General features: G+C 43.6%; 1 protein-coding gene across 2 annotated transcripts; it reads right to left on the reverse strand.

Annotated features, from left to right (window-relative positions):
* Positions 1 to 4,631: 4,631 nt before the first annotated feature.
* Positions 4,632 to 237,516, reverse strand: LOC144783768 (cathelicidin-1-like). Of its 2 annotated transcripts, none has more exons than XM_078662460.1 (4): positions 237,274 to 237,515; positions 218,131 to 218,238; positions 211,834 to 211,917; positions 4,632 to 7,412 (listed from the first exon to the last, which is right to left on the reverse strand). In XM_078662460.1, exons 1-4 carry the CDS (start codon positions 237,457 to 237,459, stop codon positions 7,284 to 7,286), a joined length of 507 nt encoding a protein of 168 aa, XP_078518586.1. In that variant the 5' UTR covers positions 237,460 to 237,515; the 3' UTR covers positions 4,632 to 7,283. The 2 variants fall into 2 exon arrangements, with proteins under 2 accessions (XP_078518586.1, XP_078518587.1); XM_078662461.1 differs by lacking the exon at positions 4,632 to 7,412 and adding an exon at positions 204,112 to 204,243 and having other exon boundaries at positions 237,274 to 237,516.
* Positions 237,517 to 288,358: the final 50,842 nt, after the last annotated feature.

Below are 288,358 nucleotides of genomic sequence, written 5' to 3' on the forward strand. Positions count from 1 at the left end.
GGGGGGGTTCAGGCTCTTTCTACTGCCGATTCTGTTTCAGTCTTGCAGGTCTTAAAGTTCCCCTTCGGGTCACTCCCTTTTCACTTTATACTGCCGGTTTGCTAATTTCTCCAAACTTACAGGTAGTTCGTACGAGACTAGCGTCTTGATTTGACCCACTCGCCCTACTTCCTGCGGGGTGCCAGCACTTTCTAATGAGCCTGTGTCAGGGCAAAACTCATCTTTTCCTCCCCCCTCACCCAGCGCAAAGTCACGAACAAAAGCGGGACTCTCCTCGGCTCCAAGGGGAGGTCCCGCGCACTCTGACCGTCTTACCGGGCTCTTTCGACTTCCTCACGGACAGATGGTCTGCTCGCGCCGCCTCTACTGGTCAAACCTTCGAGATCCGGCTCCACACACTGTCGCAACGCTGCCGGCTCTCCGTAGCTGGTGAAGTCGAAGCTTTCCTGAGGCTCCCTTGATGACGCCTCTGGGTCCGCGACCCGCCCTCTCCTGGCTTGACGGAGAAGAAGGGAGCGGAGGGGGCTGGTCTGGTTCCCGCCCCTTCTCTACCGCTCCTCCCAAGTCACTGCGCTAGCGTCAGGAACCGGGTCCTTTTTCACCAGATCTCCCCACCGGGGGCCCGCGTCCACAAGTCAGGCACACGATGGCGGGGCAGCCGGCGACACGACTACCAGGTGAAGTTTCCCTTATACCAGAGGGAGATGGTGAAGATTATCGTGGAACAGTCTCTGTCACCTCAGCTGCTCCCTGCCAGCGAACGACTGCTCTCCATAAAGGGAGGAGGGGGGGATTCGAAGTCGCTTCCCACAGGGATCTCTTCAGGAGTCTTGGCCAATAACGTCAATGGTCCAGTGTTAGGGCTTGGTCAATGGCTAGGGGGAGACGTCCTCAAAAAAGAAGCTGACGACTTAGGGGACGATCTAACCACTTCCTGTGCGCCTACCTCCCCAAACCACTGCCTCACTCCTCTACTCTCTGGTCAGTACAGTACAAAATGTCCGCCCACCCACTGGCCTTATATATAGGCAGGTCTCAGGCTACCAGAACCAGCTAGAAGGTTCTAGAGCATCCCTATGCTGTCCTATGGGCCCATCTCCTTCAGTGTCCGTTATGGCAGTTACTGGCCACCATTTTGTGGGTTTTGGTAACTTCAGTCAGAAAGGCACCTAGGCCTCAGGAAAAAGACTGTGAGGGCAAAGGGCACCTAACCCCTAGGTCAACACCTGAAAAGTCCAGTAGACATAAAAAGAAAAACATTGAGGGGCAAAAAGGGGGCAAAAATTAATAAACAAGTAAGAGGGACTACTCAAAGGGCAGACAGGTCTAACAGTGCCAATAAACAATTACAGTTTATTACATTTAAAAAATGCACACAACATTGTAACCACTGCAGATTAAACAGTTTACCCATAAGGAAAGATGCATTTCTTCTCAGTATCCCTTTAAATGTTATGGCCTTGGCATCACTATATGCCAGGCCACATACATTGTATACTGGGTCTCCTCCTCCACAGGTCTGCCTGTGTGCAAATGGCAGGCTGAGTCAGAAAGCAATTATTCTCTGTGAGTCTATGTGTGTACACACGTTATCATGTGCCACTTGCAACCTGCCCAGATCCCCTTGCTCAAAACTGTTTACAGCAGCTGACCTCGTATTAAAAGGTGGGTACTGGAGGTTGCAGCTCAAGACCAATTCACAGGGACTCACGGGGACCATTACAGCGAGCAAGACTCTATTTGGGAGTCTTACACCACAACAGATATCAAAAGTCAGAGGTTCAAATGATCAAAAATGGTTTTCCACAGGAGGAACCAATTTAGCAACCCACACCCTGACACCCCAAACCCACCCACACACACAGACTTCCAGTAAAAACAAATGTGGTTCATCCACACATGCTATTTGTAGCAAGTGTACTAATAATCACACATGTAATCAGCTATTAGTACAACGCATAGGTCAAATTCTAGTTCATTACCACAGCACAGCTGTTTACTGCCTCGCCAATTGCATGTTGCAAGACTTTACAGGAGGAAACAATTCTGCCAATAGTCAGGAGGCCTTATCAATTTGATCTCACTGTATGAATGTAACCCCTTGCACCCTGGTTTTACTTAAATAACTTTTGTATTCAACGAAAACACTGCACCATAAACAATATGTGCAGATATGTAGACTGTAATTAATATGCTTTTTATAACTATTGTTGAGGGAGGGGCATGATGATCCTCTCATACTACAGCTACGGAGGCTGCAATCCCCTTTATGCACTTTTAATAATTATGTTTTAAAATACATCTCAAACTTCACACCACCTCTTTCAATCCAGGCCTTGAATGGTGAATGCCATATATGCCTTGTAATTACGAAATTATTGTACACAAATATAGAAAACAGGGAGACATTTCAGATACCATAAACGGTGGAATAAGACATTGTCTTTAATTTATAGTGGAACATATTTTTATCGGTCTTAAACACCAACTATTAAAAACAGAAACTGAGGGTATCCTGTGAATCTTTGTTTAACCCTTTTATTATATTTACAGATATTTATGAATGATGCAGGCAGTAGCGGTCGGTGGTGGAAGTGCTGCCGGGCGGAGACGTGGGGCGGGGGAGGGGCAGGGTGGGGGGTAGTAAACTACAGAATACGGCCAAATACAGGTAATTAAACATATAAATAAATAAAACAAATTTTGTTGCTCGCACTGCATTGCCAAATGCGATGCAGTGAGCGTAGCTAATTTCATTTTATTGATGTATATGTTTACTTACCTGTATTTGGCCGTATTCCATAGTTTACTACCCCCACCCTGCCCCTCCCCAGCCCCACATCACCACTCGGCATCACTCCCACCACCGACCGCTACTGGATGCAGAAACATTTGATGTTTACTGTATCAACAGGGACTCACAGGTGGACTTTTAGGATGGTATAATACTTATTGACAGGAGGATATCTAGCATGACATGACAATTTAGAAGATAAAAATGTACAATGGTCTCAGTGATAAAATAAAATATTTAGAAGTTAAACAAATCTAAATTGGAGGTGATGTGTTACAATTGGATAAATGAGTGTCTAACTTTCTAATACAAAGGGTTATATGATGGAAGAAAGAAAAGTGATGTATTTTGATGTTGATGATAAAATTGTATAGTTATGTCCATTACAGATATTGGGTCGAATGCCAAAGGATTTATTTTCAAGGGTTACATGCAGATGAACTGTTTTAACATTGATTTTAGTAAGACTTTGTATACTGAATTTAATTACAGTCCTGAAGAAATTCCAAGGAAAATGGGCTGAAACATGTTTGCCTGCCAAATGTGATTTGGAATAGGAAAAAAAGGATAGAGAAAACAAATTCTGAATTCTGGAATCTCTTTGCATGGATTACTAGACTCGATTATGGTGTTGTGGTATTAAATGACCTATGAACGACAATTAACTTTTTTGTGCTTAGAATACGGCTGCATAATGTGTATCCAAATTGAAAATAGAAGAGCGTTTTACAGTTCATGTAGAAGAAATCATTACTTGCAAGTAGATAGGAGTGTGAGGTATTGCATGTGTCTCTAGCTAGTATCTATAAATCATTTGATGTCATAGTTCTTGGGTATTTTTTTGTTTCACAATGAATGAAAAGGAAAATGTTCCACACCTGCCTGTTATTGTGGTTTTCTGCAGCCACATGCAATTTTGTCGGTTAGTGGTATTTAAAGCTTTTTCCTTGCCATTTAGTGGGTGAGAGGTGGCAAAAGCTCCAAAAACATCACTAAATTCCATAACAATTACAAAATGTATCCGAGGAGGACACATGTGAGAAAAGTGGAAAATATGGTTCACAAGAAAAACTGTTTCACAGCCTGATTTAACGTTTCGATCTAATGGTGCGCTCATGTCTAATAGCAAGATATTTGTGAAACAAAAGCACATCTCAGGATTAGTGGATGCTTATGCTTTTTAGCATTTTAAATTCCATGTACTTTATGTATATTCACATGTATTTCTTTTGTTATAATATATAAAGGTGCACTGTATTTCTGGCACTACTTACAGTCTCAGGACAAAGGGTTAATAACACACATATATAATATTTTTATAAGATCTTTTTAGATTGCCTTAGTTTTTTACCTGCACCCCAGATTTCTGTTCTTCAGAACTGGACATTATACTTTGGAGTATCACCTGTCACACCTGCTGTGATATTGCCTCCTGGAGCATTCTGAGAAGGAGGGTCAGTTCGAGCCAGGGCCTCAAAAAGATGGAATAGAGCTTGTCAAAGTACTCCAGTATGGTGGGGCTCTGTTTTGCTCGATTTTCACCATCTTGGCTGTGTTTGAAGGCCTCTTTCAGGATAGTGACCCAGGGGTAGTGGAACAGCAAGGAGCTCAACAGTCTAAAAGCAAGCATACTGGGGAGCACAGGTCTGCATTTTCTTCACAATGGATTGTTACCCAGGCTACGGGAGTGCTGAGAACATGTCAAGAGTGACATAATGAAATACTTTTCTATAGAGCACAAACTGGTCAGAAGATTAATATTCCTGCCACCCTCTTATTCAAACATGCAAGAAAAAAGAGTATGTGCCATGGTAAAGAAATGGAACAGACCCAAAACTCATTTGATAATTTTTTATTATTTGGAAAATAACAGCTAATCGAGTGAAGCAACATTGCATTTTAAGTAATAAGAAAGCCATATCATATTTGCAATTGACTGAACCACATCTCTGATTTATTTGGTTTGGGTGCAAATGCAAATTTAAAAAGCATGCAAAATAGAGGATGCTTGCACGTAAGCCAAGGAATAACAATAAAACACATTTAACCATAGTCAGGCAGTATCACTCTTTATTTGTACTGTTCTTCAGACATGATGAATAAGACCAGGCAGGTCAGGAAGCACTGATGATTATAGACCCAATAGGTTTTAGTGCTCAGTGAATTACAAGAAATAGAATACTATTCTATTGTCTGTCTGTGTTTGCTCCCAACCTTAAAAAGAACGACATCCAGCTACAAGTTGCGGGTGATGGGCAACAGCACACATTTTTGGTACTGGGATTAACTTGTCACTTCAGCCTCAGATCAAGAGTGAAAGGGCAGATAAGGGAGAAAGGAGGAAGAAGAGAAAGATAGGAGAGCGCAGTGACAAAGAGAGAAAGCAGTGATGAAAAGGAAGCTGGAGGAGGGAAATAAAGGGAGAGAAGTGTATGGTGGTGGGAGAAGGGGCCTGAGGTGGAGTCAAGACTAGGCATCCTTGGAGCTCGGCAACAGAAACACTCGGCAGAACCAGCTATTATAGGTCAATAGTTCCTGTGTATTGAAGAGAAGGTAATCCGAGCAATAGTCTATTTGCAATATCAGCAGATCAGTGAATGAAAATGAAATATTAGAAACTGAAAATGTAGAAAGTTTATTATTCCACTCGCCTCTTGATTAAGGGGTATAAAATACAAAAAAACATCTAAAGTGGCGAGTGTCAGTTAAAGTAAAGAATGCTATACGTAGAAATACACAATGCTGAACACAACAAGCCAATTTCATAATGAAAAATGTTTCATTTGACAATGACACTCCAATAATCAAGACTGCATTCGGAGTACAATATGGTATCGACCTTAACCATAACCCTTACCTAGTCAGCTTCACACGTATCTTAAGTATACCCATTCCTCTAAACTTAACTCTTAAACTAACCCTTACCATAGTCATAACTGTAAATCTAGCTCTTAACCTAACTCTAATGCTACTTTAATTGCAGTGCTACCATTCACTCTAAACCAAATGCAACCCCTGAACCTTCCCCTAGTCCACTGGAATTATATGGAAAGACAACGACATTATGTGGCCGGAAAAAGAGAATTGTGTGCATTTTTAGAACATTCTATGGCAATATTATCTCACCAATTTGTTTTTGTAAGACTCATTATTATTAATGGATAGCAACAGTATGCACAATACTTAGTTTTCTAAGGAAAGAAATGTATAGACATTATTCAGATCATATTGGAATTGTTATTTACCTACAAATAATTATTTTGTATTGCTTGAAAACATAAACATTCCATTTTATTGAAACTGCCCCTTTGTAATTCCCAGCATAGTATACCTTGTTTTAAACTTACCCTGTGCCACCCAGTAGAAAGGGAGCCTACATCTAAAATTAAAACAGTTTCTCTTTTATTCTGTGTGTTCCATTTGCGCTTTGGAACCAGTCTTCAGTTTTGTGTTACTCTATGTCCGCAGTAGTGCCTACCAGAATCAACTTTTATCATCAGGAAGCATGCCCCCAGAATTAGATTTTTATAATATAAGTATCACCTTAGAAAACATTAGGATTTAAGAAATCATCTTTTGAAAAGAGGGAGTAAAATGTATAGGATTGTTTTGTTTAGGACATGGTCTGTATTCGTAGAACAACATGAGTTTGGACGAATAATGAAACAAAACACTTTTACAACCCAGAGAAAATCTTTATCTCCACTCTGTTAGGATTACAATTAAATATGTTAGGATGTTGTTCATGCTGTAAACAAAAGTATTTCCCAGTCAATCAATTGGGGACTGTAAGTTTCACTTTGTTTGCACCAGTGAATACCTGAATACCGCAATCAAGGACAGAAAAGTGGCCAATTAAATTCTGCAAGGTGCCTGCCACCTGTGTTGCAGGGTTTTTTGTAACTTGTGATCCGTTAGAGGCAGATCTATTTTTTGTTGAAATCTGTTCTGCAGCAGATGGTGGAATATGTTTCAATTGCAGTAAATCCGAAATTTGATGGAAAACCGAAAGAGCACACATATCAGAAGAATCCAGTGACCCTGTTTTTATGCATGATCAAATCCTTAACCTCAAAAATAAACCTAAGATTAACCCTAATGTATTAATTCGACCTTTTTTGATTAATAACCATTGCCCCTTTTGTTGTTCTACATCATCTACATTTGTACATACGGTATTTAATGTGGTTTCTTTATTTTCACATAATGTCACAGAGGCGAGCCTGCTTTGCAAATTATCAAATGGAATATTCATCTCACTTCACCCTACCCTAGGGATGTGTTTGCTCATATTGTTTTTGCACGAGCCATGACCTTAAAACTGGTACATTTAGCGAATTAATGTGTGAAAATCATTGAGATTCTGCAAGTAATGCTGGAAAACAGTAGTGCTTTCCCCAGAAGAAGTGAGTCTTCCCAACAAAATGGTTGCCAATATAGCCGACAGAAGTGAGTTACACACAGAGGGAAGGGGATCTCAACGGGACAACTATGCGACCACGTCCCAAATACCAAGGTGAGAAGGGTAGCCAGGCCTGCGTCTGCATATCCTTTTCTTATTAACGTAGATACATTGCGTAGTTCGCCTTGGTTCTTGCCTTGGTGTTCTTACTGGAATCTACAGGAGGAAGAAACAAGATGTGCAGTCAGTAAGCGACTAAAGATTTCTTAATATAAATTAACACGTGGGTTCTCAGCATCTGACTGATCCTACCAATAAGGTGCATTTGCAGACCCAGCAAATTCGACAATCAGTAGCACCCCATTAAAACCATTCCAATGAGACCTATAAAACTCCCCATATTGCTTTAAATTAAATGAGTCGGGAGTTTATTGTTCACAATATTGCCCTGAATCTTCTCTGGTGACCTTTGACACAAAGAAAGTGGAAGCAGGCAGGTCTAGATGAATGAATTGGTGTCCTCTGGCTTTTACAGGCTGTGCTTTATTCGAGCCATTGGTTGAAGGTGTTCATGACGGCACTTATTCGGGGCCTGGAACTTCATTCATATAGTGCTTCATTTATGTTTGAAGTTCGAACAGCCTGCATTCTATTGATCCTGGGATAACAGTAGTTATCTGAATGCTGACCACAGGTCGCTGTCGGAACTGATAGCAAATATATATACCCAAAACATTTTTACATCAACTTTGCAAAGAGTAACAGTTAATTTCTGGTGCGCTAAAAAGCTGTTCTACACTCTTTCCTGGGTTCTACCCATACCCTTTAAACTTGAATTGATTGCCCAACTCCGATAAGCTGATTTCTTTCATGGGGAGTGCCAACCTAGCACCCGCCATCTCTTTTGCACAGAAAGCACGTCTTGTCAAGGCTGTCTTGGTGGTCTGTGCCCTGGTGCCTAAAGCAAGCCAACCCATGCTCCATAGAAAACTATGAAGATCTGCTAGGCCTTACCCTCCTTGCACAACAAACAGCTACCAAAATGACGTGGCTGATGCTTTATCATGCAGTGCAGACTCACTGGCTACAATGCTTTCTCTCGGACCATGTGGCCCACCCATCCTTCTGCTGGATCTGCCGGGTGCCCGCCCTGCAGACTTTCCTCTGCCACTGACAGAGCCCTTGGCTCTGAGCCTCCTGCAAGAAAGCCAGACAGCACCGGCCAAATCAACAGAGACAACTGCCTTGATGTCTTTAGCGCAGAGGTCTCCAACCTTCAATGTAATACGAGCTACTTATGTTCAATGAAAACAATCCCAGGCTACTATTATTAGGTTTCTCATCATGCTCATATTAAACAAGAGTGCCACCATATGAAAGATTGCTGGCAGTGGTCATCTCAGTTCATCAGGCAAGATTGCCAGCAGTAACGTAAAAGGAACTTTATCACTTTGAAATTCCTCCATATGGGAAATACATAACAGCCATAGGTCTAATGCCCCTTGCACCAAGGTAATAATATTAGTAATAAATCTCCAATGCTACATGCCTTAAGCACCCTTAACATCAGTTTAAAATATATTTTGAAATACATTTTCTCCAAGCATCAACTCATGAGCTTTGAAAAAATACACATTATCGTCTTGAATACACACTTTTCAAGTTTGGTATACATATATTAATTCAACCAGGTACAATTTTCAAATTTAGCAGGCATAGCTACACAGAAGAGCTACTTGCAGGTAGCAGGAGGGGTTAGAGTAGCTAATGATCTACTCGTTGGAGAAGTCTGGTTTAGGTGGATCCATACAGCTGCCATAACTAGTCGAGTTAAAAACAAAGTGTTCAATGTTGTTTGGTTTGGGTTTTTGTGTAGGAATGCATGCATTTGTTTAATTATATAAGAATGCTTGAGTGCGCATGTGCTAACGGTTGCCATGTGGACCAATGCTGGTTGTTGCACATTGGTAGGAATTTGTGGTATATTGAGGGCATCTATGATATGATGATGCCCAGCCCGACATAATGCTAGCTCTGCTATATTGCTGATCTTTCTTGGCTTTGACAGGGTGTGGCTTTATAGAATTTGGGGAACCAGGTTCAAGTCTGGCGGGAGGTTCAAGCATCCTGTGATTCTGGGCAAATCACTTACAGCCTGATTCATCAAGCTGATTTGCGCTCGCAAAGGGCCAGATTCTGAGAATCTGGCCCTTTGCGAGTGCGATTTTTGCATTTGGTATTCATCATCCCAAATGCAAAAATCACTATTAGCGAAATCGCATATTTGCGAGGAATTGGATTTGAGGAATCTCTAATAGAGATTCCTTAAATGCAATTCATCAACCAAATAGAAATAGCGAAATCGCAATATTTGGTCTCAATTTACCACCATGTCTGACTTGGTGGTAAATTGCGTAAATAGTGTAAAAAGCACTTTAGTGCATTTTTTTCTTTTGCATGTTACACACACACATGTCCTTTGGACATGTGTGTGCGCAACACCTGTTCAAATGTGCATTTTAGGGGTGCTACAGGGTGTCCTTTGGACACCCCTGGCACCCTTAAAATCGCTATCTGATTTGCGAGTAGCAAATTGCTACTCGCAAATAAGGGATACTCCCCATTCATTCCTATGGGCCTTTTGGCCCATAGGAATGAATGGGGAGTTATTCCTTTTTTTGCGAGTAGCAAATTGCTACTCGCAAATAGAGAACATGTAGGAATCGCTATTTATTTAGCAATTCCTACATGAATACCGTTTTGCGTGTCCTCAATAGCGAGTCGCTATGATTCGCTATTAGGGCCACGCAAAACGGCCCGTTGATGAATCAGGCTGTAAATCTCTTCGTTCCTAAAACAAACATACAAAAAAATGAATGTGTCCATCTGTAATACAACTAGTTCTCATGTCAAGTGCTCTGATACCTTCCGGTATAAACCCGCACCAAAAAATTGTTTTGCCATCCCTGGTGTGTTGGTTGGTAACCACCTGCAGTATTGCTGCCCATGCAATAATTGTGGTCCTTCTTGATATACGTTGGACATCTGTTGTATGATGGTGCTCACACTTTAAAGTGATGACCATTGCATAATGATGACAACGCTTGGCATAGGGTGACCATCCATGGGCATGGAATGTGATGTACACCAGGGCATCAAAGAATTAAAGTGATAAAGTGATACATGAGCCTGTAAGTCAGAATGTATATCTACATGTACAATCATACATGTGAATATCAGTTGCAAATATTTCATTGATGGATATGATGCAAGCACAACAAATATGTATGTATTGAGTAAAAATCTATTGTTTGAAGGCATTGACATATGCATCACATAATTATATATATTTTACTCATTGGCAAACAGGCCGGGAAAACAGGGGGTTTCAAAACACAAAATTCACATGCATTTTTCAAAGACTTCTTTGAGAAGCTTTACCACAAAAACTGCTGAAAGAATTTACGCCTAATTTGGCAGGAATCTAGGTCTTGGTCCGCAGATTGTGCTTTTTATAATTTGGTGCAAATCCATTCTGTAGTTTTTGAGAAATTAAGGGGCCTTTTACGATGGCGGATGGAAAGGCATCCGTAGTGGTGGCGGTGGCACAAAACGTGAATTTTTCCACTGCGGCAGCAGTCCTTGCGACCGCCATATTACAATGGCCCAAGATAGCCCATTTTCCGACTGCTGTGGTGTTTAAGGATCTGCACATTTTTTTGGTACACAAGGGTGCTGGACGGAGCCAATACAGCAAGACCAGCATGCAGAATGACGTTCCGTCCACCAAACAGATCACAATGTATCAAACAGCCAATCCCACCACGGCGGTAAAACCACCTCATCGTGGATGACGGAAGCACAAGTACGGAGAGGAAAAGTCGTCCCGGAACACCTCCGTATGACCAGAACAGCCATGGATCCTGCTCTACAGGCCTTTCTGCTGCTCTACCCGATGCACTACCAGCAGATAAGATGCCGTCGCACTCTACAGAAGAGGTACATCCAAAACATCTACACGCATGCAACCCCAGTACAACAACAACTCCCAGCAAGCACGCAGGCAGGGCCGGGTCTACGATGTTTGGGGAAACCTGTGAAATGCAATGTTTGAGGCTCCCTCAATTTACATGAGTGACACCCTCAGGGCTCCCAATGGCTGCCTTGTGCTGACTCCTCCTGTCACACTGTCCCCCCTCCTCCACCTACAAGCACCACTCATACAGCTCCGATCCAGGACAGGTTTGCTTGGTGGCTGGGAGTGTATACACTGCAGACTGCAAAGTGAGGAAGATGCGTGCCCAAGATGGGTAGAAGTGTCTCAGCAAACAGCTACACATGTTTGCTATCACCTACTGATACACAACCCATGCAAACATCCATGCTGGAACAAGACAAGAGGACTGTGTTGGAAATCTATCTATACTGTACATCAGCAACCATGACTGAAATCAAGTAGGCTCAAAGAGTACATATCCTATACTGAAACAGTGCCGAAGGGCACAATGCTTCTGGATACAAATCATTTGCACATAGTACAGTGTCACACCATGGAGGGTTGGGGAGGGACAAACATTTGCATTGCATTCAGGGGCACCAGTTTTGACTGAAGTGGTATATACACGAGAATTGTACAGGTGAGGAGTGTACAAAGCAAAAAGCCATAGTGAAGTATCTCACATTGTGTAGGCCTCAATGGTATGACTGTGACTGCTATGAATCAGACCCACACATATTGGAGCCCATAAAGTGTAAAGTGACAGCAATACATGTGAAAACTTACATATCATGTTTGCAGCACAGTGAGAACAAAGGTAAGCAAGAGCCAGGCTGGATCCCAAGACTCACAACACAGACATTGCAGTGACACACTCTGCATACTCACAAATGATGTGGTTAAGATGTAGGTGTACCCTAGGACTGTGAGGTTACAATGACACACTGCACACTGCAAGAACCCCAACATGTGCACAAACACTCCAGAAGGTGTCTGATCATAAAAACAAACTGTCACTTATCAATTGGATCATACTTGTGTGAAAGGGCAATGCTCAAGGGCACATACAGAGTAACACATCTGCTAATGACAGGACACTCACACTGTCTGATGTCTACAGTGCGCACATGTACATCCATCCATTTGACTATGACTCCATACCTATCCAAGATGACAACACACCTACACTGGTGTGTACATATCGAGATAGATCACACAGATATGTTGTACCCTGTCCACCCCTCAAGTCATCATGTAAATTGAAATAGCTTCTCTCAATGGAGATCAAACAAATCTAACAGTTGTGAATAAGTAGAGCTCACCCAACATAATGAACAGGACCAGAGTGACCATCACAGACAAGCAACTTGCCCCCATCAATCCTCAGAGTCAAAAGTTGGCATTAGTTGCCGGAACCTCTGGTAACACCTGCATTATTAACTTAAGTACATGCCAATGGAAAAGTGTGAATTCAGAAGATGGACAGCGACAACGCTCAGAACATAATTATATTTTTTATTATATAAACTGTGTATCAGCATGTAAAGTGCAAAACATTAAGGGCAACCGCCAGTCCAAACTCAAGTCCGCACATGGGTGCTTTGAAATTTCACACAGATGATTGAAACACAGTACACCACCATGGGAAAATCACCAGGATAGGGCCAGCAAATGGGCAGGTCACGCAACGCTCAGGGAGGAATGGGGTGGGAAGGGGGACTCTGCTTCAAATTTGGGGGAAACTGGGACTGGGTGGGGGATGACTGTCTGGGGAAGTGGGAGGACTGGACCTAGGAGGGGAGAACTGGTTGGGGTAGAGGGATCCCTGGATGTTGTAGCCTGAGGGCTGGCTGGACCTGGTGGAGTTGTCGCACGGGAAGGTGGTGAAATGCAGTGGGGAGGCTCAGTGGCTGATGTTGCATGTGGAGGACTGGGCCTCACTTGCTTGGGGATACGATAGCCCCCAAGTGTCTTTGGCCAAGGGATAGGTGATCTGGGGCCATATGTATCAAGCAAATTCGCATTCGCAAAGGCCGAAATTCGCAGAATTTCGGCCTTTGCGAATGTGAATTTGCTACATGGTTTGTATTAAGCAAAATCTGATGCAAAATAAGGAATCCAAAATTTGTGATTCCTTATTTTGCAATTGCATTTAAGGAATCGCACATTTTGCGATTCCTTAAATGCAATGTATGAAGCAAAAAAAATTGGAAAATGTCCTTAAGGAATCGCAAATTACCACCAACTTCTAGTTGGTGGTAAGTTGCGAATTCCTTGAAAAATGCACATTTTTGCATTTTTCAAAGTGCCATGTGACGCACATACATGCCCTTGGGGCATGTATGTGCGCCACATGTGCACCCATGCATATTTCAGGGGTGCAACAGGGTGTCCTTTGGACACCCTTGTACCCTTGAAATTATTCTCAATTTGCGATTAGCAAATTGCGATTCGCAAATTGAGAATAATTTCCCATTCATTCCTATGGGCCTCCTGGCCCCTAGAAATGAATGGGAAAGTATTCCTTAATTGCGATTCGCAATTTGCCAATCGCAATTAAGGAATTTGAAGAAATCACACAAAAAATGTGATTTTGTACATACATACCCATTTGCGATTCTCAAATAGCGATTTCTTAAAAATCGCTATTTGAGAATCGCAAATGGGTATCTTGATACATATGGCCCGTGGCCACAACAGCTTTCGTCTTCCCAGAAAGTGGAGCAGGTGCTGGTGGATACTTTTGGGAAAAACCTTCTGATCTGGTGGTACGCTTGGGGGTGCTTTAGCCCACCTCCCCTGTTTTGGAGCTACCACTACCTTACTACTTTTCTGTCCATCCTTCCTATGATGTGGAAGTCTTGGGCACAACAGCCCTCTGAAGTGGGGGGCAGTTGTGGGAAGCAACAGGCCCACGGCGGCCAGGGCAACTTCCTAAGCTTATTCAGGATCGGGTTTGGAGGGCGAGGAATGTGAGGTCTGCAATGTGGATGCATGTTTTTGTGTTTCTGCTTCTCTGTTTCCTGTGATGTGCTCATAGTGAGGCTGGCATGTGTGCTCCTTGTGTGCCTTGGGAATGATATCTGGTGTCTGTGTCATATGGACTGCTGTTGTTGTGAACTGAGAGCGGATGACTTGGTGGCTGAGTGCTCTGGTGTGTGTTTGTACTCTGGTCAGGTTGGGTCATTGGCAGGGTGGCTGTGGAAGTGACAGGAGCCGGACTGAGAGCTTGTGACTGCAGAATGGCTGCCGTCAGTTTGGAGGCCAAAGACTGGACAGTTCTGTGCAGGCCATCGACATGTGAATGAATGCCTTCCATGAAAGCAACAACCTGTGACTACTTGCTGCCATGATCCTGGAGGGCATTCAGGAGCAAAATCTGCCCCATAGACACCTGCCGCAAGAGGTCTATGGCCTCCACACAGAGGGCAGCAGGGGACACAGGGGCTGGGGCAGCAGTGCCTGGGATGAAAGATACCCTACCCTTCTTAGGGCAGCTGGCCCGGATACCAGTCGGGGGAGCATCAGGGAGGGTGAACACAGGACAGGGTGAGGCAGATCATGAAGCAGAGGTCAATCCTCCTTTTCCCGGCAACAGCGAGGAGTCACCGCTGGAGTGTGAGGAAGTGGATGTAGGCATTTCTGGAGCAGACTCCTCCAGAGCACTCTTGTCCCCCTCCGATGCGATGGCCCCCTCAGTGTCACTGTACTCCCGAGGAGCAGTGATGCCAGTAGCCTCACCAATGGTTTTGGGCCCCTCTCCTTCTCTGAGCTCGGTAGATACTGTAGAAGACAGAGACACTGTTCAGTGAAGTGGCCGGATCTCAAACATGTTTAGCAATACAAACCAAAATGCTTGGACTCAAGGCACACATTTGACTCTCTATGTACTGTCTGTATAACTCAAAATATTTCTATGATCAGCTGATGCATGTTACCATGCTTATTGGACAGTCATGCTCCATGTTGCCTTCATACTGCCAAATTGCTAGGCATGTTTTGGCATCTCAACATCACACCCTATCGTCTGTAGGCACATACACATGCCTTCAGCTAAGAGAGCTACACATCGGTATTTACTGTGTCACACTTAAACTATGAGGTGATAGAACCCACAGATGGAAAGTTAAAGGAAACTATTGGTAAGTGACATGACATCCTTACATCCACTAATTTAGGTACTGCAACACAACTACTGTTGAAAATTGGAAAGCAATCTGTAGATGTATCGATTACATGGAAATGCATAACATCAATCTCGAAATTCACCCTGACATGATGCTCACTGTTGTTCACTTACAGTTAATGCCACAGAGTCTGACACTTAGGCTGACGTTACCTTGCCACATGACAATCCACACGTTGTACAGGCGCAGAATATCTGCACTCACCACTGAGTCAACTTAGAGGCAATTACACTACACTTGAGACATCTCATTGGTTACTGCCTTTCTCTGGACTGGGATTCATAGTCTTTCATGTGCAACATCACACTTTGTACTAAACTCACCCCCAACTTGCTGCTGTTGGACCCTCAGGCGCCCATCCAGCTCTGGCTGTGTCCCTGCCAGGATGCAGGTCAATAGTGGGGTCATGCTCCGGCGCACCAACCGACCAGTCAGAGGAACCAGGCCCAGCGTCATTTCGGCTACTTTTTTGCTAAGGCGGCAGATGTCATCCCACCTATTGTGGCAGTGGTTGTGTCAGCGGTTAGAGACCCCTAGGGCCTGCACATTCCGGGCGATGTCTCTTCACATTGCCTTCTGCTGATGGACCTTGAGCTGTAGGTATGGGAGAGGAGGGGAGACATTTGTAACACTTTTTTATTTTATTTTTTGTTTTAACATTTGTAACCCTTTGTAGTGGTGCATTGTGTGTCAGTACACAGTGCATACACAAGAGCAACATAATGACACCAAAAAAAGAATGACATGTCCACTGTACATTTATCAGATGTGAGAGGTAATTTCACACTGATGTAGACAGGAACAGGCCATGCACTCTTGTTCATACTGGGCTCATCTCCATAGTATCCCAGTAGACACTTACCATCTCTCTAATGTACATATGTACACATAATGAACTCATAGAGGACATGGCAGAGGGAATGTGTGTTCAAAAAGAGATTTCATGAAGTCATCATTGTAACTGTACTACTGATAAACCACGTTCTTGCAAATCAGTCATTGCATTAACTAAGGGCTCAAGGGGAACAAGGCTCTACACCATGAACTTGAACTCGTTTGTTACACAAACTCTAACACGTATACATTATCCTTTCGGAGATTCACATGTGTGATGTTTTGCACCAAAGGAACTGCAACATTGACTATTGTGCCATCCTCCTCACATACTCAAGTGCGTCAACTAGTACGTCATGTATGGGAAATGCAGATGACAATATCAGAAAGCACCTATATTGGCTTGCAATCTGAGGCACATAGCACTGTACAGTAATATATTGTGAGCCTTCTGAGCATTCTAAATATGTTTAGCAGTCATTTAGCAGTACCTCTGGAGCACCACAGAGCCGGCCGTACTGCCCAAGAACCTCATCCACTAGGACCTCCAGCTCCTCTGTGTCGAAGGGATGGGCCCAGGTTCTCAGTACGAGCCATGACTGGTTCCAGAGATGAGGTACAGCAGCAGTTCGTAGTGAGGAAAGGCAGGCAGCAGTATCTCTAGGCAAGTGACAGGTGTGGACATTTCACAGACATATATATAGGCCCCTGCGCTTGTTCCAGTATTGCTCTGCTGATACCATTGGCCAGCCTGGTTCGCATTATTCAATTGGGGCCAATACAAGGCCCGCAGAGGCAGAGCACGCATACCGCAAGATTCAAAAACTGTTAGCCGCTGGCAGCTCCCATTGGCTGATGGCTATTACTCATAGGAGGTGCTGCACCACGGAGATCAGGAAGCAGTAACCGCAATCCTGCATCATTCAATTGGGGCCAATGCCGGGCCTCGCAGTGGCAGAGCAGGCCTACCGTGAGATTCAAAAATGTTACCCGCTGGCGGTTCCCATTCGCTGATGGCTATTTCTCATAGGCGATGATGCACCACGGAGGTCAGGAAGCAGTGACCGCAATGCTGCATCATTCAATTGGGGCCAATGTGTGCTTCCGCAGTGGATGCCACCTACCGCGCCTGTGAGAACAATTTGCACTTCCCTTCTCACTTTGCTAATTGCATTACTCATCCCAACACATTTGCCTAAAGTGATTTGTACACCCTGTAAAGGGATTATAGAGTGTGACCTTTGAGTTAAGTCTTCACACACATGTTATGTCCAAGAAAAGGAGAGTCAAATGACACTCTTTGTCACGTCTTGTGGCCAGAATTGAAAATAAATGAGCTAAGGAGTCAAGAAGGACAGAGGCCGCTCACATTGTACTAATGTTGTCTATTGAAACATTCAACTTGTGAACACTGTTTCAATATTCCTAGCTATTTGACTGACAATTTCTCATCCATGGTTTGTCTTATGAAGGGACAGTGATGTTGCTTGACATTTAGAGGTGTCTATTGTACGGAGATCAGACATATTTGTAACCCCTAGCACTTTAAACACATGTAGTGGTGTGGCATACAGTGTGCCTAGATGCCATTGCCTGTATATGTTTTAACACACGTCCTAGGAGTGCACGTGTGAGAAAAAGTCAGAGATCACCTGTCATTTTCAGCCATGTGTGCATGTTTACACATTCCATGTGTATTTGTGTTTCATTTTGGTTACCATGGCAATGTCTGTAACGTAAACGCCTCCCACAGTCACGATGGATTTACACCGTGATGTGCATATATGTATGTCCACTGTGCTGTATATTCATGTATTGTTTTCCAGCTGACACTCACTGGCCTCATTTCGTTATGATGTTGTGTTTTGTGTGACTAAAGATTAAGGTTGTACAGTGACAGCAGCGACATGTAACTCTGCATTGCTGCTGTTAGCCACATGTGCTGTGTCATCTACCCACAGGGCTGGATACACAGGATGTAGCAGCGTACTATATGCCATACACATTAACTCATGTAATTGTTGAAGTAGTTAGTATGTACACCCTGGCTACAAGAATGACTACAGAAGATCAAGGTGTGTATGAATGTCACTTGTGCATGACACGTGTTCAACAGCCCTGTCAATGTTGTGGTTGTGTGAGTCTTTTGTTCAGCTGTTTCCCACATCTCATCTTTGACTCATTTTAACACGTGTCCCCTGACAGAGTACCTAGAAGGAGACCAGCAGTCTGTTGCCCTATGCCAGACCTGGCGATGAGGGAGGACATCAACAATCAAAAAAATCAGACTGGATCGCCTTACCCTGCGAGAGCTATGTGCTCAGTTGGAGCCACATTTGAAGCCTCAGCGGAAATATCCAGCAGCATTGTCAGCAGCAGTAAAGGTGATGACTGCACTGCATTACTTTGCCACTGGGTCTTTCCAGTACACCGTGGCCAGCGTCAGTGGGAAGTCTCAGCCTATGTCCAGCATGGTGTAACGGGATGTCCTCTCGGCATTGATGACCTACAATGACAGCTACAAACACTTTCCAAGAACAAATGAATTGGCAGATGTGAAGGGGAGTTTTATGATCTTGGACACATCCCAATGTTGTAGGAGCCATTGATGGTACACACATTGGCCTTGTTCCACCACAGGCGCGAGAGCACATTTACCTTAACCGCAAGCATTATCACTCAATCAATGTGCAAGTGGTATGCCAAGCTGATCAGATCATATCCCACGTGTGTGCAAAATGTCCTGGTTCGGCACATGACTCCTATATACTGCGGAACAGCATCATCCCACAATTGATGGGCAAGTCTTCATCCAGAGCGGGCCTGGCTTGTTGGCGAGTGGGCTGTGTCAATGAGTGTGGCGTCTGTGTGACATGCTGCTCTCCTCACGTTTCAATTACATTGTTGGTCTGTGTGTCTCCCAAAAAGGTGACTCAGGGTATCTCAATCATCCGTGGTTGCTGACCCCACTGAGGAATCCAAGTAGGCCCAGGGAAGTCGACTTCAATGACGCCCATGGGAGGACATGTTGTGTGGTGGAGTGCACTTTTGGACTTCTGAAGTCCATAGTTCGGTGTCTGGACAAGAGTGGTGGTGCTCTACTCTACTCTAATCACTGGCCCCAAGTTGCCCTCCCACCTGCCCTGCAGACACAGACCTGTGGCATTGACTGTCAACACCGACGCACACTGTTACCAGCATCCCGGGCTGCCTGGGCGTATTGGTGACAGAACCCCCATTGAAGGTGTGGGAACTCCTGACGACAAATACTGCCATCGGGTTCAAGAGGCCATCCATGCCCTTAATAAATTATTAAGTGAAACTCTATTTGCATCTTATCCAGGTTGCATTAAAGGTGACATCACCAGTTTGCCTGTTAAGTATTTTCGTCATTTTCTTGTCTACATTTATAAATAAAGCCTGTTTAGAGGTATAAAAAGCTCCGCCTATTTTTCATCAGCGCTAAATGATATATCAGGGTGATATCCATTTCCATGACGGTACTACCATAACCGCTATCCTCCACTGCTAAACTGAGGGTCAGCCATCACGCTTTATCAACAGACAACTGTAATTTAAAAAGTGATTTTCTTACCATCAGTATATAGATAGCTAGCAGAGCATTTATACCCTGTACCTTAGAACTCCTGAATCCAGTCAACCTATATATGCTTACATGAACTTTTAGAATTGTCAAGTGGTTCTCCCAAAGAAGGCGTGTGTAACGCCGAAACGCGCGTAGAGATAATCTATTCACCCACTTGGTTGTTTTTATGAATGTATTTTGTTTTTTATTTATGTATGTAAATTGTTTTTAAATGCCATGAATAAGACATACTGAAATTTTTCGTATCTTGTGCTAAAAGTTTTTTAACAAACCTATGTCATGTATGTATAAATAAATAAGATTCATACTATACTGTTTTTCCATTTGTCTGTCTTGTACACTGCTTCATTTTATACCCTTATCATTGTTGTTTCTTATTGTACCTGATATCCTTACAGGACCCCGTAGTTGCCTAGGAATTGTTATTTGGAGAAATATTGTGCCCTGACCTAGGAACTTGCCACTAGTTTCAGGGGGTCCCTTTCTTATATATTCAACAACTGCCACAGGGACAGTGTTGGAGGCAGTGGTGGAGGTGGTGGCACTGGCTGCCACAGTGGTCGTTGTTGCAGGGGTCAGCGTTGCTGCTGTTGTTTTGGGAGTCGTGGTGGTGGTGCTGGGGACAGTGAGGCCCTGAGACTGAACTTGCCCGGACACGCCTGAGGGGCCAGGTTGGTCCTCCTCATCCAAAAAATTTAGAGAATCAGCATCCAAGAGGTCACCTTCCTAGGGGGAGACTGGCTCGGCTCATTGAACTCAGTGTCGCACGCTATTGATATTGAGTCACCTGTTGAACAGCGGTTATATTGTCAGCATGTCCAGTACATGATTATCATGTTTTCAACATTTCATGTGAGATAACATAACTTTTGACATTGGCATTACTTGGCATTCGTTACAGTTTGTCAGCAGCCGAACATGCTGTAGAGGAACATATATTGCTTGATAGCGATGTGACATGGCAATGCAAACACTTTCATGTGTACAGATATTGTCTTTCCAAAGACATGTCCTCATGTACCAACTTGTTGCTCATCCACTTCAGGTAATGCTAGGATATTGGGGACATTTCAGTGAGTATCTGTTTGCTATGCATCAAAATTATGATTTCTGTTGGGCTCTTTGTACTGACATCACGTGGTGTGTGAGCTTTGACTGAGTCTCCATGCATGTGTTGTGTGGATATGAGCCTTTATGCTTTGAGACAATGGGACTTGCACATTGGATTTTGACCATTGCACCCTTGAACTTTGCTTTGCAGAAACATGTAACTTCATCATTGACACTGTTATTTCTGCTACCTCTGAATGGGATTAGCTGTGTGTGCTCTGGCTGCAGCTGATGGAGCTTTACAGAGCTGGCTACCAAGTGTGGGATGTGGTGGTCATATAGCTCCATGCTGTGCTGGAGGGAGTCCAAAGGGCCTTGTGGGAATTGTGTTCTTGCTCTAAGGTCCCAACAACACAATCCCTAGTAAGATGGCTACCTATCTGTTAGGAGTCACTGTAGAGGGAGATGGCTGCTACATGGCTGTGGGGTGGGGAGGGGTCTCCATGCTGTCTGGGAGGGAGGCATGGAGGCCTTCTGGGAGTTGTGTTCTTTCTCTCAGGTCCCAACAACACCCTCCCTAGTAAGATGGCTACTTATCTGTTAGGAGGCACTGTAGAAGGAGATGGCTGCCACATGGCTGAGGGGTGGGGAGGGGGCTCCATTCTGTTTTAGAGGGAGGCCAGAGGGCCTGGTGGGAGTTGAGGTTTGCTCACAGGTCCCAACAACACCCTCCCTAGTAAGATGGCTACCTACCTGTTAGGAGGCACTGTAGAGGGCAATGGCTGCCACATGGCTATGGGGTGGGGAGGGGGCTCCATGCTGTTTGGGAGGGAGGGCAGAGGGTCTTGTGGGAGTTGTGGTCTTGCTCTCAGGTCTCAACAACACCCTCCCTAGTAAGATGGCTACCTTCCTGTGAGGTAAAGCAGAGGAAGAAAATGCTAGCCTTGTGAGACATTCATATTGAAAACGTGCATTGTACATTAGTTTCATTTGTTCTGGGAATCGAGGCTTAATTGATGTGCAAAACACTACATTACAGTGTGATGGGATCCTTTTGTTGTTCTTACCAGTCTGCACCCTCCCATCATTCCTGTGAGACTTGGGGATGCAGTATGGCAAGAACCTTCTCCCACCATTCGCTGACATTTAGTGGTAGAATGGGAGGGCCACCACCAGTTCTTTGAGCCGCATCATGGTTCCTCTGGGCCCGAGCCTTGATCCTGTTCTTGAGATCGGTCCACCGCTTTTTGATGTCAAGCAGTGTGCGTAGGGTGGTCACTTCTGCATTGACTTTGTTGTAGATCCTTGCCCTCATTTGATTTTTCCTCACAAGTGATGTCTGTTGGACCAGGTTCCCATATAAATGTGGTTCTACTCTGATTATCTCGTCTTCCATCACTTTCAACCCTGTGTCTATGAATATGGGCATTTTCTTGGAGGGGCATGGTGCAAATGAGTAAACAGTGCTGGGTGCAAGATGGTGATGAAGATATGTGAGGTGTGTCAGGGATCACTGACATAATATCGATTACACTAATATAGAATTACACAAATATCGAGGATAAAATATTGAATAAAAAAATATCGAATTCCTATCTACAAACAGGTAAGTACAAAAATATCGAATCAAAAATACTGTTTAAAAAATAGAGTTAGTCAAAATATCGAATTTCTTTAAATGTTTTAAAAATAATTTAAAATTAATGAAATATTAAAAATAATTAACTAAAATATACTTAAAAATACTTAAATAACCTTCAAATTATTAAATAATTAATTTAAGTTATGAGAAAAACATACAACTTTATTTTTCAAAACATATATATATTACCTACTGGCGGTCGCCAGTAGGTATATATAGTTAGGATTTTTTCTCTATGGGTTTTTTGAAAATTCTATGTCTAATAACTTTGGCGTTTGTGGACGGAATTGGCTGAAATTTTCAGGAAAATGGCACATTTTGTTTCTGAGCAGCCCCTAAAAATTTTGGGGGGGTTCGTCAAGGGGGGGCCGAGAAAAAAGGGGGGTCCCAAAACGTGTTTTTAACATTGAGTTTTCCATAGGGCGGTTGGCCTCACTTTTAGCCCGAACGGCTGAATGGATTTGCACGAAACTTGGCAAAATTGTAGGGACTGGTAGCCCGATGTGCCTTTTGTAGGTCTCAATATATGTGCTCCAGTGGATTTTGAGAAATTAACGTTTTAAAAAAAGATATATATCTGTAACAGCGGACCGGGCAGCGCTCTGGTTCGCGGACTTTTCGCGCAACGGAGCTTTGTGAAGCGAAGCTGATTGGTTCTCCGGCGTCTGTCAACATTCCAAACAGTCCGTAGCGGCCGCCATCTTGTCTCTCGGTAGGATCGAGAGACAAGAGGAGGCCGAAGCGAAGGGGCAAATGACCATAAGGGGGCATAGTACATTGTCGCTCACCCCCTAGGTTTGATGTGGAGGTTTTAAAAGGGCCCCGCGGGGCAAAAAAAAATAAAAATAATAATAATCGAACAGCTGAATGGATTTGCACGAAAGTTGGCAAAATTGTAGGGACTGGTAGCCCGATGTGCCTTTGCTAGATCTCAATATATGTGCTCCAGTGGATTTTGAGAAATTAACGTTCAAAAAAAGATATATATCTGTAACAGCGCACCGCTTCTCGTACTTTTCGCGTTACGGAGGTTTGCGAAGCTGATTGGTTTTTCGGCGTCTGTAAACATTCCAAACAGTCCGTAGCGGCCGCAATCTTGTCTCTCGGTAGGATCGAGAGACAAGAGGATGCCAAAGCGAAGGGGCAAATGACCATAAGGGGGCATAGTAGATCCTCCCTGACCCCCTAGGTTTGATGTGGAGGCTTTGAAAGGGTCTCGCAGGGCAAAAAAAAAATATACCGTTTTTTTAGTTTTTTTGCGTGGAGTGCGCCCGGTTCGCGAACCGGGAAGCGGTCTGGGGAGCATACTTTCTTGAAAATTAGTGAAAAAAGTTAGAGTAAAATAATAATTGTGAGTGATCAGATGTAGGGTAGCTCTGAGAAGAGCTTTTGGGTTTATGGTACATTTAGGTACTTATAAGTAGGTACCAATGCACAGTCTTAAATTCAGAGTGAAAACTCTGTTGCCCTCATCTGAGAAGTGAACTCCATCTGCTCTGTAGATATCTTGCATGTAGTAACACAAGTTATTGTTGTACAGGGAGCCCATTCCATGGTCTCTCATGTAAGCTGAAATAGATTTGTTTACATGCTTCCTCGATTTCTCAATTTGTGGACAAAATTGGTTCGACCAGCTCCATTTCTGTCTTTGGCATATATTTGAATATACCAAGGCAGTCTGAGGAAAAAGTGCCATCAATTGCTCAAAGGTGTCCTTTAAAAGCATTTCCAGACCTACCCCAGTCAAAGTGCCCAAATCATTACCTCCACAGTGCACAATTAACAGGTCAGGTTTTGGCAAATGCATAAAGGTTTTCACCAATGGTATCAATTGGTGACATTTTAATCCTCTGTGGCCAAACCACTTAATTTCCACATCTTGTAAATTGAGGTTAGGTAAATTCCTGTTTTCAGCGTACCTTTGAGCCCAATAGATGTAGCTATGTCCAACAATCCAGACAGAAAACATGGCGAGAGAAGGTTCTCCTGCAGTCAGATGAAGTGTGGCAATGAAATGGCAGTTGAAAAAATGAGAGTGTAAAATGAAAAAAACTGAGGAGTTTCTGTGTTAATGAAGCAGTAAGAGTGATTGGTGGATTTTGATTGCTGAAAACAGAAAGTTAGTGTGCATGGATGAGTTCGTTGAAAGATGTATTTTGAGTGGCGAAGAAAAAATCATTAAATGAAAGAATGCTTTGGATATGCAGGTGCACTGAGAGTTCAGAGTTCAATTGCAACATTGTTGTGTGAGAGGTCTTGCAAGAGGTGGTTGCTATGCAGAAAAAGCAGAGAGGGGGCAGAGGGGGGAAGGGTTTTGCTTTGAAAAAAAGTGAGGGAAGAGTTTTGATTGGGTGACATGAGAGATCTGTGTGAGGAATTACAGCATTTCTGTGCTTTTGATAGCTGCAGACTCTGGAGTGCATACCTTTTGCTCTGCTGAAGACAAATTGGTGTGTTTCTGAGACTGTTTTGAAACTCAAAGTATTTGCTAAGGTGAGAAAAAATTTCTTTAATTTAGATAGAAAATAGTGTGCTTTAAGGAGAAAATTATGAAGAAAGTTGTGTTTTTCAAATGTTGCTTTGTCTCAAGTGTTTCACAAATAGATTTTGTTTCTTTGAGAAATTGTAATTGGAGAAAATGTGAAGTATTAGTACTGACAGGGCTTTTATGTGCATAGGAGCTGTGGAGTGTTTTCAAATTATGACTTGTAAATCGTTTTTGAGAAAAAGCAATGGTTTTAATATTGATGAGAAGGACATAATGGTGTCTGCTTCTTTATAAGGTAATTGAGAGTCTCTGATGTTATTTTTCCCATTTCAATGTAAGAAGTTTGTCTGTGGAGCAAATTGCTTGTAAATATGCTCCCACCTGTGCATGGCAAATTTAGATTTTGAATGTTTCCGTTACATAGGCATGTTAAAGGTGACTGAAACATGCTGCAAAGGCAATCAAAAAATGCTTTTATGTGTCTTAAGGACATTTTAAGTCATTTCCCCATGTGCAGTGTTTTCAAATTATGAGTTGAAAATCGTTTTTGAGGTAAAGGAATGTTTTCAAAATTTATGTGCGCCATATGACCCCAAATTTTTTTTTCAGGGGTGCAGCAGGGTGTTCTTGAGACACCCCTGCACCGTCGGAAAAATTCGTAATTTGCGATGAGGTAATTGCTAATCGCAAATTGCACCTTCATTCCTATGGGCCTCCTGCTGCATGGAAATGAATGGGTAATCTTGCTGAAATGCAAAGTCGAATCTGTATTTAAAAGGGTCTGCACCTCTGTACGGGTGTTCGCTATGTGAAGCACGAAAGTTTCACGGGCCGAACTCAAGGCCACCTCTCTCTGAGACAAAAGAGCTCTTATTCTTGCCATGCTGTTGAAATGTGCTCCCAAGGTTGGTATTTGTGACCAGATTGAAAACTCCCTATGTTCATGTGTGGAAGGAAATAGAACATTTCTGCAGCAAATAACCCGTTCATTTACTGTTACGATAAAATGAATACTTTTAATTAACCCAGAACAATCTTCATTATTGAGCATCAAATAACTACCATTTTCCAAGAACTTGAACGTGGGGATGATAGCAGGAACTGGCGTGCCTTGCAACACGCAAGCCATATTTGGTCGGTGTTTGTTGCATGAACCGTGTAACTGTATGTGCCTACACATTAGTGAATGATCTGGCGTCTCAGTGCATTCCTCTCCATTCAGATAAAGGTCTTGATCATCTTTGAAAATCTGTATGTGTATGGAAGCGACCAGACCTCATGAAGAAAACCACTACCTAAAGGTTAATAACGACCTATTGGTATATATTTCATACAATTTGAAAACTTATATAAAGCAAAAGGCAGCGTTATTAAACCGTGGATAAGGCACGTTGCCAAAGCAGTGAACCTTTTGGATTTATACTGGAAATGTTAAAGGAAGAATTACGGAGTAGGGCCTGTAAATCTTTAATGGACAACGAGTAAAATTACTCCAACCATCATATTCCTCTAACTCCGGGATAGTAGGGGTGTTTAATTTTTTAGAAGTAGCCAATCCAAAGCATTTGGTCTGGGAAATTGTTTCATTCACAAACAACATATGATTTGGGATGAGACATGCACGGTGGAAAGCCTCAGTGCCTTGTACCTGCCAGGTTCGTGAACCCCAAACTGATGTAGATCCTGGATATTTTTACACTGTGTTACGTTAGCATGGGCTCATTACTGGTTTAAACGCCATTTTTCCTTTTTTGTAACTTCTGCACGCGATACTTAGTTGTTGCTTTAGCTTTCAGCCTACCTGCGTCAAGATCTATGCCTGCTTCAAGCAGGCGCAGGGTTTTGATGTAGCTTTGTCCTATCTGATTGTAAATGCGGCACACCGTGGGTGGCAGAGCAGCGGTGCACGTTAACTGGTGCATCCCTGGGGATGTGCTAGTTAATATAAATCTGCCCCTTTACATTTAATTATGTGCAGGGGACACAGAGTAGGTGAGGTTTATCCAAGGTTAAGAAGAGATGAGTCCTGTTCAGTGAAAAATTGGAGATAGGCTTCAGTATATTATATACTTAAGTAGTGTGTTAAGTTTTTGATGACTGTTATTAATTTACTGTTGGGTAATAGTGGTTAATAACATTTTTTATTATATTTTACCACAGATTCAACTGCAGATTATTTCAAGATTTTAGGATGCCTAGCAAAGAAAGAGTAAGAAAGGCTGCAAAACGTCAAAGACAGCAGGACCATGGAAGAATGCAGCAGTCCTCTAACAAAAAGATTTGTCAAGTCACCAAGAAAGCACCGGGTAAGAGTCGAAAAACAGTCATAAGAAATATGTGTAGTAAAAAAAATATTACTACAGAAAATGTTTCAGTCCAGAAAAGGAGACAGAATTCAAATGGTAAGGAAAGGCCAATGAGAAATGTTACTGCTAGAGTAAGAGATAACTCTATGCATGAAAGTAGAAGGAAACAAGAGTTTAGGGATATTCGTAAACGAATGTTCCGCAACAGGATAATTGGGAATTTGTTAAAAAATATTAAGAAAGGTCAGCAGAAAGTGGTTTTTTATAAGAGAAAAAAAATTGTTGAGAAAGTTATTGATCAGGCATTTGAAATTAAACGTAAGTTATTTATTTTGACAATCAATAGAATTCGGAAGCTAAACAAGGTAATTTATGATTTCAAAAGAAATAGTAGATGGAAGAGAATAGTTAATCGTAGTAATTTTTGTGAAGTTTTTTCTGGAGAATGGATGCATAGTTCAAGCTCTGAGGCATTTTTTAATGAGGAGAGTTATTTCCAGGATAATGATTTGGTGCATGCAGTTGACACCAGTGGTCGAGCTTATGAAGTAAAAGATGGTTGTCCAGTTGAAAAAGAAAAACTTGTGACAACAGAGATAGAAGAGGTGTTAGGTAATGAGGTTTTAGGGAGACGTCCTAAGGGTCCTGTGTACACCTGGAAGTGTAGTAGTATTTGCAGTGTACGACAGGATTCCATCAATTTGCTTTGTGATTTTATACGGTCATTTAGTAAGAACAGTTTGAAGCAGAAAATGAAGTTGTTGCAAGAATTAGATCCTTGCAGAGTGAGAGAAGTGATAGGTTTGCATGGTCATTCACTGGCTTGTCTTTCCAGGAGAGTATGCCAGAGTGTTTTTCATCATTTCAGGATGCTAGCAGTGCATCATAATAAAGTGAGGAAATTAGTTAGAATGTTGTATTATGCTAAGAGTCCAGCAATTATGCTTAAACAATTATGCGCTGCTCTTTTGCATGGTTCTGAAATAGATGTGAAGAATATATGTGAAGAAATTGAGTTTTGTTACTTTGGAAGTAAAGAGGAGAATGTTGAAATTGACCAAGAAGAAGAGAGTAATGTGGAAGATAGTGTACAGGTTTCCAGTACAGATAATTTCCAGAGGGAAATTGCGACGTTTGAGGTGAAATCAAGTGAGAGGCCAAATTTCACTTGTGTGTGTTGTCGACGCACTTATTATAAGAATCAGACTAAGTTAGTGGATTTATATGGAAAAAGTGAAAGGGAAAATAATAGTGAATGGAAGGATTTTACAACATACTTGATGGTAGAAAATTGTTTTGATTTGGGATTGGATCAACGTGTGTGTACTTATTGTTGTAACAAATTAAATCAAAACCAGATGCCTGCTAGAGCAGTTCATAATAATCTGGAATTGGTTGAGATTCCTTCTGAATTGAAGGATTTAAATACTTATGAATCTATTTTGATTCAAAGTATCCATCCCTTTCAGGCTATTGTAAGAATGGAGCCAAAGACAGGGAAATTGCCTCCATCAGATTTACAGAGAGGATTAAAGGGAAGAGTTGTTTATTTGCCTCTAGATTTGAAGAAAAACATTAACACAATTGGAGTAGAAAAAGTGGAAGAGGAACCTCTTGTTATCTTAGTTAATGGGGTTCCGACAAAGAATAAGAAAATATGGCAAGATTTAGTAGATGTTAGGAAAGTCAAAAGGGCAACATTGTATTTGAAAAAATATAATAAGTACTATAAAAATGTATATGTTGCAGAAGAGGAAGTAAGTGAGGAAGAGGATAACGATTTGTGTGCTGGTCAAATTGAGAAAGTAGAACCCTGTACTAGTGAAGAAATATATGAACATTATAGTGTTCATCCTTTGCATTCCAAGGAAGTCATGGGGAATGCTATTGAGTTGTTTCAAATGAAACAAGCGAAAGGGAGTCCCATTAGTGTTTGGGAGGAAAGTTTGGAAGCTCGGTGTTTCCCACAGCTTTTTCCAACAGGTCTGGGAGGAAGATATGATGAGCGACCTCATCAAATTCCTGCTTCTGAATACCGGACTTTGCGATTGTATGCAGGAGATCCTAGGTTTCGACAATGCATTCCTTATTTGTTTCATCTCCTGTTTGAAAGCGATCTGTCTGGACTGTCATATGCAGTGAACCACATCTTGAAAAGTGGTATACACATGCAAAACATCTCGGCAAGTGACTTTATGGATAAAGTCAATGTCCAAGACAGTATTTTGGATTCTCACCTGATTAATCTCATGGCGTGTCAGCGTGGTACTAATGAGTACGGGTACCGTCGTCATGGTGATTTAAAATGTATGCTAAGGAACTTAGGAACTCCCACATGGTTCCTCACTTTGAGCTGTGCTGAGTATGGCTGGGAAGACTTACTTGAATTTCTACGAGAGGCAAATGCTAACGTAGAAAACATCGAATTCAAGACACCCGGAGAACTGTGCTCTTTGGATCCAGTCAATGTATGTAGGTACTTCAATCATAGATTTGAAGGTATGATGTCTTTCATCATGAATAAGAAGAATCCACCTCTTGGAGAGGTGTTGGATTTCTTCTGGAGGAAGGAGTACCAAGCAAGAGGTGCTCCTCATATACATATGTTGCTGTGGATCAAGGATGCACCTAAATTTGGAACGGATGCAGAAGACTCAGTGATGAGTTTCATAGAACAGTATTCTACGTGTGCTGTTCCAAACGCAAAGGAGAAAAAAAGCCTACGAGAAAAAGTTCTACGTTTCCAAAGCCATCGATGTGGAAAGTACTGTCGTCGTAAATTCCGGAACAAAGACAAGTTCTACACCAAATGTCGTTTCGGCTTTCCACGACCGGTGATTTCTAAAGGAAGAGTGAACAGTTTGATGTCTTCGCTGCGACATAATGTGATGAAGAAATCACCTAAAAACACATACAATTTGAAGAGGAACGAAGAGTCTAAGTACATTAACGACTACAACCCGGTGATTTTGTCCATGTGGAATGCTAACATGGATATACAGTTTGTGGCTGATAACTGTATGGCTGTGGCTCGGTATGTGACATCTTACATCACCAAAAAAGAGAAGACAGAATTGAAGGATATGTGGGAGGACATTTCCCATGAAAAGAGCCTCAGCAAGAAGTTGTACAGTTTCAGTCTGAAGATGTTGTCGCATCGAGAAATCGGAGCTTACGAATGTTCTGACCGGTTGTCTTCAGCAAGTCTCTATGCCAAGTCCAGGAGTATCGTTTGGGCGAGTGTTGGTCTTGCTGCAACGCGTAATCGAGTTCTGAAACCTGTGCGGGAAATTGAGTATTTGGCGGAAAAGGAGCCAAACAGTACCGACATTTTGAAGAGCAACATGTTGGATACATATTATCCAAATCGAAGCAGTCACCTCGAGAATGTTTGTCTGTATGAGGTTCTGCAAAATTACATATTCAAGAGGAACATCAAAGAAGATACTGAGAAAGGAGTGTATGCTGTAATAGGAAGTGAGGGATGTCTGGTCAAGCAAAGAAAATGCCACTTGATAAACCATCGAAAATTGAGTGGCGAATCTCCTGAAAAAAAGGAGTTTTTCTATTTAGCACTTTTGCAACTTTTTAAGCCTTGGCGTGCAGAAGAGGAACTGCTTGGAGATTTCCTTTGTTACGAAGACTCATTCAATGCTGCCAAGGAGACCATAGAATGTCCTGCTTTTCCCAAATATGTAGAAATGTTGAATGTGGAAATTGAGCAGGAAGCAACGATTGCAGCCGAGATTGCCAGAGACAGTTCTCAGGACAGTCAGAGTTCTGCTTCATTGAGTCAGGATCCACTAGGAGGACCTCTTATCGAAAATGAAGCTGCCACTGCTATGAATGAAGTGGAAAGAGCCATGGCACATGCTCAGGAGGATGCGGTTAACTTAGAAGAGTTGGAAAGACAACTCAACGTTGAGCAGAGGAAAATATATGACGAACTTACCATGCAAATTGATCATGGATTAAGTCATGACAAGAAAGAGTGCTCATGTACGTCGTTGAAGCCTGTCCGACTGTACGTGAGTGGAGAAGCGGGAACTGGAAAAAGTTTCCTTATTAAAGCAATTTCATGTTATTTGCAGGAAAGGACAGAGTCATCGCTGTCTTGTGTTGTCACCGCTCCAACTGGACTGGCAGCACATAACATTAAAGGGATTACTTTACATCGTTTACTGATGCTGCCAGCGGAGCATGACAACAAATTAGAATATCACAAGCTATCTGGTGATGCTTGTTTTGAAGTTTCAAGAGTCTTGAGGAAAATGAAACTTCTTATCATTGACGAAGTAAGCATGGTTTCCAATGTCATGCTTGCCTTTGTGCATTTGAGAATGCAAGAAGTTCTCAAAACAGAGTATGATGTGTTATTTGGTGGCAAACACATCATTGTTTTCGGAGATCTTCTGCAGCTGACACCAGTGAAAGGGCAACCTGTGTTCAAAATGCTCACGCATGAAGATACCAGGAAGTGCTTAGGGAGTATTGGCAACGTCAATATATGGTTAAACTTCAATTATGCTGAACTGCATGAAAATATGCGTCAGGCAAAGGATGAAGTTTACAAGACTATTCTACAAGATGTTAGAATTGGAAAAGTGACCGAGCATGGGAAAGAAGCTTTACATGCACGATTACTGACAAATTTATATCCAGACGAAGATGTTGTGCCTGAGAATATTTTTCAGAAAGTTACTGAGAAAAGATCTGGAATATGTTTGATGCCAACTCTTGCAGAATGTGCCAAATTCAACAACAAAATGTTGCATTTAGAAAAGCAAGAGATTGTGAAATTGGAAGCTATTGACAGAGTAGAGCATATGGGATCAACAATTATTTTGTCTGAGAATCTGAAAACAAAATTGGATTCATTAGAGAAGAGTATATCTAAAGCTGCGGGTTTTGAAAATACTCTGAATGTGTGCTTGAACTGCCGTATAATTTTAAGAAGGAATTTACATGTTGAAAGAGGTCTGGTAAATGGATCAATGGGTAATGTTGTTGATTTTGTGAAATACAGAAATAGAGATGGAATTGAATTTTTAAAAATTAAATTTGATGGAATTGAGGAAGTACAGCTAATTGCTCGTTGTTCTGCTAGATTTTTGCTTGTAAAAGACTTATATGTTCGTCGTAAGCAGTTTCCTGTTTGCTTGGCATATGCGGTGACAATTCATAAATCGCAAGGTTTAAGTGTAGACTGTGCATTGGTGAATATTGGCAGTTCTGTGTTCAAGGAGGGTATGGCATATGTGGCATTGTCACGAGTTAGGACTTTATCGGGATTGTACTTGATTGAGTGTGATGTCACAAACATTTGTGCGGATCTAGATTGTGTTAAGGAATACAATAGGTTGAGAAGAGAGTATGCGCCACATTTGCCTCAGTATCCTTTGTTTGAGAAACGTGTGGTAGGCCGGAAACGAAGACATGTGACCAATACTGGGGAGGTTGTAGCAAAAAGACGAAAAGTTGATGAACCTGAAATTACAAGCAGAAACAAAAAGGATTCTGTTGAAGATGTTGTTGGTTTTCAATTTGAAAACAGTTCTGGTGTCAACTGCTATGCTAATGTAGTAGTTAATGTTTTGTTTTCTCTAGAAAATGTAAAAGAAGAGATTGTGGTCAATTCTGATCAAAGATTTTGCAGTTTGTTAAATTCTGTGTTAGAGAAATGTAGCACTGATAGAACAAACATAGAAAGTGTGTCTGAAATTCGAAATCTGTTAGACAGATGTTCAGGCCAAACACAATTCTCTCAAAATAGTCAGCAAGATTGTCAGGAGTTTTTAATGTACATGCTTGATGTATTGCATGATGAAGGTGTAGATGTAGATCACCTGTTTGGGGTTTCTTATCAATGGCAGCATGACTGCGAGAACTGTAGGGTATCAAGTACTACTAGTGTAGACTCAGAAAGATTTATATATTTAACTTTGCCAGACAGTAAATCAGTCTCTTTTAATAAGCTAGTAAAAGCAGCTGATCACAACATGGAGTGTAGCCAATGTAAATCTGAAATGATGTCCACATTATTTATACGAACATATGGCCAGTATGTCATTTTAATGTTCCAACGATGTAGGCCTGATGGAACAAAATTGACAACTTTAATTAAAAATTTTGTGGCTTCACAGTTGTCAATATCAGGAAGGACTTTTGTAACTGTAGCAATTATATATCATGATGGTCCTTCAATAACATCAGGACATTATACAGCTTATTTAAAGTGTAGAAATGGCTGGTCATTCTGCAATGATTCTGTTTTAATTTTCAAAAAAAAATTGCCGTTTGACCTTAAAAACTCTTACCTGGTGTTTTTAAAACCAAAATTTTAGGGAAAGAATCTCGGGATGTGCTCTGAGGAATTTCAAGAAGTTCTCATGGCTCCTACACAATTTGGCCTTGAGGATAAGTGTAGTACAGAGACATAACTTCTTACCATAACACTGGACTTTATGGAGAAATACGTGCACTTTGAATGAGTTCAGAAAAACTGTTTCTTTTTATAAGCTAATTGAAGCAGCCAATCAAAACATGGAGTAGAGGGAATGTAAGTCTGCAATGCTGTCTACTGTTTTACATTGCTTTGTGATTAAAAGTGATGTAGAGAATTAAATAATTGTACTAGTCATAAAGGTAGTGTAAGTCTGCTTCATAGTAAGCAGTATCAGTGTGATAGGAAATGTAGAACATGATTGAGGAAGAAGGGGAAGATATTACTAGTCCAGGATTGTGTAAATGATCTTCAACATTTTAATTCTGAAAGTTGTGGAAATGCGAAAAGACGGGATTGGCTAACAAGAAATCCAAGAGTTATACATGGCTCTGACAAGATTTGGCCTTGTGGAATCTTGTGGTAGAGAGCAAGAAGTCATTTATTGTATGTAACATGTTTTTGAAAACGATGGAGGTTTTCTTTCAGAAAGTGGCGGGTTGAAAGTAATAACAGCACAACAGAGTGTAAGCTGTTCATAGGACATCCTTGGCCGTCATGGAAAGTAAGTTAACTTTAAGGAGTTCTGAATTCTGATTTCTAATGTTGTATGGGTTTTTTAAACACAATCATTTTGATTGTGTTTTTTTTTCCCCGCTGTTATATGATGAATACCTTCAAGTCACTGTTTTAGTGAAATTTGATACATTCTGAGAACAGCAAAAATAAACCATTTAACATGTATAATTAATTCTGTTCTGTTTGCATTTATGATGTACATGTAGAACTGTGTAGGAGGCATGGAGAAGGTGAGGCTTCTGTAAGTGTCAAAGTTGTTGCATACAGTCCTCATATTCTACGTAGTCTTTTATATTTCATTACTTTCACTGTTTCTGACTGATCTAAAAATTTTTTTTTAAAAAGAACAGTAAGTATAAGGGAAGGAAACAGACAGTTATGTTAAAAGAAACACAGCTATAGGGAATAAACTAGGGATACTGTTACCCGCAATCCTCTGCTGATGATGTCACTGAGCATGTCATGAATGATGCAATATGTGACATCATCAGCAGTGGATTACGGGTAATAGTATCTCTAGTTTACTCCCTTATAGCTGTCTTTCTTTTAACATAAGTGTCTGTTTCCTTCCCTTATACTTACTGTTCTTTTTTAAAAAAAAAATTTTTGGGTTCGCTTCCGGTTTGCGTACCGGGGAGCGAACTGGGAAGCGAACTAAGAGAAATAGAGGTTGGCACAGTTGCAAATATTGTACCAATTTTTTAATAACGGGGAGGTAGTTCTGAAAAGAACTTTTTTTTAAATTGTTTTTGTTGTTTTATATTTTTTTTATTATTTTTCTGAACATTTTTTTACTTTTTTTGAATTTTTCTGAACAGTTTTATAATTTTTTTGTTTTTTTTTCGGAGGGGGCAACGAAAACGATTCATTGTAAAGGGCTCAACAGGAGCAAGAAAACAAAAAAAAAGAATTTATTGTTTGGGGAGTTTCGGACAAACATGAGCATGATTGTCAATAGCTCTGTTGATCAGAGTGATGCTACTTTCTGCATAGCAAATGAATCCACTGCAATGTAGGCAGACTTGTTTTACTTCACGAAATCTCGTTTGTATATTTGGCACCATCTCCCTGCCCTCTGGTCCCGTTACTTCCGGTACAACAGATCTTCTGGCCATAATAGGGAGATTATCTAGGTCGTCCTGTTCCTCTTCTTCGTCTTCTTGCTGAATTATAACTTTAGCAGGTGGTCCACTCTTCCTTGGATGTGGTGGAGGTGGTGGGGAAGCACCAGCTGAAGCTAGTAAAGAAGCCATTGCTCACTGGTAACAAAGGGTCTTTCTCTCACAATGATGAAAGTCAGAGTGAGGAAAGACGGAGGGATTTTCACCATTTGGGAAAAAAAATAGTTCTCAACCAATGAAAAGTGTTCATTTTAGATCATATGACCTAGTCTTACATCATTAGGAAACCGAAAGTGAAATGAACCAATGAAAAGTGTTATTACCAAGTCACATGACCTGCTGTGTGTATGTTACGCGCTTTGCAGGGCCTCCCGGTTTGCTTCCAGAAACCTGTGCTTTGCGACTCGGTAAGCGTACGAGTTCGCTAACGTAGCACGTCATATGACGTATCACGCGACAACGCGAAACGTCATGCGGACGGGAGGCGTCACGATGTTGTTTTCTAACGCGGCAGTTGCGGTAAAGAAACGTTTACCGGCTCGCGGTCTATTTCGCGGCATCAAGGTCAGCTAACGGGAAGCTTCCCGATTCGCGAAGCGGGAACGAAGAAAAAAAAATATTTAAAAAAAAAGTTATTAATAAACATATAAAATATATTTTTGGATTTAAAGAAGAATACATTTTACAGCTACAGATATTAGCTGTTAAAAAACCAATGAAATTCACTGAAAAAACCATAGGTTATAGACCATATATAGTTAGGAATTAGCATTTACAAAACCTTGAAAATTCACTGAAAAAACCATAGGTTATAGACCATATATAGTTAGGAATTAGCATTTAAAAAACCTTATTTTACTCACACAAAACCATTGAAATTCCATATATAGTTAGTTGCACTAACTATATATCGCGCACCCGCAATCCACTGCTGATGATGTCACATATTACATCATTCATGACATGGTCAGTGACATCACTGATGACATCACTGATGACATCTCAAATGACATCACTGATGACATCACTGATGACATCTCAAATGACATCACTGATGACATCTCACTTGACATCAATGATCACATCACTGATGATATCATTCATGTGATAATACAATGCATCTCCTCACACTGTAATATAACCTCCGTTACACCCAGTGTTAAATAGAGAGTATCATTTTTTAAACCATTGACACACCAATACTAGTTACTACATACGCACTCACTGATTCCTATGTCTACACACACATTCACTCATATAATCATTCATACATACAATCACTCATCTTTACAACACTATCATATGCACTCATACACCTATACAGACACTCACACTCTGCCACTCATCCATGGAGTTACTCACACACCTAGTCAGTCCTGAAAAGAATCAATCACACTTCCATTTTCTCATCTATACAGTTAAACACAGAACACCTTACATTTTTGAAACATATACTAACACATAGTTACTCTCTTATAGAATCACTGATACAAGTACACATTGATCTGCACAGAGTCACACACCTCCCAGCCAGCCATACACACACTCAGTCTCCCATACAAATACTTGTGCAACCAATCAATAACCCATATAGCTACTTATATAGCTACTGATCAACACATGCAGCAGCTTGCACAACAACAGACATACTGATGCACACTTTCAGACAGTTTAGTCACTAACCCGTGCATTCAGTAAGACGCATTTAATCACTCACTCATACAGTCAATCACGCACCTACTAAAACCTTCATTCAGACACTTATACATCCACTCATTCTTCAATATGTAAGACATATTTTAACTTTACAGAAACATAGTCACTGGATGTTGTCATCAGTGATGTCATCAGTGATGTCATCAGTGATGTCATTTGAGATGTCATCAGTGATGTCATCAGTGATGTCACTGACCATGTCATGAATGATGTAATATGTGACATCATCAGCAGTGGATTGCGGGTGCGCGATATATAGTTAGTGCAACTAACTATATATGGAATTTCAATGGTTTTGTGTGAGTAAAATAAGGTTTTTTAAATGCTAATTCCTAACTATATATGGTCTATAACCTATGTTTTTTTCAGTGAATATATACATATATATATTTACATAACATTAATACAAAAATATACAATATTTTTAGCATAGGATAGCGGGAGAGTAAAATGTAATATTACCACTCCAGTGAGTGAAACAGTAGAGAAAGCGTTGGATAGCGTAGCGGTAAAAATTACTATTCCCACTCCAGTGAGTGCAACAGTAGGGAAAGCGTTGGATAGCGTAGGGGTAAAAATTACTATTCCCACTCCAGAGAGTGCAACAGTAGGGAAAGCGTTGGATAGCGTAGGGGTAAAAATTACTATTCCCACTCCAGAGAATGCAACAGTAGGGAAAGCGTTGGATAGCGTAGGGGTACAAATTACTATTCCCACTCCAGTGAGTGCAACAGTAGGGAAAGTAAATACTTCATACATTATTAAAAATAAATTAAATATTAATACCAATGAAAAATTAATTAAAAGTAATTACCAATTTAAAATATTATAATAATTAATCAATTAAAAATACAAATACAAATTAATTATTAAAATTCATTACCTGTTAATACAAATTAATTAGCAATCAACAATTAAATAATTAGCCATTAAAAATTAATTAACAATGAATTTCAAATAAATACCAATAAATAAATGAAAATATATATTTAATTACAATTAAATTACTTCCCACCCTATTCCCCTATAAACCCACAACGTGAAATAATTTTATAAAATTAACATCATTATTAATTAATCAATTAATAAAAATGAATGAAGACATTAAAATTTAATTAATTACCTATTGAAAATTAATTAACAATTAATTCAAAATAAATATCAATAAATACATTAAAATATTTAATTAATTATAATTAAAGTACTTCCCACCCTATCCCCCTATAAACCCACAACCCGCTACGGAAAATAAATTAATAACATTAACATAAATATCAAATAATCAATTAGGTAACATTAATTGCCACTTAACAATGAATTAATTAGCAATTAAAAATTAATTAACAATTAATTAAAAAAATACCAATAAATAAATTAAAATATTTAATTAATTACAATTAAATTACTTCCCACCCTATTCCCCTATAAACACACAACCCGCTACAGAATTAAATTACGCAAACATTAAATAACATAAAATTCATTACTTAAAATAAATTATAAAATAAATATACAATTTTCACACATATACTAACATACAAAACACTTTAAAAAAATTGATATTATTAAACATTCGATATATTTAATACCTATATTATATACTTCGATATTTTGACTTTCTATATTTATGAACATCGATATTAAATTACTTACCTTAAATTCGATATTTTTGTTGACTACATTCTGTCCATTCGATATTTTGTCCATTCTATATTTTGACTTCGATATTAGTGCTATTCTATATTTTTGATTCGATATTTTGTCTGTATACCGTGTGTCAGGTGTGTTGATGAGAAATAGTGTTATGCGGAAATAGGTGGATGTGATTGTGTGCTGTGTGATGTCTGTGAAAATGGTGTCCTGTCTCACTCTGTCTCTCTGCGCCTGTTTTGCAAAGAATGCTGGTCCAGGAAGGGGTTGGTTTTATATTGTGGTATGTGGGTGTGTCCACATACGGGATGACCACCAGGTACGTGTTCCATGTTGACCGTGGCTTTCATTGTCAGAAACAGTTGGGGTGTTAGGATGTTTCTGATGTGACTGAGGGCAGTGCAGATTACAAGCACACTTTGAGCATTGATGTTAAGTTTTTATGACTGCCATTTATTTTGCCTAAGCGCGACCGCGGAGGTCGGAATGCAATGCTTGTTCTGCCAGCTCTGCAATCTCATCGTAACCAGCCATGCGGTCATACCGGGGCAGTAGCTGCCTTTTTAGTCCATTGAACGTTGAATCCTTATCTGACCGGCCGCAATACGGCAGTACATGCGGGCAGTTTTTTACCACGAACACGGCAGACAAAATGGTTTTCCATCCGCCATCATCACAACCCCCTAAGGTTAAAAAATATTTGTATGTCTGGACAGTTGGGTCCGCGAGAGTCTTTTGCGACTCTCAAGGGAGCACAAATTTAAAAGTAGAGCATTCTGATTGACTCAGTGAGTTTTCTCTCTTGTGCCATCTTGCTCCTGCAGAAGCCTGACTCCTGCGGAAGCGAGTGGTCTGATTGGATGCCAGCAACCTACAGAAAAAGGTTTCTGGCAGCCATTATACGACTCTGGCATTTAGTCCCCTGTCCTGAACTTTAAAAATAAATAATATAAGGGTGTAGGGATACCCTGCCTCACTAGGCCCATGGAGGGACCCAGAGGACCCCCTCCCTCTGGGGCCAAAACACCCAAAAATTGAATTTGGAAAAAGAAAAAAACTGTAATGGCAGCCCAGGGCCCACATGTTTTAGTTAAGGGGGTGGCCCTTCCCAAGCTATTTTCAGCTCTGAGGAAAATCAAACTCTGAGGCCAAATGCCTTTCATAAGGGGGAGGCGCGTGTCCTCCCTTCCTGAGCCTGCTTTGGCCCCAGGGACCCCACCACCAGAACCCAATTTAATTATTATGGGGAGGGGGGCCCATGGCCACCCTCCCCAAGTTGTTATCAGCCTAGTATCTGAACAATATGATAAACAATTTTAGAGGAGGGGTCACCCGACATCTAAGACTAAAGCAGCATGAATGAAAGCTGATTCAGTCACAAGAGAAATACTATTGAAGTAATCGGTTAGAAAAGGGAACACAAGATCCACCTTCATGTCAATCTTCTCCACGCACAGTGCAAGCTTCAAGATTAACAATAAGAGATGGGAAGTGGTACAGGTGAAAGAGAGTTTTAGCAGTCTCTTTTTGAGAAACACTGTTTGCTTACACTAGATCAAGAAACTTAAAAGGAGATAGTGACATGTGGGCCTTATATTCAAAGCTGACTTTCAGGTTCTGGGAGAGCACATGCTTTATCTTCCGGACCTCATTAGCAGTACCAAGATCAAGATGAGGGAATTGTTGGAGGTGCAGAAAAAGAGCTCTTGAATCACAGCATGGCATCTTACCTTAAGTACCCTGCCCATCTGAGTGTGGCACGAAGGGACAAAACGTATGTATGTTCCTCAGATTAATGCAGTTGGACCCTTCTTATAAAACAATAGGACCAGTTATGGGAAAGAGTAAAGATGTAATGCTGAAAGCCTGTGGTTGTACTCTTGTAATTGAAATGTGATCCTTTTAAAACCAAATTAATCAAGATGGAGCAGAGTGCGCCATTTTTGGGGTGATCTCAGATTGGAAATGTAGGATTTATTTGCTTGCTGCATTGTTTGTCCCTACACTTCCCTGAGTCCTTACTGTCAAACAAGGGTCATGTTAAGAAGCAGGGTACCTACCTAACTTAAGGAAGACAATTTTAAATGGCTAAAACAAACAAAGAAATATCAAAGTAATTTAGAAAAAGAGGGAATATTTGAATTGGGTAAAAGACACCGAAATGATCAGAATTAGATAATAACAACCAGAGATATGAATTTTGTAAGTTTTAAGGAAAAAACATGCCTAGGAAAAAGTAAAGCACCAATGTAAAATCTGAGTCCACAATTAAACAAAACCTATGTCTAATTTCAGACCATCAATGATGGAACGGAGGTCATGTACACAAAAGGGGTTATTCCAGACAAAGATTTTACAAAGGACTGTTTGTTGGAGTGCAAGGTTTTCCAGCTGGAAAAGGTGGAACACTGAAGCAAGCAAAGTTCCCTCAAAGTCCATTATGTTGTTAAGAGAGGTCCCAGTTGAGCCACTGGTTTTAGTATGAAAGTTATGAGCAGGGCAAAAGTCAATTTCGTAGCTGATGAGGTCCTTTGGCTGTTAGGATAAATTTGCCACCTTGCCCTGGTCTAAGTATTAACCTTTGGAATTAGTTACTTCTTTTGTTATCAAAATCCACCAGAAGGACAATGATAGAAACTGTAGCTGGACAGGGTTCCATAAGGCCAGATACCTGTACTGCAGTATTCAGCTGAACAAGTTTTCAGTACAGCAGAAATCTACAAGTAGGAAAAACCTAGTTGTTCTTGCCCACCAAGAGCAGGCCCTCTCTGGGAAAGCCACAACACCTGGTTCTGATCCTTGGGAGGTGAAAACATTTATAAAGTTCTACTTTTCTAAACTGCTGGGCAAGTTACTCCTTTAGGTCCCTCCTTTAGCCCAGAGGTGCTCAAGGTAGTCGTCTAGTTGCCAGATCTCTCTCTAGCCAGAGCTTCAGCTAGATCCAGTAGAAATTGATATTTGGGAAATGTTGACGTCCATCTGCATTTCCATCCTCCACCTGTAGGAGCTTAAGCCTCCTTTAGCCACTCCCCAGTTCATATTAGGTACTCTTCCCTCTGATAGAATCCAACTTGTTTTCCCCCTTGCTGCGATGGAAGCCAGAAAGCAAAGTATTACCCTTGGAATAAATGGATGCCATTCTTGACAACCCATTTGGCATCACTAAATCAAAAGAAGAAGTGCTAGGGTTAACCGGTTTTCCAGCCAATTGTGTCTGTATCCGTCTCATAAGGCTAATACCTATTACATCGGTAGTTGTTGACAACACCCCTGCCTTCCTGGACCAAGAAGTCATGCAATTGTCCACTGAGCAGCAGGGTCATTAACTCCCAACAGGAATTTGTAATGAGTGTCCGGAGTCAGAGACTGAGAGGCCACATTGTAAACCAGTTTTATCTCATGCAGCACAAAGTATACATTCTTAAAGTTCTTGGCAGTAAAGTCATCAGCAGTAAAGTTATCAGAACTCTACCTTCACCACTGAATTAGTGCATACTACTTTTGAATGACTTCTTTGGAATTTTCCCAGGCACAGATATGAAATAATGATTGTAGTTATGCCTATGTTCTTATATAGAAATACGTGGCTTCACCTGCACAGTGAAAATATATTCTTGACAATGTATCACTGTGATGGAATACTATTCCTCGTATGTAATATGCCAGTCAGTTTATAAGGTCCATTTCGAGTGGCGTATTTAATACGTGAAGATAGGTGTGCATACATTGCAAATAAACTTTTCATTGCCATGTGTCACTGCAGTACCTTTAAAATGCAGCCCAGCCAGAGCTCTGGGTGGTGCAGATACACACTGAAGTCCACATATCATATCACGACTGCCATTCTACTGGTGCATTTGCTGTACCAGCGTACAATGCACTTACTGGAAAGGTTAATGCCAGTTGAATTAAACCACTTTTGCAGTTTTATTTCAGGGGCAGAGCACACACACACTGAAACAGTAGATGACAGTGTCACAGTGCACAGAGTCCTAATACCAGCAAAAATAGAATCCAAAGAAAGGAGAAAAATCTGCAGTGACTATGCAGAAAAGGTCACTTTGCTACACTGATAATGATTCACTGACAGAATATTGCCTATGAAAAGATCCCCATGCCAAAATATCCTGACCAAAATATCAATGTAAAAAATATTGTTATCCTATACTTAAAATAGTAAGAACAAAATATTCAGAAAAAATATTGTTGTCATTAATATCATTGTATTAAATATTGTTTTTTAAATATATACAAATTTAAACATAAATGGGGCTATTTCGACCCTGAAGTCGCAGGCTTTCCAACCAAAGTCGATGGTTTTAATTCCAACCACCTAATTATAATCTAAGAGGTCTGAATTAAAATCGGCTGGTCATTCCAGCGGGATTCCAATGGGCTCAAGGGCCCATCAATCAGTCTGAGACCCGGCCCGTAATCCCAATGAAAGGCATTTCCGCCATTTGGATGACGATGCTCGGTTTCCGACAGGTTTTCCATACAGGGCTTTCCGACATGGAAAACCTGCCAGAAAGCGGGTTTGGGGGCCCCCTTCTCCTTGTGGTGGGTGCCAATGGTACACCTGGGATGACCCCCTGCCCTCCCGTTCATCCCTACCACATGGTACAGGGATGAACACAATCTCCCATTTCTCTATGGGAGGTTGTGCTACGGATGAGTTTCGGGCGCAGCACATGCTCCCATAGGGAAATGTGTGATTGCATCGTAATTATGCGGTCGATTCCACGATTATGTCCGTCAGAGGAAACTTCAACCGACATCATAATTGGCCCCTAAATATTAATTAGTAACGTTAATTTTTTAAAAATAAACTAGATTGAATATATATATATATGTCAACAGATATAACCTTTTTTTTAAAGTTAAAGTTGGATGCTGCCCCTTTCCACTCAAAAGACCGTAGTCAATGCCCTCATAACATCACGGCTTGACTACGGCAACATCCTGTACCTCGGCTCTAACAAAGCGGTAGTCAGTCGACTACAATTGGTCCAGAACGCAGCAGTCCGACTACTGTGCAAAATCCCTAAAAACTTTGGAGTCTCGAGTTACCGTCGGGAACTCCATTGGCTCAGGGTTGAAAGCAGAATCCGTTTTAAAGCCCTGAACTACATGTTCAGAATTAAAGCAGGGACTGCACCTAGATACCTTCTAGCTCTGGCCCACCCCTATACTCCCAAGCGTAATCTTCGTTCGCAATCAGCTGCCAATTTCTGTGTACCTAGATTTAAATTGGCAAGAACGGGAGGCAGATCTTTTTCCCATCTTGGACCATCCCTTTGGAACGCACTCCCTCCCTTCATTCGAAAGGAGGAAAACCATGTCAGGTTTAGAAAGCACGTCAAGACCTGGCTTTTCGAACAATAACATGAAGAGCCAAAACCCTCTCTTGACTTCTCTCTAGCTGTGTCTTGGCGCCGGGAAACCCTTTTTGGGTAGCTGTTGCGCCTTACAAATTGAAAAAATAAATAAATAAATAAAATATATATTATATTTACATATATCTAGTTAAACTATTATTAAACTAATCATTTAAATTTATATTATAATTTCAGAATTTTTTGAATAATGTAATTATATAACAAATAACTATTAACAAATATATATATATACACACCAATAATATAAAATATTTAAAAATCAAACTATCTTAAATAGAATAAAAAAGTAAACATACATTCTTTACAATGTTATTAAAAAATACACATTAAAAACATTAATTATAAATATCATAATTTTAAACAAGCAAACACATAATACAAATTGTAACAATATAAAATACATTATATAATTTTACATTTAATACATATACTATTCAAACTATAATTTGTACAAAAGAAAACAAATTGCTGCACTCAAGATGTATAAAATATACTACATGCACATTACACAATACAACAGTAGGAAAACTGTTACATCACACAAAGGTCAAATTTACTATTCCCAGTCCAGACAATACAGCAGTAGGGAAAATGTTGGATTGCCTAGGGGTAAAATTTACTATTCTCACTCCAGTCAGTGCAACACTAGAGAAAATGTTGGATCGTGGAGGGGTAGAATTTACTATTCCCACTCCAGTCAGAGCAACAGTAGAGAACATGTTGTAGGGGTAACATTTTCTATTCCCACTCCAATGAGTGCAACAGTAGGGAAAGTGTTGGATTGCGGAGGGGAAAATGTATTATTCCCACTCCACTCTGTGCAACAGTAGGAAAAGTGTTGGATTGCAAAGGGGTAAAATTTACTATTCCAGCTCCAATAAGTGCAACAGTAGGGCAAGTATTGGATTGAGGATGGGTAAAATTTACTATTCCCAATCCAATGAGTGCAACAGTAGGGAAAATGTTGAATTGTGGAGGGGATAAAATGTAATTTTCTGACTCCTGTCAGTGCAATATTAGAAACAAACACATTCTCTTCAACACAATAAAATAATTGCAAAAACATAGTAAATAAAGAAAAATATATAAATAAAATAAATATATGTGGCAATGTTAAATACCTATCATAAATAACTGCAAACATTTTTATAATTAAATAATAAATGCATTTAACTAAAGAAACTACTACCTTTCCACCGTATACCCCTACAAAACTCACAAGCTACACCTAAAACTTAACTTTAAAAACAAATTATTTACACTATTAACATAAATATTTATCAAGAAAAATTATTTTAAGTAAAAATGAATTATGACTTCATTATAATGTATTTAGTTCTCCCAATATACCCCCATAAAACACACAATACACTCCAAAAATGTACCTTAACAAAATAGGAATTACACAATTAACATAATTATCAAATTAATAAATATCAATAAAAAATTAAGTAGAACGTAAATACAATTAATTTACTTCCAACCATATAGCCCTACAAAACCCACAAACCACACCTAAAATTTAAGAAAAAAATATTAATTGCATGATTACCATCATGAATTAAATAATAATTAAAAACTAATTATGAATTTTTTAGAATTTACTTCCCACCCTACACCCCTATAAACCCACAACCTGCTTCAAAAATTAAAAGAGAAATATATATTTACAATATATATTTACACAATATTAACAACTAATAATTATTCACATTTAAATCACAAAAAAATATTCAATTACAATTTATAACTACTAAAAATGTAACAACTATGGGGCTTGCATCTGTCCGGCGCAGTATTGGTGTGGAATCTGCCCAACCTTAGGTTGGTCGTCCCTACCTTAGGATTACGATGCGACCGCCCAAAGGGCAGTTGAACACATCCATTTTTCAATGGAAGTTTGGGCAGCAGGCTGAAAAGCACCGCAGCACAAGCTTCCATTGAAACATTTATGTTTGTGAACATCCATGCACAGTGTGGCAGGCACTATGCGGTGCCTGACACACAGTACAGGTATGATTAGGGTGCATTATAGGTGCCCCACAGGTCCCATAGCGGAGGGACATCGAGGAAGGGGGCACTGCTGGTTGGCCCCCAAAGACACTTTCCAACAGGCATTCCATGTCGGAAAGGCTGATATGAAAAGGCTGTCGGAAACTGCCATCATAATCCTGACAGCAGACCCGAGCCTGGCTCTGCCACCATTTGGGAATTATGGTGTTTCGACGCTCTGAAGGGCTCAGCCGTTGGAATCACCACAGGCAGTCCCTCCTCAGAATGCCTCCCGAACCACAAGGGCAGATGTGAGAAGGACATCATAATCGGCCCCTAAATTGAAAAACAAACAATAATTATACAAAAAATTCACATCATATTAATTTAAAATATATTAAAACAAGTAACCCATGAGGTTGAGTCCTAGCTTGAACATGGCTCTATGTGTGATGGGTTGCTATATGCTAGTCTGTGGTACACATCGGAGAGCTGCTCTATGAAGGCTCAAGTTGTTGACATGACTTGATGGATTACTGTCTGAGGCATCTCATTGTCTCCAGCTTTGGCACAGGGGCAGGAAAGGAATGGTGGTGCTGGAGAGGACCCTTATTACCCAATTTTAGCTGACTATAATGGGACATCTACCAACCGAAGAGTCATTACGAAGATGGCAAATAACTCCAAAGTCTGTGGTTTGCGAACAGGATAACTGGTGTCATCACACAACATGTTATGTTATGTTAGCCTCCATTTATAGCACGCACGGCTACTCAGAAGTGTCCCGGCTCGAATGCCAAATGGTGGGAAGGGAAAGGGCTGGCCAGAAGTGGTTACTTAAATAGCAGGGTTTTTAACTGTTTTTTGAACAACCTGAGGCTCGCAATATTACGCAGTTCAAAGGGCAGGACATTCCAAGCCGTAGCCACTTAAACAGAAAGGGAACTGCCTCCCAATCTAGTCAGGCCATACCTAGGAACAACAGCAAGGCTTTGGCCTGTAGAATGAAGGTGTCGGGCGGGACATTGAAAGAAAAACGTCTCCTGAGATATTGAGGTCCTGCCTTATAGAGGGCATCATGAGCCAGTGTAAGAGCCTTAAAAAGTATCCGCTGCTCAACTGGAAGCCAATTCAGATCCCGAAGGGTCTGACTGGTGCTAGATCTGCCTGGCATGTCCAATAGAGCTCTGGCCATTGCGTTCTAAACAATCTGTAGCTTTTTTAGCTGAAATGCTGGGAGACCGATGTACAGGGCAATGGTATAGTCCAGCCTTGACAGAATGAGCGCACGGGTCACCATTTCCTTAGCCATTTTGGGCAAGAGGGGCAGGAACTTCTTTAAGCATTTCAGTGTGCCAAAGCACACACCTGCCAGCTTATTAATCTGGGGCATAAATTTCAAATCCTCACCAAACCCCCAGTTTTTTCGCCGAACATCCCAAAGAATTAGGCATGGGGAAGAACACAGGCCAAATGTCCTCTCTGAAATGTGGGGGGAAAGAACCATAGAGTAGCACCTCTGATTTCTCCTCACTGCATTTCATTTGGGCCTTTGCTAACCATTAAGCATGGGCGGATTTTGTGAATCCACGATTCACGGATTTGCGTATTCATGGATCGTGGATCCGCAAAATCCACGTATTTGCAGATTAACGGATTTGCGGATTTGGGGCGGGGCTTCCATGAGAGTGCACATGCCTCTTGTGTGTATAAAAGGTCAGAGACCGATCAGAGCAGCGGATGAAGAAGATACAGAAGCTCCTGGCCACAGGAACAGCACGAGGATTGCGCTCGTGAAAGTCAAGGATGCAAAGGCCTCTGTCCAGCATCACAGCCGATTTTCGATGGTATATTTGGGAAGAGGGCACAGCTGCCCAGCCTTGACAACGCTCACGATTGTTTTTTGGGCCGATGAATGAGTCACTGAATTTAAGCTTCAACTAGGGCACATGCTTAAATGATATCTGTAAGTGCTTCCGGTTGAGGTTTAATTTTTGTGCCAGGACCATCGTGCCAGAATGAACCCTGCCCTTCATATTTATTCAAGAAGACGCCACCGTTTTGTGCCATACCTCGTTGGCTAAATGTATAGTGCTTTCACTACACTACACTACAGCTGCCTAAAGTGCCAGAGAGTTGTCTACAGCGACCAGGTGTGTGTTACTATGCAATAGCGCCGAAGGGCGCAGGGGTCCCTTGAGTGAGCTATAAAAGCTCCTGGCCACAAGAACAGCACGAGGATGGCGCTCGTGACAGTCAAGGATGCAAAGGCCTCTGTCCAGCATCACAGCCGATTTTCGATGGTATATTTGGGAAGAGGGCACAGCTGCCTGGCCTGTTAACTATTTTACGATGGCGCCGGCAAGCTGCCAGCGCCATCCTAAAATAGTTACTAAATTAGCTTCAACAGGAAGCTCGAATAGATAAAATAAAGCAGATGCACGAGCGCCTGCTTGATTTTATCTATTAGTGCTTCCTGTTGAAACTAATTTAGTAACTATTTTACAATGGCGCTGGCAGCTTGCCGGCGCCATCGTAAAATAGTTACAACAACAGGCCAGGAAGGCTTGAACTTTTGGCCTCGGAATCCGCCGCTCGCGGATTGCAAATTTTCGGTAAATTCGCGAGAGTTCGCGGATCGCGGATTTACCGAAAATTCGCAAAATCCGCGAGCGTAGCGGATTTTGCGCTCATGCTTACTAACCATTTAAAGACCTCAGCAAGACAGTTTGTCGGAAAGAAGTCGGTTTTATTCCACGTGAAGAGGAGCTGGGTATCATCAGCATAAGCTATGGTCTTAGCGCCCAACTCCTCTGCTAAGTAGATAAGGGGTGTCATATAGACATTAAACAGAAGAGGGCTCAATGTAGAGCCCTGAGGGACTCCCGTAATCATACTTCTTGGAGTAGAGGAGAAAGGGGCAGCCATACTTGCTGTGATCTGTTGACCAAAAAGGATTCTATCCGCTTCCACACCTGACCCGAGATGCCGATGTGAGACAACCGCGGCAATAGTTGTTGACGAGGCACGGTGTCAAACATGGAAGAGAGATCTAAAAGCACCAAAGCTGCTCTGCCGCCGGCATCCAGGCACTCTCTAATAGCCTCCGCCATCTCAACCAAGGCCGCCTCAGTGCTATGGGAGGCCCTGAAGCCCGACTGGACAGGGTGGAGGGCGCCAGAGGTCTCAACAAACTCAGAGAGATGCTTATGGGCGGCATTCTCACACACTTTCGCCACAGCCGAGAGAAGTAAGATTGGGCGGTAGTTAACTGGGGTGGCGGGGTTAAGTGAAGGTTTTTTCAGCAAGGGGAGGAGTTTTGCCTGTTTCCACTCAGGAGGGATCATAGCGGTCAGAAGAGACATATTAACAATTTTGTTGACTTACGGGTTAACTACATTCGTAACTGCCGCCAACAACCTTGCTCAGCAAGGGTTAGTAGGCGAGCCAGATTTAAGTGATTCAAGTATTGCCAGGGTGTCAAACAGCGGAATGGAAAGAAATGTGGCCAAAGAGGGGCGCATTGACGGAGAAGCTACGGCTTTGTGATAAGAATAAATCTTCTGAGACTGATTGCCAGTCCCAAAGCTATCCTGTATGGCTTTAATTTTATCAATAAAAAAACCCGAAAGTTGCTCCCAGCAATCATTGGAGACGGGGATAGTGCGCTGCTCTGCACAAGGATCCAGGAAGCTTTGCACGATTGAAAATATTTATTTCGAATTATTTTTTGATAGGGCAATGCGCTCTTCAAAAAAGTGGCTTTTGGCCACCTTCACCATAGAATAATAGTTCTTCTGAGTGTTCCTGAGAGCTGTTTTGGCTAGAGGACAGTAAGCCTGTCTCCAATACTGCTCTAGCATTTTACAAGATGATTTTTGTTCTTTTAACTCCTTTGAAAACCAAGGACGGAAAGGAGGTTTTCTCGCTCTTTTGTAACCTTGTGGGACAGAGAAATGCTCCGCTGCATCGACCAACCAAATCTTGAGTCTGCCAACTGCTTCCAGCAAATCCCCTGAAGTGCCTGGAGGCGTGTCGGTCAAGACTCTGCCAAAGGCAGCAGGCTCGATGCAAGGGGGGTCTGGCCACCAGAGCATTCATAGAACAAACGGAAGGCTTAGTGGTCCAAGAAAATTGAATTAAGAAATGATCAGACCATATGACCGGGAGAGAATCTAATACAGTTAGCGGGAAGTTGGAACAAACCCCATCAATGGTATGACCTCCACCATGGGTGGGCGAGTTGATCCACTGTGCCAGTTGGGCAAGATCCAGGGACTCATTAAGGGCATGTGTATCAGGGGCCTCTCTATACTCAAAATGAATATTGAAATCACCGAGCAATAAATGTAACTGTGAGGGACAGCCAAGGGCCCTGCAGGGGAGCAAATTTAAATTGTACTGCTCCCTGGCATCCCCGGCCTGTACCTGCCTATCAAAAAAAGCAAAATGGTACAAGGACACAAGAGTATGTGGGCAATATGACCCAACTACAAAGACCTTTGAGAGGTGTTCCATCCTCAGTACCCCTTCCAGGATATATCCCTTAAACGTAAGGAAAGATTGCAAATCATACAACACTCACAGCTCAGCAGCTACCTGTGCCAGCTGATCTGGTAGGTTGTGGGCACCGCAATTATCTCGACTCAGCAAGGTAGCTTGAAGGGCAAATGTTATCAGTGAAAGACTGGAGGAGTTGTGCTTTACACTAAAATGTATGATAGAATTTGTCCAAAATACACTAAAGGGGGTCTAAGGGAAATTTAACGACCTAAATGCTACATCCCTTAAGACTACTGAACACCAACTAACAAGTAGCATAAAGTCAAAAGAACCCTAACACGTGAGGGTTGAGTGAATGCATGTGCTGATAGCGAAATCAATCATGGGGCACCTTCAAGTTTGTTACAGTGTTCCCATCAGAGTCCATCCTGTACCGCCCTACATCATTTGGGAAGGTTACCATAGGTACACAAGGAGAGACCCAGTGTCCGATTTGGCACAGCGTAAGCCTGATGGTAAGAAATTACCCAATGAGATATATCTAACAGGTAGGGATCAGGATGTGACTACTAAGCAGTGCTAAAAAATTATAAAGAATAAAGAATTATTCAAAAGGTGGTGATTTAAAAATGGGTCGAAGAAGGAAAATGAATTTATTAACAACCTTCTGCTCCCACTCTCTAAAAACAGTGCAAGAGGTAGTGTCAAACAAATAACTACCTAGACAGTTCACATAGTCAGGGTCGACATGTTTCTGCAGCTTTACCTGTGCCCCGGGGTCACTTACTGCTTCGTCAGGACCTAGTTGCTACTGCTTAATTAGTGCATGGTAAACAAGAAAAATCAAATAAATTAATTGTCACCTTCGATTCTCCTGGTGAGAGGAACGTTGGATTTCACACAACAGCACATGCATATAAAGAAAAAGAGAACATGCCAATTAGCAACACTCTCTGGCGAGGCGTCAGTCTATACAATCCCCCGCTAACAATGATGAATAATTCATTGCTTGTGGCACTTATCTTGTTCCTACAATTATTCACAAGAGAAACTACATTACCCAGGAGTCTGAGCGCGACGCATGATTGTCATCGCGCCGCGCCGACCAATGGGGAGAGAACACAGCATATCCGGTAATGGACTGACGACGCTCCTGGTTACGAGCGCAGCGTCCACCACCCGGTATGTAAACTGAGACTTATAAAAGCCTGCTTACTCACACCGCCGGTACCTCCCACAGACAGCCCAGTTGGACGTCTGGAGTACCGACGGTTAGGTGAGTTAGGAGACGTGCAGTAAGATCTCTCAGAACCACGTGATGTTGAGTGGCTTGCTCTGGCCAGAGAGTACTTCCTTTTAACTGGTCCATTGTGTGTGTTTGTTGTTTGCACAGAGCGGGGCTCCGCAGTACCTGAGCTAATGCCGGGTGAGGTGGGGCGACATTCTCCTTGAAATAGGGTGAGTGTTTTTATACGAGTGAAAACTTGGCTCTCTTGTGAATAATTGTAGGAACAAGATAAGTGCCACAAGCAATGAATTATTCATCATTGTTAGCGGGGGATTGTATAGACTGACGCCTCGCCAGAGAGTGTTGCTAATTGGCATGTTCTCTTTTTCTTTATATGCATGTGCTGTTGTGTGAAATCCAACGTTCCTCTCACCAGGAGAATCGAAGGTGACAATTAATTTATTTGATTTTTCTTGTTTACCATGCACTAATTAAGCAGTAGCAACTAGGTCCTGACGAAGCAGTAAGTGACCCCGGGGCACAGGTAAAGCTGCAGAAACATGTCGACCCTGACTATGTGAACTGTCTAGGTAGTTATTTGTTTGACACTACCTCTTGCACTGTTTTTAGAGAGTGGGAGCAGAAGGTTGTTAATAAATTCATTTTCCTTCTTCGACCCATTTTTAAATCACCACCTTTTGAATAATTCTTTATTCTTTATAATTTTTTAGCACTGCTTAGTAGTCACATCCTGATCCCTACCTGTTAGATATATCTCATTGGGTAATTTCTTACCATCAGGCTTACGCTGTGCCAAATCGGACACTGGGTCTCTCCTTGTGTACCTATGGTAACCTTCCCAAATGATGTAGGGCGGTACAGGATGGACTCTGATGGGAACACTGTAACAAACTTGAAGGTGCCCCATGATTGATTTCGCTATCAGCACATGCATTCACTCAACCCTCACGTGTTAGGGTTCTTTTGACTTTATGCTACTTGTTAGTTGGTGTTTGATAGAATTTGTCCAACATAAAACTGACCTTAAATATGAATTAAATATGAATTCCAGACCCAATAAATGCATAGAAGGATGGCACTCTGGCCCTGTACTATGTGCCAATAACAAAAAGTACAGTTTATGCACATAACATTGAAATACTGCAGATAAGACAATTTACCCATAAAGAAAGGTACATTTCCTTTCAGTATCCAATTGAATTATATGGCTTTGGCATCACTATATGCCAGGCCACATACAATTTATACTGGGTCTCCTCCTCCACAGGTCTGCCTTTGTGCAAATGGCAGGCTGAGTCAGTAAATAATCGTTCTCTCCTAGTCCATTTGTGTACACTAACATGTTAACATGTACCACTTGCAATCTTGCCAAAGCCCCGTTTGCAGCAGCTGAACTTATATTAAAAGATGGGTATTGGATGTTGCAGTTCAAGACCAGTTCACGGGGACCCACGGGGACCATTACAGTGAGGAAGCCTCCATTTCAGAGTCTCACACCAGATGACAAAAATCAGAAGTCCAAATGCAAAAAATAGTTTTTCACAATTAGAAACAATTTAGCAACACCCACACGCCGTTCCAGTGAAAAGAAATGTGACTCAATCACACATGCTATTTGTAGCACATTTACTAATAATCCCACATGCAGTCAGGTATTAGTACAATGCATAGGTCAAATTCTAGTTTATTACCACAGCACAGCTGAATTGACTAGAAAAATGCTGTTTACTGCATATCAAATTGCATTTTGTAATGACGTTACAGGAGGAAATAGTTCTGCCAATAGTCAGTGGGCCTTATCAATTTTATCTCACTGCTTGAATGTAACCCCCCAGCACCCTGGTTTTATTAAAATAACTTTTTTTTAAATGCACATTAAAATGCTGCGCCATAATTCATATATGCAGCTATGTGTAGGTAATATGATTGTTATAGCTATTGTTGAGGGAGGGGCATAATGACTACAACTACGGAGGCTGAAATTCTCAACTTTATTGCACTTGCAATAATTATGTTTGACAATACATCACCACCTCCTTCAAACCAGGTCTTTAATGGTGAATGCAATATATATGCTTTGTAATTATGAAATGATTGAACAGAAATCCGGAAAACAGACAGACCTTTCAGATAAAATAAAAGGTGGGTGGGGTAAAACATTGTCTTTCAATTATAAGGGAAAATATTTGTATCTGTATGAAGCACCAACTATTAGAAACGGAGGGTTTCTTGTGAATCTTTGTTCATCCTCTTATTATGTTTACAAACATTTATGAATTATGCATGAACATTTGTTGTTTGCTGTATAAACAGGCACTTACTAGTAGCTTTTAGGATGACAAGTACTTATTGACAGGAGGATAACCAGCATTATATGAACATTTAGAATATACGAATTTACAATTTTCTTAGTGATGAAATTAAATATATGCATTAAACAAATCTATAGTGGAGTCGATGTGCTTCGATAGGATACATGATTGTCTAACTTTCTAATACAAAGGGTTATATTAAGGAAGAAAGAAAAGTGTTGTATTTTTATGTTTAAGATTTAATTGTATAGTTACGTTCATTACAGATATTGGGTTGAACACCAGAGGTGTTTTAAGGGTTACTTACAGATAAGCAGTTTTTAATATGGATTTTAGTAAGAGTTGGTATATTGAATTTAATTACAGCCCGTTTGCGCAACTGCTGCGTCTCCTCAAAAGATCTTCGATAAAGAGCCCTCTTGCGGGGCCCGTGTGGGACAGCAGCGCCACCCCCACGAGGATCAACGCCTGATGATGAAGCATGACACTCGCAAGGGTGTGAGGGCACTATATACAAAAGCAGAAATTCCCCTTTCTCTACAAAACGTCCCAACTCTAGTGAGACATACCTCTCCCACACTTATGTGCAAACCATAATAGGTTGCAACTCTCTTCTTTTCCTTAGGAACAGATACCCCTCATTGTATACCAAGCAAAAGCACATCTCAGGATTAGTGGTTGCTTATGCTTTTTAGAAATTTATATTCCATATATCTTATGCATAATCACAAATAGATTCAGATTCAGAAATCCCTTTACTGGAACTGCATTAATACAGATCATAAAAGTTCATAAATATGTAATTTATCAATTTATGGAATGAAAATAAAATGTTCTGTTAAAAACAATAGTTAAAAACAATAAAAATAGGTATGATTCTTTCCAGATAATTGTGCAATCTACGGGTCTTTAGGGAAAGGGATAAAAATGATGCAACATCATAACAAACACAATGGTCAGGCAGCATTTGTAAAAAGGTCATTCCTAGATGGCATTGTCTAAATTTGTGTTTGAGCATAATTGCCAGTATAAACTTTTTACGATGTTCAAGATAAAGCTTGCAAATGAAAAAATATGTATGTTGGACTGTAAAGACACACCATTACATGAACAAAGTGGCAAGTCCTGTGTAGAAAAAATACCCGGTGTGTGACCCAACATACAGGGAATAGGATTTAGCCACAACCTCTATAATATAAATCTATGATGTGAGTTTGTCACAACCGTCAAGTATGTAGCCTGCCCCTCATTAGGTGACGGCCCCTCTAGATAGGCTGGCACCATATATTTAGTACTACTGTTTTCATATCTTTTATCTGCCATGTATTTAAAAAGGCAAGTTTTAATTGCTTTTTTTTAGATGTTCCGGCAGTTACTTGGTGTTTCAAATATAATTACTAAACCTAAAGAAATCAGGGTATTTTTAACATACATGATTCAAGGCATCCGATGTACATGTTCTAGTGCAAGACAATCCATCATAAACTGCTGAATAAAGTTACTGTGTGAGAAGTCGGGAGGCTGTTCTTCGGCCATGAACACATTCTAGAGTGCACAATCTGAACCTGGATGTGCGGACGTTTAATTACATTACCCAGAAGGATCGCCCTCGACTTGTTGTTTTCTACGCCCTCTGGCACAAAACGATTTCCTATGACTATTTTAAGTATCAGCTACAAGTTGTGTTCAACTATCTTTACATTGGTTCCTGATTATTATATCTGCCTTTTGTCAAGCCGGCTGGGTTGGAAGTATCACCGGCCTTTTGCCCTGAAGAAGTCGCGGAGCATTACTCCATTAAGCGACGAAACACGTGTCGGCTGGCCTGTTCTACATACCCTTACTGTTGAAACAGAATAAAAAGAATCTACCTGAATTAACTTTGGATTTGAACCACAACAAGACTTGTTTCCTTCCATCTGAACGTGACCTTTTTGTGTTCTTCAAACTGGTTGTTCACATGAACTTTACTTTCTTTTATATGTGCTTAGGCATTTCTGTTGTTATTTGCTGAATAAAGTTAGCAAGATCCCTTTTCCATATGGCGTGCAATAGAAGAATTGGTGTCAAGCAGATCTGATCTGATATATAGGGAGCTTTCAGCTCAAGATGACAATTATAGTTAGAACAACTTTTTGAGAGACCCGCCAGTTTCTTCCAGTAGGCATCTTCTATTGATGGCAATGCTGCATTGTTGGTATGTCCCCACATGCCAGCTCCATACATTACCACTGAGGCAGACTTGGCCAGATATCCCAGCTTTTTGGTGAAGCAAAATAGACCGGCAATACTTTTTCCTACAATAGGCCTCTACTTCTCACCAAATGGGACCATGATAACGTTCTATCAAATGTAACCCCTAAATAGGAGAACATGTCTGTCTGTGCCACTCTCCGTCCGACTATAAAAAAAGAGGGCACTTTCTTCCCCTTCGGACCAGTCCCTAGAATAAAAGATTTGGCCTCATTAGTTTGTAAATCTAGTTGATGCATAAAATTCACGCTGAATATCTAAAAGCTTCTGAAGTGCCAGGCGAGTGCGTTCAATTAGGATCGCATCACCTGCATAAAGGAGAATAGGATGCAGGCTTTATATCTTTGGGACATCAAGGGTTGAATCTAGGAGGGGAGCCTCTACTCCGTTAGTGTACAATGAAAAAAGAAAAGGGTGAGGACACATCCATGTCAAACCCCTTCCTATTAATATGGATCCACCATATATTTTGTGGGGATCCACAGAGACCACAAGAAAGGCAACCAAGGCAGGTCAGGTCAGAACTGACGCTGCAGAATCTTTGTTTTTAAAAAAAAGAACAGTTTTTAATTGTTCACGTTTTGCTCACGTTCTCTCACCTGTCTCGTGTGCACGCCTGGTCCGCCACGGCTTGTGTCGTTTGAGCGGAGGGGCCAGGCACCAACTAGCTCATCCTCACTTCCTCCCAATCGCGAAGCAGGTCAGCGCTTCACACACGATGTCGCGGTCCTGCCCACTTCCTGACATAAAAGGAAGTGTGCCGAGCAGATGCTCAGCGGATCCCCAGAGACCACAAGAAAGGCAACCAAGGCAGGTCAGGTCAGAACTGACGCTGCAGAATCTTTGTTTTTTTTAAATAACTGTTTTGAAATGCTCACGTTCTCTCACCTGTCTCGTGTGCACCCCTGGTCCACCGCGGCTTGTGTCGTTTGAGCCGAGGGGTCAGGCACCAGCTAGCTCATCTTCACTTCCTCCCAATCACGAAGCAGGTCAGCGCTCCACACACGCTGTTGCAGTCCCGCCCACTTCCTGACATAAAAGGAAGTGCACCGGGCGGACGTGCAGTGGATGCGCAGCAGCGCGCTGGAGGCATGCAAAAAGCAAGCCCGTCTGCACCCGTCCACGCCTGACAGACGCCAGACACCAGACACTCTGCACTTTTCATCCAGCAAATCTCCCCCATTTGCACAGGATGGCCATTCTTAAATACACCAGCCATGAACTTCATCTTCTCAATACAGCACCCCATGGGAAACATGACAACACCTCTACCCTGACAAGATCAATGATTCACATAACGCACAAGCTCCAAGCAGACAAGCTGAAACATCCTGCAGCAACAACAAAAGCCCCCTAATCAATCCAACCACAAAGCCCAAACACTTAACCAGTCTATACTGTAATGCACGTTCCCCCCCCAAAACACGCACTAGATATCTGGTCCTTATTGGACGCAGAAAAAAATGATCTATTCTTTAACACAGAAAGATGGCTCCAAGATTCATCCATACCTGACATAGTAACAGCACTCTCCCCTAGTTATCAGCTGATAAGATTAGACAGGAAAGACAAAAGAGGCGGCGGCATAACGATTGCCTCCAGGATAAACATTAACACACACATTATTGGAACTCAAACGGCAGAATGGGGTGAAATATGCATCTTTAAAACAGAGCACCCAAACAAGGAATCCTGGAAGGGCGCCTTCCTCTACAGACTGCCTGGTAACAAAGCCCACTTCACCAATAACCTAACAGAAATAATTGTGCCACACATTCTGGCCACCGACAATTTTCTCCTACTAGGGGATTTTAACTACCATGCTGAACTCTCATCGGATCCCCACACAATAGATCTCATCACCAGTCTCAGTACACTGGGCCTTAAGCAACTGGTGAGGGGCCCCACCCACATCGTTGGCCACTCCTTAGATCTTTTATTCACAAACCCCCCAACATTGTGATCGACCAGCTACTCCCAGTCCTATGGTCCGACCACCATGTAAAAAGGTTTTTAATACACGAGAATCCGACAAAACCTCATCCCAAGAGAGAATCCAGACTAAGTAGATCTTGGAACAAGATAAACATTGAATCTTTCTACATGCACTTTACTCTCTCCTCTCCGTCCGAGGCCTCCAACACCAACCAGGCAGCCAGGGAACTGTAACTTGCCATCAGCAAGACTTTGGACATAATCGCTCCAAAAAAGGCAACCATGTTTTCGTGAAAAACTCTCCCCCTGCTTTACTCCAGACTTAAAAATGGACAAACGCAACATCAGGAAAGCGGAAGGTAAATGGCGACACACAAAAAATGAAACAGACAAACAGCACTATAAAAATATACATTGGCTCTATATGGACCACATAGCCATGGGCAAAAAAAATTATTTAGGAAATAGAATAAAGAAGGCCTCCAACTACCACAAAGAAATAGTGAAAGAATTTACCAACCCCTCCTCATGACAACAACTGCTCACCGCTTCCCAAGAATGGGTCGACTCCCTCTTATCTTTCTTTGTAGAGAATTGTTTGCAGATGTCATCTATTTTATCGACAGACACTCCATCCAAACAGGAGTGCGAGAAAACCCCCCCTTTCACCCCCCTCAAAGAATTTTGCACTTTTACAGAGGAAGAAGTAGCCCTCACCCTAAACAAAATTAAATCCGAATCTCCAGCTGACCCGGCATCCTCTCAGATATTATCTAAAATCGCACCAGCTCTCGCCCCAAACATAACGAACATTTTTAACCTCTCACTATCCCAATCCATTGTTGCCACTCACTGGAAGGAGGCCATAATCAGACCAATCCAGAAAAAAACAACAGCCAACCCTAAACTGCTGACCAATTATCAACCAATTTACCTCCTATCCTTATTTGGCAAGGTCATGGAATCACTGATCAACGGCCAGCTATATAATTATCTGGAAAACAACAATCTGCTGGACTCATCACAGTCGGGTTTCCCGGCGTTCCATAACACCAAAACTGCCCTGCTCGAAATAGTCGATAACATCAGGCTCTTACTCGATGCAACACAATCTTCTATCCTGATCTTGCTTGATTTATCTGCAGCCTTTGACACCATCTCACATGACGTCTTTTTGGATCGCCTATTGGGAGTTTGGTGTCGACGGCTCAGCATTAAGCTGGATCAAGAGCTACTTGACAGACAGATCCTCCAAGGTTCAAATAGATGCCTTCTCCTCCAAAATCCAGAAAAATGACAAGGGAGTCCCCCAGGGATCCATTATGAGCTCCATGCTCTTCAATCTGTATGTGTCCCTACTGGCAAAGAGAATCCGAGCTCATGGGTTCAACACAGTATCATACACAGCAGTCACCCTTGGATCAGACCCCAATGACACAAAATCCAGATTCAAACAATGCATGTCATCCATTAAAGAATGGATGGCAAGTAATCACTTATTACTCAACGCAAGCAAAACTAAAATCCTGCTGTTTGGCAATGCTCAGAAAATACGGACAGATGATTGGTGGCCGCCATCCCTGGGACCATGCCCTCCACCCAAATCCTTAGCGCGTAATCTAGGCATAATAATAGATGATAAACTATGGCAGACCACGTAAACAACGTGGCGTGCACCAGCTACGGCCTAATGCGAACCCTCAGAAAAATCTTTACGTGGATTTCCCTATCATCTCGTATGCCCCTAGTACAGGGACTAATCATTAGCCGTTTAGATTAAAGAAATGCACTGCTGGCCTCTATTAACGTGGAGCAGTTGTCAAAACCTAAAATCCTACAAAACACTGCGGCCAGACTGGTCCTAAACCTCCCTCCCCGCACACCTTCCGCACCTAGCCTGAGCATACTCTATTGGGTCCCTATAAAAAAGAGGATGGATTTCAAAATATGCTGCTTGATCCACAAGACCCTGAATGGCAAAGGGCCAAAATATTTAGCCAAAAAACTAATAAAATACCAACCAACTAAACTTCTACGCTCAACGGTATACACCCGTTACAACGGATCTTTTACTCCGCACTACCATTACAACGCGACCATTACTCCGCATACCATTACAATGCATTGCGCTGGGGGGCGCTCTAGGATAGGGAATAAGTATAATTTACTATCCAACACCTTCCCTAGGGTCCACGGGGACTGGAGTTAGAATAGTAAATTATACTTACCACTATCCAGCGCCCCAAGGCGCTATGCGTTGTAACGGTATGCGGAGTAAAAGTCGCGTTGTAATGGTCTGCGGAGTAAAAGTATGCGTTATAACGTCATACATCCACGCTCAACCAGTAAACAACTCCTCTCAGTACCTAAAGTGCGCACAGTTAGGAACGGAGGCAGAGCCTTCTCCAAAATAGGCCCTGAAACCTGGAACGCCCAACCCCTAACTATTCGAATGGAACAGGATCACAAGTGATTCCGCAAAACTCTTAAAACATGGCTTTTCCAGCTCTGATGAGACACCCACTTGGGTCTTTTGAGTATCTGCTGGCGCTGCGAGACCTACGGGTGATGCACGCACCCAACAAATACCAAATACATACACACATACACCAAGTACACTCTCCCTGCTTCCCGTAGTGGAAACAGGCTGAAGCATTAGAATATAAATGTCTTATAAAAACTTGAATTGCCTCATCAATCCCCATCTCCTTCATGATTCTCCACGGATGATGATGAGCAATGCAGCCAAAAGCTGTGGATAGGTCCATAAACGGCTTGTTTAGCCTGTCTATACTTGGCAATAAGCAGGCTCAAATTTAGGCACTGGTGCTGGGTACGTTTTCCCCATCTTAAAACCATATTGGGTTGTAATCAGAACATTAGTGTTAGTGGCCATTCCTCTAATCTAGTCAATAAAACCCGTCCCATATGCTTAGCCAAGCTGTCCAGGAGTGAAATGGGCCTATAGTTGTTTGGCTTCGATTTATTGCTCTTTTTAAATATCAGTATTATAATAAATTTTGACTAGGATTCCAACTGACCCACGGTAGCTACCACGTTAAAAACATTAGTCAAAACTTGGCGCCAAAGGTTAGAGCTTAGAAAAAAGTCTATTGGGGTACCATCTGGGCCCAGAGCCTTGCTATTAGTGTACTGGGAGATGGCTTCTCTAATCTCTAAGGGCCTGATTCCGATCGGGGTTGGAAAGCTCTCAGAGGAAGCCGGATCCGGGGAGTTTTCTGACCGAGTCGGGCTCCTGCCGTCCGACGAGCGAGTACGATGCGGCCGCATGCAGCCGGGCTCGGTTCGGTCGAACTCCATAGAAGTCAATGGGAGCCGGTCGTACGACGCGTACATGGGCTCCCATTGACTGATTGGGTATGTCTCGCACAAAGGAGCCCCCAACAGGGAGCACACGTCGGTGCCATCTGCCTGTGTTGGTAGACCCTTGGGTCTCCCCCTGTGTCCGAGTCGTAAGGTTGCGGGTGACAGGGGGTCCGACACGGACCCCCAAAGGCAACTTCCCGGACGTTTTACAAGCCGGAAACTTCGGCTCGTGGCGGGTGTCCGAAGCTTGCATCGGCTCGGTCGTAAATCACATCCATTGCACGGCACAGTTTGCTTACGGACGAGACGTACGGAGCGAGTCGGTTCCGAAAAAGATTTGGTCGGTGAATTTCGCATTGCTCACATCGTACTTGCTCGCTCGTACAGCTGTACGAGTCGGGCGGAAAACACACGTACGGCTCGTACTTTTTCCAGCTGGATCACGTTTGGTGCCCTTTCGAGCGAGATCAGAATCGGGCCCTAAGTGATCAAAAGTAAGAACTGGGTTTACGTTAGGCCCGTTATTATTTATAGGCAGGTGCCTTCACTAATGTCCAGTGGGCCACCTATGCTTCTTCTTCCACATGACTATCCAAGTTAGGGTCTGAGGGTGCTTTTAAAAATAGGGCGTTAATTGCCTTCCAAAGTTCCCTAGAGTTGTTTAAAGTGGAAGCCTGATAAAGAAGTGTTTAGTCTAGCCTTCTTTGCTTACTCATAGGGTTTTCGTGATAGCTTGACCTGTACACCATATCTTTGTTCCAACCTATGTGCCTTATGTAGGTTTGCTAATGATCTAACCACCTCTGACCTATTGGTTTGGTGGCTAAACCGTTTTTAGTTATGTTGTTTTTAAGATCAACTAAATTAGACTCAAAAGCAGTCACTACCCTGGTTGGATCCTTGTTCATTCCTAAACATGTCATAATTTCATTGCATCTGTTTGCAAACATCAAGGGAACAAGTTACTCCTTTTTAAAACAATCCTGGTTTTCCTAGTTATATGGGGTTTTATGTGTTAAATCTGTTGGACAGGTATCCCTTCCCATGGCAAATGGCACGATATAGCCACATGATCACTGAATCTAGAGAAGTTGACTTTTATATTAGTAATGGACCTTTTGGTAAATACTGATGCAGTTAAAAAAAAATCAATAGTCGATCCCTGGGAAATCAATCAATCAATGACATTTATAGAGCGCACTACATACCCGTAGGGTCTCAAGGCGCTGGGGGAGGGGGGGTGCCGCTACTGCTCGAACAGCCAGGTCTTCAGCTTCTTCCTGAAGGAGAGGTGGTCTTGGGTCAGGCGCAGGTCGGTTGGGAGGGAGTTCCAGGTCTTGGCGGCCAGGTAGGAGAAGGACCTTCCTCCTGTAGTCGCTCTTCGGATGCGGGGGACGGCGGCGAGGGCGTGGTTGGCTGATCGGAGGTGGCGTTTGGGAGCGTAGAAGTTGATTCGGCTGTTGAGGTAGCTCGGGCCTTGGTCGTGTAGGGCTTTGTGTGCGTGGGTGAGGAGGCGGAAGGTGATTCTTTTGTTGACGGGGAGCCAGTGAAGGTCTCTCAGGTGTCCGGAGATGTGGCTGGTTCGTGGGATGTCGAGGATGAGTCTGGCAGAGGCGTTCTGGATCCGCTGGAGTCTTTTCTGGAGTTTGGCGGTGGTACCGGCGTAGAGGGCGTTGCCGTAGTCCAGTCGGCTAGTGACGAGGGCCTGGGTGACGGTCTTCCTGGTCTCGGTGGGGATCCACCAGAAGATCTTCCGTAGCATGCGTAGGATGTTGAAGCACGCCGAGGAGACGTTGTTGACTTGCCTGGTCATGGAGAGGGAGGAGTCCAGGATGAAGCCCAGGTTGCGTGCATGGTCTGTCGGTTTGGGTGCGGTGCCCAGGGCGGGAGGCCACCAGGAGTCGTCCCAGGCGGAGGGTGAAGAGCCCAGGTTGAGGACCTCCGTCTTGTCGGAGTTCAGTTTCAGGCGGCTGGTCGTCATCCACTCGGCTACCTCTTTCATCCCTTCGTGCAGGTCGGCTCTGGCGGCGGCTGGGTCGTTGGTCAGGGAGAGGATCAGCTGGGTGTCGTCGGCGTAGGAGATTATGCTGAGGTTGTGTTGGCGTGCGATGGCCGCGAGTGGGCTCATGTAGACGTTGAAGAGGGTGGGGCTCAGAGAGGATCCTTGAGGGACGCCGCAGATGACTTCGGATGCCTCTGACTTGTACGGTGGGAGGCGGACTCTCTGTGTTCTTCCGTCGAGGAAGGAGATGATCCATTCCAGCGCCTTGTCCTGGATTCCGACGTTGCTGAGGCGCTGTACTAGGGTGCGGTGGCAGACAGTGTCGAATGCCGCGGAGAGGTCTAGGAGAATGAGGGCCGCTGTTTCTCCGTTGTCCATCAGGGTTCGGATGTCATCGGTGGCGGCGATGAGGGCGGTCTCGGTGCTGTGATTGGCTCGGAAGCCGGTCTGTGAGGGGTCGAGGGATCCATTCGTCTCGAGGAAGGCGGCCATCTGCTTGTTGACGGTCTTCTCGATGACTTTGGCTGGAAATGGGAGGAGCGAGATGGGGCGGTAATTCTTGAGTTCGGTGGGGTCCGCTGTGGGTTTCTTGAGTAGAGCGCTGAGTTCGGCGTGCTTCCAGCACTCAGGGAAGGTGGCGGTGTCGAAGGATGTGTTGATGATGTCTCGCAGGTGGGGTGCGATGACAGCGTCGGCCTTATTGAAGACGTAGTGAGGGCAGGGGTCTGTCGGAGATCCGGAGTGGATGGAGTTCATCGTTTGGATGGTGTCTTCGGTGCTGATCGGGGTCCAGGCGTGGAGAATGGTGGTGGGGGGTGGTTGTTCAGTCCTGGTGTGCGTTGGTTGGTTGTTGAAGCTGTTGTGTATGTCTGCGATCTTGTTGTGGAAGTATGTAGCGAGGGAGTTGCAGAGGTCTTGCGATGGGGTGATGTCGTTGTTTCCTGCGCTGGGGTTGGATAGCTCTTTCACGATGTTGAAGAGTTCCTTGCAGTTGTGTGCGTTGTTGTCCAACCGGTCCTTAAATGCGGTTTTCTTGGCGGCGCGGATCATCTGGTGGTGCTTCCGGGTGGCCAGCTTGAGGGTGGTCCTGTTGTCCGGTGTAGGTTCCCTTCTCCAGACTTTCTCGAGGGCTCGGCAGTTCTTCTTGGAGCTCTTGAGTTCGTCGGTGAACCACGGGGCTTTCTTGCTGCCGGGTCTGCTGGGCGGGGTCCTTAGCGGGGCGAGCTCGTCCGTGCAGATGCTGATCCACTTCGTGAGGTTGTCGGCAGCCTGGCTGGGGTTCGCTGAGCTGGCAGGAGGGTGCTGGCTCAGGGAGGTGGCGAGCTGGTCTGCTGTGATCTTGTTCCAGCTTCTGCGGGCGGTCTGTTGCTGGTGGTGGTGGGTCGCCGTTCTCTTGAAGGTGAAGTGGACGCAGCTGTGGTCCGTCCATTGAAGCTCTGTGGCGTGGCTGAAGTCGATGCCCGGGCTGGAGGAGAAGACTGCGTCGAGTGTGTGTCCGGCGAGGTGGGTGGGGGTGGACACCAGCTGCTTGAGTCCAAGATTGGCGAGGTTGTCGAGCAGGGAGCTGGTGTTGCGGTCGTTGTTGTTCTCCAGGTGGAAGTTGAGGTCCCCCAGGAGGATGTAGTCAGCGGAGGGGAGGGCGTGCGGGCTGACGAAGTCGGCGATGTCCTCGCTGAATTGTGTGCGTGGTCCCGGGGGTCGGTAGATCAGGGTGCCTCTGAGGGTGGTCTTCGGGTCGGTGTGGATCTGGAAATGCAGGTGTTCGGCGGTGGTCAGGGTGTTGTCGGTGCTGGTTGTGAGCCGGATGGTGTTCCTGTGGATGATGGCGATGCCTCCTCCCATCTGGTTGGCGTTGCGGTCCCTCCGGACGATCTTGTAGCCTTCTGGGATAGCGATGGCGATGTCGGGAGCTGAGGAGGCGTTCATCCAGGTCTCCGTGAGGAAGGCGACATCAGGGGCTGTGGCGTCTAGGAGGTTCCAGAGTTCGATGGCGTGTCTATGGACGGAGCGGGTGTTGAGCAGGATGCACTTGAGGTGGTTGCTGCTGGTGTTCGGCTTGGCGGGTGCTGGTGCAGGGTCGGTCCGGATGCAGGTGAACTTGCAGGCGTGGCAGCTGAAAGGTCCGTGGGTGCGTCGTGGTGAGGCTTGGTGGCATTCTGGGAGTCGGCCGGTGTTGAGTGCGATGAGGGTGGCGGCGGTGTACGTCAGGCGGGTCGGTTGGGGTCTTCGTGGGCCAGGGGTCCTGGCGCTGGGCGCGATCCGGTCGCGGACGGGCGCAGACGGGCTTACCTTTGGCGCGCCTTCGGCGCACAATCGGCGCGCCCGCTGCGCGTTCGCACGGTCGCCATATAAGGCCAAGTGCGCGGGTGGGCGGAGCAGCTGGGAGGTGGGAGCGGAGAGGGAACAGAAGGAAAAAAGGGGCGGGGTCTGCGGTGGTGGCGGGAAGCGGGGAGCGGGGAGGGAAGACGGGGGGCGGCGAGGAGGGCGGGAAACAGAAGGAGGACGCTAACACGGGCAAAAACTATTAACAAAACAAGCACAAATGGAGAACAAAACAAAGCTAACACGGGCAAAAACTATTAACAAAACAAGCACAAATGGAGAACAAAACAAAGCTAACACGGGCAAAACACTATGACAAAACATGCACAAATGGAGAACAAAACAAGGCAAAACAAACGACAGCAGGGTCAGCCGGCAGCGAGGCAGGCAGCGAGGCAGAGAGCAAGGAAAGGGGGCACACGCAGCAGCTGGTGGCCGTGCGGCGCGGGGGTGTCCCAAATAGAGCCAAACATTTTTTGCAACAAGCCTGTACTCTCAGTATAGGGATTCATTATTTCTAAGTCTTTTAAAATAAGAAGTCTGTTAAGTGCATCACTCTACGAGTTGTGGGTGAAGTGAGCAATGACTTCCTCTTCCTCATCAGATAATCTGCATGTCGGCTTGGTTGAAAAGCGACAGCTATGTGCATTAAAGTCACCCACTCATAGAATACTAGTTGAATAAGTAATACATTTAAGTTTCCCTTGGAGTAGATGTACGACTTTTGCCATCTCACCCCTGAAGTTGTTGTAATAATGTATTAAAAGCATTCTATTAACCCCTGGACCAACTAAATGCAGTATATTATATTATGAATCAATCAATCAGGTGTTTGTTAAGCGTGACTACTTACCCGTAAGGGTCTCAAGGCGCTGGGGGTCGCAGGATCCAGTCCATCAAGGAGGGGGTCTGTTGACAATCATTGTGGAGGGACGGGAGTTGGAATCTGAGAGTATTTTTTGTCAGTGTCATAATGCAAGCCTTCACTCGATCTGATTTTGACGAAAGAGCAGGGGTGTGGAAGGTGCATTAACCGTCTATATAAGTGGGGTCTATTTCCCACGTCTCTTGTAGACAGAATACATCAAAAGCAGTTATGTGCATGTTCCATAATTGATCAGACATTTTTGTACTTAACCCTGCAAGGTTCCATATAATCATTGAGAACGTGTTGTTTCCCTCTGTGATTTGCAAGGGGTACTATAACCCTTCTATACTACAACCTAATGGAATATTGGAAGAATCCCCCTTTGTTATCTTCGTTATCTGTCAATCACATTCTTCCAGATGTGCCAATATAGAGAAATGGTTGCTAGTTGGTAAAGGGGTTAGTAATTTGCTTAATGGAGGTTTGTTGGGTCATTAAATGGCGAAGACTGACAAAAGTCCTTGATCCCTTTGCCAAAGGGGTTTGAAATAATGAATACTAAAGAAAGCCTAACAGCGATACAAACATCTGTGACACCAATGTAGGAGATTGTGAGCCATAAACGGTGACTTAAAGTTGATTACAACACAGTACCCTCCCAATTGTTTGTCCCACCCAACCCACACTTCTCAGCATTAAAATGCTAATGAAGGCTTCTGACCACCTATCCGTATACCTATTGATCCAATGGTGTGCTTTTAAAATTAGTTGGTCAGTTGATTCATTTTGTGTAGTTTGTAACTGGGGAGTATTGGTCAGAATGATCACAAGCTGCTGGTGGCAAGTCTAGTCTTGTGTCGAAATTACGCCCCCTTGGTTCTACTTGGCTTTCCACTCTGTGTTTCGAATACCTTCCTTCCTGGGTGATTGGATAGAGGAGACCGGACCCCATGATGGTGTCTGTGTTACTAATTTCTCAAACGGGTTAATAACATGGGGAGAGGGTGAACAAGTGAAGGGCTGTGGTTGCAATCGGCAGAGTCTCAGTGATTCCCTCACCAACGGGTGTAAATTGAACTCTTATAAAGGGCTTGAATGAAGATTGCCCTTGGATAAAGGCTATAATTTAGCATTCCTCCCAATGTTGTCATATCTGTAATTTGAGATCTCGCTTCCTCTATTTCCTTTTCATGTAGGTGTTATTCTCTCCTCGTGCCTTAATATCCGGCTGGCCCTTTTGATCATACTTAAATAGCCAGCCAAAGATGGCCACCCTATCCACTACCCATAAGGATGGTTATGACAGTCCTTTGTCTGTCTCTGTGCTCTGCCTCCGCCTATCCATCTCACGAGATGAGATTTGAGAGGATAGAGATTCATTTAAAAATGGGCGCTGTTTAGACACTCGTCCAGGTCATCGACCCAGGTTCCACACGGGCGGCCTGCACATCGTAACGTCCAAGGTAGACCTCGCCGATTCATCTTATTAAGGTAACGTGTTCTGCCACCATGTATTTATCATTGCGTAGAGAGGGACCCCCTTACATAGTTGGATACATACTAACGTCACGGAACTTCATTCCCTTTCATATATTTTACATGGCTGCCCGCTACCCATGAGATGCGTAGCAGTATCACGCATCTTCCTATGTTGCTCTAAAACCGGAGTCCGACTATCTTTTGCCTGCCGAGTCCATATCCCCTCTGACTTTCAAGTTTTGTGCGAGGTTTGTCCGGATTTGTGACCCCGCTGTTTATGCGCCATCCATAGTCTTTCTGTTTACGCCCTATCTCTATCCCAAGGATTGATGCAAACGCGTTTTATAGAAATACCTTTCGGTGTTTCTGTTAGCCCATAGGGATAATGACTTAATAATAGAATACTGAGCACTTATTTATTCTTGATCGTATTTATTTATTTAGAACTGACAACGGTCGATGCATCCGGGCCCCTGCCTGTTCTATTTTTATTCGCCAGCGGACCGAGCCCTATTTTGAGCACCCTCTATTGTGGGACCCCTCTCTTCAAGACTAGCCATGGTAAGTTGGTTTCATCTGACGATTAGTGGGAATATTCTTACTCACCCAGGAGTCTTACCGCTATCGAGGGCTGTTACACACCTAATCGGGGCTTGTAGATGTATCGCTAAAATGTGCCCTGTATATGTTTCCTTGTGTCTGTAGCCCTGCAGTAACGCTATACATACCGTTACTGAAACAGCAGGGTCTGGCCTGGATCGTACTTACTTGTTGTATAGGTATGACACTGCTTTTATTATTTATCATTCATGTTACTATTTTCCTCACTTTGGTGGCATGTTCTCCTATTCTCTGAATATTTTCCTGTTAGGTGTATTGGTGGCGTGGCTACTATATCTATGTTTGGAATATACTTCCGGCCAGGGCTATTCAATTAACGTTCACTGTTATGAATGAGAGTGGGGCTTATAGCTTCTGTCAATTTCTTTAGGTAAGCAGGCATAATGCAGCATCTTTATTGATAACCTATTGATGCTTTGCCTTGAATTCCTCTATGAACAACTGTGGAGAGAGCTGTTTGATAGGTGTCGTGAAAATCCCAGTGAGAATGCATCTATTTATGTGCCTTAGAACCCACTGTTGCCCTCCCAATTTTGTGCCTTAAGACCTCTGTGTCTGTGTTCTTATTGACTTATTGATTATCAGTAGTCGGAGCACCCACCAGGATTTGAGTTTAACATATTGAGTAATTAAATATTGATGTTTATTTCCGACAATAGAGAATGATTACATTTGTACATACTATGATATTGCAAATGTGTATACTGTGTCCTTTCTGTTTTACGATCTGTCCCCCTCCCCGTGGTTCATTCGCTTTCGCCCTGATGAAGACGTGGCCCTGGTGGGCCATACACCGAAACGCGTGTAGGCGTTGCTAGTGTGAGGTACTGGACCTTGTATCATCTGTTCAGTCCCTTCAACATCTTACAGTCCACCTGTATACATCATTGACAATCTGATTCCATCTGTTGTCTATCCATCGTGTGGCTATGATGTATTTGTGTGAATGAATGTAGAGATATGAATGTGAGATTTTAGGTATATGTTCACTTTGAGTGTTTGATGGTGGTAGTTTTTTAGATTTCCACAGATTATAGCGGAACAGTTTGATAATATATTGAGAATACTAATCTACATATGTTTTTTTCTATTGTTGTAAAAGAATGCATATATATAAAAAACACTGAGCAATACGAATAAAATATGTTTATGAATATTTCCTTGGATTATTGGGTCCTATGTTATCTCTCTTTCTTGATGGCTGCTCCATAGTTTGATTTATATGTCAGGATCCTAGTACAGACCTGTGTGTATTAAGGTGGCAGGTCGCTCTTGCTCTCTTTTGTTGATCTAACCACCTCTGACCTATTGGTTTGGTGGCTAAACCATTTTTTGTTATGTTGTTTTTTAGATCAAATAAATTAGACTCAAAGGCAGTCACTACCCTGGTTGGATCCTTGTTCATTCCTAAACATGTCATAATTTAATTGCATCTGTTTGCAAACATCAAGGGAACAAGTTACTCCTTTTTAAAACAATCCTGGTTTTCCTAGTTATATGGGGTTTTATGTGTTAAATCTGTTGGACATGTATCCCTTCCCATGGCAAATGGCACGATATAGCCACATGATCCCGTAATCTAGAGAAGTTGACTTTTATATTAGTAATGGACCTTTTGGTAAATACTGATGCAGTTAAAAAAAAATCAATAGTCGATCCCTGGGACATAGAGCCAAACATTTTTTGTAACAAGCCTGTACTCTCATTATAGGGATTCATTATTTCTAAGTCTTTTAAAAATAAGAAGTCTGTTAAGTGCATCACTCTACGAGTTGTGGGTGAAGTGAGCAATGACTTCCTCTTCCTCATCAGATAATCTGCATGTCGGCTTGGTTGAAAAGCGACAGCTATGTGCATTAAAGTCACCCACTCATAGAATACTAGTTGAATAAGTAATACATTTAAATTTCCCTTGGAGTAGATGTACGACTTTTGCCATCTCACCCCTGAAGGTGTTGTAATATTGTATTAAAAGCATTCTATTAACCCCTGGACCAACTAAATGCAGTATATTATAATATGAACCAATCAATCAGGTGTTTGTTAAGCGCGACTACTTACCCGTAAGGGTCTCAAGGCGCTGTGGGTGGCAGGATCCAGTCCATCAAGGAGGGGGTCTGTTGACAATCATTGTGGAGGGACGGGAGTTGGAATCTGAGAGTATTTTTTGTCAGTGTCATAATGCCAGCCTTCACTCGACCCGATTTTGACGAAAGAGCAGGGGTGTGGAAGGTGCGATAAGCGTCTATATAAGTGGGGGATATTTCCCACGTCTTTTGTAGACAGATTACATCAAAAGCTGTTATGTGCAGATTTCATAATTGATCAGACAATTTTGTACTGAATCCTGCAAGGTTCCATATAATCATCGAGAACGTGTTGTTTCCCTCTGTGATTTGCAAGGTGTACTATAACCCTTCTGTACTACAACTTAATAGAATATGGGAAGAAGCCCCCTTTGTTATCTTCGTTATCTGTCAATCACATTCTTCCAGATGTGCCAATATAGAGAAATAGTTGCTAGTTGGTAAAGGGGTTAGTAATTTGCTTAATGGAGATTTGTTGGGTCATTAAATGGTGAAGACTTACAAAATTCCTCGATCCCTTTGCCAAAGGGGTTTGAAATTATCAATACTAAAGAAAGCCTAACAGCGATACAAACATCTGTGACACCAATGTAGGAGATTGTCAGCCATAAACGGTGACTTAAAGTTGATTACAACACAGTCCCCTCCCAATTGTTTGTCCCACCCAACCCACACTTCTCAGCATTAAAATGCTAGTGAAGGCTTCTGACCACCTATCCGTATACCTATTGATCCAATGGCGTGCTTTTAAAATTAGTTGGTCAGCTGATTCCTTTTGTGTAGTTTGTAACTGGGGAGTATTGGTCACAATGATCACAAGCTGCTGGTGGCAAGTCTAGTCTTGTGTCAAAATTACGCCCCCTTGGTTCTACTTGGTCTTTCCACTCTGTGTTTCGAATGCCTTCCTTCCTGGGTGGTTGGATAGAGGAGACCGGACCCGATGATGGTGTCTGTGTTACTAATTTCTCAAATGGGGTAATAACATGGGGAGAAGGTGAACAAGTGAAGGGCTGTGGTTGCAATCGGCAGAGTCTCAGTGATTCCCTCACCAACGGGTATAAACGGGTGTAAATTGAACTCTTATAAAGGGCTTGAATGAAGATTGCCCTTGGATAAATGCTATAATTTAGCATTCCTCCAGATGTTGTAATATCTGTAATTTGAGATCTCGCCTCCTCTATTTCCTTTTTATGTAGGTGTTATTCTCTCCTCGTGCCTTAACCCCTTCGACGCTCATGACGAGCTCAGCTCGTCATGGAGTTTCAATTGACTTCAATGGAAATTACATTGAACATCTGGTACCACCCTTAGCATCCAAGTGGTTAATATCCGGCTGGCCCTTTTGATCATACTTAAACAGCCAGCCAAAGATGACCGCCCTATCCACTTCCCATAAGGATGGTTATGACAGTCCTTTGTCTGTCTCTGTGCTCTGCCTCCACCTATCCATCTTGCGAGATGAGATTTGAGAGGATAGAGATTCATTTAAAAATGGGCGCTGTTGAGACACTCGTCCAGGTCATCGACCCAGGTTCCACACGGGCGGCCTGCACATCGTAACGTCCAAGGGTGACCTCGCGGATTCCTCTTATTAAGGTAACGTGTTCTGCCACCATGTATTTATCATTGCGTAGAGAGGGACCCCTCACATAGTTGGATACATACTAATGTCACTGAACTTCATTCCCTTTCATATATTTTAGATGGCTGCCCGCTACCCATGAGACGCGAAGCAGTATCACGCATCTTCCTATGTCGCTCTAAAACCAGAGTCCGACTATCTTTTGCCTGCCGAGTCCATATCCTCTCTGACTTTCAAGTTTTGTGCGAGGTATGTCCGGGTTTGTGACCCCGCTGTTTATGCGCCATCCATAGACTTTCTGTTTACACCCTATGTCTTTCTCAAGGATTGATGCAACCGCGTTTTATAGAAATAGCTTTCGGGGTTTCTGTTAGCCCACAGGGATAATTACTTAATAATAGAATACTGAGCCCTTATTTATTCTTGCTCGTATTTATTTATTTAGAAGTGACAACGGTCGATGCATCTGGGCCCCTGCCTGTTCAATTTTTTATTTGTCAGCGGACCGAGCCCTATTTTGAGCACCCTCTATTGTGGGACGCCTCTCTTCAAGACTAGCTGTGGTAAGTTGGTTTCATCTGACGATTAGTGGGAATATTCATACTCATCCAGGAGTCTTACCGCTATCGAGGACTGTTACACACCTAATCGGGGATTGTAGATGTATCACTAAGGTGTGCCCTGTATATGTTTCCTTGTGTCTTTAGCCCTGCAGTAACGCTATACATACCGTGACTGAATTAGCAGGGTCTTGCCTGGATCGTACTCACTTGTTGTATAGGTATGACACTGCTTTTATTATTTATCATTCATGTTACTATTTTCCTCACTTTGGTGGCGTGTTCTCCTATTCTCGGAACATTTTCTTGTTAGGTGTATTGGTGGCGTCGCTTCTATCTCTATGTTTGGAATATTCTTCCCGCCAGGGCTATTCAATTAACGTTCACTGTTATGAATGAGAGTAGGGCTTATAGCTTCTGTCAATTTCTCTAGGTAAGCAGGCATAATGCAGCATCTTTATTGATAACCTATTGATGCTTTGCCTTGAATTCCTCTATGAACAACTGTGGAGAGAGCTGTTTAATAGGTGTCTTGAAAATCCCAGTGAGAATGCATCTATTTATGTGCCTTAGAACCCACTGTTGCCCTCCCAATTTTGTGCCTTAAGACCTCCGTGTCTGTGTTCTTATTGACTTATTGATTATCAGTAGCCGGAGCACCAACCAGGATTTGAGTGTAACCTATTGAGTCATTAATATTGATGTTTATTTCCGACAATAGAGAATGATTACATTTGTACATACTATGATATTGCAAATGTGTATACTGTGTCCTTTCTGTTTTACAGATCTGTCCCCATCCCCGTGGTTCTTTCGTTTTCACCCTGATGAAGACGTGGCCCTGGTGGGCCATACACCGAAACGCGTGTAGGCGTTGCTAGTGTGAGGTACTGGACCTTGTATCATCTGTTCAGTCCCTTGAACATCTTCCAGTCCACCTGTATACATCATTGACAATCTGATTCCATCTGTTGTCTATCCATCGTGTGGCTATGATGTATTTGTGTGAATGAATGTAGAGATATAAATGTGAGATTTTAGGTACATGTTTACTTTGAGTGTTTGATGATGGTAGATTTTTAGATTTCCGCGGATTATAGCGGGACCGTTTGATAATATATTGAGAATACTAATCTACATATGTTTTTATCTATTTTTGTAAAAGAATACATATATATAAAAAACACTGAGCAATACGAATAAAATATGTTCATGGATATTTTCTTGGATTATTGGGTCCAATGTAGGAGATTGTCAGCCATAAACGGTGACTTAAAGTTGATTACAACACAGTCCCCTCCCAATTGTTTGTCCCACCCAACCCACACTTCTCAGCATTAAAATGCTAGTGAAGGCTTCTGACCACCTATCCGTATACCTATTGATCCAATGGCGTGCTTTTAAAATTAGTTGGTCAGCTGATTCCTTTTGTGTAGTTTGTAACTGGGGAGTATTGGTCAGAATGATCACAAGCTGCTGGTGGCAAGTCTAGTCTTGTGTCGAAATTACGTCCCCTTGGTTCTACTTGGTCTTTCCACTCTGTTTTTCGAATGCCTTCCTTCCTGTGTGGTTGGATAGAGGAGACCGGACCCGATGATGGTGTCTGTGCTATTAATTTCTCAAATGGGGTAAACACATGGGGAGAGGGTGAACAAGTGAAGGGCTGTGGTTGCAATCGGCAGAGTCTCAGTGATTCCCTCACCAATGGGTGTAAATTGTACTCTCATAGGGACCCATATTCTTTAGCATGCTCTCTGCTCCATCTTTTATGGATACCATAATGCGCGGATTAGTCAGAGGACCATGATCAGGCCCTGACAAGCCAATTTCATTGGGGAGATAAAAATTAAAACCGGACTAGTAGTTTCTCTCGCTGATGATCTTTCCCCTCGAGAAGTGAGCGAAGCTAAAATCACCTCTATTCTAATTAGTCTTTACATAAAGGGCGTCAACAGGTTTGAGAAAGTCTGTAGGACTCTTTTGAGCATTTCCTCCCGATCAAATGAAGTAACCAAGGCAGGGTCAGTGTCAATGATTGTGTTTTTGCTCAATCTCCCTCCCTTTTTCTTCTTGGAAGGCGGTTCAGTTGGGGAACGGGTGGCTCTGGTTGAGCGCAAAGGGAGTTTAGGCAACCGTTTGGGACGAGAATTGATTGAATTAGCAGGAGTGGTATCAGTGATGGTCACAAATTGGATCCCAATAGGGGTGTCATCAATGGAAGACCTTTCTCCCCCGTGGAGAGCCTGCACTTGGCACTTTCTATCTCTAACTCCAGGGCATCAGATGCCCTCAACTAAAAAGAATCCAAAGTATTAGTGGACTTCCCTCACCGCTCTACTGAATTGATCTTTCGTTTTCCCATCTTCACTTGGTGAACCACTACCATTAAGCAATGGAGGGACGATGACGTTTGAGACGTCTGACGGTCATGGACATCGCACTTTTATGAGCATGAGGATACTTGGGATTGATGGGAATTGTGGTCCAAGAGCATAGCAGACCTCTCTTTGTGGCGGGCACCCAGCGGGAAACAAACAGCAGGGAAACAGCCTGTGTGAAAACATATAATAAAGCACTGTATATCTGGTACTACTTCAGTCTCCGGATAAAGGGTTAATAACACAGACATAGAATATTTTTAGAAGAACTTTCTAGATTGCCTCTGTGTTTTACTTGCCTCCAAGTTTCTGTCCTTCAGAACAGATACTCCAGAGTATACTCTGGAATATCATCTGCCCACATTTGCTGTGATATGGAGGATTCAGGGAAGAAAGGTCAGTTCAAGTCAGGGCTAAATCACATGTCCCTCAAAAATATGGAATAGAACTTTTCAAAGTACTCCAGTATTGTGGAGCTCTGTTTTGCTTGATCTTCACCATTTTGGTTGTGTTTGAAGGCCTCCATCAGGATGACCTAGGGTCAGTAGCAAAACAAGTATCCCAACAGTCCAAAAGCAAGCATACTGGGGTAGAGAGGTCCAAATACTCTTGTGTTCGTTATTGCCATTGCATCTTCTGAACCATGGAATGTTACTCAAGCTAGAGGAGTGCTGAGTATATGTCAAGTGCGATATAATGAAACACTTTTCTATAGCGCACAACTTGGTGAGAAAATTAATATTCCTGCAACCCTCTTATGCAAAAATGCAAGAGAAAGGTGTATGTGTCATGATAAAGAAATAGAAAAGACCACAACTCATTTGATATTTCTTTATGATTTGGAAAATAACAGCTAATCAAGTGAAGCAACATTGCATTTTAATTAACAAGAAAGCCATATAATATTTGCAATTGATGGAACCATGCCTGCACTTTATATTGCTTGGGTGCAAACAAAGATATCAAAAGCACGTAAAATAGAAGATGCTTGCACGTCAGCCAAGGAATAACATTAAAACACATTTAACCATAGTCAGGCAGTGTCACTCTTTATTTGTACTTTTCTTCAGACATGATTAATAAGACCAGGCAGCTCAAGAAGCACTGGTAATTATACACCCGATAGGATTTATTGCTCAGTGAAGTACAAGAAATAGATCACTATTCTATTGTCTGGCTGTGATTGCTCCTAACCTCAACAAGAACCACATCCAGCTACCAGTTGTGGGTGATGGGCCAAAGCACACATTTTTGGTACTGGGATTAATTTGTCACTTCAGCCTCAGATCAAGACTGAAAGGTCAGATAAGGGAGAAAGGAAGAAGAGAAAGGTGTGAGAGTTGTGACAAAGAGAGAATGCAGTGATAAAAAGGAAGCCGGAGGAGGGGGATAAAGAGACAGAGGTGTAGGGTGGTGGGAGAAGGAAGAAGGTACCTGAGGTTGGGTCAAGACTAGACATCCTTGGAGCTCGGCAACAGAAACAGTTGGCAGAACCAGCGTTTATAGGTCAATAGTTCCATAGAAGGTGATGCGAGCAATAGTATATTTGCAATATCAGCAAGATTAGTGAATGAAAATTTAATATTAGGAATTCAAAATGTAGATACTTTAATATTCCACTAGCCTCTTGATTAAGGGGTAAAGGATACAAAATACATCTACAGTTGTGAGTGTCAGTGAAAGTAAAGAATGCTATAACATACAAATACTCAATGCTGAACACAAGAAGTTAATTTCATAATGACAAACGTTTCATTTGACAATGACACTCCAATAATAAAGACTGCATTCTGAGTACAATATGGTATCAACCTTAACCATAACCCTTACCTAGTCAGCTTCACACGTATCTTAAATATACCCAATGAACTCTTAAACTAACTCTTACCATAGTCATAACTGTAAATCTAGCTCATAACCATACTCTAATGCTACTTTAATTGTAGTGCTAGCATTCACTCTGAACTAAATGCAACCTCTGAACGTTACCCTAGTCCACTGGAATTATATGGAAAGACAACGAAATTATGTGGCAGGAAAAAGAGAATTGTGTGCATTTTTAGAACATTCTATAGCAATATTATCTCACCATTTTGATGTTGTAAGACTCAATCTTATTATTGGATAGCAACAGTACGCAGAATACTTAGTTTTCTAAGGAAAGAAACGTATAGGCATTATTCAGATCATATTGTAATTGTAATTTGCATCATATAATTATTTTTTATATCTTGAAAACATAAAAATGACATTTTATTGAAACTGCCCCTTTGTAATACCCAGCATAGTATTACGCTTACAATGTGCCACCCAGTAGAAAGGAAGCCTACATCTAAAATTAAAAGAGTTCCTCTTTTATTCTGAGTATTCCATTTGCGCTATGGAACTTAGGCCCAGATGCATCAAGGTTAAATCCGCTCGCAAAGGGGCAGATTCTCAGAATCTGCCGCTTTGCGACCGGTATTTTTGCATTTGGGATGCATCATCGCTAATTAAGAATTCGCTAAATTGCGATTACTTGCATTTAAGGAATCTCAAATTGAGATTCCTTAAATGCAATGCATCAAAGTTGAAATATTAGCGATTTCGCTAATAGGAGTAGCAAATTACCATGAAGTTCAACTTCATGGTAATTTGCAAAAACTTTGAAAAATGCACTTTTGTGCATTTTTCAAAGTTTCATGTTGCGAAAAACACATGCCCTAAGAGCATGTGTGTGCGCAACATATGTGAACAGATCAATTTCAGGGGTGCAACAGGGTGTCCTTTGGACACCCCTGCACCCTTAAAATTGCATTCTCAATTTGCGATTCGCTAATTGCGATTCGCAAATTGAGAATGTCTTCCCATTCATTCCTATGGGCCTCTAGGCCCATAGGAATGAATGGGGAGGTATTCCTTAATTGCAACTCGCAATTTGCGAGTCGCAATTAAGGAATTTTAAGAAATCGCTATTTTTTGAGCGAGTACTTCTTGCATAGCATTTTGCTATTCCTTATTAGCGATTCCTTATTTTTTGCTAATAAGGAATCGCAAAATGGATGCTTGATGCATCTGGGGGTAGGCTTCAGTTTTGCTTTTCTCTATGTCCTCAGTAGGGCCTACCAGAATCAACTTTTACCATCAGGAAGCATGCCCCCCAGAATTAGATTTTTATAATACAAGTATCACCCTAGAAGACATTGAGATTTCAGAAATCATCTTTAGAAAAGAGGGAGTAAAATGTATAGGATTGTTTTGTTTAGGACATGATCTGTATTCGTAGAACCAAATGAATGTGGACGAATAATGAAACAAAACATTTTAAAAACCCAGAGAAACTCTTTATCTCCACTCTATAATATGTAAGGATGTTGTTCATGCTGTAAACAAAAGTATTTCCCCAGTCAATCAATTGGGGACCTTAAGTTTCACTTTGTTTGCACCCGTTAATACCTGAATACCGCAATTAAGGACAGATAAGAAGCCAATTAAATTCTGCAAAGTGCCTGCCACCTGTGTTGCAGGTTTTTTTTGTAACTTGTGATCCGTTAGAGGCAGAGATATTTTTTGTTGAAATCTGTTCTGCAGCAGATGGCGGAATATGTTTCAATTGCAGTAAATCCGCAAATGGATGGAAAACAGAAAGAGCACACATATTAGAAGAATCCAGTGACCCTGTTTTTTATGCATGATCAAAACCCTAACCTCAAAATAAACCTCAGATTAACCCTAATGTAATCATTTGACCTTTTTTGATTAATGACCATTGCCTCTTTTGTTGTTCTACATTGTCTACATTTGTACATGCGGTATTTAATGTGGTTTCTTTCTTTTCAGATAATGAAAATTATCACTTAAAATATTCATCTCACTTCACCGTCAACGGACTTGCTAGACCAAATAAGCATGTGGTCTCATCACCATTAACCGAGCAGGAATGGGAGACTTTTCTGAGGAAACACCTAAACCAAGATAATACACAGTCATGGTTAGCGGAAAACCAACATAGGTGCAAAAACAACACTGACACAGAAACTTCTCTTCATGACAACTATACGGATACATCAATACAAATAGAAAAAGAAGAGATAATCAAATTAATAAAAAAACAAAAGAATGGTGCTTCAGGACCAAACGGGATACCGTTTGGACTCTATAAAGAAAATCCAAAATTGTGGGCGACACACTTAGAGAAACTATATAGGGAAGTCATTCTAAAAGGAGCCGTACCCAAGACATGGCGAGGATCCTTAATAACCCCAATCTTCAAAAAAGGAAACTGGGCGCTTGCAGGAAACTACAGGCTGATTACTCTGCAAGACACGGACGCCAAGTTGTTCACCAGAATTTTGTTGACTAATTTAGCCGAATGGGTCAGGGAAAACAAAATACTGCCTTTAAACCAAACAGGCTTTATACAAGGTTTGGGGACAACTACAAACATACTGGTTCTAGCTATGCGTATGGATAAGTCAAACAGAGTGAAGCAACCCCTGTACCTATGCTTCATAGACTTTAAATCTGCATTCAACTGTGTCAAAAGAAATGTACTATGGAAAAAACTAGAGAAAATGAAAATTCCAGCTGCCCTACTGAAGCTGTTTCGTCTCTTATATACGAAGACATGGGTGAGTGTGAGGATGGGGGATGGACAAACCTTATCTAAGGAGATTCCAGCAAATGAAGGCTTAAAACAAGGCTGTGTTTTAGCCCCCCTCCTCTTTAATCTGTTTCTTGCAGACCTAACTGAAATACTAGACGATGAAAATGCTCACCCCCCGAAATTAGCTAATAAGCGTCTCACTAACTTGCTGTATGCGGACAATGTCATACTATTGAGCCACACGAAAGTGGGACTACAGCGCCTAATTAGTCGGACCCACATGTACGCAAAGGACAATGGGATGGTGATGAACAAGACAAAAACTAAGTTCATGGTAGTTTCCAAAAATAACAAGATAAGATACAAAAGTAAATGGTTCATGGACAACACCCAACTAGAACAAGTAGAGGTATATAAATATTTGGGTGTGTTATTTGATGAGACGGGTAATTACCAGCTGCAAAAAAAGGACATTCAAAGGAAGACTAATGCATTAACTGCAGCTTTCAAAACTGTACAGAAGTCCCTTCCCAGCCTAACCTATGGCCCTCTCCTGAGTATTATAGAAGCAAGACTCCTACCAACTATCACATATGGTAGCGAAGCGGCAATGGGTAAGGATACTGAAACCCTGAACAAAGTCATAACCAGAGCATATCGGGCACTATTTCATCTCCCAGCGAATACGTCTCCTGCACAAATAAGGTTGGAGTTCGGACTAATCAATCAACACTATGCAAGGCAAGGACACTTCATAAAAGTATGGAATCGAATAAAAAACAACCACGAAAATGAGATATCGCAGCTAATGTGGAGAGAAATAAATAACAACACAAACTCTACTGCATGGCATTATCTTATGGAAGCAATAAGGGAGTTTGCAGTCAAGTCCATTTGGGAAAATAATATAACCAAGGCATCATTTAAGAAAATAATTAATAAAACTGCAAACCAACTATCCATTGTAAACGATAAAGCTATCCTTACAAAGAGAAAACATGGCTGGACAATAATAAATGGCTATAAAAAAAAAGGAAATTCAACAATATCTGGAAACACCCTGGACGGAAACAAACAAACAGGTGCTCCTTAAAGCAAGATTTGGAACAATGCCAGGCCTCTGTCATCTTCCACCGTGGGAGAGAGTGGAAAGCCAAACGCTATTCAGACTGTGTAATAACGGTCAGGAGAACATTCTCCATCTATTGTGTATTTGCCCAGAACTCTTGCAGGAGAGAAGAACACTTCTTAAGATTCCATTTAACGTACGAGGCATAAGGACATGCAGGCAGGGCTTGATTAGGTGCCTGCACTCGAATGACATAATCTTGAATGCAATCTTTGTAAAGTTTTTAATGATAGTTAAAAGGAAATTAGGAGTATAATTATTTTTAATATGCAACTGACTACGAAAACGATGTATTGGTATTGTAAGTGTTTTATATTTGATTATAGCTTTTACTGTTTTCTTCTTTTTAATGTGTAATATTGAAAGGTTTTAAATAATCAACACAATAAACTACTTATTTTTATCTCACTTCACCCTACCCTAGAGATTTGTTTGCTCATATTGTACCGCAAACTGTGGAACACACTACCAGCTGAGCTGAGAGGAGCAGCCTCCCTCACCATTTTTAGGAAAAAGCTAAAAACTTGGCTTTTCCAGAACTGAGTAATTAGGAGGAATTACTGCAGTCAACAGCGCCAAGGCACCCCCGGGTATTCGTGAGCTCAATAAGACTCATTAACATTAACATTAACATTGTTTTTGCTCTTTTAGCAAATTAATGTGTGAAAATCATTGAGATTTTATTAGTAATGTTGGAAATCAGTAGTGGTTTCCCCAGAAGTGAGTCTACACAACAAAATGGTTGCCGATATAGCAGACAGAAGTGAGTTACACACAGCGGGATGGGGATGTCAATGGGACAAATATGCGCCCACGTCCTTGCCGGGACGAGCAACAGCTGAACCGAAGCCAGGCCTGGGTCTGCATCTCCGTTTATTATTAACGAAGACACATTGTGTAGCTTGCCTTGGTGTTCTTATTGGAATCTACAGGAGGAAGAAACAAGATGTGCAGTCAGTCAGCGATAAAGACTTCGTAATACAAATTAACACATGGGTTCTCAGCATCTACTCAAAGGAGACTGATCCTACCCATATGGTGCATTTGCAAACCCAGCAAAATTGACAATAATTAGCGCCCCCTTAAAACCATTCTAATTTGACCTATAAAAGTCTCCATACTGCAATAATATAAAGGAGTCGGGAAATTATTGTTCACGCCATTGCACTGAATCTTCTCTAGTGGACTTTGACACAAAGAAAGGGGAAGCAGGCCGGTCTAGATGAATGAATTGGTGTCCTCTGGCTTTTACACGCTGTGTTTTATTTGAGCCATTGGTTGAAAGTGTTCATGACGGCGCATATTTTAGGGCCTGGGACTTAATTCATATAATGCTTCATTTATGTTTAAAGTTCAAACAGTCTGCATTTAAGGGATCCCTGGGATAACATTAGTTATCTGAATGGGTGACCACGGGTCCCTGTCAGGACTGGCACCAGACATATATATCCCAAATACTTTTTTGCATCAACTTTGCACAGAGTACTGTACTATATCCGTATTATATCTGTAAAACTGCTAATAATACTAAAAACTTTTGAAATTAAAAAAAACCATTTGATTTCTGATGCGCTACAGCAGCTGTGCTGCACTCTTTCCTGAGCTCCACCCATACCCTATAAACGGGAATTGATTGCCCAACTCTGATAGGCTGATTTCTTCCATGGAGTGTGCCAACCTAGCACTCTCCATCTGTTTTGCACACAAAGCACATTTTTCAGGGCTGGCTTGGTGGTTTGTGCACTGGTGCCTGAAGCAAGCGAATCCATGACCCATAGATCACCACAGAGATCTGCTAGCCCTTACCCTCCTTCCACAACAGGCAGCTACCTAATGATGTGGCTGAAGCTCTATTATGTAGTGTAGACTCACTGGCAATGATGCTTTCTCTTGGACCATCAGGGCCGGACTGACCGTAGAGGGCACCAGGCGTTTCCTCGGGTGGAGGCGGGTTTGGGCCCCTCGGGGAACCATGTTTGTTTGCCGAGCAGTTTGCCTGGGACGGTTTCGGTTCCCAGTCCGGCCCTGTGGACCATGCTGCCCACCGATCCTTCTGCTGGATCACCAACATGCCCGGCGTGCAGACTTCCCTTTACCACTGACAGAGCCGTTGACCACTGAGACTCATGCAAGAACGCCAAACAACAGCAGCCACATCAACAGAGACAACTGCCTTGTTGTCATTAGTGCAGAGGTCTTCTACCTTTACTGGAAAACAAGCTACTTATGTTCGATGAAAATCATCCCAAGCTACCAATACTTGTGTTGTCTTCATGCTCATATTAGACAAGATTGCATTAGTGGCACCATATGCAAGATTGCCAGAAGGGTTTACGTAAGTACATCAGGCAGGATTGCCAGCAGTAATGTAAACAAGGCTTGATTACTTTGGAATTCCTCCATAATGGTACATAACAGCCATAGCTCCAATGCCCCTTGCACCAAGGAAATAATATTAGTAATCAATCCCCAACGCTACATGTTTTAAGCACCCATCACATCAGTTTTACATATATTTTGAAATTCAATCATTTTTCTCCAAGCATCAACTCATGAGCTTTGAAAAAAGACACATGATCGTCTTGAATACACACTTTCAACATTGGCACACATTTATTAATTCACCTAAGTATAATATTTTAATTTAGTAGGCTTGGGTGCACAGAATAGCTACTGGCAGGTAGTTGGAGAGCTTTGAGAAGCTAATGATCAACTCGTTGGTGAAGTCTGTTTTAGGTGGATCCATACAGCTGCCATAATAAGGTGAGTTAAAAAAGTTTTCAATGCTGTTTGGTCTGTGTTTTTGTGTAAGAATGCCTGCATTTGTTTCGGTATACGAGCATGCCTGAGTGCACATCTGCTAATGGTATCCACATGTGGATCAATGCTGGTTGTTGCATATTGGTAGGAATTTGTGGCATATTGAGGGCATCTATGATGTGATGATGCCCAACCCGACCAAATGCTAGCTCTGCTATATAGCTGATCTTTCTTGGCATTGTGAGGGTGGGGCTTTACGGCTAGAGCAGCTGTCTCTGAAGCTGGGGAACCAGGTTAAAGTCTGGCGGGAGGTTCAGGCATCCTGTGATTCTGGGCAAATCACGTAATCCCCCTGTGCCTAAAAAAGAAAAAAATTAATATGTCCATCTGTAATGCAGCTATTGCTCATGTAAAGCGCTCTGAATTTCCCTGGTGTGATGGATGGTGACCACCTGCGGTATTGCTGGCCATGCAATAATTATTGTACTGCTTGGTATAAGTTGGAAATCTATTGTATAATGATGCTCACACTTTATAGTGATTGTCATCGCATAAGGATGACAGGGATTAATTCGTAGATGTGTGCCTGACAGTATAAGTGAGTGATTGAACGTGTCTTACTGAATGCATGGGTTAGTGACTAAACTGTGGGAAAGTCTGTATTAGTCTCTTCATTGGTGTGTAAGCAACTGTATGGGTTGCTGAATAGCTACACAAGTGTCTACATAGGTTATCGATTTATTGTCTGAGTGTCTGTATGGGTCCCTGAGTGTCAGTGTTGGAGGGTGGGTTGGTGTATGAGTCTGTGCATAGATGTCTGAGTGGGTGATTCAGTGGTTGTATGGATACAAAAGTACATCTGGGAAGGGCTGTGTGGGTGAGTTAGTGTGACTGTGGGTGTTTTGGTGAGTGAATAAATGTGATACATTTGTGACTAACCACATATGTTTTAAGCCACTATATGTGAGTGCTGGAGTATATAAATGTGTATACGTGAGACTAGGGCCCTCATTAGGATAGCGGGGGAAAATCACCCTGACCGCCATGGAGGCGGAAAACAACCGCCCGCCAGGACCGCGGATAAACTGGTGTCCAAATTAGGATCAACCGTCACAAAAGACCGACCGCGGCGGTAGCGGGCCTACCAAAACCGCCCGACGCGGGCGGTGACAGCAAATAAACGACCGCGGCGGTCGGAAAAGCAGCGGAATAGCAACAACCAGCCGCAAGGAAAGCAGAGACACCGCACGGGAAATTAGGATATCCCTGAGGGTCCCAGGGTCGGAACCGATGTTTTCGACCGCCGCGGTCGCACACAGGAGTGAATGGGAGATATAGGGGAAGAGCGGCAGCATAGCCACCGCAGCGGACGGAACATGAAAAACATGGCGTCGATTCCAAAACACCGCAGTGATGCCAAACATTGCACAAATCAAAGTAGCCTTTTGTCACCGAGTGCATGATTACGATGCCTTGATTTTAAACATTGTTGCTTTTAAAAATTTACTCTGCTTCTTGATTACTATGTCGCTTTGCTCTCGCTGTGTATTTTAAAACTGTGACTTAGTAACTTTGCTTTTTTGCACATTTCCTCGCGGTCTCTTACCTGCCTCACGCTATCTTGCCAGTGCCCCGGTCCACCACGGGTTTTCCCGTTTGCTGTGGAGGGCGCCGGCAAATATTTGGTGTCCCTGCCCTCATTGGCTACAGAGGGTCACGCGGGGCTCGACACTCAGGCCCCACCTTATTTAGGCTCTATGGTTGGGAATAGTGCCTGTTTGTCTCTTGTCACCGAGTGCATGATTACGATGCCTCGATTTTAAACATTGTTGCTTTTAAAAATTTACTCTGCTTCATGATTACTATGTCGCTTTGCTCTCTCTGTGTATTTTAAAACTGTGACTTTGTAACTTTGCTTTTTTGTACCTTTCCTCGTGGTCTCTTACCTGCCTCACGCTATCCCTGCCAGCGCCCCGGTCCACCACTCGTTTTCCCGTTTGCCGTGGAGGGCGCCGGCAAATATTTGGTGTCCCTGCCCTCATTGGCTACAGAGGGTCACGCGCGGGTTTACAATCGGGCCCCACCTTATTTAGGCTCCATGGTTTCTTTCGCGCTTAGCGGGCGCGCGCCGAAGTCGCGCCTAAGTCAAGCCCGTCTGCGCCCGTCCGCGCTAAGGTCCGCGCCTGGGGCCAGGCAGGCTGGCCCTCGTTTTACCTTACCTCAAGTAAGCGCTCTTTACTCCACCCAAACTCTACTGGCTTTTAAACCCCCTAGGAAACCTTGTCATTACACGCTTTGCCCCGATGCCATCCTTCGTTCACCTTGCTGTAGATGTAACTCTAGTCGCCCTATAAAATCAATTGTCAGGAAGGTGCCACCGAACACTGGGGTATTTAAGCCCACCCCCCTGGCAAATGAAGTAGGTTTTCTTATTATTGCGAGATCTCTGATCAAAAATAACATTGCCTTCAAAGATTTCGTTCCACTGAGGAAACCATCCTGGGTATTTATCACCGAAACCTGGGTTTCGGAATCCTCAGGTCCTGACTTTGTAGATGCAATTCCCATTGGCTACGCCCTGACCAGGATGGACAGAATTGGGCGAAGAGGAGGAGGGTTAGGAATACTGCAGAAAGGCTCTTCCATTTGCCGAATCGAGCACCTTTCCACCTCCTCAGATTCTTTTCAGGCCATGTATTTCTCTATTAATTCTACCCCTACAGTCTCATTCTCGGGTATCCTATTTTATAGGCCCCCAGGTCCCAGAACCTTCTTTAGTCAAGACCTGATGAAGCTATTAGAACCTTTCATTGATAGACCTAACCTCACTCTTTTAGGTGATTTTAACTTTCATTTAGAGAATATGAGTTCCAGAGACACCCTGTCCTTGGTAGAAACCTTGGACTCATGTGGCCTGACACAACTTGTGGATAGTCCCACTCATTTAGCAGGCCATACGCTTGATGGTGTTTTCTCTAATGACCCTAGACTGAAGACAGGCATCCTTATCCCCCTGGCCTGGTCAGATCACTTGGCTGTGCCCTTGGAGCTTAAAATTCATCACACCGCTCCTTCCCACTCGGATCCCAAGAAATGGGAACTTAGAAGAAATTTTAGGGAGATTAATAATGAAACTCTTGCCCCATTCATAAATAGACTTAGCCCTCTCTTAAAGAAGGACACCAACTCTGCGGCGGTGGATTTCTCAAATACCATCTCTGGGGCTGTAGACATCTTAGCCCCCGCCAAGCAGCACTACTCCGCAAGAAGGACTCTTTCCGCACCCTGGTTCTCAGATAGACTCAGACTGCTGAGGCAGGGCTGTAGAAAACAGGAGAGGCTTTGGCGCGCTCATCTTGATCCTACCGAAAAGAAACAACACAAACATCTCTTAAAAGAATACAAGGTAGCAATAATTGAGGAAAAAAGGGCTTACTATGTTAATCTGACCACCTCTTAGAAATCTTCCAGAGATCTCTTTAAGATCATAGATTCCCTCTCCGTCCCCCAGGCTGTGGATTCCATAGTGGAAACTCAGGTGCTCTGTGACAGAATCTCAATTTTCTTCCAGTCTAAAATTGTTGATATTTATAATTTCCTGGAACTCCTCAACCTGGAGCTGGACCCCCCTCTTCCTCCTTCCATCCCCGCAGCAGGGTCTCAGGTTGCTGAATCTGGGGCTAGTTTTCTTAATTTCCCTCTCCTCACCCTGGATGGGATCAACCTCCTCCTTGATAACATCAAATCTGGCTCCCCTCTGGACCCTTGTCCGCTCAAGATCCTGAAGGCTTGTAGGGAGGTGGGTATTCCCCCCTTCTAGAGGTGATGAACTTAGCAATTATAGAGGGGAACTTTCCCCCTCTCTTGAAAAATGGAGGTCGTCAAACCACTTTTGAAAAAGGCCTTCCTGGACCCTGGGGTCTTGAACATTTTTTGACCCATCTCCTTATTACTTGCCCCGGCCAAAATACTTGAAGCTCATCTTAACCGCCATCTTAGCACCTTCTTGGATGACTCAAGCTTGTTGGACATTTCGCAACATGGTTTTCGAAGAGCCCACAGTACGGAATCAGCCCTTACTGTTGTCATCAATAATATCCGCTCGAAGGTCGATAAGGGCCATACCACCCTGTTGGTCCTACTCGACCTTACCGCAGCCTTCAACACCCTGTCTCCCTCGGTCTTGGTCTCTAGGCTCAGGGAGATAGGAGTTGGAGGCCCAGCCCTTAGCCTCCTGGCCTCCTTTCTCGATCAAAGGGAACAAAGAGTGAAGCTGGGTGACTTTTTGTCCCCCTCCAAACCAGTGCAATGTGGGGTCCCCCATGGATCCTCTTTAAGTCCCACACTTTTCAATATCTATGTGGCCCCACTTGCCAGGGTTGTGAGAACTTTTGGGTTTGAGGTGTTGTTGTATGCCGACGACACTCAAATCATGGTCTTCCTTACACAGTCTGTGAATGACTCTGCCCTGAAATTCAGAACTTGCATGGAGGCAGTTTCCCAATGGATGATCCAGAACTTTTTAAAACTTAAAGGAGAGAAGACGGAGGTCTTGATCTTCGGGGGTAGTCAAGACATTTGGTCAAACAACTGGTGGCCGGCCTCCCTTGGGGATTGTCCCCTACCCTCCTACTCTGCTAGGAATCTGGGGGTCCTGATAAATACCTCTCTTTCGTTTGACCATAAGGTTAGTAGGACTGTGTCCACCTGTTGTGGTATTATAAGGATCCTCAGAAAGATTGCATCTTATCTTTCTCCTGATGCCCGGAATCAAGCTACAGTGGCTCTCGTCTCCTCGAGATTGGATTATTGCAATGCTCTGTATGTGGGCATAAACAAGAGCCTTGTTCATCGCCTACAGATGGTGCAGAATGCCGCGGCCAGGATGGTCCTCAATCTCCCTAGGTTTTCCTCTGTATCCCTTGCCAGGAAAAACCTTCATTGGCTGCCCGTCCAGTCTAGGATTTCTTTTAAGCTTCTTTGCCTTGCCCACAGGGCTATTTATGGCTCTGGATCAGAGGGCATTAGGTCCCTCCTTCATCCTTATTCCCCCAGTAGAGCCCTCCGCTCATCATTTAAAAATCTCCTCCTAGTTCCTAGATTTGCAAAAGCAAGATGGGGAGGTAGAGCTTTCTCCACCTTGGTACCTAAGCTCTGGAACTCCCTCCCCCCAGAACTGGTAGGACAACCCTCTCTGGCGCTTTTTCGCAAAGCATTGAATACCTGGTTCTTCCTAGAGGCATACTCGTAGACTTGCATCCGGTGAATTGAGACTATCTGTCCTGTTTGGTGCCTTGATGCCCTTGGGCTAAGTTGCGCGGTATAAGTCTCCCCTCACTCACTCAGACATGCCCCCCAAAAAAATAAAACACATACAAATAAAAATAAATAATGCAAATAAAAATATAAAAACACAGGACTACTCCCACAACACACCTGACAGCCAAATTCCACTTGGACACACCCACACAGCTGAGTATAAAACCACTACCTTCACTGACCACAATCCTTTGCAACACTCCAGAAGAGAAGGCCATACACCACATCTGACAGGAGAGGCAAAAGAGCACAGCACACACACACATCCACCACAACCATCACTACCACTAACACACCAGCACCAACAATCCCCCAGCACACAACACACCTCACACACCAACACCACAACGGCCACCCACACACCTGCACCCACAAACACTTCAACCACCACACACCATGACATCACAGAAAATGCCCAAATTCACGGAGAGTGAGTTGACAGTCATGGTCAATGAGATAGAGAGAGTAGAGCCACAACTGTTTGGTAGCCTGGCCCAACAGACATCATTAGCCATGAGGACACAAATGTGGGCAAGGATATTCCAAAGGGTCAATGCAGTAGGGACCACCCCAAGATCCAAGAAGGAGATCATGAAGCGGTGGCATGATCTCAAGAGGGTTGTCAAAGAGAAGAGGAGCAAGAACTGGCAGCTGGCGAACGTGACGGGCAGTGGCCCTCCCATCCCACAGAAAACATTCACACCATAGGAGGAGAAGGTGCTTGCCATACTGCTTCCTGAGAGTATCACAGGAGTAGCCGGGGGAACGGAGGCTGGTAAGTACAAACAAATGGCAACCAACACACTGAGAAGTACTTTCTTGCACAACCCTAACCCCATTACACTGTCCACTCTCACCCAACAGGTAGCTAGCCATCTTGCTTAGGAGGCCTGTATGGGGGAGGTAGGTCAGTACAACAACTCACACCTTACCCTCTCTACCACAGCCTATCAAGATGTATCCCCCCCATCACCACCCAGAAGCATGTGTCAGCCATTGCACTGTTCACCCTCACCTAACATGTAGGTAGCTATCTTGCTTGTGATGTCTGTCTGTTGGAGGGAGGCCTGCACTACCACTCCCAGCATGCCCCCTGTACCACACTCCAGCAGCATGGAGGCCTTCCTCACCCAGGAGCATGTGTCAGCCAGTTCACTGTTCAACAAACAGACTTACAGGTAGGTAGCCATCTTGTATTGGAGCACTGTTTGGGGGTGGGAGGCCAGTATCACTACTCCCAGCATGCCCCCTGTCCCACACGTCAGCAGCATGGAGGCCTTCCCCACCCAGGAGCATGTGTCAGCCATTGCACTCTTCAACAAACAGACTTACAGGTAGGTAGCCATCTTGTATTGGGGCACTGTTTGGGGGTGGGAGGCCAGTATCACTACTCCCAGCATGCCCCCTCTCCCACACTCCAGCAGCATGGATGCCTCCCCCACCCAGGAGCATGTGTCAGCCATTGCACTGTTCAACAAACAGACTTACAGGTAGGTAGCCATCTTGTATTGGAGCACTGTTTGGGGGTGGGAGCCCAGTATCACTACTCCCAGCATGTCCCCTGTCCCACACTCCAGAAGAATGGAGGCATCCCCCACCCAGGAGCATGTGTCAGCCATTGCACTGTTCAACAAACAGACTTACAGGTAGGTAGCCATCTTGTATTGGAGCACTGTTTGGGGGTGGGAGCCCAGTATCACTACTCCCAGCATGCCCCCTGTGCCACACTCCAGCAGCATGGAGGCCTCCCCCACCCAGGAGCATGTGTCAGCCATTGCACTGTTGACCCTCACCTAACAGATAGGTAGCAATCTTGCTTTTGATGTCTTTCTGTTGGAGGGAGGCCTGCACTACCACTCCCAGCATGCCCTCTGTCCCACACTCCAGCAGCATGGAGGCCTCCCCCACCCAGGAGCATATGTCAGCCATTGCACTGCTCAACAAACAGACTTACAGGTAGGTAGCCATTTGCATTGGAGCACTGTTTGGGGGTGGGAGGCCAGTATCACTACTCCCAGCATGCCCCCTGTCCCACACTCCAGCAGCATGGAGGCCTCCCCACCCAGGAGCATGTGTCAGCCACTGCACTGTACAACAAACAGACTTACAGGTAGGTAGCCATCTTAACTCTTCCTGATGTGTGAGACCTGCATCCCTACACACAGCAACAATTGCATGCAATGCATTGACACCTGACATGTATGAGTAAATGATGTTCCTCTGCACTATGAAATTACACACAGTGTTGCCATCAATAATACTAGTGGAGACTTCATAATTGTGTAGTGTACAGACAGTCAATGAAACGCAGATGATACAATACTTGCACAGTGCACAACACTGACCGTTCCCCATCTAATCCACAGGTGATGAAGAACTCACTGCTGAGGACCACGACAACAAACAGCAGACCCAGTCTCCACCCCCGGTACATGGACTCTCAGATGTTGACTCCCAGGACAGTTTGGACGATGAGCTCCAGGCCGGCCCATCTGGTGTGCCACAGACCCAGAGGTCCCAAGACCCCATCCTCCCCACCACCACGTCTGCTGCAACAACAACAGCACAGCAGACCCCTGCAGTCACGGCCTGTGCCTCCACCACCGCCACCACTACCACCACCACCACCAGTACCACCTGTACCACCTGCAGCACCCTCCCTGTCCCAGGGGATGACCAGGCCACACCAGCAACTGTGGAGGGTAGGGAGAGTGTGTGTGGACCCACAGTGGCGAGGCAACAGGTCTGTGGCAGCAGGGCAGGTGGGAGGGCCAGGGTCACCACCAGACCTCAGGAGGAGTGGACACCATCCCTGGATCACTTCACCAGAGTTGTGAGCACATACCAAGAGGTCCAGGGACAAAGTGGCCGGTCTGATGAACTATTTAAGGGAGCTCATCCTGCTGATGAGGTCCATCGACAACCGCCTTGGACAGATGGTGGACCTCATGGGCCAGCAAGTGGCGTTGCAGAGGGACAGGCCTGTGTCCCAAACAACACCTCCGCGTCCTCCTGTTGTGCCGCAGGATGATAGTGCACCATCCTCCCCTGCGCCAACAGAGAGGGACGAGTCCCCTGACGCCGCTGGCCAGTCAGCAGACCCCCCACCGCCAAAAAGATCAAGGGGGCGTCCAAAGAAGAGCCTTCGAGTCTCCGGAGGCAAAGCACCTGTCACGGAGCCAGCCCTGATGGCAACCCTCTTCCCCACTGCATTGACTGTTTGGACTGTCTTTTCCCACATTTCCTTGGCAATGGCACTTGTCTGTTGGACTGGGTCACCACATCCATGTGGTGTATACTCTTGCATCTCATCGACCATGACTGTCAACTCACTGCTCATTCCCCACCTTGATGTAAATATTCACGCTCAAATCACATGTCCACTTTCCTAATAAAATGCCTGACGCACCAGATTTTGTGCAGTATCTTTTTTAGTACAATGTTTACAGTGCTGACAATGTTCCTGATGTGTCCAAATGATGAACTGTATGTAGGGCAGGATTAGTCTGAAGCACCTAGGGAGACACAACAGAACCACAGTCACTGATGTCATTGTGGCATCATAGACAGAACACTACACAAAACATACACAAGACACAACTGACATACAAGACAATGGGCTGCAGGTGTAAACAAATAGAGGCCAGCATACGTCCCCATATGGAACGTCAATGTCACATTTACCACACACAGGTGACTGAACGTGTGCCTGTCTGTTACATCTGCGCATAGCCCTTCACAACAACAGCAACCAAACCAGACAATGTACACGTCGTACCTCGTCACCCACCTACAAGTGAAGTAGCGGTCGATGAGCTGTTGGCGCAGGACAACTCCTTCCTCCTCTCCACTGTCCTCATCACTGCACTGAGGTCCTTGAGCAGGTGGTGGCCTTGATTCCTCACCATCGTCCAGGAGCAGGGGGATCCCCTTGTGGATGGCCAGGTTGTGCAGCATACAGCATGCCACAACGATCTTGCATACATTCCCAGGCGAGTATGCCAGTGCACCTCCTGTCCTGTCAAGGCAGCAGAATCTTGACTTCAGCACACCAAAAGTTCGCTCACTTACACGTCGGGTCCTGCCATGGGCCTCATTGTACCGGAGGTCAGCCTGGGACCTGGGATTCCTTAGCGGGCTCAACAGCCATGGCCTACTGCGATATGCAGAGTCACCTGTAAATGACAAACACCCATTGCAATGTTGCACAGCCAGAGCGCAGCAGGTAACACACAGCACGCCATATCAGTAGGCATACTCACCCACAATCCAAGCATGCTCGGGATGCAGATTTTCCATCATCCGTGGCACCATGCTGTTCCTCATGATGTACGAATCATGTGCAGAGCCAGGAAATCTTGCACACACGGGAAATGGTCATGTCCGCAAGGCACACCACCTGCACATTGATAGAATGATAATGTTTACGGTTGCTATAAATGTGCTCTGTTGCCTGTGGTGGCACCAGACCTACATGGGTGCAATCGATGGCACCAACAACATGTGGAATGCGCCCAAGGGATTAGAAGTCACCCTTCACACCGGCCAATTCTGCTCCTCTTGGGAAATGAATGTAGCGATTCCTATAGAGCATCATGGCTGCAAGAACATCCCTCAGCACCTGGCTGAACATGGGCTGCGACATCCCTCCAGCGCTAGCCACGGTCTCCTGGAAGGAATCAGTTGCCAAAAAGTGGACGGTTGCCATCACCTTGCATGTGGGTGTGAATGCAGTTGGATAGTGACAGCTCCAAAAGCTCACACAGGATCTTCAGTGTTGGTCTGTCCAGGCGGAATTTCCGAATTATTTCAACATTCTCCATGTCCTCCAGCACTGTAAGGGGACGTAGGAGATTTGGCCTCCTCCTAGTTGAGATGTAAATTTGAAAATGTCAGTGACAACCATCATGAGATGGCCACAGCACATACCATCAATGATGTCATGGAAAAACAAAGACTGCCTGAGAGATGCATGGCACACCAGGTTACATGGGTGGCCTTTTGATACACACAGAGGGGACACCTCTCCACTAACAATACACAAGTGCCACAAACACATTGGTGAATGTGAATGCACACATACTGAACCACACATGTCACATGTGCATGCCAGGTGCTGTAACATCCGCAAATGTGTCTGAAACTACCATAACTGTATCATATCCATCTGCTGTACCTGTCACATGCATCATGTAAAGTCTGCACACATCCATCCACACATTCATCACAGTAGCAGGAAAACGTTCAGTTGTGTGCATGAGCTGATGTGAAAGCACCAGTCTGGTACGATACCATACAGTGACACAACCAGTGACACAAGCCTTGTCAAGGTCTGCACTGACCCACAACACATTGATTTCTTCAACATCATTGACACCAGCTCAAGAGTGTCAAGCATCATCAACCATCAAATGCATAACTAACATGGCAGGGACCACAGACCAAAGTGTGTCACACACAATGTGCGTCCACCTGTGAATGACAATGAAGAATGGCATTGTGTGTACAATGATGTGCCCTTCACCATGTTGCTGCTGGGTACTGATACAGTGTTCACGATGGACATAGCCATTAAATCTTACGAAAATGGCGGTACCTACCGCCTGGCCCCAGCGATGTGACACCAGCACCACCCCTTTCACAAGTGCGGTAGCCATTGGCATATGGACATGTGTAGATGGCGGTGGGCATGCTCCGCCGCATGAATCGTGGTACCTACCGCCTGGCCCCGGCGGTGTGACACCAGCACCACCCCCTTCACAAGTGCAGTAGCCATTGGCATATGGATATGTGTAGATGGCGATGGCCATGCTCCCCCGCATGAATCGCGGTACCTACCGCCTGGCCCCGGCGGTGTGACACCAGCACCACCTCCTTCACAAGTGCGGTAGGCATTGGCATATGGACATGTGTAGATGGCGGTGGGCATGCTCCGCCGCATGAATCACGGTACCTTCCGCCTTGCCCCGGCGGTGTGACACCAGCACCACCCCTTCACAAGTGCGGTAGCCATTGGCATATGGACATGTGTAGATGGCGGTGGGCTTGCTCCGCCGCATGAATCGCGGTACCTACCGCCTGGCCCCGGCGGTGTGACACCAGCACCACCCCCTTCACAAGTGCGGTAGCCATTGGCATATGGACATGTGTAGATGGCGGTGGGCATTCTCCGCCACCTACACATGGATATTGGATATTTTTGAATGATGCACCATTGCGGTAGTGCACCCCGGGCACCCGCGGTGCGTCACCGCCTTGGAGCATTGCCTACGGCCAATAGGAGCGATGATCGCGGTGGCATGATGCAGATTTGAAAATCGCGTTGGGCATGCTCCGCCGGCGTGGAGGCGGTCATTGGATACTTTTGAATGATGCATGCACCCGCGGTGCGTTACCACCATGGAGCATTGCCTACAGCCAATGGGAGCGATGATCGCGGTGGCATGATGCAGATTTGAAAATCGTGGTGGGCATGCTCCGCCACCGCGGAGGTGGTCATTGGATACGTTTGAATGATGCACCATCGCGGTAGGGCACCCAGGGCACCCGCGGTGCGTCACCGCCATGGAGCATTGCCTACAGCCAATGGGAGCGATGATCGCGGTGGCAGGATGCAGATTTGAAAATCTCGGAAGGTGTGCTCCGCCACCGCAGAGGCGGTCATTGGATACTTTTGAAAGAGGCAGACCTGGACAACCAATTGTTGCTGCTTTTCAGCTTCCAAACGACCCCAGGGGGCTATAAATCTGTGGGAGTGAGCCTCACATTTCCACTGCTCACAGAGCCTGCTGCCTGGGACCCTCTCCCGCTGCTAGCTGTGACCCTTTCCTGCTGCTGCCTGGGACCCTCTCCTACTGCTGCCTGGGACCCCTCCCCACTCACTTCCACCACAGGTGTTCCATGTCCAAAGGGATGACAAGGACAGAGAAGATCCGTGCCAGTCCATTCACAAGTGAGGAGCTGGAGGTCCTGTGGACGAGGTGCTGACATAGTACCCAAGGCTGTTTGGTGGTCCCAATGTAGTGGTAAGTCTCCATGAAGGTAGCTGTTGGGCAGGGGGTGTCAGATGTGTAGTTGTGCAGCTGCAGTATATGCCTGAGGGTGTGGGGTTGTGTAAAACACCGACAGACAAGCTGTCTCCAGGGCAAGGGAGTGTGTGTGTCCCAATGTCACTCTTTTCTATGCCTGTACTTGTATGAGTGAGTGGGGTGTGTTACATTGTCAGCCATACAGAGCCAACGGATGTTAGCCATGTAGGTGCCAGGACAGTAATTGCTTGTGTGAATATTTCAGTGTGCCCCTGTAGCCCGAGTCAGTGTAACCTACAGAGTAGGTTCAGTGCCTGCCCACCCAAACGATAAAACATCACCAGACTTATATGCTCCTTGTGCCTGTTCCTTCACACTGAATAGTAGATACGCCCCATCTGTGCCCTGTATCATTTCAGACTTACACACTTCTGTCGATGCATATTGTGTTGAGGCATCCTGCATTTGTGAGATTATCATGGAGCCTATACGCCCCAATGTGTGCATGCAATCACAAATGTTTGGGCCATGCAGAGTGCCCTTGTAAGGGGTCCCCCAGTTTTGGAGGGAGGGAGGTTACAATGAGTCCTGAGTCTGTGTCTTGCTACTGTACTGATAGATGTTGTTATCTGACATTGTGTAACTGTTCATTTGCCCTTCTTTTCTCTCATACCTGCAGCTCAAGGTACACCAGCGTAAGGCCCTGTGGAGGGCCATTGCAGAAAAGGTGAGAGCCCTGGGGGTTTCCAACAGACGACGCACCCACTGTCACAAGAGGTGGGACGACATCAGCCGGCTGGCAAAGCAAGTGGCAGAGATGACCTAGGGGATGCTACCACGCACAGGGCGTTTGGTACGGCACAGCATGACTCCACTGATGGGCCGCATCTCGGCAGTGACTCATCCAGACCTGAATGCAAGTCTGATGGAGCATCGGCAGCAAGGCAGGGGTGGTGAGTATCTGGGGAGGGTGACTTTTTCTGGGAGTGGATGCATGTGTACAGGGCCTGTGGCAGCGGTGACCCATGTGATATACGTGTGTTGCTATGCTGTGCTGTGTGATGTGAGTGGCTTCTGTGATGTGTGCTTGTATCAGGCATTGGGCCACCCTGGCCTTACTAAGCTGATCCTCCCTGCTGTACTTTTGCATTGCCAGATGTGTTAGGCTCCACATGGTCATTCATCATTGGGATAGTGTGGGGAATCTATAATGTGGTGAACTGCAGTGTCAACTTTCTGAGTGTGACTTCATGTATGCCTACTTTGCATGCACCATGATCGTTGAGGCCCACACATCTGACAACAATGTGACCCAGATTACCACATGATGCTTGCTATGGCCTACTTGGCATTGTGGCATGTAATGTCATTATAGGTGTGTGTGTTGTCCCCTCCTGTTCCCTGAAGGTAAACCAGTGGTAATAAGTGTTGTACCCACATCATGTCCCTAGGGCAGGGCAAGTTGGGGGGGGGCACTCCATCTACGGGCAGGGTGTAGTGCTGTGTGGCATCAACATGGCTCACTCATGGCAGTTATTCTGCATTACAGACACTGTTGTGGTCTATGTAGTGTGTTGCTACACAGTGATTGCAGGGTGTGGTGGTTACCATGTTGGTTTGGGGCTCTCCTGTACTGCATTGATTTGAAATCGTTTGACCAGATGATGACACTTACACAAACCTGTATCTCTCGCTCATGCAGATTCGCAAGAGACCACGGAGGAACATGAGCCAGAAACCAGTGGTGGCGAGCGTAGCACTACAGCTGCAGCGGAGGCCAGTGACACAGAGACCACCAGCGCATCTGAGGGGGACAGAAGTATGCAGGAGGAATCTGTAGCTGAGACACAGAGTACCACATCATCTGATGCCAGCGGGGATGCATCCATGTTGGCAGGCACAGGGGATGGGGAGTCTGCTTCATCATCTACCACCCAGCGGCCAGTGCCCAGCCTCCCATCCACCTCCTCTGGGGCTGCCCGTATCCGTGTCACTAAGAGGGGACGAGTCACATTCATACCTGGCACCGCTGCCCCTGCACCTGTCCCCCCTGCTGTACTCAGTGCAGAGTGTGTAGAGCTCCTGCGCCAGCTTTGTGTGGGCCAGACTGCCCTGCTCAATGCCTTCAGTGACCATGACAAGAAAACAGGCCAGGTGATTGCATACATGGAGGGCATACACTCTGACGCGGGTGGGCTACACCATACAGTCCAGGCGTTGTCATCCAAAGTCACGTCAGCCCTTCAACAGGCACATGCTCCCATTGCAGCTCCGGTGCCTTTGTCCACCCCCCAGTCAGTGGCCACATCAGATGACAGTGACCACGGTTCGCCTGTGTCAACGAAAAGGTACAGCACAAGGAGCACACAACAGACACAAGCCAAACACTCCCGCCCACAGACACCATCCCCACTGAAGAGCATGTCCACCCCAGAATGCACAGACAAGAGCCAGTCAGGGAGGAGCAAGGCCAGAAGAGCAATCAGGCAGACATCAGGCTCACATGCCGCAGAGGCATCACCAGCAAAAGACTCTCCTGTCACTGAAACATCACACAAACCTACCCATGCAGTGTCTGTGCCCACTGAGGAAGTGTTGCATATCAGAGGTACACCTAGGAAGAGCACAGGGACACATCCACCCACCACATCAAACCCAATTCCACGACCATTGCTGCAGGTGGAGGAGGGCACAGTAGTGACCAGCCCTGGCAAGAAATCAAAGGAGAGCACTTTAGGGGGTACACCTAGCAAGAAGGCAAAGGAGGGCACTGTAGTGACCCGCCCTGGCAGGAAGTCAAAGGAGGGCACTGTAGGGGGTGCACCTGGCAAGAAGGCAAAGGAGGGCACTGTAGTGACCAGCCCTGGCAAGAATTCAAAGGAGGGCACTGTAGTGACCAGCCCTGGCAAGAAGTCAAAGGAGGGCACTGTAGGGGGTACACCTGGCAAAGAGGTGAAGGTGGTCCAGAGATGTAGCCAGACCAAGCGTTCCACGGGATCCAGCACATCTCCAGAGGTGGTGCCAGTGTCTGCACCTGATGTGGGACAGTTGGGGTGTGTGCCTGTTGTGTCATCACCACTTCCAATCAACCCCAAGACAGGGAAGCCATTTCATATTCCCAAAAAGTGGAAGGGCACCCCTCCAACCTCTCCCACCCACACTGTGTCAGAGGTCTGCATGACCCCACCTCCACGTGCCACTATGCCACCTGGTCCACACAGCCCTCCAGCTTGCCAAGACACTGTTAGCCCCACATCACCTGGGGCTCTGTCAACACAGTCAAGTGGGTCTGCTGTCCCCGACACACAGCCAGGTACAAGTCCGCTTGACAGCCAGGAGTGAGTTGACATCACACTCATACGCCTGTGCCTCATACAGGTGTGCTAGTCCTGAACATTGTTTAGAATATGGGTGTGTTGCTGGCCCTGTTGGTCTGCTGTGTTGGCCTCTCACCTGCCATGGACACTGGCCATGTTGCTCTGCTGTGTTGGCCTCTCACCTGCCATGGACACTGGCCATGTTGCTCTGCTGTGTTGGCCTCTCACCTGCCATGGACACTGGCCCGGTTGCTCTGCTGTGCTGTACACTCCCCTGTGCAGCCTCTCATGGACTTGCTGGCTCACCTGCCATGGACACTGACCCTGTTGGTCTGCTGTGTTGGCCTCTCACCTGCCATGGACACTGGCCCTGTTGTTCTGCTGTGTTGGCCTCTCACCTGCCATAGACACTGGCCCTGTTGCTCTGCTGTGCTGTACTCTCCCCTGTACAGCCTCTCATGTACTTGCTGGCTCACCTGCCATGGACACTGGCCCTGTTGGTCTGCTGTGTTGGCCTCTCACCTGCCATGGACTCTAGCCCTGTTGCTCTGCTGTGTTGGCCTCTCACCTATGCTATGGACACTGGTTTTCCTGTTTGTGTTTCATCTGTGCATAGTATCTTGCATTTGTACTTCAGTTTGTGCCTTGCTGTTGTCTACTATTGTTCTACTGCTACATCTGTGCAATATGCGAATAAATACAGTTACTTCTGTAGTGGGTTTTGTCAGTGTCCTTGCTGATTTAAATTATTTTTCTGTTTGCATTTGATTGCCTGTGCCCCATGCTCTATGTATCACGTCAACATTGCAAGGCTCTTTGCAGGCATCAGCTTTTTAGACAGGGGTGATAGGGTCTTCAGTCCATTCTGACCCTGATAATAGTGTAATCTGTGATGGCTATTTTACCTGCCATGCAGTTATCTTCTTAGTGATTTGCTATTGTTGGATGCACTGTTCACATGTCAGGTTGGGGAACACTGCCAGCACAGGATGTGATGCTGTGCAAAGGTTTTGAAGTAGGCTGGGATATGTCAAGATGTATGTGTGTGGATTCCTTTATGTGTGCCCAGCCGTGTATGTGTATGGTCATCTTGTGTTAGCCCTTAGTCCCGGTACCATGGCCTACATGAGATGCGTGGTCTTGGGTGTAGCAGAGGTGTGCAGTGTGAAGGGTGTATGTTTGTAGTAGACGTATGTGTGCCCCTGTATTGTGAGAGACACACATGTGTCACCCAGGAGGTGTATGCCTGTTGTTTGTTTTGTCTAGCCCTTTGTAGAAGATTGTATGCACTTGTGTGAGCTGTTTGTAGTGCACTGTGCTGTGTGTTGGTGTGTCCATGCTGATGTGTGTGACTCCTCCTTGTTGTGTTGGTAAGTTTGAAGTGTGCAAAGTGTGTGAGTTGCAATCAGAGTTGTGTTTGATTGATCCTCAATGTGTCTTGGGTCTGTTTGTGTAGACTGTGTGGCCCTGCTGCTCCACACTGGCATTGTGTTTGTCATGCATTGCAGGCACATGGTGGTTTTTCTACTCCTGTGTGGCATGGTGTGTGTGGTGTTACACTATCCTCTGTGTGTGCCACTTGTGCCTTGCCATTGTGGGTCTTCCCCCGCCGTCTATTTGTGTGTGGTACACCCATTACATGTCTGCTACTGACATGCAGGCTATTTCACTTTGATGTCAGCTGTCCCCTTGGTTTCCATGTGTGTGTGCCTCCCCATCACTTCATTTGTGAGCTTGTGCTTTGTGGTGCAGTTCTTGGGCCATAATGTTGTTCCACTCTGGACATTGCCACAGTGGTTTATGTGTGCTTTCCTTGTGCTATTAGTCATTCTGTAGTGGTCATGTGCACTTCAGCTGTGTGTGCTGCCCAGTGCTCTGGTGGAGATGGCTTGGCTCTTGTGTCCCAGAGTGGTGCATGTGTAGTTGTTGTGTTGGATGTGTGGGTGTTGGCTGTGGTATTGCTTCAGTTCCTGGGTGTGCTGTTGTATTTGTGCAGTGCTAATTTGTGGTGTGTGTGATGTGGTTGTGTTAATCATGTGTGTGTGTGGCTGTTGTGCTTGTTATGCACACACTGCTTGTTGAACATGCAGTGCTGTGTGTATGTGGCCTTGGCATTGCCTGATGTGCATCCCCTGATGCCTTGTGGTGTTTGTTGATTAGGGTTTCATGTGCATCTGTGGTTGGTTTGATGTGGCAGTGTGTGTTTGTCCAGATGCACTTCTTGTGTGATTTGTGTTATGGTGTGTGTGTGTTTTGTTCCTGAGTGATGATGTTGTGTACTCCTGTTGTGTCCGTGCTCCCATTGCTTTTCCCTAGTTGGGCGTACAGGGTATGTCTGTTTCTGTTGGAGTTCAGTATGTGTTCCTGTAGTGTTTGTGTGTTGTTGTTGTTGTGCAGGCATTTGTTGAGGCATCCCTGTGTGTGTGTGTGTTGTATTTGTGGCTACACCCAGGGTGTGTGTTTGTTTGTATGTGTATGTGCTGGCAAGGATTGTGAGCCTTCAGTGTGTGTGACACTGGTGTTGTGTGTTCCTTTTCAGCCACTCCTGCAGTGGCTGCCTCCCTGGTTGTGTGTTGTGTGGTGCAGAGAGTGTGTATTGTGCTTGTTGTTGCAGTGCTTGTTGGTGTGCAAATGGAGTGCACGGGATGGGCACCTGGCCTGTGACTTGATGGGGTGTGTTGATGTGTGGTTGGGGGTGGTGTGTCCCTATGCTGTTTGTGCCCTGCAAATGCCTTGGAGGGGCCCTGCCTTTTGCATAGTGCGCATGTGTTGACCGTGACGGTGACATGAACGGGACCGGGACGTTGCTACTGGTTGGCGGTCGATGTGTGTCCCGGATGCTGAGGGGTGCCTTGTTGTCAGGTGGATGATGTGTGGGTGCCCTTGTGGATGTGTTGTGACCCCCAGCAGGGTGTCTGTGTGGTGATTGGACCCTGTGTCGGCCTGAGTGTTCGGGGTTGCATTTGTGCGTACCTGCGGCGGCGTCCGCGGCGGCCCATCTGATGATAGTGTTGCAGGAGGAACATCACCGGATGCATATGGAGGGCTGGGTTCATGGCGTTCAGGACCGGGTCTCGGCTATCTTGCTCCGCTGTTGAGTTGCCGTCAGCTCAGACTGGGCTGTGTCTCCGCTGCGGTGCGTCGACTTGTTTGGGCCATCCTAATTTGTCGAGCGGGGCGGACGTCATTCTGCACGGCGGTCAGTGTTAATTGGCTCACAGCACCGCGGTGGCGGGCGCACTTTGATGGCGGTGCGCGGCGTTCCGCGGCGGATGGGAAATTACCTATGTTTTGCTATACTAATATGGCGGTCATGAGTTCTGCTGCTCGCGGGCGGAAAAAGGCGCTTTACCACCCCGCCAGCACTGCGGTGATGCCACTGCCCGACATTCTAATGGGCCCCTAAGTTATTTGAAGAGTGGGTGTATAAAAAAGTGTCTGCTTCCATCAGTGATTGTATAAGACAGTAAATATGTGTTAGTATCTGTATAAATAAGTGATGTGGTATGTCTAAAAATAGCAAAGTTGGTGTGTATAACTGTATACATGATTATATGGGTATTGATTGATTCTTTGCATTGCTGACTAGGTTTGTGAGTAACTCTATGGTAACCCTGGGCGAAGCACTACGCTACGCTCGCGTAGTTTGCGAATTTGCGCAACTTCGCACTAGGCGAGCTGCACGTAGCACAGTGCGAACACGCGTAGTGCAGCGTAGCGTAGTGCAGCCGTCATTTTTTGCTTGTTCGCGGTCATCAACGTCATGTTCGCGACCGCGAGCAAGCAAAATGACATCCCGGCGAGACTCTCAATGCGGGGAGGTCAGGTTTCTCATTGCGAGTGGTCGTGCATGCTCGCGACCGCTCGCGATGAGAAACTACCAGTTCGCGTTGAGAAAGCTGCCGCCGAGTAAAAATCTACTCGAGCGGCAGAAAACTACAGCTCGCACTGTGCAAGATGCCGTTTTCAATGATTGCACAGTGCCGGATGCTTGTTCGCACTGTGCAATCATTGAAGATGCATCTTGCACAGTGCGAACATGCTACTACGCAGCTCGCGTAGTGCTACGTGAAGTTCGCGTAGTGCGAAGTGCACTTCGGGTAGCGCTACTTCGCGAACTACACCCACCCTTACTCTATGGATGAGTGGCAGAGTGTGACTGCATGTATAGATGTATGAGTGCATATTATAGTCCTGTATTGATGAGTAACTACATGAGTGATATGTAGTATATGACATTCTTCTGTGTATGGTTTCAAAAATAGTAGTCAGCATTTTAGAATGGGTGTATCAAAGTTTATATTAGAGCATCAGTATGTGCATCAGATTGTCACGTGGATGATGTCATGAGTGATGTCATTTGAGATGTCATCAGTGGTGTCACTGACCATGTCATGAGTGATGTAATATGTAACATCAGCAGTGCATTGCGGGCACACGAGTTATAGTTAGCTCAACTAACTATAACAGGCGAAGTTCTCTGGTTTTATAGGAGTCAAATGTTCAACTAACTATAACGTCCCTGAAACCTTTGATTTTTTTAGTGAATTTCTAAGGTTTTTTAAATGCTAATTCCTAACTATAACGTACCTGAAACCTATGTTTTTTCAGTGAATTTCTAAGGTTTTTTAAATGTTTATTTCATATTTTAATGTTTCTAAAACCTACATATTTCAAATAGTTTTATTAATATTTTGGAACCAGCCCAGGTACGCCATCCCTTCTTTTTTTTGTCTTTAAAGTATATCTAAAAAACTTTAAACTGTATATGAGAGCAAGCGATGAACTAAAATATTTTAAACATTTATATATTTCTGTTATAAACTTATATTATGATAAATATATTTTGTCAAAATCGCATCGGGTGTGGTCTCCTTGTGCGCTTGGTGCGCGATTGCCATGTGACCTTAAAAAAAAGCATTTGATTGCTTCATAACATTTCCCATTGTAACAGTTATATGACCCCACCCATTTTACTCATTCTCTCTACAGCGTTTGATGAGAGACACCGCTTCTGCTTAGAAAGCTTTTTTGAAAAGTTTTTTGCTGTGTTCACATATCCTATACTACACACAACATGCAACGATCATCTTGATCATTATTCATGTTCTGTACATTAGCCTTCCACGTGTGAGTGCCATGCATCTCAAACGTTCCATCAAAAAACAAATATGTGTTACACAATGCCCCTGGTGTGTGTGTGCACATTATTATGCTCCCTTTCGGCCTGGGTATTCATTGCTCTAAGAAGTATCAGGAGCCATGGGCATTGTGCACATTATAGATAACATGTGACAAACAGTGAACAGTAATGTGTAGATTTATTTTGCTGTACGCTCTTTTGTCAGACTTTACCAATATAGTAGTGTGTTATATGTGAGACTTTCAGATTCACATTTGACATGCATTCCTGGACTGTAATGAGTGTTATCACTGTGTATGACGTAGCCTCACTGCTGATCCTCCCTTCATCCGAGCACATTCACATATGTACGCATCGTAATAGCAACACTTTCAATAATACCGCACACCATTGACATGCGTGTCTGCGCATATATCCACAACTTTGACAATGAAATGTGATGTTCACTATTCAATCTTTTCAAACACCATCTCATTAGCGATAGTTACCACCCTCCCGACACATGCTACACTAATGTAAATTGCACACTCTGAAAGGTCAAAACTACAAAAGAAACACACATAAGTACACTTCCTGGCCAGGCAGGAACTGAACAACGCCCAGGTCCCGGAATAATTATTCAGACCCCTAACCTGGCCTGGCGTATGCAAGCCCAGCCAACTTTGCGTTTGTATAAATAGGATAACCACAACGCCGCACGTCCTCTTCTTCCACACTGCCTCAGGTGATATGACCGCATCCACCTCGCATATCACAATGCGCATTTAAAAAAAAAAGGGATCCATGAGGTGTACACCATCCTGGCAATCAACACTGGCACTAAATTGTGAGCCCTACTGACCGTCATCTTCGAAAGGGATCCATGAGGTGTACACCAACCTGAAATCATCACTCCAGCTGAATTGTGAGCACTGCTGCCCATAGTGGTTGCTCACACAACAATGACAGCAGGTAGGCAGAGCGGCCTGGGTGCACAGGGCCTTCAATTGAGCGCGGTGCTGCAGGAGGGGTGGGGTGCATCACCTTTAGTGCGCACGTGCGAATAAGCAATGTTGCCGTGCGTAATGATGTGATCTCTGACCTCATTTAGTCACATCTGTCTCATTTTAAGGACCTGTTGGACCATACTGTAGGCCTAAGCCAGTGGGCAGTGCTGCTCTACAGACACGCGGCGTTGGCTTTTAGGGAACTGTAGTGAGCTTGTTACTAAGTGTACATGCACACAGCCTTCCGCCACTGCAATACACGTGCACATTATGTTTCTACCATGTGCTCTGTTCCTTTCTACATCAACCTTCGTATAACGTATTATTATTTAACCTTGTGAATTCTCGAGCACTCCAACTCCTCTTTGAACCACGATTACCACTAACAGTTGGTAGATCGTACTTCAAAAACGAAGGATGCACTCAACTCCTGTTTTCTATCAAGCTTGAAACAAACCTTCATTTACGTTCAGACATTTCCGCCATTAAATGTTTTCTCCCTTTTAAGACATTGAATTGATTGGCTCAAGATTGGCAGAGCGAGAGCACACCCCGCGATGATGCCCTGGGCATTCTGACGCTTTTTATCGTGGTATCAAGGCACCGTGCCCGACCGGAGACCTGCTCTCCTACCGTACAAACATACCCCGGACACTCAACTTGCACCAACACGCCGTGGGACACACACCGGTGGTGGCAGGTGAGCAGTGAAACCCCGGTGTGCAGGACCTACAATTGAACACAGTGTGGGGGAAGGGATTAGGGTGCAGCACCCTGGGTGCACAGGTGCATGTAAGCGATTTTCCCGTAGCTAATAATATAGGACTATATTATCAAACAACAGTGATAACATTAACGCCGCTTTAGCGGCAGGAAACCAGAACCTGGGCTTCTATGGGAATTCACAAGGGCATATTATCAACCCCTTATCGCCGCTTTAGCGGCGATAATGTTATCGCCGTTCCTTGATAATATGGCCCCTAATCTCTGGCCTCATGTGTTTCATTTTAAGGACTTGCTGGACCACACTCTTTCTGGCAGACCCCAGTGTCCTAGACAAACGGATGATGGGAGGATAAACACTAAGGGCTGGGTGCAGTAGCCCGATGCTCTGTCTCCTCCTCCCTCTCTTCTTTTGACTCTCCCTCCCCCTCTCCCTTCCACCCACTCCTCAACCCTCCCATTCTCACTATCGTCCTTTCATTCGGACCACCTTTCTTTACCTCTTCCACATAGCACACATATGTTTCATTTTTGTCTTGCAGGTTTTCTACGCTGCTTCCACTGGAGTCCAACCCACGTTTTTTATATTATACTGTTTGTTCTATTAAACTTACGTTTCTATTTATATGTGTTTTAATAAAGGTTACTTTTTTTTTCAAATAAATAACTGAGTGTATAGGTCTTCTTTTTCTGACAACACTTGTCTGTAGTTTATTGTGAAAATCATCTGTTTATAGGAGATCATGAGGGCAAACCTTTCTAATATTACAGTGCACCTACCAAACATAATCTAACTGAGTATTACACAAATGAAGCCTGGGTAATTCTACAACTGCAAGAGTTCTATGAGTGTATCACTTTATAACACCATGAGTACTGCCCGTGTGATTACAGAACGAATAAGGCACTGCCTAGTACCACCGAGACTTCAGAGACTTGTGGAAAAGTAAATTTTGCCATGCTATATGTGCCTACGTGTTCCCCATCTTATGTTATATGTGCATGATCGATATGCCTGTATCCCCTTATGATCGATTAAAAACGCAATCATAGTTGTGTCCAACTCTAGTATGCCAGTATCCAGTTCTCGTGAAAACAACGAGTATTAGGCCTATGTTGCCACGTTTTACAGTGTGCACGTTAAATTCATTGAATTGTCCCCGTTCCTAGGCCTCAAAAGGGCCCGGACACCAGATTCAAGCTCCAGTCTCCTGAACCCTCTCTGAGGAGCGATGCAGCCCCCACCTGCATTCCTGACCCTTCACTTACTTCCTGCCGCACAGTGCCCGGCCCGGCCTGGCTCTGCCTGCCTGTCTGCCAAGAGTATGTTATGCTTCTAGTTATCAGTCCAGCCCTCCTCCTTTGCATTCCTAAGCTACTGAATCGCATCAATAGTTTGAGCCATGGTCTAGCCTTTCTGTCTCCATGTAAGAGAAATACTGTATTAATATTCATAGAATATTCCTCGCACACGCAATACATGTAGAATAATGCATGCACCAGTCTTAGTGTCAAGTAGCCTTTGCCCTGATAACTTTTGGATTCTATCAACATGTACTCCAAACACCAGATACCAGATATGCTATAGGTACATGTCGTCCTGACACCGCAGACTTTAGTCTCCTCTTCTAGCGCAGAAGTCATAGCCCCCAGTTCTCCCTGGTAACACATCATTGCCCGTTTGCGCGCACCACTAGGTTAAAGGTCCCAGCTGTTCGAGTAGCCCCCTCCATGTTTCCGCCCCATTCATGACACTTCTGTGACGTTTACATCACATGTCTCAGTACACGCCCTGTACACGCCTTCTTTCTCCACCCATTCACTCTTATCTTACGTTTGTCATAAGTTACGCCTACTGTATGCAATGTAATGTAATGTATTACTATATATATGCTGCACTGTCGATGAAACATTGCAGCTGCCATCCATTCTATTTCCGTGCAGGCTATCCCGTTCCTGTCCCTTCCCTTATGCCTGATTAAAGCTTGTTAGACTCAGATACCTCGAATCCTGTCTCTTATTTATTGAGCTATCTGTTTTATTCACTGTATTCAAAAAGGGGAACATCCATTACAACGCAAGTATTACAACGTAGTGCTATTAGAACGCAGGTAATACAACGCAGATTCTGTTACAACGCATGTTTTTACAACGCATGGTGTTACAACGCAAGTGCTATTACAACGCATGTTTTTACATCGTAATTATGGTATATGGTTAATTGGTAAATGTTATTTTGTGGATTAATTGTTAAATGTTATTTTGTGGGTTTTTTAATAATAATAATAAAAATATTTAATTTACTTAGGCAATTTTGTATAATTTATTAATATATAATAAGTATTAATACTCTGGTATTTTTTGTAGTAATTTTTAATTATTTATTTAAATAAAAAAATGTTTAAAAAAGTAATTATTATTAATTTTATTATTTAATTATGTATGTATGGAATACATTAATTATTTAATTATGTAATATTCAGGCAATTTTGTATAATTTATTAAAATATAATACGTTTTAATACTCAGGTATTTTTTGTAGCAGTTTTTAATTATTTATTTAAATTAAAAAATGTTTAAAAAAATAATTATTAATAATTTTATTATTTAATTATGTATGTATGGAATACATTAATTATTTAATTATGTAATATTCAGGCAATTTTGTATAATTTATTAAAATATAATACGTTTTAATACTCAGGTATTTTTTGTAGCAATTTTTAATTATTTATTTAAATTAAAAAATGTTTAACAAAAATAATTATTAATAATTTTATTATTTAATTATGTATGTATGGAATACATTAATTATTTAATTATGTAATATTCAGGCAATTTTGTATAATTTGTTACAATATAAAATATAATACGTTTTAATACTCAGGTATCTTTTGTAGCAATTTTTAATTATTTATTTAAATAAAATAATGTTTAAAAAAATAATTATTAATAATTTAATTTCTTAATTAATTTAATTAATTAATTATGTATGTATGGAATACATTAATTATTTAATTATGTAATATTCAGGCAATTTTGTATAATTTGTTAAAATATAATAAGTATTAATACTCTGGTGTTTTTTGTAGTAATTTTTAATTATTTATTTAAATAATTATTAATACTTTGAAACATAATTTTTATTAAAATAAGTCAAATTTATTATTAATAAATATTTTATTATTAACTTAGGTTTAAATTATTATATAAATAAATTACAAATAAATTGGAATATTTATAGATGTATTTTTGTACATTTTCTCACGCTTTTCCATTGGTTTCAATGAAGGTTTTAGTCCTTTATTTATTTCTATGAATACTCCATTGGAATACGTGGAACGGTTTATAATGGATGAAAAAGAATAGAAGGAGGATGGAGAAGAAGGATACAAGGGTAGCATAATGGTAAGTGATTAAAAACATTATTTTTGGTATATAAACATTATTTAAAAACGTTATAAATTTACAAAAATAATGGAAAAAGTCTTTCTGTTTTCAAATATATTTCATTATTTAATGAAAATAACATGTAAAAAAAATATAATATTTATTGAACATTTACAATATTTTCTTATTTTTTTAACTTTTAAAATGATAATTTTAATGTATTATAACAAAAAATAAATACATTATATTAAAATAGTCCTTTTTTCATTTTGCAGCTTTTTGATCACGTCGTTACGTTAACGTCGACGTTAGACGCCATCTTGGATTTCATCGATTGCTGGAAGCAGCTGGAAGCTGATCTGCGCTCAAGGTAGGAAACTTTTACAACTTAATTAACAGTAACATACATTAAAAAAGTATATATATTGTAACGAGAGGATAAGGAGAGGTTGCGTTTTAAACTAATATTTGTTTTTGATTGAATTTGAACATGTCGCCGAACATTTCACTTGTATATGCCTTCGTCGGGTAATGTATCGGGAAAAGTCGAGGGTAAATATTTTTCAATAAACTTACTTTAAAAAAAAAAAATCATTTTGAACGTTATATGTTTTGTGTTGAGATGGAAATGTATTCTTTGGTTAATTTGTACAACATCGAAAGCTTAACAACGTTTATTTGAAAAATGATACTTTTGGGCATGCATTGTTTAAAAGGAAACTGGTTTTTGAATTTTCGCATGTTGAAATCGAAGCAATATATGTGCGGTATTCTTTGTTGATATTTTGAAATAAGGGGCTGGATTTGTTGTTTGGTAATGCATATTTTCGAGTGCTTTCAGGGATGCAAGTTAAAATTATGAATAATTGGTTAAATTGGTTGATTCCTTTTCAAATTTCAAAAAGCATGTTTACAAAATACATGTTTTGCGTGCGTGTTGTACAAATTGTAAAATTTGAAAAATTAAAAGATTTAGTCAGCGAGACAAATTGCAGTTAGGATGTGTTGTTGGAAAAATCTTGCAAAAATTTACAGGCAAGAATTTATTACTATATTTAGTAAGTGAGATTATATTCAGTTAGGTTGTGAATTTACATAACCATAAAAAAATTATTTTACGTTGCTTATATCACATTTTTACATGAAGAAATGTTATATTAATAGAATAATGGGTAATATCTCAGTAAAGGTGCTTTTTTGTTTGTTTTCTGTTTGAAAGACAACAGAAATTTGTAATATAAACCAGTTATTAGAAAAAATTTAACACAAGCCAGTATCATTTTTGAAATAGTAAGTGGGGAAAAAAGTGTTTCAATATAACCTTAAAACCAACGTTCAAAATGTTTACTTCAAGGAAAAATATTCCATTACAATTAATATGGAATTTAATCAGAAAATGTTTTTTACATACAAAAATAATTTCTATATGCTTTCTATGGGTTTTTAATTGTAAAAAGAAAGGGGATGGATTTTTCCATTTTTCAAAAATGTGCAGATAAAAAGGATGATTTTTCTAAAGGTAAGGGAGCCCGACAATTTATCATTTAAAATGTTTGTCACAAAAAAACCAATTGAATTCAATATATAAAAAACTAAATTTAGGGCAAAGCAGGAAAGTAAGTTTTAGTGTTGATTTTAGAAATGTAGTATGTTAGCAACATTTTCTAAGTAGTCTGATGCCACACACAACGAAAATTGTTGTAGTACACCCAATAGTCTCCTGGACATTTCCTTTGTTTGTCTTGAAGGCCGGGGATTCAGACTACCTGAAAATGCTTGTGCAAGTATCATTTCTTGAAAACTTTGCTCCTTCTTCAAAGTTTTCAAAAAAGAGTAAAAATTAGGATGATGTTTGCCAATTGTATGACTGAAGGAGTTGTGCCATCCCTCTATGGCATTATTTGTTTTAGCACCACCTTCCAAGCAGGTTGAGTAGCAGTTCCACCACTGCACATGGTAACGTGGCTTCCTCCTGCGACCTGATCTGCCTAGACGTCCAATCCATGTGTCCTCGAAATAATTTAAAATAGAGCCAATTTTTCTTCATTTTCTATAAAATAATCAGATTCTGAAATTGCAGTGTAGTATTCATCTACACTATCAGGTGGTACAAAACAAAGGGCAGTTAATTTTTTTAATTCAACTTGTAATTTACTATCAGAGCAGTAATCTGTAACCAGGGATGTTTTTTGAAGTTTACGCCAATATGCCTGGGAAAAATGAAAAAAACATCCCTGAATTTGGGTATCCACGTACAATTTGTTGATGACATTCATCATAGTCAATTCAAAATCCAAAATGATTTTCCTAGGACTTTTTGCTGATGTTTTCTCTTTAATTACTGATAAAAATTCAGTATAGGTTGCAGATTGCTTGTCTGGTAGTAAACTATATACTAAGGGAACTACATTATTGTTTATTTGTGCATGAATGCTGTAAATTTGTGTGAAAGGATGGGGCGTACATTTAAACGTACCATCCATCATCCAAATTTCAGTATTCTCTCATTTGTAAAGGTTACGGGGAGTGCTAAATATTAATATGCGTTTGAGAGGGTTTTGGTTATCATAGAGAAGGAAAGGTTCATTAGAGAAAGAAAGACTTAATTCGTGTGGAATAACAATGTCAGCAAAAGTTTGTGGAGTAACTGTTTGTGTGTTACTTGCCTGCTTTTTACGTTGAATAATTCTACGCAAATTAGGGATTGTTGGCATATTACAAGCAACATGTCCAGGGACATGTTGTGCAACCTCTCTTAAAATTTGACCAGGAGTTGCATTGGAGGTGGATGCAATATCTTTCATTTGGTTGATTGTATCGCGTATTTCTATTTCCATTGCAGAGGCAGAGTGGTTATGTTCAGTGGTTTTGATTATGTTGTCACCAACACTAAAACCGCTCTGCCACTGCAACGAGAAGAATAATATTGAACACACCTCCAATGTCTCCTTGGTTCACTTATCCTCTCATTGCAATATATATACCCACAGTGTTTTAGAAGTCTGTTTCCTTTTCTTGATTTTGTATAAATTGCTGTTGTATTGCTTGACATTTTCTGTGGGGAAACAAAAAAAAGTAAATATAAATTAATATGTTGGTTCTGTTTAAATAAATTAATTGCACTAAAAGACTTTTTAGCACTTTTTAAAATTATGCATTTATATGAACTTGGAAATGTAAGTGGCACTTCAACACTATCCAGCACTTTCCCTACTCATGCACTTTCCTGGAGTTAGAATAGTAAGTGGCACTTCAACACTATCCAGCACTTTCCCTACTCATGCACTTTCCTGGAGTTAGAATAGTAAGTGGCACTTCAACACTATCCAGCACTTTCCCTACTCATGCACTTTCCTGGAGTTATAATAGTAAGTGGCACTTCAACACTATCCAGCACTTACCCTACTCATGCACTTTACTGGAGTTAGAATAGTAAGTGGCACTTACACACTATCCAGCACTTACCCTACTCATGCACTTTACTGGAGTTAGAATAGTAAGTGGCACTTACACACTATCCAGCACTTACTCTACTCATGCACTTTCCTGGAGTTAGAATAGTAAGTGGCACTTAGATATTATCCAGCACTTTCCCTACTTATGCACTTTAGTGGAGTTTGAATAGTAAGTGGCACTTCAACACAATCCAGCACTTTCCCTACTCATGCACTTTCCTAGAGTTAGAATAGTAAGTGGCACTTCAATACTATCCAGCACTTACCCTACTCATGCACTTTCCTGGAGTTAGAATAGTAAGTGGCACTTCAACACTATCCAGCACTTACTTTACTCATGCACTTTCCTGGAGTTAGAATAGTAAGTGGCACTTACACATTATCCAGCACTTTCCCTACTTATGCACTTTAGTGGAGTTTGAATAGTAAGTGGTACTTCAACACAATCCAGCACTTTCCCTACTCATGCACTTTAGTGGAGTTTGAATAGTAAGTGGCACTTCAACACAATCCAGCACTTTCCCTACTCATGCACTTTCCTAGAGTTAGAATAGTAAGTGGCACTTCAATACTATCCAGCACTTACTCTACTCATGCACTTTCCTGGAGTTAGAATAGTCAGTGGCACTTCAACACTATCCAGCACTTAACCTACTCATGCACTTTCCTGGAGTTAGAATAGTAAGTGGCACTTCAACACTATCCAGCACTTTCTCTACTCATGCACTTTCCTGGAGTTAGAATAGTAAGTGGCACTTCAACACTATCCAGCACTTTCCCTACTCATGCACTTTCCTGGAGTTAGAATAGTAAGTGGCACTTCAACACTATCCAGCACTTTCCCTACTCATGCACTTTCCTGGAGTTATAATAGTAAGTGGCACTTTAAAACTATCCTGCACTTTCTATAATCAAGCACTTACCTGGAGTTTAAATAGTAATTGACATTTTTTTACTATCCTGCACTTTTTTAGTTTTAAAAATATTTTTTGTATGCAATGTGAGCAGCAAATAAAATGTGTTTATTTAACAGTTACTTTTGACTTTTGAAGGTTGCTTTGTGGGTTTCTTTCAGGTCTTGCAAATTGATTTGAGATTGGCTGAGCTTTGATTGCTTTTTCGGTTTTGGATTTTCTTCTTTGGCTGTAATGAAAAGATTTTAAAAAGTGTTATATGGTTTGAAAATGTTTTCATTCTATTTCTTTTATAAACGTTGCAAAAATTATTCTACATTTATTGATGATTACAAATTTGAGACATGTTAACACTAACCAGTATTTTCTTTGCTCATGTCTTTACGTGGACTTGGAATTGTAAGTGGCACTTCAACACTATCCAGCACTTTCCCTAGTCATGCACTTTCCTGGAGTTAGAATAGTAAGTGGCACTTCCACACTATCCAGCACTTACCCTACTCATGCACTTTCCTGGAGTTAGAATAGTCAGTGGCACTTCAACACTATCCAGCACTTTACCTACTCATGCACTTTACTGGAGTTAGAATAGTAAGTGGCACTTCAACACTATCCAGCACTTTCTCTACTCATGCACTTTCCTGGAGTTAGAATAGTAAGTGGCACTTACACACTATCCAGCACTTAACCTACTCATGCACTTTCCTGGAGTTAGAATAGTAAGTGGCACTTACACACTATCCAGCACTTAACCTACTCATGCACTTTCCAGGAGTTAGAATAGTTAGTGGCACTTCAACACTATCCAGCAATTTCCCTACTCATGCACTTTCCTGGAGTTAGAATAGTAAGTGGCACTTCAACACTATCCAGCACTTTCTCTACTCATGCACTTTCCTGGAGTTAGAATAGTAAGTGGCACTTACACACTATCCAGCACTTAACCTACTTATGCACTTTCCTGGAGTTAGAATAGTAAGTGGCACTTCAACACTATCCAGCACTTTACCTACTCATGCACTTTACTGGAGTTAGAATAGTAAGTGGCACTTCAACACTATCCAGCACTTTCTCTACTCATGCACTTTCCTGGAGTTAGAATAGTAAGTGGCACTTCAACACTATCCAGCACTTTCCCTACTCATGCACTTTCCTGGAGTTATAATAGTAAGTGGCACTTTAAAACTATCCTGCACTTTCTATAATCAAGCACTTACCTGGAGTTTAAATAGTAATTGACATTTTTTTACTATCCTGCACTTTTTTAGTTTTAAAAATATTTTTTGTATGCAATGTGAGCAGCAAATAAAATGTGTTTATTTAACAGTTACCTTTGACTTTTGAAGGTTGCTTTGTGGGTTTCTTTCAGGTCTTGCAAATTGTTTTGAGATTGGCTGAGCTTTGATTGCTTTTTCGGTTTTGAATTTTCTTCTTTGGCTGTAATGAAAAGATTTTAAAAAGTGTTATATGGTTTGAAAATGTTTTCATTCTTTTTCCTTTATAAACGTTGCAAAAATTATTCTACATTTATTGATGATTACAAATTTGAGACATGTTAACACTAACCAGTATTTTCTTTGCTCATGTCTTTACGTGGACTTGGAATTGTAAGTGGCACTTCAACACTATCCAGCACTTTCCCTAGTCATGCACTTTCCTGGAGTTAGAATAGTCAGTGGCACTTCAACACTATCCAGCACTTTACCTACTCATGCACTTTACTGGAGTTAGAATAGTAAGTGGCACTTCAACACTATCCAGCACTTTCTCTACTCATGCACTTTCCTGGAGTTAGAATAGTAAGTGGCACTTACACACTATCCAGCACTTAACCTACTTATGCACTTTCCTGGAGTTAGAATAGTAAGTGGCACTTCAACACTATCCAGCACTTTACCTACTCATGCACTTTACTGGAGTTAGAATAGTAAGTGGCACTTCAACACTATCCAGCACTTTCTCTACTCATGCACTTTCCTGGAGTTAGAATAGTAAGTGGCACTTACACACTATCCAGCACTTAACCTACTCATGCACTTTCCTGGAGTTAGAATAGTAAGTGGCACTTACACACTATCCAGCACTTAACCTACTCATGCACTTTCCAGGAGTTAGAATAGTCAGTGGCACTTCAACACTATCCAGCAATTTCCCTACTCATGCACTTTCCTGGAGTTAGAATAGTAAGTGGCACTTCAACACTATCCAGCACTTTCTCTACTCATGCACTTTCCTGGAGTTAGAATAGTAAGTGGGACTTACACACTATCCAGCACTTTCCCTACTCATGCACTTTCCTGGAGTTAGAATAGTAACTGGCACTTCAACACTATCCAGCACTTTGCCTACTCATGCACTTTCCTGGAGTTATAATAGTAAGTGGCACTTTAAAACTATCCTGCACTTTCTATAATCAAGCACTTACCTGGAGTTTAAATAGTAATTGACATTTTTTTACTATCCTGCACTTTTTTAGTTTTATAAATATTTTGTGTATGCAATGTGAGCAGCAAATAAAATGTGTTTATTTAACAGTTACCTTTGACTTTTGAAGGTTGCTTTGTGGGTTTCTTTCAGGTCTTGCAAATTGTTTTGATATTGGCTGAGCTTTGATTGCTTTTTCGGTTTTGGATTTTCTTCTTTGGCTGTAATGAAAAGATTTAAACAAGTGTTATATGGTTTGAAAATGTTTTCATTCTATTTCTTTTATAAACGTTGCAAAAATTATTCTACATTTATTGATGATTACAAATTTGAGACATGTTAACACTAACCAGTATTTTCTTTGCTCATGTCTTTACGTGGACCTGGAATTGTAAGTGGCACTTCAACACTATCCAGCACTTTCCCTAGTCATGCACTTTCCTGGAGTTAGAATAGTAAGTGGCACTTCCACACTATCCAGTACTTACCCTACTCATGCACTTTCCTGGAGTTAGAATAGTCAGTGGCACTTCAACACTATCCAGCACTTTCCCTACTCATGCACTTTACTGGAGTTAGAATAGTAAGTGGCACTTCAACACTATCCAGCACTTTCTCTACTCATGCACTTTCCTGGAGTTAGAATAGTAAGTAGCACTTCCACACTATCCAGCACTTACCCTACTCATGTACTTTCCTGTAGTTAGAATAGTAAGTGGCACTTCAACACTATCCAGCACTTTCTCTACTCATGCACTTTCCTGGAGTTAGAATAGTAAGTGGCACTTTAAAACTATCCTGCACTTTCTATAATCAAGCACTTACCTGGAGTTTAAATAGTAATTGACATTTTTTTACTATCCTGCACTTTTTTAGTTTTAAAAATATTTTTTGTATGCAATGTGAGCAGCAAATAAAATGTGTTTATTTAACAGTTACCTTTGACTTTTGAAGGTTGCTTTGTGGGTTTCTTTCAGGTCTTGCAAATTGTTTTGATATTGGCTGAGCTTTGATTGCTTTTTCGGTTTTGGATTTTCTTCTTTGGCTGTAATGAAAAGATTTAAAAAAGTGTTATATGGTTTGAAAATGTTTTCATTCTATTTCTTTTATAAACGTTGCAAAAATTATTCTACATTTATTGATGATTACAAATTTGAGACATGTTAACACTAACCAGTATTTTCTTTGCTCATGTCTTTACGTGGACTTGGAATAGTAAGTGGCACTTCAACACTATCCAGCACTTACCCTACTCATGCACTTTCCTGGAGTTAGAATAGTAAGTGGCACTTCCACACTATCCAGTACTTACCCTACTCATGCACTTTCCTGGAGTTAGACTAGTCAGTGGCACTTCAACACTATCCAGCACTTTCCCTACTCATGCACTTTACTGGAGTTAGAATAGTAAGTGGCACTTCAACACTATCCAGCACTTTCTCTACTCATGCACTTTCCTGGAGTTAGAATAGTAAGTGGCACTTACACACTATCCAGCACTTAATCTACTCATGCACTTTCCTGGAGTTAGAATAGTAAGTGGCACTTCAACACTATCCAGCACTTTCCCTACTCATGCACTTTCCTGGAGTTAGAATAGTAAGTGGCACTTCAACACTATCCAGCACTTTCCCTACTCATGCACTTTCCTGGAGTTAGAATAGTAAGTGGCACTTCAACACTATCCAGCACCTTTCCTAATCATGCACTTTCCTGGAGTTATAATAGTAAGTGGCACTTTAAAACTATCCTGCACTTTCTATAATCAAGCACTTACCTGGAGTTTAAATAGTAATTGACATTTTTTTACTATCCTGCACTTTTTTAGATTTAAAAATATTTTTTGTATGCAATGTGAGCAGCAAATAAAATGTGTTTATTTAACAGTTACCTTTGACTTTTGAAGGTTGCTTTGTGGGTTTCTTTCAGGTCTTGCAAATTGTTTTGAGATTGGCTGAGCTTTGATTGCTTTTTCGGTTTTGGATTTTCTTCTTTGGCTGTAATGAAAACATTTAAAAAAGTGTTATATGGTTTGAAAATGTTTTCATTCTATTTCTTTTATAAACGTTGCAAAAATTATTCTACATTTATTGATGATTACAAATTTGAGACATGTTAACACTAACCAGTATTTTCTTTGCTCATGTCTTTACGTGGACTTGGAATAGTAAGTGGCACTTCAACACTATCCAGCACTTACCCTACTCATGCACTTTCCTGGAGTTAGAATAGTAAGTGGCACTTCCACACTATCTAGTACTTACCCTACTCATGCACTTTAATGGAGTTAGAATAGTAAGTGGCACTTCAACACTATCCAGCACTTTCTCTACTCATGCACTTTCCTGGAGTTAGAATAGTAAGTGGCACTTACACACTATCCAGCACTTAATCTACTCATGCACTTTCCTGGAGTTAGAATAGTAAGTGGCACTTCAACACTATCCAGCACTTTCCCTACTCATGCACTTTCCTGGAGTTAGAATAGTAAGTGGCACTTCAACACTATCCAGCACTTTCCCTACTCATGCACTTTCCTGGAGTTAGAATAGTAAGTGGCACTTCAACACTATCCAGCACTTTTCCTAATCATGCACTTTCCTGGAGTTATAATAGTAAGTGACATTTTTTTACTATCCTGCACTTTTTTAGTTTTAAAAATATTTTTTGTATGCAATGTGAGCAGCAAATAAAATGTGTTTATTTAACAGTTACCTTTGACTTTTGAAGGTTGCTTTGTGGGTTTCTTTCAGGTCTTGCAAATTGTTTTGAGATTGGCTGAGCTTTGATTGCTTTTTCGGTTTTGGATTTTCTTCTTTGGCTGTAATGAAAACATTTAAAAAAGTGTTATATGGTTTGAAAATGTTTTCATTCTATTTCTTTTATAAACGTTGCAAAAATTATTCTACATTTATTGATGATTACAAATTTGAGACATGTTAACACTAACCAGTATTTTCTTTGCTCATGTCTTTACGTGGACTTGGAATTGTAAGTGGCACTTCAACACTATCCAGCACTTTCCCTACTCATGCACTTTCCTGGAGTTAGAATAGTAAGTGGCACTTCAACACTATCCAGCACTTTCCCTAGTCATGCACTTTCCTGGAGTTAGAATAGTAACTGGCACTTCCACACTATCCAGTACTTACCCTACTCATGCACTTTACTGGAGTTAGAATAGTCAGTGGCACTTCAACACTATCCAGCACTTTCCCTACTCATGCACTTTACTGGAGTTAGAATAGTAAGTGGCACTTCAACACTATCCAGCAATTTCTCTACTCATGCACTTTCCTGGAGTTAGAATAGTAAGTGGCACTTCAACACTATCCAGCACTTACCTTACTAATGTACTTTCCTGTAGTTAGAATAGTAAGTAGCACTTCAACACTATCCAGCACTTTCTCTACTCATGCACTTTCCTGGAGTTAGAATAGTAAGTGGCACTTCAACACTATCCAGCACTTTCCCTACTCATGCACTTTCCTGGAGTTAGAATAGTAAGTGGCACTTCAACACTATCCAGCACTTTCCCTACTCATGCACTTTCCTGGAGTTATAATAGTAAGTGGCACTTCCACACTATCCAGCACTTACCCTACTCATGCACTTTCCTGGAGTTAGAATAGTCAGTGGCACTTCAACACTATCCAGCACTTTCCCTAATCATGTATTTATCTGGAGTTAGAATAGTAAGTGGCACTTTAAAACTATCCAGCACTTTAGAGAAAGTGCTGGATAGTGTTGAAGTGCCACTTACAATTCTAAGTCCAGGTTTGGAGTTAGAATAGTAAGTGGCATTATCCAGCCTTTTCACTAATCATACACTTTCCAGAATTTTGAATAGTAAGTTCCACTTTAACATTATTTAGCACTTTTCTAATCATGCACTTTCCTGGATTGAAAATAGTAAGTAGCACTTCAACACTATCCAGCATTTTCACTAATCATGCACTTATGTGCTGTTAGAATATTAAGTGGCACTTCAATACTATCCAGCACTTTTCCTAATCTGGCACTTTCCTGGAGTGAAAATAGTAAGTGGCACTTCAATACTATCCAGCACTTTTTCTAATCATGCACTTTCCTGGAGTGAAAATAATAAGTGGCACTTCAATACTATCCAGCACTTTCACTAATCATGTATTTACTTGAACATCGCATAGTAAGTGGCACTTTAACACTATCAACCACTTTCTCTTATCATGCACTTTATTGGTGTTGGAATAGTAAGTGGCATTTCTAAACTATCCTTCACTTTTTGTAATCATGCTCTTACCTGGAGTTAGAATAGTAATTTCTATTTCAATACTATACAGCACTTTCCCGCATCAAGCACTTACTTGCAGTTTAATTAGTAAATGACATTTTTTCACTTTTCTGCACTTTTTCTACGTTACATTTATATATCGTATACAAAATAAGCAGGAAAGCAAATGTGTTTATTTGACAGTTACCTTTGAGTTTGGAAGGTTGATTTGTGGGTTTCTTTGAAGTCTTGTAAATTGCTTTGATATTGGCTGAGCTTTGGTCGCTTTTACAGTTTTGGTTCTTCTCCTTTGAATGTAAAAAAATAAATTCGGAAATATGTTATGTTTGGATAATGTTTTATTTATTTATCACTTTTCTACGTTGTCTTTAAAAAAATTATGGTTATTAATGTTTAGAAATTAGTGAAATGTTAACATTAACCAGCAGTTTCTCAGATCATTTATTTACCTGGACTTAGATTTATAAGTGTAATTTCTATACTATGCAGCACTTTCGTTATTCATGCATTTAAATGGACTTGAAATTGTATCATGCACTTATTTGCTGTTGGAATAGTAAGTTGCAATTCAAGACTATCTAGCACTTCACTTAATCATATATTTTAATAGAATTGAAATAAAAAGTTGTTTCTCTCGAGTACGCATTATTTTCTAAAGTCATGCACTTTCTCAGAATGGAAATAATAAGACACATTTTCTAAATATCTAGCACTTTTCTTAGTTTCTATTAATATTAAGCATTTTTTTCGAATACCCAATTATCTACAGTTTGATTAATAATTTACTTTTTTGCCACTATCCTAATGTGTTTATATTTAAAAGTTACCTTTGAGATTTGAATGTTAAAATGTGGTGTTATTTCAACTTTTCCAAATTGTTTGGATATTGCCTGATTTTCGGTGACTTTTTCGGTTTTGCTTGTTCTGGTTTTGCTGTAAAAAAAACATTTCAAAACGTGTCATATATTCTTTCATAATACATACGAGTTTTATCACAATGATATATTTTTGAAGAAAATAATCTACTTCTTATACTAATGTATATTATTTAAAAAAATATATTCTATTAGTACATTAAAACTGTTAAGTATTTACCTTGATGATAGTCCTTTATTTTTCTTATATTTTTTAATCTTTTGTTGAGTCGATTGGCCTTTCTGGTTTTTTTCAAAATATATACTGCTTCACAACATACATTGAAATATCTAAAATTAAATGTTGATTAGCATGAGATACAAAGGAAATTAATATATATTCATATTTTATTTTTAATTATTCTAACATTTAGTTGTCATTTATTTTTATGCTGTATTATGTCTCTATTTTACTTTTTAAATATATTAAATTATCGATTAATTCTCGAAGGGTGTGAGGGAGAGGGAGAGTACGTTTAGTAATGTTGCTTGTTTTATTTCCTTATGGTAATGCATTTCTTACTTTATTTATTTAAATAGTTTAAGGTGTAATATAACCTTTTTAAACGTATTCAGTAGTTACCTTGTTGATAGTGCAATTCTTGGTTTAAAATATTTTCAACAACGTTTGATTTGATTTTTTCAAAGTATTCTGTTTAATAATTATAAAAACTTTAACACATATAAACGTTGCTATTAATCGTTTTAAGACTTTCTTTCTAAATGCTTATTATTAAATTAAATAATCTATGTAAAAAAATATTTTTTAAATATATTGGTGCTGATATGTTAGCACTACATAATTTTAATTCTTATTTCATTTCACTTACTTCAATGAGAAAAAGAAAAGCGTATATTTTCCTTTGCTTTCACATTTAATTCAAGAGGTCAGAGGGTCAGGATTTCACGTCTGCTCACTCTGTTAATTGATAATCAACTGGCTTCAAAATGGTGGTTTCTTCTATTTATAACTTTTCGTAATTATCATTATTTTAGCTGTAAATTATACCGTTCCGTTTCTAAATTTATTTTATATCATTTCATGTGGAAACATAGAATTTAAAATAAGTTATGTAGAAGTAAACTTTTCATATTTTCGTTTCATTTTGGCATCCATCTTGAAACTCTTGTTGATATTTTAGGTCATTGAAATAGTAGATGGACTTCACTTTAGTTTGCTGTGTGTAAAATGGCGCTACTTTCCTCGTTAATGTGTTCTTTTTGATTACAAAGTTTTTAAACCAATTATTTACTAATCATTTAATCATTAACATTTTAATACGTCGTTATTTTCTTGATATATAATAATTTTTCTTAGTATAACTACTTTGTAAAATGTATCGAGTACGTTTTTTATTATTCTCGTTTTAATTAGAATATCTCTATGCATTTGCATTGTATCTGTGTTGTAGTAATAATACAAATATAGGTCGTTTATTTATGGCATTAATTTAATAACCAACACGTCGTATTTTTTTATTTTACTTAAATAATAAAAATTATTTATTTATTTCATTTAAATAATAAATATATATATTTTCTTAAAAATCTAATTAATAGTTTTCATAAATATTTGTTTACAGATAATGTGACAATATGAAATAATTTAACTAAATCATTTTGTTTACTAATGTAATTTTTAACATTTTTTATTTATTTATTGTTACTCAAGTATTTATTTTAATACTCGAGTATTAATTTTAATACTCTGATGATTATATAGTGTTTCCGTATGATTTTTGGCTATAATATTTTTTTTTAATTTAAATTAATTTATTTAATTAATTTAAAATTATAATATTTTAACCTAATTTATTAATTTTCAAACCAAAAAAATATGTTTTTGTGGAGTTTTTTTAACAGATTTTAATACACTTCCCCACCCAAAACCCCTATTTTCCCTGCATCCCGTGCCAGATTTTATGTTACAAAAAAAAAAACGGTATACGTTTAAATTATTTATTAAAATATTGTTACTTTTACGTGTAGTTTTTCACTATATTTTAATACACTTCCCCACCCAAAACCCCTATTTTCCCTGCATCCCGTGGCAGATTTTATATTACAAAAAAAAAAAAATATTAAAATTCGATGTAAATGTATGCGTTGTAACAGAATGCGTTGTATTAGTACTTTTTCATTAATAACATTATATTGCGATGTAGTGGTATGCGTTGTAAAAAATCGCGTTGTAATACACTTTGCGATGTAAAAAATGCGATGTAAAAACATTCGTTGTAATAACATGCGTTGTAGTGACACCAATCCATTCAAAAATAGTACCGGTAATTAATTATTTATTTACCACAGACTGCCGGGGCCCAACCTAAATATTTAAATAAAGGCCAGGAGTGTGGCGATCTCCGGACTTCAGTTTGCCTCGAACCCCCCCGAACAATTAGTAAACAATACCTGGGAAGGTGGCGGTCCCCTAGGCTGCAAAACATCTCTGTGCCCTTCCGCGCCTAATTTACATTAAGATAACCAGTCCTACAGAGACCACGCAATATATTAATAGGATTGGCCACGTAACATTACCCACCAGGGGCCTCATTTAAATGAACGGGTGAGACTCCGCTTTTTACACTCCATTTTTACCTTCCGCATCCCCTCTATTAAAGCGATACGAGGTATTCCTCCTCTTGCTTCAAGTAGTCAAACAAGGATTTGCTATCACAGGGTGGAAGCCATGCACCAGCCCTCTAATAGCAATGTCCGGCGAATGCACACCCTGGGACATTGTATGAGCTGCGCCTGAGAGGTCACCCTCCCTAGGACCATGATGCATTTGTTAGTATAAACGCATACTAACACTACTTACACACGTGTAGTACATCGACCAGAATGTAGTGAAGAAGCAGAGGAAGCGCAAAATCTAAAAATATAAATCCTACCAGAAGTCGGATGATATAGTTCAATGAGCCAACGACCCTGGCATGAGTAGAAACAGCTACACGAAGAAAACAGGTCTTCAGCACAACGCAAGCACTTTTGAAATATTGGTGAGTGGTGCCTTCTTTTAACCTTCTCCCGCTCGTCACCAAATTTATGTAGTGAAGAGGTAGACAGCAGTGGATCCAATAAGTAGATTTATTACAGGAAAACAAGACACCTGAAACAGCCACCAACAGGAGCAGCCAGCAAGGCAGCCGTCTTCTCCAGCAACGTGTGCAAACTCCACAAGGTTCGCCTCATGACAGCCCTACATTTTAACATTACATACTTAGATTCTAGTAGAATTACATACTAACATTCTACTATAACATTTTTTTGTAAACAAACTTTATTGAGCACATGGCAATCGTACAGGAAGTATGTATCCTTGCTTGTCATGGTACAGTAGCATTGCGCTCTTAAACATACATTCCAAGAAGAAATTAGAAAGAAAACAAGAAAAAAAAGGAAAAACAAAAACAGAAACAATGCCAAAGGTCAAATCTCATAATGTCACATGAACATCATGCAATCTATGCTTTCTAATTAGATCAGTGTGTCCTGCTGCGCACGCCCCCTTCCAAACACAGCGGCGCCACTGCTTCAATTACCCACATAGTGTTTTCTTACATCAAAGGTCAGTTCATGTAGGCAAAGTCAGTCAGAGTCCACCTCGGCCTGGGTTAGTAAGTATTCCCGCAGGGGAGCCCAGATGTCCCTCGGACGTGAGGCACGGGGCAGCTCTTCAGCGTAAGTTTCCAGCTGATCCCGGCAGTACACCATATCTTTGAGCCAGTCGTCCGCCTTAGGGTACAGTCTGCGGTCCCACGTGAACAGGGTACGCCTCTTCACCAAGAGCTGGGCTAGTTGTACAAATCTCCCCAGAATCCCCGTCAGGTGTGGGCCGTGGCCCAGCAGGCACAATGCTGGAGTGTGACTTAAAGCCAACCCCGTCATGCTGACAAGAAGACCTATCACTTTCTCCCAGTACTGAAAGACTTGTTGACATTGCCACGCCATATGTACAAAGCCTGCCTCCCCATCCCACATCTCTTGCAGTAGGAAGTCGCCCTCAGTCCAATTTTCCACAGCTTATCAGGAGTGTGATAGGTTTGATGTAGGAATTTGAGGTGTATGATACGAAGGTTGCTGTTGGACGTCAGTTGTCCCGTTATCGAGAAGATGTGTACCCACTCCTCCTCCGTTATGTGAGTGTCAATGGCGGCGTTCCAGCGTGTTAAGCAATGGGCAGAGCTACGGGGTGTGTCTTTCTTGTGCAACTTAGTGACCATCTTACGTTTCGTGGGTGCGGTAATGGTCAATTGTAAAGCGGTCAGAGCCGTGGGTTCGTCCGGGAAGCATGTGTAGTGTTCCTTCATCGCGCGCCGTAATCTGTAGCATGTGAATTGGAATAGTAGCGTGGGATTTTGGATGTACGCTAGGTCGTCTCCTGAGATGTACGTACCGTCTGGGTACAGGTCGCTCATGAGAGTGATGCCTGCTTCCTTGAATGCTTTGACTGACCCCCGGTCACTGGCAACCGATAGCGATGCGTGCCCTTCTATGGGTAGAGCAGGCGCGTATAGAGTATGTTTTTGTGTTCGATGGCCAATCGCCTGCCACGCTGCCACTGTGGTATCGAGAGTGTTGATCTCTGTCCTAGGAGTGTGTCGGCGAGTGTGTGTCAGAATGCTGCGCAGGGGGACAGGGTGGGCGTCCCCCTCTTCAACTGCGACATGTGGAATGAACCCATGTGGCTTATACCAATAGAATGCGTGGTGAGCTTAACAGCACAAATAATATACATAAAAATCTGGTGCGTTGAATCCCCCCTGTCGTAAGATAGAGACAATGTTTTCCAGCCCACCGGCGGCGTTTTGGCACCCCATACTAACCGTGACAGCTGCGTCTGCAATGTTTTTAGAAAATGCAAAGTGAGCGGGATCGGGATATTACAATATAGATATGAAAATTTGGGTAATACCACCATTTTTATGATGGAAATGCGATCCACCAAAGATAGCGGGAGACACTGCCATCTGTCTATCTGCGCGACCAGGGCCGTATATGCAGCCCCAAAATTTGCAGTGATCACTGTCTGAGGATCTCTGTGTATCCACACCCTAGATACTTGACAGGGTCTGCAGACCAGACTAATGGATACTCCATCGTGGGGGGGGGGGGTAGTTATTTCCGTTAGGGGGATGATTACAGATTTATCCCAATTTATACGTAATCCGGAGAACAGGCCAAATTTAACATATTCCCGCAATACAGGGTACAGGTATGTTTGCGGATCTCGAATTTATAGGACCATATCGTCTGCATACAACGAGATCCCCACTGGGCGATTATTAAAATTCAGGGCAGCCGCCCTATGTACCTGCCGTATTTTACAAGCCAACGGCTCTAATACAATGGCGAAGAGTAGCGGGGAGAGAGGACACCCTTGGCGGGTGCCCCTGCTCACCGCAAATTGCTTGGACGTATCGCCACCCACGCGGACCCTCGCAGATGGTTCCGTATAAAGTATCTGGATCCACTGTAGGAAAATGGAGGGGAAACCCATTCTTCGCAGTATATGCCTCATGTATCGCCATTCTATGGAATCAAATGCCTTTGCAGCGTCCAGTAGGACCGCGACGGCAGGAAGTTCGGGGTTAAGGACATGAAGCATGGCGAAAATAGTGCGCAGGTTCAGTGAAGTGGATTGGTCGTGAAGCACAAGGAGCGGCATTAGGGGTTGCAATTTGGTGGCAAGAATTTTTACAAAAATGTTGGCATCTAAATTGATGAGGGATAAGGGACGGTATGATTCGCAGCGATCAGGGGGTTTGTCTTTTTTTAGCAGGGTAATGATCAGCGCCTGGCGCAGGGTGGGGGGTAGACGGCCAGTGTCATATGTCTCAGCATACATCTCCAAAAGATGAGGAGCCAGTATGTCGGCATACGCTTTATGAAATTCTGCGGTCTGGCCATCCGGACCAGGGGCCTTCCCGTTCGGAAGTGTCTTAATGGCGTCCGTGACATCCTCTATGTCTATGGGGAGGCTAAGATATTTGCGGTGTACGTCCGATAGCCACGCGCAGGCGATGTCATCGAGGTAGTCATCCATGGTTGGCTCATCCATCCCTCCCGTGGACGTGTATAGTTTGGAATAAAAAATACGAAATTGTTCTACTATGTCAGTGGGAGAAAAGTGAGACTGTTCATCATTATCTACAATGTGGTCTATCCGGAGTTGACAGGACCTGCTCTGTAAACGACTCAGCCAGTGTTCTGCCCGGTCTCCCCCCTTCGCCGTAACGCCTAGCTACGTGTCTCTTGGAGAGGTATTTCACCTCAGTTTCCGCGAGGGTGTTGTATTCGTCTACATGTTCACGTATCTCAGCGAGTATGGCAGTCGATGGCATGTGGTCATATTGCGTTTCAAGTTCGCGCAGTTTTGTCTCTATGGTGGAAAGGCGGCCCCTGATGTCTTTTAGTATCCCCGCGGATGTACCGATGCATACGCCCCTAATCGTGACCTTGAAGGCCTCCCACAGTGTTTCTTGACTGTCCACCGACCCCACATTATTCTCAAAGTATTGCACTATGGCCGTTTTAATGGTGTCGGCGTATATCGGGTCAAGGAGTGATTCCACCGTAAAGCGCCATGTGAATGGTTTGTGCGGGTTATGGGGGATGTGCAAAGTGAGGACCACTGGGTTATGATCTGGGAGCATTCTGGGAAGGTTGCGGACGTCTGTGACCCAAGTGTGGGCACCCTCGCTTAGCCGCCAATAGTCTAGGCGGGACCAGCAATTAGTCGCAGGTGTGACGTGTGTCCCCCCCCGTACCCCCTCATTTCTGTGCCTCCACGCATCTCTCAACCCAAACTCCAGCATGCCATCATTCATGCATTGGGCAACCCGGACCATCCTAGTGTTCTGCGGGTAAGATTTGTCAATGGTGGGATCAAGGTATGTCTTAAGGTCCCCGCCTAATATAATTTCCGTTGCAGGCCAGTCTCGGAGTACTCCGAACATGTGTAAATAGGCCGCCGTGTCATCTACTACTGGGCCTTATATGTTCACAATTGTCACCAGTACATTGCCCAATTTCCCCATAACAACCTCCCAGCGGCCTTCCTGATCTGTGTGTGTGCGAAGAGCCGTGAAGGCCTGTCCCTGTTTCACAAGTATAAGGACCCCCCTGGCATAATAGGAGTAAGAGGAGGCCAAGCGGTATGATGCCCATCGTCTGGCCACCCTGTCTTCCGTCGTTTTTGTCAGGTGTGTTTCCTGTAATAGCGCAAGGTGCACGTGGTGCCTATCTAGTTGCGCTAGTGCTTGCCTAATTTTCTTTGGAGTGTTTAGCCCTCTGACATTCCAAGAGATGCAGTTATATGTGGACCCGGCCATGTGCCTCGTGTCCGAACCTGGTTCAGCATGTGGTCTAGTAACATTGGGGTGCCCCCCGCAGTCACAATAGTGTAGTACGATGATTCGTGCAGTGAATGACTTTGGCATACAAGAAACAAGAACAGACCCCCCACCCGCCTGTCACTTTAGCATTCCCAACCTGCTAAAGACATGGCCCACAGTTAACTCCCTCAACAACCCCAACAGTAGTGAATGTATGTCCCATCGGGGATCACCCATCGGGGCTCGTGTTGGCTGTAGCCACTCCCAGGTGAAATAGGGAGTGGTGCCACCTATTACTCAGTGTTGCCCCCCAACTCATACAACGGTGAAATGAGTGTGTATTCCAGTGAAAAAAAGTGCAGGAGACTGCATAGGTCTAAGGCACTGCGTGGAGGGCATTACCATCTATTCACCTCTCCCCCAACTGGAGCGTTGCATGCCCACCCAAAGGTCACTCTGTGGCCCCCTTACTGTTCAATCATCGACATCCGATGTCTGGGAGGCAGGTGAGCGCTGTCGCTGGCGTTGGATAGTTTTTGCGTGGTCCAACGCGTGCTTGGGATTGGTGAAAATCTTGCCTTTTTCCATGGTGCCGATGCGTAAACGTGCTGGATACAGCATCGCATATGGCATTTGGTCTTTCTGTAGAAGTTTCTTGACAGCCTGGAATTCCTTGCGAGCTGTTTGCACATTTGCCGTGAAATCAGGGTAAAAGGATAGGGCATTGCCCTGATAAGTGATGGAGCCCTTCAATCTAGTAGTGCGGAGAACTGTATCTCGATCTCTGAAGTTAAGTAGCCGCGCAATTATGGGCTCCAGGGGTGTCCCCAGTGGCGCGCGCGCAGCGAGTGATCGATGAGCACGTTCAATGGCAAATAGGGGAGATAATTCGTCTTTCCCACAGATGTCTCGAAGCCTCCCCTCAACGTATTCCTCAAGGCGCCCCACATATGTGGATTCTGGCAGGCCCAAAATTCGTATATCGTTCCGGCGTGAGCGCACTTCAATATCCCCGTTCTTGGCCTGGATTACTTCCAGCAATTTAGTGATATCTGAGGTCTTCTCCGCCACTTGTTGGAGCCCTGCTTCCGCATCTGAAATGCGTTGTTCAGCCTCCCCAATCCGCATCGCCTGCTTATCCAGTTTAGTCGAAAATTGGTCCATTCTGCCGTTCAGCGCCTCTATCTTGCCATCAATGGCTTGTAGGCTCGCATGGATGGCTGCCAGAGATTTCTCAAGCGCAGTGGGGGAGCTCGCTGGTTCATCCAGCTCAGTGTCCGACGTCGCGGTCTGGCCGGGCTTGGTCCCTTTGCGCAGTTCAAATGTCAGCAGGGGTTGGGACTTGTCAGGCTTACCAATGTCCCCAGTAGTGTGTCGCAGTCGCTGATGCGTAGCACCTTCAACTCGCCCCACTGAAAGTCATTGTATTTCTTTGGTTTGATTGCTTTGTCACGCTGTAATCGGGATCACAGGGTCAGGCCAGCAATGAGGCAGCCGTTGCACCGTGCGTATCTAGCAGCAGCCTGGATTAGTGTTGACACCAAGCTGCCTGTATTGGAGGCAGCCATCGACTCACAGTGCTGCGGTGACGTAAAATGGGCGGGCCGCCATTACGCGATCGCACACGGCAGCCGCGCGTTCCCCAGCAATGTGATTTCCAGCACAGTTTCAGGAGTGCCGCACAGCTACAGATTGCACTTCAGATCAGGAGCACAGTCCCATGTAAAAATCACCGATTTGTCCAAGCTGGGGAAGGATAACTGCAGGATAACTGAAGGTGGCTGGCAGAGCTACACTACGGTGCGGCCATTTTGCCGAGCCTCAAGCCACGCCCCCAGACATTCTACTATAACTTACATTGGAATACTACACAGAGCACATTACTTTACAGCAATGAGCTCATGGTTTCATCCACGAGTCTTGACACTGGTAGGGGTAAGTAGTTCGCTTCCCACTCCCTATATTTTATAAACGTACACTAACACTACTTCCACAGATATGCTACAGCACCCAGAGCACATTACTTTACAGCAATGAGCTCACAATTTAGGCTCACGGTTTAATCCCTGAGTCTTCACACCAATAGGGGTGAGTAGTTCGCTTCCCACTCCCTATTTACTATAAACGCATACTAACACTACTTACACGCTTATACTACAGTGGGTGGTATCCTACAGCACCCAGAGCCCATCAATTTACACCAATCAGCTCGATTTCATTCCTGAATCTTCACACAGGGAGGCGTGAGTACTTTGCTTCCCACTTCCTGTATAGTATTAACGCAGGGTACCGGTCTGTAGTTCGCTTCCACTCCCTGTATGGTATAAACGCCTACTAACACTATTTGCACATGTATGCTACAAACACCAGACCACATCACTTTACAGCAATGACCTCACGGTTTAGGCTCTTGGTTTCATACCAGAGTGTAGCACCATATCATATCAGCACCATGTCACTCTGAGCAATACCGCACTTTCAGACCGGTAACAGTGACTACTTCGCTTCGCACTCCCCCACAAAGCTTACAGTGCTCCTACCCTCCTTTCCTACTTTTTTCACCCTTTTTTCCCCTTACTCACTTCAACGGAATCACAAAATGGCGGGCAACACGTCCTAGTTGCAACTGCTTGCAGCGCTCGCAGCCAATAAGCAGCAAGCTCCTGCTCGTAACGCCTCAGCCAATCAGATGGCAAAATTCCCAAATATTGATATCTGTAAATTTCAATCTTTCTCAAAAACTACTGAACGGATTTACACCAAATAAACAAAAGCGTGCTTTCTACACCAACATCCTTCTCTCTGCCAAATTTAGGGTAATTTTGTTCACCCGTTCGACCTGTAGCCTTGTCTAAAGTTTCCTATGGAAATTAACATGGAGAAAACATGTTTCGGGACCCCCGTTTTGTCTCGGCCCTCCTTTTATGAATCACCAACAAACTTTCAACATAGGAGCTGATATGAACAAACAATTTGTTTTCAAAATTTCATGAAGATTCATCAAACAACGTCAAAGTTATAAGCAAAACAAAAAATTATCTTCCTATGGAAACTCTGTCCTAACTCTATAACTACTTACTGTCAACCGCCAGTAGGTAATAAAGAACAAATTAGATAGTTCCTTGAATCTTTTAGTTTTCAAAACTTCTCTCTATTACTGTCTTTCTAATTTTCCATAAAAAATAGTTTTTTTAATATTCAAGTGCACATAGAAGTCAGAAATGCAACATATTCTATCAACAGACTTTCTAGAACATTCTACAACACGTAGAGGTTAAAAGTTCATAAAATGTTTTAAACCTAACGATATTTTTTTAAAACATTTTCTCGAACACTTAACGCACGTGCAGGTTAAAAGTTCTCGATTGTTTTAAGTTCGAACACTGCATCTCAAATGCAAGTAGCAGGTGTGGTTGAGTTGATCAACTTTTATCCTATAATATGTGCTCCATGTTCAAACTGCTTTTTCTTAACCAATCACAAAGATGCTTTTTCCACAAAACGAATGTGCACCCTACTTTTACAAAACAATGCTTTTCATCTCCCAATAAGGTATAGTTTTGTATGTGAAAAGAAACAAGTTCCCCATCTTTAAACATATCTGTTTTTCTAAGAAGGAACTAAATGAGCTACAGACATCTTTCCATACCTTCCAGCCATACCTTAAAAATGCTAATGTGGATCGTAGGACATAGCTATGTTTTCTGGTGCAAGAGGTATGCAGAACAGAGATGTATTGACTTAGACCTCGGTTTACAAAATGTGGACATTAAATAGTTTGGACAGAGAGGATTGAAGTGGCACCAATTGTTGCCTTTGTTTAAAACCTGTTTGCATCTCCAACACCCTGACCTCGGGATTGTGCACTGTGGTGGAAACAACCAAGGCACACTGCCTGGGGTAAGTTTAAACAATTGATGTTACTTTTGCCTCAAACTGTCTTTGTATATTCCAATATATGCCAAAGACAGAAGTGGAAATGGCCCAAACAATTTCGTCCTCGGATTGAAAAATCTTAGAAGAAAGTCAACAAAGCTGTGTCTGCATACCTCAGAGACCACAAAATGGGCTCCATCTAGAACGGATCACTGACATATTGAGGGACATAATATCGACTATCAAAAATATCGTTGACAAAATATCGACAGACAGAATATCGACTTTGTATCTACAAACAGGTAAGTACAAAAATATTGAGTAAAAAATATCGTTTACAAAAATATAGTTTATAAAAATATCGACTTTATTAAAAACAATGTTAAATTAAATTAATATTAAAAATTAATTACTAAAATATACTTAAAAATACTTAAATTAACTTATAATAATTAAATAATTAATGAAAGTTATAAAAAAATTATTTTACAATCATATTTGTTAAAACATATATATATAGTAACATAATATAATTAAATAATAATCAATATTATTACCGTAGCATAGCGGAAGTGTAAAAATTACTATTCCCACTCCAGAGAGTGCAACAGTAGGGAAAGCTTTAGATAGCGTAGGGGTAAAAATTACTATTCCCGCTCCAGTGAGTGCAACAGTAGGGAAAGCGTTGGATAGCGTAGGGGTAAAAATTACTATTCCCACTCCAGTGGGTGCAACAGTAGGGAAAGGGTTGGATAGCGTAGAGGTAAAAATGACTATTCCAACTCCAAAGAGTGCAACAGTAGGGAAAGCGTTGGATAGCGTAGGGGTAAAAATTACTATTCCCACTCCAAAGAGTGCAACAGTAGGGAAAGCGTTGGATAGCGTAGGGGTAGAAATTACTATTCCCACTCCGGTGGGTGCAACCGTAGGGAAAGCGTTGGATAGCGTAGGGGTAAAAATTACTATTCCAACTCCAAAGAGTGCAACAGTAGGGAAAGCGTTGGATATCGTAGGGGTGAAAATTACTATTCCCACTCCAAAGAGTGCAACAGTAGGGAAAGCGTTGGATAGCGTAGAGTTAAAAATTACTATTGCCACTCCAAAGAGTGCAACAGTAGGGAAAGCGTTGGATAGCGTAGGGGTAAAAATTACTATTCCCACTCCAGTGAGTGCAACTGTAGGGAAAGCGTTGGATAGCGTAGGGGTAAATATTACTATTCCCACTCCAGTGGGTGCAACAATAGGGAAAGCGTTGGATAGCGTCGGGGTAAAAATTACTATTCCCACTCCAAAGAGTGCAACAGTAGGGAAAGCGTTGGATAACGTAGAGGTTTATTAATTAATAAATTAATTAATTACCAAATATAAATTAATTAACAATTAATTAAAAATGAATACCAATATATAAATTTACATATTTAATTAATTATAATTAAATTACTTCCCACCCTATTCCCCTATTAACCCACAACCCGCTAGAGAATTAAATTACGCAAAATATAAATAAACTAAATTCATTAATTAAAATTAATTATAACATAAATACACACTTTTCACACATATAATAACATAACAAACACTATAAAAAATTCGATATTATTAAAAATTCGATAATTTTAATAACCTATATTATATACTTAGATATTTTAACTTTCTATATTTTTAACATTCGATATTACATTACTTACCTTCAAAACGATATTTTTGATGACTATATTCTGGCCATTCGATATTTTGTCCAGACTATATTTTGTACTCGATATTATGTCCATTCGATATTTTGTAGTCGATATTATGTCTGTTTACCATCTAGAACAACAACATACGTTTTGATATGGCGTATATCTACAGAAGTGATGGAGTACACTTCACAGATCAGGGAAACCGAGTTTTCCTGCATAACTTGAAGCTGTGCATCTGCACTTATATGTAGCTCCAACTAAGGAACACAAGGGCTCTTTTTAGAGCCACCCTATAACTTACAACTTAGGCCTGCTATTTTAGGGCCGGATATCGGCAACACCCGGACCCTCGCCAAAATGTATTCTCCACACAGCTGTGGCGCAGTAGCCAGACCATCTCACTTTGCAGCACAGACTTCTCGCTTTGATCCCCGGCTCTACTCACCCACAGGGGTCAGTAGTTTGCGCTTTACAAATACCGTATTGATTTACCTTCGCATTCCCTATACAACACCACCTAAGCACCATATATAACTTGAACAGGTGTGGCACAGCACCCAGAGCACATGACTTCACAGCATAGCACACACAGTTTTGTCTCACGGTTTCATCCCCGAGTCCAGCAGCAGCTCAATTTAACAGCATGACACTCTAGGCAATACCTCACTTAATTTCCGTACGCTGCATTTTCAGACCGGTAGGGGTCAGTAGTTCAACAGCTTTTACCCCAAGTCTGTCAGCAGCTTAGCTTACGCCCCCAACGCTATCCGACCCGTAGGAGTGAGTAGTTAGCACTTCACAAATACCGAATTGATTTGATACGCTCGAATTTACCTTCGCACTCCCTCTATAACACACCCTAAGCACCATACACAAGCTACAATGATCGAAACAAAAGTTCATCCAAGTAGCTATAACTACATGCTAACACTACTTGGACAGGTATGGACCAGCGCCTAGCGCACATGACTTCACAGCATATGACACACAGTTTGGGCTTAGGCTTTCATCCCAGAGTCTGGCAGCAGCTCAGCTTAGCACCATGAGACTCTAGACAATACCTCACAAATGTTCCGTACCGCAGGACTTTCAGACCAGTTGAGGTCAGTAGTTTGTCCTAGTAGGTATAAACACATGCTGACACTACTTCCACAGGTGTAGTGCAGCGGCCACGGCACATGACTTCACAGCATAAGACATACAATTTGGGCCCATGCTTTAATCCCTGAGTCCCGCACCATCTCACCTTAGCAGCATCAGACTCTAGGCAATACCTCACTTTATTTCCGTAACCCACCACTTTCACACCAGTAGGGATGAATACTTTGCTTCACACCCCCTCTATAGCACACCCTAAACACCCTACAGAGGTTACAGTGCTCCTACCCTCCTATTTCCCACTTTTTTCACCCTTTTTTCCCCTATTGCTTCAACGGAATCACAAAATGGCGGCCAACACTTCCTAGTTGCAACCGCTCGCAACGCTCGCAGCCAATCAACAGCAAGCTCCTGCTCGTAACGCCTCAGCTAATCAGATGGCAGAAATCCCAAATATCGATATCTGTACATTTTGATATTTATCAAAGAATACTAAACAGATTTACACCAAATAAACAAAAGTGTACTTTCTAGACCAAGACCCTTCTCCCTGCCAAATTTGGGGTAATTCTGTTCACCAGTTTCACCTGCAGCCTTGTCTAAAGTTTCCTCTAGTAATTAACATGGAGAAAACACGTTTTGGGACCCCCCTTTTTTTCAGCTCCCCCTTGACCAATCACCCCCATACTTTTAACATAGGAGCTGATATCAACAAGGAATTAGTTTTGAAAATTTCCCGAAGATTCGTTAATCTGCACCAAAGTTATTGGGAATAGAATGCTGCGATTCACCTAAGGTAATTAGGTCCTAACTATAACTACGTACTGGCGACTGCCAGTAGGTAATATATATATATCCAGGGGAAACAGCGTTTACAAAGCGGTTGTTACCACGCAGGTAGGTAACAACGCGGTCATTAGAACGACCGCGGTTGCCACGCGTGGCTTTACATCGCAAGCCGTTTCTACGACTTGCGCTAGGTGGCGTGCAACACCAGGGAATGTGTTGGATTTTAAATCCAACACATTTCCTGCTGTTGCGGTAACTTGAGTAAGAATAGTAATTTATACTATTCCTAAATCCAGCGCGCTATCTAGCACAAGTCGTAGAAACGACTTGCGATGCAAATCCAAGCGTGGTAACATCGCGGTCATTGTAACAACTGCGTTGTAACCTACTGCGTGGTAATAGCACGCGTAGTAAAGTGCTATTTTCTATATCCAGTGGCGATCAGGCCGAGAAAACAGGGGGGTTCCAAAACTCAAAATTCACATGCATTTTTCAAAGACTTCTTTAAGAAACGTTACCACAAAAACTGCTGAATGGAATTTCACCAAATTTGGCAGGAATCTAGATCTTGGTCCGCAGATTGTGCTTTTTGCAATTTGTTGCAAATCTACTCAGTATTTTTTTAGAAATGTATGTTTAAGGATATTTGTATATCTGGACAGTACGGGTTCAAGTGTCTCTTGAGACTCTCAAGGGAGTGAATATTTTAAATGTAGAGCATTCTGATGGACTCAGGGAGCTTTTTCTCTTGAACCATCTTGCTTCTGCAGAAGCTCTGATTGGCTGCAAGGCACCTTGAGAAAAATGTTGCTGGCAGCCATTACATGACTCTGGTATTTAGTCCCCTTTCCTGAACTTTAAAAATAAATAATATAAGGGAGTAGGATAGGGGTACCCCGTCTCACTAGGCCTATGGATGGACCCAGACAAACCCCCTGGGGCCAAAACAAAAAAAAATAGAATAAGGGAAAACATAAAAAAGGAATGGCAACCTAGGGCCCATATTTTTTAGTTAAGGGGAGGAGGGCTGCAGCCCTTCCCTCAAGACCTTTTTAACCCTGAGGCCCATGCCTTTCATAAGGTAGTCACATGTCCTACCTTCCTGAGCCTGTTTCGGCCCCAGAAACCTCACCACCAGGACTCAATTTAATTATTTAGGGAAGGTGTGCACAAGACCACCCTTCCAGAGTTGTATTCAGCCCAACATGATAAAGAGTCCCCAGATGGAGTACCGGTAGATGTTTTTAAAAATAACATATCACTATGGGCACCACTTTTAACAAGATTTTTTAATGCAGCCTGCACAGTGGGCCTCCCAAATACTTGGTGCAAATCAATTATAGTACCGATTTTTTAAAAAGGGCGACAGGGCAAGCTGTAAGTGTTATCGCCCTATATCCCTGCTCGATTCAACTGTCAAAAATGTTGGGAGGGTTATTTTGGATAGGCTGAAGTCATGGGCAGAGGAGCATAAGATTATTAGTGACCTGCAATATGGTTTTAAAGAAGGGGTAGGGACAGTAGACCAAGGACTTAACTTATTTATATTACTGGAAAAGTATACTAAGGCAAAGGGCGGGAGGTTGTTTTTAACCTTTGTCGACTTGACCTCCGCCTTTGACTGTGTAAACCACAGCAAATTATGGTCAATTTTAATACGAGTGGGGGTAGATGATAATATTATTTGTTTTTTAAGGGAGCTGTATAATGGGGCTTGGGCAACAATTAGATATGGCTTAAATGGAGAGTGCACTAGAATGTTTAATATTGCGAGGGGTGTGAGACAAGGATGTGTCCTTGCTCCGTTTTTATTCCTAATTTATATCAACGAGTTAGAGGACATCTTGTTGAGAGACTGTATAGACATGCCTACGGCATCACAACGACATATACCGGCACTTATCTATGCAGATGATGCCGTTCTGATGGCAAGGACCCCCGTAGCAATGCAATCCATGATCACTTCTTTTTCCACCTTCATGACCGGTTTGGATCTGAAGGTGAATTGCACTAAAACCTTTGCCATGAATTGTGGCGCTAAAACTAAACAGAGAAAAAAAAACTATGTTCATTGATTCTAAGCCACTAGATTATATCTCTACCTTTCCTTATTTAGGAATTGTGTTTGACTGCACAGGCCAGTGGAACACTGCTGTCAAGGGGAGAAATATGTTGTTTACTAAATCTATAATGGCCCTTAAACTTTTTAGCAAAAAGATGGGAAAGGAACCAGTTAATGAGCTCTTACGGATTTATAAAACTAGCTGTGTAGCAGTGGCAACTTACGGTGCGGGAATTTGGGGCATCTCCAATGTCAGTAGTTTGCAGCTGACAGAGAGCAGTTTTTTTTAGATATCTCCTAACCACGCCCGAGAGTACATCTACATACAATTGCCACGCTGAACTTGGTATGTTATACATTGAGGACACCATTAGAATCCAGCCGGTTCTCCTGTGGCACAGGGTCTGGACTACTAATCAGTGTCATCTGAACCGTCTCATACTAGGGGACGCTCTAAAATTGGAGGGTGTTTCTCGAATGAAATGGCTGAGATACATCAAAAGCTTCTGTGGTAATATTAATCACCCCGAATTTTATGATGACCCTGTGTCAATGGTGAAAATCCCGAGAAAGGAATTGAAAAGGCTTTGTATCATGTATCTTGAGAATTTAAGAGATCAAACTGAGCTGACTAAAAAAACAGTGTTGTCTCATCAATTGATTTTAACCTCGCAGGCTATTCAACCATACTTAACCCTGCGGTTGACGGAACATGAAAGGTTTTTGTTGGTACGTTTTAGACTTGGGATTCATTTTAGAACATTGAGCTTTCCAGTTAATAATGATTGGTCAACCAACATAAGCAAATGACCCTGCGATGAAATATCCACCCAATCGGACATTCATATTTTATTTTTTTTGTAAATTTTATTCAGTACCATGGGCAAGGTGGATCAAGCCAATTTTAAAGTATATGAACCTCAGACAATGCCGCCCAGCCTTTCTAGCTATCAGGAAATTAGAAGATATATTTACGGTAGCATCTGTCTCTATATTCCTCAGAAACGTTTTTTACTCAAGGAAATCGATAATGTTTTAAAGACCGTTCTTTTAATTGTACTGAGCCTATGTTGTTTTTTAATAACCTATATATATTTTAACTGTCTTACATTGTGTAAATTGTGTATAACATGTGTTTTATGTACTTTTATGGTTATCAATGTTATATAACCGAATAAAGTCTTTGAAAAAAAAAAAAAAAAGAATGAGAGTTGATTCAGTAAAAACAGACATACTATTGAAAAAAAATCGGTTAGCAAAGAGAAAGCAATAGCTACCTTCATATCAATATTCTCCACACAGTGCAGGCTTCAAGATTATCAATAAGAGATGGGAATTGGTACAAGTGAAAGAGAGCTTTAGCAATCTGTTTATGAAGAACCACTGTTTGCTTACACTAGATCAAGGAACTTTAAAGGAGATAGTGACCGATCATCCCACATCGAAACAAACTGACATCACATCCCACATCAAAACAAACTGACATTACAATTAAAGGAACTACACCATGGTAACACTGTATTTACTGTAACAATATCATCAGAGAGGTCGTGGTTAATCACCCAATAAGGGGTACCTCATCAAACTCAAGAATAATGGCAATTGTGACACCCAAAACTGTTATTTATGTACTGAAATGTCCCAGTGGTTTACTTCCCTTGGGCAAAACAAAGAGTTAATTAAAAGCACGTATCACAGAACATAAAAGTAATATGCAGAGAGAATAAAAGAAGTCTATGGTGGCTACCGTTTTCGTTGAACAAAGACATAATGTTTCACAATTGCATATTCAGATTTTAGAAATTGTACCAGAATAAACAGACATGCGCATGACCAAAATATTCCTACATTGGGAGATTTTTTGGATAAAGACTCTAGACGCCATGCAGCCGCGACCAGTTAAAAATGTCTTGCTATTTATAAATCAGTTAGTGTCTGATCATGTTATACATAAAAATGGAGTGCCATTAGATTACACATTTAATAATACCAAATGGTATACATGACACCTTTGAGCACAGAATAGATCAAGCTGACAATACGAGCCGGGAATTATTCAGAATTGTGAAGGAATTCGTGGATCCTGCTGCTGGCGCCCGTGTACACTCCCATACGGAGGAGTGGATCAGGCAGCTTGCTGACTTCTTTGTTGCTAAGATCTTAAAGATTCAGGATTCATTTCCCGGGGTGGGGCCTCTGAAGGATGTTGCGGCCTTGGGGAGCGATCAGAAGTTCGTGCCATCTGTAGAAGCAGAGTCCGGGCCCACTCTATCGGCTTTTCCCCTGCTGTCTTGTGAAACCTCACTTGAGCTGCTTTCCCGGCTGAAATCAGGATCCCCTTTGGATGCTTGCCCGGCTAAATGCCTGGGCAATGTGGCTTCAGCTGTAAACAGCCTGCTGAACCCCCTGCTTAATATGTCTCTGAGCTCCGGGGTGGTTCCTAGAGAGTGGAAGCATGCTCTTATTCGCCCGCTGATCAAAAAACCTTTGCTTGACCCCCTGCAGCTGGCCAACTATAGACCAATCTCTCTCCTCCCTGCTCTGGCGAAGGTGGCGGAGAAGCATGTTCAGCACACTCTTACCACCTTTATCGAGAACAACGAAGTGCTGCATGACTCCCAATCTGGTTTCCGTGCTAATTATAGCACGGAGACAGCTCTTGTGGAGGTGACCGACGACATCAGGGAGACGCTTGATCATGGGGGAAAGGCTATGTTGGTCCTGCTGGACCTGTCGTCGGCTTTCGACACCGTCCCTCACGCAGGTCTCCTTTTAAGACTCAGGGAGATAGGACTGCGGGGGACGGTGTTGGACTGGTTTCAATCCTTCTTAGCTGACCGTCGACAGGTGATCTGTGCTCCACCGTTCTCCGCGGAAATGCCTTCGCTTGAGGTGGGGGTGCCTCAAGGGTCTATCCTGAGCCCTACCATTTTTAATATCTATATGGCCCCTTTGGCGAAGGTTGCGGAGGCATTTGGAGCCCGGGTCATTTCATACGCTGACGACACCCAGCTCCTGTACACGTGCAGGAAGGGAGAGGTTTTTGACGGCGGTAGAATTAAAGACTGTCTGAGTGCAGTCTTTTCGTGGTTTCAGCACCAGAGCCTGAAATGCAACTCGGACAAGTCCGAGCTGCTCTTTTTTGGCTGTGCCCCTGACCCTGGTTGGATGTCGTGGTGGCCCCCGGACATGTTTCCACCTGAGAAACCTTCCTCCCAAGTAAAAAATCTGGGAGTTGTGTTTGACGACGATCTTTCCTTTCGTCCACACATTACGGGACTAGCGGGGAAATGCTTCGGCATCCTCAAGATGCTGAGGAAATTTCTCCCACTGCTCTCCCTACAATACCGTAAGAACATTGTTCAAGCGCTTGTGGGATCGCGTTTGGATTATGCTAACGCACTTTTTGCAGGACTGCCTAAACATCTGGTGTCCAGACTGCAAGTTGTCCAAAATTCAGCGGCCAGAGCAATTTTTGGCCTACCGAGGAGGGTCAGCGCCTCCTTGTTGCGGGTCAGGTTGCATTGGCTTCCAATGCTTAGCAGAATCAGGTTCAAAATTCTTACGCTGGCGTTTAAAGCCCTCCACTCTACTGGCCCCGATTACCTCAAGAAGCGTATTGCTTTCTATGTTCCACGGAGGAAATTGAGATCTGCTGATTTGGCTAAAATGGAGGTGCCAGTGATCAACGAGTGCGGATGGGAGGTCGGTCTTTTCAGTTTATGGCAGCCCGATTCTGGAATGAGCTCCCTCTTTCTCTATGTAAGGCTAATAACCTTCTGGCCTTTAGGAAGGAGTTGAAGACCGTCCTCTTTTCTGTATAACCAGTGCGTCTAGTGTATCCGCTTTTGGGTTTTCTGGGTTCTGTTCAGGCCTCTTTTGCTAAAGCGCCGGGACACCCTTTTGGGGTAGCCGTGCGCTCAAAAAGTGTGGTTGTAACATAACATAACAAACAGCCTAAGTTTGACAGCGTGTGAGTAAACAAGGTCAGACATTTAAAAGAATGATGAATAAGATCATTACATGATCGTAGTATACAAGTTGACAATCTCACTTCCGTGATTGTGTATAATTTAAGTGTTACATTTTGGTTTAAGTATATGAATGCACGATTCTTAACCATTCTCACATGGCACCCATTGGCAATAGGCACGTCACGTGTTGATGTGAGGACCCTGCTGACAGATCTGGACACATTGGGGCTTAATAAGATGAATCAGGGATCCACACACCGGGCAGGTCACACACTGGACCTAGTGCTGTCCAATTCAAATGCTATAGAATGCAGGCCCCCTATCCAGGTGGAATGGACAGACCACTGTATTATTGAATTTTACACCCGCATAAACCACAAACCTCAAGCCACACAGAGGCTGATGGCAGACACCAGGAGACCTTGGCATAAATTAACATCAGACGCTTTTAGAGGGAAATATATTGAACCCAGTTGTGAGGAATGTATGGGCAATGTCACCACTGCACTATGTAAGCTTGAGGAAGCAGTGACAGTGGCCATAAACGAGGTTATACCTTTGAGAACTTTCAAACTTCGAGCTGCTTCTAAACAAGAAGTATGGTTCACAGAGAACTTGAGATTTCTAAAACTAATCACACGAAAGTTAGAAAAACTCTGGAGGGCAACTCACAAGGCAGAGGATGGAAGTATAAGATCTCTCAAAACACCTATCACAAAGCCATCCGGGCTGCACGTAAACAACATATAGCAGCCCAACTATCAGCAGCAGGAAATAATGCAAGGGTCTTATATCAAGTTCTTCAAACCTTCACCAAACCTGCTGCCTGTGAGACCGTGGAGATAGCATCCCAGGAACTCTGTGATAACATCTCTCAGTTTTTCACCAGAAAGATCGAGGGTATATATGATAAAATACTAGCCTCCAAGGATAACAGCAACAATATGACTACAATGGACAATATGGCTCACTTATCTACTGGAGCACAAACGAACTGCCCGAAAAAGTTGGTAGAATTCCCTCCCATAACAACGGAGGAGGTAATCACTTTAATTAGTCAGACAAAGAGCGGGTGCCCCTCAGACATCATCCCGGCACGCATTATGCCATTATTGGCTAATGATCTGGGTCCAGGAATTCAACATGTAATCAATATGTCCCTGAGCACAGGGGAAGTTCCCTCAGACTGGAAGCGTGCACTGGTGAGCCAATGAGGAAAAATAACACCATCCCATGGACTGAATTGACAAACCTTACACCAATCTCACTCCTCCCATTCTTGGGGAAGTTGACGGAGAAGTTTGTCAATCGGCACTTGTCAGGTTTTATCGAAAGTGCAGGAGGGCTGGATCCCTCCCAGTCTGGGTTTAGGCCAAGGCACAGCACCGAGACCGCCTTGTTGTCCGTCGCTGACGATCTGCATATGCTACAGGATAAGGGTTTTTCCGTTATCCTGGTGCTTTTAGATTTGTCAGCGGCGTTCGACACGGTGTCACATGACACCATGACCTCCAGATTATTAGACATCGGGCTGGAGGGTAAGGTGCTGGCCTGTCTAAGGAGTTTTCTCACAAAACGTACCCAAAGTGTCATCTTGGGTACGTTTCGGTCGGAGGAGGTGGAGATCTCTAAGGGGGTGCCACAGGGCTCTTGTCTGAGCCCTACGTTATTTAACATCTATGTGGCCCCCCTGGCTAACATCACGAGATCCCACGGTTTCATCCCAGTATCGTACGCGGGCGATACCCAACTCCTCTTTCCGTTCAAAACTTTGACATCTGAAGTGCGAAACTCCTTTGCCTGGGGCATGAAAGAAGTGGCCCAGTGGATGGCCTCAAACTTCTTACAGTGCAACGTCTCCAAAACGGAGGTGATGCTCTTCGGGGAAGCTAAACGCCTGTGGACTCCCGACTGGTGGCCGCAAGATCTGGGCCCAGTCCCTGAGCCCAAACAGTGCGTGAAAAATCTCAGAGTAAAACTGGACCGGGAGCTTTCCTTGAAACAACATGGAAACCAAGTGGTTGGCTCCTGTTTCCATGTTATTGGGCTTCTCCGAAGAGTGTTCCCCCTGCTCCCTGATACCACCAGAAGAACTTTGGTACAGGCGCTCGTATTGAGCAGACTAGACTACTGCAACGGATTGTTGCTAGCTGCCAACGAGGGGGTCAGGTTGCAGGTTGTGCAAAACACCGCGTCACGCCTTGTCCTTAATGCCCCTGCACGCACTCCATCTAAACCCCTGTTGGCCAAACTTCACTGGCTTCCAGTGAAACAGAGGGTAATGTTCAAGACGTGCTGTATTATCCATAAGTGCTTTATAGGGAAAGGCCCTGACTACCTGACTAAAAAATTTGGTGTATATGTTCCCTCTCGATCGCTTAAATCAGGAGATCAAGAACTCCTATGTGTCCCAAGGATTAAGAAGACAAGGCAAGGGGGCAGGGCCCTATCTGTTGCCGGCCCTAAGCTATGGAATAATCTCCCCAGAGAAATCAGACAATGCAGGGAACACCTTCCGTTTAGGAAGAAACTAAAAACGTTTCTCTTCCAATATTAGGTTATCTATATTGAATGTCTGACAAAATATCGAGATGCACAATATCGACGTACAAAAATATCGGAGCAAAAATATCGAAATCAAAAATATCGGGTTCCTATACTTAACTAGATATATACACAAATATCGATTTTTTAATATCGATATACAAAAACATCGTTTACTTTTATATCGACTACATTAACATCGGAAAACAAAAATATCGCTATCTACAAAAAATAATGACATTAACTATAATATCGACATCAAAAATATCGTGCACTTCAATATCGGATTATCAGCTATATCGACTTTTTATATGCATCTGTTTGCATAATTAATTAACGTTTTATATGTTTTCACATCTAAATAAACACACAATACTTAAATTAATACTATAGACACAATATTAATTTGTCAAAAATATCCTATTGGTATAATTATATCACCTACACATATAAAAATATTCTATACTACTTTGTATAATTTTATAATTTGTTTTTGTTTTTCACTTCTATTACAAAGTAATCACAACTGAAATTCAAATATACTAACTAACCAATCACAAACCTAATTTTTTAAATGAACCAATAGCAAAGTAATTACTACTGACACTCCCCTATATTAATTATTACTATACCAAATCCAGCGTACATTAAATTAAAACTGACCCTGAACCCAAAAAATACCCCTTTACCCAAAAACTGAAAACTGACCCTGAACCCTAAAAATACCCCTTTACCCAAAAACCCAAAACTGACCCTGAACCCTAAAAATACCCCTTTACCCAAAAACTGAAAACTGACCCTGAACCCTAAAAATACCCCTTTACCCAAAAACCCAAAACTGACCCTCAACCCTAAAAATACCCCTTTACCCAAAAACTGAAAACTGACCCTGAACCCTAAACATACCCCTTTACCCAAAAACTGAAAACTGTCCCTGAACCCAAGAAATACCCCTTTACCCAAAAACTGAAAACTTACCCTGAACCCAAGAAATACCCCTTTACCCAAAAACTGAAAACTGACCCTGAACCCAAAAACTACACCTTTACCCAAAAACTGTAAACTAACCCTGAACCCAAGAAATACCCCTTTACCCAAAAACTGAAAACTGACCATGAACCCTAAAAATACCCCTTTAACCAAGAACTGAAAACTGACCCTGAACTCTAACAATACTCCTTTACCCAAAAATAATTATTATTATGTAATTACAAATTAATTATCAATTAACAATAACAATAAAGTTAATATATTAGCACATTAGCTGTAAAGAAATAAATTTAATTATTAATATTATTTTTTCCAAATTAATTTACAATAAGTAAAAAATATATATTAAACTAAATGAAGCTAATTAATATAATTTACCAATTAATTATTATTTAAAAATATGTAAAAAATTATATTAATTAATTAACTAATTAATAATAATTAATTAACAATTATTTATTATTTAAAAATATATGCAAAATTATATTAATTAATTAACTAGTTAATATTAATTAATTACCAATTAATTATTATTTAATTACCAATTATTTATTATTTAAAATTATGTCCAAAATTATATTAATTAATTGACTAATTAATAATAATTAATTACCAATTATTAATTTTGTACAATTATGTACGATATTATATTAATTAATTAACTCATTAATATTCATTAATTACCAATTAATTATTATATAAAATAATGTACAAAATTATATTAATTAATTAACTAATTAATATTAATTATTTACCAATTAATTATTAATAAAAAAAATTACAAATATATATTAATTTATTAATTATTTTTAAATTACTTCCCACCCTTATCCCCTATAAACCCAATAACCCGCTCCTAAAACTATATATGTTTTTTTAAAATATTTTTATATTAAATATATTGTAATTTTTTAATAAAGACCTTATCAAATTTTTATTTACAATTATTATATTTTTTCCTACACTATTTATTTTTTCCATTACTACACGATATTTTGTATTGTCGATATTTTGTCATACGATATTATTTTTTTCGATATTGCTACTTACTTACCTATTACGATATTTTTGTATCCGATATATTTGCTTCTCAATATTTTTTACCTTCGATATTTTAACTTCGATATTTTGTCTTTCCGATATTTTATTTTCGACATTTTGTCTGTGTACCATCTATATTAGGAAATAGGACACATGAAAGAACCTGCTTTGCTTAAAATGATGCCAAGGGCGCGGAGATACTCCTTCGGGAGTCGATTCCCAGCGCGGTATAAGATTGCAAATAAATAAAAAAGATAAATAAACATCATCACACACAGTGAACGTTGGGTGTAATATTGCGTCCTGACAGCTGCACAGATATGAAATAGCCAATGCCACTAGTCTCACATCAGGTGTGAATGCATGATGATTTTTCTGAAAGGTATGCGCTAATTGTATAGTTATACCGAGGACATCTTTTCCTTTATAGCATGTGAGCAACATCTAGATGCTAAAATCATTTAGATAGAGGTGTTCAACATGGTATCGGTCAGAATGTTAACACGGTGACGGGAATGAATTTAAATATTTTGTGACGCTGAAGCTAAGTTGGTGGAGGATACACAGTTGAATGAGGGGAACATGAAAGCAGTGGCTATTAACTGAATATAAAGTGTGGAACACATTCAGATCATAATTACTCATGTGTATGTTCATTTGCAGAACGTAGTGGGTGACATAATAAAAGTACCCTCTAAAGAAGGATGTGATTTATCTGAAAAGCATAGAGGTTTCAAAGTCTGAAGAAAGCATAATATCATGTGGAAAAATTATTTTGACAACAATAAAGAAATGAAGATAGTGTGTAGAAATAAATACAATACAATTGTATATCATGAGATGGATTTTGAGTGGAATCATTTTGGATGAACATTAAGAATTTGTAGATCGTCAGCTCCCAGCAGCATTGCCTCTTGGCAATCCCCTTGTCTTGGAGAGAAGATGATATTCTTTTAAGTAAAATTTGCACCTGGGGACGAACAAGAGCTACCTAGAAAGCACACACATTTGATAAAAAATGATATGTATTTGATTAATTTGGTTATATATTTAGGAGTGCATGCACAAAACCCAGCATTTTCATATCTTATGATAAGAAATAAAATGCCCTCTCTCATACCTTTTTAAGAATACTGCAAGTCACCTCTGAGTTCCATGAGCTTATAAAGGAACATTGCCTTTGGCCTTGTTCCTGTATTTGGTGATGTAACTCCTCAGTCACTTGCAATATTCTTATAATGTAGGTCTTGGGGTACTTTATCCCATATATAGTAGGGCAGGCAGTTTATCTGTCAGATTTGTGAAAGAGTAACCAATCAGCCAACACAAAATCAGGCCCGGAGGTCTGTCTCCCTGGTTCCCTTCATGCATCTGTACCGAAGTCTCATAATGTACTTGATTAAAAGGTATTTAAAAAAACCTGACGAGAGTCCTTTCTTGCCTATTTTAGTCCATATTAATTTCAGACCAGATCAATAGCAGATTTAACATCCACAAACCACACTTCTAGAGTGCCTGAAAATACATTTTTAAATGAAATAATATAAAACGAATGTATGATGCACAGTGTAAGAACTAGAACAAAACCCCGATTGCTCAAATTGAATTAGCTTATTCGTTAATGCCTAATCCTCCAAGGCTTCCTCAAAAACATTGGAAAATAGTTTTTCTGAAACATCAATGAAAGAAATAAAATAATAATTTATAAGTGTGTGGATGATTTAGGTTACCTTCCTTAAAAATTGATCTAATTGATCAAATTCATGACCCTTTTCAGTTCCTCGATATGCATCTTCAGTGGGCTATCTCATTGTAAAATGATACATAAACCCAGACCAAATTTTGGGATCTATTTTATAAACATCTTTAGATGGTGAAAATGAAGAAAGATTGCATTGCACAGATGTATGAACACTAAACATGAAGGGTTTAACTCATAAGCAAACTTTGAAATTTAGAACAACATGCAAATTTGTAGGTCAAAACACACTTCATTGGATATTAAAAAAACAAGCCACATAGTTATTTGTAAAGAAAATTAATTATCTTCTGGGACTTATATTCAAAAATGACATTCAGGTCCTGTGAGTGCACATGCTATATATTCTGGACCTCATTAGCAGTTCCCAGATCAGGATGAGGGATTTGTTGGAGGTGCAAAAACGAGCTCTTGAATCACAGCAGGGCATCTTCCCCCAAGTACCCTGCCCATCTGAGTGTCGAGCAGAGGGACAAAAAGTATGCATTTTCCTCAGACGAATGAAGTTAGACCCTTCTTATAAAACAATAGTTATGGTGAAAAAGTAAAGACGTATGCTGAAAGCCTGTGATGGTACTCTAGTAATTGCAATCTGATCATTTTAAAACCGAATTAATTAAGCTGGAGCAGAGAGTGCCATTTTAGAGGAGTTCTATATTGGAACATTATGATTCATTCTGTCTTTTCTCTCTAGCTTTCTGTATTGTCTGTCCCTCCACTTCCCTGAGGCCTTACTGTCAAACAGGGGTAATAATAAAGAGAAGGGTACCTATCCAATTTAAGAAAGACATTTTCATATGGCTAAAACAAAAAAATGATATCAAACGAATTTAGAAAAAGAGAGAATAATTGAATAGGGTAAAATACAACAAAATGATCAGTACTGGATATTAAGAACCAGAGATTTAATTTTTTTACATTTAAGGAAAAATATGCCTAGAAAAGGTAAAGCACCAATGTAAAATCTGAGTCCACAGTTAAACAAAACCTAGATGTAATTTCAGACAATCAATGATGTAGCAGATGTCATGTACACAAAAGGGATTTCCCGACAAAGATTTTACAAAGGACTTGTTCTATTTGCTGGAGTGCAAAGATTTCCCCCTGGATAGGGAGCAACGCTGAAGCCAGCCAAGTTCCCTCAAAGTCCTATATGTTGTCAAGAGAGATCCCAGTAAAGCCACTGGTTTTAGTATGAAAGTTGAGAGCAGGGAAAAAGTCAATTTCGTAGCTGATGATGTCCTTAGGCTGCTAGGATAAAATTGCCACCTTGCCCAGGTCTAAGTATTAACGTTCGGATTTAGAGCCAGATGTAGGTAGCCAAATACCGGTCGGTAACGGCCGATTTCGGCCGTTACCGACCGGTAGTTGGCTTTCGAGATGTAGGTGGGTCGGTATTTACAGAATCGGTATATTTACCGAATCGGTAAATTTACCACTTCGGTATTTTACCGAATCGGTAAATATACCGATTCTGTAAATCCATATGTAGCTGACACTCCTAAGAGTGCCACAGGCCCTTAAGAGTCGATATTTTACCACACAATCCTATTGTGTGGTAAAATACCGAATTCAGGTGTGCATGCACATTTGTGCATGCACACCTGTGCAATGTGACACACAGACATGCCATTAGGGCATGTATGTGTGCCACATGTCACACAAGCCTGTACTTGGGGTGCTAGAGGGTGTCAAAGTGACACCCCCTGCACCCTTGCAGGATTCGGTATTTACTGATTCTGTAAATACCGAATGGGTATTTCACATTGATTCCTATGGGCTTCAAGGCCCATAGGAATCAATGTGAAATACCAATTCGGTATTTACAGAATCGGTAAATACCGACTGTTACAGAATCGGTAAATTAAAAATGAAATTTACCTACATATGCCTCCTTCCTATTTACCTACTCTTAAATACCGAATCGGTATGATTCGGTATTTAAGAGTCGGTAAATAGGAATTACCTACATCTGGCCCTTAGTCACTTCTTTGGTTTTCAAAATCCACCTGAGGGACAATGATGTAGACTATAGCTGGGCCGGGTTACATAAGGCCAGATACCTGTACTGCAGTATCCAGCTGAACAAGTTGTCAGTACACCGATATCTAAAAGTAGAACAAACCTTGTATTTTTTGCCCACCAAGAGCACCCACTCTCTGGGAAAGTCACAGTACCCGGTTCCGGTCCTTGGGTGGTGAAAACAATTTAGAAGTTCCACTTTTCTAAACAGGTGGGAAAGTTCTTCCTGGTTCCTCCTGTTGCCTAGAGGTGCTTAAGGCAGTCGTCTAGTCACCAGATTTCTCTCTAGCCAGGGTTTCAGTGGGATCCAGTCGAAAGTGACGTTTGGAACTTGTTGAAGCCCATCTGCATTTTGTGTCTCTGGATCGGGCAAACAGGATACTAACCACTTAACTCTTGGAGAGTAGTTCCAGTTCCGGGGCAACAACAAGAGTCCTTGCTTCTTCTTCCTTCATCCAATCTAGACAACACTTAAACACTAGCCTCACCTCCTTTTTCAGCAATTCCTCTCTTGGGTTACTGTGGACATTTCAATAAATTCCAAACACCAAATGGTTGTCTCCATCCTCCACCTGTAGGAGCTTTAGCCTCCATTAGCCACTCCCCAGTTCAGCTTAGGTACTCTTTCCTCTGCTAGGGTCCAAGCTAGTTTTCCCTCTTGCTGGGATGGAAGCCAGAAAACAAAGTATTACCCTTGGAATAAATGGATGCAGTTCTTCACAGCCCCATTTGGAATCACTAAATCAAAAGACAAAGTGCTAAAGTTGCCTGTTTTCTTGCCATTTGTTCCTGTCCCCCTCTCATAAGGCTAATACCTATTACATTAGAAGTTGTTGACAACACCCCTGCCTTCCTGGACTAAGAAGTCATGCAATTGTCCTTGGAGCAGCAGGGTCATTAACTCCAAACCAGTAATATGTAGTGAGTATCTGGAGTCAAACTGAGAGGCCACATTTTAAACCAGTTTTATCTCAGGCAGCACAAAGTATACATTCTTAAAGTTATTGGCAGTAAAGTTATCAAAACTCTACTTTCACCATTGAATTCATGTACACTACCTTTGAATCACTTATTTAGTATTTTCCTAGCCAGAGATATAAAATAATGATTGTATTTATATCTATGTTTTTTTACTGACAAATACAGCTTCACCTGCACAATGCAAATAGCGTCTTGACAATATATCACTGTGATGGCATGCTATTCCTCTTATGTAATATGCCAGTCAGCCTGTAAGCGGTAAAAAAGGGGGTGGTGATGGACGGAGCATCTGAATCAATCAAACACTCACACCCAGTCTAAATATCTGGGTTTAATCCATCACCGTTCTTTAGCCCACTCTGCCACCCCAAAAGTCAGCCTGTAAGGCACATTTTGAGTGCTGTATCTAATACGTGAAGATAGGTGCGCCTACATCACAAATAAACTTTTCTCTGCCATGTGTCACTGCAGTGCTTTTAAACTGCAGCCCAGTCAGAGCTCTGGGTGGTGCAGATAAATACTGAAGTCCACATATCATAACTCGTAATTTCTGCACTAGCTACCCAGTACTCACTGGAAAGGTCAATGCACTAGTTGAATGAAGCCAGTTTTGCAGTTATATTTTAGGGGCAGAGCACACACACTGGGGCAGTAGATGACAGTGTCATAGTGCATAGAGTCCTAATACCAGCAGAAATAGTATCCCAAGAAAGGTGAAAAATCTGCAGTGACTGTGCAGAAAAGGTTACTTTGCTACACCTATAATGGTTCACTGACAAAATATCGCCCATGAAATTATCCCCATGCCAAAAAATCAGGACCAAAATATCGATTTTGATTTTCGATTTAAAAAATATCGTTATCCTATTCTTATAATGGTAAGTAAAAAAAATATTGTTTTTTAAATATAAACACTTTTAAATATAAAAGGGCCTATTTTGATGGTGGTCAGAAAGCATTCAAACTCAGGGCAGAGGCTTTACGACCGACATCGACGGTTTCAATTCTGACCACTAAATTATAATTTGGGCAGTTGGAATTGAACCAGCCAGTCATTCCGACTGGATTCCGATGGGCTCCAATGGACGGCTTTTCTGCCGTTGTAATTACGATGCTCAATTTCTGACAGGCTTTTCACTCTGGGCTTTCCGACATGGAAAGCCTGTCGGAAAGTGAGTTTGGGGCCCAAAGCAGGTCCCCTTCTCCTTGCGGCCATCGTTTGGGGCCCGAGGGGGCACGTTCATCCCTGCACCATGTGGCAGGCACCATGAGGTACCTGCCACGCGGTGCACGAATGAGCACAATCTCCCATTTATCTATGGGAGCATGTGCTACGACCGGTTTACGGCAGCAGCACAAGCTCCCATAGGGAAATGGGAGTCGGACACCTCATTATTATGCGATTGGGACTGCCAACCGGAGGTTGGTCGGTCCTGATTCCGCAATGATGTCGGTCAGTCGGAGACCGACATTATAATCAGCCCCTAAATATGAAATCATAACATTAATTTAATAAATATAAACTAGATTGAGCATATATTTCAACAAATAAACTTTTTTTAAAGTAGTTAAAGGCACATATATATTAATATATATATTCACATATATTTATTTTATTTATTTATTTATTTTGTGTTTTTTATAGCGTGAACATGACCCTGTAAGGGGTATCAGAGCGCTTTACAGAGATGTCTCAATAATAGAACCATTAATAACCATAGATTGCAGAAAACAAACAAACTCTTTACAACAGTACATTTCGGGAAAACGTATAACAGATATATCCGAAGCGCAATTAAATCACCCCACCATGTATGTTACGAATGTGTCCTCTCCAATGAGTGAAGAGAGATGCTGGCGTGTGAATGGAACAAATATGGAGAGATTATATCCAGAGTTAATGATGTCAGGACTCATTGTAGAAATGTTCCCATATAGAACAATTTTGCTTCTTTTTTGAATGCTGCGGTGGATGGAATTCTTCTAATGCTAGGGGGGAGAGCGTTCCAAATTCGAGGTGCTGCCCCAGAGAACGCTCGGTCATACGTTTTTTTCTTACAAAAACGAGCTGGTTGCAGAAGAAGATTGTCTTTGCTCCTGGTGCCTCTGTTTCCTCCTGACAGCATGAGTTTTTGTGCAAGGTAGACCGGAGTTTTATGGTGCAATGCATTATGGGTGATGCATGCTAACTTGAAGTGAATTCTTGCCTCGAAGGGTAGCCAGTTGAGTACTTTCAGATGGGGGGAGATGTGGTCGTACTTTTTTGATCCTGATATCAGTCTTGCGGCTGCATTAAGACATGCTTTCAAAGGGGCTGTTGTGATCTTAGGAAGCCCTGCCAGAGTATATCTAGTTAAAAACTATTATTAAACTATTTCAGAATGCCTACAATAATGTAATAATGTAACAAATATATATACACACCAATAACATAAAATAAAAAAATAAAAACAACTTTAAATAAAATAAAAAAGTAAACAACACATTTCTTATAATTTTATAAAATATATTGCACATTAAAAACATTCATAATTACAAATACTATAATTTTAAACAAGCAAAAACATAATACAAATTGCAACAATATAAAATAAATTATACAATTTTACATCTAATACATATACTATAATTTATACAAAAGTAAGGAAAGTGTTCTACTAAAGATGTATAAAATGTACTAATCACACTTCACACAACGCAAAGTAGGAAAATTGTTACATCACACAGAGGTCAAATTTACTATTCCCACTCCAGTCAATACAGCAGTAGGGAAAATGTTGATTGTGTAGGGGCCCAATTTACAATTTTCATTTCAGTCACTGCAACACTAGAGAAAATGTTGAATTACGGAGGAGTAAAATTTACTATTCCAACATCAGTCAATGCAACAGTAAGGAAAGTGTTGGATTGTGGAGGGATCACATTTACTATTCTCACTCCAGTCAGTGCAACAGTAGGGAACGTGTTGGATTGCATAGGGGTAAAATGTACTATTCCCAATCAAATCAGCGTAATAGTAGGGAAAATGTTGGATTGCGGAGGGATAAAATTTACTTTCCCGACTACAGTCAGGGTAACATTAAAAACAAACAAATTCACTTCAATGTAATAAAATAGTTTAAAAAACATAGTAAACAAAGAAAAATATATAAATAAAATAAATGCATTTGCCAATGTTAAATACAAACAATAAATAACAACAAATATTAATATAATTAAAATAGAAATGCACTTAAACAAAGAATTTCATTTAAAAATTATTTAATAAATAAATACTTATTAAATACATTTATTGTATGTATTTCCACCCTTTACCCCTACAAAAGTCACAACCCACACTTAAAACTTGACTTTAAAAAACAATTATTGACACAATTAACATAAATATTCATCAATAAATTAATTATCATTAATTGCAAATTAATTATGACTTAATTATAATTAATTTACTTCCCACAATATACTCCCACAAAACACACAATACATTCCTAAATTGTAACTTAACAAAACTGAATTTCACAATTAACATAATTAATTATCAATTTGATAATTACTATATATAAATAAATAATAATAACTTAAATACAATGCATTTACTTTCCACCCTGTACCCCTACAAAACCCACAACCCACACCTAAAATGTAAGTACAAATATTTAATTGCACAGTTAACATGATTAACTAATATTAATGAACAACTAATTATTAATTATTTAGAATTCATTTACTTCCCTCCCTGTACCTCTATAATCCCAAAATCTGCAACAATGTTTAGGAAAAATGATATATATATACACAATAATTAGTAATTATCAATTAAATTACTAATAATAATTAACAACTAATTATTGATTAATTAAATCTAAATCTCAAAAAATAATGAAATTACATTTCATAACTACTAAAAATGTACAGCTATGAGCCTGATTACGATGTCAGACAGACTTGCATCCATGCGATACTGTATCAGTCTGCAAACGCTCAACCTTTGGTTGGCGGTGCCAAACTCAGGATTACGATGCGACTGCCCATAGGGTGGTTGCAAACATCCATTTTTCAATGGAAGCTTGCGCTGTGGGCGGAAAAGCACTGCAGAACAAGCTTCCATTGAAAAATGGATGCTTGTGAACATCCCTGTACCGTGTGTGCCACATGGTGAAGAGAGTTTAGTGGGGGTCATAGGTGCCCCCCAGGCCCCATGTGGAGGGCAATGGGGGAAGGGACACTACTAGGGGCCCCCATAGACACTTTACAACAGCCTTTCTATGTCGGAAAGGCCGACATGAAAAGGCGGTCGGAAACTGTCGTCATAATCCTGACAGCAGAGCTGAGTCTGGCTCTGCCACCATTAGGGGATTATGCATTTTTGATGTACTGACACCACGGATGGTCCCTCAGCTTGATGCTTCCTTGACCGCAAGGGCAGATGTCAGAAGGACCGCAACCGATGATCAGTCGGTTGCAGTCCTTCTGACATCATAATCAGACCCTAAATTGGAAAACAAACAATAATTCTACCAAAAATACACATCATATACATTTAAACTATATTAAAACACATAACCAATGAAGTTGAGTCCTGGCTCTAACATGGCTGTGTAATGGGTTGCCAAATGCAAGTCTGCGGCACCACTGTAACTAATTCTACTTCTTGAATCACATGTGAAGGCAGGGTCTGACAAGTAACAAGACATATGGGAGGGCTGCTCTAAGAAGGCTCAACTTGTTGACATGACTTGATTGATTACTGTCCGTGGCATTTCGTCAACTCTTCTTTGGGCACAGGGGGGCAGGAAAGGAACGCTGGTGCTAGAGTGGACTCTTGTTACCCAAATTAGCTGAATTAAATGGGGCATCTACCAACCTAAGAGCCACTACGAAGAAGGCAAATATCCCCAAAGTCTACGGTTATGTGAACAGGATCACTTGTATCCTCACAGCAACGTGAGACTGTGAGGGACAGCAAAGGGCCCTGCAGGGGAGCAATTTTGAATTGGACTACTCCCTGGCATCCGTGGCCCATACCTGCCTATCAAAAAAAGGACTTTAGAGTAAGTGGCTAATGTGACCCAAATACAAAGATGTTTGAAGGATGTTACATCCTCCATACCCTTTCCATGATATATCCCTTAAATGCAAGAAAAGATTGCAAATCTTACAAACCTCAAAGCTCACCAGCTACCTGTGCCAGCTGAACTGGTAGCTGGTGGGCACAGCAATTATCTCAACTCAGCAAGGCAGCATGAAGGGCACATTTCATCAGTGAGAGACTCAGGAGTAGTGCTTTATTCACAAATGTATGATATAATTTGTCTAGCTTAAAACTGACAGTAAATATGAATTCCAGACAAAAAAAATGCATACAGGGATGTTATTCTGGCCCTTGTACTCTGTGCCAATAAAACAATTACTGTTTATTATGTTTAAGAAATGCACACAACATTGAAAACACTGCAGATCAAACAGTTTACCCATATGGAAGGGTGCATTTCCTCTCAGTATCCAATTGAATTACATGGCCTTGGCATCTCTATGTGCCAGGACACATACAATTTAGGGTGGTCTCCTCCTCCACAGGTCTGCCTGTGTGCTAATGGCAGGCTGAGTCGGTAAACAATCATTCTCTCTTAGTTTATATGTTTACACACATGTTAACATGTGTCACACGCAAACTGCCTAGAGCCCCTTGCCCAAAGCTGTTTGCAGCAGCTGACTGTTAGATTTGGGGGTCTCTAGTTGGCACAGGCAGGTACTTGTGACAAATAGGGGCCCTTGCCTCTAGTCAGGGTAAGGGGGTACACTCCTAAAATAACCCCTGCTCACCCCCTTGGCAGCTTGGCACGAGCAGACAGGCTTAACTCAGAGGCAGTGTGTAAAGCATTTGTGACTACACACAGTAACCCAGTGACAACACTACAGATAGACACCACACAAGGTTTTATATAAAAAAATCAAGTATACTTTATCTAGAGTTACCACAAACCATAAACAACAAAAATACACAATACTATTACTTTAAGATGGCAGTTTTAGCTTAGTTCAGTTCAGTTCTTAAGATGCGACACTTTGAATCAATGTACCTTACGATGCGTTGCGCTTCCACGACAAGCAATGTCGCAGCAATGGAAATGCGGCAAAGTTCTGGTGTAAAGAAATAAAGACGTGAAGATCTTCCAGATGTGGCACGCTTTTCCGGAGATGCGACAAGTTCTTGGTTCGATGCGTGGACTGCAGAGCTGACACCCTTGTTCAGAAGTGAGACAGCAACAGCTTCAGCTGCGACACTCTTCTCTAAATTTGCGTGAAGCTTCCGCACAATGCAACAACTACAGCGGCAACATCCTTGTTCAGAAATGCGACGGCAGCAGCTCAGACGGTGGCTCGCTTCTCTTGGGATGCGTGGCGCTTTTCCTCGATGTGGTGCAATGCAACAGTTCCTGCGGCGACACCCTTGTTCAGAAGTGCGACGGCAGGCAACAGCGACACGCTTCTTCCTCATTGCGAGACTCTTCTCTCGATGTGGTGCAGTGCGACAACTCCAGCGGTGACACCCTTGTTCAGAAGTGCGACGGCAGGCAGCAATGACGGCGACACGCATCCTCTTCATTGCGAGACGCTTCTCTCGATGCGGTGCAGTGCAACAACTCCAGCGCCGACATCCACGATGGGACGGCAGCAGCGACGGCGATACGCTTCTTCCTTGTTGAGTCGCGCTTCTAGCTCCTTGCGACAGGCAGTCCCTCAGAAGGCCCAAAACAGCAGCAGGCACATCCAAAACGACTCTGGGGACCTAGGGAGTGAAGTCTGTTGTCCCTGAGACTTCAACAGAAGGCAAACTCTTTTCCAAGCCCTTGGAGATCCTTCACAAGTTGAAAGTAAACCACACAAAGTTCTTTCTCCTCTCTTTGGCAGTCACGGAACCACTGCAGGCCAATCCCCTTAGCAGCACTTCAGCTTAGGAATAGTCTCTCCTCAGTTTCTTCAGGTTCCTCTCCTCAGCAGAGGTTTCTTCTTATAGTCCAAAAGTGATTTAATTTCTTGGGATCAGGGTCCCAATATTTATACCCCAAAATCCTTTGTCCTTGGAGGGCAGAGGGGCCTTTGCCCAGCCCAAACCTGTTCTGGAGCGCTCTGTTTACATGACTCGTTCTTTCCTTTCACAGTGCAGAGCAGAAACATCGGACACCCCACATGAGGTGGAGCCAGCATGGAGAGGAAAAGCACAGCCCTGGAGCACTCTGTTGACATGATTCCTTCTCTCCTTTCACAGTGCAGGGCAGAGACCAGCAGACGCACCATAGGGGGTGGAGCCAGCACTGTGGGGGGCAGGCACAGTCCTATTCAGGTCCCAGGTGCAACTCCTCCCTCCCATCTAGATGCAGTTCTCTCTATTCACCACTGAGCCGACTCATTCTGTCTCTTGGAATCCCCCAGCCCTGTCACTCACAACCTCCAGACAAGGAATAGACAACCTAGCAGAGGCAGGCTTGGAAGGTTAGACAAGAAAATACATACTTTCTAAAAGTGGTATTTTTAAACACAAAATGGTAAAACCAACTTCACTAAAAGATGTATTTTATCATTCTGAGTTCAGCCATACTAAACTCAAATTTCTACCAAGTTCCCTGAATCAGTTAGGATTATAAGATGTAATAATCTGACTGCCTATTCTGGCCTATGGAGAAAAGGTAGCCTTGCAATAGTGAAAAACGAAAATGTCTGTAATTCACTATTAGGACATGCCACACACACCAGGGCATGTCCTACCTCTTACTTACAATGCACCCTGCCCTTGGGCCTACCATAGGGGTGTCTTTTTTTAAATTTTTTATATTTTTTTTATTAGCATTTCAAGAAAAACAACATACAGCATACATCCACAGGTTATATGCATATCGCAGCCAGCATACTTATATAAACCAGCAGAATGCGAATGTCTCAGCAAAATACCTCCATGTATATTGCAGGCCATTACCATAAATGAGAAACAACTCAACTCCCCCCAACCCTCCCGCCTCACCGACCCCATCTACCAGGTAATACAATTATTTCAGAGCCCTCTCATCGAGACAACTCCAGTAAGGCATGTGCTACAGGACGGCTAGTTTTACAGTGAGCAGCAGCATAGCAACAGTACAGTATAGCATTCAGGGTCGACAGTGTAGGATATCCCCAAACATTGACAGATCCAAGGCAAAGTCCACAGCGACACTATGTACAAAGCCGCGCCTCCCCAACTAAATCAGGGTGCGCAACCATGTATGCTGTCATAGGGCTCCAGAAGTCCTTAGGGTGGGAAGCCTCAGGCAGCTCTTCCCCATAAATCTGCAACTGGTCTCTGCAATAGGTCAGTAAGCCACAATTTTATAGTAGGAGCAGACTGCCAACCCCATCTCTTCGCTACCACCCGCTTTGCCATCCGAGTGGAGACCACCACGAGGCATCGACTGGCAGGTTTTAAGCGGTTGACATGACCCAGAAGACATATCTCAGGAGAACAATCAACACGTTCTAGTACCACTTCCCATAGTATGCAAGCTACCTCAGCCCAGAACGCCAAGACTTTCCCACACAACCAGGCCACATGAAAGAAATCTGCATCATCAACTCCACATCTCACACACTAAGCAGATTCTCTCAGACCATACATATAAAGTTGTAGAGGTGTATAATATATTTGGTGCAGAAACTAAAAATGAAAAACCTGAGATTGCAATTGGCCATTAAGCGACCTGTGAGTTGACAGCAAGCCGACCATACCTCCATCGGAGCGGGTTACCTATAGCAGTTTGCCAGCGTTGACGCGACTGATGATCCTCAAACTCCTTTTCCCTCTGAGTGGCATAGTAAAGCCGAGTAATAAGTCCCTTACGGCTCGCTCCCGTTAACATTACCTGTAATGCCCTAAGAGTCGTAGGCTCCTCAGGAAAGTTCGGTTATACGTACAGTACGGCCTGCGGACATACATAAATCTAAACATAAAGGACCGATTAATGTCATTTTGGGCTGCCCCAAGACTTTTGAAACAACCCCCTTCGTACAGGTCACCCATACAGACTATACCCACAGCGGAAAGCTCCTTCAGAGCAGCGGGCTCCCTTGCAGCCGAAATTCCCGGATGGGAAGCTGTGGGCAGGAGGGGGGCATACAAATACGGAAGTTGAACTCTAGTAGCCAGAGCCCTCCACGCCCAGGATGTACACCAGGAGGGATTGATTTCCTGCTGAGGCCCACCCGCGCCGCCCGATAAGACCATAGCTTGCACAGGAATGGGGAGAACAGCATCTGTCTCAATAGCTACGTGCGGCTGAAAGTGCTGCGGAAAATGCCAATAATGCGCGAAATGCCCTTGTGCGTAAAGGTAATATAAGCGAAGATCTGGAGCCTCAAAGCCGCCTCGGTGAACGGCTGCACTAGAAGATCTCAGCCGCATCGTGATTGCTTACCCCCCCCCCCCCCCCAGACAAATGTAAGTAGAGCCGACTGCAACGTTTGGAAAAAGGCCCGATTATCTTAATGGGAATATTGATGAAGAAGTACAGCAACTTAGGCAGAAACACAATTTTCACGACAGCGATCCTATTCACCAGAGACAGGGGAAGACGCACCCACCTCTCCGTCTGCTCCACTATGCGCGTAGCGGCAAGCCCATAATTCTCTGTGACCACCATCGTTGGCTCTCTATGGATCATCACCGCCAGGTACTTTACTGGCTCTGAAGTCCAGGACAGTGGAAAGTTCAGTTCAACCTCTTTCGTGTGTTCTGTTAATGGAAAAACCACGGACCTGGACCAATTAATGCCCAAACCAGAAAACCTCTCAAATTGGACATACTCCCTCAGGATCGGCAAAAGATAGGTTGATGGCTCCCGGACGTAAAGTAACATATCGTCCGCATATAGAGAGACTATCAAAGGGCGTTGCTGGAATCGTAGAGCCGCGGCTGAATGCTTTTGGCGGAGCTTGCATGCTAGGGGTTCTATTACCAAAGAGAAGAGTATGGGGGACAGGGGGCAACCTTGTCGAGTGCCCCTCTCTATAGAGAATAGGGACGAGACCCTGCCATTGACTCGCACTCTGGCGACAGGTCTGCTATAGAGAACCCAAATCCATTGGAGAAAGAAGGGGGGGAGCCCCATTCTACTCAAGACTGTGAATATATAGGACCAATGCACAGAGTCAAAGGCCTTTGCTTCGTCAAGTAACACAGCAATGGCTTGAAAGTCAGGTTCAAAATAATGCAGCGTGGAAAATAATGTACGCAGATTATGCGTGGTGGATCTGTCCATCACCAAACAAGACTGATCAGGCAAAACCAGCAGTGGCACCAGGGGCTGAAGTCTAGTGGCAATCATTTTTGCCAAGATTTTGGTATCGATATTTATGATGGAGAGTGGTCAGTACGCTCCACACTGATTAGAGGGCTTGTCAGGCTTCAATAGTGTGACTAGCAAGGCCTCCCGAAGCGACGGCGGCAGAAACCTGCTGTCATAAGCCTCCGCATAGACCTCCAACAACCGAGGAGCTAAGATTGTAGCAAATGTCTTCTAAAATTCACTCGGCAGTCCATCCGGCACAGCAGCTTTGCACGTAGGCAAAGCCATTATAGCATCCCACACATCTTCCTCCCGAATGGCTGCACTAAGTATTCTCGATGTGTATTGGACAGTCAGCCCAGTGCCACATCGTCCAGGTATTCGTGCGTTTCCTCGTCAGAAGGGGACTCCTGGGCTGCATAGAGGTCGATATAGAACTTCAATACGACATCGCAAAGTTCCTCCGTCGAGTGCCGGATCTCACCAGAGTCATCAACAAGCTCATTTATGGGCTCCTGGCTTTGGGGCTCCCTCAGCTTCTGGGCAAGAGAACGGCCCAGCCAGCCATTCTTCCCCGCAATACCGCGCTATCCAACGCCTAGAGCAATGCCGCATCTCCTGGTCGACAGTATCATTGTGTTCAGGGACCAGCTCACGGATCTGTGCAAGTTTATCCGCCGTTGGATCATCATCAAAGCCTCGCTCCAGGTCACTGATATCCGCAGCCAATTTCCGTATCCGGCGCCTAATATCCTACAGTACTCCCACCTTAGCCCCTATGCAAGCCCCCCGATGGTGACCTTAAAGGCCTCCCATAGGACCCCGGCACTCCCCACCGTGCCCTCGTTCTCCCTGAAGTAATGCCCGATCGCCTCCTCTATAGTGTGCTTAAACACAGGTTCTCTCAATTCAGACGGCTGGAGCCTCCAGGCAAACTGCGGAGCCCTATTAGCCGGCAATGTCAATTCCATTAGCACTGGAGAGTGGTCGGAAAGCGTTCTGGCCACGTGAAAAACACTCTTAACCTAGTGACACACCGCTCCTGAAATCAACCAGTGATCAATGCGCGACCATGAGCCATGCCCCGAAGACACACATGTACTCTCACATGCTGCCGGCTGGCGCAAGCGCCAAACATCCTGCACATGACCAACATCTATCAGACCCCACAGCACCACCGATGCTTTCTTCTGTCAGATGTCGCCCACGCCATGCCTATCCTTAAACGTATCCAGGTACACATTAAAGTCGCCCCCCCAAATAATTTCAGCAGAAGGAAACTGCATAATCCTGCGCCATCCATCTGAGAAAGAACCTGGATCATCCACATTCGGCCCATAGATGTTCACTAAGAGTACACTCTCACCCCCCAACCTACCCTGCATTATCACGCACCGTCCATTGTCATCTGTTTCAGTCTTGATTTCGGTAAAGGGGACCCCTTTCTTCACCAACGTGAGCACACCTCTTGCAAATGAAGAGTAGGAAGAGGAAGCCCGCACACCAGCCCACCGGGTAGCAACAATCCGCTCCGACGAAGCAGTCAAATGCGTTTCCTGGAGGAAAGCAACACTCACACCCATTCTATCCAAACCTGCAAACACCATCCTGATCTTTCGTGGCGAATTCAAGCCACGCATATTCCAAGTGGCAAATTTAAGAGAGCTACCCATTATCCAGTGGCAAGAGCACCAAGTAGCAAGCGTTATAGTCAAAGCGATATGTCCTCGGAGCACAGCCGACATTACACATCCTATCTGTACTCCTGGTAGAAAACAACGAACAGTCTCCCCCCCCCTGTCCCGACCCTACCCAACTGCCACCCACTTCAGCACCCCAACCATGCCAAAGCCATCCCCAGTCCCAACCTAACCCCCCCCAACAACAACAGAGAGCAAGGTTTGGGGTACACCCATGTGAAGGGGGCACAGATGCGCAAAGCTCCCGCATAGCAGGAGTTGACCGAGTAGTCAATATAGAACATCCCAGCTCCATGTGACCAGTTATGTAGGAAACGGTGTGGTGAGATATACCTCAAGAATTCCAAGTAAAGGCAATGTCCCAGGCACAGGCAGTCATGAAACACATTTAAACTTTAAGCATCAGAATAATCATAAAGGGAGGAAAAAAAGCAATGCAGCTAAAGCCCCCCAGAGAGTGCTAAACAGAAAAACTCCTGATATCCTGAACATATCCAGCATTCCTATACATGGGAAGACCCTCTCCCTGTGCGTCAGAAAAACTTATAGGACCAGTAGTAAATGGAAACATGCAATCGTAGAGTCCTACACAGTATCAGGCATGCCCAGTTGCCTTCAGTGTAACAGTCTCAATACGCACACGAAAGAACCCTCAGCACTCAGCATCCTCATTCTCCTCCCCTCCCAGCTCCTCCGTAGAGGCCTGCTTCCTGCACTTAATTTTTTTAGCATAGTCCATTGCAGCATTAGGGGAGGGAAAAATCGTATTATCAAAAGCATCGCCAATGCGAAGGAGAGAAGATTTTAGCATAGTGTAGGGTACCTCTTCATTATGCAGAAACTGCTTCACAGTGCCGAACTCCCTCCGCGCGGCCTGGACAGCAACAGTAAAATCAGGGACAAAAGCAAGCGTGTTCCCCTGATGCTCTATCGTTCCCTTCTCTCTAGCCAGACGCAGGATTGTGTCTCTGTCCCTATAGTTCAAAACCCTAGCGATTATGGGACGAGGAGGGGCACTTTTTTCCCTTTTTTTTTTGGCAGCAGCGAATAGAAAAGACCAGATGGGGCAATATGGGTCCAGTGGTGATACAGGCTCAGACCCTCACATTCAATGCACTGGTATAGGTGTTCCGTGTCAGCCCTCGCCAGAGGTACATTAAGTTTGGCGATTGTTGAGACGCCTCTTCTCAGACCTTACGCTTAATAAGAGGGTTTCTGCGGAGCGTATTCACAAATGTTTAAGTAGGCGTGAAAATATTCGTAAAGGTGCCCCATATACACTGCGCTGGAATAGTTGACCCCCGGTCCGCAATCACTGGCAAGACCGTAGGATGAACGATGGTTTAAACCCTCTTCCCAGTCCTTATACCTTGATGCTTCATCCAGGTATATGTGGTCGTTGATGGGCAGTTAAGTGTGAGGAACAGTTCCCACAGCAACTGCACTGGTACATGCTTTACACCGTCTATATTCACTGATATATGCCACAGGCCAGGGGAGCTGCAGCAAGGAAGGAAGGAGACAGAGGCCTCTGTAATGAGCGCAGCTACACACCACGATAGGCCGCCGCTGGTAACTCCACAACTAAAGCACGCACCCCCTGGGCCCGGACCCGCACAGCCCAGCGGTACCCAGCAACAGGGAGGTCCGGAACCCAGCAGGCCAGTCAAAGTTCCAGGCAGTTTCGCCGAGCCATTAACAACTGCTCCCAACACATGATGTTGGCCGGAGGTCCACGCAGGCCGCAGACCCTGCAACAGAACAGCCACCTCGCTGCTGCCTCTCACAGCCCCGCACCAGACCCAGCAAGCAAGGCATGGCCCAGTCCCCAGCCCGATCCCTCCTCCGCGGTCCGGGCCGGTAACCAGGCCGACCCACTAACCGCGTCCGGCGCCAACAGGCACCGCTGTCTAGGAGCACTGGGGACCTCACTCCTCCGCAGCCCTTCTCTGTCTCCCGCTGCAGGCCTCCACGCCGCCTCCGTCCCCGCAGGCCAAAGAATGCCGCTACTCGTCTCCAACAGGCCAGGAGGGCGCAGGCATGCCTCCCGCACCGGTCGCAGGTCGCCCGCCGTTTTCACCACCGGCGCAGCCCCCTCCGGCACGGAAGGCTCCAGGCACGCCTCCCACTGCTGCCGGCGTATGTCCGCAGGTATGACTGTAGTCACGCCGCCCTCCGGGGGGCTGCGCTTGTCTCCGCAGAAGCCTAGAAGGCGCAAGGCACGCCACCCGGAGAGAACAGTAAATGCACGCATTTAGCAACTCAATTACGGCACCCCCCGACACCCGGAGGGGGCCGCGCAGGCAATCAGGAGATCACTCACAGCTCCGGCACACAATGGCCTACCAGAGCCCAACGGCAGCCATAAGTAGGCCCGCCACGAGTTAGTGTAAGAGTCTCAAACCACGGCAAAGGGCGGTTGGCAGGCGCCACAAATGTTCTCAGGCGGCACAGGAGCCGAGCAGAAAGGCACACCAGGCACCGAGAGACTGCAGGAGCACAGGATGTAAAGGATATTGGGCCGATAAGTTCTCGGTCATGCAGAGCCTCACAGCAGTGCGGCCATCTTGCTGTGCGCCCTCTAGCACCCCCCCCCCATAGGGGTGTCTGATATGAAGAAAAGGGAAGGTTTAGGGACTGGCAAGTGGGTGCACGTGCCCAGTCAACATGGCAGTACCAGACTGCACACGGGCTCTACAATGGCAGGCCTGAGACACACTTTTACGGGTGTCTTCTGTGGGTGGCATAACCAGTGCTGCAAGCCCACCAGTAGCATTTGGATTTACAAGCCCTGGGCACACTCAGTGCACTGTACTAGGGTCTGACAAGTAAACCAAACAAGGCAATCATGGAATCACTAATCCATACATCAATTTACAATAGGGAGAGCATATGCACTTTAGCACTGATCAGCAGTGGTAAAATGCCCAGAGTCATAAAATAGCCAACAACAGGTCAGACAAAATAGAGGAGGAAGGCAAAAAGTTCAGGGATGACCCTGCAAAAAGGGCCAAGTCCAACACAACTCCCTTCCAGCCAAAACGCAGGGTAGACCATTCACTACCTTGATGGGCTTTCCTGCTTTGGGCGATAGAAACTGGACCTGGCCCGAAACAGCAGGGGCATATTCCAGTTCTACGCCAATCTGAACCCATTTCAATTCCTCTGCCCATACTCTCAGTGTCCACCAAGCTAATCCATGGGGTACCCTTATCCTTACCTGTGGATACCACCTGTGCAGCATCTAACTTTAACTTGTTCACAGGTGTGTCCCAACGGACAGACACCAAGCCACAGTGGCCACTGACAGTAGTCAGGGATAAGACCCAGGCCTTATGCCTCTCAGGGCTCTCAAACCTCTGTATCATCGGAGAGCAGGGGCAGTTGCCCCAGGTACTTGGCACCCTTTGTCCTCTCTCCCTCCTGTCAGGTCAGGTATGACATCCTGGTACTGGCCCACCAGCCCTAGGCCTGTACCCGGCGGCTGGACCAGAGACTGGGGTGGCCTCTCCCACACCCAGTCCTCCTCCTTGGGGCTCTCTACCCTCCCACCTGGAGTGGTACCCCCTTCCAGAATTGCCAGGGTGCCTGTAGCAGGTGTCCTGCACAATTCGCCCACCAGTTCAGGGTTTCTATCCTGCAACTGGACTACCAGGTCAGGGGGCACACCCTGAACCTGGCCCTCCAACTTAGGGTCTAAACCCTCAGGCTGCACCGGGGTCAGAGGCGAGGACTTCCTCCCTCTGCACCCCCTTCCAGAGCACTGCACCCTCCCAACTGGAGTGGTACCACTAGAAGCTACATTGGTCGAGACACTAAATACAGTTGCCCCTTCCTCCTGGTCAGACAACACCTGAAACTGGCTTCCCAACCCAGGGACAAACCTCTGCGGTTGAACACTTGCCTGGCAAACCAGGACTTCCTTGGGAGCATGCATGCTCCCCCCGAGGTGACACATAACTCATGTGTCATGTGACAGTCTGCCTGGCGCATATCTCCTGACCCCAGTCCATCTGACAGTGCGCGAAGATCCCCCGGGACAGAAGTGTTGTCACCATGGTCCTTCACTGGTGACGCAGCCCTTCCGGCTGGCCCCTAACCCACTGATTCTTCCACTGGGGACTCTTTCCCCATCTCACCACTCAGTCTGGACCTCTGTACCCTCCCAACTGGAGCAGCACTGCCAGACACCAGAACTGATGGAGGTCTGATTACAGACACTCCCAGCTCACCAGACACTAGGGGATCCCCCTCAATGGGCGGCCCATCAGGACAGCCTAGGCTCCCCACCTGGTGTTCCGTTAAAGAACCATCCAGGATCCGAGTCTGGGTTTCGGGCACCTTGGGACACGCAGCCCCACACTCTCTCCTTCTCCACTGAGACTGGACGTGAGACCCTACACCCCTCCCACTAGAATGGGACCCAGCTGGGCTACTCTGCACCACTTTCACCACTGGGTTGGAAGATACCTGAGCCACTCCGTACGGGGTCACTCCCCAATGCCTCTCCAGATCCCCTGGAATCCACCAAAAGGTCTGCCTCCAATGTGAGCTCGGTGGGGTCAGAGAAATTACTCTCCAACAGGTGTTGGCATAGCTCTGGAAAACAGGGACTTACAATATGCTCTCCCACAATTGGATCACACAGCCCCATACAAGGGTTAACCAAACTATCCTTCACCTCACCATCCAGTGCCTCACACAAACTCCACATCACTCTCCTGAGACTAGCAAGACAGTAACTGACTGTCTCTGTCACACAACCCACACTCTTCTGGGTGGTCTTCACACTCACATACAAGGGCTTCAACTTTGAGGGAACCCCTCTCCCTACACCTTTCATCTAGTGTCAGTAGAGTGTCCTTCCCACCACTAGGACCTTGAACCCCTGCACCAGTGTTCCCATTCTCCTCAGGGGCGATGCGCAGTACTGGAGCTACCTCATGTCCTTGAACCTCCTGGTGTATGGGTTTACAACCATTACAACGAAACTTTTACCACGCAGTGCTGTTACAACGCAGGTTTTACTACGCATACCATTACAACGCATTACACTGGGGGGCGCTCTAGGATAGGGAATAAGTTTAATTTACTATCCAACACCTTCCCTACTATCCACGGGGACTGGAGTTGGAATAGTAAATTAAACTATTCACTATCCAGCACCCACAAGTGTAATGCGTTGTAATGATATGCGTAGTAAAACCTGCGTTGTAACAGCATGCGTGGTAAAAGCATGCGTTGTAACGTCATACATTCGGTGTATGTTAACCCCCTCCAAGTCAGGCGCCACATCTCTGGGTGTGTGTACTACTCCCTCAGCACTAGAAAATTCAATTTTGCTGCCACCATCTGAGCTGGACTCCACCTCCAACTCAGCAAAGCTCAATCTCTGAGCTACACACATTTCTTGTTGCTGGGCTGAGACACTCATGGCCTCAAGCCTCTCGAGCTCCATATCAAGCTTCCTCATTATCAAGTCATGCTACATTTGAATTCTCTTTTCCTCTAAGGCCAATTTCCTATTCTCTAACTCCAGTTGTCCATTCAACTTGAGCTTGGTCAGCTCCATTTCATGCATCCTACATCTCTCTCTGTCCTCCCAATAAAAATCAACAGATGCTATGGAGACTGCTTTACTCATGGTGGTTAAACTTGGCAGTTCTTGGCAAAAATAGAAAATCCAAAAAGGAATATACCCAAAAAGTATGTGGTTGTGTTATGGTCTGCACTCACTAAGTAGTGTAGTGTAGTTCCTATATTACCAATAGGCTCTGCGCATTGGAATAATATACCCTGCAGCTTAGACGTAGGACTTATGTTGAGTAGGTCTCTGCCGAATATATTAGACTTAATTGTGAGTGCCAGCTTGCTCAGAGGTCACTAGAAACTTTTTCGAATAAACAAGAAGGGATTCGTTTCTGACAACCATATAACATGACAACTTTGTTTCCCCAGAATGAAACGTATCTCTAGAGTCGCGGAAACAATAGACGGCTATCTCACTCAGTCAGATGTGCATGCTTCGTTTCACCAGAGTTGCTTAGAAATAGAGAGACGGGCGTTTTCAATAAAAGTAATTATTGAACAGTCTTATTTCTTAAGCATAAGAAATGCACTGCTACAATTGAAATGCTAGTTAAGCAGTGTAATGCATATAATACGAATAGTATTATAAAATAGTACTGTAAAAGCACGATATGGTTTCTAAGCCATAAACATAGAATACATAAAATACATACAATAATAAAAGAGTGGCTAAAAGTACTCAACTGGTTCTTCTAACATACGCCTACCCCGGTGTACCTAACCTAAGCCTAGTACAAGGGAAGAAGTAAGTGAGGAGTAGTTTAAGTTTTAGTATTTCTCTCCCAAGAATCTGTTCAAGAATTCTCTAGGTATCTAATAAGCTCAGTTTTAGGATGATAGAGGTCTTGTATCTCTCTCTCAGGACTCGATCTCCCAGCAACCCGCAAGGATAGCTTGGAAACACCGGAGCTGGATTTCTCGGCAGGAGAAATGACAGTCTCTCAGTGCGTCAGTCGGAGTGTCGGCTTCCTTCAGCACATGCAGCAGCAGGGCGTCGGGCAAGTAGTTAGTTGATCTGCTCCTGAAACACCGTGTGTTTGACTGAGCAAATGTAGGCATATTTATACCCCGAATCTGACCTAAGATTGGACATAATATCGTCACTAGTTCCTCAGTTCCTTGAAAACTCCCGGATTTCTTGGATAAATTAGTATTCAAGCAGGGGGAAGTTCCTGACTGCTGAAGGCTGGTTTTACCACGAAATCAATGTGGATTCTCGGAGTTTAGTGGAAGTAGCCATGCCATATTAGGGCTGCACAAGCTATAACTAAATAAGGCAATGATTCGTTATGCCTATATAAGGTGAAAACAGTCTTGTTGACTTGTTTGTCAAAAGCAAGTGTGGTATCAATAGTGACCCCCAGATTCCGGGCAACAAGGGACGGCTTAGGACATGTTCCAAGGGAGGGTGGCCACCAGTCCTCCGACTAAAGATCTTGTTTGCCACCAAAGATGAGGACCTCAGTTTTTTCCCCATTAAGTTTGAGGAAATTCGAGGTCATCCAACCTGCCACGGTGGCTTCCATGCAGTTCTTAAAATTTAAGGCCGTGGACTCCACAGAATGAGATAGGGAGACCATTATCTGGGTGTCATCAGCGTATGACAAGACTTCCAGTCCATAAGATCTAACAAGCCTTGCAAGTGGGGCCCCATATATGTTGAAAAGTGTAGGGCTCAGGGATGAGCCCTGTGGGACCCCACAGTGCAAAGGCTTGGCGGAGGAAAGGAAGTCACCCAGTTTGACCTTTTGAGCACGCTGGTTGAGGAAGGATGTCAGGAGACCCAAAGCCGGTCCTTCCACTCCCATCTCACCGAGACGCCTAGCCAAGATGGATGGGGACAGGGTGTCAAAAGCAGCTGCAAGGTCGAGCAGGATCAGGATGGTAGTATGACCTCTGTCGACCTTAGCGTGGATGTTGTTGACCACCACTGTGAGGGCTGACTCGGTGCTGTGCGCCTTCCGAAAGCCATGCTGAGAAGGATCTAGCAGGTTGGCATTGTCCAGGAAGGCGCTGAGATGGTGATTGAGGTTGGCCTCAAGCATCTTGGCCGGGGCAGGGAGAAGGGATATGGGACGAAAATGTTTTAGGATCCCTGGATCCAAAGTGGGCTTTTTGAATAAAGGCTTTACAATGGCCATCTTCCAGGATGCAGGGAAGACGCCGTTCGAAATTGCCAAATTCATTACATCAAGATAGAGGGGGAGCAGGGCCTCTCTGCAGTTTTTCAAAATTTTGAGAGGGCAGGGGTCCAAGAGGGATCCCGATTTGAGTTTGTCGAGAAGGGCATTTAGACTTCGTAGGACAGTAGAGGAAAATTGGACAGATGACCTCGGGGGGCCGAAGGCGAGGTGGGCCGGGATGGGGGGGTCCGAAGGCAGGGCGGAATCCTGAATAGAGTTGAGGGCTTCTAAGGCGGAATGAATATTCACGATTGTGGTGTGAAAAAACGTGGAGATCTGGTCGCAATGTTTTTGAGATGCGATAATGGGGTCTGGAAACGGAATGAGAGACAAGGAATCCACAATATTAAAAAGATCTCTAGGGGAGCTGATGGAGGTGGAGTTACCACAAAAACATAAACGATAAAAATACACAATACTGTTACTTTAAGATGGTAGTTTTAGCTTAGTTCAGTTCTTAAGATGCAACACTTTGCCTCACTGTACCTTACAATGCGTTGCGCTTCCGCAACAAGCATTGTCGCAGCGATGGAAATGCAGCAAAGTTCTGGTGCAAAGAAATAAGGCGTGATGATCTTCCAGATGCAACACGCTACTCTGGGGATGCGAGAAATTCTCGGTTCGATGCGTGGACTGCAGCAGCTACACCCTTGTTCAGAAGTGCAACGGCAACAGCTTCAGCTGCGACACTCTTCTCCCAATTTGCATGAAGCTTCTGCACAATGCGACAACTTTAGCGACAACATCCTTGTTCAGAAATGCGATGGCAGCAGCTCAGACGGCGGCGCGCTTCTCTTCGGATGCGAGGCGCTTTTCCTCGATGCAGTACAATGCGACAGTTCCATAGGTGACAGCCTTGTTCAGAAGTGCGACGGCAGGCAACAGCGACGGCGACACACTTCCTCTTCGTTGCGAGACGCTTCTCTCGATGCGGTGCAGTGCGACAACTCCAGCGCTGACATCCACGATGCGACGGCAGCAGCAGCTCCTTGCGACATGCTTCTTCCTTGTTGAGTCGCGCTTCCAGCTCCTTGCGACACGCAGTCCCTCAGAAGGCCCAAAACAGCAGCAGGCACTTCCAAAAGGACTCTGGGGAGCTGGGGGGTGAAGTCTGTTGTCCCTGAGACTTCAGCAGGAGGCAATCAATCAATCAATCAATCACAGCATTTATATAGCGCACTACTCACCCGGAGGGTCTCAAGGCGCTGGGGGGGGGGGGCTGCTACTGCTCGAACAGCCAGGTCTTGAGCTGCTTCCTGAAGGCGAGGTGGTCCTGTGTCAGGCGGAGGTGGGTCGGAAGGGAGTTCCACGTCTTGGCGGCCAGGTGGGAGAAGGACCTTCCTCCTGTGGTGTCTCTTCGGATGCGGGGGACGGCGGCGAGGGCGTGGTTGGTCGATCGAAGCTGGCGTTTGGGAACGTAGAAGTTGAGGTGGCTGTTGAGGTATCCTGGGCCTTGGTTGTGTAGGGCTTTGTGTGCGTGGGTGAGGAGCCGGAAGGTGATTCTCTTGTTGACCGGGAGCCAGTGCAGGTCTCTCAGGTGCCCGGAGATGTGGCTGCGGCGGGGGATGTCCAGGATGAGTCGTGCTGAGGTGTTCTCGATCCGCTGGAGTGTCTTCTGGAGTTTGGCGGTGGTTCCGGCGTAGAGGGAGTTGCCGTAGTCCAGACAGCTGGTGACGAGGGCCTGGGTGACCGTCTTCCTGGTCTCGGTGGGGATCCATCGGAAGATCTTACGTAGCATGCGCAGGATGTTGAAGCACGACGAGGAGACGGCGTTGACTTGTCTGGTCATGGAGAGGGAGGAGTCCAGGATGAAGCCCAGGTTGCGTTTGTGGTCTGTGGGTTTGGGTGCGCTGCCCAGGGTGGGGGGCCACCAGGAGTCGTCCCAGGCGGAGGGAAAAGATCCCAGGATGAGGACTTCCGTCTTGTCCGAGTTCAGTTTCAGGCGGCTGTTCATCATCCACTTGGCAACGTCTGTCATCCCTTCGTGTAGGTTGGCTCTGGCGGTGGCGGGGTCGTTGGTGAGGGAGAGGATCAGCTGGGTGTCGTCGGCGTAGGAGATGATGTTGAGGTTGTGCTGGCGTGCGATGGTTGCGAGGGGGCTCATGTAGACGTTGAAGAGTGTTGGGCTGAGCGAGGAGCCTTGAGGGACGCCGCAGATGACTTCGGTGGCCTCCGATCTGAACGGGGGGAGGCGGACTCTCTGTGTCCTTCCGGCGAGGAAGGAGATGATCCACTCCAGTGCCTTCTCCTGGATTCCGACGTTGCTGAGGCGCTGTACTAGGGTACGGTGGCAGACAGTGTCGAAGGCCGCGGATAGGTCCAGGAGGATGAGGGCCGCTGTTTCTCCGTTGTCGAGCAGGGCTCGGATGTCATCGGTAGCTGCGATCAGGGCGGTCTCGGTGCTGTGGTTGGCCCGGAAGCCAGACTGCGAGAGGTCGAGGGAGCCGTTCGTCTCGAGGAAGGCGGCCAGTTGCTTGTTGACGGTCTTCTCGATGACTTTTGCCGGAAATGGGAGCAGCGAGATGGGGCGGTAGTTCGTGAGGTCGGTGGGGTCGGCTGATGGCTTCTTAAGTAGGGCGCTGAGTTCGGCGTGCTTCCAGCTCTCCGGGAAGGTCGCGGTGTCGAAGGAGGTGTTGATGATGTCCCGAAGGTGGGGTGCGATGACAGCATAGGCCTTGTTGAGGACGTGGTGAGGGCAGGGGTCTGTCGGAGATCCGGAGTGAATGGAGTTCATCGTGTGGACGGTGTCTTCGGTGCTGATCGGGGTCCAGGCGCGGAGGGTGGTTGTGGGGGGCGGTGGTTTGGTCATGGCGTGCGTCGGTTGAGTGCTGAAGCTGTTGTGTATGTCCGCGATCTTGTTGTGAAAGTAGGAGGCGAGGGAGTTGCAGAGGTCTTGCGAAGGGATGATGTCGTTGTTTCCGGCGTTGGGGTTGGAGAGCTCTTTCACGATGTTGAAGAGTTCCTTGCTGTTGTGGGCGTTGTTGTCCAGTCGTTCCTTGAATTCGGTTTTCTTGGTGGTGTGGATCAGTTGGTGGTGTTTTCGGGTGGCGAGCTTGAGGGCAGTCATGTTGTCCGGTGTTGGGTCTCTGCGCCAGGTTTTCTCGAGTGCTCTGCAGTTCTTCTTGGAGCTCTTGAGTTCGTCGTTAAACCATGGTGCTTTCTTGCTGCCGGGTCGGCTCGGCGGGGTCTTCAGCGGGGCGAGGTCGTCTGCGCAGTCGCTGATCCATTTCGTGAGGCAAGCTCTTTTCCAAGCCCTTGGAGATCCTTCACAAGTTGAAAGTAAACCACACAAAGTTCTTTCTCTTCTCTTTGGCAGTCACGCAACCACTGCAGGCCAATCCCCTAAGCAGCACTTCAGCTTAGGAATAGTCTCTCCTCAGTTTCTTCAGGTTCCTCTCCTCAGCAGAGGTTTCTTCTTATAGTCCAAAAGTGATCTAATTTCTTGGGATCAGGGTCCCAATATTTATACCCCAAAATCCTATGTCCTCGGAGGGCAGAGGGGCCTTTGCCCAGTCCAAACCAGTTCTGGAGTGCTCTGTTTACAAGACTCCTTCTTTCCTTTCACAGTGCAGAGCAGGAACATCAGACACCCCACAGGAGGTGGAGCCAGCATTGTGGAGGAAAAGCACAGCCCTGGAGCACTCTGTTGACATGATTCCTTCTCTCCTTTCACAGTGCAGGGCAGAGACATCAGCCGCACCACAGGGGGTGGAGCCAGCACTGTGGGGGGCAGGCACAGTCCTATTCAGGTCCCAGGTGCAACTCCTCCCTCCCATCTAGATGCAGATCTCTCTATTCACCACTGGGCTGACTCGTTCGGTCTCTTGGAATCCCCCAGCCCTTTCACTCACAAACTCCAGAAAAGGAATAGACAACCTAGCAGAGGCAGGCATGGAAGGTTAAACAAGAAAATACCTATTTTCTAAAAGTGGTATTTTCAAACACAAAATATGAAAACCAACTTCACTAAAATATGTATTTTATCATTCTTAGTTCAGGCATACTAAACTCAAATTTCTACCATGTTCCCTGAGTCAGTTAGGATTATAAGATGTAATAATGTAACTGCCCATTCTGGCCTATGGAGAACAGGTAACCTTGCATTAGTGAAAAACGAAAATGGCTGTAATTCACTATAAGGACAGGCAACACACATCAGGGCATGTCCTAACTTATACTTACAGTGCACCCTGCCCTTGGACCTACCATAGGGGGGTCTGATATGAAGAAATGGGAAGTTGTAGGGACTGGCAAGTGGGTGCACTTGCCAAGTCAGCATGGCAGTACCAGACTGCACACAGGCTCTTCAATGGCAGGTCTTAGACACATTTTGCAAGGCTGCTTCTGTGGGTGGCAAAACCAGTGCTGCAAGCCCACCAGCAGCATTTGGATTTACAAGCCCTGGGAACACTCAGTGCACTGTACTAGGGTCTGACAAGTAAACCAAACAAGCCAATCATGGAATCACTAATCCATACATCAATTTACAATAGGGAGAGCATATGCACTTTAGCACTGATCAGCAGTGGTAAAATGCCCAGAGTCATAAAATAGCCAACAACAGGTCAGAAAAAACAGAGGAGGAAGGCAAAAAGTTCAGGGATGACCCTGCAAAAAGGGCCAAGTCCAATACTGACCTTACATTAAAAGACGGGTACTGGATGTTGCAGCTGAAGACTAATTCACGTGGAACCACTGGGACCATTACACCACACCAGATGTCAGACATCAGAGGTCCAAATGCAAAAAAATTGGTTTTCACAAGTAGAAGCAATTTAGCAACACACACACACCATTTCAGTGTATGTAAATGTGGGTAAATCACACATGCTATTTGTAGCACATGTACTAATAATCACAGTCGCAGTCAGGTTTTAGTACAATTCATAGGTCAAATTCTAGTTTATTACCACAGCACAACTGAATAGACACAAGAAAAATGCTGTTTACTTTACAGGAGGAAACAGTTCTCCCAATAGTCCGGAGGCCTGATTAATTTTCTCTCACTGCATGAATGTAACCCCTAGCACCCTGATTTTACTTAAATTACTTTTATAAATGCACATCAAACTATTATTGAGGGAGGGGCATAATGACCCTCTCATACTACAAATATGGAAGCTGAAATTGTCAGCTTTATTGCACTTGTTATAATTATCTTTTACAATACATCTCAAACTTCACACCACCTCCTTCAATCCAGGCCTTGAATAGTGAATGCAACATGTGCCTTTTAATTATGAAATAATTATACACCAATATGGAAAACAGAGAGACATTTCAGATACAATAAAAGTTGAGGCAAGACATTGTCTTTCAATTATAAAGGAAAATATTTATATCTGTATGAAACACCATCTATTAAAAACAGAAACTGATTATCTTTTGAATATTTGTTCATCCTCCTATTATGTTTACAACCATTTATGAAAGATGCAGGAACATTTGATGTTTACTGTATGTAGGATGATGTCAACCATGACATGAACATTTTGAAGATAAGAAATTACAAAGGCCTTAATGATGAAATTAAATATAATATATGAATTATACAAATCTATATTGGCGGTAGTGTGTTTCAATGGGATAAAGGAGTGTCTAACTTCCTAATACAAAGGATTATATGAAGAAAGAAAGAAAAGTGATATATTTTCATGTTTATGATAAAATTGTATAGTTACGTCCATTACACATATTGGGTCGAATACCAGAGGATTTGTTTATGAGGGTTACGTACAGATGAGCAGTTTTTAACATTGAATTTAGTACGAGTTGGCATATTCAAATCACTTTATTTAGTTTTAGCAAAAAACATTAAAGTCAAATACACAATATATGTACCAAAAAACCTCTACTTAAAAATCTCTACCAAATGACATTGAATGCTGCATAAAGAATAAGATATAATATTATAATATATGTGTATAATATCTGTGTAAAAAGCAATACAAATAAATGCATAACACTAGGTACAGGATAACAATACTTCCAGGATCACATCACAAACAGCCCTAATATACCGCCAACTGTTAGTCACAGCTGGATCTGAGCCTAGAAGCAAACCTAAGAACATAAAAATAATGTTGCCAGATAGCATTTGTAAAAGAATAAGGGCAGGGCTTACCTGCCTGAACTTGAACTATGAGAGTGGGGATGATATAAGTCTTCCGGGGTAACTCGTAATAACTGCAGAACATTACAAAATGGAACCTGTCCTGTGGAGACTTACAGTCGCAACCACTGGGCATTAAGCTCTGACCCGTTACACCCATGTGGCTGCACGACGAGAAGATAAAGTTCAAAACGGAAGCTAGTCAATAAAAATCATTTTGTAATCACTTAATAACTCTATAAGATATGGTCCTTGCCCGCAAAGCTTTTAGGCTAACAAACCTGCATACACTAGGCTTCCTTTACTCCTGATCTTCTCTAACTAGGGTCCGCTGTCTCAAAAAGGACTCTATTACTCAACCCAGATCCTTCCTGTTCACCAGTGTGGGATTAGAAAATAAACCGGCTCTTCCTTGGCTCGAAAAACATTCCTTAGTATAATTGAGCCACGGGATATGGTGAGCATGAACATGCATACAGTCCTTCAAGATCCATTTGTTTAAAGTAGTCCCCTGACTAAGCCAGATAATAATCCACAGAGATAGGGGGAGAAAAGCCAAAAAGTCAGAAAGATAAACCACGCCCATCTCTTCATTTACCTCTTTGGTTGAAGTCCCCTGGGGTATGCTTAAAAGCTGTCTCAAAAAGCTATTTTTTAACTGCTTGTAATTCCTTGTGGTCGATGTATACCCAGATTTTACTGCCATTGGACACCGCAGCAGTACACTTGGCCATATTTATCTGCAAAAGATCCATAATCGGTCTCTTTCCAAATCTAGAGGCAAATTTAAAAATGGCAGCAATGGCCCATATTAGTTCACCTTTCTTTCTGCTTTTGAAGGGCCCCCGAATCCTAATATCATCAAACAGAACCCCTTGGAAGGAAAAAATGTCTGGCCTTGGGACTTCGTCAGATACGACCTGGAAAGGATGAGACTTTCTTGAACAGGGTCCAACCTACATCACGTAGGATTTCAAATTATTATCAGGAGGTATTTTTCCTCCATGAATGAAGTAAAGGAGTTAAGCAGAGTTTGCAGCCCCCTCGAGGTTCGAGTTATAAGGACCGCATCATCTACATACATAAGTACTGACAGACCATGCCTGCCTACCTGGGGATAGTCCACCTTGGACTCCGCTAATACATTGTCCAAGTTATTTATGTATCAATTAAACAAGAAAGGGGGCAAAATACAACCCTGCCGGTCTCCTCTCTGTATTGAAAACTGAGGGGTAACCTTAAAATCTTGTGTATATCGAACCTCTGCCTTTGTGTCTCACAGGAAGAAGATGATATCTCTATCCACCCGGATGAACAACGTTGTTGGCCAGAGTTTATTTCAGTTGATGCGGTCAAACGCGGATGACAAGTCCATAAAGGCCAAGTGAATAGTACCAGGGTTGGCAACCATGTACTTTTCTAAGAATCAAGAACAGATTTAAACATTGATCCACAGTTGACCATCTTGGACAAAAATCATGCTGAGCATCTGCTGAGATATTATTTTCATCAGCCCAGCAGGTCCACTTGTTTAGAAAGATGTGCCCGACCACCTTGACCACAGAATCCAACAGGGAGATCGGCCTATAGCAATGGGTCCTGTCTGTTCGCCCTTTTTAAAAACTGGAATGATGGTACACATAGCCCAGGAGCCAGGGGGCTGGCTCTCACCACAGCATTGATAATTGATGTGAGAGCTCTTACCCACAAGTTCAAGTTGGAAATGTAAAGATCGGGGGGAATCCCATTTGGTCCTGGTGCCTTATTTCTGGACAGCCCAACAATGCCCTTCCTGGGGAGGAGCTACGAGGGCGACTAAAATGGCCGCCTAAGTCCCGGGCTCCCGAGACCCCTGACGCCCGAGACATATCCTGACCATAATCCTGCCTAAGGACCGGCGAAATCAGCGTCGGAATTCAAGCGACGCTGGACGCTGCGAACCGCGTCTGTTTCGGCCTGCCAGAAGTGAAGCAAACGGGACTTCAAAAATTGCGGCAGGTAGGCCCGAAAGCCGGGGCCTCTAGTAGTTACTGTATCCAGGCCGCAGAGCATCCACAGCGGGGTCCGATTGCGCTACAAGTGCTTGTCCCCTCGGCCCGGCCCTCCCCCCCCCCTCACTGGCCCCGTTGGGCTGCAGGGCGAATCGTACGGAGGTAGAGGAGCACCCACCTGGGGTGATTTGGGGTGTTGGAGCGGCGGGGCCCGCACTGAAGATCTAAAGGCAACTGTCGCCTGATAGTGGGCCCGATTGACCCGCCCTGTTATGAGCATTGCGGCAGAATAGAAGGTTATTGCCCAGGACCTCCGGTGGCAGAACTACTCACAACTAAGAGGGCCCGATACAAATGGAGTGTACTGACAGCCTAACCTGAGATGCAGCGGGCTGGGGCTGCACTGTGGCAGTGACTAGGCCTAAGACAGTGTTCAATACCCTACGTCGAAGTCCTCGCTTACCCAATGTGAGGTCTCCAAGAAGAGAGTGTGCCCCGTGAAGTGATTCTTGTACTGCGCCCTACAAACCACAGCGGCATAGCTGAGTTCCATGGATGATGAGATTGCTATGGTTACCAACCATCTCTCCTCCGGAAGCTGGGTTTGAGCTGCATTAGAGACATTGTTCAAAACAAACAAGATAAGGTGGTTGGTGTGGCTATAAGCAGTAATTAGTGCATTGTCGTGGGGCCGCTGTCACAACTGTTCCCCTCCTCCTCCCTGGTCCGCATGATGGCGACTAAACCCGAAGCTGAGAAGACGCAGCCCAAGGTGCCCAGGGGAGCTAGGTACACCCAAACTAACAAGTTGGATCGCTACACGCAACCCAGAGGATCGCCACCAGGGCCTAGGAGGTCGCAGGACGGACATGTTGGGGACTCGGCCACTGCAGCGGAGCCCACGCTGCAAGATGTGATGGCAGCAATAAACAGGGTGCAAACCTCCCACGGTAGTAAGATGGAATCCCTAGATCATAAACTTGATACGGTAACCATAGAAGTTAATTTGCTTCGAGCGGACCTCACGAAAACTAGCGAAAAAGTTAAATCGTTAGACATCAAGACCACTAATCTAACAGACAATGTGACTCTTTTACAACAGGAACTTTGTGAGCTCAAAACGTCCAGTGAAGTTGCCAATCATAAGTTGGATGAATATGAAGGGAGGGCCCGTAGAAACAACGTACGCATTATTGGAGTGCCTGAAAAGGCGGAGGGACAGGCGGCTGACCTTTTCGTTGAAAACATCATTCTCGACCACTTAAAACCCAAGGGCCTGGGACGCTTCTTTACGATCGAAAGAGCACATATGATACCAGGGGGAAGGCCGTGGCCTGGTGCGCCTCCCCGGCCGATGATCGCGAAGGTGCTGAATTTTAGGGACAGAGACGCTATCCTGCAAGCATCCAGGACCGGAGGTCCTCTCCAATATGAAAACTCTACCCTGAATTTTTACTTGGACTTTACGCAGGCGGTGCAGAGACAGAGGCAGACCTTCATGGGAGTCAAGCGGAAACTTCGTGACAAAGGACTCAAATATGCCATGCTGTATCCCGCCAAGTTGAGAGTTGAGCATGCTGGCAAGGCAATGTTCTTTGACAATCCTGAAATTGCCTCGGACTGGCTGGAGACCATCTCCTCTCAGAACGACCAGTGGCGAATGAGTGGAGACGGAGAGGATGGCGCACGAGAGCAGGAATAAGAACTATCACCATTGCTTATGATGTCTGACTAACTTGATAACTGGGGACGATATGAACAGAATACGCAGATAAGTCAGTCACACACACTTTGTCCCACGGTCTGACAGAAATATGGAGACGGGCGGGGAAATCGGGGGTCGTACTCCTCCTCAGGGTTACTTTTCGTTTTTTTAGTAGTTTGAGTATGGGGCGACAGGCACACTGCGAGTTGGGGGCGGCAGAACACCGTAAACAGGGGTGCAGGGAGGGGGGAGGCGCACAGTGTTTATTTGGGGGGGTAATGTATTGTATTTGTTTGTATTGTTGTTTGTACGCTTCGTATTTCGAGTCTTATTCCAGAATTGTGACATACCTATGATGCAGGAACTAGTGGGTGGGCTGATTCACTACATGTTTCATGATGGGGGGTAGGGGGCTAACGGTTTTAAGTTGGAATGTAAATGGGTTGGGGAACAAAATCAAGCGCAGTGTGGTTCTTCAGTTCCTTAGACGTTGGGCCCCAGATGTAGTATTACTGCAAGAAACGCACTTAGTGGGAAACTCCTGTAAAGCAATGCACAGATTGGGTTACCGTTTGGTGGCACATGCGGGTTCACATCAGGATCCAGGCGGGTGGGGATTCTGTTTAGGAAGACGCTCCCCATGGTGCTTGACTCTGTTGTCGAAGATGATAGGGGCAGGTATGTTTGTGTGTCCGGTCGCTGGGAGGGACGTACTCTCTCCGTAGTGTCAGTGTACGTCCCCCCGGGTATGCAAGCAACCACGTTTGTGGATTTAGGGAAACTCCTGCTGGACCTCCCGAGAGGTCTTCTGATTTTGGGAGGTGACTTTAATGCTGTAGTCTCTGGCACTATAGATAGGCATCCCCCTAGAGATATGGGGGGGGGCGCAGAGGTGGCTTCCTGAATTCATGGACGCTGTGGGCTTTATTGATTGTTGGAGATTGCTTCATACGGACCAACAGCAGTTCACTTTTCACTCTGGTGCGCATGGTAGTCTAACGCGCATTGATTACTGTTTAGTGCCTGTGGCCCAGGCATATCATATCACAGAAACTACGCACCTGGCAAGAGGTATTTCGGATCATTCGCCGCTTTTGGTTAAGGTGGATGTGTCCTTGGAATCCAGTGGTAGAATAGCACCATTAATCCCTGGTATATACGCAATCCTAAAATCCGTAAAGAGTTGCTGAAGGCGTTAGACCACTATTTTCGGGAGAATGAGGGATCGGTGTCATCCTCAATTTCACTATGGGAGGCTTTTATGGTGGTTATAAGAGGACAGGCCTTGTCATTGATTGCGGGAGCGAAGAGGGATCGGAATGCAGAAATTGTGACAATGGAATCTGATATAGCCCGTATTGAGGCGGACTTGGAGCAAGGAGTATCTTGTGGCAAGCTACATGCCCTGAATCTCAAGCAGCTTGCATATAGAGCTCTAGTTACTGAGTGGAGAGCAGCAAGGTCGCTTATATGATGTCGGTGATAAGGCTGGGAAACTCATCGCATGGTTAGATAAGAAAGACAGGGCCGATCGGATTGTCCCAGAATTGGAGGCGGCTGATGGAATGCGTATTACGGATCCCCAAGGTATTGTTGATAGTTTTGCGGAATATTTTCGTATAGTATATACCTCAGTGACAGGACGGCCAGAAGAGGCCTCTCACTTATTGTTGCGGGATATCCGCCTTCCAGGCCTAACTAAAGAAGACCATGACTTCATGGACAGTGAGCTAACCGTTGATGAGGTGGCCCTTGCAGTGCACTCTTTGAATTCTGGTAAAGCACTGGGTCCTAATGGGCTCCCGATTGAGTTGTATAAACTTAGACCCGATAGGATTGCCCCTTATCTTTGGGGTATGTTTCTTGAGGCTCGAGAGAGGGGAGTGCTGCCATATGATCAAAGAGTGGCATCTATTGTGACTATTCATAAGGAAGGAAAATCTAAGACCAATTGTGCCTCCTATAGGCCTATTTCTTTATTGAATGCGGAGCCTAGGATCCTTGCTAAACTCTTAGCCAATAGGCTGATGAAAGTTATTAGCGGGCTGGTGCACCCTGATCAGTCGGGCTTCATTCCCCATAGAAATACTGCCTTAAATCTTCGCAGACTGCACGGGGTGTTGGCCAGAGCTCACACTCTGATGGAACAGGCTGTAATAGCATTGCTCGATGCAACGATGGCCTTTGACACGTTGGAATGGTCATATTTGTGGGCAGTTCTGAATAAATTTGGATTTGGTTCGGAGTTCATTGGATGGGTGCGTCTGTTATATACCGACCCTCTTGCGCAGGTGGTAGTGAATAACATTCCTGCAACCCTCTTATGCAAACATGCATGAGAAAGGTGTATGTGCCATGGTAAAGAAATAGAACAGACTCACAACTCATTTCATAGGTTTTTATGATTTGGAAAATAACAGCTAACCAAGTGAAGCAACATTGCTTTTTAAGTAATAAGAAAGCCATATAATATTTGCAATTGACTGAAATACATCTGTGATTTATTTAGTTTGGGTGCAAATGCAAATATAAAAAGCATGCAAAATAGAGGATGCTTGCACGTCAGCCAAGGAATAACATCGGCGGTGTTTACTTTGGGGCGAGGCACCCGACAAGGATGTCCGCTCTCCCCCCTTTTGTTTTCGTTGGCACTGGAACCATTGGCGGCGTGGATCTGTTGGGAGACGTCCATCCGGGGTATTCGGTGGTCCCCTCAGGTAGAGGACAGGATCTCTTTATATGCGGATGACATTCTGCTCTATTTGACTTCGCCCAGAAAATCTCTGAATGTTTTCTGTGATGTCTTGGCCTCCTACGGTAAAAATTCAGGGCTCTCTATAAACTGGGAGAAATCCCATTTGTTTGTGTTGAGTGGTGATGCTCCGATCCCTCCACGAAACTGCCCGATTCTGATCGCCGCAGATGGGTTTACATATCTGGGAATCTTTATTTCGTTAGATCCTGCAGTCAGATAAGACAGAAACCTCCTCCCCCCTTTGGTTAGGTTGAGAAGTGATGCGAATAGTTGGAGGAAGCTTCCTCTTTCCCTGTTAGGGAGAGTGGCCCTATTTAAAATTATGTCCCTACCTCGCTTCCTTTACGCCCTTCAGAACACCTTAGACCTGGTCCCTGCCAGCTATTTCCGAGAGGTGGAGGGGATACAACGTACTTTACTGTGGGAAGGTAGGCCTCGTATATCCTTAGCCAAATTTATGTTACCGTGGTATGACCATGGTATTGCCCTCCCCGACATCAGAAGGTATTACTGGGCTTCTCAGCTGGCAGCTATAAACCACGGTACTTATGAGCCGGGCTTGAACCCTGGTTACGCCATGGACAGATGGCTGCTCCCAGGTGGAAATTATAGTAGAGCTTTATATGGCAAATCAGCGGGGAAAAGTCTGACGGGTCCTACCAAGGTGGCGGTGCAGATATGGCATGACGCCACTGGCTCCTTGGGGTGGAGAGACCGATTAACGCTTGCTACTCCACTATTTGACTCGGACAAACTAGGGAAGCTTTGGAACACAAAAGGTCTTGACAGATGGGACCTGATCGGAATCACTACAATTGGAGATGTTTGGGTTAAGGGCAGGATTAAGACGTTCGCCGAATTACAAACTGAGTTTGAGTTGAATGAAGCGGAGTGCTTCCGCTATGCGCAAGTCCGGCATGCACTGCGGGCGGCGGTATCGACAGGAGAGGAACTGCCCGAGTCCTCGCCGTTAGAAGATAGTTCTATCGGGCAAATGCCCATCCAATATCCTATCTCCCTCATCTATAAAAAATTGATCAATCACAGAGCAGATCTCCTTGTAGAGTTGAGGAACAAATGGATGGGAGATGGTATTGAACTGGACGATGAAGACTGGCAAACAGCCGTGTCATCCACAAAAGAGGTAGCAATCCGGGCACGTTTGAGGTTTGTCCAATTGAAGATATTACATAGAGTATATGTCACTGGTCCGCGTTTGGTCCGGATGAGGCTTTTAGATGACGATTTGTGCAGGCGAGGATGTGGGCAGGTGGGCACGTTCCTTCATATCATCTGGGAATGTCGCTATATGGTGGATTACTGGAACGCAATACATGATGTTATGCGAGAGGTGCTGGGGGTTCCACTGTTGCCAGAGGCGAGGAGATGTATCCTTAATATTTGGGAACCCACGGACCTAAATACAGCACAGACCAAGTGGGCCACTCTCGGGGCAATGATAGCGAAAAGGAATATAGCACAAAAATGGGGTTCCGGGAGACCGCCTACGCTTGAGGAATGGAAAGAAAGCATGGATTGGTGTATGTTCCGCGAAAAGACCGTATTCCTGGCCAGAGGCCGACCCTGTAAGTGGGTGACTGTTTGGGGGCAGTGGAATCAATACAGGGGTGAGCTTTGTGTACCACCAATTGACCCTTCTTTGGATATGCCCGCATCCCCGTGAACCCTGTTTATAACGATATCTCGCCTCCCCCCTGCCCTCCTTCCCTTTTATGTCCCCACAAAGTATATACGATTTGTTGTAATGAAATGTGGAAAGGTCCTCCCTATGTTCCATGCACTTTTTGGATGCCTTGTATTAATAAAAAGAAATATAAAAAAAACAATGCCCTTCCTAGCGTCTTCGGCTGAAAATGCTAAGGCAGATTTCTGTTCACCTGCTCCAATGGCTGCAGCCTCGTCAGGAGGGCACTGGAACATTTCCTCAAACTGGTGTACCCATTCATCCGCCGTAATATGAGCCCCAAGAACATTATCAGTGTCTACTGCCAAGAAGGGGCTATTTATAATGCTACAAAACATGGAGCTTCTCTTTAAGGTACTCACCTCAATAAGCAGACTCCATGCCTCCTCCTTCGCCACAGCCTTATAATTCGCTAGTTTGGCTTTATAAAGACTTTGACGTGTCTTTATAAGGGCGGAATCCCTTGGTCTGTTCCCTAGTGGCTTCCTCTGGCATTTTGAATTTAATTACAGCCCTGAATAAATTCCTAGGCAAAGGGGCTAAAGGATGTTGGCCTGTGAAATGTGATTTGGAATATGAAAAACAGGACAGAGAAATCCAAAATTCTGACTTCTGGAATTTCTTTTCATGGATTACTAGACTGAAATATGATGATGTGTGATTATATGATCCATGAACGACAATGAGCTTTCTTGTGCATAGAATAAGGCTGGATAATGTGCATCCAAAGTGAAAATAGAATAGTGTTTTACAGTTCATGTAATAGTGGGAAGCAGTGAGGGTGCACCTACAGCAAATCAATACTTGCAAGTAATTTATTTTAGTTTCACAAAGCATGAAGCAGAACATGTTCTGCACCTGCCTGTTATTGGGGTTTTCTGCAGCCACAGAAAACATGCAATGTTGTCAATTAGTGGTATTTAAAGCTTTCTAATTGGCATTTGATGGGCGAGTGGCGATGAAAACTCCACAAACGTCACTGACAATTTACAAAATTCACCTTAGCAGGACAAATGTGAAAAAGGTGAAAAATGTGGTTCACAAGGAAAAAAAAATCCCAGGCTGATTTCACGTTTCGATGAAATAGTTCACTGAGATCTAATAGTAAGAAACTTGTGAAGCAAAGGCACATCTAGGGATTAGTGGATGCTAAAGCTTTTCAGAATTTTAAATTCCATATGTTTTATGTAAAATCACAAATATTTTTGTGTGATAACATATAACGGAGCACTGTATATCTGGCACTACATCGGTCTCCGGACAAAGGGTTAATAACACAGACATGGAATATTTTTAGATCTTTTTAGATAGCCTCAGTTTTTTACTTGCACTCCGGATTTCTGTTCTTCAGAACTGGACACAATACTCTCGAGTACCATCTGCCCAGTATGCTGTGATATTGTATCCTGGAGCATTCTGGGAAGGAGGTTCATTTCAAATCGGGGCTAAATCACTTGGCCCTCAAAAAGATGGGATAGAACTTGTCAAAGTACTACAATACTGTGGAGCTCTGTTTTGCTCGATCCTCACCATTTCGGTTGTGTTTGAAGGCCTCTATCAGGATAGTGACACCCAGGGGCAGTAGAACAGCAAGGAACCCAACAATCCAAAAGCAAGGAAAATGGTATGCCCAGGCCCCTTACCCCTGTGTTGCTTGGTGCCACTGTATCTTCTGCACCATGGATTGTTACCCAGGCTAGGGGAGTGCTGAGCGCATGTAAAGAGTGACTTAATGCAATACTTTTCTATAGAGCAGAACTTGGTCAGAAGATTAATATTCCTGCAACCCTCTTATGCAAACATGCATGAGAAAGGTGTATGTGCCATGGTAAAGAAATAGAACAGACTCACAACTCATTTCATAGGTTTTAATGATTAGGAAAATAACAGCTAAACAAGTGAAGCAACATTGCTTTTTAAGTAATAAGAAAGCCATATAATATTTGCAATTGACTGAACTACATCTGTGATTTATTTAGTTTGGGTGCAAATGCAAATATAAAAAGCATGCAAAATAGAGGATGCTTGCACGTCAGCCAAGGAATAACATTAAGATACATGTAACCATCGTCAGGCAGTGTCACTCTCTTTATTTGTACTGTTCTCCAAACATGATGAGTAAGACCAGGCATCTCAAGAAGCACTGATAATTACCAATAGGTTTTATTGCTCAGTGAAGTACAAGAAATAGAACACTATTCTACTGTCTGGCTGTGATTGCTCCTAACCTTAAAACGAACCATATCCAGCTACCAGTTGCGGGTGATGGGCAACAGCACACATTTTTGGTACTGGGATTAATTTGTCATCTTCAGCCTCAGATCAAGAGAGAAAGGGCAGATAAGGGAGAAAGGAGGAAGAAGAGAAAGATATGAGAGCAGTGACAAAGAGAGAATGCAGTGATGAAAAGGAAGCTGGAGGAGGGAAATAAAGATACAGAAGTGTATGGTGGTGGGAGAAGGGGCCTGAGGTGGAGTCAAGAATAGCAACCCTTGGTACTCGGCAACCGAAACAGTTGGAAGCACCAGCGACAATAGGTTAATAATCCAACTGTACTGAAAAGAAGGTGATCAGAAAAATAGTATATTTGCAATATCAGCAACATTAGTGAATGAAATTTAAATATTAGAAATTGAAAATGTAGAGAGTGTAATATTCCACTCGCCTCCTGATTAAGGGTATAAAATACAAAACATATCTACAGTGGTGAATGCCAGTGAAAGTAAAGAATGCTATAACATACAAATACTCAATGCTGAACACAAGAAGTCAATGTCAAAATGACAAATGTTTCATTTGACAATGACACTCCAATAATCAAGACTGCACTCCGAGTACAATATGGCATCAACCTTAACCATAACCCTTACCTAGTCAGCTTCACACGTATCTTAAAAATACCTAGTCCTCTAAATTTAAATTCTTAAACCAACCCTTACCTTTGTCATAACTGTAAATCTAGCTCTTACCCCAACTCTAATGCTATTTTAGTTGTAGTGCTAGCATTCACTCTAAACCAAATGCAACCCCTGAACCTTCCCCTAGTCCACTGGAATTATATGGAAAGACGACATCATTCTGTGGCAGGAAAAACAAAATTGCGTGCATTATTCAGAACATTCTATGGAAGTATTATCTCACCATTTTATTGTTGTAAGACTCATATTACTAATGTATACCAATAGTATGCACAATTTAGTTTTCTAATGAAAGAAAAGTACCAGGTATAGAGATTATCCAGATTACATTGGAATTGCCATTTACCAAGGAATAATGGGTTTTTTCTGCTTGAAAAGGTAAGAATGCATTTTTATTTAAACTGCCCCTTTGTAATTTCCAGCATAGGATACCTTGCTTTAAACTTACAATGTGCCACCCAGTAGAAAAGAAGGCTATATCTCAAATTAATAAAGTTCCTCTTTTATTCTGTGTGTTCCATTTATGCTTTCTTCTGTTTTGGGTTACTATATGTCCTCGGTAGGGTGTACCAGAATCAACTTCAATCATTAGGAAGCATGCTCCCAGAATTAAATATATAATAGAAGTATCACCCTAGAAGACATTAAGATTTAAGAAATCCGCTTTAAAAAAGAGGGAATAAAATGTATTGGATTTGTTTGTTTAGGACATGGTCTGTATTCGTAGTATAAGATTAATTTGGACGAAAAATAAAACAAAACATTTTAACAACCCAGAGACAAATCTATATCTCCACTCTGTTAGAATCACAAATAAATATGTAAGGATTTTGTTCATGCTGTAAAAAAAAGTATTTCCCCAGTCAATCAATTGGGGACCTTAAATTTCACTTTGTGTGTACCAGTTAATACTTGAATACCGCAATCAAGGATAGAAAGGTAGCCAATTAAATTCTGCAAAGTATCTGCCACGAGCGTGGCAGGGTGTTTTTGTAACTTGTGATCCATTAGAGGCAGGGCCATTTTTTGTTGAACACTGTTGTGCAGCAGATGGTGGAATATGTGGCAATGGCATTAAATCCATAATGAGATGGAAAACGCAAAGAGCACACATATAAGAAATCAGGTGACCCAGTTCTTATGCATAATCAAAACCCTAACCTCAAGCCTAAACCTAAGATTAACCCTAATGTAATCATTCCGCCTTTTTCAATTAGTGAGCATTGCATCTTTTGTTGTTCTTCAATGTCTACATTTGTACATATGGTATTTAATGAGGTTTATTTATTTTCACTTCACAGAGGCGCGAGCCTCCGTTGCAAATGATCATTTGGAATATTCATCTCACTTCACCCTACCCATGTGTTTGCTCTTATTGTTTTTCCACTTGCCATGATCATAAAATTGTTACATTTAGCAAATTAAGGGGTGAAAATCATTGAGAGTATACAAGTAATGCTGGAAAAATCGAAGTGCTTTCCCCAGGGGAAGCGAGTCTTCCCAAAAAAATGGTTTCCAATATAGCAGACAGAAGTGAGCCACATGCAGAGGGAAGGGGATCTCAATGGGAAAATTATGCGATCTTGTTCGTGTTAGTAAGACCAGCTATAGATGAACCGGTGCCAGGCCTGGGTCTGCATCTCCATTTATTATTAACGAAGACACATTGCGTAGCTTGCCTTGGTGTTCTTACTGGAATCTACAGGAGGAGGAAACAAGATGTGCAGTCAGTCAGCAATTAAAGACCAGAGCTTAATCTGTAAAATAATAAGTGGAGGCCCTGACAGGAGGCCACTGTAGCTTGCACCACCCATCGCCCCTGTCATCTCTCCCAAAACAACTACTTACCATGTCTCTCGCCTGCAAGCGCAAAAGTTCAGATTATTCCAGGTCCCCAAAGCTAATAGAATGGCTGGGAGGCAGGTATTAGTAATTTTTTATTTATATTGTTTTCCTAAACAACGGTTATTCTGTTTATCTCTAAATTAGATGAGCAGCGCCACCATATGGCAGAGTCCTAAGTGGGGTGTTGACAATTAAGTGCAGGTGCTGAGCACCGGAAACCACTGGCTCAAATTAAGCACTGCTAAAGATTTCTTAATACAAATTAACATGTGGGTTCTCAGCATCTGCTCAAAAGAGACTGATCCTACCCATAAGGTGCATTTTCAGACCCCCCAAAATTGACAATCATTAGCGCCCCTTTAAAACCTTTCTAATTTGACCTATAAAACTCTCCGTACTGCATTATTATAAAGGAGTCGGGAGGGTATTGTTCACGCCATGGACCTGGATCTTCTCTGGTGATCTTTAACACGAAGAAAGGGGAAGCAGGCAGGTCTAGATGAATGAATTGTTGTCCTCTGGCTTTTACACGCTGTGCTTTATTCAAGCCATTGGTTGAAAGTGTTCATGACGGCGCATATTTTGGGGCCTGGGACTTAATTCATATAATGCTTCATTTATGTTTAAAGTACGAACAGCCTGCATTTTAGGGATCCCTTGGATAACATTAGTTATCTGAATGGGTGACCACGGGTCCCTGTCAGGACTGCCAACAAACAAATATATACCAAATACCTTTTTTACATCCACTTTGCACAGAGTAATAGTTAATTTCTGATGCGCTACAGCAGCGGTGCTGCACTCTTTCCTGGGCTCCACCCATTCCCTATAAACTGGAATTGATTGCCCAACTCCGATAGGCTGATTTCTTCCATGGAGAGTGCCAACCTAGCACTCTCCAACCCTTGTGAACACAAAGCACATCTTGTCAGGGCTGGCTTGGTGGTCTGTGCCCTGGTGCCTTAAGCAAACCAACCCATGCTCCATAAATCACGATGAAGATCTGCTACGCGTTAACCCTCCTTCCACAACGAGCAGCTACCTAATGATTGGATGAAGCTCTATCCTGCAGTGCAGACTCACTGGCAATGATGCTTTTTCTTGGACCATGCTGCTCACCCATCCTTCTGTTGGATCAGCTGTTTGCCCGCCCTGTAGACTTCCATTTACTACTGACAGCACCCTTGACTCTGAGCCTCCTGTAAGAAGGCCAGACAGCAACAGCCAAATCAGCAGAGAGAAATGCATTGTTGTCTTTACCGCAGAGGTCTCCAACCTTCAATGTAATACGATAAGCTACTTATATTAGTAGCTTGGGATGATTTTCATTGAACATGAGTTTTGTCATCCTGCTCATATTAAACAAGATTTCATTAGTGCCACCATAGGAGAGATTGTCGGTAGTGGTCATCTCAGTTCATCAGGCAGGATTGCCAGCAGGAATGTAAAAGGGGCTTCATCACTTTGGAATTCCTCCATATGGGAAATACATAACAGGCATAGCTGCAATGCCCCTTGCACCAAGTTAATACTATTAGTAATAAATCCACAGTACTACATACTTAAAGCACTCATATCATCAGTTTTAAATATATTTTGAAATTCAATCATTTTTCTCCAAGCATCAACTCATGAGCTCTGATAAAAGACACATTATCGTCGTGAATCCACATTTTTCAACTTTGGTATACATAGATTAATTCAACCAAGTATAGTATTTTAATTTAGTAGGCTTGGCTGTACAGGAAGCTACTTACAGGTAGTTGGGGAACCTTGAGTAGCTAGTGGTCTACTCTTTGAAGAAGTCTGGTTTAGGTGGATCCATACAGCTGCCGTAACAAGGGGAGTTAAAAAAAAAAGTTTTCAATTTTGTTTATTCTGTGTTTTTGTGTAAGAATGCCTGTGTTTGCTTACGCATATGAGCATGCTTGAAAAAGCATGTGCTAATGGTATCCACGTGGACCAATTCTGGTTGTTGCAAATTGGTAGGGATCGGTGGTATATTGGGGGCATCTATGATGTTATGATGCCCAGACCTGACATAATGATAGCTCTGCTATATTGCTGATCTTTCTTAGCATTGAGAGGATGTGGCTTAACGGGTGGAACCGCTGACTCTGAAGCTGGGTAACCAGGTTCGAGTCTGGTGAGAGGTTCAAGCACCCTGTGATTCTGGGCAAATCACTTAATCTCCCTGTGCCTACATTTTTTTACAAATGAATCATGCCATCTGTAATGCAGGTAGTGCTCATGTAAAGTGCTCTGATACATTTGGGTATACAAATGCAAAAAAAAATGTTTGGGCAACCCTGGTGTGATGGGTGGCAACCCCCTGCGGTATTGCTGGCCATGCAATAATTGTGGTACTGCTTGGCATAAGTTGGATACCTATTGTATGATGGTGCTCACACTTTATAGTGATGGCCATTGAATAATGATGACAAAGCTTGGCATAGGGTAAAAATCCATGGGCATAATATGTGATGTACACCAGGGCATCCAAGAATTAAAGTGATACAAGCGCATGTAAGGCATAATACGCATCTACATGTACAGTCATACGCTGATGTGGGCAGGGAAGTAAAACAGATTTCTCCCACCCATATGGAGCAGCATAAATAGTGGGAGCAATTCCGGCAGGGACACCATGCAGGAAACTGGCTGGGGCCACAGAGGCCCTGGGGCTCCTTCCGCAGCCCACAAAATGAACATGGTAGGTGACCTAGGTAGACACCCACCTATTAAACTATTAAAGAGACAAGCTCAGGGAGATGGGTTCCCTAGGAGCATATTAGACCGCAGGCACTCTTCCCTTTTTAATTGGCTTTTGTCCTGGAGGATGGGGTCCCCGTGACATATAAAGGCTTGGGGAGGAGTGTCTCATGGCCCCCTTCCCTCTTTTATTGGTTTGGCCTGGGGGGATGGGACCCTGGAGCCTAATAAGGCTCAGGGAGGGGGACACACAGCCCCTCCCCTGTTTTATTATCCCAAGCCGTATTTGGTGTGTAGGCCCCGTGTCCTGAGGCCCAAAGTATTTTTTAAGGAGAGGGGGGCCATGTCGCTCACCTCCCATAGCCTTCAAAACGCACTGGAGACTTAATCCCCCATGTCTGTGACTTTAAAAAAAAAAAGGAGGGGATGCTGCATGGCCCGCATCCCTGAGCATTTATTGGCCCCAGGGAACCCATCCACTGGGACACAGTGGTTTTGCTGCCCTTACCGTCACAGGCAAGGAAACATGTGTTTGTCCCCACGTGGCAGGAACATTTCAAATTCGATCACGAAACAGGTGGACACACAAAATCTGCTCCCAGTGGGAGGGAGCTTTAAAAATGCCCCCGTCGGCTGGGAGCAGACTTGTGTTGTGTTTCCCTGCCCTCACTGATGTGAGCAGGGAAACAGAATAACAAATCGTTCTCAAGTGTATGGAGCAGCACAAATTGCTGTTCCCTCCGGGCGGGAGTCATGCTGGCTCATGCACCATGTGGGGAGCCAGTTGCGGCTGCGGGGGCCCTGGGGTTCCTTACGTAGCCTTCATCATGTGATTGGTGGGTGCCTAGGTGTTCCCTGAGGCACCCCCAAAATATAAAGTCAGGTCCAGGGGGATGGGGTCCCCATGGGCTTAATAGGCTTAAGGTGAGGTGGCCACAATACCCTTTGTATATACATACGAAGCTGGGGGATGGGGTCCCCAGGACCTAATGAGGTTCAGGGAACGGAGCGGTATGCCACCTTCCCTTTCAATATAAATATGGACCTGGGGATGGGGTCAACAGGGCTTAGTGAGGCTTAGAAAATGCGGTAACATGCCCCTCCTCCACATTAAAAGAACACAGGCCTAGTGGATCGGGTTCTCGTGGCCTGCGTGGGCCCCCTACCTCTTAACAGAAAAAATACATGGCCCCCAGGGGATGGGGTTTTTGGGGTCTAATAAGGTTTGGTGGGGGGTGGGCCATGTGGCCCCTCCCCTTATTTCTTATAATTGGCCTCGGGGCACGGGCCTCCAGGGATATTACGGATTAAGAGGGTGGCTGCTTGCCCCCCTCCCCGGTTTAATTGCATTTGTCTCCAGGGGCTGGAGTTCCTGGGGCCAATTAAGGGTTGGATAAGGGGCTACACCCCCCCTCACCTTTTCATATATGATTGGACCCAGGGTATGGGGTCCACTGGGCCCGAGGGCCAGCCTACATTGCTCACACCAAATGCTGTGCATGATGTGGAGTCGGCAGCCTGCTGGGGTTTTGTCCACAGGACCTGGTGGCAGGCCAAGCCCTGTGGCCAACACCCATCGGCGCATGTCTAAATTCTGTGCACAGCATGGTCTTGACTTCCTGTGGGGAGTTGGAAGCAGAGTTTGGCTGCAACACAGGCCCTGCAGCTAACTCCATGCCAAGCTCGAGAAAAAGCCATGCGCGGTTTGGCGTTGGCTTGCTCTGGGGAGCTGCCTGTGCAGAATTAGATGCAGGGTCTGGCTCCAAGCCAGGACGTCAACTCATCAAATCTAGTGCACGTATGGATTGACTTAACACATGATAATGAAATTGCACTTTATGGTAAAAGACCCCTAGAAATTCAAAGAAAAAGCAAAAAAAAGTTTATAGTTAAGTATGATAAAAATAACATTTGTTAAAAAACAAAACCTTAAAAACTTACTGGAAAAATTGGAAGGTTAAAGAAACATTATAGTTAGGTGAAAAAGTCATGGACACCATTAACATTTTGGACTATAACTTGCACTGCTTATGACCTTACATATTATAATATCTCTTGACATGCTCTATGACAACACTAGCGACATCGCTCATGGCATCATCCAAACTCTATAAACTAGTATACCATTAGAGGAGAGACCAGAAAGGAAGTACAAAATAGCTCAGAATAATATGAGGCATTATATATAGATATGTATATATATATATATATATATATATATATATATATATATATATATATATATATTTATATATTCCAGTTTCAGTCGCCACTGGGTAGTTAGGTAGTTCTAATTAGGTCAGCATTTTCATAGGAAATATATTTTTGTGATGCTAATAACTTTGCCACTGTTTGCGAAATTTCCACAAAACATTCCAATAAAGTGCTGTTTTTTGCGTAGTTTGTGCATGGGAAGTTTCAGGGTAATCCATCAAGCGGGGTTGAGAAAAAGGGGGGTCCTAAAACACAAACTCCCATGCATTTCCCATAGACTTCTTCAGGCTGGGCTACAGCAAAAACTGCTAAATGGAATTACACCACATTTGGCAGGAAGCTAGATCTTGGTAAGCAGATAGTGATTTAGTGCAAATCAGTACAGTAGTTTGAGAAAATAAGGTACAAAACAAATTTGTTATCTGGGCTGGTGGGGCAGCGAGAGGCTCTAGAGACTCTCGTTGGAGCTCCAATGTAAAAGTGGAGAACTCTGGGAGCTTTTTTACCTGTGGGCTAATTTGCTTCCCCAGGAGTCTCAGATTGACAGCCAGCAAAATCAGAAATTTTTTGCTGGCAGCCATTACAGGTCTTGGGGACTTGGTCCCCTGTCCGGAAGTAGCAATTTATTTTATTTTTTTAAAGGGGCAGGGTAGGGATACCCTATCCTTCCAGGGGCACTTTTTGCTGCAATCTCGTGGGACTCCTGTGAGATCGGCGGAAAAAATGGCTGACCGGGGCCGGTTTAATTAATCAAGGGAGCCCACCTCCTCAGCTGCATTTAATAACAGGGAGGTACAAATCCCCTTCCCAGAGCCATTATAGTCCCTGGAGAGACCACCTGAGCCAAAATCCTTTTAAAAAGGGAAGGGGGCCACCCCTTCACTGAGCCTTGAAATGGCCCTGGGGACCCCATCCCCCAGGGGACTAGCTTCACAAAAAGGGAACGTGGTAATGCAGCCCCCTCCCTGAGCCTCTATTAGTCCTGGGGACCCAATTCTCTAGTGTCTGCCCACTTACTGTGTCCCACACAGCCAATCCCTGGAACACAGCAGTTTCCCTGCCCACACCGGTACATCATCCCCTTATTAAATGCAGCCCCGGGGTCGACTCCCTAGCTCCAATAAAGGCCCTGGTAGGGGGCCATGTCGTCCCCTTCCTTTTTTTGTAAATTTCTGCCCGGGGGTGGGATCCCCAGGGCGTATAATGGGCTCCCTGGGGTCTATAATGGCTTGACAAGGGGGTTTGTGGCTGCCTTTTTAATTTAAACAGCAGCTCTGGGGGATGGACACCCGGGACCGTTCCAAGGCTTGAGGGGGGCACACATCCCCTTCCCCCTTTAAAATATATAGGACCCCCAAGGTGGGCACCCTGGGGCTGATAATGGCTCTGGGGGGGCTGCATGTTCATCTCCCTATATTAACTTAATTGGGCCCCAGGTGGGGGGCTCCAGGGTCGAATACAAATCAGAGAGGGGGGCTATGTGCCGACTGACCGCAAGAATGCTTTCCCATATGTACAGAGTACAAATTGCGATTTGGAAACATGTTACCAAATTGCAATTTGTGGTTACTGATTGAGTATTTGGAAGGGGTGTGTTTAGGGCCGTCCTTTCCTACTTCCAAATTGCAATAGCATTTATGAATGTTTTGACCAAATAATGGTTGCAAACATTCATTCTTTACTGACACCAAGGGTGGTGGCTATCAATCCCAAATGGAAAGAGGTCCCCCTGGGTGGCTTCCCTTTCTGAATGTGGAAAAACATATTTTGTGAAAGCAGGCAGTGGTCCAAGGGATTACTGCCTACTGTTGAAAAGTGAAACTTCAAAGTTTCAGTTTTTCTTTTTTAAATGCATCCATGTATCCAGTTTTCCTTTAAGGAAAATTGTTTGCATTTAAAACAAAAGTTTGCTTTATTTCAAAGCAATCACAGTCATGCAAGTCTGCTGACCCCAGCAGGCCATCATCCCTGTAATGGTTGTGATTCCTAATGGGTCGCTAAATGAAACTCAATGGGTTTCCTACATTAGGAATTTAAATTTCCTAATTGCGATTAGCAAAGAATCGCAATTAGGAAATCGCAATCCTTAACATTTGCACATATGGTTGTAAATATTATCTATGATGCAAACTGCAGCCCCTGGATTCTGCTCGTTGTTGTGCTCCTGCAACAAAATATTTTTTACCCAAAAAGATGGAAAATAACATGACTTGGTGACATAATGAAAATTTCGCCAGGGCCTCAAGCAAATAATTGTTCTTTAGTTTCTTCTCTATAATGCTACTTTGTACAGTAGCAACATGACTTTGTGACATAACGAAAATTGCGCCAGGGACTCAAGCAAGTAATGGTTCTATAGTTTCTTCTCTAATGCTACTTTGTACAGTAGCACTTCCTGCACTGCTTTTCAATGACAGGGAAAGGTGACCATCTTTCAGGGTCAGGGTCCTAATGGTGCTGTATGATGTGTGTACAACAAGTTGTAAAAAATTGAGAGGTTTCGAAAAATTGAGGTGCTTGGTTTTAGCACCATTTTAATCACTTAGGGCCTGATTTATATATTGGCGAAGTGGGTACTCCGTGTCTTGACACACAAATATCATGACGCACAAATATCAGTGAGAAGAATATTGTTTATGAGTTAAGTAATATTGTTTTAAATAATATCAATGTTTTTAAAATCGTATTTTCTAATGTAGTGGTTAAATATCGTTTTATAATTATTTTATTATTTTTTTGGTGATATAATAATGTTATGTGTTTCTATTTGTTGCGGTCTGAGTGCATTTTCTACCTTCCTTCCCTTCCTACCTTACCACGGGCGGGTGCGGGCGGGAATCTTGCAGATGGGTGTGGGCGGGTACGGCAGGAAGCTTGTGGGTGGGGTTGCGGCAGGGTACGTTGTAGGAGCCATTCCGGGCGGGACCTTGTGGGCAGTGACGCTGCGGGTGGATTCTAGTCAGCGGGACACATGCGGGCGAGATTAGGAGGCGGCCCCTCTTCTGGCGGGAATTCCCTCCTGACGCTGGGTAGGTGGGCAGGTATCTCCCTTTGTGTTCTGACTAGCGATTGGTGGGTGGGAAGGGCCTTGGTCACTATTTAAGGCCTCTGCTCCCTCCTTTCCTTGCTTGGGTTCTCTTCCGGTTTTCGACCCCGGAAGAGCTTTGGCCTGTTCTATCCTGGCGTCCTTTCGTTTGGATCCTGTTTTCCCTGTTCCATTGGGGATTTGCTACTTTTGGACTCCTTTTTTTATTTTGGCCCATTGTTGGATTCTCCTTGCGGTATAGGATTGTTCTGCTATCCGGCTGGACCAGACTCTTCGTGGGACTTCATTTCCTCCACAATCTTAGCTTGGATTTTCCTGGAATCCTATTTGAGGGCCTTCAAACAATCAGTGGATATTTTGTGGACTCCAGGCAAGATATTGTCCATACTTTTCAGTTATTGATTCTGTGATCTCATTGCACTAAAAAGGGATTTTGTTAAAGGGTTTTTTGGAAACTTGTGTTTTAGGGGTGTTCCTTTTTTTTCCCTGCAACCTGGAAGAACCTGGTGTTGTTTTGGAACTGTCCTTTGTGGACTCTCTTACCCTTACCCATTTATTTTTTACTCCTGAAGACACCTGAAGATCATCATTAGAGCGATACCATATTTCATTTTGGGTATGTGAAGGATCAGAGAGGAAGGGGCATGCAGGGTATATCATGGTTTACTCCAGTGGGTCTATCTTGCACTTCTAAAACCTGCTATCTCTTTTGTTTTCTTCTTACCGCAGTATGTTCCTGTTATGGAGATGTGGTATGCCTGTGGTGTAGAGGATCCCTGTATTACCCTGAATATTCAACGTTAACCGGTTCCTCCCCAGGTGCATTGACCACTTGGGAGATTGTAATCTTGTCACTCAAGGGGTTTAGGCACATTGGGGGTGTTTTGGACTATCTTCGCTCCTGTAGTACCTGTGTTATCAGGTGAGTGGGGTCAGAACACTATTGTTTAAATGAATGTTATTGTTACATTATATTATTGCATAGCCGGTAATTTTAAGTGATTTAGAATCTTTCATTAATTTCAAATAGTAATTTATTGTGTTGTAGCAGGTTATTGGGTTAGGAGTGGGATTGGGAAGGAAGCTAATCAGGTAATAATTAATTTTAGAATTATTTAGTACATTTTGTTTAACTATGATTGATATTTATTATACAATTTATGTAATAATGTATTTTTTGTTTATGGTATTTGCAGGCTGTTATATTTGTAGGGCTATAGGTTGGGCAGTTACTTAATAGCTAATGTATTTTTTAATTAATTAATTGATGTTTAATTATGTAAAATAAGGAATACTGGTTTATTTTACTTATATTTTAGTTGCAGGAGGCTTGATTTGTAGGGTTATAAGGTAGGAAGTTTATTAAGTAATAATTAATTAATAATACAATTAATAGTTAATTATTTAATTTATTTTAAATATGCAAGGTATGGAATAGGTATTTTTTTGTTATATTTTAGATGTAATCTGCAAGGTGGGTCTGGTTAATGAGTAGGAAGTTAATTAATAATTGAATAACAATTAGTAATTGATAAAATGTAATTGAATGGTAATAATGTAAATTGATTGTTTTTTCATACAAACACACATATATATTAGGTTTATTTTTTCTTTATTAGGAGTTTAATATTTTTTCTACATTCATGGGGTTACTTATATATGTATTTTGTTGGAAAGGCTGACATGGAATGGCTATCAGAAACAGACATCATAATCCGGACAGCAGAGCCGCCGTCATTAAGGGATTATGTTTTGTTTCTGGCGTAACGTGGATGGTCCCTCCACCCGACGCCTCCACCTGCTGTATCGAATTGCGGCAGGCAGACTGCAGGGGCAGATATCGTGGGTCCGACACCAACGGGACGCTGGTGTCTGACCCACCGGCATCATAATTAGGCCCCTCTATTTAAATGTATATATATATATATATATAAAAAGCTTCGAAACGCGTAAGGCATATGCTATTGACCCGAGGATGTAAGAGCCATCGTGCATAACGTTTGTTTGGAAATTGTGTGCTCTCCAAAGTCTGGTTTCTTTGTGGATGAATTAAATTGCGGCAATTCCATGTCGCGGAGAAGCACCGCCGAAAGAGGGCCATGGAAACACTGGAACTGTGCCAAGTTTCCTTTTGGAATTTTCAATCTGCACTCGTGATGGTTCATCCTGTCCTGGGGGCCCACTGGAGGGTGTTACAAAGTTAATTAAAGACTCGGACTGAGTACGGAACCTACCAAGGTAAAATCACTAAGAAAGGGGCACCTCAGCCTACTATAGTTAATATATGGACTCAAAGTACCATCATGCAATTTTATGCAAATCATTGACGTAAATGAATAAAACGTGTCAAAATGGTGCCTCTTCTCAATTCTGTACCTTTCGGGAACGGCCTGTGATCAAGGAGCGCAAAAGCTTCGAAACGCGTAAGGCATATGATATTGACCCGAGGATGTAAGAGCCATCGTGCATAACGTTTGTTTGGAAATTGTGTGCTCTCCAAAGTCTGGTTTCTTTGTGGATGATATATATATATATATATATATATATATATATATATATATATATATATATACACACACACACACAAATAATACAAATATTTATTTAGCATTACATTCATTTTATATTTTAAACTACTTACTATGAAAATGTATATAATATAGTTAGTAAAATATTTGTGTATACTCTGTTTTAAATGTATTACTGTATACATACATATATATTCCACATTAATTCATTTAAAATAAAAAGGTAAACAAATATTATATGCATTTTATAGTAATTAGTTTTAGAGATAAAAGAATATAATGCTAAATGTAATATTTTAGTAATTATGTTGCGCTATAGATGTGTATATATATATATATACCCCGTGACCAAGCCTTAGTGGCGAAACGCGTCGGTAGGGAGCTGCTGATTTCGTGTTAATAAATCACTTAAGCATCGTGAGTAGTCTGTGAATTTCTTCGAACGGGAGGAAAAAGGTTGTTTACATATCCAGGGTGGCCGGCACCCGCACAGGCTCGCCGTGACCAGAGACTAGGAGCAGCCGGGAATGGTTGTTTGTATATATATATATATATATATATATATATATATATATATATATATATATATATATATATATATATATATACACACACACACACATACACTAACACATACATATATATACGTTTGTATGTGTATATTTTTATATATATGGCTCGATTACGATGTCGGGCAGACTCACTTCATCAGTATTTGTGCGGTCACACACTCCAATTTCTCCATGGGAGCTTGTGCTGTGGTCAGAAGCTGGCTGCAGCACAAGCTCCCATAGAGAAATTGGAGTTTTTGTTTACCCCTGCTCTGTGACATGTGGTGCAGGGATTGACAGGGCTGCACCATATGTAACATATGTACCCCCAACCGGAGGCTGCTGTTGCAAGTGGGTCCTGCCAGGGGCCCCCAAATTTGGTTCCTACAGGCTTTTCATGTCGGTTAGCCCAACATGAAAAGCCTTCCAAAAACCAAAAATCGTAATCCCGATGGCAAAAATGCCATCTTTAAGGAATTAAGTGCTGGTTCAGACTGGCCTACGGGCTGGAATGACTGGCCGGTTTCAAATCTGACCACTGTATTCGTAATACGGCGGTCGAATTGAAACCGAAGATGCCGGTCAGAAAGCCCTGACCGACATCAAAATCAGGGCCTTAGTGTTCAATATCAGGGAATATATCTAATTTACATTATATTAGATTTATACTTTAAAATATTTAATATTTACTACTTTGAACTGTGAACAAAAAAAATGTCCTGCTATTTTTCTACTTAACATTATAAGAGCGCGAAATTATGGTAAACAATTTTTGACACAATACCTTGTCAATAGTATTGTTAGCACAATATTATGCCAGTGATCCGTCGCCAGTTCCCTCCCCGTCGATATAGTGGGCCACCTGTAAAATGTAATTGCAGGCACACCTTAAGTTTGGCCACAGCAGATACTACTCTGTCCATTTAGATGGGCGGACATGTTGTCATTTTTTACTGTGTCTTACCGCCAGTAGCGAACAGTAAAAACATTATAATGCTCCCCCTGCCATGGAAGAAGAATCCAATTTTGGGATTTTCTTTTTTGTAAAGAAAAAATATATTACTCTGTGCTGCAGGGTTGCATCGTGCTGAGATAGACCCATAGCACAAAGTAATATGCATTGCTGCTTTTATAAATGACGGCCTGCTTGGAGGTCATTTATTAATGAGGCGTGCAGCCTTTTCACGAAGGGGTCAGAGTAATTTATTTCATTACCATGGTGGAATGGCAGACATAAATCTGTCCCTTATTTGTTGTACTGGATTGCATTTCCCCGTCTTGTTTTACTATTATGGGCCCTATTCTGATCTGGGTCGGAAGGGCTCCGACCGACCGCATCGGAATGTGCCGTCCGAATTCCTTTCCGACCAAGCCATTCCGATGGGCTTGGTCGGGATGGAATCTGACTCAGATTTCCGGATAGCTTTCGACAGGCTCAGAGAGCCCGTCCGCCATCCGGAAATCCTTCAGTACTTCACCGGTCGCCTCTTTACCACCGAGGGAGTACAATGGTAGTTTTTCACTGCCTTTTTGTGCCGGTGTTTCCGGCACGAAAAGGCTGTAGGAAACTGTCTCTGGTGGCCCCCAGCAGGGGCCCCATGGGTACGAGGCCGCAGAATGGTGGCCCCTCTGTTGATCCCTGCACCCTGTGGCAGGCACCTTGGGGTGCCGGCCACAGGGTGCAGGGATGAACTGCACTCCTGCTTCTCACAATGCAGGCATAAATTCCGCTCTGAATGCATGCTCCCATTGTGAGGTATACGAGGGCGACCGAACAGATTTTGGTCGCATCATACTTGCAGGGCCGTAACCGATGACAGCAGGTCGGTCGGTTACGGCTCCTGACCAATGTCGGACGGACCTGAGTCCGTTCGACATCGGAATCGGCCCCTATGTGTGCTTACTTTATATGTTAAATATTTTTCATTTTTGTTACTCCAAGTTTTTAGTTTGGTATAACAACATTGAAGATATAAATTCAAGTGGATGAGCTCCTGCTTTTTGTGGGGCTAAACTTACCTACCCAGATAGTGAGAACATCAGATCATCTGAGTGTTTTGACTTAGAGAAGAGAATAAACCAGGTCTGGAGGGGTTAGTCTTTTCTTTGCACACACGTTTGTTATTCTTCCAGACACATTGTCTTGTTTGCCTTGTTCTTCTTACTGGAGTCTAAAGGGACAAGATGTTCATTGAGCCGGGACCACAGATAGGTAACAAAGTTTCAATTCTATATATGGGTTCTATATTATGTACAACCGATCCATCAGAAGGTACAGTTGATTTCCTATTTTTTTACTCTTTGTGGAGTATTGGCATGCACTAATATAAAAACCAGTGCATAGCTTGGAATACAGGGAATGTTAAAACTCTCTTTTGATTTTATGTTTGGCTAGAAGGAGCTTTACAATTTTCAGTCAGCCTAATGGGAGCATTCTAAGAAATCTAGAGCACATAGAGGAAACCATGATAGGGAGAATCTCACTGAAAAGAGTTCACACGTGTGGTCCTCCAAATTGTATGTGTGCCTGTTTATTCAAATTAGCATTTTCCCACACTTTGGCCCTCATTACAAGTGAGTACATTGGGTCGGCTGAAACCAGTTACCAGAGCTAGCAGAATTATGAGAGCCACTGGATCACTGCAGGTGTGTTTATTTTCACCAGAAGATTTCGGCTTGTTGAAAGAAGCCGAAATCTGCAGACAACGAGATAGGAAAGGTGATGTGGTGGAAAAAATTGGCATGAGGTGGAATTATGACTAAGCAGCTTACAGATTCAGCAATCACAGCACTGCTTGTGAGCTCCTAAGAAAATCTTTGATTCCCTGTACTTATATTTGGTACAAATTAAGCACTACTCCAAAATCAAATCTTGAATCTCAAATACATGTATACAGTGTCTGTGAGATAGCCACAAAATACAAGTTATGGAATTTATGGAAGAATTTGGTTTAACAAAATGAAAAGTTTAGGATGCACAACCCAAACTGGAGTAATGGTATTCACACAGCCCTGAAATAGTTATCTTTTCTATGAGAAAGGGACCGGCAAATCAGGATTGTAACTTCCCATGACTCCCAGGCATGCAATGTTTGTTGGTACTGAATAACATTCAAACACCACTTTAAATAAGCGGGATTTTGAAGTTTAAATTCCGCAGTTGAAATTGTGAACTCTTCACGGCTTCGTCAGTGGGCAAAAGTTCTGTTAACAGAAAGTAGATTTCGCATTTTTCTTTCATTGCAGTTCCTTTCAGGAAGATCACCCGCAATAATTCTTACTTCATTAACCTTTGTTTTATCACCATGGCTCCCCTACAAAATGATTACCTTCTCCGCTCCTATACATTGAGATTATTTAGCTATCTTTATCATATTGTCACGCACTGTGTTTTTACCACTGAGGAGTACCAATGATTCTCTCAAATCTGCACTTTAACTTTTATATTGCATGTATGCCCAGGAGGTGTTTAAATGTCTGTATCACAACTCCCCAGTGCCACTTCCATTTTATTTACATAGTTGCCATATTTATGCATACACATATTATGTTATGTTATATTAAATGCCTCTTTCATGAACGCTGATTGACCAAGATGCCGGAGATAGTGGAAATGACCTCACGTGCCCATTAAACCTATGATGACATCACATGATCTATCACTCTGTTAGCATTCCATGAAGTGAAGTCACTGGATGGTTGCACCCGATAACATAACTGTCTTTGATAAATAGCACCTGAACAGTTGCATTTCCTTCCACCAACCACTCAGACGCCTCTGCTCCACAGGACTTCTATTCGCACACATCCCACGCATACAGAGAACCAGAACAAAGATACTCTTACATCACTCTTAAGCTGTGGAATGGCCTTCCACTCCACATCAGAGCCTCGTCCTCTTTTAGAGTTGAAGACTTGGCTTTTCAATTAATCACCTTACCATAAGCAAGGTTAGGAACACACACCTGCCTAGCACCAGGATACCCTCGTGGAAGTGCACTTTACAAATGCCCTTAACATGCGTCATAGCAATTCTAAGGCTTAATCTGCTACTACATACTTCCCTGAGATGTGCAAAGCAGATAACAGACTCACTGAGTTATCTGGAACAGGTTTACCATATGTTCTTAAAGGTTTACATTAACAGGGAAACAAAAATAAGGCTGCTCCGTAGTGCAAAAACAACCACTGTGAAATAAAGAGTTAATTCAACCTCCAGACAATGCCATCTCTTGATGATTATTCTATGAAATGTCACAGTAACTACTGAGACTCCCTCTGTAGTCCTCATCCTTTTTTCTATCAGTCTCTCTAAATCACTCTCCACTTTACCCCTGTTCAGTTTGCTCACCTTTGTTAGTATGATTAGGTTTCTCCTGTCTACTCTCATGGACGTGTACACTTGATCTACCTTAAGAAAGGTAGAATGTAAGCACTGCTCTTAAAAAGCAGTTTTAGCTTATTTTCCCTAGGATGCCCCTAGGACCAATATGCTGGGGTTGTAAGAGCAGTGCCAGGGTTAGCAAGGGGTGAAGATGCTACCACTGGCTAACCCTAAATGACATTTCTGGATTTATCAGTTCTCATACTCCCTCTTACAAGGTATTTATAAGACTGATGCCTTTAAATATTTCCATTTTCCATCCCTTCCTCCTTGTGTTCTTCAGACTATAATAAAGTCGTAGTGAAGTCCCCCTACATATGAAGAGTTTGTTGTATCTTCGAATCTTAAACACTTGCACTGCAGACTTTAGGTCATCATGTGTACATCTGTCTTGTGAATGCCTCATTAGCAAATCCAGAGGATGCATCAGGAATCTGAGATTGAACTACTTGAAGCATCTTTCCTTTAACAGAACAAATAAAATCGAAATATGAAATAACCTAGGACCAATCTGATGATTAGTGTATCTAGAAAGCTCATTAAAAAGACCATATTCATATGCAAATTTGGGACACCCATCAGTCTCTGGACCACTGAGCAGGCCAGAGCGGTGCAGCAGGCAAATTGCGTTTTTGGTAGTTTGGAAAAGACAGCGTATATTAGCTGTTAAGGAATGCTGTCCAATCTGGGGGACAGAGTTAGCCGACATGCCATGAGGAGCACTTTCCACAGAACATCTTGTTCCTTGCCCTGTGTCCAGAGTCAGAGAAGGTCAGATCCTGTGGTGAGGCATGCAGGACTGGCTGCTGGCGAGAGGGGTACCACCTGAGCAAGGACCACCACTCGGCGGGTAGAGGTGTGACCGAGTGAGCCGGCACTTCCTTGTACTCCCAGATGAGCTAAGTGGATGAGCGCTGAGGAGCAGCACCTAAGCTGTTCCCTCCTCCTTCCATTCTGGCTGGTGCCACTGCTGGGGGTTTTGGGGCCATTGCAGCAGAGAGACTTGCAGGCAGGCAACGCTATAGAGGAGAGGTAGAGACAGTCCTTGCCCCTGGCCTAGGGGCATACTGGTCGGCTGGCTACTGGCCTGCCCGGATGGGAGATCATTGAGTGACTGAGTGGTTGACACCTCTTTCTTGATCTGAGTGTGCAGCAGTTCACACACACCCACTGGGATTGGAGGTTACAGATGTGGGTGGAGGGTTCCGCCTGATACATATTGGTGGCTCACGCATGGGATGTGGTGTAATGACACTGATCTTTGCCCGGTGGGGTGCCCCCCCTCGGCACAAACGCTACACAGGAGCCCTGGACAGAAGATAATTCCCTGATGTACTTTCCCTGGCGAGTGTGGCCCCTCTTTTCATCATGTTGGTCTGTGGCTGCTGGATTGTATTGTTCTGTGGCTGCTGGATTGTATTGTACATCATAGAACTAACCTGCTCACACTATTAACAGCCATGGAGTCCACCGCCTTGCTGCTCCCCACTCTGCACATGACACTGCCATGGGAGACATGCTCTCTGGCCCTTCTTGCCTCTTGTTCTACTGACTAGCATGCATGGATGGATCCTATGAGCCCTTGGAGTGGTCCGAGACCCCATGGTCCTGGGAGACCACATGGACCCTGCTATTACGGGAGTCCCTGGTGGAAGCACTCGCACCTGGTTGGCAGCATCTCAGATACCTGCTGCATCCTGTGGCTTGAGGAACTCATGGACCAGCGCATATTTTGCCTCCTTCTGTTGTCTGGACTTAGTGAGTGCTACTTTGTCTCTTGTGCTCCTCCTCTGCACCATGCTAGACGTTATCACCCCTGCAGGGACAACTGTGCTACTTTTCCTTCATGGGTCCACTTGCTCTGAACTACTCTCTACCTACTGTGAGCAGCCCTGCCTCCACCTCTGACGACTATGGGGCAGTTACTTCTTGCAAAGGAAGGTTCCCTGCTTCTGGTTGTGTTTGAGGGCATACCCACCATCCGCATTCCTCCAATTCCCCAATATAGGTGACCCATACTCCGTGGGATAAATTGGATGTGATACTAGCAGCTATTAGCTCTACAAAGAAAACCCTAGACTCAAAAATCGATTCTTTAGTTGTGGACAATCATCACAAAATGGCTGAATGGGTCCACTCAGTCGAGACAACAGTCCCGGAGATAATGCCCACCACAATGGCCCATGCATCACAACTCAGTGATATGGCTCATGATTCTCAGATTTAAGATCAAGAAGGATGAGCCAAATTTAACAACCCGAAAAAAGGGTCCATGGATTCTCGCCTTTCTTGAGGACTCTAGGAAGCAGCTGCTCCAGGGGGTCTATCAAAAATCTATGCACTTGAAAGTGCTAACAAGGTGCCTGCTTGCCCTCTGTCTCCCTGGTGCCCCCCGCAATCTGTGTTGGCCCACTGCCCTCATTTCCAGGAACGTGACTATTTGCTACAACAGACCTGCATGATGGGCCACTTTTAGGTGAAAACGCAGACGTCTTCAAATTCCCAGATTCCATAGCCACCATTCAAAGACAAAGAGCTTCCTTTATGACCTGGTATGTTATGGTTCTTCAAGTTATTGTATCTGACTCATTTTTCTACAAGACTTGATTGCTTGATAACTGACTTACTATTTATCACTGGGACTATCTGCAGAATATGGAAAATGTTAAAAAGAAATGCAGCCCAAAAAGTTTTTTTTGTTGAAGTCCCAATGTTGCTTGTTGAATTGCGTTATCTTGGTAAGTAATGAAATAAAAAATAGGCTAAGAGCTCAAATGCAAAATCTGAAAGTATTTTTAACACCACAATATTTGTAACAGCACTGTAAGACCACTGCCCCTCTACCCAATCGAAATTTGTTAGAACTAGGGGTTTCTTGTTGGTAATGATGTACACCTTTGACCAAATAGGGACACTTGCTTCCAAGTCAGGACAAGGGGATTACACTCCTAGATAACCCCTGCTCACCCCCTTGGTAGCTTGGCACGAGCAGACAGACTTATCTCAGAGGCAGTATGTTAAGCATTTGTGAATATACCCAGTAATACAGTGAAAACACTACAGATGGACACCATACAGATTTTATCAAAATAAGTATTCTTTAAATAGACTAAACACAAGACCACAAACGACAAAAATCCACAATACTGTACTTAAAGTTGACATAAAGATGATAAAAGTTGCTTAGTTCAAGTTGGTGATAAATGCATCACAGTTCTCAACAAAGTAACTGGATGTGTCATGCAAAACAAACAAAAGTCTTGCAGAGTGGGAGATACGTCGGTTTTGTGATTCGGGGGAGATGATGCGTCGCGCCTCAATGCTTGTGCAGAGTAGGGGATGCGTCGTGATCCTTACCGGTGCGGAGGTGATGCACAGATTCTCGGCCTGCGGCCCGGTTGCGATGCGCAAAATGGTGCCTCGATGCGATGCGACAATCCTGGTGCGATGCGAGAAGATGGCGTCCTTGATGCGACAACGATACGTTCATGCCCTGGCAGCTTTACGACGACTGTCATTTGGAGCTGCGACAGTCCCTGTGACACGCTTCTCTGGCGATGTGATGACAACCCTCTTGATGGCGTCACGCTTCCCAAGTGATGCAACAGCAGGCAGATTCGACAAAGACACGCTTCCTGGGAGATGCGGCATCAGCACGCTCCTCCGGCGATGCAACGATTTCAGCTGCGGCGGCGTCACGCTTCTTCTCGATGCGTCGCGCGTCCAGCTCCCAGTGACATGCAGGTGTTTGCAAACAGAATTCTCAGCAGGGAAACTCTGAGGGGAGCTGGAGATTAAGTCTTTTGTCCCTGAGACTTCAGCAGGAGGCAAGCACAAGTTCCAGCCGTTGGAGCAATATTCTGCAAGATGATGAACGTTCTTTAAAAGTACCTTCACCTTTCCTTGGCAATGAAGAAACCACTGCAGGCCAACCCAGCAAACAGCACACTGGCAGAGGGGCAGTCAAACCTCCTGCAGCTTCCTTGGTTCTTCCCCTTGGCAAAAGGTTCGTCTTGTTCCCAGAAGTGATCTAAAGTTCTTGGGTCTGGGTCCCAATATTTATACCCCAAAATCCTTTGTTCTCTGAAGGCAGAGAAGCCTCTGCCTAGTCCACACCAGTTCTTGAGCACTCTGTTTACATGACTCCTTCTATCCTTTCACAGTGCAGGGCAGAACATCAGACACACCACAGGAGTTGGAGCCAGCATTGTTGAGGGAAGGCCCAGCCCTCTTCAGGTCCCAGGTGCAACTCCTCCCTCCCATCTAGATGCATATCTCTCTATTCACCACTGGACTTCCTCAGCCTGTCTCCTGGAATCCCTCAGCCCTGTCACTCAAACTCCAGACAAGGAATACACAACCTAGCAGAGGCAGGCCTGGATAGTTGGACAAGAAAATACCTACTTTCTAAAAGTGGTATTTTCAAACACAGAATGTTAAAACAAACTTTACTAAAATATGTATTTTATCATTCTGAGTTCAGGCATATTAAATTCGAATTTCTACCATGTTCCCTGAGTCAGTTAGCATTATAAAATGTAATAATATATCTGCCCATTCTGGCCTATGGAGAACAGGGAGTCTTGCTATAGTGAAAAACGAAAATGGCTGTAATTCACTATTAGGACATGCTATACACACTAGGGCATGTCCTACCTTATACTTACAATGCACCCTGCCCTTGGGCCTACCATAGGGGTGTCTGATATGAAGAAAAGGGAAGGTTTAGGGATTGGCAAGTGGGTGCACTTGCCAAATCGACATGGCAGTCACAGACTGGACACATGCCTTTCAATGGCAGGCCTGAGACGCACTTTACAAGCTGCTTCTGTGGGTGGCACAGCCAGTGCTGCAAGCCCACCAGCAGCATTTGATTTACAAACCCTGGGCACACATGGTGCACTGTACTAGGGTCTGACAAGTAAATCAAATAACCCAATCATGGAGTCACTAATCAGTACATCAATTTAACATAACATAACACTGAATAGCAGTGGCACAGTGCCCAAATCATATAATCCAGCAAAACATCAAAAACAGAGGAGGCAATCAGTAAAAAAATGGAAGGGAGACTCACGCCAACGATGCAAGTCTAACAATATACATTCAGTCCATCAATACAATATCCTCTTACAATGTATGGCCTTGCCTGGAAATGTGGAGGGAGAATCACTTCACTAATAAATAGCCCGGCAATAAAGCTGTATAATTTTTAACTTTAAGGGATTTTTTTTTAACAAGGTGTTTGTGGAGTCGGGGTACTTGGACACAGAGTAACGTATCGAACCAGTGAGCCATGCGGCATCCTGCAACTTCCAGTCATGCATACCCACAGGATGTTGTTTCTGCCAAAGGTGAACCCTGAACCACGACCTACCTTGGCTGTTACTGTATCACAAATCACCATGATTACTTCATCTCCGAGCACAGAGGAAACAGTTGCTCTGCATTCTTTCACTGTCTGCAAGTGGGAAAGCAAAAATGTTACAATACTAAATCATGAGCAGAGAAGACAGTTTACATTCATTTCAAAGCGCTAATGTGAATAAGAGTAATGAAGCCTTTCCTCCCCCTCCTCCCGGGAGGGCATTGGTACCATTCCTCCATTTTCAATAAAATGGCATTTTTCAGATCTAGGGAATTTCACATTACAGGTGTACCATAATATTCTTGAAGTTATGCAAGTATAAGCTTCCGTAATGGAAATTTCACCAAGGCTTAATGTTAAATCACACTCTCCCTTTCTTTCAAACTAAGGGTCATGTTTATAATGAATGCACGTAACACCACAAGAATGCACGCTACGTATTTACCATTGTACGGCACTTTCTTGTCCTTTTCTAGAGCTGGAACATTTTTGGCCGCCAACGCATGGAGGATTATTTTTGTGCAGAAAGGGACACCTTCCTACACAAAATCAGTCCTCAGATGCATTCCCCTCTTTCTAAGTATGCTGTGAATGCAGCATGTGAAGAAAGAAGGAACAATATGATAAATATATTCTTCCTCGTTGTGCCTCTGGTGGGAAGGCATATAATTATAAACCATTCCCAGGTCTAATAATGTTGATAAATCTGAGAATGTGTCAGAATCCAAGCTACACCCAAGCCTCCCTGCCGCTGTTTAACGCAAGGCAGCGATGTGCACTGTCTTGCATTACTCCAGAATTATCATCCTCCTGAGTCCTCTGCATGGTGCAAGGTCGACCACAAACTTTGATAAGTATGCCCCTGAGCTTCATCTCTTGCCCAGTTCTTGAGTTGCACTTTATCATCCTTGCCCCACTTGTTATACACTTTTTTGTATTGTGCTTGCTTTGTTTTAAGATGAAATTAATTAAGTCATATGTAATTGGCTAACTTTTATTTGTTTTAATGTTTAGTTGTGTCTATGGACCTGTGCTCTTGATTGCATTCCCTATGTTTCTTTGTTCTGTTTTATGAAAAGTTCAACAAATTATTTTCATTGTAAAAACTAAGAAGACAATTTATAGGAGATCAGAAACAGAACATCCACAGAGTACGGCGGTACCAGTCCACCAGGAGAAAATTAAATAGCACTTTACAGCTTTATTTAGAGTTTGGCGGTCACTTTGTCAGTCTACCAGGGCAGTGAAGTGATTTCATCTGCTGCTCTTACAGAAGACGTATCATATTTATAAATCTTTGCAGTGGCTGCGGATTATCTTTGAAAGCTGGTGGGGCTTTGTATATGCACTGGATTCCAGCCATCTACCCCAAATTATTCTAGGCTATTATGTGGTTGTTCCGTGCTTCCATGGTTTTCAGGTGGTGCCTCGAGGCATCTGCAGGAGCGTCTGGCTTCTTATAGTTTTGTGGTGAACCATGCATCCTTTAGCGGGCGAGGTTTTGCAGGCTGGCCACAGGGGTGCAAGCTTGTTGGCGCAGCGGGAGATCCAGCGGTGTAAATCTTCGGCTGAGGTGTTGGCGTTGGTAGGGGCCCAGGGGTGGTCCGGAAGGACCTCATCACTGATGCTGAGGAGGCGCTATATGTGATTGTGCCATGGTTGCTGATACTTGTGATGTGCTGATTCCCTTTATTCCCCTATACTATGGGCTGTTCCCAGAGACTAAAGGACAATGCATCAACAGGCGTTTCCCAAAAGGGCAAACAAGCAGGGGGGAGAATGAATTCTGAACTCGCTGACAGGTTTGATAAGCAACTGGCAGCACACAATGCCACTGGGGTGTGGTTGGAGGACATGATCAACTCCAAAGCGGTGGAACTGGGCCTTATCCGGGAGAACTCAAAGAAGAGGTTGGCACGTTGTCTGCCCTTGAGACTTAAGACTTCCCTTTAGACCCTGCTGTCAGAGACAGCGAGCATGGATTGCTGTCTCACAGACCTAGAGACTCACAGTCGCCAACTGGAGGCCAAGATTGATAACCAGGAGGGGAGGGCTTGTCGCAATAATATAAGGATTGTGGGCCTGCAGGTAAATCTTGGGATCTTGGGGTGAGACCATGGGGTGGTTCATCGCCCGCTGGGTCGCACTTACCTATGGGGTCTACCTCAAACTTGTCAAACTCAGTGATACTGGGCCTGGAACACACCGTATCAGTATACCAGGCATGGCAGATACCTAATCTGAATCTTGCTGGCAGAACTAGGCTGCATTTTGTGCACTGGATTATACCCGTGGAATTGTATTCATAGGGCTGTTGTTTCTAAATAATGTTTCCACTTTATTCATGGTGGGGCTGGGGAAGAGTTGAGTGCGTCAGGGAGCCAGCATTTTTAGGTGATTCTTTATTGAATATTCCTAAGGTGGACACTGTTAGGTTGGCAAGTTTCTTTCCCCTACAAAACTTTCTGAAACATAACTTGTTGGTATCAGGCTTTAGTTTGTGCTTGTTGCCAATTTTTGTTTAGAGAGGATGGTGACGGGTTTTGAATACTTAGTTATGTTTTTTACTATGCTTCTTTCTTTATGGGTGTGCATGCGGTGAATGAGGCTGTGTGGAGTGATCAGATGGAGGTCCTGCAGGTGAGCGAATGGCAGGACAGGCCCTGGTACGTGGACCCACACGCCTTCATACAGCAATGGTTGACCACATTACATTAATTGGCTGGAATTTGAGGGGAATGATTACACCAAAGCATTATAATGTTCTTGCATACATAAAATGCAGTGGGCCGCAGATAAAATTCTTACAAGAGACCCACTTGATGGACAGCGAAGGTAGGGCTCTCTGGAAGAGGTGGAGGGCGCAACTTTATTGTACTGCCTACTCTGCATTTGTACGTCGACTCTTGATTTGGATTAGGCACAGAGTGCCTTTCCAATTGCGTAATGTAATGGTGGACCCTGAGAGATGCTAAATTTTAGTAATGGGCTGACTGGGTGCTAAGGATGTTGCATTGCTATATATATATATATATATATATATATATATATATATATATTTTTTTTTTTTTTTTTTTTTTCGGACACCGAATGGGATACGAAAAGTGTGCAGCAATATATATATATATGCCCAAATGCCGACCAACACGCTTTTGTGACTAGCTTGACACCCATGTTGATAGCGGCACTGCACTACCAAATATAATTGGGGGTATTTTAATTGTGTGGTGGACTCACACCTGGACAGGTCTTACCCCATCACCTACGTCCCATGTGCATAAAATAGCAAGGTCCTTACGCACCTGGATTGAGCACTGAGGGCTCATAGATTGGTGGCAGGCACACAATCCACAGGCACAGTCCTACACCTTCCAATTTGGCTTGCACAGTATTAGTCGATCACTTGGATGCATTCTTTTATTGTGATGCATCGGCTGAGTGATTGGTGGATGGGGAGTATTTAGCAAGTACATATTCAGATCATAACCCCTTGCATGTCACTTACCTTTGGTCACCAAGCAGGGCTAGGATCCCAGCCTAGTGCTTGGATCCCACACTCATGGAGAACACAGCATTTCGAGAATCGCTCAGAGAGGTGATTCATAATTACCGGTTGGGGACTGCTGGGACGGCGTCATCTCTTGTGGTTAAGCAGGAGGCAAGCAATTTAGAGTGGTGTGGGGGCATTGTATTGCCAATAAATTGGGTGTATGCATCCACCTGCACGCTGACATTAAGCAGCAAGAGGGGGTACTGAATGATGTGCCCGCAGACTTGGGAGAGACGGTTGAAGGTACTGCTTGGTTGCTGAAGGAAAAGGAGAAGCTATTTGCTTTGGTGGAACACATAAATCAGTAGGATTACAGAGCCTAGATTGCGCGGGCTCATGCAAACAGAGATCATTCAGAGAGCATGATGACCTGGCTCCTCTGAGAAGAGACAAGGGGATACACAATACTCCAGATTCAGGACCCCTTGAGCCAGGATGTGTTTTACAGGTAGAGATTAATGGGGTGTCCATTCAGTATTATTGCAACTTGTATACAGTGAGTGAGACGGTTGCGGAGGTGGACCTATTGCCATATATTGTAGACTCCTCCCCACTGCTGTGAACCCCGAGACCATGGAGCAAATAAGTGACGCCATTACTGTCCAGGATGTGAGGGGTGCTATAAAGGAGTTGGTGCGCAGCGATTGAGTAACAGTCTAGATAGTACGCTTTCAGGATAGCGTCAAGCCCATAGAACAAGTGCGAATAACATCCTTTTCTATTGAAATAGAGCAAAGATATATATTTGTTTCCTTCATAGTGTGACGGCGAGAGCTCGTCCCCACTGAGTCCCGGGTTCAGAGAATTTTATCGTGAACTTGTGTGAGTATATTTTCGAGAGATTCACAAACAGCGTGCGAGTTTGAGTGTTTGGCTGTACGTGAGAGTGTGGCGCTCTCAAGGACAGAGGATTAATGGCCACATGAGGTTTGCGGACCTACTTTTTAGTATGGCTGCTTTTAAATTGATGACTTGGACTGGGGAGACAGTGCACTAATGGGTGATACTGCTTAAAGAAAGATACACAGAGAGAAGGGGGAACTTGTATTGCATTATGTTCTCCACTTGGCTGTTTGTTTATGTACAAATTTCCCTCTTTTTTTTAGGAAGTGGTTCCCTCACAGAAATTCTGGAGAGACCTAAGTGAAAAATTACCTACAGATCGAGAGGTAATATGAACCCAATTGGGGTAAGGTTCACAACGAAGGGACCAACACCCTGACGAAAGCCAGTGCCACCCGTGTGGGGCGGAAAATTGGCAGAAACATGTTGGTATCTGCAGTAGGGATATAGGGAGCGTCACTTTCCCTTCATACCCGTTTGAGATTTTAATCCTTCCAGGGGCCCACAGCCAGAATAAAGAATCAAATGGTGGATCCTTAGGTTGTTTTATATTAGATACACTGCACTTTTTTGGTCCCGACACAGAGGGAGGAAGAACCCCCTCCCCTTATGATTTTGTTGTATGTTGAGTACGTCACGTTATTTTTCGTGTTGTATGTTTCTTTCACTTCCTTAATACTCACCACTAAACCTTCATCTGAATACAAAAAAAACATGCGCTCCATCCAGTGTGTTGGTCTGCACCTGGGTGTATGATGCGGCCCAATGATGAAGCATGACACTGCAAAGTGTGTGAGGGCAGTATTTAGACACATGTTGTCTCCCCCAAAGGTCAGATAATCATTGGACTGACGTAGTTTTTGTTGTAAAGTCAAGTGTCTTTTTGTTGTAAGCAGTACTTCTCTGTTGTGTGAGAAAAAATTGATAATCAACTGAGCCAGAGGAGTCTTATTCCCTTGTCTCTTCTAGTGTGTTGGTTCTGGAACAAACTCCCATCCCATCTCTCTTCCATCATCGACCATAAACTTTTCCGTAAAAAAGGAAAAATCTGCTTGTTTGAACACCCATAACTGCTACTTACCTGGCTGTCAGTCCGCACGGAGTCTCCCAGGAGTTCTCGCTTGCGCTAAGCGACCTTATGGTGATATGTGCACACAATAAGTTCCTTTGATTTGATTTGATTTGGAAAATCTGCCATAGTTTGAGTGTTCTCCATGGAAGACAAAAGTTCTCTCCATGAAAATAGATGTATCCTCTGTGAGAGGAACATTTTTGGGAAAAAAGTCCACCCTATTACGGTTGCTGAAATTGCTGTGACAAAATATGAGGACTGCAATTGCACAACCAAAGTGGGGTATGTTGTCAGTGCCCACACATTCAATTTCCCTTCCATTCTGAGACTTTTCCCTAACAGTCACGGGTTGTCATACTTTCCTTTCCATGAATGACCACCACAGCTTACATGACTGCCTTTCAGAAAGTTAACTGTATCAGACATTATAGTATGTCAGTCAGTACAACTCAGGTAGCTAATCATTATCTTATGTCAAAGGAAATGTCAAACCTTTACTAGGATAGAGGATTCCATAGTTTAGACTACTCTTTGTAGTACTGTTACTTTGCTGGTGATGTTGATGGGAAATTTGGCATTTTTTAAAAACATGATTCCCTATTGCATATGATTTCTATGCTCACATCTTTAGAATAATCTGCCACAGGAAATTACCAAAACCATTTTGTTTAAGCAGTAAGACATTTTATATGCACATGTGCATAACATTTACGGTCTCAAAACCAAGAGGAAACTCTTTGGTGAAGCTTGCCCTTAATAAAACAAAATAATGTACAAAACAATTACAATGCCTCCCACACAACACCATTTTGTACATCAGTTTTCAAGAGCTGTTACTTACTCCTGAGTCCTTGAAGTCACATTTGTCCTTGCCTTGGTTGTCCATCTGATTGACACACACCGTCTCTTTAATGGTGAACCGCAGCTGCTCAGGACTAACAAGCATTTCCTGCAATAACATAGAATGTGAGAACTTGACTAAGTGACATAACATTTCCACTTTTACAAAAGAGACCTTATTTACAATTCATCAAATTAATTTTACACCCACTGTTATGGAGAGTTCGACTTATTTGCCAAAGTTGGAAGATTTGCCATATTAAGTCCTCCGCTCCACTCCAGCGCCATGAAACCGTTTGGTGTACGTGCGCTTTACAAGTTTTTTTAATAAAACATAACATAACACTATAGAAGCAGTGATTTTTCCACACAAGTGTCTATATCCTACTTGAGAAATTCCACTTTCCCCGGGAATCATTGGATATAAAATCAACTAGTGGCATGCAATAATAGCTAAATATCCTGAAAATATATCCCCATTTAAGGATTCACAGTCAGTGCTACATTTCGTCTGCCAAATGTAACCTGGGGGAGGGCTTCCTGCATGATTGGGACACCATATTTCTCTTTCCATCAATGCCTATCACCATTTCCATGGCAGCCTTTCACAAAGGTACAAGCAACGACTCCTCCATTAGGGCGGAGGAGCATTGCCCCACTACTGAGAGCCAGCAAATTCAAGCATGAAAACTAAAATGATGAAACAATGTTATTATCATTTTATTTTTCATCTTGGAGGCTGCCAGCTGGGCCTACTGAGCGTCTGAGCCTGGTAGGAGGGGTGGCCATCCTGACAGACAGCAGCTGCAGCAAAAGTATACATGCCGGTTTGGCTGGCTGTCTAAAGACGGCTAAAATGACATGCGCACATAGATCTCTCCAACCCTAACTGTGCTGCACAGCCAGGTGTGAGGACAAAACAAGCATCCTCAGACCAATCCTGGCAGTTCACTCATCCTGGATAATAATATTACCAGCATAAGAGCAGCTTCTGAATTGGCGTAGGGGAATCTGGGAGTCTGTGGACCCCATTGGACTGCCTCGACTGAAGCGGAAGAGCACTGAGGTGGCGGCTGCCAGCAGGTAGGTAATGTTTCATTTTTATTCTCACCTCTGCTGCCCCATAATCGTAATCATATGTTCTAATTCCAAGTTTTAAATTCCTGGTCATCTTGTTTCTTGTACATTGCACATAGGGGGTGCACCCACATCCCCACTGCAATTCATGCTGCAAGCGCGACCTCATCCCAGTTGCCGGGGCCATTTTGTTATACAGGGACATGGTTTCCCTCTTCCATACTATTTTTAAGGCCTCCAGTAATGAGAGTTCACCTTTTCTCGGGTCATAGGGACAAGCTCCTTTCCACTGGCCTCCAGCCGAGACTATTTGGGCACATGGACTGTTCCCCACCGTATTGTTCCTCAACTCAGCTTCACCACACAGATACTTTTATGCCACAGCACGCTTTTAGGACTGGAAAGGATTCTTTCATGAGGGGCTGAATATTTCATGCACTGGGAGGGCGAATATGGAATCATTGACAGAGCATGGGGTTCATCCCAGTTTCTTCTTTCTCTTTTTATTGTAAGGATTTCTGCAAAGCAGGCAACATATAATTATTTTAAATTGGAAATTACGTCTCCTCGCGGGTTCCTGCTTTTCATTTTTTACAGTGCTCATAATGGCTTGCAAAGCAGAGGAATTTGACTTCGAAGCGTCCCAGGGCCGTGGGCCTATTTTACAATAATGCATAATTTAGAAGATTTAATAGGCAGCCATGTATGGCTGCAAGTTTGGATGTTTTGGTTATTTTTGTTGCATTTGCTGAGTGTTCCATTTCTAGAAAACACAATTAAAGAACGGATAAGATAGCACAGCGGGTTGGGTGCACACTGCACCAAACTCGTTGTAATCTGCAGATCACGGGTGCAGGTGCTCAACACTTTTTCATGTCTGCTGTCAAGATCCATGAGTAAAATGCATATTACAAGTTTCAATTTCCAAAGATGTTTTAGGGTTGTAAATAAACTGCGCTGCCATCTGACTGTATGTCTTAGAATCCAAGTGTGGCTATTTAAGTAACTTTTCCTCCTCCCAAAGATATTGAAGTGGCCCTATCGAGTCGGGTAATAAAAGCTGAGCCACCCATTCCCTTAAACACTTCAACAAAATCAGTAATATTTACAGGGATAGGCCTAATTGGACTCCAAATGGTTGGTATTAGCATAGGTCTGAACAACTTCCATTTTGCAGTTAGGCAGCTTAAGTAAATCTAACTTAAAAATTGTTCCCATGACATCATTTTGGGACTGATTTCGAATTTGCAGTGCCGGAGCGAGACGGACATGCCTCTGCCCCGCTCCCGTACTGCCGAGCCTGCGTTCACACCACCGACCAGATTACGACTATTTTTGTCACTGGCGGACTGTTCTTTGTAGGTCAAATGGAGGTGCGTATGGAATAGGCAAAGCAAAGGAATGTCAAAGGCAGTTCCTGCGTGGCCTGGACTGGTGCAGTCCATGCTGTGAAGGCACTGGGGTGCAGGCATACAGGGGAGCACAACATGTGCCCCCTTGCATGCACCCCATGGCCCTGAGGCTTTGTTTCTTCTCTGCCACAATTTTCATGGAGCATGAACCACCTTGAAAACCGCGGTAGAGCGGAAAATCGTAATATACTTGGCGGGACCGCTGCAGTTACACCAAGCTTATTGCGGCTGCAAGACTGCCGCACCACAGCCAGCCAACCTCTGATCCCTGGCGGTTGTGAAAGTGCAATGGCAGTCCAACTGCCCTAGTTGTAATAGGCAGTAGGACTGCTGGTGGGCCAGTGGCTGTACCACCACGCCACTGTGAGTCTGGCATTCCATGGACAGCCAGACTCATTATCAGGGCCCATTTGTTTCTTATGAAACTAAGAATAACTCTGCTTTCAATTCTGTGTGCAAAAGGACGCACCTCAGCCTTGTGTTAACACCTTGTTTCCAGAGCACCCATTAGTCCTATCAAAAAATGAATGGCAAAAATCGACCCAAATAAGATTTTACATTCTATGCTTTTAATGTGCCAAATTGTTTGAGCTTCAAAGTGATGGTCTTTTAAGTGCCACAAACCGGTTTTTACATTGTGTATAATTAATTGTCATAGGTGACTATTTCGAATTTACACCTACAGAACTTACTGGTATCTCGGTTATGCATGTTTTGAAAAACATTTGCGTACCCAATGGAAGACTATCCCTGGAACCCTGGAAAATGTCCAAAGCGCAAAGCGATGCTGCCTTCTGTAGTTTAGTAATTACGCTGTCCAGTTTCATCTCTATACGCATCCACAGTGCCAAAATGGTAATGTGTTGGGACTCCGTAAGTAGAAGTGAGACTTTTTAAACATGAACTGATAAACGTTCCTGACCCCTTCCTGATTACAATGCTATTGGTGAACTAAGAGGCAAATCAGGGTTTATGTATACCCTAAATGCAGGCCAGATTCTTATGATCCATGGATTACATTTGCATCATTTTACATACATTTAAAAAACAATTTGGGTAGAGACACCCAAACCCCCTCTCATAAACCTCCAGCTCGCTCACTCACCAAAACTAGTTAACCAATCGGACCGCTCACCTCTTTCAAAATCCAACAGCCGCCTCTGGGAGTTACCTCAGGTATAGGGGTGGACTATCCACCCTAGACTTGGGGTCTAATTCTACCCCATGTCTGGCAACATTTGCCCTGAACCTTGGCAGAGGCAGTCTGCCACCGACCTCTGTGTGACATGCAGTACACTAAAGAGGATAGGTGCATCACCAGAGATGAAGTGGACAATGTGCTGATTTTAGGCAGATTTTCTGTTACCACTTTCCTCAAACTCAGTTATTTTATTCCAGATAATTTCCTCTTTCGTCACACCATTCATATTGCACAATGTAGAGGAAAGAATCATTATTTTTATGCATTTCAAGTTATTGTAGCAGCCATATTGAGGGTGCATTTTAACAAATAATGATAAACCTCTCAGCTAGCAATACTTTCGCATGCAAATATAAGGTAGGTGAAAATGTATTTTGTCTGCACGATATCGATTCGATGTAATATTTGTTCATGATCTGCTTGTTTGAGTTTTAAGATGTCTCCTTGTAAAGTTTAAATAAGGCTAATTTATAAATGTAGCTTTCAGCAAGTATTGTAGAAAAAAAAGAAATTAAAGGATTGTTCTAAACAAACGTGTTTGATAGATTCCCTTAGATCATTGTTGGACAGGCCACATGAAGGGCCGCTCTCCCCCGGCCCAACCAGGCCCGAACCAGCCACGCAAGTACCACACACCACCATTGCACGTCCACCGTCCCCGCAGGGACCCCTACACTCGAACCTGTTGACCGCGTAGGCCGACCCACTACCGGCCTGCGCGCCCATCCTGGGCGCCATCTTGGACACTCCACCACGAGGCCGCCTGGCCCCCGATCGACCTCAACCCTGGGCCTGGCCAGGCCTCAGACATCCCGGCACCAACATCCACCCAGGAGGTGAGCGGGCTACTTGGTCAGTCAATGGGAGCAGGAGGTGTCGATGGCTCTCCCCCGCCAAGTGCCGCTCGCCCATCGCCTCCCCGGGCGCTGGCTCCACCCCCCTGCTGGGTGTCTGAACCCTCTCATCCCGGACCTCCCGACCTCCAAGTGCGAGGGTCCGGACATCAAAGCACACCAGCCCTATAACTGGGGCAGCTCCAGAGCAGGACGGGAGTTGTATCTTGGAGTCGAGAGACGCAAAGAAGAACTCATCCTTGACGGACTACTGGCGCTGCCGTAGCTCTGTCTTGTGCACCCTCGTCTTGCCTGCTGGCGCTGCCGCGGCTTTGGGAACCACCCTATCCTTCATCATCGTCGGGACCTGCTGGCGTGGCCGCGGACCGTTTGTAACCACCACCTTCATCGGGACCTGCTGGCTCTGCCGCGGACCGTCGTCTTCCTTCATCCATCTCGGGACCTGCTGGCTCCGCCGCGGCCCGTTCATCTACGCCACCGAGCTCGAGGATTGAGAGCTATTTTCCATCTTTTTGGTAACAAGACTGTCCCGCTACCCTTTTCCCAACCAGAGACCAGAATAGAGGGGACCCCTGAGTCCAGACCTCCTTGTACCATTCTACCGTACTTGAAGAATTGTCTATAAAGTATCGTTGAACTTTATCATTGTGTGGTGTCCGTCTGTGGGGGGGAAGTTACTTGTCTGTACGATTCACTGGAGACGGCTCTCCCCGGAGACCTCTCCCCGTATCCTCGGCCGACCCTCCCGGTCCGTCTAACATTGGTGGCCAGCGACGGGATCCGAATCACCGCATAAACCGTACAGAGAGTAGCTCACCCCACGGCGAATCACGATGTCAACTAAAGACAGCGGATCAACGGAGAAATTCCAGATGGAGAAATTGGGCGAGTACAGCCATCGTGAACTTAAACAGTTCTGTATCGAATTAGGTATCGCTACCACCGGACTAAATACCAAAGATGACTTTAAGCAGGCCCTGGAATCTTGGGCAGAAACCGGGGCTGCCGGAACCCCCGATCAAGACATCGCAGCACAAACCCCCATGGCCCCTGAAGAACGAAGAACGGGTCTCTCGCCAGACGAGATCCAGGAACGAGAAAGAACCCGACTACACGAGCTGGAAATGGCCCGGCTCAAAATGGACGTTGAACTAAAGTTGGCCGAACAGAAAATCAACTTAGAGCACCTGCGTCTCCGAGAAGAAAGAGAGGAGAAACAGAGACAAAGGGAGCTCAAGGAAAAGAAACTGGCATATGAACATGAGCGGAAATTAGCTGAAATCGACCTACGCAAACAGAATAAAGAAACAGGGGTGCCCGAGCAACCCCACACTCCAGGGGCAACAGAGAAGAAGGTACACATCCCCAAGGATGTCGTTCGAGAATACTTCCGAGAGGACGACATCCAGCAATGGTTTAAGGCCTATGAAATCGCTATGACTGCACACCGGATCGATAGAAGCGATTGGGGGGCCGGTCTGTGGGGGAGATTCCTCAATGAGGGCCGCGACGCCCTGCTGCAACTCCCGGACCAGCAGATGACCTCCTATGACCATATGAAAGCTGCACTCCTCACCCGCTATGGCCTCACACCCGAGATGTACCGTCAGAGGTTCCGAGACTGCACCCGCATCCCAGGTACAACTTGGGTGGACTATGTCAATTACTTTAGCCGAGCCTTCGAGGGCTGGATCAAAGGAAGCAAGGTCACAACCTACGAACAACTGTTCAATCTTATGGTATGGGAGCATCTGTCGAACAATTGCTTCATTGAACTTCGCCAGCACCTCCTCGACAGCAAGTTAACGGATCCCCGGCAGCTCGCAGCCGAAGCAGACCGGTGGGAGATCACCAGAGTGAGTCGAAATGGGTCCTCCGAACAGAACCGGAACAACAATGGTCAGCACCGTCCCCGAGGAGGTGGAGGCCAAGGACGCGGAAGAAGCAACGCTCCGGTCACCCCCACTACCAGCCCCACCCCCCCGGCCAACCGGGGCAGCACCCCAGCGCGACCGGGACATCGAGCCAATGTTACCTGCCATCGATGTCAACGAGTCGGACACTATGCAAACGACCCAAACTGCCCCCAGTACCAGAGCCCAAGACCCCGCCAAGTAGCCGCTGCTGCTCTGGGGGAGGAACGGATCTCAGAGGAACAAGAAGAATATGAACAGGAACACCAAGAATGGGAGCCAGCCGCCATGGCTCTCGCCTGCCTAGGGGGGAGAGACATGGTCCCGCGGGTCCCCCTACCCGCTAATACCCAGAAGTACAGCCAATGGGTGGGCATCAATGGACGCCGGGCTGAAGCCCTTCGTGACACTGGGGCCAGTGTAACAGCCGTCCGCTGTCACCTGGTGACCCCCGAACAATACTTACCAAACATTCTCTGCCCTGTACGTTCAGCCGATAACTCAGAAAGTCTGTGTCGGATGGCCTGCGTCCCCTTCGAATGGGGAGGGGTCTCCGGCATGTTGAAGGTGACGGTCCGAGATGATGCCCCCGTAGACTGCCTCCTGGGTAATGACCTGGAAAGCTCTCCATGGGCAGCAGTCGAACGAAAGGAGCACCTGGGGATGCTGGGCGTCCCGGACTGGGCGTGCGTCACCACCCGGTCCATGACCGCCCGTGCCAACACCCGCCCAGAGGAACTCGAATGGCCGGCGCCACCGCCTCCGGTCGCCCCCGCCGAAACCACCGACCGTGACGTCCCCCCCGAACCAGCTCAACCTCCAGACCTCGCTAACCTCGACCAGTGGCCTCAAGAGGGGGGGCCCACGCAAGAACAATTTCGCCAAGAACAAAAGACCTGTCCCTCCCTCGAGGGACTCCGCCAGCAAGCGCTAGCCCAAAGCGCAGGGGATACCTCCGGAACTCACTGGGTCTACTGGGACAATGATCTGCTGTACAGTGAGCAAAGAATTGCGGAGCTGGGGGCCAGCCGAGTCCTAGTGGTACCCCTCCGTTTTAGAGACTTTCTGCTAAACCTGGCCCACGATGTCCCCCTGGCAGGACACTTGGGTCAAGACAAAACCTATAGCCGCCTGGTGACCCACTTCTTCTGGCCCAAAATGAGGGACAATGTACACCAGCATTGCCGATCTTGCCCCACGTGCCAAGCCAGTGGGAAGAGCGGCCGCAAACTGAAAGCCCCCCTGCAACCTTTTCCCGTGGTCACCACCCCGTTCGAGAGGGTCGGAATCGATATCGTAGGGCCCCTGGACCCGCGCACAAAACAAGGCCATCGATTCATCCTGGTGCTAGTGGACCACGCCACCCGCTACCCGGAGGCTGTTCCCCTGCGGACTGTGACAGCCCCGGTAGTCGGCCGGGCTCTGATGAGGATCTTCTCCCGGGTGGGCTTCCCCCGGGAGGTCGTCAGTGACAGAGGCACAAACTTTATTTCGAAATATATGAAATCTCTCTGGCAACAGTGCGGGGTTACCTACCGGTTCACGACCCCCTATCACCCTCAAGGAAACGGACTCGTTGAGCGGTTCAACCGCACGCTCAAAGGGATGATCGGGGGGTTGGAAGAGCCCCTCCGTCGCCAGTGGGATGTACTGTTGCCGTGCCTTCTCTTCGCATATCGAGAGGTTCCCCAGAAGTCCCTGGGCTTCAGCCCATTTGAACTGCTATATGGACACCCCGTGCGCGGGCCGCTCAGCCTAGTTAAGGAAGGCTGGGAGATGCCCCCTCTAAAGAACCCACCAGATGTTTTCCGCTACCTCCTAACACTCCGCAACCAGACCCGGCGATTCCGAGAACTAGCAAAAGCCAACCTAGAGGCCAGTCAGGAGGACATGAAAAGGTGGTATGACCGGAATGCCTCCTCCATCGAATTTGAACCTGGGCAACAGGTATGGGTGATGTCCCCCACCGAACCCTGCGCCCTACAAGACAAGTGGACAGGGCCCTTCAAAGTGGTCGAGCGCAAGGGTCCGGCTACCTATCTCATCGACTTGGAATTTTCCCGGAACCCCCTCCGGGTCCTCCACGCTAACAGACTGAAACCGCACTTTGTACGGACAGAACTCAGCCTCCTGATGGCCACAGACAATGGGGCTGAAGAGGACTCCGAGCCCCTCCCGGACCTCCTACGAACGCGGGAGAAAGACGGTTCCGTAGATGGGGTCCGACTCTCAGAGGCCCTCACCCGAGAGCAACACCAGGAGTGCCAAGTTCTCCTGTCACAATTCGCCAGCCTGTTCTCCCTCACCCCAGGTGTCACTTCCTGGTGTACGCACGATGTGGACACGGGGGACAGCCCCCCTATCCGCCACCGGGCCTACCGCGTGCCAGATCGGGTACGGGCCTGCATCCAGGAGGAAGTAGCCAAAATGCTCACGCTCGGGGTCATCGAGCCCTCAGACAGCCCCTGGGCCAGCCCTGTAGTACTGGTCCCCAAAGCAGCTGCCCCGGCACCACACCAGAACTCCGGTTCTGCGTCGACTACCGGGGCTTGAATGCGGTCACCAGGACAGACGCACATCCCATCCCCCGGGCAGATGAACTAATCGACCGCATGGGAGCTGCCCGCTACCTCAGTATCTTCGACCTGACGGCGGGCTACTGGCAAATCGGCCTCACACCCCGGGCACAAGAACGTTCTGCCTTTTCCACGCCCGATGGCCATTACCATTTCACAGTCATGCCCTTCGGCATGAAGAATGCCCCAGCAACGTTCCAACGGCTCGTCAATCAGGTCCTGGCGGGGCTCGAAGGATTCAGCGCCGCCTACTTAGACGACATCGCTGTATACAGCAACCAGTGGTCCGAGCACCTCCACCACCTCCGAGCAGTACTGCACGCCCTTCAGCAAGCTGGCCTCACGATCAAGGCCAGCGAATGTCAAATTGGGCAAGGGTCTGTAACCTACCTCGGGCACCAGGTGGGAAGCGGCCTGGTGGCCCCTCTGCAGCTAAAAATTGCCGCCATCCAGTCCTGGCAGCCCCCCACTACCCAGACCGAGGTACGAGCCTTCCTGGGCCTCACGGGCTATTACCGAAGGTTCGTGAAAGACTATGGTACTATCGTGAGGCCCCTCGCAGAGCTCACGTCAAAAAATCAGCCCCAGAAAGTCAACTGGACCCCAGAGTGTCAAGCTGCATTTGAACAATTGAAAGCCGCCATGTGCTCCACCCCTGTGCTCCAGGCCCCCGACTACAGCCGGGAGTTCATCGTCCAGACGGATGCCTCCGACCATGGCATTGGGGCAGTCCTGTCCCAAGTGAACACCGAAGGCCATGACCAGCCGGTGGCCTTCATCAGCCGGCGACTCCTACCACGGGAACAACGCTGGAGCACCATAGAGAGGGAGGCCTTCGCGGTGGTATGGGCCCTCAAGAAGCTCCGGCCCTACCTTTTTGGCACACCCTTTCGGGTACAGACCGACCACCGACCCCTGCAGTGGCTGATGCAGATGCGGGGGGAAAACCCGAAGTTACTACGCTGGTCCATCTCCCTACAAGGGATGGACTTCACAGTTGAACATCGGCCTGGGCCCGATCACGCCAACGCAGATGGCCTGTCCCGGTTCTTCCGCCTCGACGAGAAGAGTCCCCAAGAGAATGGGTAACTCTCCCCGCCTTCAGCTGGGGGGGACGCATGTTGGACAGGCCACATGAAGGGCCGCTCTCCCCCGGCCCAACCAGGCCCGAACCAGCCACGCAAGTACCACACACCACCATTGCACGTCCACCGTCCCCGCAGGGACCCCTACACTCGAACCTGTTGACCGCGTAGGCCGACCCACTACCGGCCTGCGCGCCCATCCTGGGCGCCATCTTGGACACTCCACCACGAGGCCGCCTGGCCCCCGATCGACCTCAACCCTGGGCCTGGCCAGGCCTCAGACATCCCGGCACCAACATCCACCCAGGAGGTGAGCGGGCTACTTGGTCAGTCAATGGGAGCAGGAGGTGTCGATGGCTCTCCCCCGCCAAGTGCCGCTCGCCCATCGCCTCCCCGGGCGCTGGCTCCACCCCCCTGCTGGGTGTCTGAACCCCCTCATCCCGGACCTCCCGACCTCCAAGTGCGAGGGTCCGGACATCAAAGCACACCAGCCCTATAACTGGGGCAGCTCCAGAGCAGGACGGGAGTTGTATCTTGGAGTCGAGAGACGCAAAGAAGAACTCATCCTTGACGGACTACTGGCGCTGCCGTAGCTCTGTCTTGTGCACCCTCGTCTTGCCTGCTGGCGCTGCCGCGGCTTTGGGAACCACCCTATCCTTCATCATCGTTGGGACCTGCTGGCGTGGCCGCGGACCGTTTGTAACCACCACCTTCATCGGGACCTGCTGGCTCTGCCGCGGACCGTCGTCTTCCTTCATCCATCTCGGGACCTGCTGGCTCCGCCGCGGCCCGTTCATCTACGCCACCGAGCTCGAGGATTGAGAGCTATTTTCCATCTTTTTGGTAACAAGACTGTCCCGCTACCCTTTTCCCAACCAGAGACCAGAATAGAGGGGACCCCTGAGTCCAGACCTCCTTGTACCATTCTACCGTACTTGAAGAATTGTCTATAAAGTATCGTTGAACTTTATCATTGTGTGGTGTCCGTCTGTGGGGGGGAAGTTACTTGTCTGTACGATTCACTGGAGACGGCTCTCCCCGGAGACCTCTCCCCGTATCCTCGGCCGACCCTCCCGGTCCGTCTAACAATCATGTAGGATGTTGAGCCTCAATAACTCATGATTTCAACATACCTCGTGTTCTACGTATGTCAGTGAGGATGTATGACATTACAACGCATGCTTTTACATCGCATGCCTTTACAACGCTGTTTTTACAAGGCATGCCTTTACAACGCATAGTGCTTTGGGGCGCTGGATAGTGAATAGTTTAATTTACTATTCCAACTCAAGTCCCCGTGGATAGTAGGGAAGGTGTTGGATAGTAAATTAAACCTATTCCCTATCCTAGAGCGCCCCCCAGTGCAATGCGTTGTAATGGTTTGCGTTGTAAAAGTTGCGTCGTAAAGGCACTGCGTGGTAAAAGTTGCGTTGTAAGGGATGTTTCCCGTCAGGGAGGTAGCAATAACAGATCCACTTTAAAAATCGTAGCTTTTAAGAATACCATGTTGGCCTAATGCACTCCTTCTTCCAGAAGTAGTAAAAGTTGTGCCTGTCACCTAGTTCCTGTAGACCACGGCACCTGTTGCCCTATCCACCAGGTTCCAGCGTCTCCTCCCATCATGTCCACATTTGCCACATCATGCCAGTTAATTGCTCTACCGGCTGCCCTATTCTGATTTTTACTCTCTCTCCACCGTAATTTCCACCATGTCTTTGTGTCATCCCTTCCTCACAAGGCTCCTCATCATCTCTTATTTATTTCCTTTGACATCCCTGCTGAATTCTGTAACAACTATCTGTTCTCCTTTGTTCCCAGCCAATTTTCCCACCCCTTTTTTTTTATCTTCGGCAAATACCATTGTGGTGCGGAAATGGTGTGAAGAATCACAAAGCCCATGGTGAATACCAAATCTTGCCCCATAAATATCTAAAAAAAGAAAGTATTGTTGAGCCATTTGCAGTAAGTTTGCAAGACCTTTATGTTGCTATTTAGCCTCCACTGTCTACTCTTTGAAGATATAATCAACTTCAATATGGCTTGTGCATTCGCAAAGCCATCCATATGTGTCAAGGGCAAACTACACCTTAGGTTTGTGTTTTGTTTAGTATTTTGCAGAGTACTTTTCTAAGACAGTGAATCAGCTCTTCTCTGGCCTGGCACCAAGACTCTGGAACCAGTTTCCAGAGATCTCAGACTCAAGCAAAACTTTGCCCTTTAGGAAACTCTTGGTCTGGTTTTGAGTTTGAAATAAAGGGTACTCTGCCCCCAAAACCCTGAATCCTCCTGCCTCTTTTAGAGATGGGTGGGCCATAAGTATTCTGTTGATGTAGCCTTTGTACTTCCTCCGATGGCCCAATGGAACAGAGAAGTTGTAAGGATATTAGGATATTACACATTCTGCCCTATTTAGGTTGGATAATGTGATACCTTTTTTTTCCTGTTCATCACTGGCGGGAAAAACCTAGCAGTGAGGGACAGAAAAAAAGATGAAATTACCCCCACACCATGGCAACACACAAAAAAACTCCTAGGGTGTGGGGAGAGGGGGGCATTAGTCCCAATTTAGGAGTTTGCTTTTCAAAAACAAACACAACTTTAGAAAGATTTGACGGTCAAGTCGATGGTACTAAGCATGAGCGCAAAATCCGCTCCGATCGCGGATTTTGCGGATTTTCGGTAAATCCGCGATCCGCGAACTCTCGCGAATTTACCGAAAATTCGCAATTCGCGAGCGGCGGATTCCTCGGTCAAAAGTTCACGCCTTGCTGGTCTAACTAATTTACGATGGCGCCGGCAAGCTGCCAGCGCCATCCTAAAGTTACTTAATTAGCTTCAGCAGGAAGCTCTAATAGATAAGATAAAGCAGGGGCTCGAGCGCCTGCTTTATTTTACCAATTAGAGCTTCCTGTTGAAGCTAATTTAGTAACTATTTTAGGATGGCGCTGGCAGCTTGCCGGCGCCATCGTAAATTAGTTACAACAGGCACAAAACGGTGGTGTCTTCTTGAATAAACATGAAGCTTAAATTCAGTGACGCATTCATCGGCCCCAAAAACAATCGTGAGCGTTGTCAAGGCTGGGCAGATGTGCCTTCTTCCCAGATATACCATCGAAAATGCACCCTTTGAGACAGCCCCTTAGTATAATCTTGTTGTACATTTTTCTTTTTCTGTTTTGTCAGTGAAACACACAGTGCCAAAGTTAGTTTCAAAAGCAGCTGTTAGAGAAGAGCTTCTTTTTAGCAGACACCCAGTTGCAGTCAGAGCTCAGCGTTAACCACAAACTATGCGTGCTCGCGGGCCCTGGAATCTGCAGCTTGCAGAGCATCTTTCTCTTCCTCACAACTTGTGAATAAACAGCTGTATTTTGCAAAATATGGGCCACCGGATTGCATTTGGGAGTTACTGAGGTCTCTGGCTATAAAAACATCTGTATATTTATTTAAAAGTGGGTGCCAAGCGACTGCAACAGAGCCGTGCGCCATGGTGAAGGATTCTGGGAGAGCCAAGTTTTTCAGAATGCACTTGGACGATATTAATATGAGTGATCCTATTACTAATGCCCATTCGTAAAGCGTGTGTAAGATGTTAATTTTAATATACTACACCAGCATAAGATTACACTGAAGCCTGCTAATCGGTATAGCTATCCCCAGAGTCAACAGACAGCCCAAGCACAGCGATGCATAACCGCTCCCCCAGCAGAACAGAACGAATGCCAAAGCTCTGCGGCAAATGCATCCACGCAGTTCCATAAGGGGACGTAACTGGCACCTCCACCTTCAAACCTGTTACTACGCAATGCATTGATGGGTTCCAACCTTCCCCATCATTCGCTAATATAGGTCTTCACTAAAATAGACCTTTGTTAGACCTAATTGTGCCAGCAGGTTATGAATATATACTCGCCATTTTGGGCAGTAAGAATATCTGATCTCCAGAAAGCAGCCAAGATCCTTAAACATAATGGCACACAACTTAAAAACAAAAAAAAGGGTACACACTGAATTGAAACTTGTAGCTTTCGCCTTGATCTTTGAACTCGCCCTGTTTTCCGCTGCGCTGTACACTGAACAAGACATGTTGCATGTGCACTCGCATGGAAGCCCGTCCGTTTGGCCCCGCCCACACACTCGAGGTGTGCACCGTCTTCCCGCCATTTACCCACTATGATAGGTCACTCAAAGGGACCCCTGCGCCCTTCGGCGCGATTGCATAGTAACACACACCTGGTTGCTGTTGACAGCTCTCTGGCACTTTAGGTAGCTGTAGTGTAGTAAAAGCACTATACATTTACCCAACGAGGTAGCACTTACTGATTATCCAGTAGAAAGTACTCCAGTTGAGTAGAGGTATGGCACAAAACGGTGGCGTCTTCTTGAATAAATACGAAGGGCAGGGTTCAATCTGGCACGATGGTCCTGGCATGGAAGCCCCGCCCCCAAATCCGCCGATCCGCTAAATCCACGGATTTTGCGGATCCACGATCCGTGAATACGCAAATTCGTGAATCGTGGATCCGCAAAATCCGCCCATGCTTAGATGGTACCATTTACCAAACTTTTCCTACATTGACAGTAGGCACCATGACGGTTGTTCATGTCTCAGTGTAGAGAGTGGTCTGCCTGACTGTCTGACAACTTTAAATATGACAAGAGGTGATCCCTCAGGATAGCTGGGGTATTGCACTCTGCTATCCAGATGGAGTAAACTTTATCCACCAACCTGTAAAGCAGGCCTTCTTGTTCTTCCACCCCTACAATTTGCTTAAGGTTGCTTTCTTGATGCACTGTTCAACATTCTTATGAGCCAATCCATTGCCTTGGTGCTTTAAAAATACAATAGATAAATATGCATACAAATGAATAAATAAATAATTAAAATAATGTATTTATGTGCTAGAAGTAATGAAACTGATTGCTCCAGATGTTATCACAGATAATGCAAGTTTCACCCAGGTTTAGTTTAGAGTCTTTATTTTGTATGCCTGCTGTCTCTTGGCTCCTAGTGCTATTTTATATTCTAGCTTATACGTTAGGTGTCCTATGGATCCATTTTGTATATATTGCTGTCAAAGAGCCACAATAAACCCAATACGAGAAAGCAGTAGCAAAATGCTGTGACAAGACCCCGGGATTGTTCAATTGTTTCCGCTGTTCTGGAGAAAAACTGTTTGCCTGTTAAAGAAATTACACATGTTCCAGTTGTCCAAGGAAACGTCAGTACTCTTCATTCTGTTTAATCTCTGTAACTGGTACTCTGGCTAAATAAATGCTGCAGTCAGCCAGGGATCTCCAGCTGCAGCTGTGAGAAGAGCTCCCTAAGACCAGTGTAAGTTTCAACACACTACGTGGCAGTTCTTAGGAATTAGATCATGAGAAACAGTGGAACTCCCAAGAATCATCGTTCAATTGCACCTAGACAGGGACCCCAGCACTATGGACGGAATTTTAATTATGCTGGAGAAATTTCAGTAATTACACAAATAATTACTTTGTAGAAATAATGTAAAACATTGAATATTACATGTTATTCTGCAACTGACCATGTGTGCCTGTAACTTTGCCACCGCGCCAAAAGGCGCCGAGGTCCCCTGAGTGAGCAGTCCATCATAGTTGGGAAAGGGCGGGAAGACGTTTGATACCGCTTGTGTGTGGTGTGCGGGGCCAAACGGGCGGGGCTGCTATGCGTGTTCACATACCTCTTGTGTATAAAGGGTCAGAGAGCGAGCAGGCCAGCAGATGAGGAGAAAGAAGCCTCCTGGTCACAGGAACTACACAGGGTTGTGCTTGTTAAACTCATGGATGCAAAGACCTCCCTCAATTCTTACAGCTAATTTTCGACAGCAGATATGGGGTTAAAGCACACTTGCCCAGCCTCGACAGTGCTCACTAATGGTTTGGGCTGATTAAAACGTTACTGAATTTGAGCTTCAACTTGGGCACCTGCTATATCTGTAAATGCTTCCTGTTGAGGTTTAATTTTTGTGACAGGAGCCTCGTGCCAGAATGAATCCTGCCCTGCATAGTTATCCACGGAGATGCCACCGTTTTGTGCAATACCTCTACTCAACTGGAGTACTTCTACTGGCTAATCAGTAAGTGAAAGCAGTATACATTTACCCAACAAACTAGCACTTACTGATTAGCCAGTAGAAACAGTAGTCTAGTATATTTGGGCAAATCCGCGAGTTCGCAAATTTTTTTCACCAACTCGCGGATTTTTCTTCAATTTCGCGGACCGTAAATCTGCAAAATTCGCCCATACTTACCTTGGAGATCATTACAATTTGATGAAAGTACACAAAGTCCCTTTCTCCTTTCTTTGGTAGTCAGGCAACCACTGCACGCCAATCCCCCAAGCAGCACTTCAGCTTAGGGATAGTCTCTCCTCAGTTTCTTCTGGTTCCTCACATCAGCACATGTTTCTTCTTGTTGTCCAAAAGTAATCTAAATTCTTGGGATCAGGGTCCCAATACTTATACCCCAAAATCCTTTGTTCTTTGAGGGCAGAGGGGCCTTTGCCTAGTCCATACCAGTTCTGGTCAGTCCAGGAACACTATGCTGACATGACTCCTTCTTTCCTTTCACAGTGCAGGGCAGAGACATCAGACGCACCACAGAAGGTGGAGCCAGCTTTGTGGAGGGAAGGTACAGTCCTATTCAGGTCCCAGGTGCACCTCCTCCATCCCATCTAGATGCAGATCTCTTTCACCACTGGGCTGACTCACCCTGTCTCCTGAAATTCCCCAGCCCCTGTCACAAACTCCAGACAAGTAATACACAACCAAGCAGAGGCAGGATTGGATAGTTAGACAAGAAAATACCTATGTTCTAAAAGTGGTATTTTAAAACACAGAATGCTAAAAGCAACTTCACTAAAAGATGTATTTTATCATTCTGAGTACATGCATACTAAACTCGAATTTCTACCATGTTCCCTGAGTCAGTTAGGATTATAAAATGTAATAATCTAACTGCCCATTCTGGCCTATGGAGAACAGGTAGCCTTGCAATAGTGAAAAACAAAAATGGCTGTAATTCACTATTAGGACATGCCACACACACCAGGGCTTGTCCCACCTTACTTACAATGCACCCTGCCCTTGGGCCTACCATAGGGGTGTCTGATTTGAAGAAAAGGGAAGGTTTAGGGACTGGCAAGTGGGTGCATGTGCTCAGTCAACATGCAGTACCGGACTGCACACAGGACCTGCAATGGCAGGCCTTAGACACACTTTTACGGGCTACTTCCGTGGGTGGCACCACTAGTGCTGCAAGCCCACCAGCAGCATTTGATTTACAAGCCCTGGGCAAGGGTGGTAAAAAAAATTTACACGTTAGTTTACACTGCTGAAATACACCTGGAAACAAGTGAGGCCACTTCTACTCAGGCCCTCTGCCCCGCTCAGTATGTGCTCACATTAATGGGCCTGCCAGCGAGACAAAGGGTGTGATACCTCTGCCTGTTGCAAAACAGGAGGTAACGAGCGCCCATCTGCCTATAGAAAGGACACCCACTGGGCCGCTGGCTTTTTTAACAATAGAGACAGCGCCCATATCGGTCCCCAGACTGCTAAAAAAGCAGCCCACAGCAGGTACTCGGACACCAACCCCTCGGGCATTGCCCAAATGCCCGTGTTACCAATCCGACGCTGGCCATGTACACCATAGAACATGACCCTGTGAGCCCTGATGCTTTGCGTCTTGTTCCCTAATAATGCATATAATCTTGTTCTCCTGAACTGGACATCGCTCATTTCTCTTCAGATGCACAGTGTACGTCTCACCCAATGCATCCCTAAGTGTAATACACAGTTCTTCTCGGAGGAGCATTACTGATGCAATCCAACGAAGTCATCCAGGTCCATGAGGAATGTTCTGCTCCATTCCAGGTTTTTCTTTGAGTTCTGGGAGTTTTAATCTTATGTATTCCATTATAAAACGGGACTACAAGTCCCAGAATGCAAAGAAAACTCTGGACTGAAGCAGCATTTCATGACAGTTCTGCTAGTACTACTGTGGTGAACATACACCGATAATACACCCTGTGCCTGCTTCACTGTTTTATATGTGGCTGCTTGGCTGTGTCCATTGATGCCTGCATGTTTGTTCAATAGGCGTGCTTGACTGTGTGTCTGCTAGAGACTGTGAAATTGAGTGCCCCTAGGCGTGTTGTTCTGTGTGCATAATCTATGCATGCCTGTGTCAGACCTGCCAATTTATGAACGATTTTCACCGTTTGAGGGGAGGGCGGGGTCTTGAACGAGCAGGGCTTGGGGACGCAGTGCAAATCACACGGGCTCAGCCACTCTAAATTCACCGCCTCCCTCCAACAACAAACAAAACAAAACAAAGAATTCTGAGGCCACTGACGCTGATTTGCTTCGGAAGTTTCTCACCCCCTAACGGAAAGGCTGTGTAGTTGATTGTGTGTTCACCCTGTGGTATATAGTCTCTTTTACACTTTTGCTGTTTTTATCTCTTATGTAACTCATGTTATTCAAAGTCCACATGTAACGCAACTGATTCTTTTGTAAAGCGCTCTGACACCTTCGGGGAATGTTAGCGCTATATAAAATCGCATTAAATAAAATATAGGGTGACGGTGTGTGATGAGAGCCGACATCGTCTGGCACACGGTGGCAACGCGCGAGTTGTAAAGTCTGCTGTTTATATTGAAACAACTGTTTTCAACATGCACTTGGAACTGCGTCACAACCTGCTTAAACATCCGAGCTAATATACTGACACACCACTGCGTGCGCTCTTGTTTCGATCCGCGTTTACTTCGAGACAATTTCTGAGCTTCAGGCGAGTGCATGAAATAATCACAAAACAAAGCGTTCGTTTGCTTATTTTTAATAAATATGAATTGGCTTGGGATTCGTATTTGAACATAATCGATCCCTCTTCTGCTGTTAGGCAACCAGAGAATACAAGCCACCGGTTGACCGCCCCTATGATTTAGTAGCCAATGCACCAGTAGTTAATAGCCTGTATTGAATTTAGTAAATAGTACTTACCAGACTGCCGTCCGGTTCAGACTCGAAGAGTTTGAAATAAGCCACGCCGGGCTCTCTGTTGTAGATTTCGATAGCCTTGGCTATGATTAAGGCATCTCGGCTATTTGCCGGATTCTCCTGGAGAGACGCCGAGATGGCTACCGAAGTCCCGCCAAGGACCAGGGCGAGTATGAGGCACAGCTCCATGCTGGTGACTGCAGCGAGATACGCAGCTGGACTTGATAAAGTTGATATGCTCCTCTAGTGTGCAGAAAGCCCCTTATATAGCCAGCTGTTTCAGCTCCCCTTGGAATGTTCCCTGGAAGGCTCTCACGTCAAAGACCACGTGCCATTCAGAAAACTGCGAGTTAACGTGTTTTAAATACTTCGAATTAAGACATGGGCAAGAGAGAGCATGTCAAGCACGGTGCCCTGCGGGGAACGCACAGGTTTGTTTTTCTTGATATAAAATTTGATTTTTTTTTTGCGAAGTAGGTTGGATGTTTTGGAAAAAAGAAGCAGTTACGTAGTGTTGGAACAGTTTCACCCAGTGTACTTGTAGCCAGCTGTTTGTTGAAGAAAAATACGTTTTGCGAGGCCTGCAGTCTATTTTCTTGTTCACCCGGGGTGAAGAAACAGATCTGTTGTGCAGGACACTTTCCTCCACAGAGTGGACGGTGGTGCTTCTCGCGTCTTTTCCTGCTGAGTGTAGCTAACTTTAAGGTTTGTTACAGTTGAACACCCATGTCATTATACTGTGATAGGTGTCTAGTGTATTTAGTCATTAATATGTGCGTACTTGAAGAAAGTGGTCACCGGCATTCATTTTCTATCTTCAGTCTGTGACCTAGAGGAATAGATAGGAAGGCAAAAAGGGAAAAAGGAGAAATAGAAAGATAAGAAAACAGAAAGAAAAGGAGAAAGCTGACAGGAGAAATACATTTGAGAATGAAATGAAGAATGAGATAAAAAGAAAGTAAGTGTGGGCTGGTGGGAGAAAAAGTCATGAAGTGAAATCAAGATTAGGCAGCCTTGGGATTTGGTAACCTCTGTATATTGTTGCACCATTGGAGGTTCCTAAGAAAAAACTTGGAACTTTCAGTGCTTTTTTGCAGGTGTCTACTAGGTGGTTCTCAAAATGTAGGGCGTCCTGCAAATGTTAGTGTGGTGTGTTATGTTTAAGAAAAACACACATTAATTAATTTCTTCCATCCTTTTTCCTTCCTCTCTTCCCTATTCGTTACCAGATATATTTCCTCTGCCCCCTTCTCCATCCCAACAGTTTCACCCAGTGTACTTGTAGCCAGCTGTTTGTTGAAGAAAAATACGTTTTGCGAGGCCTGCAGTCTATTTTCTTGTTCACCCGGGGTGAAGAAACAGATCTGTTGTGCAGGACACTTTCCTCCACAGAGTGGACAGTGGTGCTTCTCGCGTCTTTTCCTGCTGAGTGTAGCTAACTTTAAGGTTTGTTACAGTTGAACACCCATGTCATTATACTGTGATAGGTGTCTAGTGTATTTAGTCATTAATATGTGCGTACTTGAAGAAAGTGGTCACCGGCATTCATTTTCTATCTTCAGTCTGTGACCTAGAGGAATAGATAGGAAGGCAAAAAGGGAAAAAGGAGAAATAGAAAGATAAGAAAACAGAAAGAAAAGGAGAAAGCTGACAGGAGAAATACATTTGAGAATGAAATGAAGAATGAGATAAAAAGAAAGTAAGTGTGGGCTGGTGGGAGAAAAAGTCATGAAGTGAAATCAAGATTAGGCAGCCTTGGGATTTGGTAACCTCTGTATATTGTTGCACCATTGGAGGTTCCTAAGAAAAAACTTTGAACTTTCAGTGCTTTTTTGCAGGTGTCTACTAGGTGGTTCTCAAAATGTAGGGCGTCCTGCAAATGTTAGTGTGGTGTGTTATGTTTAAGAAAAACACACATTAATTAATTTCTTCCATCCTTTTTCCTTCCTCTCTTCCCTATTCGTTACCAGATATATTTCCTCTGCCCCCTTCTCCCTCCCATTGCTCCTTCCGCCCCACCATCCTTCCTCTTTCACTCCATACATTCCTTTCTTTCACCCATCACTGCAGACCATGACTTGTTAACACCCCCTGAACAACGCTTAAGCACCAAAGTTGATGTCTTGGGATAGTTTTCTTCTTTTTTTAAGGACTATAGCCAATAATTGACTCTCCACCCCCCCACCACGCCCCGTGTTTGTTATGATATTCTGCAAGTGGAAGTCCTTGCTCCCTCACCTTTTAATCTATGTTCAGAACCTCTAAGTTTCAAAATGGATGACCTTAGCATTGAGTTCCCACAACTCACATTGACCGTGACTTCAAACTCCCATCATGCTGGAAAAAAAAGAGTTATTGATAGCTCAACTCTTCCTCAGTCGGAATCCTCGGAAGACACAGATCATTCTGATTGTCTCATAATTCAAAACCGTCTGACCTCAAATACCACACTGGCCATCTCACTTAGGCGTGTAAAGTGTGTTCTGTCTCTCTGCTTCACCCCAAGTAGTGAGTTCATTTTGGATCTTTGCATCTCTGTCCAGGCCAAGGCGTAATACCATTTCAGGCTAATTAAAAATAATAAATCGTTGAACCCTGTTGCTGCTGGTAAAGTGGCCTCTTCTGGCTCAAATAAGGAAACCTTTTAACTTGGAATGCCTGAGATAAGCCAGACACCCACGAAAAAATTTAACTGCACTTCACAGAGCGGCAAGAGCAGTTCTGACTGTTTCCTGTTTTTGGTGGTGGAGGCGGAGTTTGTACGAGCGGCAGCAGCGGCAGCGGCGGCGTGGTGTGCGGTGTGTGAGTTCTCGCTGCAGGGAACTCGGGTTGCTCCGTGCCCCCCCCCGTGTCCCGCGGTGCGCTGCCTGTGCGTTGCCTGTGCCTGCGCCTGTGCCCAGTCCTGTCTTGGCCCGGCGACGGAGGTTGGGGCTCGGCGTACTGACCCGGTCCAGTGCGGTGCGGGTCAGGGCGAACTCGTGGAGCCTCGCCGGGAGGAGAGGAGGGGCCGGCTGCGTGGCCCTGTGCCCTGTGTCATTTTTTAGTCAGGGCTGGCGTGTGGCTCCCAAACCGACAGCTGTGCAAAAAAGTGAGAGGCAGCGTTGGAGGCGTTGGAGGTGGGCGGCCACGGTGACATCAGTGGGGGAGCAACAGTGGAGCAGTGGAGTAGCGGCGATACCGTCTGGAGGGCGTGGGAGTGACGTGAGCAAGGCAAGCTAGCGAGGTGGTAAAGGAGCTTTTGGCGTTCACCCCTCCCTCACCCCCTCCGCACCCCTTGACTGCCGCTGTTCTTCGGAGCTTGGACCTCAGGGATATTCTCCGTGGTTCCACCGTGGGGGTTTCCATGGGGGTATCCCATCAACTTGGGGGGTCCTGGTCCTGGGCCCGTGGATTTGTGGATTTTGTGTGGACCTATGCCGTATCCTGTCTCATCTTAAGGACACCAGAGTCTGTCGCAGAGCCTATTACGGTTACCACGCCATCGCCATCCCATCCCCAGAGCCATACGGGGGTCGGTGTGTGGTTCTGACTGGACTTGATTGGGCCACTGCTGAATCGCCCAGTCTTTGGGCAAGGTGGTATGTGAATAGCAGTGGGGTATCTGCGAGGTAATTGAGGCGTATCTGAGGCAGTGCTATGTTTGCCAACCCCTTCAGGGTTGTGTTTTTTATTCTCTCTTTCAACCTCATATGTTTTGTTAGCTGCTTCCAACATTTCCCATTAACAGCTGGAGGAGCAACAAGGCTAAGTGGCGTTATATTACTGGGGCAATGGTAATGTCTGTTAGGCTACTGCATTCACAGTCAAAAGCAAAACTAGCAGAAACCCTAGTAACCAGCAACCAGAGTGCCGAGAGCCCCCTGAGTCCCCTAAAACCTAAGAAAACTATTCGTCGTCGCAGAAGCGGAGCACATTTGACATTATTGAAATCCTATCCATCGGTAAGGTCAATGTTTACCAAAAAGGGAAGTAGCTCTAGGTATGGAACTAATCTAAAAAAAGGAGATGAAGGAAAGGAGGGGAATTCAACAGAGGTCTCAATGGACTTCGATACAATAGCCAAGAATGGTGTGGAGAGTCATTCAATAGGTCCAGAGGTGCTTTTCCCCGTTGTAAATATACTAAAGATAAATGGGGACGAACGTAATGCAATACCCCTTTTATCAGTAAAAAGTGCAGATCTGCAGCAAGAAGAAGGAGTGGATAATATCTCGGAAATCGAGATGGAGATGGCCCCTTCTAAGCTTGAGGTAGTTGGTCCTCCTCAAGGCAAGGGCAGTGAAAGAAAGGAAACCACCCCAATCTCTCCATTAGCAGATCTGATATCCCTTTTTGAAAAGTCAAATGACAATGTTAGTGCTCAGAGGCTAATGCTCATTAGTAAAAGTAAGTGATTTCACTCCTAAACTGGAACAGGAGATAGATTACAACTTACTTACTGGGCAGGCGAAAATAGAGGACTTAACTCTTCCGGACATTGCCATCCCATTAGAAAAGAATGCTGATCGAGTGAAGCTGCTAGAAATATTGGATGCTCAAGGTTTGGTCTCAGAGTCTCATACTAACAAAGAAGTATTGACATCTCGAGAAGGAGCTCACACACACACACACATGCCTATCATGTATAGTAGTTCTCCTACTGAATTATCTTTGGTTTCGGACTCACATAATTTTCCAGGTGAAGAACTAACAATGTTAAGCGGTAAAAGGATAAGGAATACCCTGTATTCATTGCTCGCATGAGAATGCAGGGGAAGAGGGGATAATAAACACGTTTCTCAAATTGGAAAAAATCCTTTCCGCAATTTTGTCCCCGCTGGAGAAAAGTACTTCTAATTCCGATCATATTCTCAAAGTCCTCACGCCCATTCTTGGTGCGGTTTTAGATCTTAAACATCAAAGTCAAGCATGCGTGAAATGTACTTCCTCTAGGTCTAGTAAAGTATGTCAAACGTATAATGTGATAAATAATACTGATATAGTATATGGGATAGGGGAGTCAAAAAAATTGCTGGTAGACTTTGAAAGTTCGACACCTGTAAGAAATTCAATCCTAAGTTTGTCCCAAGTTAACCTTAATGATTCCGTTAAGGTCCCCAATCCGGGGTAAAGGTTAAATGTAAGTGTTTCACCTGTAATAGATACAGTGCGTGTTTTTCCAATCTTTAATATTTGTAAGTCAAAAAAACCTAAACCTCAACAACCAGATGAAATAATTTATATCTTAGAGAGTTCCGCTGAGGAGGGAGTCTCAACAGTAAGTAAGGGAATCACTAAAAATGGTCTTGGGAGGAAAAAGAAGATGAAAAATCGCAGGTTCCCAAAACGCAAGCAGAGAAAGCTGCGGTTCCAATTAGTAAACGAAAAGGAAAACACTTACATAGCCCCTGTGGAGGAAAAGAATACAATGTCTGTGGGGCAACTGAATATGAGCTCGAGTTTGAATCATGAGCAGGATCCTGCCCTTCAGCAGAATAGTTCGTTTGTTAGGCCGAACACTAATCAGTATAATGAAGGGGTAGAAGAAGGCAGGTCAAGTAGGGGCCCTATCTTGCATAGTAGCTCAGGAATTAAAGAGGCTAATTTAAAAAGTGCCGTTACACTCCTGAGTGTAGAACTAAGTGATGCAGCACAGGAGTCAACTGGACCTGCATCTTCACCAACAAATCCAGTATTAAGTAATAGTGGGGGAGTCAGTCGGAGAATGATTACAGCGGGTACTAAAAATAAGGGGTGGAATTTAAGTGATGATTTCCCCAGAAGCCTGCAAGATACTAATTTAATTAGACTTCTCGAAATATTTACATGGCAAGCGAATAAGACTTTCATTTTTATCCCCCTTTTTGATGCTGAGTTAATGACACTGAATAGAAGCGCCCTTCTTAGAATTATATCAGAAATAGATGATACAAAGTCAATTTCCAGTAATGATATTGAACTGGTTCATTTAGATTGGAAGAACAAACCTTATGTAACTAGAGCTATTTTTACATCTGGGGTAGTGTATTCGCTCGTTTTAGCAAATGTAGATGGTTTCAGGAAAAGAGGAATAGATGTTCTTACTAGTACGGTATCACCTGGGGCCCCGCCCAAGAACCTCGAAATACCTTATCATCAACAAGGGAAAAGATTCATTGCACATGAGAGTGAGAATACACCTATAAAATTTGAGGATTTGGAAATTACAGTAGGTAGGATATCGGGTGCAAGGGAAATTAAGTTTTCAGCACCCGAGGTCCAAGAGGTCCTTAGTATAGATGAAGGAGACGAGGTGTCTAAATGGAGTTGGATCGCATAGAGCGGGGGTAGCCTTCTGGGGACAATTGTGTCATGGAACATGGCAGGGCTAGGTAAAGAAAAACAGAAGCTTAAATCTTTAGAACATCTAGCCCCCAAGATAATTTTCCTACAGGAAACGTGGGCAAGGGAAGAGTTTCAATTAGAGAGCTACTATGTGTACTGTAGTGAAGCAAAACAATCTGTAAAGGGACATGCAAGTGGAGGTTTAGCCATTTTGTTAAGCTGTGAGTTGGCATGGGACCCTGTGATATACATACATACATCACATTTTTGTATCTGCGCTAAGTTAAAAATGGAAAAAGATAATTTTGGATTTGCAACTTTTTTACTTTTGGTAAACGTATATATTCCTCCTGGGAAAGCGTTTACTCCATTGGTTGATTCCATTGGCTCTTTTGTGCAAAACGTATGTAGTAATGGAGAAAGAGTACGCATAATGATGGTAGGGGACTTTAATGCAAAAGTAAGTAACAGCTTTATCTCGTCTTTTTCCGATGTGGACTTGGAGAAGGTATGGTTTATACCAGAGTCAATATTCCCGGCCAATTTAAAATCTGACAAACGTGGCCTTTCGCTCTTACAAAATCTTAGGAATCTTGACCTTGTAATATTAAATGGTAGATTCCCAGAGGATTCACCTGCAGCACTTACCTTTCATGGGATATTTGGCCACTCCCTTCTTGATTATATGGCAGTGTCTTTTCAACTGTTTGGGGCATGCTCACAGTTTAAAGTGCTTCCCACTAAACTGAGCGACCACAACATTTTGGTGGTAAATTTAGCATTAAATTTCGAGAAAACTGAACTCTGGAACCAGAGCAATGACAACGTAACTTATTCTCGAAATAATGGTCGCACATGCTGGTCACATAAGACCCTTCCGAATTTCCAGTGGGTATTTAAAAATATTGCGCATAGTTTAATCTGGGAGACCCCGATCGTGAGATATGAAAGAGTAATGGCTGCTGTAAGAAATCCGGGAAAAAAGAAGCAAGTTGAAAGAGCTGCCCCTAAAGCATTATTCTCCATTGAAACTAAAAAGCTTAACATTAAGATAAATGGGCTGATTAGAGCCCAATTTAGACATCCTAGCCCATTAAGACAAAAAGAGATATACAGATTAAAACAGGTCCGGAAAAGAAAAGTAGCAGCTAACCGTAGGGCCTCCGAAGACAAAATATGGGTTAACCTTCGGGAAGTTGTACTTACTGGTGATTCTAGAGAATACTGGGCCTTAATAGCCAAATTCTGTGACAGTAGAGAAAAATCTCAACCCATGTTAATCCCAGAAACAGAGTGGTCAATTTATATATCCTTATTGTATGCCCCTAATTTATTAGATGACGAGGGTGAGGGGTCCCTTAATACCATAGCACTGGCAGGTGACGTAGAAGCGCCATCAGAGAGGGAAATTGAAGGATACATTAAGAGGGCAAGATTCTCGGGCGCAATGGGTCCGGATGATGTCCCAGTAGCTATAATAAAAAAGGACTGTGGCGAGTGGGCAAAAGTATTACAACCTTTATGCGCCCATTGCTACAATTTCGGGGACATCCCTTATTCCTGGAAGGGAAGCATAATAGTTCCACTATATAAGAAGGGCCCTAAAAACTCCCCGGCTAGTTTTAGGCAAATTCCCCTTCTAGACGCAACAGGAAAATTGTTTGCAAAAAGTATCCTGGTTCATTTACAAGAGTGGGTATTTGGAAATAATTTAATTCCCCTTGAACAATCTGGGTTTCGGAAGAACAGTGGCACTCTAGATAACATCTCTGTTCTGCAAACCCTAATTGATAAATATCCCGTTGGTTGGAGGACCCCATTGTACACATCATTTATTGATTTCTCCACAGCGTTCGATAGGGTAGATCGGGGGACGCTGTGGAGGAAATTGATTACTATGGGTATCCCAGGAAATCTGCTAAGAGTGATAATTGCTCTTCACTCCTCTACATGGACCCAAGTTTTGTTAGGGGGGACTCAAGGGCTTTCAAAGAAAATTTCTACTAATAACGGGTTACAGCAGGGGTGCCTATTGGCCCCTTTACTCTTCTCAATCTACATAAATTACCTGCCGAGTCGGATAGGGGAGAGAAAAGGGGATCCTCCACAAGTGGGTAACCTAAAAATAAGTTGTTTGCTTTACGCCGATGACGCTATAATAATGGACTTAACCCCAATTGGGCTGCAGAGATGACTGTCGGAATTGGTTAGGTCCACTAAGGAATACTTTTTAAAAATAAATGTTTCAAAGAGTAAAGGGATGATTTTTAGTTATAAGGGCTGTAAGGTTAGATCAAACTTAAAATGGTTTTTAGAAGATGAAATGATGGAAATAGTAAAATTTTACCCTTATCTAGGAACATTTTTCACAAATAGGTGTTCTGTTAAAAAACACATGGACCATTGCAAAAGTAATGCTATTTCACAAGACTCTGCAATTAATCGCTTGTACTTGCAATGTGGGAAAATACACTTTTCTCACACCATTGCCGTATATAAAATAAAGATTCCCCCAACCTTGAATTACGGCAATAAAACGATAGATGAATGTGAATGGGCAAAGTACGAGAAAGTGGAAGGTAAAATCTGGCGACAATTATGCAATCTGAGTCATGCTGCGTCAATTGGGGCCCTTAGGCTCGAATTTGGCCTTCTTTCAACATATGTCTTAACAATGGCACCTTTTTTAAGATGGGGAAACGCATTGATAAATTGTCAGGAGAACCTATTAAGGATGGCATTGCATAAGGAAATTTTCGTTAATATGCTATCAAAAAGTGTAATTTTTAGGAATTATTTAAAGGCTTTAAGCAGTTTTGGTTTAGATTTCGAAGGGGCAGCAGGATTGGATAAAATAACGTTAAAACATATAATTAAAAGAACTATATATGTGATTTCACGGGAAAGAGATTTGAAAATAGGCCATGCGCATGAAAGGTTGGACTGTATTGCGGAGAGCTCTACAGTTAAAAATCCTCAGCCGTACATTCTTTGGAACTTGAATCATGGAGTTCGAAGAGTGATTTTATTATTAAGAATGAGGATTGTAACAGGTGCCTGTGAGGGTATACCCAAAAACTAAAGACACTGTGATTTATGCAATGGCGGCATACAAGACCTTAACCATGTTTTGATTGTATGCCCAGCACTTCTTTCAATATGCCGTAAATATTTAAGGCATGTTTTTTTACAGAATAAAACAGCAGAACAGGCCCGTAATTTTCTTCTGCTCCCACCATCTGAACTGATTTGTTTTAAAATGTTTCGCTTTTTTAAAGAATTTTTAGAATGTATATAAAAATTTTTAGCAGACGTAGGTGTTCCTTAGGCCTTTATAGTACAGTGTGATGTGTTCTTATGCATTAGCACTTTGTTATGCACTTTAAGCACTTTAATTAGTCATTACATATGAAAATCAATGCTAAATTCTTCTGTGTACTAGCAATTCTGTAAGATAGTTAATTAACAAAGTGCATTTGCTTAGAGGATTACGTGTCTAGTCGGTTCCCCAAGAAATATATGAAATCAAAGTGGACTAGGACTTGTAACTACGTTGTGCTAAGTAGTATAGAAAACCCTCATAAACGTTATGTTTGTTCGTAAGGATGCGGTGTATTATGTTCTCCGCCCCACATAAACGTTTGTGGCATGTATCATCGGGTGATCTATAGTGTGTTATGCCAGCCTCAAGCCTGAGGACTACTCTGGAACAACGTGGCAGTGTCCAGAGAAGAGGTATAAATATCATCACACTGAAGGTTAATTGTTAAAAAACAGATCTCACCTAAATTTATTTTTATTCTGAAAAGGTGCGATATGTTATTGAAAAAACACCAATTGGGTATACTCTTTGATCACGTAACTTGATCGTAGTATATCGCTTAAAACATACAAACAGTCAACATGTTTCAGCCCCCTATGGCCCAGCCGGGTCTGTGGGGCTTTCGTCAGGACAGAACAATTTAAAATATACTCACACCTCTTGTGTAGTATTTGGTAGTGGTATTTCTTAGTCACCACTTTATTAATTTGAGGTTTAAATTACCTGCAAAAAAAATCACAGATTAGTATTCAAAATTATACCTCGGCATTTATATTCAATCAATATCGCATTATTTTGCATCATAAACATACCATCCAAAGAATTTTTGGGTTACGCAACAATGGAAAAGCGGTGGGAGGCCAATTACTCTTATGGAGTCAATACAGTGTGTGAAATGGAGGCAAGTTAAAAAACGATTTTATACTATTCACGGTATCCTTTTACATTTGTAATCGGTGTTTGTCACATGGAGTAGTCAAAAAAGTAACATCAGCGTTACAAACATACTGCCAGTTAATGGTAAAAAGATCTTCGTGTTTACCTTGGTCTAAAACGAAGGGTTGCCGCTTCGGGGGTAGAAAGACTATTTGTCTCAGGCTGGTATGGGAAGGGAAAACAAATGGTTTCAAGTCACTTCAACTATCTGTAACACACGGGGACTCAAAGTTTTACGAGCAAGCAGTCAAAGTTTCAGGAAACTCGTAACGGATTCTTACCCGCTGGGATACACGTGTTCCGCGTCTGGTGCTGGCGCTGCCCCCGGACGCGGAAACACATTCGAATCCCGTTTTTTGTATTCTCCGTGCACTTCCTGAATAGAAATCAATGAGGGACCAAGAAATTAACCCACAGACTTCGTAATAGCGGATAGACACACACTCGTTTGGATGATAAGATGTCTATTGAATACCCAGTAACCTCCCAAAGTGTGATTTTTAACATTCATCACCACAGTTTTTACTTAATTCTATTTTATCTCCTATTAAGATCGGAGATAAAAAATTCAAAGAGAAAAGAAAAACAGACTATGGAGGGGAGATACTGATAGTTAGACTATTGTCTCATTGGATAATGATATTCGATGTTTCTAAGTATTTAGAACATCTTTTACTGTTATTGTTCTATTCTAGAAAGGTGTTATGAATGCTGATATGTTCTACAATTCTCAGGGCAACACATTGTGATTATATACATAGCAATTACCTGAGAGTTACAGACTTCTTGGTTAGAACATCAAGCAAACTGATGCCAGGGGACAACATCGTTCAGCCCGGTAATGTGGGTTTTCAAGCGATCGACCCACCTCTGTTCTCGTTCATATAGAACATGCTCCGCATTACCAGTTTTGTCCGTCAACATTTCTAAAACAGTCCATTTAAGTTCTTCTGCCGTATGGCCTGTTTCCACAAAATGAGTACACTGTTTAGTATTATTCTTCTTTAGTCGTATGTTACTTTTGTGTTCTCCAATTCTTACTTTTATTTTTCTGCAACTTTGAGTCCCCGTGTGTTACAGATAGTTGAAGTGGCTTGAAACCATTTGTTTTCCCTTCCCATACCAGCCTGAGACTAATAGTCTTTCTACCCCCGAAGCGGCAACCCTTCGTTTTAGACCAAGGGAAACACGAAGATCTTTTTACCATTAACTGGCAGTATGTTTGCAACGCTGATGTTACTTTTTTGACTACTCCATGTGACAAACACCGATTACAAATGTAAAAGGATACCGTAAATAGTATAAAATCGTTTTTTAACTTGCCTCCATTTCACACACTGTATTGACTCCATAAGAGTAATTCGCCTCCCACCGCTTTTCCATTGTTGCGTAACCCAAAAATTCTTTGGATGGTATGTTTATGATGCAAAATAATGCGATATTGATTGAATATAAATGCCGAGGTATAATTTTCAATACTAATCTGTGATTTTTTGCAGGTAATTTAAACCTCAAATTAATAAAGTGGTGACTAAGAATACCACTACCAAATACTACACAAGAGGTGTGAGTATATTTTAAATTGTTCTGTCCTGACGAAAGCCCCACAGACCCGGCTGGGCCATAGGGGGCTGAAACATGTTGACTGTTTGTATGTTTTAAGCCATATACTGCGATCAAGTTACGTGATCAAAGAGTATACCCAATTGGTGTTTTTTCAATAACATATCGCACCTTTTCAGAATAAAAATAAATTTAGGTGAGATCTGTTTTTTAACAATTAACCTTCAGTGTGGTGATATTTATACCTCTTCTCTGGACACTGCCACGTTGTTCCAGAGTAGTCCTCAGGCTTGAGGCTGGCATAACACACTATAGATCACCCGATGATACATGCCACAAACGTTTATGTGGGGCGGAGAACATAATACACCGCATCCTTACGAACAAACATAACGTTTATGAGGGTTTTCTATACTATTTCCATTCCATGATCACCTCCCTAAAAAAGTTTTTAATTATGTATGTAAATTGTTATGTGTATATTTGATGGTAATGGTATGTTTATCTTAACCAAGTGCCATCCAAATGTAGATTTTTTTATAAAAAAACAAACCAGGGTGAGAGCCAAAAGTTTTACCCACCGGATAATGATCTACATTGGCCGTAAATATATTTTACTAGAATGTTGTAGCCCATCGTAGTGATGAACTTAATGAAGAAAAGAGAATTCGACTACTTGAGAATTATGCAATTAAGGAAAATTGAATATGTAACTCTTTGTGGTTTAGAGACTGTCCTCTGTCGTCCTCCAGAGTATAGAGTTTATTGAAGATCAGTGAATATGTATTCTTGGGTGTAACCTAGAAACATTTATGTTGTATTTTTTTCTGTTTTTTTTACTATTGTGATTTGAATGAAATGTTGTTTTATCCGTATTTTATGTGGAATTCCTCGGAATTCCAAATCATAATAAAATAATTGAATCACATAGTGGCATGCTAGGTTACTTGCTTCTTTCAACTGAACTATCAGTCCAATTTTGAAGTTCCTCAATAGGCTCCAATTCCAACATGCTTGGCTGAGTTCCATTGAACTAAATAAGAAGATGCAGACCTCAGGGATAGAGGAAGTTAGCCATTCCACTAAACAATACCATGTTTAAAACCCACTCCCTGAGATTTCAGCCTATCTCCAAACGTTTCAAAAAGGAGCTAAACCATTCTGTTCAGATTTAACCTTGTTTAGCTCCAATTTAGTAATCTCTCCTGAGCTTCACAAAGTTAGAATGAAACAACAATTCTTTACATCACTTTTCTTATTGCTCTCATTTCTATATTATTCAACTTCACAGTCCCTCTATCCTTCTAGTTTCATACTCCTATACCATAGTTAATTCCACTCTATTTCTCTATGTTCAAATCTGTCTGCCGTCCTCTTCTACATTCTCTTTCCTTTAGTTCTGTTTGCTCTAAGAAGAATCATCCTCTATAACTACAGTGATTGATACTATTTGCCTATGCTATTAAATTGTGGAGTGAGTATGCTCAAATAAATATGGGTCTGATGTAGAAAATCTAAATATTTGTAATTTGGAAATAGCGATATATTTAAAAAATCAAACTGCTATTTCTGAATCACAAAATAGTATATACTATTATCATGACCAAATAGGGATTCTTTAAGGTCCACGATTATTTAGTAGCAATTTGCGATTTGGTAAGCATCAGAATGGATTTGGCCCTCTCTGCAGGGTCACCCTCAAACATTTTGTGGTCACCCCTCCTGTTCTCTGAACCTGTTATTTTGGATTTTAGGATTCTGTGCATGTCTCTACTGCTAACCAGTGGTAAAAAGCATGTCTTCACTCTTTCACACATGGTAAAACTGGCTTACATCCAATTGGCATTTAAAAAAAAAATTTACTTGTATGTTCCTAGTAAGGTGATACTACATGTAAATGTACGAGTACTACTCGCATCCATAGGCACAGGGTTAAAGGGAGCAATTGGATCAGGAAATAAAACAAGATCGCTTGAAAATGTAACCATCCCCAGGAGTAGTCTGGGACACCTTTAAGGCAGGGGTGAGAGGGGAGACAATGAGCTATGTCTTTTCGAAACAAAGGAGGGAAAAGTTGAAGGTAGAAGAGATGTATAGAAACATCTCGAGAGTCGAGGATGAGCTAGAATTGGCCATTAGACAACGTTCCCCGCTAGATCAGATACTGCTTAAAGGGATAGCACTTAGGGCAGAGGCAGTAGAAGGGATTGCCAAGAAAACAATAGAAAAGTACCTGGCTAGGAAGGAGAGTGTTTACAAGCTTAGTGAACGTGTGGGCCACATTTTAGCTGTTCGGATTAGACATAAAGGAGCGGCAGCAGATATTAGGGAGATCATAGATGCACAAGGAAATATGGTTCAAGAACCGGATCAGATAAGGGAAGTATTTAGGCAATACTATTCAGATCTATATGATGCGGGTATGGAGGTTGTAGAAAGCTATCCGGGTGAAGTACTCCCTTCAAAGCTAATATTGGAGGATAAGGCTCAATTAGAAACAACATTCCAGCTAGAGGAGTTTGTTGCGGCAGTAGGTAATCTACCCTCAGGGAAGGCTGCAGGCCCAGACCAGATACCGTTGGAGTTTTATAAAACATTCCAAACAATTCTACTGGGGGATATGTTTAATATAATGCTACTGGCACAGAAGGGAGAGTCAATACCGGAATCCTGGGGAGGAGCTGACATTATAGTAATTGCAAAGAAAGGGAAACCAATGACCGCCCCTGGTTCATACCGACCAATTACATTGATGAACTCAGACGTAAAAATGTATTTCAAGATAATGGCTAAAAAACTATCAAGGGTTGTAGAAAGTCTGGTCTGCCCCTCCCAACATGGTTTCATCCCGGGAAAAGGAACAACACAGCATATAAGACAGGTAATAACAATTTTTGATGCAGCAAATACCTTAGGAGACCCTATGGCAGCGCTATTTTTGGATGCTGAAAAGGCGTTTGATAGGGTCTCCTGGGGGTTTTTATGGTCAGTTATGAGGTGGAGCGGAGTAGGTGAAGGCTTTATAAAAGCAATACAAACTCTTTATACAAATCCAATGGCTAAGATCAGAGTTAATAGAGGACATTCGGAAGCTGTTAGAATTAGTAGAGGGACAAGGCAGGGTTGCCCTTCATCTCCCCTACTATTTGCGTTATATCTGGATCCCTATCTGCGCAGGTTGGAGAGAAATCCAGGTATACCGGCAATGAGTATAAATGGCTGTAGGGTAAAAACGTTGCATACGCGAATGACGTACCTATATTGACACCCAATCTCAGAGATGCAATCAGGGTGACGGAAGAGGAGGCTCAGCATTTTGGACAGGTTTCCGGATATAGTCTGAATAGATGTAAAACACAGATTGTTGAGAATAGCTACGTGAATTGTAATGATGATAGAGTTGTTAACTCAGCAATATATTTGGGGGTGGCAATATCAGCAAATTTAGATCAGGTTGTGGGTAATAATATGACCCCGTTAATGACACAAGTAAAAGGGGATTTGGAGAGAATGAAACATTTACATTTGTCACTGGTGGGGTGTACCAATGTAATAAAGATGATAATCCTTCCCAAGTTTCTTTACTTTTTTAGATCAATCCCTTTATTCTTTGAGGTTAGCTGGTTTAACACTCTGGAGGCCATTTGTAATAGGTTTATTTGGGCACAGGGCAAAACGTGCAGAGCTTATAGGTTTATATCCCTACCTAGAGAGAGGGGTGGGTGGGCTGCTCCGGACTTCAGACTTTACTATATGGCAGCTGCCCTGCAATATATGCAGGGATTGATAGGTGGAAATGACTGTGATCCAAGGGTTAATAGTTTTTCTACGAAAATATACACAGCGGTAGTAGGGGTGGATGTGGGAAATTGTTTTTTAAATTGTGTAGATTATGGATACTTTAAAAGAACGAAGTTTAAGACAATTCTGGCTGCAGTTAAAATGTGGAATGCATTTCTGAAAAAGTTTAAATTGGGGAGATACAATCGGTATGTAAGATTGTATAAAAATAAGTCATTCCCTTTGGAAATATTTGTTGAACTGGGCAGAAAGAGGGATTGTACAAATTGGAGATATACTGAAACCGGAGGGGTTGGTGCAGTTTATGGATCTTAGAAATAAACATGATTTGAGTAATAGAGATTTTTTTAAGTACCTCCAGATTAGGAGTTATCTAGTTAACAAACAAGGAGGACCAGGGGGGTTTAACAAGAATGAAATTTTGGAGAAAATAAGAATAGCAGGAGATCGTTCGATACGCTCTCTTTATGCGAGTCTGGTAAAAGAGAAAACTGATGATCTAGAAAAATACAGTAATAAATGGGCGGCGAAAATAAGTGGAGAAATAGGTTGGTTTCAGGAGTCATTAGATTTAGGCCAATCGATACTGTGTGCATCCTCCCTTCAATCTCAGCATTATAAAACTTTATATTTACTATATTTTACTCCAGCCAGGATAGCACAATGGGGAGGCACTACGGGAACTACCTGTTCGAGATGCAATGCCACCGAGGCTGACAATATACACATATTTGCCACCTGCCCGCAACTCCATACGCTGCTCAGAGATATTGAGGGGTTTCTGCGTAGTACGCTAGGGATCTGAATTAAGCTCACTCCGTCTTGGATCCTATTAGGGGTTGGCAGGGATAATGATGGTCTGCAGCGGGAATTTATATTCGTGGCAATGGCGGTATATAGGCTAATAATAGCTAGGGCCTGGTTGGATAAGAATCCACCGACAATGCAGTTTTGGCTGGCTAATTTACTAGCATCATATAATACAGAGAAGAATATATATGCCCGAAAAGAGAAGAGAGGGAGATCGATGGGTCTGAGAATATGGGACCCTATAAGGAGATGGAAGGAGGGATTAGGATGAGTGGTTATTTTGTTTTATATAATTGTGTTTTATATAATTTTGTATAAAATAGTGAAATGTATTGAATAATATATATCTGTATATCTGTATATCTTTGGTTGATAGGAATTAATGGAAACCTAATTAATGATGAATAATGTATAATGTATAAAGTGTGACTAATTTGAAAAATAAAAATATATAAAAAAAAAAGAAAATGTAACCATTGTGAAGCCTTTGAATAAAAGGTCCTGAGACATCATGTAACATAGACAGAAAGCCCATATGCCTATCCATAGCCAGAGGAGGGAAAGGCAAAACATAGATAGATTAGTCGGTCCTGACAATAAAGTTCGAAGACCCGAATTACAACTACCCCATTTGAATATTTGTTTATGAAATGTACATAGTTTGAGTAACACCTTAACAAGAGGAGGATACAAGATCTTTTTTGCAGAATTATGATCTCATTCTGCTGCAGAAAAAAATGGTGTCTAGAGGCACTGCACATATTGGGGTATCTAGGGTTTCATTGCCCAGCGGAAAAATCTTAGATAATATGGTCACCCAAAAGGAGGTCTCACTACCTATTGCTCAATTAAATATAATTGGGTTATGGAGCAATTGGATATGGGTCTTAATTGGCTTCAAATCCTCAAAGTTATCACCAAGGTGACAAATAAGTCTCCTAGGGTTCTGTTGCTCTTGAATGTTTATTTACATCTGAACAAAGTGAAGAAAGACGGTCAGATGGAAATATTGATTAAAACATTAAAAATATTTCAGAAGCAATATGATTCGGCAATAATATTGATAAGTGGGGATTTTACTACAGATCTTAGCAAAACTGGCACAAAGGGTAACAATCGGATCAGGGCTATGTTCAGGAGCAAATTGGAGAAACTAGGATTCGGAATTCTAAATGGAAATTCAATGGGGGATTCCCCGGCATCGATTATTTATCTAAGTGGCACAAAAAGTTCAAAAATTTAGTATACTGCAATTAATAGGACAGCATTATCCGAGGTAAAATATTTTCACATCCAACCTCGTTCAGAGAGAGATCATTTTCCACAATTAATTGGGATCCATTACAATAACACACAGATTACAATCACACATAATTTAATGTCTCCACCGATAACATTTGGTTTAAAATGGCGAGGTGGGAGGAATACGGAAATAATGGCAGAAGTCAATCATATTGCTGGATCTATTGAGTGTATAGAAAGCAACGCAATGCAAGAGGCAGTAGATCCTGAATTCAACAATAGAGTAATGGCGTGGCAATATTTGAGAGATTTGCTATTAGCTACATTTCCACTAAAAATCTAACGGTTAAAATATATTGATGGAAGGCGTGGTATAAAGAATCCCTGGAACAACAAGAAATTATGCAGGCAAAAATCTCAAATAACAAGAGAAACTAGACTAGTGGCAGAGGCTCAAAGACAAGGAATGAGACCCACTGCCACTTCGCTTCAGAATTTACAAAAATTAAACAGTAAATTCTAGAAAAGTTGTTGGGAAGAGAAAAGAAGATATTCCGAAGATCTATGGATTAAACTTCTTGACTCCGATAAACAACAAAATAGTAAAAAATTCTGGCAAATAGTAAATGGTCTTGTAATAGGAAAGGAGAGACAAGTCAATGCAGGAATAGATGCAGTAACTTGGGAAGCCCACATCTTTATAATGTACTCATTTGCGGGAACAAACAACATTAATGATATATCAGTGTCTCAGGAGATTTGTAAATCAGTGCCAGGAACAGTTGACAATAATGATGTATTGGTGTATCAGATCATTTTTAAATTTACTCAAGGGACAAAATAAAGTAAAGAAGAATTAAGCTCCCATATAAAGGAAAATCAAATGACCCTATTGGGCAATACAGATGAACTTAAAGAAATATTAGAAAGATTAACATTTAAGGGAGCACCAGATCCAAACTGTATCCCAAATGCTTTATTTAAAACAGATGTAGACTATTGGGCCCAATACTTAACTCTAATGTTCAACAAACTTTTCTACACAAATCAGATACTGGAGTCCTGGAAAGATAACATCGTTCAGCCCATATTAAAAAATGGTAATCCACGTATACCCCGCAATTATAGGCTTATAGTTTTACATGATGTTGACTCTAAACTCTACGCATCCTGTTTAATGGAACACCTAAAAATGTAGATGGAAGAAAAACAACTAATACCAAAATTCCAGACAGGATTCAGAGCAGGAATGGGGACATTGACCAATCTTGTAGCCTTAACCCTGCTAATAGAGAAGGCAAAACGGAAAAAAACTGGCTTGTTTGCATGTTTTATTGATGTCAAATCTGCCTTCGACTGTGTACCTAGAGGGTAATTATGGCAACAATTGGAGGAATGGGGAATACCGTAAGAGTTATTAAGGGCAATTGTGGAACTATACGCGCACACATGGGCCCAATTTAAAATAGGGGATTGAAGTCGTGTAACCCCCAAAATTCGTATATACATAGGTCTCAAACAAGGATATTTTCTGGCCCCAAGCCTGTTTAATTTATACCTATCAGATCTTGCAGACGCTTTGGATTTAAAAAATAATTACCAACCATTGCTTGCGGAGGAGAAGTTGGGCTGCTTACAATATGCGGATGATATAGGTCTACTAAGTAAAACACCAATAGGTTTACAATTGAGTATGAATACCCTAAATAAATATATGGAAAAACAGGGGCTTGATCTGAATTTAAATAAAACCAAAGTGATCTGGTTGGTTGATTTTTAGTAAAAAAATCATGCGTGGTGGTTGGAAGGAAGTAAATTGGAGGACGTGCGCTCCTGTAAATATTTGGGGTTTATTACGGATAAGCAAATAACCGGTAAAACCCACTTGTTATCAATTCAGGCCTAGGCACAATCTTTAACATATGGCTTAACAATACTAAAACAATAACTGAATTGTCAATCGTTAACCCACTTACTTAAGGTTATGGAGGCCCGGTTATTACCTTCACTAAGGTACAGAAATTATGTGCTGTTTTGAAAAAGATATGTTCAATAGAAGCCAAATAAAAGTCTACAGAGCCGTATTTAATATTCCAAAATCAGTCTCACCCACACAAATAGGGTTAGAGTTCGGATAAAAAAATCAAAAACATTAGTCTGAAAGTGCTTTCATAAGATTGTGTGGGAGATTGCGAGCAGCAGAAAAAGGGTCTATCAGCTATTTATACTGGAAGGAAATAGAGGGTTAATTGACTAGTACTACAAAGGGACCCTGGGGAAGTCATTTAATCTTATCGATTAAGGATTTAGGCATACAAGAAGCCTGTGGAGCACCATTGGGAAAGGCATTCTCCAAACAAGCACTAAGATCTGCAGTGAGAATTTCATAAAATGTAACAGATAAAAATGATTTTGCATTAAGGGGACATGTCTGGACAGTAATACATTTGTATTCCAGCATAGGTCCTCAATGGTATCTGGCAGAACATTTCTCATTAAGACTGAAACATCAATTTATGCTATTCCGGTTTGCCATTATGGAAACTAAAGACCTCATTCCATCCTGGAAAAAACATCCAGAAAACCTTTCTGGTAGACTATGTTGATATAAGAGAAAATCATTAATTCATATATTTTGCGTTTGTCTTGTTCCCTTACTGCAGAGGAAAACACTACCGTAATCACTAATCGGAAATATGGGAATTGGCACATGCTGACAAGCCATTATCACCTGGCTAAGCGGTCATTCAGCAGTTCTTGCGTGTAGGGGAGTAAAGTTTATAAGCCCTTTATTTAAGGATATTTCAAATATACAGGACTAAGAATACTGGCTATACTTTGTTTCATAACAATATGGCTCAGGAGTAATGAATTATTCTTGGTATTTGTGATAATCAATATGTATTGTTGTAATGGTTTTAAATAACTAAATACAATAAAGATTCTGAATCTCTGGGTTACATGTATCCAGACCCTGAAAATTAAATGATAAGTGTGGGCTTGCAGCACTTATTATGCTACTCACTTAAGTGACATTTTAAACATGTCTCAGGCCTGCCATTGCACCCTGTGTGGAATTTTAATCTGCCATTTCCCAACCTGGAAAAATAACCATTTTTTCCAGGCCTAAGTCTTCTTTTTTAATACAGATGTCACCCCTACAGTAAGCCCTAAACAGCACTTAGATCTGCGAACAGTGCATTTAGTAAGCGGACATGTACTTTTAAATTTTACATGTCATAATAATGAACCACTCTTAATTTTTTTTCACTACTGCTAGGCCTACCTCTTTCACAGGATAAGATTGGGTTTCCTTATTACATTTAGTAAATGATAACGGTTCTTAGGAACAGGTAGAAATGTCATATTTGGTCTCTAAAGAATTGTAACGTCAAATGCTCTTTAATGGTAAAGTCAAATTTGAAGTCACAATTCCAAAAATGGCATTTAAAAAAAGTTACATTTTCTAGTCCTAACCATTTGGTGCCTGCAGCCAGTCTCCTGAGTCACATGACTAGGTGTAGCTGGCCTTTGTGTACACTGTCACAAAGGGGGACTGGATGTTGGTAGGATGGGCTATCCTGACAAGATGGATTGGGCAGAACTGTCACCTACCACGCTTCCACTAAAATTGAGGCTGCCTCCAGCTCTCACAAAGAACTTCATAATAGCCTTTTGCCACCCCAGATTTCTTGGGACATGGGAAGGAAGAAAATTCCAGAACCAAGTGGGTGCGGAAGTCTAGATGTTTCTCCCACTTCAAAGCTGGAACCAGGTTTAAATACTGGACCCTGAGATGCACTCTGCAGTACACACCTTGATACAACAGAAGAAGTGTTGCTTTGCTGCTGAATACATGTCTTGATCTCTGAGAAGTAAGACTGGACTTGCTCCCTTCATCCAAGCTAGAGTGACTGCAAGGGTCAGCTGACTTACCTCCAATTCTGTGCCACAGTGACATAACACGCTTCAGAGGCCTCCCTGCCATTGCCTAGCTGACCTGTTGCAACTGGGCCTGCCTTGACATCCAATTGGACCTGGCTGAGCCCTTGCTAGTCTCTGCTAGCGTGAGACCCTGATCCCCAAAAGAGACCTCGCCATGTCATGGGTTCTGGGCCCTTAGATGGAATCAGAGTGCACTCCACTGAAGAAAAGGGAGAAATCCTGAAGTTTTGGACTCTTTCTGACCTCGAACTGGCTTGTTACCACTGAGTTCTTGCCACCCACAATGACCCCCAACCTGAAGTTTCCGTGGACCCAACTTTTCAAGCTTTATGGACTGCGAATGATGATCACCGTAACACAAAATCTGCATTTCGCGCTACCGCAAAGTCAGCCAGCAAAGACCATTAACGCAAAGCTCTAGCAACGACCACCTATGATGCTTGACAAGATCTGTGCATTGTAGGGATGACCATCCCTAATGCCTGGTTCCTTCACGGTACAACAATGACTATTTGTGAAGCTCTACTCGCTGCCTCCTCCATCGCAAACTAGACTCTTCATATTGGACGTTAAGAAGGTTACTTTTTCAACAGGACCAACATGAGCCCTATGTCTGGTACACTCTTCATTGTGGTTGGCTTGAACTTGTGTGTTTCCCCTGGTCGAGCATGACCAGATAACCGCGAGTGGTGCTTTGTACTTTTGGCACTATATTCACCTAAATCTTTGATATTGCCTATCTTTTGCTCTACTGATTGGATTTGTGTTGTTTTGTTGTCAAATAATTTATTAACAGTGAACCCAATTTTCTAAATTGTGTGGCATTTTTCTTGTGTTGTTTTTTCACCTTTTTGCTTTCTGTTTGATGTATAAATACTTTACACATTTTTATTTAATTTAAGCCTGACTGCTTGGTACCAAGCTACCAGAGGGTTAAGCACAGGTTAATTTGATGACTTTTTGTGGTCCATCCTGACAAGGACTGTGGTTTTTGCTTAAGTAGGATTCACAACCCCTCAACTAATAACATATTGAGCCACCCACTTAAGTAGCCTTTTAAGTCTCAGGCCTGCCATTGCATCCTGTATGCAGTTTTAAACCATATTTTCAACCTGGCAAAATAACTCTTTGCCAGGATTCAATCTTCATTTTTAATACATATAAGTCACCACTAGAGTAAGCCCTAAAGAGCCCTTATGGCTACGTGTAGTGTATTTAAAAAAGTTGGACATGTACTTTTAAACATTTTTACATGTCCTTATAGTGAAGCAGTCGTAAATTAGTTTTTTACTACTTTCACAATCACACATTGCTAATTATTAGTGGCAAATTGTGAACATCACAGTGCCAGTGACTGTTGAGCTCTGAGATCCAGGAAGAGATCCAGAAGCATTATAATCGATCCTTGGAGTGAGCACACTTATCAGACACTGCTTAAATCAAATGATTGTGTATAATGTCACGCCGGAGCAACAAGAAGAGGTGTAAAGAAAATAAAACTAGGAATAGGAGATACCGGTTGAAGAATGTGTCACTGAAAATGGGCACTCTTTTGAAGGCCTAACTCAGCATTCCAGTGCCTACCATGAACAAATATGATGGCAGATTTAAGGCTGAACTAATGTTGTAGGAGTAACCACCTAGAATGTGGAGGGTATTTGCAAATGTTGGTATGACCCATGGACAATGATCATGGCACAATGTTGAACTCCCCCTGTTACGATCAGTGGAAAATCATTTGTCCCTCATGCCTGGCATAAGGTTCAAGACTCAGAGTTGAGTGCTCTTCTCCCTAGTTCAGTGCCAGGAGAAACCAAGGACATTGATCAAAAGTCGGAAAGTTACTAGGTCTGGCTGAAAGATGCAGTTAATGAATTAGGCCCTGCAAACATTAAAGTATCCAGAAAAAGCAAGCCTTGGGACTGTGGTTTAATGACAATTAGAGAAGAGCTTATGACCCGATAGGGAAAGTAAAATATATGCAAAGTGTAGCTGTGGTACTTTAGAGATTGGGCCAGAGGTAAAGGCGAGAAGGCTTATCTTCATTTTTCAGATATGTTTGCGATTTTTATAGGCAAGCATGTCAAACAAATCCGAATATCTGCAAATTATGTTTTTTTCCTTTCTTTTCTTCTTCTCCTAGTATTTGGGTGTGGCTGGATTTCCCCGGAGCACTCTCGGTGTAAAGAGAAACAAGAAGTAAGTAACAGAAGCAACAGTTGAGAGTGTATCTCACCAAGACATTTCAGGGTTTATGAGGGAAAATAAAGAGTAACTACTTGAAAATACCCTCAGGGTTACAGGTTTAGCTCTCACTCTAATTAACAAGAAAAAATATGTGCCCGGTCACTTTAGGTGCATCTTGATTTCCTCATGCCGGTACAAAAGAGAATGGCGTAAGAAAAGGAAATGTAAAAATATATGTGAGGTCAAATCTTAACTGTTTGTTTGCAGGATCTCTTCTCTGATACGGGTCTTCCTCCCTTCTTGTGAGACCCACAAATAAGGGTTTCAATCTCCCTTGTCTTTTAATTAAGCGGTCTGCAGCATTATTGGACTTCTAGTCCTCAATTGTATGGCTAGGACAGAAAACAGTGAAGGCTTTCTCTTTTACCCTTCACCAGCACTTCCCGTGTCCGTCTGCCTCCTACACCCTCCTTCCTCTCTGCCCTCTCCCTCGTATCCCAATCTAGCCCCGGCTACTCACTCACTTGATGAGATGGCTACTCAGCATCCTCCAGGGTCATCCACCACTCGTCTGGTCCTGACTTGACCTCCTCCGCCTCCTGGTAGGGTCTTTCCAGCTTCTCCCAGATGGGTGCTTCCACATCAGTTTCCCTTCCAGGTGAAAACGTCTTCCTCTCGACTGGATACTTCCAAGCAATCCGTCCTTCTTTTTCTGATTCCGTTCAGTCCTCTCGAGGCTTTGCAACCTCGTTCCTTCTCTTCTCCTCCGGGGTCTGAGCTTCCCTTTTCTCCTTGTAGGTGTCTTCCCATTGGTCAACATCATGTACCTGTTTAAAGAGACAGTCCCTTTTTGTTGAATTGTGTGTTTAATCAACCTCTTTTATTTTTTTGTTTCCAGGCCCTGCTGCATCAAGGGACACCATCGGGAGGACAACCAGGAGGAGGATCGACAGGGGAGGATCCCCATGTAAGTAAATCCTCAAAATAACAAGATAAAAAAGTTGCATTGTTTAAAAAAGCTGCATTTTTCTCTAAGCAAATTAAATCTGTCAGTAATTCAAGTAAGGCACTGTTAAAAACTATTTCAAAACTTTCTTCGCCGCAACTAGGAAATCAGCAGTTAGTAGCCATCAAGTTTTTTTCAACAGAAAGTGGAGGTAATCTTCAATAAATTTTCTCCGGTAGACCAGAACAGTAATGATATCGGGCTGACGGTCCTGGTAAAATTTCCTTTAGGGAATTTGCTCATCTGACTGAGAACCAAGTTAAGTTGGTCATTTCTAGTTCAAAACCGAGATATACTTTGGACCTTTTGTCTGCCCAAGATCATGCACCTAGTACCTGACTCAGTAGCCCCCTACCTAGCCAAGATCGTTAGTGCCATTTTCAGTTCTAGAGTGTTTCATGAAGAGAACTCTAGTTGAGGGCTTTGGACTTACAACTGAGGAATACAGATTTAGATACAGGGGGGCTCACAAAACCCAAAACAATCCTGGAATGACTTTGTTGACTACTCAGTTAAAACACTAGATGGTTGGTTAACTTGACACAATGTGCATGATTTCAATGGATTTTACAATTTGTTTATGAAAGAACGTATTTTAAGTAATTGCACTAAAGAAAAGTTACATCACCATTAGATAGACCTAGGTCTAATTTCTCCCTAAGAATTGGGAAAGAAGGCAGACCACTAGGTCAAGACAAGGGTGACAAAAACAACCACTGGGGGTGACCAAAGCAAAGGGGTTACAAAACCTTCCCAGGCGAAAGGTGGTGAGAATCCCCAAGATAAAAAGCCTGAGTCTTCAAAAGGGCCCCAAAAACCTGCACCGGGGTGTGACCCAAAACTCTTCCCTGTCCAATAATAGGTACAGGGGAAAGAACTTTGATCCCTCAAAGGCCTGGTGTAACAACTGTTGGGTCGCTTTAACTGGAGATGCAAAATGTCCCAACACGAAGCCCCCTAGTCCTCCTACAGCTACTTCTGGTGTAGCCTGTCTCCAGAAGGGATCAGCAGTGTGCCAAGAGCAAATCAGGTAGCACACTGAACCAGTTCTAATCACAGAAGGGTAAGTTGAGTTTGACACTTTAGATGTGTGGTCCCCCAACTTAAAGAAGTACTTGCAATACCCTTGGATCAATGGAACTAGACTAGAAACCCTGAGGGATACAGTTGCCAGTGTCACTATGGTGAGAGATACACTGGTTTCCCCAGAGCAATACTTGATTGGGAAAACCTACACAGTCACCAGTGCTGACAGTATTACTACTAACCATGATATGGCTATTGTGGTACTAGACTGGGGTTACTGGCCTGAAACAGGTTGTGGTCTCTCCAAAGCTTCCAACTGCATGTCTGCTTGGTAATGACCTGGAAACCTCAGCATGTGCTGAGGTAGAATTAAACACCCATGCAGTAATGCTGGACATCCCTGTAATTGTGTGTGTGAAAACAAGAGCACAGAGCTGAAAGTAGGGCAAAAAAGAAGTGCTGGAGCCTGAAAGTGTGGCCCAACCTTCGAAGAGGAAAAGTAAGAAGAGTAGGAAACCAGCTTCTGCAGAGCAAAAGGATCAGGCCCCTCTCCTCGTGGAGAGTAGTTGGACACCCGAGAGGGAACTTGGTCCATGGAGCTTGACCCTTACCAGGTGAATTCTTAGGCCAGGGGGGCCCTCTAGGGAAGAGCTGTGCCTTGAACAGCAGGACTGTCCAACTCTTGAAAGCCAGAGGCAGCAAGCTGCTCAGCTGGAAAAGGACGATGTCATTGGTACCCACGGAGTCTTTTGGGAAGAGGGACTACTGTACACTGAGGCCACAGACCCCAAGCTTGGAGCCACAAGAAGAGTGGTATTCCCTCAGAAATACAGGGAGTTCCTACTAAATTTAGCTCATGACACCTGCCTAGCTGGACATCTGGGCCAAACCAAAAAACTGGCCTGAGATGTCTCAGAAAGTAAAGGAGATTGTCAGCTGCTTTGTCACCTATCAGGCCAGTGGCAAAACAGGTGGACACCCAAAGACTCCCTTAATTCCACTACCAGTGGTTGGGGTTCCCTGTGAAATGGTAGGTGTGAACATAGGTCCACTTGAACCTCCCACAGCATCAGGAAACAAATTCATACTAGTGGTAGTGGATCATGTCATTAGGTATCCTGAGGCAATTCCCCTTAGGACTACAGTGGAAAAACACATAGGGTTTCTTCAGCCGTGGAAGAACCAAACTAAAATGCATAGGACCTGAATAGTAATCTGCCCATCTCCAGGCTACCCTTTCCAGCTAAGCTAGTAGAACAGACCATGAATGCACAGCTGGCCCGGTTTTGGAAGATAATCATTTGCTGGAAGATACACAGTTTAATATCCGAAGTGTCCACAGCACGGAGTTGGTGTTCATTTTGCCCACCGAGGAAATCAGGTATTCAGTGGATGGGGGCGGCAATGCTGCACTCATCCTGCTCGACCCATCTGCAGCATTTGATACTGTTATTCATGAACTATGGGTTGAGAGCAGAGCTCTGGCCCTGCTGCGTTCTCCTCTTAAAGCTAACAATAAATCTGTGTCTTTAGAATTCTACTCATCTGAACTCTTTTCGTTACCTTGTGGGATCCCCCAGGAATCCTCTTTAACCCGACTTTGTTTAATTTGTATGCTATACCACTGGCAATTGTGATCAAGTCCTTTGGGTTGTCGTTAGTCTCTTATGCTGACGACACAAAGATTGTGGTAGCGCTTTCTAAAAAGGGCCCAGACATGAGTAGCACCTTTCGGAACTGTATGAGCACAGTCAGCGAATGAATGGACAAAAACTGTCTCAAATTAAACTCTTCTAAGACAGAAGTCATCCTATATGGCAACAGTACCTCCTTCTGGACACCTTCGTGGTGGCCAGAAGAGTGCAGCCCCCTTCCGATACCAGCCAAGAAGGTCAAAAAGCTCGGGTGTTCTGATCAATGAAAATTAATATTTAAAGAATAAATAAACAGTGTCATCTCCGCATCCTTTTATACTCTACACAATATAAAGAAAATTGCACAATGTTTGCTGTTTGACCTGTTAAAGACAGTTGTAATTGCATTGGTCTTGCCCAGAATAGACTACTGCAATGGTCTTTATTCAGAAAAAGTAGGTGAACAAACTGCAAATTCTTCAAAAGTCAGCAGTTTGGAGTTTGATGAAGGTCCCTAGATTCCATTCAGCCTCGCAAGCCATTAGAAGGCTACATTGTCTTCCTGTAAAGAAGCAGATCATTTTTGAGGACCTTTGCATTGTTTTCGAGGCTCTCCATGGTCACGGGCCAACATATTTGAAGGAAAGGTTCAGACGGTACCAGCCTGGCAGGACTCTTCGTTCACGCCTGTCAAGAAATCTGGTAGACCCCCTTCCCCTTCAGGAGGCTGTCCTCATGGGGAGGCAAAGTTCTGTTTTTTGCACTGCTTATAACTGGAACAATCTCTGGCTGAACCTTAAAACAGCCACCTCTCTATCAAGTTTCTGGAAATCTCTGAAAATTTGGTTGTTTAGTCATGATTAGTTAATTGGTTTTAGTCACTAGTCAATGGTAAGCAGCATCACACCGCCAGGCATAAGTTACATTCTCTAAGTGTAAAAATCAATCAATCAATGGTGTGCCAACTGGAGGCATAATGCAGTAGCAACAGTCGGAGTACCCAGCCTGGATCCACCACCTTAACCATGTAGGAATTGATAAAATTATCTTTTAAGTCAGAGGCACTGACTGGAGTATCATTTATCGATACATCAGTTTTAAGACAACACATACAAGGTCTGTTTAAAATCAAAATGTTATTTCAAAAGTTTGCCCATCCACTTTGTGCACTAATGTATATTAAATACACTTAGCGCACAATCAAAAGTTAGGTACACTTTGCATTTTAGATATTATGTATGTCACAAAAATGCATGATGAATAGCGTAGTCCTTGTTGAATGAGGCTTCCCATTAACCAAAATTCAAGCCCATAATATCACCCTCAAAGAGATAAAATAAACCTAAACAATTTTAATTAGAACAAATATTATCTTAAAAAGTTTGCTATCAACTTTGACAATATTAACACACAAATTGAAGAAAATATTAATGTATTCAAATTGGTTTTTTTTAATCTATACACAAACAAACATAGCAAGTAGCAAGAGAAGCCAGGCATAGACTAAGAGAGAGAACCACCGTAGCAGGAAGGCATAATTCCAGGTATAACAATTGCTTATTAAAATGCTGGTGCATTACAACCACAACAGACCACACAGAAATCTCCTAAGCCAACCACCATTCAGTCAAAACAACAAATGAATGGAGACAGGTAGAGACATTGGTATTTACCAGACGGGGCATGCCTTCTAGGCAAAGTTAATGCCAAGTGTTATCGAAAGTGCCTATTGGAACTCTTACTGCCCCACATTTCCATACCTTACAAAAATACATGCCAGTCCTTCAGCGTAAGCAAAATAGGTCCACATGTGAACTTAGTAGAAGGGTTGAGGATGTTAAAAACCCCATGTGTGAGGTAAACTCTATCACTAGATCTGGTATGTTTGAATTAATACAAGCAGTGTAGGACATGTGGCAAGTTATTGCTATTTACTTGAGGCTCACAAGCGTAGACAAAGGCACACAGAAAACGTTCAGCCTTTAGGCCACTGTGGTCAAAGACTGGCACCTTCTAAAGCAACTAGGTGCAGACATACTGCAAATATGCAAGGATAGATGGATCATTACAGAAGCAAAGTAGTCAGAAGCTTTGCACAAATACATTTGAGAAATTTCTGCTAACATAGTAAACATATCTCCTACAACACCAGTGGAAAGTGAAGAGACTTCACGTGTATTTGTAGTAGTGTTTCTGTGAACTCAGAGACATCAATTACAATGAGTAGAAGAGCCCAGTGTTAAGGGAGATAGTAATGGATTTCACCTTCCTGCAAAGGAGCAAGTATTAGTAAACATTATGGAAAATAAATTCAGAAACATTTTAAATCATTGCTGATTAAAAAATGTCTGAAACTTTTTTCTTATTATGTCATAGATGTAAAATAAGATATCGCTATGAATTGCAAAACGAGGCTTATTTATTTCTGCATTTTTTACCTTAAAGTAATTGTGTTTTAGTTCATTCTAGCATATTGGTCCTTCTGCCATTCTTTCCACATGCTGTCCTGGGTGGAAGTTGAGGGCACAGTCCCTCATCCCTAGACTCTTTATTAATGATGATTATATCTACAAACGCACATGTGGCTGTGAATTTGTAACCAGCAGTAGAATCATATTCTTTTGCACCCCCATTCTTTGGCAAACAACAAAATCTGCCTTTCAGCAAGCCAAATGTCTGTTCTATAACTGGCTTGTTTTACTTGTGAGTTGTTTAAGGAAATGCCTCTTTTTGCATGTCCACCTCCACATTTTTGATTGATGCTGCTGGTTTTTCGAATCTGAGAGTGCACTGAGGTCTGTTAACCAGATCTCAGTGCCAGTGTTCTAATCCTATTCAAAAGATATGTTGAATTGGATACACCCAATTGGCAAATACTGACTTACTTATAAGTCCCTGGTATATGATACCCAGGGCATTTAAGATAGAGTGTTCACCCAGGGCTGCAGCACTGTTTGTGGCACCCTGTGTGTGACAAGGACAAGATGGCTCCCAGCCTGCCACGGCAGACTGAAGGGGCAGTGTTTACACCTCTAGTTCAACTTTGCCATTGCAAAATGGGAAAGCCCCCACTTCCCTTAATGTTATATGTGCGACTCTCCTAAGGAAGGTCTATGGAGCCTTAGGGCAGGGAGCTATATAGAATTAAGTAGGACGTATAGTTTCATATGTCGTAACAGTAATACCTCCAAAATGTTTTTTTGCTGTGGAAAAGTCAATAGCCCAATTGGCCAACAGGGTACTGGCTGGCACCCCAGCCTGGCTAACCTCTGAATGGGAAATACCTATGTTTGTCAAGTAAGGTATCAAATTAATTGTGGCATTAAACACAGCATGATGTCCCAGTTGAATTTATTGCCACTATTAAGAAAGCCACTTTAGGAAGTTAGCCACTCCATGCTCCAGCCAGCTCTCTGCCCATCTGAAGAGATGTGTGAATGACTCCTTAGCCAAGGAACAAATGCATTTGCCACAGAGCAAGTTGTACCTCCTCTCCCAGGATGGCCTCTTGGGATGTTAGCCCAAAAGGCATGCTTCAAAGGGCCAACTGCAATAACATCCCTGAGCATGATGACTTTTGTTCCTGCACACAATTAGGAGACTGAGCCAGAGAGGGAAAACCCATCCCTAAAGTGGTTTACCCTTGGGGGTGTAGCCCAGTGCTAACCACACCTCTAGGGTGGGCTACCATGCTCCTGATGACCAAGTAAGGTTTGTGCCATTTTGAAAGGGCCAAGAGTGGGGCATTCTCGGATAGCTAGATGCCACACATTGCAGGAAACACGTCACTAGATAGGAGGGACCCAGTAGCCAATTGGCTAGTGACTGCGTTCCTCCCCCTGGGCTCTTTCCTGGGATAAATGTGACACCACTGGCACCCTGGCCTTCAGATCATGCTGGAATCAAAGAGAGGACTGAAAAAAGACTGCCCTGTTGCCCTCAACCTGCACACAGAGAGGCTGCATCATCGAGAGGACTGCACCTGTTGCACATTTTGCGGCTAGTGAGATTGGAACTGTGCCTGCGGCTCCTGGCTCATGGTAAAGATGGTTTCCCACCTTCACACATACCAGTGACTCCAACGAGCAGTTGACTGATCCCCTGGAACCAGCTTCAGGGACACAAGAGTTGAAAGAACACAAACCGAGAAGTTGGTAGCCACAGCATAAGTTTTGACGATACCAATTGCCGGATGCACAAAAGGATAAGTCCAAGATAGCCAAAATTTGCACCTGTGCCTACCGGGCCTGGGAGTGATATCAAAGTCCAGATTCATTGTACTCAAGGAACAATAGCCCTCACCTCAGGAATTTGCCCCAACCACATTGCAAGGGGACCAGTAGCGCAGCATCAGCTGTCCAGCTACTAAAACTTCGAGGGACCCAATCTCCATGACCAAAGTCACCCATGTAGCGAGGGACCACAACAGAGATGCCCCCGTCGACTGCACCATAACTGGAGCATCCTGTGAACATCGTTTGCCTGTATTCTTAGAATTGGGACCCCTGCAGTGATGTCTATGGTGGTTGCCCTGTAAAGTTTTGAACTTGCTTTAAAAGCACTCTGGGGGCAGCACATTCATGTGAAAAATGGAGTGGCTGCTTTGAAGATGCTCTGTTTTCACAGTGCAGGCGGTGACCTGGCTGCACTTTGAAGGGGAAATAGAGATCTCCTTGCAGGTGGGTGCAGTGAGTGACTGCACCCGCCTGCAAGAGGATTCTTTGGGGTCCATGGCACTCACTTTCCCCCATTCAGAGGGCTGACATTAGGTGTCGCACTCTCAGTGCGCCTCCTGAGAGCATCTTTGCCTCTGCGCCCGCATCTGCAATACGGTGCAGGCACAGAAGCAAAGGTATTCCCTCATTTGTATGGGGCACGTCCCCATGCAAATGAGACAACACCCTCTGAAGATAGCGCTGGAGCTTTATGTGTGTCAGTGCTATAGGTATTACAGAAGGGGCAGCACAAGCATCTGCAGCCCATTCTGTAAAACCAAAATGCCCCAGAGGCACGTAAAGCAGGCGCTAACACCCATTGCACCCCTGGGGCACTTGTATAATATGGCCCCTGGTGAGCAGGTAACTGTCCAAAGTATTGTCTCTGGCCCCGCAGATCTTTTCCCTGAAAGACAGGTTGCCCAACCCAGGTTGGAGTACCCTCACTAACTATTTTATTTTTTTTTTTAAAGTTTACAAGCTTTCTGTTGACCAGTGCTTGTTTTTAGTTGCCTTTAAAAGTGATAACATCTTCTAAAATCTGTATCTCCAGAACGCTCTGGTGGATTTGGATGATCAAGGTCTCAAAAAGTAAAAAAAAAACACTCAATTTTTAGTGCTGTTAAATGCTTTACACTAAGTTCCTTTGCTAAAGCTTTGCTCCTCGCAGACGCAGCTATCCAGAGTTGAGCCAAGGTTAAGTATATGATGCAGACTGGACCCAGGATGGTATTTGTGAGTGGTCTCCACGATAAGGCCCCACAGCCACATCTAATAGTACACCCAAATCTCATAAGTTGCATTAATCCTCCTGTCTCCAGCTCTCTGTTGACTTAAGTATGGTGGCATTATCAATAGGCATAGGTTATAGGCAATGTCATTTGAAATGGGAAGGTCAGTATATATTTAGAAACATCAAACGACCCCTAAATATCTTAACTAAACATTTTAACTTTATGTATCTTTACAAAAGCAGCCACCTTTCTTCGAGCTTTCCTCTTCGCTTGTGAAAAAGGATATAGCGGTCATGCACGCTTCCTTGAGACTGTGCAACAAGCACAATGATGAAGCATGTGGCTTTGCATACTACTTGTAAATTCAGGCAGTGTTGGTTCTTATGATTTATGTAAAGGAACTAATACCCTGAAGGGGGCAAAGAAGGACTAGGGATCTATCCACACACCCAGTGACATGTGGAAATTGTGCAATATCCTAAAATTGGATATTATTTGCCTGTAACACAGTAGGAGGATTTGGAAAATGTATATGTACATGTTTTAGTCCCATCAAAGCATCTTAAAAGTTCCTGAAAACCCTTCAACAGACCCTTCTGTGATATGCCCCCAACAGCTGCACTATATGCTGGTAGCTACCAGAGGCTAGTAAGTGTAAGCAATACGAAACTTGAATATCTGATATTGCGTCACTGCAATTGTCACACCTGGCTAGAACAGATCACTGTCAGCAAGAAAATTCTCTCCTTTCTTCTCCTCCTCCTCCTCCTTTTCTGTTCTCAAAGGCTGCTCATTCTTGTCATCATAGCATAGAGTGTCACCCAGGGGTGTGCTTCGAGGTGGGGGATGTTTAGGGTGTTACGCTCCCCTAAAAAATGTATTCTGTAGTAAATAGTTGAGTACAGGGAATTTCACTCAGGTACGGAGACTTATCTTTCGAATTTCGCTCTGGATTTTTACATGCACACCGAGACAAAAACACACATGTTACACAAACTCTCTCTCTCCCTCGTCTCTGCCTTAAAACTAGTTTTGTTTGAAAACAATTGTGTTTTAAATTCCCTAACAATTCACTCTCCTCTCTCTTTCCTCTACCTCATAAGCCCTCCTTGTGTCCTGCTTCTCATAATGTATTGGGGTCTCAGTGAAGTTGTCGTTTTGGGGGCCAGTTTTCTGCTGACGTTTGTACCCAGATGGGACCCTTGTCCCAGGGTTTACCTTCTGTCATCCCCGCCCTCCTGCCGTGCCAACAGCGCTGTGTTAGAGTTGCGCTGACCCTGGTGAGACACCATGTCCCAGGGTGCCCCACGCTACCATCAAGTGGCCACAGCTGCAGGGGAGGAGCTACCACGCACTGAAAAGCGCTGAAAAGCGCTGCCGCCTTCCTACGGCGCGGGTCTCAGTGAAGTTGTCGTTTTGGGGGACAGTTTCCTGCTGACTTTTGTATCCTGGTGGGACCCTTGTCCCAGGGTCTACCTTCTGTCATCCCTGCCCTCCTGCCGTGCCAACAGCGCTGTGTGAGAGTCGCGCTGACCCTGGTGGGACTCCATGTCCCAGGGTGTCCCGCGCTACCATCAAGTGGCCACAGCTGCAGGGGGAGGAGCCACCACATGCTGAAAAGAGCTGCAGCCTTCCTGCGGCGCGCGTCTCAGTGAAGTTGTCATTTTGGGGGGCAGTTTTCTGCTGACTTTTGTACCCTGGTTGGACCCTTGTCCCAGGGTCTTCCTTCTGTCATCCCTGCCCTCCTGCCGTGCCAACAGCACTGTGTGAGAATCGTGCTGACCTTGGTGGGACTCCATGTGCCAAGGTGCTCCGCGCTACCATCAAGTGGCCAGAGCTGCAGAGGGAGGAGCCACCACGTGCTGAAAACACTGCAGCCTTTCCTCGGCGCGGGCCAAGCCCGGGCCGTGCCCGGGCGGGCATCCTTGCCCGTCATCGACAGGAAGAGACAGGACAGGGCCACCCCCCTTGGATCTCCCTTCCGTATACCAGCTGCCCTGAGATCACCGCCATCAAGTACATCGCTGGACTTGAATCCTATCCCACCTCAACAGCAAGTAGAAAGCCACACTTGGGAGACTTTGGAACCTTATCATCTTCCTTTACTGTTAACTATGACTGAGTGATTTTTTGCCTGGCCGCTAGATAAAATTGCCCCAGGGGATCCCTAGTTTGGAAACTTATATGTGTCCTGCTGTGTGCTTGTCTATTACTTGTATCTTAACCACCAATTCTATCTGTCTAGCCAGAAGTAAAAGGGGAGCTTTTGTTTAAACCGAAATGGGGAAGCCCACCTGTATTGCTAAAAAAAAAAAAAACTCGGGCTCAAGCCACCGTTCCTACTCCGCCCACCCCCGACGTCAATTGAGAAATTGTTGCAATGGGCCATAGGTGTTGTTTCTTTTGAAATTGAACGAACTGAAAGGCGACTATTAATCACCCCTAACGTTTTTCCACTCACAACGAACCCACCCAGTGCAAACACTCCTTCCGGCTTGTTGCCACCTGGAGACAAATTTATTCCCCTCCCATACCAAGAGGACCCTGCATCGGACCCAATAACACTGTCTGATGAGGGTACGGGCACTCGTAAGAAGGGGAAGCGTAAGCAGACAGCTGGGAAGGCAACAATGAATAAGAAGGCAAGAACAGGAAGTGATCCAGGGGCAGAAGACCCTGCTAATCGGGACCTTATAACAGAACCTATACTAGTCCCTAGTACTGATCCCAAGTACCCAGTTTGGGCGCAGTCATTACTAGCACACCTATTGATTAAACGTGATCAGGCAAGAGGTTGCCCCCTTAGCTGATCAATTAAAATCTTTGACATCTATGGTAACCATGAGGCAAATGCAACCTACCCTTATTGCAACATTACCTACAGGGAAGGGTGGCTGCCAAACCCCTAATCTTGATTCTAGCATGAGGACATCTACAGATAAACAGGTAACCATTGGCACCCAAGATCCTAGTACAAGACAGTCCATTAGCCGAGGTCATAGCACTACCTCTCAGCCCCCTGTCGCAGAGTGCGAGCACGAGCGCTTCATAAATTCCACACCGAGAATAGCTTGCGATACGGTAGAGAGTGCCCAACCAATGGCCCGCACGCTGAGTAACCACCAATCTATCAGTACGGGGGCGGCCTCTGGTATAAGCAGTGAAGAGCTAGGGAGTAAGGCTGATCCTGCCAACCATAAATCTCCCCCCAGAATCATTACCTTATGAAGTTGTTTTAAATGCGGTCCCTCCTCTAAATGGTTCTCAGAGGGGGATGTATGATGATACAACGCTTGCTTTTACATCGCATGCCTTTACAACGCGGTATTTACAACGAATACCATTAGAACGCATAGTGCTTTTAGGTGCTGGATAGTGATTTATTTAATGTACTATTGCAACTCCAGTCCCCGTGGATAGTAGGGAAGGTGTTGAATAATATATTAAATACATTCCCTATCCTAGAGCGCCCCCCAGCGCAATGCGTTGTAATGGTTTGCGTTGTAAAAGTTGCATCGTAAAGGCACTGCGTGTTAAAAGTTGCGTTGTAAAGGATGTTTCCCTCAGAGGGAGACACAGTTAGAACTTAGGAATAAGAGTTTATTTTGGATAATAACACACAGGCAGCTCCCCTATGAGAGGGCTGGGGAAATCCTTATGGTGCGGATAGCGGATTGGGTGGGACCAAATAAAAAATCTAACTCGGGAGACTGGGTGGTTGTTAACTTCAAAACCCCCAGAGTTTTTCTACTTAATAATAGAACTACCCCTGTAGAGTCCCGCACAGGAGTGAGAGCGCTCCCGCTGGATTACTTCTACTCCAATTGTTCTAACTCTGGCAGGGCAAAAACTTTCTAGGGGCACCCTGAACAGAGGGAGGAGGGACGGTACCTAGCCCACAGACACATTGCCAGTAGGTCCCTGTTTTTTAATTTGCCGGTAAGCAATCGATACGAGCCTTTGGAAGATTTTGATTGACCATTAAGTACACGTGGCATGTGCTCCCTCAAGAGTAGAGAGAAACATCTGGAAGGGAGCATGCAGATAGCCAAGGGGAACACCAAGTGGACACCGTCTGTCGTGCTGGGCACCGAAATAGGGAAACGTGTGCAGCTTACCCTGGGGAGTGGGGTCCCGGCGCAACAATCTTTTTCTTTCCCACTAGGGACTGCATTTATCAACCCTCTTAACCCCCCTAATGACACCGCAAAGTTTCTGAAATTGCTTAAATATAACTGAAACTCCCTCTGACCACTTGCGGGGAGCCTCTAGCTCAAGTAGTGTCCTGAAGATTTTATCTTGGAAATTAGCTGGCATCAAGGGCAAACTTCCCTGTCCTGAGTGGGGTCTGTTTGTGGACCAGTTCGATGTGTGCCTGTTCCAGGAGACATGGGCAAGAGATGGTTGTGCAAGGGTGGGCTTTGTTACATTCAACATTCCAGCTACCACTAGAGAGAGGGGCAGGCCGTCTGGTGGATTATCTTTTAGGGCAGCCTCTCATGTGGGCCGTAAACCTACCACCTTAAACAGCTTCTCTAATGATATTCAATCGGTAATGCTCACCTTTCCCTCTAAATTAAGGTTTATCATCATTAACGTCTATTCGCGGCCCGTAAGCCTGGCACACGAATCAAAAACCCTTGAGGAATTAAACTTTTTTATTCTGACGGTGCCGCTCAACTCAAGGCTGATAGTCAGGGGAGACTTAAATTGTCACTTCGAACCTCTTTTAGGCATTCACAATGTGATCATTAACAAGGAGGACTTGCAGTGAGCTATCCCTGATCCACAAGCCCATCCGGTTAAGACACGGTCTCCCCTAGTTCTCCAAATAATGCTATCCTCTTAAACCACTCCATGAGGGCTTGTAACTGTCGTACACCTTCAGATAGGCTGGGCAAACCTACATTTAATAGAACCGGCCAGGCTTCTCTTATAGATAGATTATATTTTGGTAGAGTGTAGTTCATGGTATAGGGTTTTGGATTTCTATGTCATCCCACGTGTTGATAGCGACCATAATGCCCTGACATTTTCTCTGAAGGTCTCGGACTCGGGTATTCTCCCTGCTATCAATTATCCCTTGGATGATAGGCTAACCCTCACCAGTAACAGGAGAAGAATTAAGTGGGGGGTAATAAAACAAACACCCGAGAAGCTGGGAACATTATATGAAATGGTTATACCAACTCTGCAGGAACTCGGCAGTGTGCCCGCTAACTGGGACAATCCAGCCCTTATCCAGTTGATCGCAGCACTCCATAAGAAGCTGATAGATAATTTAGCCGATATTCTAAACCTGATTGCCCGCTCCAAAAAAACTAAAATGGTAACCCATACGTGGTTCAATGACAGCTGCCGTAAGGTCAAACGCGTGCTACTAGTGATGTTGGCGTTGACTCATCGCAAGAAGATAGCATCCAATCAACGCAGGGTGTAACTCATCTGACGAGTGTTCAACCACAGCTGCAACGTCAACCACAGGTGCAACAAGGAGAGGCGCAAGGAGAGGATGTAAAGAGAGGCGCAAGGAGTGGCGCAAGGAGTGGCGCAAGGAGTGGCGCAAGGAGTGGCGCAAGGAGTGGCGCAAGTAGTGGCGCAAGGAGTGGCGCAAGTAGAGGCGCATGGAGAGGCGGAAGTAGAGGCGCATGGAGAGGCACAACTGCCCACAGTGCTTGTTCCTCCAGAAGTAGGGTCACATCAGGAAATCGAGATTCATGCGGAGGTATCATCCGAGCAAGCCACTCATCCTGTTGATCCATTGTCTTTCAGATCCCCAGCAAGAAAAAGGTCAAGGAGGGATAGTACAAGTTCTTCTTCAAGCCCCCTTCCTTCTGATGATCTAGATCTTGATTGGAACCCAAAAATGCAGTTTGAGACGGAGGCACGCCATGAGCCGACAAAGGTATATAAGCCTAAAAGGAAGGTTCCAGCAAGGCTTTCACTTATGGGTGATGACGACGAACAAGAAGTAGAAGTGGTGTTTTCTGCTGCTGATGAACAGTCTGACAATGACGGAAGAGTGCTGTTCACACTATCCACCTGACAACAGATATGTGGACCAGTTGCCAAGCCCTTGATTACATGTGCATCACTGCACACTGGGTCTCTTTTGCAGGGGTTAGAGAAAATATGTCTGCAGGTGTTGCTGACACTGCCATAATTTTTCAAGCTTGTCGGAAACATGCCATGGAGAAATCTCATACTGCAGTAAACATTTTGGAGGAGTTTAACAGTAAGGTCTTTGAATGGCTGCATCCAAGAAAACGCATAATTGGTTATGTTTCCACGGATAATGGCAGTAATATAGTTAGGGCCATTAATGATGGTGGCTATTTCAGAGTGCCGTGTTTGGCGCACAGTATTAACTTTGTTGTTCAAGATTCCTTGAAAAAAGAAAACACAGTCAGCAAGTTACTGACCACCTGCCGAAGAATCTGTACACATTTCAGCAATTCTTTTAAGGCCCGGAAGCAGCTGAGGTAACTTCAACATGACCTTAGAGTGCCAGTCAGAAGACTCATCCAGGAGGTGGTAACACGTTGGAACTTAACCTTCTATATGCTTGAGCGTCTTTCTGAGCAGTGCTTGGTAATCAATAAGTATGTCTTTGCACGGGGTTCTTCTATGAAAGACATGAGGCTAGATTTGGAGGAATGGGACCTAGTTAAAAGCCTGACAGACATGCTTCGTCCTTTTGAGGTCTTCACGCGTGAAGTCAGCAGGGGGGACTGTACTTTGGGCAAAGCTATCCCATTGTTGCGCAAGCTAGAGCACCAACTGAAGGCGGTGTCTTCAATGGTCAAAGATGAAACTGACAAGCAAGACGCATAACCGTTGGTGGAGAGCTTATTAACCCGCCTAGTTGACAATGAAAGGCTTAAAAAAATACATACAGAACAACATTACATTTGTGGCACTATTCTGGATCCACGGTACAAAAAGGCACTGGCCAGCAAAGCATTCATTCCTTTCACTGAAGCAGATGTTTCAAAGTACAAACATTGGCTAGCTCTGTCAGCCACTCGGTTCGAAAAAGAGCGGCAGGAAATTGAAGGAACCGGCAGAAGTATTACTGAATCAGCAGGCCATTTGGCGTCACGGTCCACTTCTGTGGCCGAAGGCACTTTCCCTCACAGCCGTTTCCTACACCAGCAACCGTATCATCATCCTCACCTGCATCTGGCCCAACCATAATATTGTTGGAAGCGGATTGGATAACTCATCAAGGGTTTGCTAGTTCTAGTGCGATGCAAAGGCCACAGATGGTACGCAAAGTGGAGCAGCCCTGGATGACCTTGAGTGGATGGTGTAGGCCTATCTGGATGACCCAACAGAGGTCTACATTGATCTCAACCCATTGCTGTATTGGTTTGAGAAAAGGGGTCAATGGCCACTGATCACCAAGCTGGCTCTAAATTATTTGCCTTGCCCACTCGCAAGTGTGTCTTCTGAACGTGTTTTCAGTGCTGCTGGTGCCATTGTAACTTCAAAAAGGACCCGCCTCTCGCCCAAAAATGTGGAGAGGTTAACAATGATCAAGATGAATCAGCACTTCATACCACCAGATTACATAATACGTGAATCCACGCAGGAAGAAGAGGACACCGACTCAGGTGACGGAAGTTATTCTCTGTTAGCTGACCTACTCCCGTCTCAATTCACAGAGTTTGAGGACAAACTATATTTCCCTGACACCTAGGCCTGAAACTGACTTCCTTTTTTTTTCGTCCTGACTCCTTATTCACTTTTTCTCCTGTGTGTCTTTCTTTGTTTTGCAACCTTTACCACAACAAAACTCTAATCACAATAAATCCATCAGCAGCACTGCCTATGTCTTATTTCCTTATTGAAGGTGCCGCTGTCTGCAATCCTGAAGTTCACAAGTTCACAACTCAGTCATGCTCCTCTATCCTCCTCCTCCAGACTCCCCCTATCCATTTCCCTCAAGGCAGATGGCTGAATTAGGCAGAATGAAGAAACTGTCGCTTCGTAGACGAGTCCCCTCAAAAGAACGGGGAATGTCATTACTGACTATATGCTTATTGCTGACAGTTACTTCTGAAATTGACACGAGAGGCTGCCCTGTGGGCCTTCACTGTAAGGACAAGATGCGGACAAAAAGTGGAACAGGTAATGAATAATAAGATGGCATGCAGTGGACAGCACTGGCTGTCTGGCTCTAATAAAAGCAATTGCTATTTGTTGTGCATGAAATGAATCATCATATGTCTTCTGTTATTATCTAATCTTTTACACACTAAATGTAACTCAAGTCTACTCTGTTTTTTTTTTACCTTGTTTAATTCAAATTGTACTTCTACTGCAGGGGGCAGATGTGCAAAATGTCCTTGGACTCACTGTGTGTGTAGACTGCGACTGCATGAACAACATTGAGTTTGCCAATATACCATGATGATGATGAGTCTTGATGATCAAAGTTACATAATATATTTTTTCTTTACAGTCACTCACTGGGATGGATGGATCATCATCGTCGGTTTACGGAAGAACTATGGCCATTTTGTGAGTGGTAAACAGGTAAACCAGTCAACAACAACTACAGCAGAACTACATGTCTGTCTAGTCGTGGTATGGAGAATTCGAGCCAGTGTAGTGTTGTTATGCCAGAGTCCAGACAGCCGTTCTTGTAATATTGCAGCTATGTGGCTTGCTGCATACAATTAGATATGCTTTGTCGGTCTGTGTCACAGAGGTATGCTACATCCGGTTGCTTCACTCAGTGTGCCTGCCTTGACCATCTGCATGGCCCTGGCCAGCTGTGCTGTGTGCTAATTAATATCCTTGAAAAGGAGACTCAGAGTTTGCACTTTAGAAATTATGCTTATATGTAATACTACTGTCGTCTCTGAAACTGAAAGTGTTATTTTTGCACTACGCACTGTACCTTATATTTTTTTCTCCGTTGTGTTTTTTAATATCACTTCCTGTTTTGCCATCAACAATTACAGGCCGGCTTTTTCCCTGTGCGATGGGAAAAACGATTAACTCAGGCTTACCATTAGCGATCCGCAATTCCGCATCTGCCAGGCGGGCAGTGGACAGTGTGTCTGTCTGGTCACCAAGATTGATCAACGGAGCGTCAGATGGAATGGAGGAGTACCGCGAATAAGAGGAATGGCTGGATGCATGCAACTTCCCAAATTGAACAGGACAACTACAACATACAGTTACAGTATCCTCTTCACTTCTCCTTATCTTTTAAATAATGTTATTGTTGTGAACTTCTATGAGTGTGACTCTGTGCGTTTGTTTGCTCTCTGCTTCAAATTCATCCCTCCAGCTATTTGATAAGTTTCTTTGCTATTTTTAAAACTAATTTAATGTACTAACAAGTGTTTATTCTCTCTGAGGGCAGATAGGCAAGTGAAATTGCGTAATTACTGCAGACATGTACTGTCAAATTGTTTCTTCATAGTTAGTAAGTTGTAGTAAGTACTACTTTCCAGTAACCTAACCATCCATTTAGCAAACAACTTCATGCATGCAGTAGTGCACTTCCGTTATGTCCCTTAAAAGATTTATGGATATCTTCGTATCCAAAGATTTGTTTTTCTTCATTTATTGTTTGACCATGCTATGTTTTTTTCCCTCTCTCCATAAAACTTTCCCAAAAACCCACATTCCCATTACATTTTCAAACCGTAACCCTCTCCCCCCGGGCTGTGTGGTTTTCATTGAGGTGTGACTAAATGACAACAATAATTCCACACACTTGCTGGGGAGGATAAGGTCAAAGCAACAGAAAATCAATTTCAAGGCTGGTGAAGGAATCCGAAGATATATTCTTACTGTGTACTGTACTATCTATCGTACTGTTCTAATGCTACGCCCAGGCCACTCAGTGTTTCATTTCCTTTTTTTTCATATGCTGCTACTGCCAGTGTGTACCACTTCTACTACCACCACAACGATGACATTTCATCTGTCCAGGATTCCATAGCAAACCTTAATCGCCATTTGTCATGCACCCAGCCCTGTGCCTAGCCCTATTCTCAAACACGAATCACAGGTAAGATAAGCATTTTGGGGGAGGAAGAATAATGGAGTAGGAGGAGAGGAGAGACTGACGGTAGTACTAATAAATTTAGTAGGACAATTGAATTCACTAACTCTGTCAGTGGAGATACTCCTCCGGGAGTTGATTCTAGCGCTATATAAACCCACAATTAAAGTGGCACTTTTGTACAAATTTGGGCCATTAGACAATTTGAATCAACTAGCCAGTTAAGTTTCAGGAAAACAAACGTACAGTTAAACCCCCCGCCTCCCCCACAAAACAGTAAAAATAATGCGTATGCTATGTTTAAGTAGAGAACTAAATAATTATTGGAGCCCAAACAAAAATAAACTATCCCACAAGAAGACCTGACCTAACCCCAACCAATGTCCATGAATCAAATTAGTCCCCAAAAGTCCAAAAACCCCAACGCCCAAATCCCACCCTCCAAAAGTCTTTAAAAAAGGGGCAAGGGACAGTCTCTCCTCTACTTCCGCCGGTGGTGTCCTTTGGCCAGGTCGTCACGCAGCTCTCTCCGGAGGTCCTTAAGCAGGGCTTTCTGCCTCACCACCTCCTGCTCAAGGTGGGACACTATCAGGGTCAAGCAGTGCACATGACCCTTGCACTTGCAGGTACTGTGGGGGGCAGCTGTTGTTTTTGCTGCTCGGCCGTGGCGGGTGACTGCCGGACTGCGGCTCCGTACCGCTGGAGGTTTGCGCTGACCGTATGACCCAGGGGCAGCGGAGGAGGATGCAGCTGTCCTGGATGTTGTTGTTGACTGAGACTGCATGTCCTCCTCTTCCTGAGCCACCAGCCGCCGATATTCGGCGACAATTGCCTCCAGCTTCCGTTGCCGGGCCCGTCTAGCTAACTCCTTCCTAGTTAGTTTAGAGGATTATCTATATGAAGAAAGAAAAACATAAAATAATTCAGCAGAAAGTTGCACTAGCAACTAGCAAGCACAGTACATATTATTTGTGGCATGTATCTATCTAACCTCCCACTTCGTCGGCCTCTGCTATAACATTAGTGGGAGTTTCAGGAATTCTACTAGCACTATATGGACTCACTACATTAGACTCAGACAGTACACCAGTCTTCTTCTTCTCTCTTGTTTAGCGAAATTGGTACGTAAACTTGTGGAAGCCGGCATAATGCCAGCGCAGTCAACTTGCACCCAAGAAAAACAGACGCAAGCCATGATGACACAGACTTGCGTTACTGTTACCAGTCCAGTGCATGCAGATGGTGAAGGTCTTACTTTTCTATTATGGGTGGCACTGGCCATACTCTGTTTCAAGGGCTACTGCTCAATTAATTTAACTTTCACCCTGGTGCCCCTGAATACTACAAAAGGAAAATGAAGAAGATAATATGATATTCTATCCCTTCACAGGATATTTGCTTACATATGGGATGACTTTAGGTGCTTTGTTTTTGATTGACTGAACACCGATAGGCATCGCATCAATGTCAATGACAGAGTTGTAAAAAATGTTTAACAGAGGTAGTGAGTGGTCCCCGTAATCGCCGGATATATGCTGTGCTTGCAAACTACTGTTACTAGTCATGGTAGTATTCTGAAAAATTACAACTTCTTTCCTCAGCTTTGCTACTCTGGCACGGACGTGCAGTGTTACATGCTCTTCAAAGTAACACTCTTCATCCAGTGACCATCTACTCTGTCTACATACACCTATGCTATCTATGAGGAAGATACCATCCAGGCATCCATCCATTCAAAGTAAATGTCAATCATTCTTCTTAATGTCTCAACTGGACAAACCTTACTTTTTCTCTCCGAAAAAACCACCCTTTTTATTTTATTTTGTAAACCGCCAGCCATGCATCCATGCTTGACTTGCATTTGAATTTGAACCAAAGGATATATTGCGCACACATACTGTTTCTGTTTCACCCACCAGAAGAAGTCCTCTTTTCTTTCTCCTTCGACCCATCCTTGCTTCAGCCTTCAACCGGCCATGCATCAGATTCCAATTTCCCAACCACCTCGGGCAGCATTCAAAAACACGTATCATTCTTTGCCAGTCATTAATTTTAACTCGCTCATCCTTACTTACACCCTTCTTTCCCTTTTCGTTCATCCCATCCATCAAGTTCATCTCTGATCTGACATGGCTTCTCAATTAACTTTCGCAGCTGAGTTGAAGTGAAATTTAGAGGAAGCCATTGGTTACTGTTCAACTCCCGCCGCTAATGCTATTGCTAATGAGAAGTCAAGGGTGACTGTCTTCTACCTGGTTGACAAAAACTTAGTTCTAAATTTGTAAGTCTTCTTAACAGTAAAGTGTACTTGTACTGTACAACATATACACCCCTGCAGAGAGCCTACTCTGCAATCTCAATAAGTAAGGAATATAATAGCTTACCACTGCCCGCCACTACCCTGGCATCCCCCACAGAAGTTCCTGCTGGCTGTGGCACCACATCCGCCCCTGGAGTGCCCTCCTCCGCACTGGCCCCGGCACTGGTGGATGGCTGTGCCGATGGTGTTACGCCTAGAAAATACATTTAATATTTTTAGATGCCATATACACCACTCCCTATTTTGTCTATGAATAAAACATTTTTACTAGTACTACATAAACAAATTTAATAACTTGTGACTCTCTAGTCTAAACTAAAAATGTCCCTTTCTTCAGGGAAGGGTGTTTTTTATTTATGCTTAGCCATAACATGTGATGCTACACTTTTTGGCACAACTGATGAATGCTTGCTTTTTAACACGCACCATTTTTCTCCAAACAGACAGAAGCTTCCCTTCTACGAACAAGAGCAAGATCATGATGATTAGTCGGAGTCGTCAACAATTCATCCCCACCAAGACTTTAAGTTCCAACCAGGTGAGGGCTCTCCCACAATTAATGTGTGAAATCAACCACTTTTCAGTCATTAACCGTTTATCTCATATGACATTGATTTTAATAAATGTTTTTATATAATGCACAATTTAAATTTTTACAGAGTACACACAGAGCTAGATGTTCTACTTTTAATAAAGCTTTAAAACTTACATAGACTGTGGTTTTTGGTCATGAGTGAGTGAGAGAAAGGGTTTGCAATTTGCAAGCATGAGTCTGTGACTTTGAGAGGTCGGGACTCTGACTCCGTAGTATTATGTTCTGGGTTGTATAATCATTGAGGATCATCGCTGCATTTGGGAGCTAAATAAGGACTCTGACACACTAGCTAGTCAGTAAGGAGATTGGGGGTTCAACTTCTGTTATGACTGAGGTATGTGGAAAGTCTAACTGCGCCTATTATCACCAGTGCCCTATTTCATGTTCATAGTTCTGTATGTGCAGAATAGTCCCTGCAACAGTAGTAGTAGTATGTCCTCCTATTCAATCCAAAAGTAAACCAGTATCTTATTCTTGGTGGCCATTGATATTTTATTGTTGGGAATTGTCAAAGCATAAACATTTTGAAGACTTCAATAGACATTATGGACAACCCAGAGGACTGCACTCAGTTCCTAGAGCTCTTGATGCTGAATAGGAGTTTTGTTTAACACCTCTTGCCAACTGTGCAAGCTTAGCTAGCTACACAGACAGACTAATGATAATCTAGTAGTAGCACAGACAGTCATAGTAGAGGCAGGATAAGAATATAGAAACAGTCTACAAGTAGATCAAAGACGTTATCGAGGCTGGAGCACAACAATGACATGGCTCAACCTGGGACGGAAAACATGGCGGCCGCAGGCTAGCGCGGCTAGCTCGTCCCAAGCAACCCTCTGATGCACTGTGATACTGCTGGCGCCGAACGCTGACATTTTTCGGATGGAATCCTATTCAGAGACAGCGAAGCTATCAAGTAATTTCCGCTTCTTGCAAGAAGGGCCGCTGAATTATTCTTTTCCGGCTGACCGGCTCTTTCCTTTTCTTGTGCTTCCCTTACGGATGTGTTTGGCCGCAGACTCGCGACCCCTCCCCCCCTGCCTCCTTGCCACGGTGGAGACTAGCAGCCGTGGAGCTCAGGCGTGGCCACACGGCTGCGGCTCGGGGGCCCCTTAGAGGAAGATTGGGCAGTAGTAGAGCAGGTGAGGCTGCCGACTACCAGTCAGTGCTCCCCAGAACATTTTCAGCAAATCCCGGCGAGGGCCAGCTGGAAGTATTCCCAGCAAAGAAGAAGAGTTTGGGGCACTGGAGGTCGGTGAATTACCCGGAGAACTGGCACCGGTAGCATCAGAGGTGCCTAGAAGTAAGGTTGGGGGGCGGAATAGGGGCGCAGGGGCTGAAAACGTAAATAAAACAATAAATAAAAAGCAGACTCCTAAGAATATAAACAAAAAACAGGGGAGAGGACAGAAAGCCTGTAAAAAACCACAGGTTCCAGAAAGCACTGCAAGGGTTGAGATATTGACGAAGAAAGGAACAGTGGAAGTGGAGTGTGAGACTGTTACTGGGGCAGGGAAAGGAGTAAGGAAGTAGGCAAAGATACAAAAATCAAGGGCGGTTCTCAGAGAGGGGCTAACAATAAGCACACGAATAACAGCACTGTACGTGTCACCCCATCACTGCGCTCCTTTTTTAAAGTGTTACCCCAGGTATTAGACATCTTACCAGTCATAGCTGCACCTACACCCACACCTTTGCCCACATCTTCATCTGTACCCGTACTTGCTCCTTTCGAGCCTATCTCTATCATAGAGCCAGGGATGGCTGAACCTTCTCTCATCCCGGAAGCCACAGCCGAAGCTGTTGGTGGTGCTGAGAGTGCATTAACAGTATTGGAAGAGGCATTATCTGTTGACAAAGGTGGTGATGACCCGGGTGTAAAAGGGGTTGGAAACACGCTTGAGGCCCTGGTTGCATCAATTACATCAATGAGGGAGGAGATAAGATGCGACTTTTTGGTTTCTAAAACTAACCAGAATGAGATAAGGGCATCATGTGAGGTCCTCGAGAGGAAAGTGGACGGTCTATGTGAAAGAACAGAGGCGCTGGAGAGGTCTGTGGGGCTGTTGAAGTCCAACCTAGAGATCGCTGAGTCAAAAATCCAAAATCTTCAGAGAGAGGGGGATGCTATGCGGGAGAGGGTCGAATGGCTGGAAAACTACTCACGGCGTAATAACCTTCGGCTCTTGAGAATCCCGGAAGGAAAGGAGAGTGGAGACGTCAAGGCCTTCGTGATTAAACTGCTGAAGGACTCCCTAAATCTCGAGGAGACAGCCAAGGATCTAGAAAAAGATATACAACGGATACATCGGGATCCTTTCCGTCTAAACCCTGGTATAACTAAATCTACAAAGATTCTGATTAACTTTCTCACATATACTCTAAAGGAGAAAATTCTAAACCTTGCGCTGAAAGCCAAAACGTTAAAGGGCCCAGACTTCTCTTTTGAGGTACGGTCTGACCTTTCTAAATCTACATTGGATAGGCAGTGGGAGCTCGGCCAGAGAATGGACAAGTTTAGGTCCTTTGGTGCAACAGTGCAAATGCGGTTCCCCGCATTTTTACGTGTAATGTATAACAACAAAATGCACAATATCCGATCCCCTCTTGAGGCCGATGAACTGCTTGAGTCTATTAGAATTCACTCTTGCTCTCAGGGCGTAAGCTAATATAGAAACACTTAGCTTTAGCTCTAGTACCGGTTTTAGCTCCAGTCACCACCTATATACATAAGTTACTCTATTGGCTTGAGAGTCCTTGGATGTATGTCACTTCCCTTTCTTGGGTTAGCGAATAGAGGGAATGTTGGGTAGGATTTACTTAATCTAAAAAAATATATATATATATATTAAAGGAAAGAATTGATGTAATCATCACAAAGAGGTGCTACTAAGTATCAAAAATCAATATAAAAAAAGGGGAAAACAAATTAAAATGAATTAAAAATAAAATAAAATAAGGGGTTTCCCTTTCTAACACTAGGTATGCTCCTCTGTAGTGTCTTTTCCGCCTTCTCTGGCAAGCAATTTGACTTGGCTCCAGTAGTATAATACGGTGCAGAAGGGGGAGGGCTGTTAGAGGGCGTAAATCTGGCTATACACCAGGCCTGAGTAAGTTTGGGAGGGTTTTCCAAGAGGGGGGGCACGTGTGGGGGCATTTTTGGGTGGGGGGGAATTGACAAAATATCCTCATGAGTCTGTCCTTTTCAATCTATCTACGTGTCTAAGTTGCACATATATCCAGGTTCAGTTCAGTAAGATTGCCAGGTGGTTGAGTCCAGGTTACCACGACTATGGGATGAGCTGCTTTGCAAAGGTGAGGGAGATGGAGATGGATGTAATATTATGACCTCAATTTAATATATGTCCTGGAATGTCAATGGTCTGCGCGTGAGGAGTAGAAGAGATCGCATTCTACAATATTTGAGAGACTCCCCCACACAGATCATTGTCATACAGGAGACACCTCCTTAAAGAAGAAGTCACTACATTTCTTAGAAAGCAGAGATGGATCGATAAATGTATATGAACGGATCCCAATGCAAACATCAGGCGGGTCCTCTTTATTTTCAAAAAATCAGCGAAAGTCCAGATTATGGACTATAAGAGGATCATTATGGGAGATGGCTCCTGCTGAGAATCTCAGTAGACGGCTGGATCTGTACATTAGTGGGCTACTATGGCCCAAATCTAGACGATCCGTCTTACTTGGATACCATTAGGAATCACTTGGTCACCTTCCAAGACCCCGTAATCTGGGTGGGGGATTTTCATATTGTGCTTGACCCTAAATTGGACAAATCTACCAACTCTAGAGCCTGCATCTCCTCTAAATCAAGGCAACCTCTTAAAGCAATTATGACACAGCTGGGTCTGGCAGACCTGTGGAGGGAAAGGGTGGGTAATAAATTGGGGGTCTCCTTTCGGAATCTCAAATATAAGCATAAATCGAGAATCAATTATGCCCTATTTAGTTATTGTCTCAAAGATACATTGACTGCAATAGAATACCTCCCTTCTCACTGGTCCGACCACTCGGCTCTTATGTTTACTTTAAGATCAGACCTGCAGATTAAACATCCGTCCTGGTCTTTTGATCGGACTATTCTACTGGAAGACAAAGAAGTTAGCTTCATGGTAGCAGAGACCACATCTTTCTTGGAGATCAATTTAGAATCTGCTGTCTTAGCCACTGTGTGGGAGGCATTGAAAGCTTTTTTCTGAGGTAGTATTACCAACAGAGCCTCTCACAGGCGGAAGACATACAGGCAGAAGATAAAAAGGTTAGAGCAGGAGATGTACCTAATCGAGCAGAAGCTCGGTACCTCCATGGGCTTGCCAGACGAGCAAAGGAAGCTGGAATAGTTGAGAAAACAACTGGGGAATATCTTACAAGAGAGGGTGGCTAAGAGATGGGAGGCTAGTAAGATTTCCCAGTTCGAGTTCGGGGAGGCAGCAGGCAGGATTTTGGCGTGGAAAGTTAAGGCTGACCAAGCCCAAAATTACATTAGAGAAATAAAAGTGGAAGGGGAGGCTACTGCCAGGATCTCTAACTCGGAGATCGGGAGTGCCTTTTTGGAATATTTTGAGGGGATTTACAGGGAGGATATTTATAACGACCATGTGGTAATGGATACATGGCTTGATAAGATTTCTCTGCCAACCCTTTCAACAGTGCAGAGTAACTGCTTAGAGATGGAGATATCGGAGGCCGAAGTGAGCAAAGCCATAGGACAACTTAAACGAGGGAAGGCGGCAGGCCCTGACAGACTACCTGGAGAGTTATATCGAGCACTAGGTGGTGTTATTCTCCCAACATTGACGGCCCTTTTTAATGGGATTCTTAGGAAGGGAGAAGCTCCTCCAAAATCTTGGGGAGAGGCGTCTATCGTTCTGATCCCTAAGCCAGGGAATGACCCGACA

The sequence above is a fragment of the Lissotriton helveticus genome, chromosome 10, assembly GCF_964261635.1.
Source record: "Lissotriton helveticus chromosome 10, aLisHel1.1, whole genome shotgun sequence".
Taxonomy (NCBI): domain Eukaryota; kingdom Metazoa; phylum Chordata; class Amphibia; order Caudata; family Salamandridae; genus Lissotriton; species Lissotriton helveticus.

Bases quoted from the DNA above. Each gene is read 5' to 3' on its own strand.
- LOC144783768 (XM_078662461.1), bottom strand. From the start codon at position 237,459: ATGGAGCTGTGCCTCATACTCGCCCTGGTCCTTGGCGGGACTTCGGTA. The intron at 218,239-237,273 runs GTAAGTACTATT...ATGTTATTGCAG, and splicing joins CTGAACCGGACGGCAGTCTG to GAAATGCTTGTTAGTCCTGA. The intron at 204,244-211,833 runs GTAGGTCGTGGT...TTGTCCCTTTAG, and splicing joins GTGATACAGTAACAGCCAAG to ACTCCAGTAAGAAGAACAAG.